This window comes from Amaranthus tricolor, chromosome 9 (genome assembly GCF_026212465.1).
Source record: "Amaranthus tricolor cultivar Red isolate AtriRed21 chromosome 9, ASM2621246v1, whole genome shotgun sequence".
Taxonomy (NCBI): Eukaryota; Viridiplantae; Streptophyta; class Magnoliopsida; order Caryophyllales; family Amaranthaceae; genus Amaranthus; species Amaranthus tricolor.
In genome coordinates this window covers 28,985,922-29,270,019 of record NC_080055.1, presented here as the reverse complement: position 1 = coordinate 29,270,019, position 284,098 = coordinate 28,985,922, and the positions used below count along the sequence as shown (strand labels likewise).

The following is a 284,098-nucleotide window of genomic DNA, read 5'->3' as shown; positions in this document are numbered from 1 at the left end:
TTGCTTAGGGTAAACTTGGGTAATTCGATAACCTGCTATAGTAGGAAAATTACAAAAAAAAAAAGTAAACTAAAAATTAATTTAAAATTAGAGAAAAATTTTGAAAATTTACATAAAAAATTCTAAATAATAAAAAAATTTATAAATTTTTTTTGAACATTTTTTATTATTTTTTTTTAAATTTTATTTTAATTTATCTTTTTTTAAAAAAATTAAAACTTGCTATAGCAAGTCATCCGGTCACTAGGTTTACTTTAGGAAAATACCCCTCAAAATTAAAATTATTCATAGTTAATCAATAGGTGAAATTATTATAAGAAAATCACAATTAAACTAAATTATTCTAAATAATTTTTCCATAAAAGTATCGGCATTAAAAACAATTGAAGTAAGACATATATGTTAAAATTATAGTTGATGTCTCGATTATTTAAGTCGGACCCAATACAACATTTGCAGGTTCCTTCACATGAAGTAGGGTCAGGGTTTTAGTGTTTTACTATCACTATTTGCATCAAACCTCTATTATTTGCATTTTCTGTATCCCGGCGTTGGCATTTTTATTCAATCACATACATCAAAAGTTATAAATTAATTTTTTTTTATAGACTGATTAATTACCTTAGAATTTCATGAAATTCATTGTGCATCAAAACATTGTAATCAAGCTGAATTACATCTATTAAAAAATACCTTCATAATTTTTTCTTTGTTATTTACCTAATATATTCAATTACCAATTTTGGACTTATTTTTTTTGGTTGTTGTTTTGTATTATAGAGTCAATAACGTACAATTTTCGTTAACAAAAATATTTCCAGTTGATTTATTTGGTTTATGTAGCCAACTTGGGATTTAGATTATAACATTATTGTTATTTTCATTTATTGTGTTTATTTTGTTAATTTTTGATATAGTTATTAGTCTGTAATTATAAAAGGCTATAAGGTATAAAATAGATTATAAGTGAGCCACTTAATAATTTTGGGATAATCTATTATGTTTTTGAGTTATTTCTTTTTAAAAATTTATCTTTTTACTTTCTCCCATTGGTGAAAATTAAGGTTAAGAAAATTCTAGGAGTTAGATTGCAAAAGGGTTGAGTGAAAATATTGAAAAAAGATATATAATAAAGTCAACCATCAATATAAGAATGTTTTGTATTAAATTATGTATTGATTGATTAGAAGTTATTTGCAAATGGTTGAAATTAATAATTGAGAGTCTCCGTTGAATATACTCGCATAAATACAACAATTGTACCTTTAATTTTAATAATTTATAACGTTTTCCTAAATTCTCCTTCTTGGTTGCTTTTGAGAAATCAGAAAATGGACAATTATTAAAGTACTTCATTATAAGCAATAACATGGTGACGAATACATATCATTTCTACTTCTATGAATATTTTTTCTGTTACTTGATTTATATTTCTACATAAGTTAATTTGTACGTATAATTAATACTTAAATAATTTTGTTAGATTGTTATGACAGCGAAAATAATAGATAATAAAAAATCTTTTCAAGATTTCACTTCAAAGATAGAACTTTTCTTAATATTATAACTACATTAGTAAAATACTAATTCATTATTGAGATTGTTTCATCGTGAAATAACTTTAGCCCAAACTATTGTAAAAAAAACTGTTTTTTGTATAAGTGTAAGTTCAAATTCATTGTTTTTTATTTATTTTTTTTTACTAATAAATTGTTTGTCAGTAAAACAGGCTCATATAAAATGTGCTGAAATTGACTAGTTAGCTAATTAATTAGTTATGTAATCGAAATCGTTTGAAATATCATATCAAAAATTAGATTAATGACATAAATGGGCACTTATCGATAATAATTATTGTGATAATTATAAAAGTGAGTCAAAAATATTAATTTTTTGAAAACAAAGTAACATGGAATTGGGGGAGGAAAAAGAGAACACAAAGATATAAATCCAAAAATAGTTTTGCCATGAAATGATAGAAATGTTTTTATAGCAAGTATAATTGGATTGGACCAAATGAGACCACTCTAGGTTTTATCACATGAAGTGGGTCAGGATTTTCTCACAACTCTTTTCATGAAACTCATTGAAAATTCATTGCCTATGCCTATAGCTACTAGCTACTAGCTAGTCTTGGCAATTCATAAACATGTTACATGTTACCAACTTTTGTCAACAAAAAGAATCCTATAATGTTTTCAATGTAAATATTAAAATATATATTCCCTCCTTTTAAATTCCATTTAATAAAAAAAACTTACATAAAATGAATATAAACATAAAAGAAAGATGTAGTATGCTATTTTAAATTTAATCGTATATATCTTCATCTTCGTGAGTAATATCAAAACTAAGTATAAGTAATCAAAAGTTAAAAATTTATAACAAAAAAAAAATAATATTTTAAATGAATTATACTTATAATAATGTTTTATATACAATACTAAGAATGTGCATAATTATTAACAAATTTTTGGATTTAAAAGGTTAATGTGAAGATAAAGAGTCATCTTCTTGGCACTTGAGGGTTAACATACAAAATGTTTTTTTTATGATAGGTATACTAAAGAATCTCTACATATAAAGAGAAAAAAGAATTAATCATTTTAGTATGTGATGAAAATTATATATATATATATATATATATATATATATATATATATATATATATATATATATATTGCATTAGAGTGAAAAGAAAACCCATCGACCACTGTACTAATCTATAATTATAGGATCCACTTGACTAACCTATGATTTTAGGGAATAAATTCTCCCTTGAAATGTGTTATTCAAACAAAAGCAAAACTGTACTCTTCTAGATTATGATTCAAGTGTGAATTTTAAAAATAAATAAATTTTAGAATTATAATACTTATTTATGGTAAGATAATTCCATACATACAAGAAAGAAGAGAAAAAACTAATTAATTTAAAAATTATAAGAATTAAATTCTTATCAATAGAAGTATATAAATTTTTTAATCACTATGTCAACTTGTGACTTTTAATTGTAAATTTTAAATAAATTTTAATTGACTTCTTAAAGATAAAAAGTAGTAAAGGAATTCATACTTTTTGTCCCATAAAAAGGAACATGATCAAATTTACTAAATCCATGACAAAGAAATGAGCATTAGAAAAATCATAGTATCATGCATATCTAGTATTTACACTCCCATTGTTCATAGTTGTGAGTTGCCGCGCCCATACTTCATTCAATGTTTCCACATGCCAAATGTCGCCATTAGAGATGCATCCTTAAAATTATCCACTTTAGAGTCACCGGTTTAAATCTCATTCAATATATTGCATGATTAATAAGAAGAGTTTATATTGTTATCATATTACAAAAATCTCTTTTTAACATTTTAATTTGAGCTACAAGATTACACTTATTCAAATTAAATTGAAAAACAATGACGCATGAATTTAGTGGTGTTCATTTGGATCATCGATCGATTTAAATTCAAATGTTTCGGGCCAGTTTAAAATCAAATCTTGTACACTTATTAATTTTTTTACATAATTATAAATCTACGTTTAAAGTTTGGTCAAATCGAAGTTGATTAGAAAATCATATATAAATATTAATTGTGAGATCTATACTTCCTCTATTCTATTATACTTGCTATATTTCACTTTTTACGCATTTTAATGTGTTATTTTATTTATTTATATTTTGAATTATACAAATCTAAAAGTTATAAAAAGTTAATATTATCAAAGTATGCGATTAGACGATTCAAACAAGATCCCACTTAACTATATTATTACTTACACATTAGTCGCAATATATATAATAAACTTAAACGATAAATAATGCACATAATCAAAATGTAACGAGTATTTTAAAACGGAGGAAGTATTAAACAGCTAGCTACATGCAGGATACATATTTATAGATCGAATGAATGAAAGAACATGGGATGACCTTTGTTAGTTTAATTCTTGAAAGAAATGATAGATGATAAGAAAACAGAAATACAGAATCCCAGATCTTGCAATACAATTTTAATAAAACAATAATTCAGTTGTGTTGACTATCAATCTGTTAAAGGGTTATCTGATTAATGGAATCCAAGAACCAGCTTGTAAGGTTTCCATATAAAGTCATTAACTATATGCGCTTCGTAGACAATTAAAGAATGGGCGATATATTTAGATATCGCACAAAACAAGATCGTAATTTTAAATAATGCAAAATAAATAAGACAGAAAAGTACAAGTATCGATAACTTTCCGAAAAGTTAGCGAAGTGGTTGAAAGTTTTCCTTTTATAATTATGATAATGGTTGATTCTCACCAATTACGGAAAAGATTAATTCCCTTCATTTCTTGTCCACAGGATTTTTCTAGCCTACTCTTGAACCAAAAAAAGGTGAGGATGAATTAATCTTTTCTTTATGTGTTGAAAATTGAACTTTGAATATAATGATGGAAGAGAAAGTCTTTAACTACCGGAGTAACTCATAGTTCTCACTACTAATAAGAATTGCAGCTAGCTAGTATCTTAGAGACCGTCTCTTTGAGAGATGTATCTCAACCCCAACCCATAAAAGATTAATGTCCATTTATCGTATTGTTAATGCTTATTTACCGTATCCTTAATGCCTACTTTCAATATCTTAAATGTCTACTTAATCATTTTTAATGCCTATTTACAATTCTCTAAATGCCTACTTTCAATATCTTAAATGTCTACTTAATCATTCTTAATCATTCTTATACTCTTATTAAATTAGTGGATGAACTACTACCTCCATCCCATTAAAATTAGGATATTTACTCAAAAAATTTTACATAAATTTACGAAATGCTACGATTTTTTTGGGACAGATAAGCACCTTTTTTGTCACTTAAAACCTAACAATTGGATTACATAAGCTTCCACAATTTAATTGTGAAAGCAAACGTAGCATGCCATGGCCCAGCCTAACCCTACTCAAGGATGACATAAATTGGCCCCACCTTAACTCTTTCCACTCTTTCCCAATAAATAAACTCCTACTTCTTACATTTAACTCTTGCTCATTCCACTCTTTACTCTTTAGTGCATCATCCAACAACTCTTCTTTGTCCCATCTTTAATGAAACCTCTAAAGTTTTCATTCTCTTCAACCAATTTCATTCCGCATTTCTAACAAAATATATATATATATACTCCGTGTATCCCGCTCAAAGAAACTAAGTTGAGACACCGGAGTTCTAATTCAAAATATAACAATCATAAATATTATTTTTATATCTAAAATGGGTTGTTGTGTAAGTACCCATGAAAAAAATCACTCATTTGAGGACAATATTCATCAATCTCCTCCAAGAGTTGAGGAAGAAGCTGTTAAAGAAGTTCTCACTGAAATTCAAAAACCCAAGCCCAAACCCAGGCCCATTTCTAGGCCCGAAAGCCCGAGAAAACAAAGTCTAGAAGAAGATATTGGAGATCATACTAAAGCTAAACTTTTACTTCTTACTCCAAAAAAGGCTTATTTGGATCCGAATTTACCTACCCGGGATCCGGATCCATATACACCAGGAAATATTGGAATGTATAGATCTCAAGGGTATAATGGTAATTATAGTCCGAATAAATATCATTATAGTGATGGTAATGGTTTAAAGAATCAAGGGAGATCACCCGTTAGAAAACGGCCCGAAGGTAGCCCCACCCGGAAGAGGAATCAGAGTCCGGGTGGGTCAAGAAGAGAAATGGGTGGAGATAATGTGGATAGGAGGTCTCAATCACCAGGGATGAGAGGTAATGTGGGTCGAAGCCCGTCTGGTAGAAGGAATGGGCCATCACCGGGTCGGGTTAGGATGGTCCATGGGCCAAGGATGGAGGAAGAAGAGATTGGGTATGAAGAGTTGAGAAGACAAAGTGAAGAGTGGCAAGGTCCTAAAGAGTCACTTGAGAACCCTCTTGTTTCTTTAGAGTGTTTTATTTTTCTCTAAATTAGGGGTCCGGTCGGGTCGGATTTATCACGTAAGCGAATGATTTATCGGTTTTGGATTTTTGTTTTCAAGACAGAGATTACGGGTATTTGATAAAATAGCAAATTTAATTTTTATATGAATAGATGATTGGATGATCAAACCATCAATATAAGTGTTTGATAAATTTACAGTTGACTAGTCGTTATGAATCTGTTATTTTGTACAAATTGCTCCTGGGAACGTGTTAAAAATCAGTATTTAAATCGATTGATAAAAACAGGTACTCAAATCAATCAGTTCAATCGGCTATTAACTATAGGTGGATGTGGTGGTATTTTTAGTTGTTTACTCTTCAATTTAAAATTGCACTTCTAATTGTAAATGGTAATGGTAATTAGTAGTAGAATAGAATATTCGGACTTGATCTCAAATGGGATTAGTTGTTAATTTGTTATCTAACTATTTTTATTGTTGTTATCTCCATTTGGTTACTTTAATACATGTATTTCAATCTAGCTCTTTTATGTTCACCATTTAGGAGTGTATATATATACATATATATATATATATATATATATATATATATATATATATATATATATATATATATATATATATATATATATATATATATATATATATATATATATATATTCTTTCTATCATTAATTTTGTTTTATTTAGTGTTTGTTATTTATCAGAAGTAAATAGTTTTAAAATTGAATAAATATGTATGTGAAAAAAAGTGTAATTAATATGAAGAGAGAGTCAGCTTGTAAACTAGAGTAAATTGGTAGATCAGTTTGTAATTAGGTTGAATTATATTTTCACGTAATATCTAATGATGTAGTTTTAGGAAACATTTCATAGGCAATAGATTTTAATGCTTTTTTTCTCTTACCTATTAAAATTGTTTGTCCAATTTGTGATTTTGGAATTCATTTTTGTCATTCTTGTGATATGGCATTTTTTTTATTACAATCTAAGTTTAAAAAGGTAAAATATATGAGAGAATTAAATTTAATATCTTATTTGAAAAATTGATATTTGCTCTTTAATTATGCCAGATTCGATTCTCTTGTGATATGACATTAATAATGCAAAGAGACTTGGAGACATTATCAAATCTAAGAGTGTTCTAATTAAGAATATATTTCGTATTTTTAGGTATTTTACAAAATCTTGTAAGTCATTTGTGTTTAAGTTTCATAACCCCAAAATTTAGAATAGACAAAGCTTTTTTATATGTAAAGTTATCGTGAAGGATTAAAAAATATTTTTTTGTTCTCCAAAGATTGTAATGATTCACCTTTACATGCATATTAAGAAATAAAAAACACGATTATATCGTGTTTATGTTGAATGAATCAATTTTTCGCTGTGTAAGATAGGCCGGATGATTTACGTATAATTATATTTCTAATACTTACTCTCTCATTAAAATAAAACTCAATTCTCAACAATCACATAATTAGTTTGAAAAAAATAATTTTATTTTCTTTTGACACTATTTTTTCTCATTTCTTTAAAAATAAAGTTTCTGCTTCCTAATATTAAGACCTGACAAGAAAAGTCCAATTATGTAAGCAGGTTACATGCCATGAAGCCCAAAAATGATGGACCGTTTAGTACACTTTCTTGTACATGTCCATAAATCTCCTTCTCTTTTTCCAAAAGAAGTATACAAATTATGGTCTGTATTGTACGAGAACGTCTTACAGTGAGACGATCTCATAACAAGAAGCTCATAAATTAAAAGTTTCTATTATCAGGCTATTTATTCTAAGTATGAGGCATGTCTTATGGTGAGACAATCTAACTGTGAGATACTCTGGGTTGAATAAGTCAATTAATATAATTATTTTTTTATGGATTCTTTGTTTTGAGGTCATTTCATCAAAATATAGTCTCTCACAAAGTAGCTCAAGAAATAAAATTATTATTACTCCGTTAATTATTATTACTCCGTTTGTTCTTCTCAATTAGCAACACTTTTTAATTATTTTAGTTCATAATTACTAATTTTATACCTTTTCCTTTTTCGACAATGATCCTACTCACAAATTATATTAATAAAAGATAGGAAAATTTTCCTAGAATAATCTATCTTTTCATGATTTTCCTACAATAATTCCAACTATTGATTAACCATGAATAATTCCAACTTTTGAGGGGTAATTTACTAGAGTAAACTTGGTAATATGATGACTTGCGATAACAATTTTTTTTTTAAAAAAGATAAATTAAAATAAAATTTCGAAAATTATGTTTAAAAATGTTGAAAAAAATTCTGATTAAATTTTTTATGTAAATTTTCAAAATTTTTCTCTAATTTTATATTAATTTTTAGTTTACTATTTTGGTGAATTACCTACACTATAGCAGGTTATCAGGTTACCCAAGTTTACTCTAGGCAAATACCCCTTAAAATAAAAATTATTCATAGTAATCAATAAATGAGATTATTGTAGGAAAATTATAAAAAAGTTAGATTATTCTAGGTAATTTTTCTTAAAAGATATGCTTTTTACGAAATAGTTAAGTTACATTATGATAAATTCACAAAGGGGTGGTGGCGCAGTTGGCTAGCGCGTAGGTCTCATAGCTTATTGAGTGATCCTGAGGTCGAGAGTTCGAGCCTCTCTCACCCCAAATCTTTTTGTTGATATTCTCAACTGTCAATAGGCTTTTTAGGTTGCATGTTGAGCTCAATTTTTGTGTTTGGCTTGTTGAACTTGATTATTAAAAACATGGAGCTTAACTTATGGATCAAGCTAATTTTAAACACTTCTAACTAGACATGGCACAAGCTGAGCCAACACGCGGGCATGAGATCAGCCCACTCACAACTTAAGGCGCATGGCCTATCAATGGGCTACAGATATGTCACAATCACCGTGCTGTGAGAATAGCAAGGCACAACGAAGCTTGCAATTTTATAATCAATATCAGAGGAAAAATAAAGAAATTTGTTTTTTGGTCTATCGTGTCACAGGCTATTGTTTGAGGGTGATTGGCATGGCACGACTCATTACAGCATATGACCCACCTTAGCAAGACTCGCCCAGCATATGGCCCGCTCCAACTTGACACGCAGACACATAAGTCCAACACGACATAAATTTTATGTCTACTTTTGTTCTTAAGCAATTTACGTGCCAACTAGGCACACTCGAGTAACATGCAAACCAACTAGGCACACTCGAGTAACATGCAAGCCAACTAGGCACACTCAAGTAAATTGGGAGCCAACTAGGCACACAACACACTAGCATTCCTTTTGCTTTTTGCCTACAAGTAAAGAGTAAAGGTATTAGCTGGATAGATGAGCTAAATCTGTATTAGTAAAAGAACTACACACTTTGATAACAAAGTTCACAAAGACAACTATGATTTTCATATTTAAGCCTACAACTTCATGTTTATACAATATCAAATCATTCCAGCGTAACATTCACTGAAAAGTGAAAATAAAATAAAATTAAAATTAAAATTAAAAAAAAAACCTGGGTACAAACATTAAACATGGTATGAATATTGAAACCTTGTGCTCACAATATTCAATTACAAATTCCAATCTTCTTTACAATTGGGGTTTCTAGCAACCACATTCATTTCTTCGAATTTGATTGAATATTGTAACGATAACCCCTTTCATTCTCGCAAAGTAAAGGGCCAAGTAAGTGTGATACCTTGAGATTTAAAAGGATTGATAGAGTACTCATATCAACAACGTGCATCTTTTTTTCATGAGATCCCATTTGCTAAGAACTCCACAGTTAAGCGTGCTTGGTGGGGTGCAATTTTAGGATGGGTGACCTCCCGGAAAGTTTTCTCGGGTGCACACGAGTGAGACCAAAGCGCGCTGGAAAGGCTTGTGTTGGTCTATGGGACTAGTGTACAATCTCCATGAGTAGTCACCGGTGATTCGAGGAGCCGAGGTGTTACAATAAGCCCAAAGGAGCTAGATGCTCTATGTACATGTGCTAAATAACCCAAACGGAGAAAGAAATCCTCCATATTTGAGCTATAAAAAGTGTTTTAGCGACTTAACTATCAGCTTAAGCTTTTGGCTGAGATTATTTCGGGATAGTTACAATTTTGGTATCATATGTTACATTTCTATCTTTAGGTTGGATCTCTTACAATAGATTGTTGAGTACTTCCGGTTATTTGAGGTGTTTTGAACTTAAGGGGAGGCCATTGGATGCGGTCAGGCGGACATGGAAGAGGAACGGGATGAGCTATGAAGGTTGGAATATTGTCTCCGGGCATCAATACTGGTAGCTCTTGAGAATACACTGTCATCTGTGGATCATAAAAAACACATATTCTTGTTATATAACATACAAAGAACTGATCATATGAGTCAAAGTACTAAATGCTGAAGTATCAACTATCAAGTGTCATTTTTATTCTATGTTTTGTTAAATCTTGTTATCAGGCATGTACACAACAAGACCCGCATAAAAGGAGAGTTGACTGCACACGAACCCCATGAGGTTTTAAACCTCATCGGATTTGTGTGTAGTCAACTCTGTTCTCTTGCAGGCCTTGTTGTGTATAAGCCCGATAACAAATTTATCACATACAAATTTGATCACATAGTAGTAAAAGCAAGAGTTTGTTAACTAACATAACAAGATTTGAAGATGACAAAACACAACAATGTTTAATGACAAATTTATATGCTGGGTTGTGAGTGAGACAAGGCAGACAAAAACCAAATGAAAACAATGGTTTGTTCTTCCTAATGGAGCTAAAAATAAGATAAACAATAAATAAATCATAAATTCTCAAATGAAACGGTCTTATGGTGAGACTATCTCTATAGGGTTGACCCATTTACATTTAGTGTGTTAAGTGATCACCCACAATTTAAAAATGATCAATAATATAAATAAGCTAATTATATGGGTTCGTCTCACGGTGATACAATCTCATACAAGACAAGTTGTAAATAAATAGCCAAAAAGAAGACAAGAAGGCTTGTCTATGAAGAATTGGAATTAATTGTAAAAACTAGGACATATGTTGTGTGGGGACATTATAGAATATGCATCAGGGCACTCAGGGGCCAGAAAAATGTCATATTGGGAGAAAATTTTTGCTCTTGGAGTGCTTACAACCTAAAATCTAACAAATATGAGGTTGGTTGATCCATTCATTTATTTAGAAACTCGACAAATTGCGAATGTTAAATTAGGCTAAACTTAATGTGAATGTCAGCATATTAACGAGGAGACACGTGGTGCACAAACTTTATAAGCCAAGGAGATATATATCATCCAAAAACCATATGGCAATCAAAAGGATTCTAATAACTTATAAAGTGTGCAGAACATCTTTTAATTTGTCAATGATAACCATCCCCACACCAAAGACAAGCTCAATCAACCACATGTGGGGATTTTGACGATTTGACGTTGCAATAAAGAAGAATTCATGTGGAAAACTATTGAAACTAATTAGTAGGTTCATGCAACTGACCCCGACATTTTGGGATTAAGACGTTGGCATTGTTGTGGCATTCCAAGAAAGAATGAGACAATGATTTATAAATGCAAGCTTCTACGCAAAATTGCTACTTATGATCAACTTATTATGCATATAATTCAGGTAACTCGTCAATGTATGGATTGTTTTGTAGTAGTATTATGTGCGACCTACGTTACATGGACACAACTACGGAGTATTAGATATGGGTGTGGATTGAGTATCCAATTCCGCAGTTTAATTAAGATATACATGATTTTTAAGTCCAAAATGAAGTGTCGGGGTATCATACTCATACTCATGAACATCAAGGATTGTACATGGGTTTGTAAAGACTAAATTTTGTAATTTTCCCTTTGATAATAATACCCATGAGAAACTTTTAAACAATTAGGCCACTTGAACAATTATAATTCGGCTTCTCAATTGCCAAAAATACTATCAAAATTATACACTATCAATTATGAGTCAATTTGAAAATATAGAGAAAATGTGCTCCAGGTTCCTTTTTTAACAAAGGTAAATCAGAAATTCTGAAGAGATTTCCCCCCCAACTTTTTTACTCCTTTGATAAAGTGCCTCTATGGTTGTATACTTCTATGCAGTACTCCTAGTAAGTAGCTTGCAGTACCAAAAAGGAAGTAATTCCATAACAGGAAAAGGAGACCAAAGACAAACTATCAATCAAATAGGAGTAAATAAATAATGTTGGTAAAAAAATTCTGAAATGTATTATTAATCCCAACTCTAAAGTTGAATAAATCAATGTAAATTGTAAATTGTAAATCGTAATGCATGAAGAGCTGCTACTGTTAGAATGTCTACGACTTCAAACAACGAATTTATATTCTTAACTGACTCTGTTTCACTGTATTTGCAACATCGGACTTTTTATGTAATGTAATTTATTATTTTGGTTAATCATATCTTGAATTATACACATCTAAAAATTATAAAAATTTAATAGAAAATTAATAGAAGTATTATGAAAATATGCAATTAGACGATTCAAATTAAATTCTACTTGACTATATTTTTACACATTAGACACAATATATAAAATAAGTTTGAACTGAACGATAAACAGTGTTGATAATCATTATGCAGCTGAGTATTTTAGAACGGAGGAAGTAATATATATATATATATATATATATATATGCAAAAGGCTATTTAACCCAACGCTTAACTTTCCATTTTTAACCAGATGACTTGGGTTATGATCTAGACAGGTCCAAACATAATTTCCTTCATCTCATATTTGGAAATGATAATTTTATTTGAAAATTTGAAATTAGGCTTAAATTTATTATTTGACAAATCAAAAATTTTCAAATTGAATTTGGCTCAAAATAGTTAAAGTCGAAAATTTAAAAATAACTACCACACCTTTGTCGTTCTCAAATTATGCATAATTTGAAATGAAATACTTATTCCCAAACACTGCGTAAACAAAATCATTTTACACCAAAATTTGGTGAGTGCACACAAGAAGTAAAACACACTTCACAAAATTCAGCACAAGACCCACTAAGTAAAAAAGATAAAACAGTTAATAAATTTGCCAAATTGGTCAAAAAAAGCTGAAAAGGGGGCAAAATATGACCTTGGGAGATGAGTAGCCAAGCTTAGGATAAAAACCCATTTGGGATTCAATATCTTGATGAACAGAAGCTGAAATTTCAAGTGAATTAGGCCTAAGAAACCTCTCAAAAATGGCCATAACAAGGAACATTGAAATAAGAACAGCAGTTGCAACAAACCCAAATGAAACTGCATTTACTGAACTATCAAAATGACTCCAATGAACATCTGATTTTTCTATATCCACATTTGGGGACCCAATTGGTTGCAATCCCCAATTTTCACCTTCACCCATTTCAGATTTTAAGCTTAAACCCACAAAAATTTACTAAAAATTATAAAGTTTGCACCTTTTTTGCATTAAAATTTAGGTTTTTGTGTTGCAGAAATGAGCTAAGAGTGGGTTTGGGAATGGAATTTTGAAGGAAGACTTTGGGATTTGGATAGTAGTATTGAGAAATGTGGAGTATTCTCTAAAGATTTAATGTTTTTGTTTTATGTAGTTATAGTGAGGGAAAGAATGAGGATGAGGGGAAAAAAGGGATGTCAATTAAAGGTGGGTGCCTTGGAATGGGGACATAGATGTGGACATGTAAATGGTCTTCATTTGGTTTTGAGTTCTTTACCTTTAACAAGAAAATGGACATTTAATAAAGGGATGTTTAATTAATACTCCTATGCGTCCACTGAATTCAAGCAATTGTGGCTTATAAATTTGGGTTTTTACTCAACATTTATATAAGAGAAGAATTGACTGCATAAAAATTCGTAAAGTTTTATTTTGAAATCAGTTGGAATTACGAGGAGCAGTTTATCAATTATATATGTTATTTAACCTCTCTTTAATTTTTTAAATATAAGATCACATATGGGTTATTTTCCAATGATAACATCCCTTTTTTACAACAATTAAAAAAAAAAATCAATCTCTAATTTGCTCCAAATTTGTGCACATCTAAGTTATGGTAGATTTTATTAGTTTCTAGCGTTTCAATATATGTTTTTCTAATAAATAATCAATAAATAATTTTTATCAAACATTTTCATAAATGATTCAAACAACTAGAATTTCAAAAAATAGCTCCAACTAATCAAATCAATTAACAACTTAAACCAATAATAGTTGGTCAAATATGCCCTTCATAAATTATATAATAACTGTAAAAAAATTTAAATAAGTTCAAATTTTATCTAAAATCATATAGAAGTATATTTTTTAATGGCGACACATTCCTAAAAACCTTTACACACAAGGAAGAAATATAACTATTAATGGTATGGTCATTGGCAGAGTATAATCTCCCAAGAAAACCAATAATTGTATATGACCCAAATGACAGTAAAGGGTCGGGTCGAGTTCTATTTGGTGTCAGGTCATTATAAATCTAGGTGTAAGCGTGCACCTGACCCGTGCGAGTCGGTCACGTGTATTCCAACCTTCCTAAACACGTTCTACATCTCAGTTAATAACTACTACTATCTTTGTTTTAAAATACTACTAAGCATGCATTTTTAGTATTGTTTATCTTTGTTTTAAAATACTACTACGCATGTATTTTTAGTATTGTTTATCTTTGTTTTAAAATACTACTACGCATGTATTTTTAGTATTGTTTATTATTTAAGTATATTTTATATATTATGACTAATATATAAGAAAAAATATAATCAAGTAAGATCTTATTTATATTATCTAATTGTGTATTTTCATAATATTAAATATCAAATTTTCATAATTTTTAGTTATAAATAATTCAAAATATAAATAGCCACCACAACATATATAATAAATTGAAAAAATATAATTAATCAAAAACAACTTTTATTATAACCAATTAAAGTAAAATTGTGTATATTTAACTAGCTCGAACCCCGATGAAAGTTGTTTATTAATATTGTGATAATTTGGCCTACAACATATTCTAAGGAGCTCAATTATCTAAAGCTTTAGGAGACACTCTTCAACAAGGCTTCATCAATTGCCGAATTTTGTTTCCAAAATTTATTATGGGCATTAGTCAATATATAAGTGGTAACAAAAAGCCAATGATAATGAAACAATCTGGGAAAATCTAAGTCTGAACGTATTTAGGTTATGGTCTAAATTATCGATAAAAAGTATATAAATATTAAATTGCATAATATATAATAGAAAATAAAAATCAATTTAATCACATATAATAATAAGCGTTTAACTTACTTTATACTAATATTCTGAATTCCACTGATAAACCTATAATGAACTTTGTCTTCTATTACTCCAAACCAATAATCTATTTCAAGGAGCTTTACTCCCTTAAATACTTTACCGTGTCTCACGGAATTAAGCTATGCACAAAAATTTTCAAACTCTACCCATATCTACAAATAGAATAGAGTACTATTTAAGTGATTAATAATCTTCCATGCAAGCTTATTATTTGTGAAATAATGCCTATGTAAGCTCATTTTGATTCCAGATCATTCTTCAAAATTACAACTAGATTTTATGCAAGCTTATCAATGTGATGGTGCATTATGTACGGCAGACGATCTAGAGGAGTGGCAGGTAACACCCCGTACAGCTCATCAGACATGTCCTGCAGTCTGATGATCGCATCCAACGTCCTCTTCCTAGGGCAACAACCCAAAATCGGAGGTGTGTGCTCCGATCCCTCGAAATCTCGAATATAACCTTCGTTACGTGCCCACCGTAGCTGGGTATTAAACTGGTGTCAACAGGGCCCCGGGCTGGGGTGATGTGATCAACCAGTCCATGTCCGTGGAATGTGAGCGCCTCCTCCCCCGTGGAGCCGCATCCTCAACCTGGCCGACTCCTGCATGATCAGAAGTGCCAGCCGTGTCATGCCCTCTAATCTTAAATTGACCGGCATGTCCTCTGACGAGCGTCCAATCAACAGGATGACCGACAGACTCATCCTGATCAACAAACTCTTCCCGATTGACAGACTCGTCGTAATCAGTATCATCGTCACCTGAGCCGACCGTATTACTACGCAGGCTAGTCTGGCGCTCAAAGCGACCACGTACATGGTCTAGGGTACTCGAACGTTGGGTCTGACTATGTCTGGCCGCTTGTTTTTGCCTGGCTCGCCTTGCACAACCCGTAACCCCCCTCTCATGGGGATCCCCTCTCAGTAAACTCGACCTAAAACTATTGCCGCTCAATAACCCTCTAAAAAATTATTTTCCTTTTTCCTGATTTTCAGCCATTTACTACAATTTTCATATTTTAATAAACTATTAATAAAAAATTAAAAGCATAAAAAATACATTAAATTATATTCATTTTAATTACACTTACAATATTAATTTAATAAACATTTAAGTAAATTTAATAAACACTTACAATCATATAAATTATTAACAACTAAAATAATTCACACATATAAACAAATAAACAATTATTATATTAATAAATAATTAAAAAACTAAAATTTAATTAACAGCTAAAATAAAATTTTATTAACAATTATTATATCAAAAATTAATTAACAACTAAATTTTAATTAATATATTATTATTATATTAAAAAATAATTAAACATTTAAATAAATTATTTAAATTCAAAACTAATTATTATAATAACATTATCATAATATAATAATATATTAAAATAAAATAATTTATTACAACATTTATTAAATAACAATAACTTAAAAAATAAATTAATTAAACAAAAGGAATTTCAAAATTCAAAAAAAAAATTAATTCAGTCGCTCTTTTTGTGCGACTCCACCTAGGTTTAGTCGCACTTTTTGTGCGACTCGTCCTAGGTTCAGTCGCACTTTTTGAGCAACTCGTAATTTTTTTAAAAAAAAAATTTTAATTACATTAAAATAGAAATTACCTCGAATTTTTGTTAACGACTCTTCTTAGGTTTAATCACACTTCAGCTCCGATTAATTTTATGTGTAGATTTTGTGTTTTTTGAAGTGATAAAATTGTTATTGAGTGAATTTGAAGTGTTTTATAGAAATTTTAAAATTCTTAAGTTCAAGGGCATTTTCATCATTTTATTAAATTAATTTAAAATAGAAATGACGATAAAATGAAAAGGGTGGTAAAAATTTAATAATTGGGTTTTCTAAAACAAGATGATGTTCAAGTTGAAAATTGATAGGATTGAATAGGGTTGTCAGGATTGTCATATCTTATGTCTTCACTAAATGGTTAAATATGCACTTGTCTTTCTATAGAGTACTTGATTTGTTTTACAAAATCACTTTGTTGAAACACAAAGCTTCAAAACAATTAAAAAGCTAACATAATAGGGAAAGTAATAGATAATACTATTTGTCTTTAAAAGATTTTCATATTTTTTATTTTTAATTTATTTTGCTTTGTTTTTTTTTTATGGAATTATCTCCACTATTTTCTTTATTTTCAATCATACATTAAAAAGCTAACATAATAAGAACATAAAGAAATTACGCTCTCTGTCTCCAAACAGATTCTCACATTTTTTATTTTATTTTGTTATAATTTCTTTATGTGGAATCATCCCCACTACTTTTTATACTTTCAATCATACATTACAAACTCTTCTTCAATATCATCCACTTAATTCAAACGATACCACTAACTATTACTATTTGTGTAATACACGAAGACAATTGTGATAATTTCTTGACACTTATACTCCCTCTTATTTATCCAATGTATCCCATTTGACTTATTCACCATTTTATTAGGTAGTCAAATGAGACCACATGTAAAAGAAAGAGTGTAGTGTTGTCAAATTTTGATAGGGATAAAATGTGATTAGTAAGTATAAAAGTGTGAAAAAGCTAAGTTTAATAAGAATAAATTGGTAAAATTAACATATCTCAAAATAGAATTGACATTCATAGTGATTTGACCTAATAAGAAAATAAGACACTTACAATAAATCAAAAGAAGTATCTTTTTGTTGGACTTGATAGACTAGAGGAATTACTTTGTTAAATTTGTTTTATCATAATAATTGATACCTTTTTTTTCAAAATATAAATTATTGATGCTTGACTTTTGAAATTTATTGGAAGTAACGTACTAATTATATATTATATCTTCTCAATATAATCATATATTCTTAATAATTAGAAATAAAGTTGTACATGCAGCTATAAGTACATATCACTTTCTAAATATAAATTAATTAAATGATTATGATCAACATACTCATGTCAGTCGATAAAAAGTTATTTACCACTTGACATCAAAGCATAAAAAATTAAATGGTTTATTAAAATATTTTTAAAAATAGAGTTTATGTTGGAGTATCAAATATTCAAATGGCACTTTTAGAACCGTAGGATATAATGCTTTTAATTTTTTCAAGGTAATTTTTCTTACTATTGCCCATTTAGTTCCCTCCTCCCTTGAAAAGTGCCATTAATAGCGATTTTTATTTTGTACTTCTTACTCCATTGTAGACCATTTTATTACTACTATTAATACACTGACATTATCATCTAAGTTGACCTAGGGTAGTTCAGACATTTAGCAAGTATATAAAAAGGTTGGACCTTTATGGACGCAACACTTCCCTCCAGGCTCCAGTGATGCATCTGAATATCCAATCATCTATTCTCTCACCAACATCACAGTTAAATAAGACACATTTATTTTGAAAATTAAAATTTCACGAAACTTATTTTGGGAATTTTTTATAAAAATAAACTTATTTTTTTCATACTTTATCATTACGGTCCGCTCAAAGGAACAGGGAGAAAAAAACCTAAAATAAAGACAAATAGAGAGAATGAGTTTGTAAATGAGACGAAAACGAGATTGCCAACAAACAATAAAATTGGCACCAACATTAAGTAATCGACTGTGCAACTGATCAAAACATAAAAGTCACTAAAAAGTTTTTAAGAAAAATGGTCCTAACTATTAACCATGAATTATCCAGAATGGAAAATTTTTTAAGTAGAGTTTTAGAATTACAGGCTTGAATCAAAGATACAAGCTAGAACATGAGCTTGTAGCCAGTAGAGGTTTCAAACGGCAGGATCTTCTAGTTTTGCAGACGATAAATCATTTATTCGAGGATAAGCAGCTTTTTCATCGAGTTCATTCTGAGCCCATATCAGCATTTTTAATAAGCTTGGTAACTTCGGATCTGTCAGTTTTTAAAACGGGTACATAAATATAACAGAATGAGTGTGCGAAGACAGACATAACATTAGTAGTAATGTGACTATCACTTCAATTTCGTGAAATCAATAGTGAAGCTTTACGAGAATCACGGGTGAGACTAGTTGTTTTGAAGACTTACTTTCACCATTGTGACAAAGGTTCAATCTTTACTGACTACAAGAAGGATTATTTACCCTTCAGCTTGAACCCGAATAAAAAAAAAAAAAAAAAACGCAAAGTTTTACCTTTCTCGTGGCTTTGGCTAGTAAGGATGGCTGCATTTACTTCACTTGCTGTCTTCAAACGTTGAGATATGTCCAGAAGCTCCCCGACTGGACAGTTTGAGACATCTTCAAATGCAAGGAGTGCAACAGTTCTCTCCAGCTCTTCTAGGAAGCTTTGCTGCAAAATATTACTTTATTTAATCAGTACTGAAATTAATGAGCATACAGATATACAAGAGAATGAAGCCTGTAACATAATTCGCATTTTAAATTCGCGATTTGCTCAGAATGTCCCAAAAGTAGTTCAAAACTGACCATAATATGCATAGAAGAAGATTTCAAGAACATAAATAGTTAAAAGCCAATAAGCTTTTGACTAGGAATGGATATTGAAAAAATGACTCTTTCTCTCCCTTTCCCTTAACTCCCAAGCTTTTAAGTTTCAGGATACAGAATCAAAATGACACAAAATAGGGATGTTAACAAAATAAAAAGACGAGAAGATGACAAAATCAGAGACTTACATTTTCTTCTCCCCTTGGAGCAAGCTCTTCTTGAGCGAATTCAAGAGCCTCTTCTATCTTTCCATTCCTGATGAGTTCTATCAATCTTTGTTGCTGAAGGTGGAAAAACAGCTGTGGGTTTGTATCAAGTATCTGCAGAAGAAGGTTTCAAATAAAACATTCAGATCAATATACAGAAGATTTGTAAACATATCGCTTGAGATCATGTCTGTCACGTAGTCATTTCCCATCTTCACCAAACATACAAGAGAGAGAGCTCAAAACTAGGAAGGTATCTTTTTCACGGTGAGCTTTGATGTAAAAATCACTGCAGAGTAAGGCTCCTTTCAAAGCATGGTCCAATAGATAAAAAAAACAGTAAAAGCATCTCTGAAACGGGGAGTGAAGTCCATAAAAAGCCAGTCGGTGACAGTAATCTCCTAAAAAACTTGGCAGAAAATATTGTATTAGAAACACAAAAATCATCTCGATATCCCACTCTATGGGTTCTTGACTTCTTGTCAAGCAACAGATATCATACAACCTTTCAGTAGAGTTGGGTACATAATACATATGCATGCCAACTAAAGTAGAAAACTCACGGTCCTTGATCAAACACATGAAGAAAGTTCTCAAAGCATGCTTTCATCAACTCTTCTTTCATTTGGTAGGCCAAGGTCCCCAAAAAAAAAGTGAACCCTTCTGAGTTCTGAGCATGAAGGAGCCTTGGAGATACAGTATAATGATAAGCTTTAAGTTCATAGAACAAATGTGACATGATCAATGACTTGCTAACGGTAAAATGGAGAAGCCATTAGCTCATTTGAGGCAGTAGCTAAAGTTGAAACTCATCATTTTCATATTTTTTTCCCGCCCTTCGTCAAAGTTCTTGACAACCATATGAATTAAGTTTTAACAAAATATTAATATGATCAAGCAACTATTTCTTGCTTCTATGTCTTTCCAAATTAAAACAAGAACATATGCGAATATCTGAGTTAACTTGCAACAAGTTTTTTCACATTATATAGGAAATACAGCAAAATTAATGTCGAAGTAGACAAACAATTCGTAACTATTTCTCTGTCAAAGTAGATAACAAAATCGTCCGTAACAAACATGCTACGCCCTGCAAAAAAGGACAAGTGCCTCATCATTTGTTAAGAGCTCATGTAATTTCCTCCGAACAATATTCCATTGATGTGATTTCCTCCGAAAAATCCAGTAACAATTACGTAGGCTGTAACAGACAAGGTGATGCGGTAACGGGGATGATGTGATTGCCGTACCGCCAAATACCGACCTAAACCATGAAATAACGATTGGAATGACCTAAAACCCGATTTTTTTACACCTTTATGATACGGGTAATACCGGTTTGGTAAATTTGAAACCTTTACGATACGGGCAAGCACTATGTGAAATACGTTGTTAAAAAAAAAAGGGCTCAGCAAAAGAAAATAATTATTTTTAGTGAGGGGAGAGGTAGCAGTACAGTAACTTGATGAACTACACTAACACTATCGTTACTGACCTCTGGATTTAAATCATTAACCTTCTCAATTGCATCCTCAACATTACCACACTGTACAGCCTTCTTAACTGCCATGCGATCTGTGATTGTTGTGAGGTCTATATCTGCTACTCATTGATTAGGTAATACAAAGTGTGCGATGTGATGGTACTGAATAGAACTGAACTGGTGTATCATCAAGAAATAATTACAAGACACAGAAAGGATACGTTCTGTTCCAGACTCCAGACGAAACTTCTCTGCAGCATCAACATAACCCTCGGTGACAAGAAAATTCATCACTAACTTGTTCATATCCTCCTTTTTAATCTTTACATCATTGAGTTTTTTCTCCCACTCTTCTTTTGTTATCACCTTCTTTGATGTTGCCTGTGCATAATAGAAACTAAATAAATTAATTCATCAATCACTAGAACCCAAGGCATAAGATGACGGATAAGTGTCAATTTAAATGACCATACTTCATCAAAATCCCCAATAAACAAGTGTTCGATCCCAAGACCATATCCCCTCCCCCCCCCCCCCCCCCCCCCCTCAAACACCCAAATACTGGAGAGGGAGGGAAATCCATTCACATGACTACACAAATGTGAGATGAAAGCAAATACTTAAATAAGAAATAAATTGTAGAATAACTAAAAGTTTAATACGACCAATCTACCTTAATTTTTGATGTCATGCACGACATATGGCACCCCATTCAATATACTTGCATTCAATAAATCTAAGAAGGCAACTTGGTAAAATTAAGCAAGAAAGATCATGGAAGAGAATATTATTCTTATGGGTTGTTATGACAATAAACTAAATTTGGTAGCATACTAGTATCAAGCTCAAGGGGATGAGTTGTTTTGGTTCAAGTTTTAAGAATATTACAAATGAGGCAACGCAGGTCATAAACTCATAACACTTGCATAAAAGAAAGTATTAAGTTCTTGCAACAATTCTAGGTCAATTTTTTAAAAAAAGGCAAGTGAAGCAATGATTACGTGATGCAGCCTCTCCTTACAAATCACAAGTTCAAAGTTTCAATACCTAAGGAGAGACTAGAGAATAGAGATGATGATGCTCAAAGACAGAAAAGGAAAAGACTATAGACGATTATGAGCTAGCATAAGGAAAAGAAAGAAAAGAAAAGGAAAAAATAACAATTTCATCCGACACATCAAGTCATCAACTATATATGATGTATAAATCAAGTCCATAAACACCTAGAATAATTCAAGGATCTTGAAAAGCAAAGACATAATATGATGCGAAGCAAATTTTGCCGAAAAAAAGGAAGCCATGGATCATGAATGAAGAAGGTAATGTGAAACATATTGCTCCTTCTCAATAAGCACAACTTTCTATTTTTGTCCGTACTGCACCATTTTCTTTTTTGGCAATGGTCCCACTTTCCTTTAAATCTCATCCACAAATTTATTCTTTCTTTTCATCTTAACCTCTTATTTATATCATTCACTTGCTTTTTGTCCTATCCTTCAACACAATTTCTTTTTTCACTAAGTTTCTTGTGAACTTCTCAAAATCTATAGCTCTTCAACCCCTATCACCCATGTACCTGTCTACCTAATCTAGGACATAAATAACCAATAAACTTCGATGTGAAAAATCAGAATGAACGCAAGCAAACCAACACTATGTATAATACTTCTCCACTATGGAGGAATACAAATAAATCAACATACACCATAGACAATAATAAGAAAATGATGATGCAACTAAACATTGGCTTGTCAAACACATCAACCAAATTTCTGATAAGGATACCTGCCCTACTGAGAACCAGGGATTACATAAGAAGAAAAGGATGATTCTAGGTAACCCATTCAGGTACTCGCAATGAGAGAGAAGGGGAGGAGAACTAAAGTATACAAGATGCAAATGTTGACACTTATAAAGGTTATGTAACTCATCGATGCCAACTCTTAGCCACAAAACATGTACATGAATAGAAGCATCATATTGTTAGCCACTTAGAAGCAAGGGAAACAACTATATCATATACAAGATTTAACTGTAGAAAGTAATCAAAAATTATAAATCCTATTTAAGTCAGTCATAAAAGTATAAACAAAGTGAAAGGAGCTGTCTTAATGAAATAGAGACTAGTAGATTTACCATGGTTTCCTCGATATTTGAAATCTGACAAATGAAAATCCAAAAAAGCGATATCAGTAACCATCTCTTCAAATCAATTGAACCATAACATTAGTCCTAATATCCTATACATTAAGCATAAAACAGATAAGAAAGGCAATAAATCTAAATCTACTAGTACAATTGATTATCAAATAATAACATCATGCAATGTTAAACTATAAATGCAAACATGAGCTCAAGATTTGCTCAAAAAACTAAGGATAAGAATGGCAGATTTATATCAAGACACCTGATTTAAACTGCTAAAGCCAAATGTTTTCACTATTCACCTTTTTTAATATCAGTTTTTCATGTCAGTAATTCAACATCTACTAATTTTGATTTCTTTACAATGACGAATTGATTGTTGAGTGTGACTCAATAATTATTTCCTGGGTTGTTGGTTAATGGAGGCTGGGTAAATGTGTTGCATCAGATGCACTGGTGTCGCATTTGATGCATTAGTGAGCAAGAGAGCTTGGTGTTGCATTGGGGTTTGGGAAGCGATAGTGTTAAGTTGATACGGTGGATGCTTTGTATGAGCTAAGAGCTTGGGGCTGCTAGAAGGAGGAATATGAGGGCTGGCTCCACAAATGCTCAGGCGAGCAACAAGCAGGAGTAAGCTTCCGGCTGCAGGGGTGAATCTTCCCAGGGAAGCAGCTAATTGGCTTGGGTGAGAATCTGGGGGAGCAATGCACATGCAACCTGTCCAGGACCATGAGCATGGTTCTAGCAACTGCAGCAAGGTTTAATTGTGCGATCAAGGCCTACTCCGGCGAGTGGCTCATAAATCCTGGCTCAAGCTTGAGTGCTAGGAAGAGCAAATGCCTCTGTTCACGCATTTTGAGAACTAAACCAAACATTGGGGGTACCTAAAGCCCAATTTGAGCTCATAAAAGAGGGATTAAGAGGTACCATTCACAAAGCTATGGCTTGATTTAGAGTTAAACACTATAAATCATTGTGTATAGTGTGTGAAAATTAGCCAGAAATTACCATTTGTAATCTCTTGTAAACACTAAACAACTTCATTACAACTCTTTCCTTGTATAGGTGTATTTCATAGTGGAAAGATTTTCTCACTTCCCAAATAAAAGTTTTCTTCTCTTGTTTTTCATCTTCAATTATTGTTTCTTATTAAAAATGCCCAAACATCCTTCAAAATCCCTCCGAAAGTTTGATATTCAACTAATTCTCCACCCACAAATAAACATATTTAGAAATTGAAGCTATTGGCTACTCAAAACAAATCAGTTAATGGTATCTTTGCACCCATTACTCGAATAAATATCGTTCCACTGATCTCAGAAAACATCATCGATAGTATTGTACTCCGTGAATTGAAAAAGATAAAGTGAATTATGATCAATTTTGGCATATTTTGGGCAATTTCTAATCGCAAATTTAGAAAGTGAATAAGCCGGTGAATTATGTTACACTGATTCAGCGCCAAATTACTAACATTACCACATGTTCCTTCCAACCAGAAAAAAAAATTCAGAAAAATCCAAAAACAATCATTGCAAAAAAGTAGATTTCCAGTGATAAATCAGAAAAAATTGAATCATCACTCAAACAAATCAGAATCAAATCACTCTGAATCAAGCCAGAAAATTGCTATCATTATCACAATTTGTAAGACAACTGACCTTGTAGATGCTCGATAGTGGTTAATTGAGGAACAATTTGGAGAAATTGCACAAACAAAGTCACGAATTAGGGTTCTTTGCCTTGGTTGGAAGGAGACGAAATAATTTTGCTATTGGATTGGTTTGATTACATCATAAAAAGGAATACCCAAACATAAGTCCAAATAAACTAAAGAAACATTTATGTTTGGCTACTATGCCTAAGTCTCTAATTATTAAACATAGTTTGTGCTAAGTTATTCCGATAAGCAGTCCAAGCATCCGTAGTAGCTATTTGAGTAATCAAATCAACTTCATCATGTAGGCCCTCATCATCACTTTCACCTTCTTCACTATCGGAATCCCAATACATTGTGTAATCTGTTGGCATATGTTTTCGAATAAGATTGTGTAATAGTACACATGCTTGAACTATACGCCCATGAGTACGTATTGGAAAGAAGGATGGGGTCCTAAGAATACCCCACCTTCCTTTTAATAGTCCAAAACATCTCTCAATAACATTCCTTGCCTTAGAATGTTTCATGTTGAAGTACTCTTCCGCACTAATTGGTTGTCGGTCGCCCCACTCTTTAAGGTGATATCGATGACCTCTATATGGTGCTAAAAACCCTTCACAATTCGTGTATCCTGCATCTACCAAATAGTAAGAACCTTGACATATGGAAAAAAAAATAGGTCATGACATTGCTTATTGGACTCCACAATATAAAATCTAAAATCTAAGTATGATTACTTTGCGGCACTTTTAAACCATTAGGCCTAGTAATAGCATCTCGAAGGACACGACCATCATGAGCGGATCCTTCCCAACCAGGTTGAACATATATGAACTCCAAATTAGGGTTACATATACCTAACACATTCATAGCAATAGAACCTTTCCTTGTCCGATATCTTGCTCTATCCTCACTTGGCACATGAACACTAATATGAGTGCCATCTAAGGCTCCTAAACAATTCTACAAAAAAAAGTTAAGAGGGATAAGTTTTACAGTAAACAAAGTGGATAGATTTTTAAATAATATAGATGAAATTATGTTATTACCTTAAAACATTTCCATCTATCCACTTCACAATCTTCTGTTATAGGTGTCGGCTTTTTTAGCAAGTGTGTATGTAGTTTTAACACGGCAAGAAGACATCGGTGGAAGTTTCTACTAACACTTTCTCCACTTCAAAAGAAATGACTTCTAATTGTCCTATTTTTCAAATGATGTGCCAACGTGTACAAGAACATAGCTATAATTTCCTCCAAAGACATATTTCGAGTGCCATTTAAACCACCGACATCTCTGACCATCTCACAAAGGACATAAAAGGTTTTTCTATTCACACGAAGTTCACTTTAAGGTACTACTATTATACATCATTACACTAATCCCATAACTCAACATAATGCTAATGAAAAAAACACAATTAACCCCCAAAATCATCCATAATCATCCATAATCAACATAATCCTGTGGACCGAACATTCAACTTTACATGTATACAAATATAAGCCCCTCTATATTACACATTTCAATTATTAGCAAACCAGCAACAAAATATTGAAGAAGTATTAGCAAACCAGCAACATCAAATCAAAGACCCAAATACAAGCATAACAGCAACAAAATATTAGCAAACCAGATTCAATTAAATACTAAAAATTCATAAAATTGAAGAAGTAACAGATGAAAAACATACATTTCTGGGAAGATCTGAGCTTCTAAAGATGGGTTTCCAAGCAAAGATAGTAAGTGAAGAAAGGGACTGAAAATCATAACCTCCATTATCAAAAGCATTGGTTTGTATAAAGGCAAAATGATGAACAAAGATGAAATACACAACCGGCAAAACGAAATACACAATCATTGTAGAATTAAAATTACTACTCCACCATTTGAAAATGTATAAACCCAAATCAATTGTACAGTTAAGTTACTAATCAATCAAAACTTTAATAAATTCAAATTAACAATTGAAATTAAAATTTCTAGGGAAAGAAAGAAAAAAAAAGGTATATACTTTGGACGCTGGAGTAGCCGTCTGCGTTTGCCGGTCTGCGATAGTAGCCGTCTGGACGCTGGAGGAGAGGATGGAATGGAGGAGACTGGGCTGCTGGCGGAGAGGATGGAATGGAGGAAGAACAGAGTACGGGGAACCGAAGAACCGAAGAACAGGAGTCACCGGTGAGAACAGGGAAAGAAAAACAGAAGGTCACCGGTGAGAACAGGGAAAGAAAAACCAGATTGAAGAAGATTGAAGGAGGCACGCGAAGAAGATTGAAGAACAGGGATTTCAGATTGAAGGAAGAGAGGGATTTTTAAGAAGGAAGAGTGAATTAGGGTTTGTATATGGGGGAATGGAGTTTGAAACTTGGGGGCAGGAGGGTATGAGATTCTAAGGAACGGAATAGTATGAGAATTCTTTGGGTATGAGATCCCAATGTAAAAATGCATAATCAAACATCGGGATGGGTTGTGATACCATTCTATACCAATAAAATTAATTAACCAAACATGCCCTTAGATGAATGATGAGAATTACTTTGCTTGAATATGGATTTTTTTTTTTCCAAAATATTTAAATGGAAAAATTACGGTCGATAATACTATTTTTTGTTAATTAATCTATAATAATTCAATTATTGATTAAGCATAAATAATATCAATATTTAGGGCATATTTTTCTAAATTATACAAACTTTACTTTATTAACTAATTTACCAATTTTTTTGTTATTTTAATTTAATTTTTAACATGTTAAGAATTTTTTATTATTTATGGTTAATTAAAAATTTATATTGTTGTAGGAAAACAAGTAGAAGATTGTATTATTTCTGATAATTTTTCCTATTTAAATTTGATTCAAATAATTTGTAAATTAATTATAGTTAGTCTTTTGTGAATTACAACACAATGTTCTTTTTTTAATTACAATTAGTGTTATTGTCTATCGCATCTAAGCTAAATCAAATTACACGTTGTGGACATTGATTCTTTGATGATTTTGGTGGTTGTAATTCAAAAAAAAATAACATTGGGTCTATAATTTGTGAAAAGTCTAAATTTTAAGATTATAATTTGCAAATTATTTTATAAATTTTATTGAAAAATTTAATTTATCTTAAATACCACTAAATTAATCTTTTACCGCATATAAAAATTTGTAGGATTGAACCAACTTGTATGACTTAAGATTTGAGACATAAATATATGAGAAATGAGAATTTTATAATAGTTGACTTTATCGACTTTGATTTAATTTATATGAGGATTGTAATTTGTATGACTTAAGATTTGGAGGTTCTAAGGAGGATTGCTCAAGCTCCATTACTTGGTGCACTCGCTCTTGCTTTATCAAAAACTTGCTATAATTTTTTAAACTAAAATATTAGGAAAATCACGTTTAAACTCGCAATAATAAAAATAAGAAAGATAATAAAAGTCTTATAAAAAAAATATAAGCTCTGATCTGCCTAGATTATGGTTTAAATTATTTAATAAAAACATATTAATATTGAATTATGTAGATTATAACATACTACCTCCTATTCAGCTGAATTGTCCCATTTTTTTTTTGGCACTATTCACTTATCACTCTTAATTTGTATTTTACTCTTAATCTATAAGTTAAAACATAGTCATATGGGATCTTGTTTGATTTGTCTCAATACAAGGATTATTAATATCAACTTTTTATAATTTTTAATTAAGCATAATTTGAGATATTAAGAGTTAAAATGTTACCTCGGCAAGTGTGAAAAGTCAAATGGGACAGTTCAGCTGAATAGGAGGGAGTATAAAATAAAGTACACATACATCGATGTATATTTGATACTTGTATCAATGCCGTGAATTCGCAAATGTACTTTGTTGTTGAATATATCTTGATTCTTGATCTTCCAACGTTGAGAAAAAAAAAATCTAATTCTCATTTTTATTTAGTTAGAATAATAAATTTAATGTTATAATTTATATAGATTAGATAGAATATTTAATACATATTATAAAAATATATGTTTCTTTTTTTAATTCATTTCATTAAAAAACAGTTTTTCACTAGAATAATTCATTCTTTTTAGGCCATTAAAATGACATAGGACATATGAAAACGACAATTTGAATAACAATGGTAGATTTTCGAAATTTGAGGACACAAACTCTTTCGTTTTCGCCCAACTTTTCCATTTTACTCCTACTGTCCAACAAAATTTGACTCATTTTCATTTTTAGTCCGTCCTATTAAATTTGTGTTATTTTTATTTTTATCGTGATTTAAACTTCGTTTTATTCTATCCATTAGTTCTATTAATTATTTGTCATGATTCGCTTATCACTCTTAATTTGCATTTTATTCTTAATCTATAAGTTAAAACATAGTCATGTGTAATTTTATTTGATTCATCTTAATACAAGGATTATAAATATCAACTTTTTATGATTTTAATTAAAAACAATTAGAGATTCTATTTTTTCCGATATTTTCAAGCGAAGTATCGCAATATTCGAATAGTAACACATAAATTTTCAAGTTCCGAGTTAAGATCTGATTTGGGCCAAGGAATGATTTTCCAACGTTGAGAAAAACTCTAATTCTCATTTTTAATTTTATTAAGTAGTTAGATTTACATATTTTATACTTAATTTGATTTGTTGAAATTTTCTAGGGTTTTTGGAGAGGATTGACATTTTCTAGCTCAGCTGTATTTTTATTTATTACTCCTATCTTTTTGGTAGAAAATCAAAATAAAAAAAAATAAAATTTTGAAAATTAAATAAATTAAATTAATCATTTAATTTGTAGAGTATTGAGTATAGCATATCAATAATTGGAGTATATTATTGAAGTAATAATATATCTAATCGACATTATATTTAGTTGTAACTTATTAATAATATAATACATTAACATCATTAAGGATGAAATTAAACATTGAAAATGAGTATTAATGAACTAACAATGAAAAATCCTAAAAATAACTACTTATCATAATTAAATTTAAGTGGTAATAATCAAGATAATCTGGTGAACAACATAAACAAAGTAACAATTATAACCTCAATAACTAGAAACTAAATTCTCCTTAACATTACCACCTCGAACACACCAACTACTTTTATGAGAGACCGTCTTTTAAAAAAACGAGCTCAAAATAACAAGGTTATATTTGTATTTTCTCTTTAATTTGTATTAATTGGGGTATTTAACCCATATATCTAATGTGTTTTTCAAAGAGACCGTCTCTCACAACAACTTGCGCTAACATATATTTTAGTGCAATGTACATGTATTTTTTTCGGAAAATAAAATAACTAAAATCTTAGATCTGCCTCTGATTTCCGCTACCATGCATCATCGTCGTCTTTCTATTTAGGGCCTGGAGATAATGAAAACGACACATCGGACAAGAACATCGGCCGGTGATACTTTAGGCTAACATATATTTTTTTATTTAGTTTACAGTTTAATTTTAAACTACTTGTATAAACCTGTTTCACAGTAATACGGTCTCATACAAGATTTACTGTTAATATTATGACCCAACTCGTTTCTTTATGAAGTCTCTTGAAACTCGCTATTAAAGTTTCATTGTAGGAATTAGTTATACAATTTATTTGATACGCTTGCGGAGTTGATATTGACCTCATAGAATACAAAATAGTATTTACCTCGTCTGTTATATTATCGGCGTTTTCAATGAACGAAGAGATCGAAAAATAATTGGAAGACATTGTCGGAAAATTATTAAAAAAATTAGTAATGAAAACTTTTATGTTTGAAATACTACTCAAATACAATAATCAATGTTTAATTTTCTAATTAAAATAAAATACATTATTTTATATTGTAAATAAAGTGTGTTGTAGAATGAGTATATATATAGAACAGCTAGACTCTTTGAGAGATATATCTCAAGTTCAGTCCATTAATAATTAATCCCTACGTATCTTATTCGTAATGCCTACTTACATTATCTTTAATGTTTACTTACCGTATCCTTAATGCCTACTTTCAATATCTTAAATGTCTATTTATATCATTCTAAATGCCTTCTTACAATATTTAAAAAATATATAACGAGCCCGCCCAATTAGAGACGGTATCTATAATTGCACCCAAGCCCATAACTTTTAATGCTTATATCACCATCTCTCACAAGAATTGTGTACAGAGAGGGAGGTTCTATAACTTTTAATGCTTCCTCCGGTTGCTTAGTTGCACCCAAGCCCATTTTAGCATTTTCTTATTTCAGTCGGTCTTTTGAGAGACGTCTCTCAGGCCCAACCCACTAAACCTTAATGTCCACTTACTATATCCTTAATGCATAATTATATTATCCTTAATGCCTACTTATAATATACTTAATGCCAATCGAAAAATTACTTAAAATGCCTACTTACAATATTGTTAATGTCTATCGAAAAACATAGCCTACTAGCCTACTTACCATATCATCAATGCCTACTTACGATATCTTTAATGCCTACATACAATATTCTTAATGCTTACCAAAAAAACTTGCTCTATAGTTTTCTTTTGGGGTCAGTCCAATTAGAGATGGTTTCTCAAAAAGACCGTCTCTCACAAGAATTATGTTCTTATTTTGCATTTTGCAGCTAATATACGAGAAAAACACATAGTAGTTATGTGGAATCTTGTTTTATTCGTCTATGTTCATATTTTCGTAATATTAAATTTTTATAATTTTTAGTTGTATAACTATAAATTATATTATAATGTCAAATTATCATACTCGCACTCCTACTATACTCCTACTCCTTATGTTGAAAATATAGGTACTGTTAGTCGTTTTTGCTATTAATTATTATTATTGCTATTTTATGTGATGAATTATTCTTGATTATATTATTAATATTTTTCATTATTTTATTGTTATATTTTAGCGAAATTGTCATAATAAATAAAATTTGTTCGATGCCCTGAAAATATTTTTATTTATTGTTTACTTTTAAATAACTAAAACTCATATATTGTTATAGCTATATAACCTTTTTCTTGTCATATTACATGGATTTTTTATTTTATTAAAAAAGTTTTCTGGTTTTTGTATTTTATTGCTATAATTTAATGAGAAGTATTAACTTTAATCTAACAAAGAAAGGATAAAATACTAGAATAAACAAAAAGTAAAAAAATAAGTGCTTATTCTTTAAAATAAGATAAAAATAAAAATAATATCAATTTGACAAGAAAATTTTTTTATCTACCGTCCGCGTATGATAAGATAAAAAAAATACCCAAAAACAAAATGTACAAAACGTACATTAGTAACAACAAAATACTTCGTTTATCTTCTAATTTATTTGAGACTGATGCATTTAGTTAGAGTATTGTTAAATTTTAACATGCCCAAAATTCTACTCATCCTATATTTTTATTACCTAAAATTATTGACATAAAATGTAGCAAAATAAGCTCAAATTAAAAATTTTTTAATCTAATTATTAAAATTTGACTTGACTTTCTTTGTGATTGACAAACATTTTTTTAATTCGAATGGTGACTTCAAGCTTTTAACCTTTTCATGGAATAGACAAAATGTTTTTTGTTAAATTAACGGCCTCTTTGGTTAGTAATACTAAATGGTGGTATTGAGAAGGATTTATAATATAAAATTTCATGAAAAGTTTCATATCGTTCCCATGATAATGAAACTTTAATCACAAAAAAGTTTTTTTATTTACAAATTTTCATTACCACCTAATACCACCTCTCCCAATGTTAATGCATTTGAATGAATTTTATGAAGAAAATGAAATGATTGAAGTTGGACAAGTATGTCCATCAAGGTAGCCAAGAGATTTTTCAACCAACATTATACTAGATTTTCATTCCCATTACCCCGTTATTACCACCTACCAAATGGGCCGTAAGTACTCATTTCAACCAAAATTTTAAAAAAGAACTCTTTAAGGATGATCGCGGCATTTGCTCTTATGAAAAGAGTTGTTATGAAGGACAATATGAAGCAAATTTGACAAAAATCTTAACTTTTTGTCTAATAAGTGGAAAAGCTAAAAGCTTAAGATCAATCACTACACAAATTAAGAAAAACATTTGTCCACCAGATAAAAAAGTCAAAAACTTGAGATAACCACATAATATGTTTTTTTTTAATTCTAAAAATGCTTCAATATGATGTGTCCTAGACTCCTACTCATGTGGTTGTCAAGTGAGGAACATGCCCAACTAATCAAAAAGAACTGCTTGGTTCCTCTAGTCTTTTGGGGGTCACGGTTTTTTTCATATAAATAAATTATTTAACTATTTTTTTAATGTGAGAAAATTATATATATTTTTTTACTGTAAATTAAAAAGAAAATTAGCGAGCAATTTACCTGGTTTAAGCATTTACTCCTGTTTTGATTAAGCTTCACATAGTTTCAAGCTAACCTTCTCTCTTTTCAGTCTTTTAACAATAATCGATTGTATATAATTATTATTATTAATATTTCTAAAGATTTGTTAATAATTAATAAATAATAATTAAGTTAGTTATCATTTCAAAAAAAAATCGTCACAAAAAAAAACACATTTGTTCTCTAAAAGCAGATTATTTCAATTATTTCACCTAAGGGAACCAATAAATTCATGATTGGCTGCTCACAAAAAATAATGGTTAAACTTTATGGTTATTTTTAATAGGTGTCTCTTTGAAAGAAGAAAAATAGGATATATTGACAAATAATTGTTGGCTAAGTTGTCGGATGGACTTTTTGGTTGGTTTAACTAGCAAGAAGTATGGATTTATTTACTTACTGTTAAACCAACTATTTAACCAACTGTTATAAAGATATTTAGTAAAATTTATTTATTCGTTGTTGGTTATTTATTGGAGTAAAAGTGAACAAAAGCTAAAGTCAATTGAAAAAGCTACTACTACTCTAAGCTAATTAAACAGCTATACATTAAAAGTCAATTTTTAGCAGATTTATATTTCATTTATCAAACATTATTTAGCTATTTTACTAAATAAAATGCAGATAAAAACTATTTTCCAAACACCGCGGTAAATTTTACTTTTGAGAAATATTTAAAAAAAAAAACATTTTAAAACTTGATTGTTTTTATAATAATTAATGTAACGCAATGGTCCCAGGCCCCAACTATTACTAAAATCTAAAAAAACAAAACAAGAATGTGCTTTTCTTGCAAATGTTGGCCATGGACGTAATCAAAAGACACAATCACACAAACATATTCCATCCAATTCTAATAAAATGAATCATTTACTTTTAATAACTCTTAATTTGTATTTTAATTTTAATCTATAAATTAAAATATATTTGAATGAGATTTTATTTATTTTGTTTTAATATAAATTTTATGATAAACGTGCAAAACCAAATAAAATATTGCTGCGATTGAATATTAATTACTCCCTACTATTCAACCCATTAGTCTCATTTGTTTTTGTCACTGTTCACTTATCACTCTTAATTTGTATATTATTCTAATATATAAGTTAGAACATAATCATGCAGGATCTTATTTCATTCAATACAAGGATTATTCATATCAATTTTTTATAATTTTTAATTAAAACTAATTAGAGATATTAAAAATTAAAATATTATGTTAGCAAATGTAAAAAAACTAAATGCCACTAATACGTTAATTTGAGGTAGTATGTTATTTGTATGATACACAAAGGACCCTACTTGGCTACAACCACTCAGTAGGGTAGTGGGTTGAATGGTTACATTTTAGCCGTTTGGCCAAATTATATTCATGACAAGACCTTCGCTTTCTACCTTCTTGTCCACACTTTAGGTATGTTACATGATGTAATACATTAACAAACAATTTCTAAAGCAATTTTAATTTTTTTATGAGACCGTTTTATTATAAGATAAATTTTTATAATTAGTCTATTTTTTAATTGATTATTTTAAGGTTGTAATTGATTACGATAAGATTACAAGTGAAATCACTAACACTAAAAAAAATAATTACTTTAAGACAATAAACATATGTTAGGTCAGCTTTATAGAAATATTCTCACCGTAAAACTGGGCTGAGAATTTGTGTTTAATTAATTAAGTATAATATAGGTTTTCTTTTAAAAAAAATCATAATATATTCATCTCAAATCTCAATATCTTGGGTGCAATTTAGTGATCCAAAACTCAATCAAGTTTAGTTATGAATTGATTGTAATCATAATTGTTTGTTCAAATATCAATGTATGTATTAGCTCTATTAGTAGCAAGAAGTTGATTATGCCATAAAATTATAAAGGTGTGTCTATTTAGATATCATCCTAGGTTTTTTTTTTTGTCTCTATGTTATTAGGTGTGGTCAGATATTTTGTTTTCGTATTTTTTATTCTTATTAATAATGATAATATAAAGCGAATTATATATTTGACTAATTTTTTGTAGCAAGAGTCTTTTGTAACAAATTTTAGATGTAACTTCAGAAGATAAATATGTGTATAATTTTATAAGATTTATTTTAATATAGTATATTATAATTTGCAATCTACAAATCATAAAATTTTGAAATCAATACACATTTTTTTAATGTTAAATTAAACTAAATTGATGCTTAATTATATTAGAATGTTTTAGCTTTTGATACCATATCAAGGAACCAACTCAACTAAAAGTTTACACTTATGGTTGAAGCCTCAAAATATATTATATACTCTAACAAAATTAACATAAACAATAAATTTGTAAGAAAAATTCAAGGGGGAATGAATTACTCTATCTTCCTTCCAATAATCCTCATCGATTTATTTATTATTTCTTGACTAATTTATAGATAGTTTATAGTATTTTTTTTTTATTAGAAGGCTTGATGGGTGTAGAAAAAACTAAGTGAAAATTAAATATAAAATTTAATTTTAAATAGTGATATTTGCTTTTCAACTGAAATAAGATTCACTTTTAATAATTTTTAAATATTGTTTATACTATTTTAATTATTGTGATTTTTTGTGATGGAGTTTTTTTTTTGTCACATTCACATTTAAGAAACATTCAATATATTTTTTAAAAATTTTACTTATCCATGGATAATGATACGTGGAAATAGTAAAATAACAATTTTTTTATTTATAGACTATTATAGATTTATAATTTTATTCTTAAAAATCGTAAGTCAATGGCATATATATTATTTTAATGGTAAACTTGTTTAGTTGATAGTTCTACTCATTGTAATTTGCATTAAATTTATATAAATGATAAATTTGGTTGATTATCAATGGCGCACTAGCATGTTAAATAGAAGTATTTGAAAACCCTTCTTGGTGTATGGATTAAGAAATTTCTAAACAAGTCCACCACTAAGACAAGTCTATATATAATTAGTCTATTTTTGTAATTGATTATTTTGAGATTTTAAGTGATCACTCTAAAACTCTAAAAATTAATCACTTTAAAATTATAAATAATTGTTATAAGTAATCACTTTAAAATAATAAGTGTATATTGGGTAACCCAATAGAAATAAATTCATTGTGGGATTATGTCATTTGAGAATTAGAGATTACTAAATTATGAGCCAAATTAAAGGTCTATCAATTAAGAGCTTTTTCAACAAGTAAAATGAATATATGTTAGTTTCAAATAGTGCATAAAAGGAAATTACATACATAAAGTTTGAGGGGAAATTTTTTAACCTTTTTTATATTAAACTAGTAGTTACAATTATTCCTATGTGAATAATACACTGTATAAGCTAATAATGATGAAAATTTTATGTGGATCTATGATAATTATTTTTTCGAATCTTTTCAAAGTTATAATAATTTGTTTTGTATTTTCAATTCACTTCCCTTTGTTGCTCATCCTTTCTTGTTGATATTCAAATGAGGAAAATGCATTCATTCAATAAATCTTCCTTCTTTTCTTTTAATTTCCTGATAATCTAAGCATAACGTTTTTGACTTTTCGTACATACTAATTTTAATGCGTGCTTACTAATTCGCACTTCTTATTCTTCACTTCACTAATTTACATTTTCTACTTTTCATTTAGTTACCATTAACATAACGATGCATATTATTTTATTGCGAGCTAAATCAAGTTGAGACTTTACCTAATTTTTCATTTGAGAACTAAAAAAAAAAAAAAAAAAAAAAAAAAAAAACTCCAGTAATAGGAGTAGTACTAATTTACCAGCCGCGTCAATCCTTTAACATCTTCTTTCCCTTTCTCTCTCCTCACTTTCTCTCTCTTCTCTTCGAACTTTTCTTCTTCACTTGTTCTATTCATTCTTCAAATCTTTCACTAAATCTCACAAAATTCAATCTTTCTCTCAATTCCCCTAAATCCCAATTCAATTCTTCCCACTTTAAAACCCAGAAAAATTGTGATCCAAATTCCTTTATTTTCCTCCTTTTTCTTCTCTACTTAAAGCAAAATCTAACTCCCTTAAATCTTGCGCTTTTTAATGGCTAAACGTGGATATAAGCTCCGTATCCTTTTTAATTTTATTTTTTTACTTATTTAGATTGATTTTGCTACTTAATCTTTAGTGTTTTTTCTTGTATTTTTGAACATTTTAATGGGATTTTGATTGAATGTAGTAGGATTACTCCATTGTTTTTGATTTATCTAAAAACATTCTTTGAATTATGCCATTAATCTGTTTGTTTAGCTTTGACATATGATTATTTATTGGTTTGTATTTAAAAATTGAATCTTTTTTGGCGTTTTCTGTTGCTTCCACCGACTAATGTTCTTGTATTTTTTTTTTCCTTTTCTTGGGTTTTATTTTAATATTTGGGTGATTTAAGATAATGGGTTAGCTTCAAAATCATGTTTTTTAATGTGAAGATGCTAAATTGGTCTATAAATGTAATTATGAATTATGATCATTTTTCCCTTTTTTATTATATGTTTTGGGGATTTTCTTGACCAAATTTTAGGAGTTGGGTGCAAAGTATTATTGGCTGCTAGGCATAAAATGACCATATAATGAATTAGGATAATGTTTTTTTTTTGTTTTTTTTTTTTTTTTAATATTTTATTGGGAATTTTCTTGACCAAAATTAAAATGTGAAGAAGAATTTGTGGCTCATTCATCAAATGTGAATTGTCTTCGGATTGGGAAGAAAGCATGTCGCCTCCTTTTGACAGGTGGAGATGATCATAAAGTTAATTTGTGGGCAATTGGCAAACCCACCTCTTTGATGGTAATAATTGTACATCTTTTAATCATAGTGAACTTTTTCAAATTTATGCTCACTACAATGATATAAGTATATAAATGTAATTTAGAGAATGTTAGATAAATTTCTATCTGGCCAGGTTATATAAGGCCTATGTATATTGTTTATCATCCTTCCCCTGATTTTAGCATCTACCCTATGTTACTTTGACTCGGATCGGGTACTGATGTGAGATACTGGTACGTGTCCAAAGTGTCATACACGTCTAAATTCAATTTTACGTCTAAAATGATAAGTAGCATATCAATGTCCGAGCATTACAGATCGGACACGGGTACGTGAAGCAAAATAAAGAGCACGAGTAACATAGCGTCTACCACTTTGCTAGAAAATTGGCTTTTTGAATTCGTGATTCGCTCAAAATGGTTCAAAAATAACTAAAAATCGACAATAATTGACTTTTTTTTGATTCTCGAGGAGATTAGCGAATCACGTGACACTAGTATCTATATTGTTTGGTCAATAAAAGCTCTAAGGTGAAATAATCAAATAGAGGAAGTGTTTAGTTTGATGATGATAGGGTATTTGTAAGTATTAGACTATGGAGCTATGTGAATGTGAATGTTAAAGATGTTTAACTTCAATTCCATCACCATTTCTGAATTTTGTGAGAACAAGGATAGTGGAAAGTTTGTTGATCCTAGACATTTTGTTATGATGCTTATGAGAATTTTGATGTGGAGATATACTTTTTGCTTAATTTGTAGTAATGTCACACATTTTCTTTGCTTAGGTGCTAATTAATAGGAAGATATATCAATGAGTGCAAGTTTAAATATTCCCCTTTATGTTAAGGTAGAAAGATACCTTTAAAATTTTGATTGTTACTTATTGGTTGAGGTTTGATTGTTATGTAGGCAATGGTTGATAAATGAGTGTAATGTACTAATGTTAATTATATGACATGGGAAACTATATTGATCATGAACTTGATGTAGTGATTTGGGGATAATGCTTGTATTTCAAAGTGTTAGCAATCTGGTTGATACACTATGTTGGGAAGATTGCAATGACTTATTAATTGTTATTGTATCTTCGTTATGAATTGTTCGCTCAATTCCAAATGTATGTTCATAGTTATTGTAGTTGTGGAATGAGAGGATGAGGAGTTAGTGACGGAGATAGGAATAAACACTTAAAAGATAGAGAAAGTAAGAAATGCTTCACCAAAGGAGTAGAGTGAAAGTGCAATCATTAATTTGGGATAGGTATAGTATATTTCGGTGATGTTTAATTGTGTTGTCTATCCACTACATGTTCATTTCATTACTGCTCAACTTTTTCTATGCTGTAAGTGTAACATAATTCATTGGCTAAGTCGCTTCTTGAATTGCGAATTGCTCAAATTTTCCCGAGAATAGCCCGAAACTGGTCATAATTCAATTTTTCGATTCGCGATTCGCAATGAGATTAATGAATCATGTGACATTGCTTGTAATGTACTTCACTTGCATTTTGCAGAGCCTGTGTGGTCATACAACTCCAGTAGAAAGCTTGGCCTTTGACTCAACGGAGGTTTTAGTTCTTGGCGGGGCTTCTTCCGGAACAGTGAAGTTATGGGATCTAGAAGAAGCAAAAAGTGAGTTTGTCAAAGTCCTTACTCTTATCTGATTGTTAACTTTTGTTTTAGGCAATATACCTCTTGCTTCAAATCTAAGCCATTGATTGATTTTGACAATATAAATATTGTAGGATAACTATGCATTGAAAGAACTCTTTGAACTTTTTTTTTTGTCAAATTGGTATTGACTAACACTATTTAGTTTTTGACACGATTTTCTAACCTTGTTACTGCTGTTTCGACATGTAGTGGTTCGAACTCTCACTGGCCATCGAGCCAACTGCATGTCCATTGAATTCCACCCGTTTGGAGAATTTTTTGCTTCTGGTTCAGCAGACACTGATCTAAGAATTTGGGATATAAGAAAAAAAGGATGTATTCACACATACAAGGGCCACACTCGAGGGATTAATAATATTAAGTTCACACCTGATGGTCGATGGGTTGTTTCTGGTGGATTTGATAATGTTGTGAAGGTAAGATAAGAGGTCGGTATAGGCACTTGGCACCTGGGTTTTTAGATCCTTGTGAAATTTTATGGGTTTATATACTCATTCATATCATTCTTGCACAGGTATGGGATTTGACTGCTGGAAAATTGTTGCATGATTTCAAGTTCCATGATGGTCCCATTAGATCCTTAGACTTTCATCCGCTCGAGTTTCTTTTAGCCACAGGTACAATAAAATTTTTAATCGTTTTTGTTAGAACTTATTGTAACGATGTGTGTCAACGTCAACAAACAAAAAATGACATGATCAATCTAAGTTAAGCTATGTTTTGCTGTTACATTTTAGGTATAAACCTCCTCTTGCTTTCTTCTCTTTTGCATATACCTAAAGTCGAGCACCTATCAAACTCGGACTTTATTTTCTTTTGAGTTGGTGTTAATGCTATTTTGCCGGTTCTAAGGCAATTCTAGGTAGCCGACCGCCAAGAGCCCTAGAAATAAGGGGCCTCAAATATTAAATAGGTCTATTCAGACCCAGTTCTGATCAACACATTTTAAGTGATTTGTTTGTAGCTTTTTTTTTTCCTATTATATATATATATATATATACATATTTGAAGTAATTTTAGAATATAATGTTACAATACATTTTCTCTTGAATTATTTTCCTTGAACTGCAAAAAGTTTTATCTTTTAATATAATTAAGGACCCCATTTAGAAGACATAGCAAAAATAAACAGGGCCTCCAAAATCTTTGCTCCGCCCTGTTGCTACGTTGCTCACTTTGTGCTGCTAGTTTTATATTCATATTCTCTAATGTGTAAGCATTATCCAGGCTCAGCAGATAGAACTGTTAAATTCTGGGACTTGGAAACTTTTGAAATGATTGGATCTGCCAGGGCTGAGGTAATATATCTTTTTTTCGTTCCTAAGATTGTAGCTCCCTCATTCTGAATGTGCATGACGTTTTAGGCTGTGTTCTGTGGAAAGTTTAATTTCTAGATTGAGACTCACTTCTTCAGTGGTGACATTTGTATTATCCAGGCTACCGGTGTGCGTGCCCTAACCTTTCATCCTGATGGGAGGACCCTCTTTTGTGGATACGACAATAACTTGAAGGTCAGAACTTTTAACAAATTCACGTGTGATGGTTCTTGTTTTCAAGTGGTTTCTCGACTTACTTACGTTCCTGTTTTCCATGTAGGTACATTCATGGGAGCCTGTGATATGTCACGATTCCATTGACATGGGCTGGACAACTCTAGGTGATCTTTGCATTAAAGAAGGAAAGCTCATAGGTTGCTCTTACTACCGGAATTCTGTTGGAGTTTGGGCGGCTGATCTCGCGGTATGTAAATTACTTCAACACGGTGCTACCCATGATTTTGTTTTATTTTACAAATAATACTCTGCTGAATTTTTTTATTAATTTACTTCAACATGCTGGTGCTACCCATGTTTTTGAGTTCTAGATCCGCCACCGAGTAGTTAGAAGTAACTCAATTGCGTTTTCATCCTTGTAGCATATTGAGCCATATGGGACTAGTGATTCCGGTACACCTCAAGTGAGAAACCCTGCGGAGCTAAAGGCTGACATGAGAGATGGTCATTCTCCTGAAGTATTGTCAACTGTTGGATCAACTTTCAGCTCTCGGTCGACATCCCCTGATCCTGATGCTAAAGATATTAAGAATATATATGTGGACTGTAAGTTATATTGCTTAGAAAGTTTCCGCTGCTCCTTTCCCGATCAATAATTTATAAATATGATACAAAATTTTGTTAGACTAGGATTTTTCTCATCGATTACATATTTGGTTTTTCGAATAATCAAATGTCAATAATTCTGAAGTCCATCTGAAAATGGACAATGGTATAGCAATTCCGCATTGTTTTTATTATTATTATTATTATCAATGTGCCCCCACATTAATTTTTTTTCCGAAGAATATGGTGAGAAGTATGTTGACAGGATTGCGAGCAGTAATCATAGAGTAAAAACAAGACCATCGCATCGGCCACGCTGTAAAGGTTTTTAAAAATAAACGAACTGATATTTCCCGCGTTGTAAAGGTGTAAAAAAACTGCGTTTTGGGCCGCATCTAGGGATATCTTATGGTTTCGACCGATATGTAGGCGATATAATAATCGCATCACTCCCATTACCGCATCAATGTTTCGGTACAGCGATCGTGACCGAAACCGCATTTTTACACTATGGCAATAATTGAAACTTTATGGAGCTATTTGGTGGTAAAGGTGTTCAAAACAGACCTGGTGACCCGAAATTCACCCGACCTGATATGCCTCGAGTTAAAAATGGATTTATAATTATAGAAAAATCAATGTGGACACAAGATCCGATTTTGAACCGACACGAAACACCTGACCCAAAATCCACTCGATGACCCGAATAAACACCTCTACTTGGTGGTGTGTTGGGCATAAGTTCTTAAATTTTGACCTAAAGACTTGTTAGTTTGAAGTTTTGTTTGCAAATTATTTTTCAAAAGGAGTACAAGCCTGATTCAAAAATACTAATTTAAGACTAAACGATGATATTTTAGTTGTATATGGTCAGTTTGAGCCATTGAGAGATTAGGTAAATTTTAGACGAGTCTGATACAAGTATGAAGAACTAAGCATGACTTGTCATGCTATTATCTTTGTGCAATTTTTTGTTGTATGTATTGATTTCAAATTTTTGGAACTACAGATGAAAAGCCCATCAGCTCTCGCAAAAGTCGCTTACATAATATTTCTAAAGCTAGATCGTCATCTGACTTGAAGGATACCAGCAAGTTGTCTTCTAAAAAGCAAAATACTCCGAATGCTACAACCGGAACATCTACTAGAACTAGTGGTAGATCTTTTGTTGTCCCAACTTTTGTTCCGAGAGAGAGTTCGGGTGGCAAAAGTTTAACCAATTCTAGACGAGAGTCCATTACACCTGCAAAATCTGGTGCTGGGGGTTCGTTCAAGGCTACCCACATAAGGAAGTCATCCAAGAGCAAATTCAATGTAGATGATCCAGAGCCGAATTTTGTCGATAGACTTGTACTAGAAACGGGAGCTACAGACAGTTCCGATGGTAAAAGTTTTGCCAATTGTAGAAGAGAGTCAATTATATCCGTAAGGCCAGGTAGCGGGGGTTCGATCAAGGCTACTCTTACGAGGAATTCATCCAAGAGCAAATTTGATATAGATGATGTGAAATCTAATTTCCTCGATAGACTTGTTCTGGAAGTGGAAGAATCAGATGAAAATAAGAATCATAGTCCTGCAAGTATTGAAGAACAGTTAGAAAATCCATCTCCTCCGATGATTCTGAATCCCGAGAGTGGTAACATATCACCTCTTCCCATAGTCATTATATTTTTATTGCAAATTTTGATATATTCATGTTTTCATAGTAGTTAATTTTTCGTTTGAGTTTGGGTTTATTTTGGCCTATTCTTATTGATACCTAGTGTGCTTCCTTTAATTTTTCGTTTCCTAATCTTTTTTCTTACAGTTGGTGATGATAACTTTGACCGCAAAGAGAGACAAAATGTGAAAGTCGAAGGAGGTGTAAATTTTTTCCTATGATATTCGATGAAAATTGAGACTAATAAAGTGTTATTTAACTAGAATTTGTTTTTACTTCAGCGATTAAAGTTTCTCATGGAAGGACACGTTCTCTTGTTGAGAAGTTTGAAAGACGGGGAAGATTCGGGGTCAAGGAAGATCAAACAACCAGCTCATCCCCTGATCTAAATTCTGATAGGATACACAGCTCTACTGTTCAAGTATGTTTATATCTTGCATTTGAAGGAATTCTTAGAAGTTGCATACTTGACTCTTTGGAAAGGGTCATATAAATAGAAAAATGTTCATAAGCAGTTAGGACACTTTCTTTAGACTCTTTAGTGGTATATTAAAGGGAAAATTGTCAAAAATAAACTAACCTTTGCTTGATGCGCTGAAAATAAACTTAGCTATTGATTATTATATAATAAACCCATCTATTCGGTATAATTACTGAAAATAAACTTAGTTATTGTTCATTCCTAATTGCTTGATCACAAAGAAGCTTTAAAGATGATTACAAGTAATAGGTTGGTTTTTTTTTTTTTAGCAAATATATGTAATAGGTAGGTTTATTCAAAAATAAGGTTTTCAGCAGATCAAGCAAAGATTGGTTTATTATTGATAATTGCTTCTATATTAAAACCGGATTAAAAAAGGGTAGCATGGTAGACAAAGTGTCTCCGTAGAGGGAGAACCTGAGGAATGGTCCCACCACGAGAGTGTAACGGAGGCAAGGCTCCCCTCATGTTGTTCCGTGATTCCTTCGTTTTATGTTCTTTTCTACATTTGTCTGAGGCTGCGTCAACTGATTATCTCATATGATTATTATCCCTCCATGTGGTCAATGCAGGACTCGCTTGCTTTTCCTTTCTATTGTTTAGGCTAGTGCAACTCCATTAGAATATAATGCAACTGGTCTCTTTTGTCATGGATAGTCCTTGTGAATGGCATAAAACTGAGTACAATTGTGCAGAACTTGGTCTGGGTCCCATTGAATCTTTGTCTTGTGTAAAATCTTTCGGTGTTAAAAATGTTTATCTTTCGTGACAATCAGAAAGAAGAACCTCAAATTTCTGGGAGAGAGTCAGTCTCAGCGAATGATGGGTGTATTATTGAAGATCTTATGCAAAATCATGATGTCCTATTAAGCGGTCTTCGTTCTCGCCTTACTAAGTTGCAGGTAATTTTCTGTTTTACTATCCGAGTTGTGGATAGAATTTCTCCGTATGAAACTATCATAAGGTTACGACATTTGAGTATGATCTCATAATTTGATAAATAAACTCACCTGGTTGTGCTTAATGGAATTCCAGATGGTCCGACATTTGTGGGAACGAAATGACATTAAAGGTGCTATTACAGCTCTCAAGAAGTTACCAGATCATTCTGTGAGTAAATTGTATTTATTGATAGTTCCCGATTTCCTGTTTCTGTGAACTCATTTCAAGGATGCAGTTCTAACTCGAGACGTTTTTTTGATTCAGGTCCAGGCTGATGTTGTCGGTGTTTTCTCGGAGAGAATGGAAATCGTTACGATGGACTTGTTCTCCTGTATGCTACCTATTCTGGTTGGACTCTTGGACAGCAAGATGGAAAGGTATGTTGAATACAGTTTGCTCGGGTTAGAAAGTGAGATTACGTACATTTAATATACTCGGACTCTTCATTTTGCTTGTATCCATATCCGACATTAGTATCCGAGTCCTAGTAACATAGCTTGTACCCATAGTGCATGATGTGGCTACGGTCGCCATCGCGGTAACGAAATGGTGATGCGGCTATAAAATGTTAAATATTGGCTAAAAGCATGAGTCAATGCCTCTAATGGCACAAACGCGATTTTTTTACACCTTTATAACGCGGGAAATATCTGTTCAAGTTTTTGAAAATTTCACTTGTTCCGTATTTTGCAGGCATGTAAAAATGTCTTTGGAGTTGTTGCTTAAACTTGTTGCGTGTTTTGGGCCTACAATTTGCTCTACCATCTCAGCACCTCCTTCCGTGGGTGTTGATCTTCATCAAGAAGAAAGGTATATTCCCCAATCGTCTAACTCCGCAATCCTAATTACTTCCTTATCTTTGACTTGGAAGGACGGCTATGAGGAATTAGTCTTCAATCATATGATTTATATATATATATAATGAACGTTACTTAGTTCATGTTCTTCATAATGCAACAGGATTGCGGCCTGCAAACAGAGTTTTGTTGAGCTGCAGCAGGTACAAAGACTTCTTCCTGCACTTGCCAGGTATGTTGCGCATACTACCATTTCCGCCAAAATCTTTAGCTTTTTCGTTATTTTTCATCGTTGAAATAACTCGTTTTTGTGCTTAAAATTTCACTATAACAAAGAAAACTTCTTAGATTGAACTAATTCTTGTTGCATCTACGACAACAGCATGCCACTAGGGTTATCGGTTGTACGAAATTTTACCCTTACCCAAGAGGTTGTTTCCGAATGATCCTTAGTTGCAAGCAATGTTACTTGGACACTTCATTTTGATTCACATATCCGTGTCCGATCCTTGATGCTCGGACATTGGTATGACACTTAGATTCTTCATTTTAGGCGTAAAATTGAATATTTAGATGTATCCGACACTTGGACACGTACCAGTATTCGAGTTCAAGTGACATAGGTTGCAACTTGCATGCATCATTTGCAACTATATATATATATATATATATATATATATATAAGAAACAAATGTTTTGAAATTCCCTTGCACGTAAGTGTATGATCGAAGGCTAAAGTAAAATATTACCTACAATACAGGAAGGGTGGATCGCTTGCAAGATCTGCTTTGCAACTGAATCTTGTTCTCGAAGATCATAGCATTTGATTTTTGTTATAGTTGTTTCGGAAGAGTGAAGATGGATTTGTTTCGTTGTCATGCCTCGTCCGATTTTGAAGATTTGATACGCTGATTTTTGCTTATCTGCCACCACCTATTAATCTTCTTTGGATGGCGCCTAGAACCAAGAATCAGTACTATGACGTATACAAGTAGGTTTGATTCTTTGTAAGAAAGTCCATCAAGAGGATGCGCGTTAAGAGTTTCGGCTAACGCCATTCTTCCTGGATGGGCGCCGCATGTATTTGTAACTGCTAATTGTTATATGACTCGCTGCGTGTATGTATATGTATGTACGTATGTAATAGTGTCTATTCAATTAAAGGATTGCCCATGTTTTTCATATTGGGCAGTTCTTGAGACTTTGTGAATTCCTATAAACAAATACCAACATCAAGCATCTTATCAGCATCTTTTCCATTGATCCGGTCTATGATGTTTCAAATTATTGTCATGTTTCATCTAAAGGTGTTTAAAAGAGACTCGATGGTCTGATATTCACCTGACCTTAAAATTAAACTCGATTTGACCCGACTTGAAAATGGATTTACACTTGTGCAATAACCAATGTAGGCATAATTCTCGATTTTGAACCGACTTGAGCTTCTAAATTGAAATCTACCTGATAATTTGAATGAACAAGTTTAATTCCATCTTTAAATTCATATAATTTTATATTATTTTAATCAAATAGAAACATGTCTTTGAGACAGAGGGAGTATTCAGATTCAATGTGATGAATCCCAAATTTTGATGGAATTATTCAATTTTAGAGAAGAGAATAATATAAATGTTAAATAAATATTACCCTAATTGTTTTATTGTCAAATTTTCAAGCGATGAATGTTATTTGATATACTTGTTACTCCTTATCAGCAATTAACTGTTTGTCAAATATTTTCTTAATATAAATAAATTCTCAACTAAAGGCTGAATATATATATATATATATATATATATATATATATATATATATATATATATATATATATATATATAAAATTGACAATGTACTTTTTCTTAAAGCATAAATATGTCACCTTTTCTCCTTTAATTTGTGGACATGCTTTTTGTTTGTTCTTTAATTACTTTATACTCTTGTTAAGGAATATTATCATATTAATAATAGCCATTGCCTTAATAGTATGGTCTACTTTGACAAAGGCACTTGCATATAGAATATGTACTTTTTAAAAAAAAAAAATTGTTGGTCCAAATTTATTCATATTAAGGTGGATGGAGTTAAAATGTGGCCCACACAATTAGTAGTCAATAGGCCCATATGTTTTGGCTGCTGGAATGTCTTTCTTGGTGAGGCAAAGAGGGTCTAGTTGATATTAAGATGTTTTTTTATGGCTTTTAGGTTGAATATTTATTTGGTAAATAACTTTTTTATCAGTTTGTTAGTTAGCCGAGTTGTTTGATAAATTAATTTATTTATACTTGTTTGTTGGTTTATTGGGACATTTCAAACTTTTTTTATCAGTTTATTAAATAGTTAAATTATTTTAAAACGTTAAATATAGCCTAAAAACCAGTTCAACAACAACTTTAGTTCAATAGTTGTTTCAAGTTTGTGGGTGTAATAGCAAGGTAACACAAGAATATTGTATTCTCTTTTCACACTATGACTCTAATCAAGTAGTAATAAACTATTCAACCATTAAATTCTCTCACAAAGAATGAAGATAAAATAATATATATTTGATATGTTTATAATTTTTAATTAGATGGAAGTTATCTATCTATAACATATAAATAACTCAAATAAAATAAGAAAATAAAAAATAATTTTAATCATAAATGATAGAGAAACTATTTTTGTCTAAAAATAAGAATCAATTTTTTCTCATAAAATTTTGACTTTGATTTTCATCCTCACTCTTCTGTTAGTAATGACCGAGCATGTTTAACACAAGATTCCAAAAAATTTAGCGCCTTAATATTAAACTAATTAGTATATATTAGATGTTTAAAAATATAAAACTATTTAAAAAATATCATAATTTAATTACATAGAATCTTCATAATACTCGCTCCGTGACATCCAATCTAAAGAACAAGGATTGACTTGAATCATAGTCATTTTAAAGAATAACAAAAATCCACTTTCTCTCACAATCTTCCAAAATCCAAATAATTTTCAAAAATAAGTTGTATAAAATCATATTCTGTCAACCCCTTGTTTTACCATCTCAGATTCCTTTATTTTCTAAAAAAAAAAATCATTATTAACCATCTAAAACAACACCCAATAACCCAAAAATAGGAAAAAATAATAAAAAATTTCAACTACCCGATACCGGAAAACCTTTCTGATTTGGCCTGAAAACTGCTTTTCATCTAGTATATTGTTTCAAAAACTGGTTTTTGATTTTGGGTATTAAATTCTGCATGCAAAAATGGAATCTTTAATTTGTTTGTTTGATTTGGGTATTAAATTTTGGAGGGAATAAAGGTGGTGGTGGATGCTGATGTGAACGAAGGTGATTGGGGTGATAGTGAAGGAAATTATACTGTAAGGTGGGGTACATGGGAAGAACTACGTGATCAAACACCGGCCGGGTCGGGTGGAAAAAAGCATCCCATTGATGCAGGGCGGGCCAAAGTGCGGACCTAAAACTTCTTGCCCAAACCCGTACATAATTAAAAATACAAAACAAATAATTGAAATAAACAAATACAATTGTTACATATTATACATAATTTAAAACACATATTAAAAATAATTCAAATAAACAAATACAAAATAATCAAATTATATAACTAATTAGTGATTTGACAATCGTCATCTTCACGATCTACCTCTTCAACATAAAAAATGGTAGACCGACCTTGATGCAATATGAAAAAAAAGTGTTAGCATATGAAATAATCAAAATATGTAACTAATTGGACCAACTTAGCTCCTTTTAGGCTAGGCTGGGCCGGGCCGACCTATGGGCCAAACATCAATCACAAAACCCGCCAATCGGGCCATCTTTTGGTACCCAAGCCCTCACTTTTTTTCGGGTCGGGTCGGGCCGCCTATGATCAGGTCTAACGAGAAGGCTTGAGGTTAAATTTTAAAAAAATACTAAAAAAAAAATTTATAAACTTGTTAAATGAAAACTGACTTTAAAATTCAGCCGGACGATAATACAATCTAATGATCTTTGATGACCAATAATTTAGCTTGTCTAGAAACAATGTTCTTCAATTAAAAGATAATAAATCAATATATTTTTTTTTAAAATAAGATAATAAAGTTACTTGAACTCCTCTAAATGAGGTTGTTTAACTCGATTATTAACATAGGTAAAAGAAACTCTTTGTGCTTTGTAAGTTTGTCTCATTAATTTTATACAATATTTTAACAATAATTTTATACTACTTTTTTATCTGATTTACAAATTTATTCTCTCTTTATATTAATCACTCATCAACATTTCTATCATCCATTTGTTTTTATCTTATTCTCCAATCTAATTTATTTTTTTATTAATTTTCACACAAAAAGCAAGTGTAATGTTTTCTAATTGAGATAGATTATTCCTCAGCCTATGCCGTAAATCATACTTCTCTCTTCTGAGTTCTGACTAAATAGTTCTATTTGCTTTTGACATAAAAATTGAAAATTATTTATATTAAGTTAAGGTAATGAAATAATTAGAAATATGTGAGAGAAAAATAAAATTAATTAGTCATATACCAGTTTTCGGATCTATATTGAATCGAAAAATTAAACGGATGAAACATAAAACATTTGAAAACAACATAGAAAATGCTTGTACTTGTTCCCTCTCCTTAAATTCAGCTTTTTCCGACACTTTTCACTTTTTGTCGCGCTCTCTCCCTCTTCTCATAACCAAAAAGCTTAATTACATCACCCTCTTTGCATCATACTCCCTTCTTTCGATTTAAACTCTTCCCTATCTCATTCATACTCGACTGAACTTCTACCCACCAAAAAAGGAACAATATTGGGTTATCTTTTCATATAAAATCTTCAGGTATTTCTTTGTTCATTTTGATTCTATCTTGAAGTATTATTATGGGTTTTTTATTTGAGGCAAAATCCTGTTGATTTTTATTGTCATTTGTTGCATGCAATCTCAAAGATCCAAACTTTATGTTCTTATTTAATTGCTTATTCATAATGATATTCAAGGGATTAAATTTTGAATTGTTAATGTTAGTAATAAGATAAAGGTTAAGTTTTTAGATTATAGGAATCATAAGAGTAAGTATAATTATTTTTTATGTGAAAATGATAGAAATTAAGTTAACCTACCTCTAGATGAACAGCATTTTTCATAAATTGAGCTAATTATAATAATTATTTTCATGTTAGTATAAAATACTAATGGAGATCGTTGTTTTGATTGAATAGTAGGTGGAAATGTGATTATGTGATGTGATTTATCTATTTCTATTTATGTATTGGTCACAATTGTTGCAAAATTGAAGCTATTTGAGTATGAAGATTAGAATATAATAACAACATATGGCGGGTTTTTAAGTTATCTTTTGGGTTTTCATGGGATTTTCACTCTATCAATATTTCCCCTAAAAAAGTAACAAAATTTAGTAGTATTACTATTTTTTTCTTGATGTTGAAATATTGCTAATAGAGTGCAATGGTTGCATGTGTTTACCTTAATGATTAGTGTGGTGGGTGTTTGCTGTTTTTGGATTGGTACTTCTTGAAGGTTTGAAGGTTTTTCTAATTTGGTTGATACTTATATTTTAGTTGTTTCATGAGATTTCCTCTTTTGTTTTAGTTTTATAGTCAATAGATTATATTAAGATGATGTGAAGTTGTGGATGATGTTTGCTACCAAGGTCAATCAGAAGCAACCTCCTTATTATCACTTATCACTAACAAGTAACAAGTAACAAGGGTCAAGTCTACTTATTATAGTCAATAGTTTTATAGTACCAAGGTCGATAAATTATGTTTAAAAAGATAGTCTTCAGGTCTTTTAAGTTATAGAATATGGAAGCATATCTGTGTGTTTTTTTTTTTTTTCAAATCTTACCGCACTAACAACGAGGTTTTTTTGATCTGACACTTAGTAGTAAACCTCATCAGCAACTTTACGTGAATAAGAAGTGCACATGATTTAACAAGCCATTTTAATATAGCCTACTATAATTTGAAATCAATGAAATATAAATCTTTGGCCCATCGAAATAAGGACATGGGTTTACTACCGTGTCATTTGTAGAAGTATATTATATGGTTTTTTTTTCCATAGTTTTTTGGTTGGGAGTTGGTGGGGTTTGGGTGCAAGTGAGGAAATGAGGTTTGAGGGACTTTATTTGTGCATATTTTTTGAAAATACCTTCATTTGTCATTTTATGTTGCAGTTTGTTATGAGAAGGAAGTAGACTGAAGATTAATGTTTCTATGAAGACTTTTAAATCATGGAGATGGCTGCCTAGAAAGAAGACTGCTTTATCTGATGGGGTAATTTCTCACCATAGATTCAGCTTTCAGTGATTGCCATGAGGAAATTTTAGAGCTCAAATGTCGGATTTTTATACTCATTCATCTTGTTGTAGGGGCCACATGGAGCACATGGATTCAGGATGAGACAACTAGCTTTCATGGGATTTGTATGTGTAGCGATGATGTTCATTGTGTACAGAACTACAAACTGTCAGTATCGACAGACAGAGGTGTGGTGATACATAATTTACATGTTTTTACTCGTCAAAATTTGTTTGAATAATCTCTTCGATGAAAGCTTATTGTCAAAAATCAAAATAGTGTTCATTGTTGCAATTGTAAATGTTGAAAGTTGAAATCTTCTATCTAAGCATATGGCTAACATCAGTTTGTGGCTGTTTTTTTTCCATTAAGCTCATTTAAAAATGATTTTTGTTGCCTAATAGAAAGTATTTAAGAAATGAGTTCCCTTTGACGCTATTATAATCTTCTTTTTTGTTGGTATCTTTCAGATAGATGCTAGAAGGCATCCATTTGATTACACAGATGTACGTGAGAAATTCCTGTTATCATGTGATATATATGAGTTCATTTTTTATCTTGTTTTTTGAATGGTTATACCTTGTAATTATAGGTTTTCGCATTAAAGTGGTAAAAACTGAAAATATGTGTACATAAAAGCTTAAATGGTATAAGGTGTGGCAATTTTATAAATAATTGGACATTTCCTCAAAGGTGTACATACACGTTTAAAAGGTGTACGTATTTGGATGACATTTTTGTAAATAATATGAACTTTTTCCTTATAGTATGTACACCTTTTGCTACAATATGTATATCTCAGTCTGGTTTTCAGTTTGCACCACTTTAGTTGTTTTTACTTGATATTGCCCCATATATATATATATATATATATATATATATATATATATATATATATATTAATCTCATACTGTTGTTTGGTTGAATCTAGAGCACAAAGACAATAGAGTTGGACAATTTACCTCGAGGCATAGTTCAAGCAAGATCAGATATGGAGTTGAAACCCTTGTGGTCTCTTTCAAAGCCAAAGGTAAGAGTCGGTTTGTTTTCCCACCTTATCTAATAGTTTCAGTAGACATCCAACATTTGCATCCCTTACGGAAATATTGAATGGTAGCTAGTGTGTTTTCATGTTTCTTTTGTCCTTTTTTGCTTTCCCCTCTTTATGTAGTTGCCAATCAGAAAATTGTCCGACTTCTTTTTAACAACTAGGGGTAGCAATTGCCATCCTTGGGATGTACAAATAAAGAATCGGAGAAGTTCAACATTCGCTCAGTTAATTGATGGTGTGTTTTTAGGTTGATGGTTCCAGTAGTCATAACTTACTTGCAATTGCTGCTGGTATTAAGCAGAAGCATAATGTTGATTCTATAGTTCAGAAGGTGCGCGATTATCTACTTTTGAATATTTCTTATTTGCATAATATTTGCATTTTTCTTGGCTAATCATATGTTCCTTGTTTCTTAGTTTGTTGCAGAAAATTTTACTGTTATACTTTTTCATTATGATGGCAACATGAACAATTGGTGGGATTTAGATTGGAGTAACAAGGCCATTCATATAGCAGCACATAATCAAACAAAATGGTAAATAATGAAACAATTTTCCGATTTCTTTCTGTCAAATGATTGTTATGTCACATCTGTTGTTTTTTTTGCTCGAAATGGCATGACTTCGATTAGCTATCCTTAAGTTTAAGAATTCCCTATTGGGTTTCTTTATTACAGTGAGGGTGTGTTTGGATGGAATGGAATGGAGGGAAAGAAAGGCGAGGAATTTGGATGGATGAAGGATCTCTTGTTTGGATAACAAATTGGAAGGGAAACGATTTGGAAGGGAGGGATTTGGAGGGAATAGATGAATAATTTTTGTTGAGGCTTCAATCTCTCCAAAGTTGCGAAGATTTGAAGGGAAAGCTCTCATCTTTCTTTCCCTTCCCTTCCCTCCTAAATAAACAAGAGTTACTTTCCCTATATTTCTATTTCCTTCCTTTCTCTTCCCCCCTTCCCTTCCCTTCCTTTTGTTTCCTTTCAATATTGGTATCCAAACATAGTGTTAGAGTTTTAAACTTTATACTGATTTTTGTTGATTAAAATTGACTTTTGTTGAACGTTGTATTTACAATATGTTTGGAATACATTTTAGGAGAGGAGGGGAGGGGATATGGGTGCGTTTTCAGTCTAAATCTTTCCAATGTTGGAGGGTTTTGTTTTGTTAAAAATGTGAAAAAGTTTCTCCCTCCAATTTTCGTCCCTCCATTTCCCTCCTGTTCCCTATTAGTATCCTAATAAGGGAATGCAATCGCTCCATTTCCCTCCCTTTCTTTTCCCTTCATCTTCTCCTATCCAAACTCTAAAGGAATGCAATCTTTTCGTTTGTTACTGAAATGAACATTCATATCTAGACTTTGTTTGCAACAAATTAGCGTTACTTTTGTTCACTTAGAGATTAGGTTGGAGTTTTGGCCCTTAGACTGATTTTTCTTTATTGATATTGTTAAGGTGGTTCGCAAAACGTTTCCTACATCCAGATGTTGTTTCTATTTATGACTACATATTTTTATGGGATGAAGACTTGGGAGTGCAGCACTTTCATCCGAAAAGGTCAGCTTCATTTTTTATTGGTAATTTTGTAGGTGAGCTCTTTCTGAAAATATATTTTGCTGAATTTGTCCAAGAATAGGCCAAAACCGGCGATAATCAATTTTTTTCGATTCGTGATTCGCGAGGAGATTAGCGAATCATGTGACACTGGTTGATATGTATTGTAAGAGGAAATCACGGATAAAATATACAGTGTTCAATTACTCATTTGCTGCATAATTCCGGAAGAAGGACGATGTACTTGCTTTGCTTGTTGATATATCTTCTTTCCTTTGCCACAGTTACTTGCAAATTGTAAAATCCGAGAGATTTGAGATATCTCAGCCAGCTCTGGACTCCAACTCGAGTGAGATACATCATCGTATTACGATTCGTAAAAAAGCTAAAAGGTTCCATAGGTAACTTAGCTGCCGTATCCTGTATGTGTCCATTTTTCTGATCTTTCTGAGCTATTCATATCACTTGCTCAGTTTTTTTCACTCTATACAGGAGAATATATGATTCAAGAGGTTTTACAAAATGTACGAGTTCTAGCACCGGGCCCCCATGCATTGGGTGAGCGTGCACAAATAATTATGAATTTTTCGGATTTGTATGCTTGATCTTGGAATCTTGCTATATTCTTCGGTTTTTTTCTGCAATTGTGAATTTGGAGTTGTTTGCTTCCTTTATCTTTTTGAATATTTATAGTTGCTTAGTACGTTAATAATAACGTCCCATTGCCTCAATGCCATTATGCCACGTAAAGGCTCTCGCATAATCAGGGTTAGGGGGTCAAATTTACGCAACCGTGCCCTTGAAATAACAAAGAGTTTGTTTCTAATTGACCAAATAATAATAATAATAAGTGACATGATTAAGTTCTCGTTTTTGAGAAACGGGGGAAGAGGGATATAGATCTCTTAGCATTGGCCGACTTTTTTAATTAAATTAAATGTCAAAGGTCTTAGGCGTAGCATGCTCACCTTTTCTTTTTATATCTTGTGTTTAGGTGGGTGGAAGGCATGGCCCCTGTTTTTTCGAGGTCAGCTTGGCGTTGTACTTGGCATCTTATGCAGGTATATCAGTATTTGGTGGCTTAAGGTTAAAAAATTTTCTACCTTTACTGCCTGTTGAAATGTTATACTTTTTCTGTTGAAATCGGATCTCCTATGTATGTCTAATATGTGATTCTGACCAGGGGTGTTCTTCAAAACCCGATCCGAAATATCTGATCGGATCAAACGGTATCCGGTCTCAAAACCAGATTTATGGATCCGATCTCGGATATGATCCGGTATCCAGTTTTGAACACCCCTAATTTTAACTAACTATATGTTGGTTCGCTCATTAGCTTCCAATATGTATGACTTGCAAAAGAAAGTATTCTATCCGTACATATGAATGTTATATTGTTTATCCTGTCTTGTTGCACTCAATGAAGGTCGTAAGCTCTTTAAAGGGCTTATGTTCATATTTAAAAGCACCGTGTCCTTTTCAGAATGATCTCGTTCATGGCTGGGGATTGGATATGAAGCTCGGTTATTGTGCGCAGGTAAGATATTGAATCATTTTGGTTGGTTCCCCATTTTTTTAAAAGATAATTACTTCGACCTTGTTGCACTTGGCGACATCGTAGCCTGGTGATTCAGCAAATGATTTATGTTTATATTTTTGATGGACCAATGAAGGTAGCATATTTAACCATGAAAAGTAGGAATAATCTAAGGCTTTGAGATTGTATTAAATAGGAACAATCCGTTATTTACTTCAACAATCTTTTTGAACTTGTACAACTCCACACCTTCCTCCCCCCCAATGGCCTCGCCCCGGAAAACAAAAAAAAAAATTGAAGAGAAAAAAAGGGAAGATATTCATTTTCCACCGATAATGCACCCTATTTTCTTTTGTCGTTGCTGGCTACATTCAATTCTTCTTTGCTATGCAAACAATATCATAGTTTTATTCACAATCCGCAGGGTGACAGGACAAAGAAGGTAGGCATCATCGACAGTGAATATGTTGTTCATCAAGGCATACAAACTCTAGGTGGTTCATCGGCTAAAAAGGTTCGTTCAAATTTATAATGTATTTTGTGACATCAAATTCTGTTCCGCAAATCTCCGATATATGCTCCATGTATTTTTTTTTCTTTACGAGTCATTATATTAACACTTAGCAATTTTCACGCAGGTGCAAAAATCCGAACGCCCCACAAAAGTAAAGGTAATTTGCTTTCAAATCGTACATTTTACTAATGGAATCATCCCTGCGATTTGCGATAGAAAATCATGTTTTTTCCTAATGATGCAGAAGAAACATCAAGGCTTGGATACGCGTGACCATGTGAGTTTAATTTTGCCCTCGAGTTTTCTTTACTTAACTGATATTTTAGGGAATGGTGACGCTTACTAGAATTAAAATACTTGTATAAAATACCGAGAAAAATGTCTCACGTTCCGTGGAAAATGGAAAATGAACAGATCCGCAGGCAATCAACACTCGAGCTCGAAATATTTAAAGAGCGGTGGGAAAAAGCAGCCAAGGACGATACGAGTTGGGTGGATCTGTATCCGAAAAGTAGTAAATGGTTGGACGTGTTCTCTAGAAGTAAAAAGTCGAGAGGGAAAAGAAGTTGGTAGCATAATTCTTGTATCGGCTGTGAATAACGAGTTTTTCGACATAGATGCTAATTGATATAGACGTTCCGAGGAGATCGGTCACCTTAGTGGTTCATGTATTTATAGATTCGTTCGAGGATACAGAATTCTCATTTATAATGCATTTTTTTTGGGTATTTACAGGATCTCATAAATTAATTCATTTATTTTAGTTGATATATGGACTTGATAATTCTATTTTGCTTTCCTGGATCATTAGATTTGCAAAATTAGGTCACGAATTAATGTGTAGTATGTTAAGATCCATTTCAAGCAATTTGAAATTATGAAAATATTTTTGTTGATTCTTAATGTATAGATACAATAGTTTAAATTTTCTGAATGTAAAGAAGCTTATGGTGAACTTACAAGCTACAATGATTAAAAATTGTTCTATCATCATCATACTAAATGTATTCCACTCATTGGGACTATGAGCAGAGTCTGAGGAGAAAATAAAGATGACAATTCATACCCATAAAGGAGGATGCAGCCAAAGAGTCTCCCGACTCATATTAAAAGTTGCTATTCTGTTTGTTTGAGTTTGCTATATTACTAAAAGTGACATATTGTGAAGCGAAATATTTGTTTGAGTTTGCTATTAAAAGTAATGTGTTATGATGTGAAATGTGACTTTTAACAGTCAACTCAAGCACTTTGGTTATTTTTTTTTTTTTTTTTTTACTTATAATTAATAGTATTTGACGAATAGTGTTTTGTAGTATTTAATAAAGTTTTAGGTAATATTTTGAAAATGTGAAGTGAATTAGTAATGTAAGTATCATTTTGCAAGAAGCACCATAATATGCCTTTTAAAAACATGTTTTAATATTTTTCAAACTAATTATTGGTGAATATAATTTTAACATATAATTAGTTTAATGCTAAAAGTCAATTTCACAACAAATCACCACTCTTGCAACTATTTTTGTCAAACATGTCCTGAACTATTCTACATGCTGGAACTTTAGGATTAGGAGTTTAAATCCACTGCACTTAGGGTAGGGTAAGTTTTGGTTGGGTTTACATGATAAGCACATATGAAATTTGTTGTTTTGGACCACTATAGTCACTCGCTCATTCTAGAGTGGTCGAGTGGACCATGTAGAAGCAGGTCATATTGTAATAGGATCGTATCATGTTGATCACTCTCAAACAATAATTTATAACACGACATAAACATATAACACATGTCAAATAGTGTCATCTAACGTGGGGCAAAACACAAATTTCTTTGATTTTTTTTCCTAAATTGGTAATAAAATGGGCCAAGAAACCTTGAGGGTTGCTTAACCCACTTTTCTTAGTGCTGCAAAATCAAATTTCTCCTTCTCATGACTATTTCTTCTCCCCTAATTAACTTCATATTTTTTATTACTATTTACTAGAATCTGCTTTACTTAATTAAATACTAAAAAGCCAAATATTGTATAAGGTCTTACAGAATTTAAAATGGAATAATTATCGTTTATATCTTCATTAATAAAATTAGTAAATTAAATCCTATATTATGCACGATTTTTTATATGCAATATCAGTTAAGAAACTAAGAATATATAAATGTTTATTTAAAGAACATTCTAGAACACTCATTATAAGAACAATATTTTACATAGATCTGAAAGAGTATTTTAAAAAATAAAATAAAAGATAAAATAACATATACTCCCTCCGTTCCTTTTTGATCTTCCACATTACTATAACGGGTAGTTTCAAAAGTTCTTCCACTTTAGAATACTTTCTATTTTTAGAAAGTTTTTATCTCACTTTTACCCCTTAAAATCCCCCTTTTCTTTTAATGTACCCATTTTCTTTTATTTATAATTATTTTCTCTCTCATACTTCCCATACAATCATTACATCACACTACTATTTAATTAAAATAATACCCACTACAACCTCATACTTCCAATACAATCATTACTTCTCACAATTATATAATTAAAATAATACCCACTACCACCAAAAATTCTCTTTTTCTTAATCTTTGTGAAATACCCAAATAGGAAGAACAAATAGGAACGGAAGGAGTACCTTTTAACGCGTGATTAGGTGATAAATTTTAGGTTGTAAGCTATATTAATAGTATAATTAATACTTATATAATTAAAAGTTTTGGAATATAGTTTTTTACTAATTAAAATTATTTTTGCCTTACTAACAAGATCTTAATAATAATAGTAATAACATAAAGTAAAACTAAAGCAAATACTAATACTTTGTGTTAAATAAACTAAGCACACTAAAAAAAGGAAGAAACATGAGAAAGCAAAAAAAATGCCACAAATGATTCACAAGACTTGACAAATAACAACCCAATTCCTTTACAATTTTGCTGACCAAAGACCACACTTTTTCCTCTTCAAAATTCCTCTGCTTCATTCCCAATTTTCTCAAGATTTTTCGATTTCAAGCAAAGGGTTATTAATTAGTAATCTGGATTTTATTTGGAAGATCTAAAAAATGGCAGGTCGTTATGATCCTAACCCTTTTGATGAAGGAGATGAAGTCAATCCATTTTCTGTATGTTGATTTCCTTTCCATAAATATTTTTCAATTTAACCTTTATTTAAATTTGTAAAGTTTGTATTTTTCTTTAAAAAAAAGTTTCATATCTAATCTAGGCATGTTTTTATTGATGTAATAATGGGTAGTTCTCATTGATTATATTTTTTTTATTATGCATTTTGATTGTGGGTATCTTCAATTTTTAGGTATTGAGATTTTTCAGATCTAGGTTGATTTCTTTGTTGTTGTTACTTTAGTCAAAATTCAAATAGTGAGTTATGGATTTGTAGAAAATGGTGAATTTTTAGTCTCTAATTAGTGGAAGTATATGAAGTGACTGATGCACTTTGGATTAGGGCATTTTTTTGGGGTTGATTTTGATTCTTTGTGTTCGATCATGGAATACATTGATGTGATATTACATTTGATTCGCTTTCTAAATTTGCGATTTGCTTAAATTTGCCCTAGAATATGCCCAAAACCGTCTAATTCGCTTTTTTTATTCGCGATTCGTGAGGAGATTACCGAATTATGTAACGGCGGTTAGAATTGGGTTATGAACGTATCTTGCTTTTCCTTGTAATGGCTAATTAGTCCTCTGATTGATCCCAATCCCAACATGCTGCACCCAATTGTAGTTCTTGTTATAGCTAAAGTTGGCCATTTTGAATGATGTATCGGAGAAGGGTGAAGTGTATGATCACGAGATGGGTGATTTGGAAAATTTTAATGGTTTGTGAGCTAATGGTTTTTGGATTAGGGCATTGTTGTTGGAATTTTGTTGATTAGGTGGTTAATCTCGGAAGATAGTTTCTAATGCATGAATATTTTGGTTGCTTGAAAGTGGGCTGCGGATTGATGATGTTAATCCTTGTAATCCAACCCATCTTCGAAATCTGGATACATGTTAACATTTCACACCCAAATCTAATATTTGTGCCTTTGGATAATTTTGGTGGTCAATCAGTCATATGGAATGGTTTATAAGATAGGGATGAGATGAGAAAGGAAAAATTTCGGAGAAAATTAGCTACCTTGAAGTAATGTGGTTACTTACTGACGGTCAGTATCTTGGTCTGTCTTTTATCTGGATGCAACCTTTCTAGTTTGGATACTGTTTTTTATGATAATGTTTAATGTGTTGGTAATTTTGGCCATATCATTTTCTTTTCCTGTTCCTTCATTCTCTCATGTGAAATAATACAATTTATTTGTATGTTTTTACACTTGCTAAAACTACGTCGTGATGGTTCTATGCTAGAAAAAATTTCTAATGCTCTCTTCTATCTCTAGGAACAAGGAGGGAAGGCCAAATCGTCTGGCCAATCGAATTTTGGAGGAGGAGCCTTTTACATGACTGTAAGCACAGTTTCTCTTCTTTGCAATCAGTTGTTCGTATGAATTATACGTGGGCTGTAGGAGGGTCCTTAGCTTATTTTTCATTTCTTATTTGTGGATCATTCTCGAGCCGAGGGACTCTTTGGCCGCACTCTCCTACATGGGTATGCGTTGCCGACTTCCTTCCTTCCCCAAGCCCTGATCATAGTTCCTATGAACGGGATACACTGGGTATGTTAGCGATGATGATGGTGATGATAGGTTAGTTCTGAACTTCTAATGTGATGAACTGTTTTCTAGGTTGTTTTTCCTGTGATTATCAGGTAGTAAATCATTTGGTCAAGATTTTAGATAAAGTTTATTTGTCTCAATTTGTTAAATTGTAAGGTTCAAGCTTGAAAATTGAAAGTGTTGATGCAGTTGTTTTTCTGTTGTATTTCAGTCCTGTTGTTGTGCTATGTCGAGTACTTTTATCTCCTCTACTAATTGTAAATTTATGTTTTTAATATTGAAATTTATCTATCTCAATTGTTTTGCTCAGTTGATATTGACATTTACCCGGGTTGTGTAGAATCCTGGCAGTGTACCTCCAGCCGCAAATTCAAGGCTTTCACCTCTCCCACCTGAGCCAGCTGATTTTTACAATCCTACTGCTACAGTGGATATCCCCCTTGATTCAGGAAAGGTAGCTCCAACAATTTTTGCACTGCAATTTTTCTGCCTTGTCTCTTTTCATTTTTTGTGTGGTTGCTACCTATCGCATGATTCGCTAATCTTCTCGCGAATCGCATAAAGTGAATAGTGGTCGGTTTTGGGATACTTTTGGGCCATTATAAACGAATCGCTAATTCAAAAGGCGAATTACCTAGCGAATTATGTAACACTGGTTGCTATCCTTGACATATTTATTAATGACTTGGCCTTCTAATGTAGGATTTAAAGAAGAAAGAGAAAGAACTTCAAGCAAAAGAGGCAGAATTGAGAAAAAGAGAAGAGGTGAGTTTATGTGCTAATCGTTGTATGAGTATTGACCTTTTATTTTTTTTCTGATTACCTTGAGCTCAAGGGACTAGGTAAACAGACACCCATTTCGATCTGTAGTCATTGACTAGGTAAACAAACATCCATTTTTTGTAAACTATTTTTCTTTGAGATTGTATCTTCTCATTGGAATACACCTTAACCTAAAAGCATGCACTCAGCTTGTATTGGTTTATTTTTTTGCCATCATCATGTTTAGGGTTTGGGGAGGGAAGAAAGGCGGCAACTTAAACCCGTAAAGGAGTGTGCGGCCAAAGAGTCCCTTGACTCGAGAAAGATCAAGAAGTTCTGGCAACTCATTTTGCTATTTGTTAAATTTTAATAGTCTTTTTGAACAACGCAGGTGCTTAAACGTAAAGAAGAAGCAGCACAACGAGGTATACTTAATTGTTTTATCAGCTTACTTATCCTATCTGTTTAATAGTTTTTGTGCAAAAATACCTTGAAACTTGCAAGATTGGTATTGCTTTTAAACGTTTTCTCTGTGCTTGTGCCTTGGTGTATCATTTCTCTGGGATTTTACGGCCTGAAGAGGTTTTCTTTCTTTGTAACATGTGCAATGCATGGTCAAAAAGAAATTAAAAGGATAGAAGTTTTTTTGTGAAGTCTTTTCCTATTTCATCTTCAAATGTTGTTCAAGTATATTCAATTCATCTTTCAATTCATATTTCGAGGTATTTTTCAATGGTCTAAACTCTTAAAGATTAAACTTTATGTACCCACTATTTTTTGATGGTCAAATTGTGCTACATAGAATCAAAAAGATGCTCAAAAAGTCTAAAAAACGCAACTCCTTTGGAGCTCTCTAAAATAGTCCTACAAGTCCCTATTCCGTAACCTAGTTCGAGGTGAAGGCACATATGTTTGGATCGCATCAGACTTCAATGTGGTGGGATCTGTTAATTATTTTTGTGATAGTTGTCTCGAAAGCTCAACATTTCTAAAAGGTTTTGACTTTTGATAGCAATTTTACTGCATGGCTCTAATTCCTGCTTTTAATTTGCAGCTGGAATTGTTATTGAAGAGAAGAATTGGCCTCCGTTTTTCCCAATCATCCATCATGATATTGGAAATGAGATACCAATTCATCTGCAGAAGTTGCAATACACAGCTTTTACGACACTGCTAGGTTTGTTCCTTTTCTTCCATATTTATCGCATTTAAGTATTATTCTTTACCCCTTTGATTTCGCCCCGTTCTATGCCAAAAGCTCTTGCGTTGCTGATCGCTTTTCTTCATGGCCGTCGATTAGCAAAGGGCAAAGTGGGCTATCGCCCAACGCCCAAATTTTTTACCAAAAAAATATATTTCATTTACAAGGTTGATATTAACTTGAATATAATTTAGGTATAATTTACATTTTTTGCTATGTAATGTGAGTTATTATGGTTTTTTTTTTTTTATAAATATTGAAAATATCACCAATACAAAACAAAAGGGGTATTATAATATTATTACGCCTTACGTATTTAAGGGCCTTTTTATCTTTCGCACTGGGGCCACAAATCAATGATTTTCTTTTTGATTGCCTGATTTGACATCCTGCGTGTTCGTATGTTGCAGGGTTGACTTTGTGTCTCACCTGGAACATTGTAGCGGTAACTACTGCTTGGATAAAGGGTGGTGGTGAGTATATACACTTTGCTGCCGTTAATTGCTTTACTACGTATATTGCTTTTGCCGTTGTGATAGATGGGACATTATAATTGATCTACTACCCATCTCGTGTCACGGTTTCAGATGCAACTATATGGTTCCTTGCTATCATCTACTTTATATCGGGTATCCCTGGTGCATATGTGTTATGGTATCGTCCACTTTACCGGGCTTTCAGGTACTTGGAACCACTTAATGTATATTATTATTTTCAAGAATGTTTTGGGTATTGTTCTGATTCCGTGTCACGTGATTCACTAATTGCCTCGTGAATCATGTATTGAAAAAAGCGAATTATGGTCGGTTTTAGGCTATTTTTGAACCATTTTGAGCGAATCGCAAATCAAAAAGGCGACTTAAATAGTGAATTATGTTTCATTGTTCTGATTTATGGAATTTTCTATATGTTAACAGGACTGAAAGTGCCTTGAACTTCGGATGGTTTTTCTTGTTTTATTTGGTAAATACTTAGACTTTGAAGTATGGTTTATAGTCGTTCATCCTAGTGAAGACAATTCCGATTCATCTCCCGTTTTCCTTTCTCTTTGCAGATTCATGTTGGCTTCTGTATTTTTGCCGCTGTTGCTCCTCCTGTTGTCTTCAAAGGAAAATCTCTTGCGTAAGTGCTGTGCTTTATTTTTGCGAGGGTCGAGTAATTTTCCCGCATTTCTTGATGATGCCAATCCATGAGATATCGGTTATTGTGAGATCTTTAGTAGATGGATTTGCGTAAGATTCCGCTAACTTATATTTTCTTTGTCAACAGTGGCATCCTTCCGGCCATTGATCTTATCAGCAAGAACGCCCTAGTTGGTGTAAGTCGCACTTTTCTTACTTTTTTCCTCTGAATACTATATTTTTCATTACAATATACTGATAAAAAAACCGGGGGTGGTTTAATGGCGTATAATGTGATACGATTTCAGATTAACAAGGCCAAATTTGTTTTCAGATGGAGAGATTAGGTTTTAAGGATTGTAACGTGATTTTTGATACACATATCATATTACTTCTAGTCATAGTGCAAAATTACGGGTACAGTCACAATCACAGTAACTGGAGTGATGCGGTTATCGTAACGCTTAATACCGGCCGAAAGCATGAGATATCCCACGACGAAACGACCCTGAATGCAGGTTTTTAATACCTTTAGGAAATATCGTTTAAGTTCTTTAAAACCTTTATAATGCATCGGTGTCATGCGATGCGGGCATATTTTTGCACTATCCTCCTAGAAATTCTGACGAATGTGTTACTAGTCTCACAATACTCTGACATCCTAGCTTTGAATTGGGTATTATGTGGAATAGTTCTTAACGTAAGCTCTAGTTTAATCGGCCCAACTTGTTTTCCGCAGATATTCTACTTCGTTGGATTCGGACTATTTTGCCTCGAGTCAGTACTCAGCGTATGGGTTCTTCAGGTAGTCTTCTCGATTCCTTTTTCTTCCATTTAATTTCTTCGGATTATTGTAAATCAATTTAAAATTGCATCGTACATCAACAATTAAAATCGTATCAATTTGCAGCAAGTATACATGTACTTCCGTGGCAGCGGAAAGGCAGCACAGATGAGGCAGGAGGCAGCAAGAGGTGCTATGAGAGCCGCGTTTTGATACCATCCCGACTACACTATTACCGATTTCAGAATAGCGAGCGATCACCTTAATTGTGTATGGTAGAGAGCCAAAATTGAGCGTTTTAGCTGCGCATTTCTTACGTCTCACTCATATATACTTTTCGGTTTCTCTGTTTGCTATTCCAATTGATTATCCTAGTTCTTTTGGAGGGCTCTTTTTAACGCAACTTTAGGTACATTATTCTTATATACTATTGATAATTAATTTTTTTTAAGGTTATTGAGTATTCAAATGCAATTTTTTATAACTTTTTTGTTCTAATATAAAGTTTTTAGCCCATTAAGAGCTAGTATATATGAGTTTGTACATACATAATCTCAGTCTAAATGCTGATTGATTGTTGTCCGGTTATCTCTTGCACATTTTGATCATCCAAGTGCGATTTAATTTTTTTTCTATCATTTTTACATTTAAAATTGACTATATTTCTCTGTCTCTCTTTTCTGGAGGGGTTTGGGTATAGATTGTACGTTATTTTTTCTCACTCGAACCCTATTTTCGAGCGGGATATTAGATTGATGATGATGATCTTTATATTTAAAAGGTCTGCGAGGTTTGAAACAGATAGGTCAAATATTAGTCTAAAATCTATTCAAAGTCCAAATAAATTTGAAAAAGGTTAAAAATGAATCTCATATTGATCATTAGTTGGGTTATTAAGTCTATATCAAGTTTAAGCTCTAAAACATTTGATTTAGATTTAGATTCGTCAAATTAATTCAGAATAATTGAATTTAAACCTTAAAATTAAAGTGATTATATTTTATATGAATTTTAATTAATTCAAACTGATTGATTTAAAAAATTGAATAAATGCTAAAATTAAAGTGATGATGTCTTACATGAATTTAGTGTATAAAATCTTAGTCTAAAAAAAATCCTTACTAGTAATACAAATATGCTATTAATAAGAACAAAATACATAAAAACTCATCAAGTCTTACCAAATTTACTAAAAATAGAAACATATATAGAATTCAAAACAAAGTTTTAACCTTAAGTTGCATTACACCACTCTAATCAACATCCACATACTATATATATATATATATAGTAATAGTAGTTGATCAAATTACCAAATTACTATATTATCTAAAACTTTAACAATAAGCAACGCATTTCTTCTTACAATCCATGGTGCAACCACCACCACCACCTCCACCACCATAACCTTTGCCGGACCTACTAAATGAGTAAAAACACTTAGCAGGACATATCAACTTTTTGTTATAACATGGCCCTTTTTCCTTACATACCATACTAGACCTTATGGTCCCACTTTTACCATGACCACCACTTGGTGTACCAAATCCATATCCATACCCGCCTCCGGATATACCCGGGTCATTAAACCCGGGTATTCCAAACCCGCCACCGGGTCCAAAAAAGTTACCTCCTCCTAAACCACCACCACCACTACCACTGCCACCTTTGGACTTGGTTCCTTTAGGTTTCGGGTCGGATCGGGCTGCTCGACTTAGGGTTGAGAATATGAGAAGTGTAAGAAATAGGAAAGTTTTTGCTAGTTTTCTGTTCATATTATTTTTTTTGGATTATTGTGACTTTGTATGATCACTCTTAGGGCTTGGTTTTGGGTGTTATGAAGGTGTAAAGAGATGAATATATAGGAAGGTGGAGAGCATTTAAGATTAGGGAAGTGGGAAAGAGAAAATGGATGAAGAAAACTTGAGTCACATGAAAAGAAATATCCATAATTTTCAATTCTTTATACTATATATTATCTCAAAAAATTAATTACTTTTTTAAATTACATAATATTTTGTATTAAAACTTTCGATTTTATGGTTGTTATTGTAGTTATAAAATACTATTTTCTGCGTTTTTAATAGCTATACTTCTCTTAAAACAACTTTCACATAAAAAAAAGTAGTGTAGTTATTATAACAAAAAAACACATAATATATAAGATTTTATTTTATTACATCAAATCAGAGATAAAAAAATTTACTTAATATCTTAATAATGACCACAATTTGTACATATTAGAAATGACAAGCTTTGATTATTTGAATTGAAGAACATTTTTATGTTATGATAGTTTTTTTAATCACTTTTACTTTCATTTATCACTATTTTTTAGATTATAATTAATCATGTTGGTGGAGAGGATAAATTCTAAATTATTATTATTTTATTTTATAGATACATATATATATATATATATATATATATATATATATATATATATATATATATATATATATATATATATATATATATATATATATATTCGGTTACTAATTAAAAATTTTTCCTATAAAATTTAATGATAATGTCATTGATATTATGATTAACTTTGACTTACTACTTTCTTATTTTGTGTATATTATTATTCTTATTAATTGTTATTTTACATTTTAGGTCAAATCGCATTTTATGTATAAGAAAACTATAAATTATATTTCATTTATTTCAATTATTTTTAAAATATTTTCAATTTTAATTATTAATTGAATATTATTTAGTGTATTGGATATTTTGAGATGGTTCGAACATAATGTACTTTAATTAGGATTTGTTTTTGTTATTTATACTATTGGTTACTTAAATGTAATGCTTAATTTTAAAATGATTTAGGTTGTGATTATCTTTATATAAGTCACTTATATTTTTTATGAGAAAAAATTATCTTTGTCATTTAAACTAATAAAATAATTTTACATATTTGTATGTATTTTATTTGATTTTAAAGTGGGTTATTAATAGTAGTAATATTTACACTTCTATAAATTAATGTAATGTTATTTTTGTTTGCAAAAATTGGTATGTTATTTTTTATTAAAAAAATCATAATTTCGTATTGTACTCCTGGTATGAACCATTTGCTCTTTATTCAAAATAAAAAAAATAAAAGTATAAATATAGTTATATAGCGTACAATGCAAAATATGATATAATATACGTAATGTATATAACTGTTCAGAGTGAAACGAAATATAACTATAATGTACAATTTATTTCTTAAAATTTTAATCTCTTAATTTATACAGATATATCAGAAAATTTAATAAAGTTATGCATCGCATGGGCACTATCTAATATAATACAAAACAGTCATAGATTAAACACATGTAAAAGTGAATATTCAACTCAATTTATTAATATTTTAGATTCGCTTTTACTGAAAGACCGTCTTTTTGAGAGACGTTTTTTAAGTCCAACTCAATAAAGTTTAATCCCTACTTTTAATCTACATTATTTTTTATAGACCGGCCAATTAGAGTAGTTATTATCTCACAAGAATTTATGTTTGCCTTATATTTAATGTTGACTAATAGAAGCCAGGAAGGACGACCTACTAATTAAATGGAGTTGGTTGGATGACATTAATCATGGTTATAAAGAGGCAAAGAGCTCTTACAATTGTGGCAATTTGGGCAGACAGAGTAGCTTTCATTGCATTTGTAACTTTAGATGTAAACGTGTAAAAAAGTAAAGGTTTTGATTCGGTTTATCCATTCGATTTTAAGTTAGGTATTTTGCGTTCATTCAAAATTAAGTTTTATGTTCACATTAATTTTTAAATAATATTAAATTTATTTTAAAATAAAATTTAATTACAGATCAAGTAAATGTCAAATTATCAAATCTGTTTTAATTACCTCGAATTAATCCTCATAGTCGATTCACAAAGTCGGGCGAAAATGAGTGTGGTGGCCTGCCCACATCCTAGCCGGATAAAATTGTGACTAATTTGATTAAGCTATCATAAAACAAATTTGAATGTCATTTATATTTTACTAAGTTTTAGAGAAAATAGGTTTAGAACACTAGAAAAAAATCATTTTATTATAATAAACCTTTTTTATATTATTATTGCAACCAAAGGACCATAAATTAATTAATAAGTTTAATGATCAAAATAACAGAATTTTCAATAATTATAAAAGACTTTTTATTTAGTGTCGCTAAAATGTAAATATGTATTGACATTATCATTAAATAATGATACTCCCTTGTTCATATGTTTTTTTTTTTTTTTTTTATTTTATTTTTATTTTAAAGCATGTGTTTAAGATTCAATATTTACCAATATATTTTATAAAAAATTATAAAAAATAAGTAATAAAATTTTATACTTCAAAAAAATTTTATACGTCAAGACATAAAATATTTAAACAGATTTACATTCATATATCTAAATTTATAATAACTCAAAAATCACTTATGAATTTATTGTGGAAACATCAAATAAAAATAGACACAATAATTAATTTTTGTTTATTTATTATTAAACTCAAAGTAGGATGACTTTTGTGTTACACTTGTAGCTGTTGGAGCCTCTTTGGTCAAAGTTGTTTAGAAAGTTGGTGCACTTATATTAATTCCTATCACATTGCTACAATTGATTATTAAGAGTAGGGTAATTTATCATATTTTTAAATTGAGTTTTGACTTTTAATGTGTTTTTTTTCTAATAAACATTTAATAATTAATTTTTACCAATAACTTCATAATAAATAGATTTTTTAACTGCATGCATCCCATTTTACTTCCTCTTGAGGAGTACAGGTATGATATGTCCGTCTTTTAGAATAAGAAAATCCTCCACCTCAAACTCTACATTGTGCGAGATACTGGAATGGTCCTTTTTAACTTCATAACAACTGATTAAAACTAGCTTTAAATAAGTGATTTATAAGCTAAAAATTCAATCAATCAAAACAGCCAACAATTTAACTAACAATTGTTTGTCAAATAAATCCAAATTGTTCCAACTAGAGATAATTGAAAAGAAATATTTATATGAACTGTATTAATTTTGACATTTAATGCAAAAACATTGTTAGATGGTAGTAAGATGTTGGCTGATCATGAGAAGCCTTTACTTCGTTATTAATTGGACAGCTTCAGCTGAAACTCAAATCTAAAGATCTTGTTTTGTTACTTTGTCAAATGATATTGGATCCCACCAACTCAAATTCGAAAATTAAAAAATAATAATTATATCTGACTTTAAAATTAAATTGACACATAAATCATGCACACAAAGTCTATCTCATTAAATTAAATTCCATCGATTTAAAATCTAAATAATCGACTATTTCAACACGTCTACTTTTACATGCTACCCAGGTCTGGTGAACCACCTATGCAAGCAGTGCAGCTGCACAGGGCGTCATCCAAGGTTCTTGAAAATAGGGCCCTATTTAGATTATGTATTGTAAACATAATGAAAAATCAGTAAATCTATTATATCCGGTGCTGGTTAGGTACTTAGGTGTTAACATGGAATTTTATTGGTTAATGATTCAAATCCTACTAAGGGGTGCCTCTTTTGCCATTTAAAAATATTGTTAGACAAATTATTATTTTGGTATTTAAACAAATAATTATATTTTTTAGTTTTTATCAAATAACTTGTAATTAATTCTTAATTATTCCTTCATCTATTCTAAAATAATTGTGATATTTTTCATTGTTTTTATATTACTTGCTATATTTCCTAAATTGGAAATAGAAAACCATAAAATGTACTATTTTTTATCAATATACTCTTGATGCTAATTTGTTCAATTTTATCAATACACTCTTAATGCTAATTTTTTTTTGTTGATTTCTCTATCTCTTGTTATGTTATTTATAATAGCATGTAGTTTACCTTAACATTTATCTTATACTTTAAATTTACGAAAAATACTTTAATAGATAAATAGAAAAAATTTCAACAAAAAAATATAAATTTATTTAAATTGATAATTATTCGAAAGTTCTTTAAATATAGAGGGTTAGGGTCCATTTTATATTATTTATACGGGATCTCTATTTTCTTTAATACGACCCCTGATGCTATCCTGAATAAAAATTGTTATCATAGGTATTAGGTAGTTCATGCGCAACATGCATCCTTATATAATATTCCCTCAAACTTAATAATAAGTTTAATTTGTATAGCACCATATAAGGTCCCCAACCCATGTGTTATTAACCTAGTTCTACAAAGGTACATAGTATATACCAACTAGTACGTACTCCAAATGTTTTGTCACGTAACTATTTACGGCACGATATAACAATATTTAGCACGAGACACAATAAAATCAACATATAGTAACCCATGAAGATATAATTTATATAGTTAGATCTCATTTCTGAGTGATCAAGCACGACACGACATGATACTATTTACAACACGACTTGACACAATATGATTTGACATGAAATACGACATATAACATACGTGAACAAACCAGCACGACATAATGTAAATAGTACAACCCACCTAAGTGTTCTTTAATGAGGAAGACAAAACTAGGTCTAATAATGCAGGATAAGAAAACATTATACGATACTCCTTTACTAAATTAAAGAACCATGTGTAGTGGGCAATGGAGATTTTGAATTGAGTTGCCTAACCTAACATTTAATTCCATATGGAGTACTTTCTATCATCAAGAAATACGCGTTGAGATGTACCCACCCGACCCCATGTTTGATTTACTCTTATAAATTTAATACTCTTGACTCTATATTGATGCCTACTATACTTGTAGGGTACATGCCCACATGCCTATCTTCTCAAGTTTTGAATAGTAATTTTAAGTTTTTGCCAATTAATTGTATTTCTAAGTGTGTTATTGAGCGTTATTTAACCGTAACATTTTCTAATTTTTTTCGTTTAAAGTCGTCTAAAATCTTTAACTTTTTCATTTTTCTTTTATTTTTCAATTTAAAACATTAAAAAAATAAAAGAAAAACAAAAAAAGTTAACGGTTTTTGACGATTTTAGACAAAAAAAATTAGAAAAGGTTACGGTTGTAAGACGCTTAATAACATGAGGGTACCATTAATAATCGAAAAAAGTTAGAGATACCATTGATAAAGTGCAAAAATTTAGGGATACCATTGATAAATCCAAAACAAAAAAATCAAGTGTATAGGAGTATCTTGAAGTCTTAATCCTTTAATTGATTTAAAAGTTAAAACTTATAGTTAAAGCCCTAAAATATTATATATGATCTATCACATTGTATAAGACCTTTTTGGACTAGAATTGAGACAATTAAAATCAAGTTTTAAACTCTGACCATTTTGTAACGATAGCTTCTGATACTATATTAAAAAATTAACTCAACTAAAAAGTTAAATTTATGATTGAAGCTTCAGGCTCAGGCCCAACACCAAATTTGCACTTGTTCATAAAAAAAACTTCATATCAAAAATGTTTCTCAATAATTTGTGTTGATCTTAAGGTCGACAGTCTTATTTTAAAAAATAAAGAAAAGGAAGACTTTTGGGCCATGTATATACTTTACCATGTGCCATAGCTTAATGGTAGTGTATTAATGACCCATGGCTCAAGATATGTCTCCTTATGGACTATAGTTTTTTGAGTGACCTAATGGACTATGGTTGACTACATAAATTCAAGTTTAATTAACACAATTTTTAAAGATCGCCATCCTTTTCATTTTATCGTCACCCCTATTTTAATGAATTGATGATATTGCCCCTGGACTATAATAATAATAATAACAATAATAATAATAATAATAATAATAATAATAATAATAATAATAATAATAATAATAATAACAACAATAATAATAATAATAATAATAAAAATAATAATAATGATAAGAAAAATAAAAATAATATTTTTACAATAATAATAATAATAATAATAATAATAATAATAATAATAATAATAATAATAATAATAATAATAATAATAATAATAATAATAATAATAATAATTATAATCATAATAATAATAATTATAATCATAATAATAACAACAACAACAACAACAACAACAACAACAACAAGAACAACAACAACAACAATAATAATAATAATAATAATAAAAATAATATTAAAAATAAATTAAAAAAAATTTAAAGAGGTGAGGCGCGCGCGACTCTCGTGCGACTCACCCCTTTACATTTTTTTAAAAATTTTTCTTAAATATTATTTTTATTATTATTATTATTATTATTATTATTATTATTATTATTATTATTGTTATTATTTTTTTTAAAATATTATTATTATTATTATTATTGTTATTATTATTATTATTATTATTATTATTATTATTATTATTATTATTATTATTGTTATTATTATTGTTATTATTTTTTTAAAAATATTATTATTATTATTATTATTATTATTATTATTATTATTATTATTTTCTTTAAATTTTTTTTTATTATTTTTTTTGTCAAATGATTTTCCATAAAACACTAAACCAAACAATTTACAAGCGGGGTAAAAAAAACCCAGATATCCAAAGGTCCCCCTACAAGTTGCATCAGTGTAAAAGAAGAGTCCACCTTCTATGAAGGATTTCTCATCCTCACTCTTCTTGTGCACAGGAATCACTGGGATACCTCAAAGAAACGCACAGACGGTGAAACAACATAAAGAATTACTACCTATTAAAGTGTCAAGCAAAAAAGAGGCACAAGACATAGGTACAAAACAAAGCACTGAAGAACCAAGCCTCTAGAATATGATAGCACAGATGTATTAGGTTCACAGTACTTCATGGCTTCCAGATGTTGCAAATGCGTAGCAGAGCGGACATGAGAGAGCAGCACTCCTTAGAAAACACAACACAGCAGATTAGAATATATCAGATTCCATATATACTATGCCAACACAGACTGACCACAACAATAGTAGTGAGTAGACTTTGGGCATCATCAATAGTAGTGAGCAGTCTCTGGTGCAGTATCTACACAACTTATAGCGAGACTGATCAAGCATGCAAGGCGTGAATGAGCCCTGCAAGTTAGAACTAGGACATACACCAAAAAAACATAATATATTATAATGATCTCAACCACAGTGAAGTGGAGTTTTTGAGCGGTAGTGAATTGAATCTAACTTTGGACTTGACTTTTATGGACTCTACCACCTTCTAAACGGTCAAAACTGTCTTGTGCCATGTGGCTTCATTTCGTGCACTCCAGATAGCATAGATGAGGTTACAGAATATCACATTAATGAGCTTTGAGGATTGCAAGTCCCCTTTGCAGAATAGCATTAGATCATCTGCGAAGATGAGATGGTTTAGTTGAAGCTTGGAACATCTGGGGTGAAAGTTAAAGATCTCTGCGTTTCCCACCATTTTAAGGATTCTGGATAGGTATTCCATGCCGATCACAAATAATAACAGGGACATATGGTCGCCTTATCTAACTCCACGCTTAGCCTTGAAGGAATCCATGGGGGTACCGTTCACGATCAGGGAGTATTGGGTGGAAGTTACACATGTCATGATTCTCTTGATGAACCGAGCTGGGAAGTTGAGAGCAAACATCATATCTTTCAGGAAATTCCAGTTCAACGTATCATACGCTTTTCGCAAATCTATTTTGAGGAGGCAGCTAGGAGCACAGTTTTTCCTACCGTAGTGCTTTACCATATCTTGGCATAATAGAATATTGTGGAGGATGTTGCGTCCTTTGATGAATCCACCTTGGTTGGAGCTAATGATGGAGTTCAGGATAAGTTTGAGTCTGCTGCAGATAAGCTTGAAGATGCATTTGTAAATAACATTACAACAGGATATGGGAAGGTAGTCTCCAGGGCCATTCGGGTTCTGAGACTTAGGGATCAAGGAGATAGCAATGATGTTCCAGGCCTTGGGAAGGGTTCCAAAATATTATTTTTATAATAATAATAATAATAATAATAATAATAATAATAATAATAATAATAATAATAGTAATAGTAATAATAATAATAATAATAATAATAATAATAATAATAATAGTAATAATAATAATAATAATTTAAAAAAATAAAAAAAAAATTTTAAGGGGTGAGTCGTGCGCGACTCGACCGTGGCTGAGTCGCACAAAACCTACGGCCGAGTCGCGGGTTTTGTGCGACTCACCCCTTTACATTTTTTTAATTCTTTTTTAAATATTTATTATTATTATTATTATTATTATTATTATTATTATTAATTTTTTAAAATATTTTTTTATAATAATAATAATAATAATAATAATAATAATTATTATTATTATTATTTTAAATATTATTATTATTATTATTATTATTATTATTATTATTATTACTATTATTGTTGTTGTTGTTGTTATTTTAAGTTCAGGGGCATTTTCATCATTTCATTAATATAGGAGTGACGATAAAATAAAAAAGATGGCGATATTTAACAACACCCTTAATTAATTAATTTATTCTTTATATGTAGGGTCAATTAAAAACAAGTTGTGGAATGGGCCTACTTAAGCCCAAATGTCAAGGATGACATCATCACTATCTATTATCTATATTGGATCCCACTTTGCCAAACTAAAGTACACTAATTCAAATGCTCCGAAGGCCCATAGTCATGCACATGATTCTCCAATTTCATAATCTTTTTAGCAAGTCTACTATAAAACCGTCACATTATGAGACAGATTAATATAATCAACTTTTTAATTGATTATTTTAATATTATAAGTGATTAATTAAGTTATAAAGTGATTATCACTTTAAGACTCTATTTTAAAGTTATAATTTGATCATTTTATGATTATAAGTGATTACTTTGAAATTGTAAATATACATAAACCATCAGTCCAATAAAAATGGTCTTACTTTGAGACCGTCTCACTTGAAAAGTTGTCTTTTTTTAATGCTTCTATAATGTATACCCAATAAAATTAAATAAAATATAAGATTGTTAAATTAATTGTATAAGTATGTTAAATAATAATGAAATATATTATGGAAAATTTTATGTACCAAAAATGGATGGTAAAAGTATGTAACTTGAATAATCACAACTTCTATGTAAAGTTTGCAACACATTTTATAATCGTTATCATAAATTAAAGAGAAAATTCTATAAAACTACCTTATGTAATTTTTTTTCCAAAAAACTACCTTATGTAATACTTATCTTTGCAAAAGAGTACCATTTGACGGATTTGAATGTTTGACCGTCAATATAGACGTTTGACTTTCACGTGGCAAGCACGTGCCCCTTTTATATCTATCCCTTCCTTCATTTCAGAAATTCCATGCCATTTTTCCCCTTCCTCCTTCGAAAAAAGCCCTAATTTTTCCCTTTCCTCTTCGAAATCCCCCAAATTACTCCCCTTATTCTTCAAAAAACCCTAAATTAATCTCGTTTTCCTTCGAAAAACCTTAAATTTTTGCTAGTAATTAGTAATGTCATCTTCTTCCTCAACCCAAAACTCGAAACCTGAAATCTGTGGCTGTGGAGTTCCCTTTGCAATGAGGGTTTCATGGACCAAGGATAATCCAGGAAGAAGGTTTAACAGTTGCGTGTTTTATGATCCTGATACAAATTGGAGGGGATGCAAGAAGTTTAAATGGGTTGATCAACCTGAAATGGCTGTTTGGCAAAGAGAATTGACGAACAAGCTTGTGGAGGAGAAGCGACAATTGGCAACCGAAATCAAGATCTTGACATCAAGGGTTTGTTGCTTGGAACATGAAAAGGAACAAGCAATTTCAGAAATTAAAAGGATTAAGAAGAAATGGATGATTGAGAGGAAGCATGGAAATCAGTTTACAAGCTTTGCATTAGGGTTTTTCGTTTGTTTTTTGTTAGTGTTTGTTGTATTAATCAAGGCTATTATTTGAAGTTTAGGACCTATTTAAGAATAATTGTAACAGTGATTTGGGTATTGTAAATTGTTCATGATCATTGAATGAATTAATCTTTTATTTTGTCAATTTAATTTCTTTTGCAGGTTGTGTTTGCTGTTTGTTGTTTGGTGTGTTTGTTTGTTTGGTGTGTTTTTGCTGTGTATGGTTAATGTAATGTGGGTTGTTGTGGTTGCTGTGTGTTTGATGTTTTTGGTGTGTTTGGTGTTTTTGCTGTAATGTGTATGGTTAATGTTGTGATTCAGCCTTAAACAAAATCAGTTCAGCACATGATGAACATTGATCTGAAATTGATTCAAGGCTGTAATGTACTGTAATGATCAATTGATTTGAACATTGATCCTGATACACACATACAGCACATATAGCATGTTGCTTTGATTACCCTTGTTAGCTGATTCAGTAGCATCTTACTCAGTAGCTGATTCATCAAGTTGCTGTCATGGCATGTTCATCTAATCTTCTGCAAATTGATCATGATACACACATACAACACATATCTAATGTAATGATCTTAATCAGCACATATATTTGACTTTGTTGATCCACTATACATGAAGTGGATGTTGCTGTTCCGGTTTGCGTTTGTTGACTGCTGGTGCAAGGATTTCCCATTTTAGGCCTTCCACCCTTTGACTTCCCCCAGTTGGATTTGATTTTGCTGGATTCTTGCATTTTCTTTTGTTGTGGCCTAAGTTACCGCAATTACCACATCTTCGTTGCTTGAATTCTCGAACAACATTTACAGGATTGTTACCTCCTTTACCTTCATCGTTTTCCTTTTTTCTTTTCTTCATTTTAGGCCTTCCAGGCATCTTTCGAAATGGTGGAGGAAGAGGTTTTGCTAAAGTGGTTGTCGGCCACATTTCGCGTCCTGGCATACCATAAAACTTCGGAGCATACGTCTTTGCATACGTTTCTACAAGATACGCTTGATGGACAAATTCAGTAGCATCCAATTTTCTAATACAAATACAAGCCATGGCATGTTTGCAAGGGATCCCAAGAAGATTCCAACTTCCACAGAGGCATGTCTTATTGGTCAAATTCACAACGTAACTTTTTTCATCATCGTCCACCTCAAACTCAGACACATCCACTGGGATTACTCTCAAACCATATATTTCCTTTGAATTTTTTTCAATCATTTTGGAGATTGTTGGCATTAACACACCTCTAAAGTTACCCAATCCTTCTCTTTTGGCTGCACTCCGTTGCATCACATATCTCCTAATCCACTCCATAAGAGAAATGATGGGCTTTCCCCTAGCTTCTACTAAAACATTATTAAATGACTCACAACAATTATTTAACAACATCCCAGACTTACTCCTAATAGGAAAAGCATGCCTAGACCAGTGTTTAGCAGGAATAGCAGCTAGATATTCATATGCTTGAACAGAAATATTCTTTATTTGATTCATTTCTCTATCAAAATCAAACTGTAAAGGGTAAGATCAACACTAATTAGTTCAACACTAAAATCAAACTGTAAAAGTTAAATTATGAAACATCCATACCTTGTTGTAAGCTCTTGCTGCTTTCCAAAAGTGATGCTTGTACAACTCTCCAGGGAACTTAATCTTAAAGTTAGCCCATATATGCCTACAGCAGAACCTAATTTCGGCTTCAGGAATCACTGCGTTTAAAGCTTCAATCAAACCCTACATTGTGAACACATTAGCATTTAGAATGTTAATTAGAATTCAAACAAATTATAGAAATCAAACAACTAAGTTCATACCTTTTGCCTATCGCTCATGAAGGTAAAATCTTCACATCCTGCTTGCACCCAACTACTTGATGAACTAACCGACTTTAGGTCTTCTACAAGGAGATTTAGAAACCAAGTCCAAGTTTCTACGTTTTCTGTTTCGACGACAGCCCATGCAACAGGGAAGATGTTATTGTTCCCATCTTTACCTACAGCGGTAAGCAAAATCCCAGGAAATTGTCCCTTCAAATGCGCCCCATCAACACATATAATAGGCCTACAGCCAGCAACAAAACCCTCCTTACATGCTGGCAAACATATATACATCCTTTGAAACAAGGGTGGAGGTGTCTCTATTCCGATGCATTTGACGATTGCAGTGCTTCCAGGGTTATACCTCCTTATTGCTTCCGCATAATCCCACACCCTGCTATACTCTTCACTAGCATCACCGACTAACATTTTCTTTGCAATTCTTTTAGCCATGTAGCATTTAGAATATTTCACTTCACAACCTAACTCCCTGTTTACCCGTTTCTTAAATGCCTTTAATTCCCAATTTGGATTTTCCCTCCAATCCTGTATGTATTTCTCAGCTAAATACAAAGCAGTGACTTTGTTATTTTGGTGTTGGTGAGCACAAGTGTGCTCGGGAAAATAACTCCTTATTTGAAGTGTCTCCTCATCTTTCAACTTCACAGCATGAACCTTAAAAAAACACTTCTTATCGTTCCCACAAACACAGTTCACAATTCTACCTTTCGATTTAACGCAATCGCATCTATTGTAGCAATAAACAGTTATCCTAGATCTACCATTATGCAGGTAACAATAATTGTAACCACATTCAATAGCATGGTACCTTAACGCTTTTCTAAAGACATATGTAGAAGGGAACTTAAGGCCTAAAGACAAAACGATCTTACCCTTAAAATCAACCTCAGGATTGAATGTAGGATAGCTTGCTATACCTTCCTCATCAACATTCAATGCACCCAAATCAACATCTTCAAGCTCCAATTCATCATCATTAACGTATATGTCTCTATTGTTTTCCTCATCAACCTCCTTATCTACTAACAATCTAATTTCATCATCACCTATAAACACATCATCAAGACCATAAACTACATTTTCTGCAAACAAATCTGAATCATGCTCATATTCATCCTCATCACCGCAATTGTAGTCATCATCACTGCTAACCTCAGATTCAGAAAGTTCTTGTTGTAGGGTTAAACCTCTCTCAAATGGTGTAAGGTTTAGGGTTGAAAAAGCATCTGAGTTATTTGTTTCAGATCTAGGGTTAGCACTAATACATTCTTTATAACCCGTACATGTGTTTGGTGGTCCCATTTCCCCAACATCAACAACTATATTTGCTCTTTCCAGGTCATCCACAACCTCATGTGCCACATCATTTCTTTCAAGCTCCACCTCATCCTTCCTAACATTGACCAACTCATTTGCCAACTCAGAATGCTGCATTTTCGAAGTACTTGCTTTTTTCCAGATTTTCAATTTCTTCATTTTACAGATTTATCTAATTTAAGAAACCATTATACATTATTCTCAAGCAACAACAATCAATTAACAAATGACAACATAAAAACAAGAAATTAATAACAAAAATTAAAGCAGCATTTGAAATGAAGGCTCGACATTACAGACAACAGAAAATTTTAAAAAAGAAGAAAAAATCCGTAATTCAGTGGTGAAACATACCTCTAAATGTTAGACGCTTCAGCTGGAAGATGTCTCAACGAACAAGAGAGCGAATTGAAGAGCTTTGAACAGCTATTTCGAAGAGGATAACCCGCTTTCTTCGAAGAAGAAGAGAAAAGCTTATGGAATTCGAAAATGGATTCTGAAATGATGAGCACAGCAATGAAGAAGGAAGCACAAATTAATTGGTCACGTGCTTCACACGTGATAGTCAACGTCAGTTTTGACGGTCAACACTAACCAATCCGTTAATAGGTACTCTTTTGCAAACAATATTATTACATAAGGTAGTTTTTTGAAAAAAAAAATAGAAAAGGTAGTTTTATGCAAAAGCAGGTATAGAATAGGTAGTTTTATAGAATTTTTCCTAAATTAAATTATAATCACTTTTACGTCATACCTCTGTTAGCATGGAGTTTCTTCCTCTCTCATGACTTTCAAAAGATTTTTTGTGTCATTTTCTTTTCTCGATTCAAAAAATATTAAATTAGTCTCGTAATATTGATGATTTATGAAGTTTAAGGCTCACTCCTCACGTATTCTTCAAAAGTTTAGCCGATATCATACTCAAGTCCATTTATGTGAGCATGCTCGATAGTTGACACTAGAGGTGTTTATGGGTTGAATGCAAATCATGCTAGACTTTTGTGAAAATAGACCGGGCTAAATACAGACTTTAAAAGGTGATAATAGTTGAAACTGGGCCTAGATCCAAAGCTCATTTTCAATCCAACCGTCTTAAACATGAACCTGATAAAGACTGAAAACTGGGGCCGAGCCCTTGAACACTCGAATTTTTGAAATTCTTAAATGAAAAAAAAAATTAATTAAATAAACTAACTTTCAAACATTTTCCAAAAGTAAGCGTCCAAACCCCAAAGCTGTGCTTTGGAGCTGTTCGCAGTTACTAACTGCGAACAGCATATAGGACAAACTAACTGTTCGCAGTTAGTAACTGCGAACAACTATTTTGTCTTTTATAGCTGTTCGCAGTTACTAACTGCGAACAACTAATTAATTTTTTTTTCCTTTATTTTTGAGTTGTTGTTTGTTGTAATTGCACTAGAGACATTAGAATAGGTAATTACAAGTCGATGTATCTTTAAGGCGGCATGATTCATCGCCAAAACTCCGATCATTCATAAGTCAAAGTTTGGGGGCTATGATAAAGTAATTAAACATGTATATACAACAAAATATATACAAATGTGTGAAATATACAAGTCAATTAAAATATATATATATGTACATAGTTGATCCAAATACACAAAAGGTAATCGTTAACGCTCACGAATCCTCATCTACCTTATCCAACTGAGTTGGTCTCCTTCGCCTCCTACGATAGAAAGAGGCGTTCGCGTGACGCTCTGGCAGTGGAGGGGACTGGTACTGTGATGGCTATGATGGCACAGCCTGCGAGGTCCCCGCAGCGTCACCGGGATATGAATGATCCATCTCCTCCAAATGGTAGTCATAAGAAGGAGAGCATGCCATGTGCGTATGGGAGGTAGTCGGTGAGTGCTGTGCAGCGACTTCCGGTATGAAGTGCTGGAACTGCGAGCCGAAGAGCATGCCATGCGCAATCTCCCTCACCGGCTCCTCCTGGCTGTACCGCATCACGTCTGCCGCACCTTGTGCCTGCAATTAATATTTAGCTAATGTAACATTTTATTATTTAATTGGCAACTTAATCAAATAAATGCAAATGAAGTGGTTTGAGAATTGAGATTTTGCGAAAAATAGAAACTGATCTGATTTTGTAGATCAGGTCTGTTCGCAGTTACTAACTGCGAACAGCATATAAGACAAAATAGCTGTTCGCAGTTACTAACTGCGAACAGCTAGTTTGTCTTATATGCTGTTCGCAGTTAGTAACTGCGAACAGCTCCAAAGCACAGCTTTGGAGTTTGGACGCTTACTTTTGAAAAATGTTTGAAAGTTAATTTATTTAATTAATTATTTTTTTTTCACTTAAGCAAAAATTCACACTTGACACCCATAAGTAACTAGATAAAGCCTTGATAACTATGAATCATACTTAGTTCCATTTTATTTGCTATAATTTATTTCAAATATCTCACCGATTTAACTATATTTATATATCTCACTTCAATTATAATCCACAATCTCAATCTCTCGCGTTATCTCATCCATATACCTTCCTTATCTTATTTTCTCATCAACTAAGAGCAATAGAGATTAAGCCTTAGGACAAGGCCATAAAACCTAACTTAATTTTTTTATTAATACTGATTTTTACAAGTTTATGAGACATGGTCGTAGTTAATTCAAACCCACAACCAAGTTAAAGATATCAAAAATACAAAAAATATGTTGCATTATACATATATGGCATCTGTACACAGCAGTAATCAGTACTGTATAGAAATTGATTAGTTCCAAAGTTGTGCAAGTAGGAGAAAACCGATCGGAGAAACAGAAAAACCGCCACCAGAATGTGCACGCCATTCCTCGAGATGGAAAGCTCGTTGAAGATGATCGGAGCTAAGTCGCTAACCCTGATGTTAAGAACATCGAACATTCATCAGCATACACTTCAAAAATCGAGAATTGACTAGTATGATGAACTGAATTCGAGATGAAAAATGAAGTAATGATACACGAGACTCGAGTCTAATGGGGACGCGGAAACATGGTTCGTCGTCTGTTTCATGAAATCACTTCAGTAAGAAGTATAAGTGGGCAACTAGGACAACACCAACCCGAACTAGATTTTGAACCGTCTCGAGTCTGCTTTTGTTTTATAAAATGACGTCGAGAGCAACCAATGTACAAGTACTAAGAACCTATGTTACTTGGACTCGGGTATTGATATCGAATACTAGTAAGTATCCAAGGGTCGTATACGTCTAAATAATCAATTTTACACCTAAAATGAAGTGTCTAAGTGCCATACCAATGTCCGAGCATCAAGGATCAGACACGGGTATGTAAAGCAAAATGAAGAGTCTGAGTAACATAGCTAAGAATTAAAGTTCGCAATCCCCCAAGTACTGAAAATTTGTGCGCAACGGATTACAAGTCAGTTATAACTCGTGCCTACTCCGTCAAAAGACGGGACTAATCATAAAGACAAATAAGCTTGCAAACAATCCTTGCATGAAAATGATAGAGCATATAGCATATCATGGGGCTACAACTATTAGTTTAAGTGTATGGTTGGGGCCCAAGATACTGATGGGTGTTGGACAAAGCCATTAACGAGGGCATTTCAAATGAGTTTATCAGTTGATTCATTTCGTTCTATTTCTTAGTAGTTTGCATTCGCAAGGAAAACGAAAGAAAACAAATGCTTACCAGGAAAAAATTTAAGACTGTAGGGCGTTTTGCTGCAAAGTAAGTCATAAGCAGGAGGAATCCCAGCTAGCATCCACAGCTCGGACGATTTTCTCATGCAATTGGACTCCAGCGCAGGCGATTATGCCACGATCGAGATTTTCCAAATATATACCATTTGAGAAGTCCAAGGGATGCCCGCCCGCGTCAGTTACCACACCACCAGCCTCCTGGATAATAACAGTGCCAGCTGCATGATCCCATATCTTTTCCTTGTAGCCAGACCTAGCAAACTTCATGAATATCTCCGCATCCCCACGAGCTACAGCTGCATACTTGACCATGCTGTACACACGCAACGGTTCCTTCCTGCAATAGTAGTATATATTGATTAAAACTCCTTAGTAACTTGACTAAAAAGAACAGATTTTTGATTTACTACAATTTCTCTTAAACCACTTTGAGTCTACAATCTACATCAATCGTGCTAGGAATATACTGTGTAGAAACCAACTCAACCAAAAGTTTAAGCTGATGGTTTATCCCATGATTATGTAGTATTCTCTATCACACCTCCAGATGCAAAACGACTCTCGTACTTGACGTTAGTTATTCCCCTTGAAAGGATGGTTCTATGAGATTTCAAACCAGTGATATCATGTTCAGTAACCAATTCAAACAAAAAATTAAGCTGATAGTTGTAGCCCACGACATGTTATATACTCTGTCAAAGGTGACCACCATATCTTTCATGTTTGACAATCGCGTTGTTAACTAAGATGTATATTGGTAGGACAACATTCCCACTAGAATTCGACCTTCTAGGAACAAAACAAGGAGGTAATGGTGTTGGTTTAAAATGTTGCGAAATAAAAGTTTTGATTTAAGCCAAAACAAATTTAACCAACAAAAAGAAGCCAAATATAGTCTAGGAACAGAATTTCACTTCAAATAGTAGAAAAAGAGATGCACCTAACTCCAACGCTGTGAGCAAGCCCGGCAGTGAAAGAATGGCTTGAATTTGCTCGTTCAACAGGCTCACAGAAAGTCGCCAGGGCAGGATCTTCAACAGGAGATACATAGACAGGTCTGGGGGATTTTATCCACACAATTGTCTTAGATTGTGGTAGTAATGGCTGCATCCAAGCTTTTCCGCTACCTTTTTTGGCGTATAACACGAAGCCTTTATCCCAAGATTCAGAACTTGGCGGTGTTAGCTTGGATATGATCCTATAGTAACGGTGATGATACGACAACCACTCCTTCCTCAACGGGTAATTAGGACAACCTAAAACACCAAGCATTACTTGCCCGTCCTCAACCAATGCTAGAGCAACAGCGTATTGATCCCCGCGTACAAAACCTAGCGTGCCATCGACAGGATCGAGTACCCAAAATCTACCACTAGGCCCACCAATTGAATTGCAGTGCCTAATGGCCTCAAGAACTTCTACTTTCTCTAGGGGCATATGGGGTCCTTTAATGCCGAATTGGGGCGCTTCGGATAAACATTTGTTGACAGTTTGTACTACGGATTCCAAGAGGCCAGTCGCCTCAGGCTTCGATAGAGCTTCAACATCTTCCTCCGCTACAATCGAGACATTTCTACTGCCAAAATGTTCAGACAATACCCAGCTGACAGTAGCTTGGACACTCCAATCTGATTACATAGCACAATGAATCAGACTATAAAACAGCCAGTAATAGTCAGGTACAGAACAAGCAAGCTTGTTAGTAATCAATTCTAAGATGGAAAATTCAATCCAAGATTTATATTGATGCAATCTCATTCTCCCTATGAAAGGGTTAAGCTTTTAGGGGTCTTATACTCCCTCCAGTTTCACAAAAAAAGGTTAAAGAAAATCCAAATGGGTAGTAATAGTGCAAAAATACGGTATCGTTGATATCGCAATCAATATGGATAATTCTCGCAATCAATATGGATAATTTTGGGGTCAGTGCGGCCTATTTTTCGGTCCCGGTAAACTCAAAAACCTTTCGAATAAGTTCGCGACATGGTGATGCGGCCTTATTTTTGCAGTATAGTTGTATTATCAAATCTAGATATAGGAGGAGCAACGTCTAAAGATGAGTATGATTAGTTCAAACAAAGGACTTAGCCAAGTATGGACATTCTTCATTAAGACAAAGCCCAATCAATGAATTAACAGATGGGTATTGATTATCATGTCCCTACACACTAATTTAATATCACTGACCCGCCATTAAGGAGAGTCGGGAGGTTAAAAGCATGCAACTTTATCCTTATTAGATAAAATAAAGTTTTCGACTGCAATTTCACATAAATTAAAAGTCAACCCAATTATTCTATAGACTTGGTCGCCCAATAACAAGATTTTTTTCCTTCCCTAATTTCATTTTCCCTACAATTTTAGTATTTTACTAAAAAATCAGTCAAAATCAACAAAGTTCAATATTAAATAATCTCCCATCAATTCATTGCTAAAGATAGGAGTAGTATAATTACTTTCACATCAACCAAAAAAATTAATAATTTAATACCCATTAATAGCTATAAATTAAAAATTCACAAAATTGAAAAAGGAAAGTGAAAAAATTCACCTGCAATAGTAACAAGGGAATTATCATCCTTAGCTTGAACAATAGAATTAGACTTAGAAATAAAACCTTGTTGAACCCTTTGACACAAAGAACAAGCCATTTGAACAGCTTTAACAGCAACATCCAATTCTTTAGAATATTTATCATCAATTGATTCTAAACTTGTACCCATTAATTGAACAGAATTACCCTCCATGATTGAAGACTTTAAGCATCTAATTTGGGTATTTTTAAGAGGAAAAATGAACAAAAAGAAGCTTTTTTGGGGTTTTACATGGCTTAATGTGAATTGGGTAGTTTGTTGATTTGTCAAAGATGATGAAAATTGAGAAAAAATGGATGAATTTGATGATATTACTGGCATTTATGGAAGAAATTCGCCCACGTTTTCGGTTTTGCAATTTGTTGTTGATGATGAAGTTTGCTAGTAAAGGAGTAGTTTGCTGTGGACTATAATGAATAGGAAAGTGGATTATTTGTATTGTGATGCAATTAATTGATATACAAATGTTTGTTATTGTTTAAGCTATAAATTTTTTTTAATGTGTACTAATGCATTTATAGTTGCTACTATTAAGCTAACGCTCTCTTTTGCAATAGGAATTAAGGTTGAAATTGAAATTTTAGGTAGATATAAAATGTTTTTTTTATTTGAGGGAAATAGAAATTTGTAAAAGTTAAAGGTATGAATACGAGTTGTGAATTGAAAAGGAAAAGTTTTGAGTTGGTATTAAAGATATAAGATATTTATTTTCAAATTAAAATTTTATTTTAAGTTTCAATTATATTCTCATCTTACCTTATTATAATAATGATTAAGTTAAAATTGTTAGGAATACTATTGTTTTTTTTAGTTGTTTGATTTTGACTATTCTTAATTGAAAGTGAAGTTATATCATTATATATAGACTATGAAATATTTTAATTAACCATTAATAGTCCATTTTGAAGTAATTTACACGTAACTTACCGAGTTAGAGTTAGAGATGACATAAAATTTAAACACGATTCGTATTTGAAAATTTAAATCGTACTATTTATTTAAGTGTATTGTATTATTTGCTAGTAATGTAAATTGTGATTTTGCATATGATCATTAATTATTTTGTTTTTGATAGTATGGTTTTGGAATAAGATTTTACTATATTTTTATAATTGTCCATTTATAATTGTTTTTTCTAATTAGTGTTTAAACAAATGGATTTGATGTTTTTATAATTGATTTTTAATTTTAATTGTTATATTGTGTGCCGGCCGGCCCGCCCCCATCTCATACACTCATCTCCTGCCTCCCTCTCTCTTATCGGGCTCCATACCTAACACCCCCTCTGACTTCATCCGCCACCACTACGAGCCTTCCTGCCGCGCCACCGCAACAGAGCCGCCACGGAAGCCAAACATCACAGACTCGAAGGGTACTCGCGTGACTCCAAGGCGGATCACACTGTGTGGCGCCACTCACAGCCCCGCATCCGCGGCCTTAGCAGCAACCATAAACACGCGCGCCTCCAACAGCCTCATACCGCAACACTTCTCACTCGAGCCACCTAGCTCGCGACCTCTTTACCCTCTTTCATCCCCATTTTTGTGAGATACTCTATTCTAATGTGAATTATTGTTTAAATTGCAAAGTTTTGTTAAGTTTTTGAATGTTATGTTAATCTGGCTTATAATTATTGAATCTTGCTTTGATTTGTTGTGGGTAAGAGTTGAAATCGTCTATTGAACATGGATGAGTTAGGGTTTTATATTGGTGATCATAATAGTTGCTAATAATAGTTACAATTGCTAGTTGGTAGTAGTGATAGTAAATCATGTTGTTATTGATGTTAATGGTGATTGACATTGTTAAAAGATCACTGGTTGGTGTGAATGGCATGACATTGTTAATGGTGATGAACATTGCTAAATTTATCAAGTAATTTTTGTGTTGTCCTTGTATGTTGTCATCTTGTACTTTAAATAATATAGAGAAGTATATTTCAAATCATTTCTATTATAAGTGTTATCATTATTATTAAATATATATTACACTATATGGGTAAGTAGTATTAGTTCATTGTGTTATCATAAGTTTCTAAGCTTTTGTAAGAGTCCTTGCCTTTTGTAAAAAGGTTCTTGTCTTTGGGATACCAAAAATGCCACATGGTAGGAACTTAGAGTTCACCATAGAGTAGTAATGAGGGCAGTACATATTTTAAAGCACTTTTAAGATGACATGAGAAAAGATAGAGGAACTTGAAAACTAGGCCAAGGAGTTATTGAAAAAGGGTACATACGACCGAATATCTCGCTTTGTGGAGCACCTGTGTTGTTTGTTCACAAGAATGAGTGAATTATGAGGTGTTGCGTAGATTACCGAGTACAAACTACAAAATGAGGTAATTGTGAAAAATAGGTTCCTCTGCCAAAAAATCGTTGACTTGTTTGATAGCCTTAAAGGAGCAGGATTGTTTTTGAGATTTACTAAAGTCCGACTATCATTAGTTGGGGATTACGAAGCATGCCAACCTTTATGAATCGTTACGGGACATGAGTTTCCAGTGATGTCAATTGATGCCCAACTTTATGAATCATTGCGGGACATGAGCTTCCAGTGATGTCATTTGGGTCAATTAATGCCCAATTTGCACCTGATCACTACCCATATGACTTCACCTATTAGAAAAATACACCTCGAGTAGGATTGTTCAATTTTGTACTTCAATGAACAATTGACTTTTTTTGACAAGTAAACGTTCTTTTCTTGAGAAGCTGTTAATTGCAATCTTTATAACAAATAATATAGTTTACAGGAAGATAGCTCATTTACTGAACCATGTATCTGTTTTGTAAATAAACAGATTTGATTAGGTATTTCATGGCAAACAGCAAATATGAGTATGTAAAGTTCTTTGAAGTTCAAGACAAAATTATGTTGCCCACTTTCATTGTTGTTGTCATCGATGGCCGCAATTTCCGAAGGTAAGTCTAAGCAGTTTGTCCATTGAAGTTAATCTTGTTGTATAATTCTTCATTTTCTTGATTGTAGCTCACTTTTAATATCTACCCTATTAATTTATTAAGTAAAAAGATTTACGTAATTATGTTGCTATATGTGATGTTGTAGCTCTTGTTATCTGTTCTTTTGGAATTTCTCATCCCATTGATGTATGATGTACTTCTTCATTAATAAAATTTTCCTCATCAAAAATAAAAATAATTTATGTTGCTATATGACATTTTGTCTTGAAAGATGACAATCTTGAATGACTTGGTAGATTGATTTTCTCTTCTGCCTTTTATCGATCCCAAGTTACATCCATTCCGTTCTATGTTACTTGGACTCGAGTACTGATGTTGGATACTGGTACGTGTCAAGTGTCGGATATGTCTAAATATTCAATTTTACGTCTAAAATGAAGTGCCTAAGTGCCATACCAATGTCCGAGCATCAAGGATTAGACACGGTTCGTGAAGCAAAATGAAGAGTCCGAGTAACATAAATTCCATTGATGAAGTTAATATAGTAAAAGAAGTATATTATTTTGATGGTAATGTTAACTTCCATATATTAAAAGTTATCTATTTGGTACTGTATTGCTATAAGTGATGATCAACTGGCCTCTGTTTCCCATCAATTCTGCTGCAATACTTGTACTTGTGCTTTTTAATACTTCTATTATGTCATCCTGTAATTGATAATTGGCTGTATTATCTGTGTATGCTTAACAGGGTGATAAAAAAGATTAGATCTCCATATAGTCTGTGGTGTTAGTGGCTAGTGAATGTCAGTTGTTTAAGATTGAAGAGTTTTCCCATTGTTAGTTCCAGTGAAACATAATTTTCCAGTTAGTTTGGCTTTTGGATTCGCGATTTGCTCAAAATGGTTCAAAAATAGCTTAAAATTGACCATGATTCGCTTTTTTCGATTCGCAATTCACGAGGCAATTCGTGAATCATGTGACACTGGTCAGTCCATTGTATCCGCAGATTGATTTTAGTCTAATACTGCTTATTCTTCTTAGGTGGTAGTTTTTCTGCTTCATGGTATTAGGTCTTTAACTATTCTTTTATTCCAAATATCAAAGATGGTAAACATATATATGCTGCTTTAACCTTAACTTTTAGTACTACCCTCTTCCATTTAGCAGCACCTAATAAAAACATGTAAGAATTGTTTTTAATCGATCAATCTTTTGTTCTAATAGATTGCTTAGATCCTTGTTTGTTCTTAACTACCTTAAATGCTGTGTGTTATGAGTTTGTGTTGCTTATATTAAATTTCCTGTCTTGTGAAATGAACAAAACATCAGTTTCTCATAATCCTATGGCAACAACAAAACTTAAGATTGATATTTATGTCTCAAGGCCAGGGGACTTTCTTACCTATGGATAACCTTTTCCTTTTAATCGCAGTGTGTGATTGAAATAAGTTGATGATTGATGTGTTCTGATGTTCTTGATAGTTATATTTTTTGGTCTTTTTCTTGACTTCTTTCTTTCAACAATCTTTGTACCTTTGTGCACAAGCAATCCCATATTGCTTTACAACGTCAGTACATCACACAAAGTCTATAGACACGTTTTTTGATGATTTTTTTGATGCGAAGGTCCTTGAGACTTGAGGGAGCTTCTCTCCTTCAAGAATCCGTTTACCTAGTAGAAAGTGGTGCTTTTTCCACCATGTGTTGTCTTTTATGTTGCTTACAATTACCCCCCTGCTTGATGCATAATGACATTTAATGGCAGGTTCTCTAAAGCTCATAAATTTGAGAAGCCTCATGATAGGAGGGCTTTGAAGTTAATGAAGTCGTGTGCAGCGGGTGTTATGGAGGAATATCCTGACATAATTTTTTCGTATGGGTTTAGTGATGAATATAGGTACATACGGTCCTTAGCTGCTCACTTGCTTTAATCTCGATTGCTTCTATGCTACTGGATGCCTTATTAATGGTTATTACTTTTTATCTTTGCAGCTTTATATTTAAAAAGGAGTCCAAATTTTACCAGAGACGTGAAAGGTATGTATTGGAAAATTATCTTCAGTTGTTAGTATTTGGGATGCACAAGATGTTCCTTAGTAACATATTGATTAAATCTCCGATTTTGAATTTTGAAATTTTCCCTTCATCACTATAGGTTTCATTACGGTGTATGTTGATTTAAACTTTAATGCGTTGCATGCTATTACTATTTATGTTGATATATTGACTTACTAAGTTATGTTATCAATTTCCACAGTTTCTTATATGCTGCTCACATCTCTATTGCAGTAAAATACTGTCTCTACTTGTTTCGTTCTTCACTTCTTTGTTTACCATAAAATGGAATGACTTCTTCCCGGATAATAAGTTGCTCTATGCACCTTCATTTCATGCTCACGTTATTCGATGTCCAACATTGGAGGTTCTCCAAAGTTATCTTGCCTGGAGACAGAATGATTGTGAGTTAAACCATGAGTAATTTCTTTTAAGTTTTAGATTAAACCTAGATGTCCTTTTCTTAGAATGATTTATATTGAGATCTTTGTTCAATCTGTATCTATACTCTTCGTTTTGCAGGTCATCTCAATAATTTGTATGATACATGTTTTTGGAAGCTAATTGAGGGGAGAAAAACTGAAGCCGGAATGAGTGAAACTGAAGCTCATGAATTTCTCAAGGTACTGTAAAAACTTTACTTGTGTGCATGCAGAGTGTAGTGGTAATTTAGACAGGACTGATGCATGTGAAGTTTATGGATGCTTGGTGTATTTGTCTTATACTCGTATGTATACACCAAGTTCACAAATAGTTTATTATGTTTATTTTGTTGTATGACCTTGTTTCTGTTACTTTTCATCTATGAAAATCTCTTTTGTGGGCAAGGCTGCTGTTTGCACATGTCAATCTGAGTCTTTCCCGGACAATGCTAGAAGCAAAACTTACACTGGATAGAATATTGCAATTTTATGAACTGTATTTTGTAACACTGTTTAGTCATGGTATGTGAAATTTGTATTCTTTCCTATTGAATTGACAGTCAAGCCACATTACTTCATCTACTATCTTTAGTGAGCATACGCCTGGAAAATACATCTTACAATAAGGAATAAGTTATTAACTGCTACTTTACTCGGTCATTTGACTTGATACCTATCTAACTTCCATTAGTTATATTAGTATGCCAATTTTAAATTAATGTTTCTTATTCATCGACACCTGAATGATAATGAGGGTGACTATTATGCTTTGGTTTTGAGATGCATGTAAGAGCCAACTTTCAAGATTTTGCACTTAACACCTGTAAATAGACTATCTGAAGAAGAAATACATGCAATGCAAAAGAGTTGCATTGATTTATTTCTTTCATATCATTTTAACTCGATAATGTGTCTACTGTGTCTTGTGTTTACAGGGAACACAAAAGCAGGAACAAAATGAACTTCTCTTCCAGAAATTTGACCTTAACTATAAGACTCTGCATCCTATGTTCAGACAAGGAACTTGTCTTTTCAAGGCTCAGGTGCACATCTACTATTTTAAGGACTTTAAATGTTTTTCTTTGTTGGATTACCCTTTTGCATTAATATGAATTTTTAAGACCTGTCAGACTCGGATAAAATGATGTTTGTTTATGCTTTAATCATTTGAGTTATTCAATTCTGGATTTCTTTTCCTCATTAGTTAGCCATTATTGTATGTATCTTGTTTAGTATTTGAAATATTTTCCTGATTCTTCTACTAGTTCTTGGTGACTCTACGTACTATAAAACTTCAACTCAAATATTGATCACTTTCTGTTTTCGATTTAAAACTGTAGATGGGCTTTCATTCTTGTAAATTGATTTCATTGTTAGCCCTGAATTTGTTCCAGTTTTGTAGGTCCTTTTGAGGAGGCAAATCATATAGTGTGAAGGCTTAGTCTCTGCTATCCACTCAACCCATTCTTTAGTGTCCCAAATATACCCTGCTTTCTTTGAATTATTGTAAGGGATCAGGGACTGCTACACGCTGAAGGGTATGCACAAAGTTAAGAAATGTTGCAATTTTAGTGACACCCCCTCTACATGAATAGGCTGATTTGAGCTTTCCTTGGGAAACCTAGCAAGTATTTTACAACTGAAACAAGAAACGTGTGTAGCACCTCAGCGTTGGACCTTGAGGAATAGCTTTCCAATGAAACTTCATTCATTTGGCAGGGTATGGGATCTTTTTGTGCAAACAAGGTAGTAGCTAAGAACATTAAATTTTTAAGAATAGAAGGTTCACATTAAGAAGGTTCAAATGCTTAGACTGCATATTCCTGACACCTATACTCCGCACATCAAAAGCAGTACTGAAGTAGTACCAGATGGTTGATGGTGCTTCCAATCTATAGCACCCTAAAAGACAAACAACTAGCCCATTGTTCAAGTGTTAAAACATTTATTAAGCCTGGAAATTACACATGAATATAGTCTTCCACATGTGTAATAGCCTCCACATATCATAAGCAGTGCCAATGGGTTGATGATCCCTCTATCTATTCACAACCCAAAACAACCTGTCTATTTGTCTAGTGTGCTAAAACATTGCTTGTTAGGCTAAACTCCCTAACAGGGAAGCTCGATAATCAAATACTCAAATTGTTAATTTTACCTAATATGTTAGGCTAGAAAGAAGAGAATGAGAAGTATCACGAATGAAGAAAGGCTTTAGTTACCAATTCAGATGCACATGTGTAAAGCACACTCTGGCAAACAGCATCTTTTATGGTTTATCTATCTCCAAGAATCTTCTAACATGGGCATTTTGAATTTTCATTTCATTGGAATTCAAGTTAGAGGTTGTGGACTTGCAATTGAATCTGGGCTGATATAGGGTCTTCTCATAGACGTCATATATATATATTGTTTATGTTTGAGCATTGGCATTGTCAAGTAGTTAATGTTGGTAAAGGATAAATTTTTCATTATGTGTCTGAAGTATGCCATTGTCTGTTTTATTGTCTACTAATGTAGGTTGAAGATATTATCAAGTACAAGGAAAATGGTGACCCTGTTAAGAGATTACGTAGAAAGATGATAAAAGTTCGTTCAGATAATATAGCTGGTAAAAAATTCTGGAATCAGCACTCATCTCTTCTTTCAGAACTAGGTAGATTTGAAGAAGATATACGAAGAGTTAGACCAGAATATATAGAATCATTTCAATTTCAGGATAAGCTATTGCTGTCCACATGGATAGTGGTCAGAATTGATGGATGCCATTTCCACAGGTACTAGACTTTTGTGAATATTATCTGTTCTTTTTGGTTTGTTTAAATCATAGAATGTGTACTCCTATTGTGAGAAATATATATATGCTGAATAAAGTAATCTCTGTTACCAATGATCCTTCACTTTGAATGCTTTGGTTAATTTAGTGAACCCTATATGCTGAGTTGAAAGCTCTGACAATGTTATATAGTTTAGGCATTAAATAGTTTAGGCATCTGAGTTTCAACTGAGTTAATTTATATGGTTAATCCAGCTATGTTGTCTGGTTCAAAGCTGAGATGGTGTAAATGGAGCTTGCAAGTGAACGTGTTTGGCTTTTGTTAGGTTCTCTGATGTTCATGCATTTGAGAAGCCCAATGACGTACGAGCGTTGAACCTTATGAATTCATGTGCAGCAGCCCTTTTGGATGAATTTCGAGATATTATCTTTGCTTATGGTGTCAGTGATGAATTCAGGTATTCCGGTTGTTGCTTTTAATCTGACAACAGTTCTAAATTCTAATATTGGCCAAAGTTAGAATCCTCATAACTGTTGAATGAATTGCAGTTTCATTTTGGATAAAAAGTCAAAGCTCAATGAAAGGCATCCTAGGTATGTATCTGGTGGTTCAGTTGAAGTTTAGTTATTGATCGGGCTTTAGCTATATGAACCTTAAGTTGATTATCTTTTCTCTCTACAGTGGAATAGTGTCCGCAATGGTATCATTCTTTTCATCAATGTACATCAGTAAATGGAAAGAGTTCTTCCCACTTATAGAGTTAAAGTATCCCCCCTCATTTGATGGAAGAGCAGTTTGCTATCCGTCGTCTGAGATTCTTCGGGACTATTTGTCTTGGAGACAAGTCGATTGTGAGTATCCATATTCTTGATCGTCTTTTCTTCCTGCTTTGGTACTTGCACATGTTAATTTGTGGAATATTTTCTCCATTTTACTCTTTTGAATTAGCTACTTTATGATATTTTGTGTTGGGATAATTGTTGGATTGAATGATTCTGCTTTTATTTTCTTAAATTCAGGTCATATTAACAATCAGTATAATACCTGTTTCTGGACACTGGTTAAGTCTGGGAAAAGCAAGTCTGAGGCCCAAAAAACTTTGAAGGTACATTATCTCTTCTTTTTCAGAACTTACACTGTTGTAGTATTGTCGTAGCATCTTTATACTAGTGTGGAATGCATAATCCTTGGCAACATTTGCTCATGTTGTGACTTGTGAGGTTAATGGATACTTCCAATATACAACAACATTAAATTACCTCAATGCTATGAATTGGCTCCCACTTAGGCGGGGTTTGAGGGTCGGGTATATGCAAATGCAACCATATTCTTGTTAGTGATAAGAAAGACGTTTTCGTTTGACCCTTAGTAGCAAACATCAATATCAACTTTGCGTAAATAAGAAGTGCATATGATGTAATGGGTTGTGTTAATATAGTCCGCTATACAGGGAACACAAACTCAAGAGAAGATTGACTTGCTTATCAAGAACGGCATTGATTATGCTGCTTTACCTGACATATATCGTAGGGGTTCCTCTGTTTTCTGGAACAAGGTATGCTCTCCTTTGCTTTGATCAATACTAGCATAGAAACAATTTGTTCCACGAGCATGTCTCGATCATCAATCAATTAGTTGTGATTATGACGAACACGTGAGTGAGGAGAGAATACTCCTCAATGATGTTGTATCGTGGGTTTATACACTTTGCTATCATATATTTTTGCGTTGTTGCACGTCATTGCATGTTTGGCACTTACACTATGTTTGGATAATAAATTAGGAGAGAAAAGAAAGGAAGAAAAGGGGAAGGGGAGGGGTAAGAAGGGAGAGTGTACCTTGTTTCTTTAGAAGAGAAGGAAAGAGAAAAGGAAAAAAAATGAGTAAAATCTTTTCACTTTAAGAGAGATTGTATTCTTAATTCTTAACAAAAAAAAATTCAAGTTTTCCCTTCAAATTTCTCCCTTATTTTTTATTATCCAAACAAGAGATTCTTCATCTTTCCAAATCTCTCCCCTTTCTTTCTCTCTATTTCTCTTTACATGATAATGTTCTGAAAGGAAATCATTTATGCGCGCAGGAAAACAAAGTGGATTTGAATGTGAATGAAAATGAAGACTCAAGGATGAACATTGTGATTGAACATTGTAACATAATCGACGATGGTTTCTGGGATGCACACCCATGGATCCTTGGTGATAGTTGGCATTAACCTGGGGCTCCCAATTTATTAATGTGTAAAAATAATGATTTTGGTTCGATGGGCTTTGTCCCATGTCGGACTGTTGTGGGTTGTGCCAAAGCAGGCTGTGTGTCTGACTGGCCACAAATAGTATGTGTCTCGTGCTGTGCCAGTCACCCTCAAACTCGTCTATGACATGACATGAACATGCTTGCCATGCCACAAGCCTCAACATAATTTTTTTGGCATTTTTGTTGTATGATAGATAATTTGATCTTGATTTTAAGTTGATTAATTGAAAACTTACATGTGTTGCTATAAAAAATATATTTTTTAATATTTAATTAAAAATTCCATATATTTTTTGGACTTTAAAAATAATGGGACCTTAACAGTCTCACGGGTTATAGCCCTGACTCTCAACTCTCTACTCCTATATATGCATAGGCTATAATGTTGGAAACCAATATAATATGAGGAGAGACCGTGTTATATTACCAATTCTACTCAAACTATTTGATGTGAATCAATATAGTTTAATTAATCGGATTAAAAGAGAAAAATATATGTAAGTACCATTAATTTTGATTGTTATTGGTAAAAATTTATTTTGTCTTATTTAAGAATTAAATGGTGTACTGCATAAATAAAATAAGAAAAATAATAAAGTAAGTTTTAAATTAAAAAGAAAATGGTGTAAGTAATAAAAAAAAAATGTTGTCAATTTTAAGAAGCTATTTCTTTTGTAATCTTTTAATTGGAACTTGACTTGTACTAGTATATATAAGCCTCAAAGCCGGATGAATTTAAAAATCCATCATCACATAAATAATCTTATAAAAAAAAGTCACCTCTTTTTTTTTTCTCTAGTGTAATCAAGTGTGGTAAGTAGCACGGGAATTATGGTGGGTTACCATGAATTAGCAATAGCAAGTTCATCATATCAAAAATCATCACATGAAGAAGCAAGAAATACGATGATGATCAGTATGAAGATGAATAATCAGGACCGTTTGATTCCGAAGAGAGGAAGAATAAAGGCTGGGATTGTTTTGGCGCTTGTTCATTCTGTGCTAGCTTTTTTCTCCATTAATAATTGTATTAACACTAGATCACCCCTGACCCCACCGTAATTTTCATTAAATTACTAATGTTTTGTGTTTTTTAGATGCAATTACAGTTAATAAATAAACTCGTCTAATAAAATTGAAATGATACAAAAAAATTAATTTTTTTTGTGTGTTTGTAGTTTAAAATATTTGAAAATAGATCGTCTAATTAAATTGAAACAATATAGAAAAATTAATATTTTTGTGTTTCTCTAGTTAGAAATAAGAGAAAATAGACTCGTTTACTAAAATGGAAAAGATAAATTGAAAAATAAAAAAAGTGGAAAAGGAAGTTTTATTTGTTTTTGTTTGTTCTAAATATGAGCATAATTTATAATTGCACATTTATTTTGTAAGATATAGTTGGAACTTAGAAGGAGTTCTATAGTGAATTAAAGTCATAATTTTGTTATTTTAGCCAAAAAATATATGAATTAAATGAGAGAATCAACACAAATATGTAAGATTATTACTCCTTTGATCGGTCATTTTTTATGTGCTCATTTAATTTAGCATGTATATAACGCTTCGTTTATTCAAGTTTTAGTATCTTTAATTTAACATAATTAAAAACTATAAAAAAATTATACTTTTACTGACTAATCAATTTTTATAATGTTTATTTTATAAATTATGAATAAAATAAATTATCTCCTTTATATATCTTTTTAAATTTTCACCTGAATATGTATAGTTTTTGAGGTATATAATGTATATTAAAAAAGATGAAACATTTATTTAATAATTTGTGCAAAAAATATAGTACTATAACTTATTAAGATGACCGATAAGGTTAAGGATATATATTTGCCGTTCCACAAACAAATAGGAGTAAAGGAATTTTGGTGATTCATCATGCATAAATTGATGAATATAATTTCAATATGACACGATGTGTTAAACTCCAACCCTAAAATTCAATTGCAAATTTGCAACCTGGCATGAGATATACACCTGTTATAATTTTGAAACTACCTTACATTCTATTGTAAATTAGTAATCCAATTTTATAATCGATAATGACTCAATCTGAAAATACTAGAAAAAATAAGGTCAAATTAGATTGATATTTAAACTTGGACTGTTTTGACCCTTTTCAATTCAATGTTATCATTTTCGGTTTCACGTCATAATTTTTTGTTGGGACTTAATATTTCTAAATTTTTATATTTTAAGTTAATATTTTTTTATTGGGCCATAAATAATAAAGTAAAAATTACTAAGAATAATCCAATCTTTTCATGATTTTCCTACAATAAAGCAAAAATTACAATTTTTTCGACATTTTATTTTAACTTTTTTTTTTAAAAAAAAACTTGATATAGAAAGTTATCCGGTTACTGGGTTTACTCTAGGAAAATACCCCTTAAAGGTCGGATTATTCATGGTTAATGCATAAGTGGGATTATTGTAGGAAAATCATGAATAGTTTGGTTTATTCTAGATAGTTTTTTCAATAATAAATTAGTTATACTGATCCTTTTTTATCAGAACATATTTTCTTTTAAAAAATACTACATTATAGAAATACAACTAATAATATCAATTAAAATAAAAAAAGACCGAACTTTAAACTGATCCAAGCAAAATTAATCTGATTGAAAATGACCTAATACAATACTATTATTTTTCAAATTTTACTATAAAAATAATATTTTTTCTCATAATATATCACTTTTAACATCGAACTAAAAAGCACCCACCACTATGCATAACTTACGAAGAACACCAAGCACGTACGTATGATATGTTTACTCCAAATGTTAACATGACAATATTGTAGGTTCAAAACTCCTGAATAATATATATTGGTGTTGATTTTTAATTACATTACATAAATAAAATACTGTAAATGAAGAGGCTTTCATATTCATATTGAAGATATACATATTATTTCAATTTTCCACAATAAGAACAATTTCTAAGTCTCGAGTTGTAGTATCAGAAGTATAAAACAATGTTATATAGTTCAAAAAAAAAAAAAATAGATTTAGCAAAAAATTTTGTAATTCAATACAATCTTTTTGTCGAGGATAATTATCAAGAAAAGAATAGTTAATTCATGGACTTTTATTACATTATTGTTGAATATGCTGATTAATTTTACAAAATTTGAATTTATATAACATTGACTTTGACTTTTTAAACTCATATATCAAATAAAATTTAATGATTAATATATTTTAAAAGGTTATTGTAACATTGAAATATCAAACTATAAATTCAAGCATCAATCTAAAAAGAACATAAACATATACTTCTATATTACATGTTGCATTTGATAGCTATAAGGGGATAGAACATTTGGTCAATATATATTTGGCCCCCAAAATTTTAGGGTACGTAATAATTAATATAAAACTACATAAGGTGACGTTAGAGAGTTCAAATCTTGATCAACTTATTAATTATTTTTGTTTGAATTCTCGAATTGTCAGCTTAAAACCCACCACAATTCAGCATCAAAGTTTAAGTTCCTTAGGATCAACATCAGCTTTCTTAAGAAACAACCCAGAAAGAAAGACCGAAAGAAAATTATCCCTCAAAAACCTCATTCCAAACAAGTCAAACTCTTGTATCCAACCCAACCAATACCCAGTACTAATCAATTCAAATCCTCTCCATCTCCTCGTTTTTGCGTAATTATTCAACCCGATTTTAATCCTCTCGTACGTGTATTCATCATCGTTTTCAAAACCCGAGTGTTGATTTGACACAAAAAATGCATCCCCTAGACATCTTGCTAATATGACACCATCTTCTAAAGCAGAACACCCACCTTGGCCTAGATCTGGTGTCATGGGATGACATGCATCACCTAATACACATACATTGTCTTTACTTATGTTCCCAAATAGAATCTCTAAAGGAGGCCTATACCCTAGTGGAGAACGTACTATTTCTTGTACATTTGTGTCTTCTATTACTGCCCTAATTTGTTTGGGTACCTTCCCAAGTTTGCTCAACACAAATTGCTTTAGTTTTTGTTGATCAGCTTCTAGTAGTTGTCTGTTTTCTGTAGTCACATCAACATATACTTAACATATGTTACTTTTTTTTTACTCAAATTTAACTAGACATGTCAAAAAATTTGATAAGCGGGTTTCGGATTTGGTCATTTTTAGATTGTATTGAGTTTTGGTCAATCCAACGAGTTAGGGGAGGATATAATGATTTTTCAAAAAATTATATAATGATTTTCTAAAGAAAATATTTAATGTTCCGATAAAAAAGAAACGTAAAATTTAAAAATTGTCCAAACTAAAGAAAACAGATAAAAATAGTCAAGTTTAACCCAAATTCTGGTATTTTTGAGTAAGATTATTTTTTGCGTTAAGATTTAAAATTTTGGGTTATGATGCATTAATTTCTAGTTTGATTTCGTGTCAGTTTCTAACCGGGTTAAAATTTGTAAGATCTAAGTTTAACCCACATATTGGTTGTTATTTTAGAATGAAATCATATTGACGAACGTTGTTACCTTGAGGTGATGGAGACCAGGTGAAAAACCAATAAACAGCATTGTCATCACAAGGAACAATACCGTATCTAACACCATTTCCTACGAACTGTTGAAAATTTGGCTCAAAATCATGGCCTTTATGGTAGTATGCACAACCCCTTATGGCGGATCTTCCGGTTAATGATGGTTGCTTGAATCCGAGCCACTTAGCCACCACTGAAGTCACTCCATCACACCCTAACAAGACCTGTTTGTGTACAATGACATTAGTGGTTGAGGTTTAACTTACATGCATTATTCTATCAACGACAATACGTATACTATTAGAAATACTTCACATATGAAGAAGATCCTACATCACTAAAATAGCAGGTTATGGATTTGAATATAATGCTTGGTGAGTAATCTTCCCATTACCATATGGTTTTGGGATGAAGTGAATGTTATGAAGTGTTCATGCAAGTCAACGCTCATACCGGTGGGTTTGGGGCTCGATCCCACGGTGTGTCCACATGAATGGGCCTACTTGGTGATTATTACGAATTGTAACAACCTAACATGGTATAAGAGCCGAAGGTGGTTCTTGGCCACAACCCTCATCTAGCTCATAGGCGTAATTTGAGGGAGCCATATGTATACAATTGTGCCATTGTAATAACAATTAAGGGGTTTTTTCCGGTTGATCCTTGATCAACTTAATTCATATAAAGACGGAATACAAATCTTTTAAGTTTCATTTTAATTCATGATAATCCGAAACAAAGAAGCTATAAATCTTTGGCTTCGTCATGAATATATATCGTGAAGGTTCAACCATGAGATAAAACTTTTAGTTTATTGATTACATAATATTATAAACAAACCTGAAAGAAAGTCTTATTATATGTTCAAATATCATTCGCCACTCATATTAGTGTCAGGAATGAAGAGAGGGCACTCGTGTGACGGGGCGTATAATAAAATATTTAACATATCACAGGACTTCAATCATCAGCTTAAGCTTTTAATACACATGTAATCATTGATTATAATCCTATATCAAGTGTAGTTTTACTGCTACTAAATCATTGGTTTTTGTTTAATAATCCTTCTATTAAGTTTAGGAGTAATAAATCAAGAAAAAGAAGAGCTCAAGTTAGCATATATACCTTAGTTTTAAGGGTAGAACCATCAGCAAGGTGCACAAGTTTTAAGAAGCCTAAATCTTCGATAGAAACCAGCTTAGATGAATACCTTATTGTGTCATTTGGTAATTCTTTTGCAAGTGCTTCTAATAAAGCTTTTCTTTTTACACATCTAACTTCATGATCTCCGCTACATTTTCATATAATTTCTCAACATATGTCAATTCCAAGCTTTTATACAACAAATACAAATTGAAAAATTAATGATTTCTTCTAACTTACTATGTTCCTTTGTTTGTAAATGAAACGTGTGAAGTCAAATTTCCTGTGACTGTTGATGAAGTATATATCCTGCACCCACCAACTTTTGTGTGTCAATTATCCATAAAAATTTTTGACTAACTTGTTTTCTTCACATGGTTTCAAAAGCACAAATTCGATTTTAAATTTCATCCACCCTCTTTCTAATAAAATCATAAGTGCCAAGTAAAAGGAGATTGTGAAAGGGCTCTTGTGGGAGGGATGTCAAAATAAATAATATATTTTGGGACCTGAACCATCGGCTTAAGCTATTGGTTGAGTTGGTCCTTTTACGATAAGTAGCTTCCACCTAGGTGGGATTTAAGCGGTCTGATTACGCAATCTAAAGAGACTATTTTCGATAAACTGTGATAATAATCACTTGTAACATCACTTTACTATAGTCCATTATGATATAAAATCAAAGAACTATGAATCATTCGCCTATCGAGAAGCAAAATCATGATATCTGATGAATGCCTTTGGATTAAAGCAAGAAGATCAAATTGACAATAAATATACATATATATATATATATATATGTATGTATTGATTTCATACTGTTGGAAATACTTCATACGTAAAGAAGATCTCACATCATTAAAATAGTGGGTTGTAAACTTGCATATAATAGTTGATGGGTAATCCCCTTGACACCATATGATTTTAGGATAGAGTATACCTCATCAAGTATATATGTAAGTCAACACTTATTACCCGTGGGTTTGTTATTATATATGCAAATCAACACTCATTACTCATGGATTTGTGGCTCAAGTCTATGGGTGCTCCGTGGATGAGTTCATATGAGCGGGCCCTACGGGGTGGGATAATTATATGACAAATTTTCACTGCTTTTAACACATACCCAAATAGCTGGCCATGTTGTTGTCTAAGAGAATCAGCAATTCCAAGAGCATCCAAAGCCCTCCAAGCATTAGTCCAAGTAGTAAAGGCAATCCCAGCTGCTCTCAATGTATCTGATGATTCTAATACCAAACTCCTTATTCCCAATCTGAAAAAACAAAGAAAAGAAAAAAAAAATGTTGAACTTCCTTTTTTCAACTTATGAGATCTTAAAAGTTGCACCTTCATAAAAAAAACCACATAAGGAAATCTATGCTCGGCCTATTTAGGTCATTACTCAGATCATTATTTGATAAAAATTTATAAATATTGAACTGTTTAATATATAACATGGTAAAATGACAATCGAATTAGTTGTGTATATATATGTAAAGATAAGTGTTCAACTCACCCTAAATTAATGTTTTGGATTCAACCCTATATTAAACAATCTAAAATAATTTTATATCTAAATTAACACTTTTACATCAGTGAAAACATCATTTTGTTAATTTATTTTCATTATAGTATAGAAATGAATGTTTTGGTATCAGAGCTAGCATCGCCCTTGTCACTGGTTTAAATCTCAATCACCCCTTATTAGCTCGTATGATGGAGCATGTAATATATTTTAAAACACTCAATCACAAACTTAAGCTTTTAGTAGAGTTATCGACCATTATGAATAAAGAAACAAATAAATGATATAGTCCATACATACCTATGAAGAGCTAAAGCAGTAGCAAGACCAGAAATTCCTGCTCCTACAATGAGAATGTCTGTGGTTTCCTCCATTTTTCACCAAAATTTTGCAAAATTAGCAGCAAATCAGACAATGTTTTTGTTGAGGAATGGCTATAATTAGATGATCATGTAAGTGTTTAATAGAGTTATGTTGTCTAGAAATGTGTGCAACTATCACATGTGTAGAAAAGTCAAGCATTAAAAACCAAAATGCTTTTTTAATATATCCTATATTGTTTTCTTGACTACCAAGTACCAACCAAATGAGAATTGACTCATTTGGTACATCTTTCAAATTTTGAATGATTATGAGTTGGGTTTTGATCAGATTTAGCTCGAGGTATTTAAGATAGGCCTGATAAACCGATATATATTCATTCGATCTCATAACCGAATTTGATTTAATTTGATTTTAAAATAAATTTATAATTATGTAAAAATTAATGTGGACATGAGATCTCATTTTGAGCCTACCAGAAATACCTGACCCGAATGAACTCCTTCCTGCCTTGTAATTCAGGTTTTGAAACTAATTCCACACGGGGACGTGTTCAAGGGTCCAATTCAACTAATTTCTAGAGAAATACAATAGTTTTGGCTCAAAATAAAGCGTCAAAGTATTGAGTATCTGACACAGATTCTTAAGATAAAGGAAAAGAATCCAGATAATAAAAGTTCATCCAAACTTTAGTTTATTAAATTTGAACATTTTAGACTTAGAACTTATATTTTTGATATCAAATAGGTCTGGTGTTTTAAATAAATCTTTTCTTATTATTTTTATTTCATCATTTTTATAATTTTAGAGTTTAAAATGGGTCATGAATTGAATTTGAATTAAATTTCAATTGAATTTTTATAATTTTAGAGTTTTAAATGGATCATCAGATGTAAAACAAAGTATAATTGAATTTAAGACCCATTATTTATACCTACTTTTATATGATATTCTTATGTACTAGAAGTCTAGAAATATTGTTATAGTTAAAATAGACAAAACTAGAAAAAAAATATTTTATTCTTAAAAGTATACTAATAAATGTATTTTAAATGTACCATAAAGGTAAAGAAACAAAGAAGCGGCGGAAGAGAAAGAGAATAGAAATTGATGAGCTGCTAAAGTAAGAAATGGCATCTATCTTTGACTAGTGATGTTAGGTGAAACAGAATAATATTTAGATTAAAAAATTAAAAAAATAATTTTTTTTGTCTCAATTATTTAGTATTATTTATTTTTGGCACGGATACTAAACATCAAATATAGTAGATTAACGTAGTGAAATATTTAAAAATAAAAAATAATATAAAGAATAAAAGTTATGATGTCATATTTCATAAATAAAGTAGAACAAATTTACTAAAATGGATTAAAATAGAAAAATAGGATGAATTGACATTATTTTGATTTTATAGAATTCAGTTTTAATTTAAAATTTTGAGTCTAATAATTAAGATCCTATATATTTCAATTCAAAATACATTTTATTAATACTAATGGTTAAAATTGAAACAAGATAACCATAAATATTGAAAAACTGCAAAATATAAAGTTAAAAAGCAAAAAATAAAAGAACCAAAGATAAAAGAAGGGTAAAACTAGGAATGTGTACATTAACAAATGAGTTAAATTACAAATTTCTACTAAATACATGAATCTAAATTGTACAACAATTTGGTCTAATCATAAATTTAAAATACATAAATTTGAACATAAAATGTTAATATTTTTTATCATTAGATGCTAAACATATGAGAAAATAAAAAATCATATCATATTCAGTGGATCCCACTCATAGAAATTATGATTAGGGTTTGAAGAGAAATAAAAAAACTATAAATCATATCTATAAAGAATAATGCGGCCAAAGAAAGAATCACGTAAGTTAACAAAAGAATATGTTAAGAAATCTTTGTTTTGATGATGATTGGGTTAATTGCTTATGTAGCTGTTGCCATTGCTTCATGTCCATGGTTGAATACATTGTTCAAAATCATGGCTAATCTAACTCCTCCTTGTGCAATTCGTTTCATCACGAAAGGCAACCTTGAATTAAAGTAATCATCTAAAAAAATATCACAATTACAAAATTGTTAGCACGTAATTTAATTACTCGATCTATCATAAGAGTAGTTAAAGAAGAAAAGAGGTTGCTTTCAGAATCGAATTGAGTTTATAAATTATAAAAAAAAATAATAATAATAAGAAAAACAATTTTTCAAAGGTTTGTTAGGCGTTTAGGGTCGGGCTTGATATTATATGGACTTTAAGCGAAAATAAAATAGAATTTCTCACTAGGAATGTATACTAAAATTCATAATTAATATATTTTATTAAATTTTAAGTAATTAATTGGTTCTTTAATATGGTATATATTATAAGTCAATGTAATATATTGACACGAGTTTAAATTTTATTCAACCCGATCATTTCAAATGGAATATTTAATACCATATATGAAAAGATCATTAACTTGTTTTTAGATGAGTTGATTTCTTATACGGTGTAGTGGGCCCTAAAAGATATTGGCTTAGAAATATGTTTAGTAACTAATAAAAGATTGTAAATATACTAAATAAATATTAGTTACCTGAAAGAGTTACACCGGGCTCAGCATCTTTGTAGCCCCATTTACATGCTATGTTTATGCTCTCAGTGGCATATCTATAACAAGAGTGGGAAAACTTGTTTTAAAATGATTGATATATCAAAAGCTATTTTTTCTATAAGTAGAACATTTACATTTACATGTGAGAATTTTTAAAGTTAAATATTGTAAAATTAAAAGAACTAAATAACTGTAAATATAAAAAATTGACTTAAACAGCTGTATTACTTGGTTACACATGCATGAAGATTGTTACAATCTGTCCAATGTGAGACATCATCTGACCATATTCCCTGTGATAAAATAATAATTAAATTAAATTACTGATATATATTATAATTATAATTAATTAATTATCATTATGATAATATACATGTACTGTTTGGTAAACGACTTTTAGGTCGGCTGTTTGGTTGATTTTTGATTTTGGGCTTTTGTTGGTCAAAAAACCAAAAAAATGTATTTAATAAATGATTTTTCAGTCAGCTGAAAATCTGATTTTTAAGCCAATAAACAACTAACAATCAATACCTAATTTTACTAAAAACTTTTCTAAAAACTCGACTAATACATGTAGCTTAAAAGTCAACAAATCAACTAATACTTCTCAGTAGTTAAACAAGCCAACTAAAAAAGTCAAACGAGGAACAATTATTTGGAAACACACTAAATATCTATGTTGCAAAACCTAAAATGTAAAAATAAGGTTGAAAGTCTTACATCAGTGAAGTTTCCTTGAATGTGTTGTAGTAAGAGATCCATGTCATTGTCATAGTATTCCTTCATGGCTGTAAGAACTATCTCTCTATCCCATACCTAATTAATACCATTATAATTGTAATAATTTAACCATAAATTAGAGATTTAAAATTCATTTAGCTAGTTCAAATCATTGTAAAGCATGCATAATAATCAAAGCATATCCTGCCTTTCGCTTAAGTTGATGATTAAAGTTACACAATCGATATATTATGTATTCTGCTCTTTATCACGCACTCGTATATTAAAGTCTATGAAGGGTGCGTTTACGAGTTTTTTGAGAAAACTATTGGCAATTTCATTTAAACGGAAGAGTATATAATTAATTTAGCAAAAGTAAAAAACTTACATGATGAAGATTAGATTTATGCCTAAACCAGCGTAGCTCAATAGTATTTCCTCCTTCATCACTTGTATGTGCGCAATGCATTGGCTGTGAAAAATAACATAACAATTAAATTAACTACTTTATATTACAACAAGTCTTATATGAGACCATCTTATTGTGGGATGGATCCATACAAGCAATTCATTAGTAAAAAACATAAAAAAAAATGAATGACATTTAAATTCACTTATACTTATACAAGAAGTATTTTTTTTAAAATAATTTAAACTGACCAAATTGAAGTCGTTTCATAGTAAGACGATCTCAATAAAGAATTAGTATTTATATTATCAGTTATATTTAAAATATTTTATATATAGAGAGAAAAAATTTAAACATAATTTTTTTATGGATATAAAGAAATAAAAATATATTCATGTAAGATTTTTTTTTATATTTGTTTTGATGTATAGAATTTTGACATAAAGTTTTATAATTTTTAATAAAGCGTAATTTTAGATACTAAAGCTTGGATTATACTAAAAATCTACAAAAAGAATCAAATATAATAAATATTATGAAAGGAAGTAAGTAATTAATTGCATTTATGATAAGAGTACTGAAATTTTGTTAATCCTTTCAAACCTGATGAATGTCTCCCATGAAGTGTGACAAGAATAGCAATGCTTCAGTCAAATTATCTGCATTTGAATGTAATTAATTACTAAGATAAAAAAAACAAATAATATTTGTAATTTAATATGACTGGTTACACAAATAAAATAACTTATGATAAGAGTAACTCAATAATTATTATAAGAGATGAGAACTTACAACGCCTATCAGAAGTTCCTTCACGATAATGTTGAAGTTGAGAAGTAAAATTTTGAATAGCACCAGCTACACACATATCTTCAACACCATGTTCATCATGACAATCCCCTAATAAAATAAACATTAATTAATGATTATTAAAATAAGTGAAATTACTAAATGATTAATACATTTTTCTATAACCAAAAGAAAAAGTTATAATTTATTCAAAAAAAAAGTTATAATAGTAACTATAATGTATTAAGCATCTGTTCATTATCATTTTTTGTTTCTAGTTTTCAGTATTTTTAAACTAAAAACCGAAAGTGCTAGGAAACTAGAAAAATGACTTTCACTTTTTCGTTGTAAGTTTTCAAAATTACCATGTAGTCGATAAATTTAACTAATTTTAATTTATTATAACACATATGTCATAAGACTACTCTGAAAATAAAAAAAAAAATTTTAAAAAAAAAAAGAAACTACAACGATACCGAACGGGCCCAAGTGATTAAGTATGCTTACGTTTGTAATTAAAAGAGCAAGAATTATCAGGAGTATCAATGAAATGTAGAGGGCTAGTCCAGCGATATTTGTACCAATGCCTAACTTGGTCTGGCCATACACATAATGCTGATAAATCTCCGTCTAAATTTTGTGGCAATAAATTTTTTACAGCATGTGCTGCGTCTGCCTCCAACAAATTCTGTATTAACCATAAATTATATATATTTGTCAAATATATACCACAGTCCACATATTATAATAATAATAATAATAATAATAATAATAATAATAATAACTACTTTTTTCATGCAACGGATTTTTATTTAGGCTTGATCGCTCTTATTTTTCATCATCTTTACCATCGCATTTTGCACATGCACAAACTAATTTCTTCATCTTATTTCAGCTTCTTTCTTTTTTCTATTTTTCTAATAGTTATTCTTATGAGAGACTATCTCTTAGTGAGACGACCTAAAAAAAGATTTTTATTTTTCATAATTTATATAAATTGGGTTATGTAGCCCATACTTGAAGTGCGTCTCACAGTGAAACCTTTTCATACAACAATTTTTTTTTATATCTAATTTGATCAATTAATATGATAAATTTTAAAAAAAAAGAAATGAGTTATGGTTCCTTTTTTTAAAAAAAAAAAATTACATTATATTTCCAACATAATATACGTCCTTTAAAATTGAAACTTAGAAGCCCAGGAAAATAAAGCTAAGCAAGTAGGGATTACGAAAGGGTAGTTACCCAAAGAGAAAATGTGGTGTTCCATGAAATGTTTGCTTACACTTCAAGCCAAGGCTATTTAAATCGTGCACGTAATATAATTATGTTACACCAAGCGTATATTGGTGTTTCTTTACTTTTGGCGGGTCTGTTTTAAATATTTGATTTTTGCTTAACTTAATAAATTCCTTACAATTATTACGATTATCTTATTTGTGTACTTTAAAATAACATGCATTAATTTCAAACTTTAAATTATCGGTCTTATTTTCATGTAACTTTATCAATTAAGTTAGTTGAGACATTTAAAACGTATATTCATGGGTCGTAATGACATTATATACTTAATCTAAACTTCTAATCATAGGCTAAAGTTAAGTTGCGGATTTAAATCCTAAAATTTTTAGAATTTGATGAGGAAAAAATGTAGATTGATAGTCGATAATTATAACTTGAAAATACTGATGTAATTATACAACTATATAATTGGATTTTAACTTGAACCAAATTGGTATGGACGCATCTCCACATTAAATTACCAATAATAATATTAGTAAAAAGATCGATTTTGTAAAATAAATTCATTGGTGAAAAGAAGTAAAATCATTATAAATTAGTCAAAATAAGATTAATTTAAAATAAATAATGCTTTTTCAACAATTTCAAAATGAATTGAACAAACTTAAGTCAAACCAATAAAACTAAAAATAGTATGAGTAGCTTTAATTTAGAAAATTATAGTGTAATCAAAATTGGAATATTAAGATAAAATCAAAAAGACGAACAAGAGAGTGAAATTTAAAATGAAAAAATATTGAAATAATTAATTTTTCACACATTTGTTATGAACAATCTTTTATATTGATTATTTTCTAATAATTTCATTTTTAATAGTAGTATGTAATTGCTCCCAGCATATTCAGTGTAGGAGGGGAGAGGGTGAATATGTGATGGTTTAGGGGTAGGGCTGTGGTGGTTTAAATCACTAGGTATAAAAAAAATACATAGCAAATGTTGAATTATTAGATAATAATTCAAAAGTGAGATAATTCGCAGTAAATAAGTGAAATGTTGAATTATTTAGGATAATTTTTCCTAATAACAAAATGTTTATTTCTAATTGACCCTTAATTGCAATTATTATCTATAATTTTATATTTCTATAATGGGATACAAATGATACAAATAATATTTAAATTTGGAAAAGAGTTAGAATAGTAACTTACCTGAGCAATTCTACAAGTCATAATGTGACCTTCTTTGCTCCATGCTTGAACTCCAACAATCAAGATCAAACAATAAATGAGACAAGAAAAAAACCTCCATGAGGGTGAGCACATTGGATAAAAACCTCCAAGCTTAATCACCATAATAAGCTAATTAAGCACTCTTAATTATAATTATGCAACTAAACAATAAGTTTTGTATAATGTTTATTTATATTCTCTCCAAACCTAAAACAAGACTCAATAAGTAAATGACTTGTAATGAGCTAAGGAAAGACTTGTATTGTATTTATAGTTGCCATATAATTATTATATATATACTCTCAGTCCCTTTGAGTTTAGATCTTAAATTATATATATATAAGAGCTTTTTGAGTTTTGTAGTGCAAACTCAGAAAGATAGAAAGAATAGTCCTCAATGTGAAATAAGTGGGACAGATTGGTAAAAGTTTTTATTGAGTGCAAGTTTCATTCATCAACCATTTTTGAGTAAATAAAAAGTTTTTATATTGTACAAGCAAACTCAGCATATTCTTTTAGATCAGCATCTTATCATCATGATGCATGATCCATTAATGACAATAATTGATGGCTCCATTTTAAATGTACAATACATGTGTTTGACTGAAATATAATAATAAAATTTAAATTTAGACATGAGCAAAACAAATAAAATATATATTTTATATCAATTATTAACAAATAAAATCATTATTACAATAATTTAATTATAGCTAATAATATTCATAACCCTAAGACTACAACCTATGTAGAAGGAATGATTTAAAAATAATAGGAGAATCAGATATTGTCTCAGTTGGAGTAAATATACGGCTTTTTCAAATAAGATTCTGGTTTGATTTTCACCTAACCCTCTCCTTTATAATGTCTGTCACCACTCACTAAAACAACAATGCCATAGCGTTAATCCCAAAAGATTAGGATCCGCTATTCTTTTCTAATATTAGTATCAGTAAATCAGCTTAGATAACCAAGAGTACATATAATGATATAGTATTGCTTCTTTTTGAACAGGTTGTATCCTCAAGCAGAGCTTGCTTCTTGCACCCGTCCTGCTGAGTTGGAGATAAGCCCACAAGACTCAAAAATACGGTTGAGAGTCGCAGCCAAGCGAATCCCGCCTTGAGCCAGCCTCTTTTCTACTACGGGTAGTCGAGAGAGGAAGTAGTCATCTGTAACACAAATCTTAAACTTTTAGTTGAATTAGTTCCTTGACATGGAATCAGATGCCCAGGTCATTGTACAAATCTCATCCACCGGTCATTACAAGATATGAAACTTTAGGTATAAGGAAAGTCTGTATTGTATTCACAATTCTTGTTCAAAGGGCTTTTGCGTGAGGGGCATGATATAGTATATAACATATCCTAAGGCTACAATCATCATCTTACGCTTTTCCCATTCCTATAGTAGAAACTACGCGGAATTAACTCTAACCTTCTAATACAAATCTCATCCACCAGTCATTACAAGATATGAAACGTTAGGTATAAGAAGAGTTTGTGTTGTATTCACACTTCTTGTTCAAAGGGCTCTCATGTGGGGGGCATGATATAGTATATAACATATCCTAAGGCTAAATCATCATCTTCGCTTTTCCCATTCATATAGTAGAAAATACGCGTAATTAACTCTAACCTTCTAATACACTTCCGGGTGTCGCGTTTTTGTAAGCATATTTGCAAGCGAGGCTAACACTCTCGGATGCATACCTGCAAAAGCATGATTCAATGGTTATTCTTATCATTTTCCACTTACTGTAAGTATATAGATTGCCCTAAAAGGCTAAAACAGCGTGGTTACGCAACCAAATAGTTGAATCCGGCTCAGCTGAATCAAGTATTTTCAGAGGAATTGTTATCGCTCATTTGTGTTTCGCAATCTTTCTCTTCCGTCTTTTCTAAGAATAGTCTGGTGAGGTATATTGATATATTCAAATTATTAGTGTACGCACTTTGCAATGGTTTTTAGTTTTTCATTATATTTTGAAGAATGAAACATTACAGATTCTACAGCTCTTGCTAAATTCACGAGCAAAATACGCAAATATCCCCAATAAAAAGACTTACGGATTAGGACAAACTGTGCGGTTTCCATCACATTCTTTCCACGACTGAACATAGTTGGACCAATTTTCCTGAAAAATCAAAAACGATACACGTTAAATGACTCGTGTTCAGTGTAACATAATTCGCCAGTTCATTCGCTTATTCAATTACCGATTCGCTCAAAATGACCCTAAGTAGCCCAAAACCGACCATAACTCGCTTTTTTGATTCGCGATTCGCAATGAGATTAGTGAATCATGTGACACTACTCGTGTTATCAAATTAATGGGAGGTAGGAAGCAGTAATAATTAATGAAACTGCATAGACTGTGCAAAGAGGAAAAGACAGCAGCATTTTCTGTTTACTCCAATCTCATAGGGTAATTTTCTGAGCATGTGCAAGGTGTCCGCCCGGACAGGCCCCCTAAAAGAAGCCTCAATTATTAGTTCACATAAATTTACATTGCTTTTGCTTTAGTTTAACTACTTGCTTTTAGGACGCAAAATTCCGAAAAATGTCAAACAAACAACGCCTTCAATTTTATAGTGTATTTTTGCTCCGCCCTTGATCTCAACAATATATAGTCGACTACTTTGTTTAAACAGATTGTTTCACATGATAAATGAATGCTTTCTGCAAATGAAATATGGTTTTTAGCAAATTAACTGAAAATATTCATTGTTACCAGATTTATATTACATTCGAAAAAACCAAGAATTTACCGTAATATTTTTTTGCACGGTTTCTATCATGATGTTCAGATCTGAATCATAGAACCTCTTCAACGCAGTATCAATGATTTCCGTATCCCACACCTGAAACAGAACACAGGTAGTTGAAATGAAAACAATATCAGGGTGTACTGTGTAGGGAGGAAAAAGATCGTGCATAGAATACTCATCATCATCATCATCATTATCACCATCATCCCAATCGGTCCCGCCTAAGACAGAGTCTGCGGAGGGTGGAAAAGAAGGTAGACCAATACCCCCATCACGAGGAGGTCGCGATTGAAGGGAGTCCCTCAACTCGAGTATCGCCCGACATATGAAGTCCTTGTATAGAATACTCACATGGTGCAAATTAGCCTTCCTATGGTACCAATGAAGTTGTATTTTATTCCCACCTAGATCACCAAGGAACCCACAATGTAAAGGCTGCAAACAAGAAAATCCCAATCAACTGCATGTTTCCAATAATTATTGTGATATAAAAATTGAAGCAAGTATGCACAAGGCTACTGATCAATACAAACACACAAGCAAAATGGCAAAGGTTAAACACATTGAACTCGTGTTTATCCCGCGTAGGTGTTAATGGGATTAGGGTGATGAAATGTTGTATAAAAAGAAGCGCAGCAGAAAGTTGTGTTCACCAAAGGCACATATAGGGTGATATTACAAGGGTCCAATATTATAAGCAAATCAAGAATACATTGCTTCCAACGAGATATGTTCATTCAGGTCATCGGGTTGATTTCGGATCAATTTTTTCGGGTCGGTTCAAAATCAGGTTTTGTATCCACATTGATTTTTCATAAATTTAATTTCATTTTTAAGGCAGGTCAAGTCGGGTTCGGTTACAAGGTTGGGTAAATATCGGTTCGTCCGGTCTGTTTGAACACCTCTACTTCCAATGTAAGGCATCAAGGAAGAAGACTAACCTGGTGAACGTCACCAACAAAATGTGACAAAAACATGAGAGCCTCGGTCAAGTTATCTGTAGATATACATCATCAGTTCCCATTTCCCAGAATACAAGGCAGATTGAAGAAATAAGAAATTAGCATTCATACATCTAGATTCAAAAGCTGGGTTATGGCACGCTGACGTTAACTGCACTGTGTAATTGTAGATTGCTCCAGTCACACATCGATTCTTGCGTCCAGAAGAATCATGGCAATCTCCTGCAGGATGTTTTTAATGGTCTTGAGAAAAACAAATAAATGAAGAACAACCAGTTTGAGAGACATTGAATCTTTACACTGATGTCTTGGTGTTCTTACATGTTTTGTAGGAAAATTGGTGCAGTTTGGTATGAGTTTAGGAGCAAATGGATCACAAATACAAAGGCTAGGAGTCACCAGATATGGTCGGGTTTCACAGGCCCTGGCCGGGTCTCATGATTGATCTCATGGTTTGGCGTCCAGAAGTTCAAAGAGAAAAATAAGAGATGATTGGGTCTCAGAGATATGGTTGGGTCTTGGACTCGGGTTTGAAAGACATGGCCTGGTATCGTATTTTTGGAGAAAAGTGATTTTTGCCCGGACTCTGGCTCTGGTTTCATCATATATATATGTAGAATAATTTGCGAATTACACTCTTAAAGTTAAGCATTTTTGCGATTACAGAATCAATGTTTTATTTTTGCAAATTACATCCACCAAAGTATCAAAGTCTACAACATTCAGGCCAAATCACATAATTCCGACTATTTTAGTGGTTGAAATTTGAGTTTTAAGTGGTCGGAATTCTGTGATTTGGCCTGAACGTTGTAGACTTTGATACTTTGGTGGTTGTAATTCGCAAATTTTATTCATATATATATATATATATATATATATATATATATATATATATATATATATATGTATATAAATATATATATATATATATATATATATATATATATATATATATATAGTTAGGCTAGGTATTTCTTTTGATAAGGTTGCAACGACCATGTCATACACCAGTTAGAAAACCGGACTCAAGCAGAACTTGATCAAGAAACAACTATGGTATTGGTATAGCAACGCAAATCAAATAAAAACAAACTGAAATAGGAAGCAGGAATGAACTTACTGTTGTAGTCGTAATTACACCGAAAATCAGGTGTATCAACAAAATGCAAGGCTCGGCTCCAGTAATAGTGAGAGCGAACCGCAAATAAATCAGCCCAAGAGCACACACCAGCTAGTTCCCCTTCAGCAGACTGTGGAAGCAGTTTTTCCACTACAGCCAAGGCATCTTTGGAAAGAAATCCCTGAAAAATGAATATTCAAGTGAAAAACCTAAATTAATTAATGTTTTTCCAATTCTTTTCCATATTCCTTCTTTGTTTAGAATAAGCTAAATTACAAGACATGAGATGATGAGAGTTTATTCAGGTTATCGGGTCGATTTCGGGTTAAGGTATTTTGGGTAGGTATTGTATCACTATCCCATTTCACTACTCCAATTCAAAGATAACCAATACTTGAAAAATCAATCAAGGTAATAGAAAACATCTCTTATTAGCCATCTTTAGCACCACGTAATACAAAGATTTAAGAGGATCGGGTCTTGACTCATGTGAAGCATGTATCACTTTCCCCGGGTAAGATCCTAAGTTCGTTTCTCGCTGTCGTCTCCCCTTTCCACTCCAAAAATTCAATTAAAAGTAATAGAAACCATCTCTCATTAGCCGTTTCCAACACCACATGATACAACAAAAAATTCAAACACGCTCAGTTTTTACTATGTTATTGTCAATCAACCAAAGCAATGGCAAACCAACCATCAACCAATAACCACCATTCCCACTGTCACATAATTTACTAATCTCCTTGCGAATCACCAATCCAAAAATCCAATTATAGTCGGTTTGAGCAAATTATGAATTCAAAAAGCGAATTAACAAGGCGAATTATATTACAATGACCATTCCAATTAGAAGATAACCATACTTAAGATCATTAGCCATCATCAATACCAACATAATACAAAGATTCAAACATGTCAAGTCTTTTTATGATATTGTCACTTAACCAAAGCAACTGCAAATCAATCAGCAATCAAAAATCACTTATTTTTGAAAAACTTCATCCAAATTCACACAAATTCTCTAAACAAAAACTAATTAAGCAACAAAACGAAACTTATTTTGGTGTTACCTCTGCAATTCTACAAGTAACATAGTGTCCATGCTGTCCCCAGCAAAAAGTCCCAGTAATTAGCTGAAGAAACACAATGAAAACCCCACCAATCCATAATAGATTCAACAATTTCATGCCTTCAATTACCTGCAAAATATTGATATGTGTGATTAATTGCTAGATATCAAAAACCCATTAAAAATAAGTAAAAACAAGTCATAGTACATGTAGAAAAACAAGCTCCTACCAGAAATAGAACCCATAAAAATCGAAAAAAAGGGTAGTAGAAATTGGACAAAAAATCAAAATTTTACCTGTTTTGAAGTAATTATTAGAACCCAGAAAAGTAGAAATCGCAGCACTTTGATCAGGCAAATAATGGAGGGACCAACAATTGATTTGTTTTTATGGCTGGTTGAAATCACAAATTTGACTGTCTAATACTTCTAAGTTCTAAGTGAAAGAATTCTGTTGAGAATCAGGTGAAGGCTCGGCCCTGGGCAACGGTGAGATGGGAATAGGCCAACAGTCCACTAAAAATATTCTTATTTAAGTACTCCTATTTTGTTATTACTTCGTTTTGCATTAAAATGTTTTACCAGAGGGACTCGTATAATTAACTTGTTTATATAATTAATTCCTTTAAAATTATAAATAATTATTTTAATAAATATATATAGGCAAATTCGATAGAGATATTATCACATGAGACTCTCTCAATCAAAAATTTGTGTTTTTTATTATAAAGTCACTATGAGATAACTTAATTAGAGCTAAATACTCTATAATTAATTAATTAAACATAAATATTCATTTATAATACTCATGCTTATATTCAAGTTGTCTCATTAAAAGATATTTTTTTATAAGAATAGCTAATTAATTAAACATCTTCTTCGTACTTCGTACTTAAAATATTCATTTTAATTTTATAGGAGTAATATTTAAGATAAAATGTCATTTTAAAAGTTAAATTGACACTTTGTTATTAGGTTTAAAATAGATAGAGACATTTTACTTTACTACCTCAATCATACAATAGCTGCTCTTATTTTACTGCCTTAGAATTTGGATTCACTCGTTCAACATCATTTGTGTTATATTGGTATGTTATTCGTTTTGCATCAATTTTATCTTTTAACAATTAACAACTTTTACTTCTGACCGTTTTTCTAAAGACGGTTCTCAAAAGCCTAGCCTATTATGTTAATTAAAAAAAAATGACGTGCGCGTGTAAGTAATGTGAAAAGTTACATAATATATTTGGGGTTATAACAACATTTATTTGGGGTTATAACATAATATCTTTAGTATTATACCAGCATATATTTGAGATTTATAACATAATTTATTTTGAATTATAGCATAATATATTTGAAGTTATAATAATATATATATATTTGAGGTTATAACATAATATATATGGGGTTATAACAACATATATTTGTGGTTATAACATAATATATTTGGCGTTATAACATAATATATTTAGAATTCTAACAATGTATATTTAAAGTAATAATATAATATATATGGAGTTATAACAACATACATTTGGTGTTGTGACATAATATATTTGGTGTTATAAAAATTATTATACCCTCAAACACAGACCATTATATACTGAACTATATATTATGTTATAACCCCGAATATAATATGCTATAACTATAAATATATGTTGTTATATTCTCATATATATTATATTATAACTCCAAATATATTATGCGACTTTTCACATTACAATTATACGTGCGCGTCAGTTTTTTTTTAAAATTAACATAATGGGCTGGGCTTTTGAGAACCCTCTCTAGAAAAGACGGTCTCTCAAGAGAGATCGTTTAACAATTACTCACTTTTTTCTTTTGATGTCACATTTTAACTGTGTTATAATTTCATCCACCCAATTTAATACCATTCGGCATTCCGTTTATGAACTCTAATATTCACATAGTCATTTTTATCTTTGTTATTAATTGGGATTAATTCCCACAATATTGCAAAATAAAAAATTAATTCCCACTTTCCTTAAAATGGGAAAGTAATTCCCACTTTACCGTCCACGTAGGATTAATTTGAAATTTTTTTTTTTTATTTTTAATATAACCGCTACTTGAGGTAGCGGTTTTGTTTAGGGAATTGAAGAAAATCGCCAGATGAAATGGCGGTTTGGTAATTTTTTTAAAAAAAAAAATAAAAAAAATTGGGTAAACCGCCACTTGAAGTGGCGGTTTTGTAGCAGTACAAAACATCAGCTTCGAGTTGTTCACTGCATTTCTTATTCCTCTTTGCATCTTCGTGGCTGCTGCTCTTGTTTTTGCTTAAAAAAAAAATTTTATTCACTCTCATTTACTTCAAATATACAATTCCTCTCATTCAACTAAACTAATCAACTACATTCCCATCTTGGTTCTTGGATTGTATAAGGCATTATGTCACTAAGAGAGACGGCTTATGTGTTATATCTGATCGTCACAAGGGAATTTTGCATGCAATGAACAGAGTTGGAAAAGGTTGGGAAGAACCATATGCATTCCATCGGTTTTGTAAACGTCATCTAGCTTCAAACGTGCATAAGAAGTTTAAAAACATAGCAGTTAAAAACTTATTTGGAAAAGCTTCTGAACAGACAAAGATTCGGAAGTATAATTTCTACATGAATCGCCTTAAAGAGCTTAATGAGGACGCGTACAAGTACTTAGTGGATGGTTCTATTCCCGAGCGCCAATGGACTTTGATTCATGACAGTGGGCATCGATATGGAGTGAGAACTACAAACATGTCTGAAGCGTTCAACGGTGTTATGAAAGGGGCCAGGTCACTCCCAATCACTTCATTAGTTAGGATGACATTCTACCGGGTAAACGAATACTTTGCCACAAGGAGGGATTTAGGGAGAAGCAGATTAGACAGTGGACATGTGTATGCGAAGAAACCAAGTGATACGATTGATAAGAATGCTGAAAAAGCACGCTTTCATGATGTTAGGATATATGACACAGTGCGTGGGATATTCGAGGTCACCACTGGTTGTGGCAATAGGATAGCAGGAAAAGGTGGAAAATCCTACATGGTTGACCTCACAGCAACATCATGCACATGTCAGAAACCAACCATCTTCAAGTTACCGTGCTCACATATTCTTGCAGTATGTCGAGCTCGTAACATATCGTACGATGCTTTTGTGGACCCTTCATTTCGCACTACAAAATACGTATCGACATATAAGAAGTCTTTCATGCCCGTTCCAGACATGTTCACTTGCGATCCTTGGAATGGTCCTACAGTTGTTCCAGATCCCTCAACGAAGCGTGCAAAGGGTCGTCCGCGATCAACTCGTATACGGAACGAAATGGATGCACCGTTGACGCGTCCTCGTAACTCGTGTACCTTTTGTGGATGTAGTGGTCATAATAAGAAAACATGCCCTCGAAGGTCAACAAAGTATGTTTTTTTTTTAAATTTTGTAACAACATGTTGAATCTGATAATATTTAAATGATTTTTATAACACTTATGTATGTTTCAGCGATCATGGCGATGCCGGGCCCAGTAGCGGAGGTTGACGAGTTCACACCATCTCATCGACCGGTGTGCAAAACAAAAGGGGTCGGGGGTTGTAGTTTAACAAGCTTTGTATATTCTTATACGACTTGAACTTCTTGTATGAGTTTCCATAATTGTAATATATCTTTGCATTAGTTTCATAATTATTTTTTTCAGAACAAGCCGGTTCGTAATTGATTATTATGGAATAGATGGTATTGAACTAGTTTAATGCATATTGCGTTCACTATTTTAAAATGAAAGAAAAAAAAATTAAGGCAAAGAAAAAAAAAAAAATCAAGTCACAAGCAAACCGCCACATGAAGTGGCGGTTTACCTGGACCAAACCGCCACTTCAGATGGCGTTTTTGTGGTTAACGCAAACCGCCACTTGAGATGGCGATTTTATCTGAAAAAAAAAATTAAATTTTCCACATAAACGGTATTGTGGGAAATACTTTCCCAAATAATGCAAAGTGGGAATTATTTTTTTTAAGCCATATTTTGGGAGTAGTAATTAACACAAACAACCCTTTGTTTCTCCATCAAGTATAAGTTGAAGAGCCCCACGGTACTTGCAGCCTAGTTTGCAATCTGTTATTTACCGCAAGAAGTCACGTCTTAACTAACGGACCATCCTTCGCCGCCGTAGTCGCCGCGCCATTTCAGCGCTGATCGGAATTCTGACTGATTCAAAGCCGTCAAAGGTACTTCCCCTATTTCCTAATTTAAAGCCATAAATTATGAGTTAGTTTTAGAATTCAATAGGTAAATTGAAGTATGATTTGATTTTGGTTTTTGGAATTCGATGGTTCGATAACTTAGATTTCGTAATTTGATGGTTTTATAATTTTGATTTTGGAATTAGATGGGTAAATTATGGTTTGATTTTGCATAGTTGGAAAGTATTCATCGTTGATTTCGGGTTTCAAGTCCGATCATTTCGTAATTATTTAATATTTTAATAGTTTTTATAGATTTTACGATTATATTTAATTATTTTTTTAAATTAGTTTTAATAAAGTGTTTTTTTTGTGTTCTTTGCCAAGTAATTTTGTATGTTGTAGTCAGTTATATGACAACTTGAGGTTATCACTAACATCAATATTATTTCAAGTTATTAGCATTAGTGTTGTTGTACAAGTGTTATTAGTTAATGACATGACATGGTGATATGGTGTTGTTACTCGAGTCCCATAGGTTTAAAGAAATGGTTTTAAAGTACACTTTGTTGTTGTGAAAGCTTATTTGATCCTTGGTTTAGTGGATGTAAAAGCTTATTTGATTGTTGAGTTAATGTTATAACTTATGAACAAGTATAGATTGAGTAATATGAATTGGTTTGGTATGCGTTAGAATAAGTGGAAGTTACTTTGTATGGGTGAATGATAGCTTGTTGTAGATGTTAGATGCTCTTAAGTGGAGACAACTAGGCTTATTAGTTTTATTCCTAACTTGCATAGGTTTCCAGTTCATAAGAGGAAAGTAGAACTTAGTTGGGTGATTTTTGTAACTCTTGGTCGTGCAGTGACGCTTGCAGGTACGTACACGCAATAATTATTATCATATTCATTGTTTCAAAGTATTATCCATATTTCATGATTATATGCATCGTATTAGAATTATAGAACGCCATAAAGTAAGCCATACTAGTGAATAGTCATAATAGTGATACAGGCAAGTAGAATGAAAGCATTAGGAGACTATGAGAACAGGTTTCTAAATAGTAGAGAACGTACCATGGTTGTGTGTGGTATCGAAGTGATTTCCTACTTATTAAGCCTTGATTTATGATTAGTTGGCGTGACTCAATTGGATTATGTCCGGTTGATTTAGTAGTCCCCTAGGTGAGGTCCGACGGGACCATCGTAAGGGGGTATGAGCATGCTTGGGTCATTGGGCGCCGAATGGCCGATACCGCCCCTCGACCGAGTTGTTACCATGCGGACCTTGCAAACCCCAATATGGTGGCCTCTTCACTGGTTTAGTGCCCCAGTGTGTTAGTTTTTCCCGAAGGTAGGACCCGATAGGGTCAGCTGGAGGGGGCATGAGCTCATACTTTGCCATGGGCGCCGGGTGGCCGATAACGCCCTTGGCTGTGTCATTATGCCATGAATAGAGAAAAGATCCACTACCTTTGAATATACTTCGAGAGATTAGTAGTTTGAAAGAGAAATTATGTGTAAATAGAGGTGTTTAGACAGATGAGTAGACTCGTCATTGTAATACTATATCGTTGTCTATAGTTTTGTTCAATGACTCTAATTGTTATAAGTTCATTAATTACTGACGTGTGTGTGTTCGTTGTTGTTTGTCCATGACTCTCTATGATGTTCCTGCTATGACACATCTAACAATGGTCATATGTTGAGCAGCAGGAGGATCATGGCTTGACATGACAGGTATAGGAGCTTCTTTTGCTTTGCATTGGGGGAAAGAGCGGAGTACGGTCGTAACAATTGTGTGCAAGTTGCCTAATGCTTGTAGCTTCTATATTACTTGTAAAGTTTTCTTTTGGGATTGTATAATTTCTTTCGTATGGAGCTATGTGGCTCCTTGTATGATCCATAGTTCCGCTGCGTAGTTTTGGATGTATAATAGTTAGAATACTCCTTTAGTATCCGTCAAATCGATGCGTTAACACTGGAACCATGATCCTCCTTAGAGTTGATGATTTGAGAAGCCGACGATAATTCAATCCGTCGTGACGTATTTTTGAAAGGCATTAAAGGCCTTAGATTAGTTTAGTTATGTTAATCACTTATATATCCTTGTCACACCCTCAGTTTTAACCGAGATGTTGCCGAAATTTCCACTTACCCATCTTTTTAATTAATCTTTAGCGTTTATTTTAATTATTTTCCTTTTTCTTTTTGTAACATCCGAATTTCTTCCCTTCCTTCACGATTTCTGGTTCCGTTTAAGGGGTTGGAAATTCAGGGGTGCTACAGGTTCATTTTGGGAGTAGTGATTTGTTGGATCATGTATATTCAGTGTATCTTTGGGTATAGTGAGTTTTAGTCTTTATGTTGTATCATGTATGTTCAATTCAGTTTATTTTTTTAGTATAGTGTAGGCTGAGGGAATTGGGGAGCACAGCGAGAATTGAATTCAGAACCTGGAAAGTTATAAACTAGACCCGATTCTTATATGTTCACAGTAGTTAGTATTAGCTAGTATTAGCTTTAATTCCTTAAAACCTTATGTTATGATGTATATCTAATCTTGAAGAAAAGGGATGGATATGCCTAATGCCTATATGCATCAGCATAACTTGTGAAATTTTAGAAAATGTAGATAAAGAAATAAGAAGAAAACTGAGTCTTGTTTGGAATTTGCTTCCACAATATGAAGATCTTACATCACAAGTTTTTGTTTTCTTTGAAAAATACTTTGAAATGGGCATTTTGGTTAGTTTTTTGCATACTTAGGCCCTGTTCTCCCAAACTTTTTGATTAATTTTGATTAGCATAATTCAGTTGTGATCTATAAAAATAAGTTTAAGTAGCAATATTCCCTATTCATATCCTTGGAATTAAGGATTTAACATTGTTCTATTGTTGCTGTTGGGAATGTTTGGCAAATGACTTTTACTTTGTTGGCAATTGGCCATTTGGCCTTTTGATTTGATCAACAGTCGAAAAGTGTTAGGTAAATGGCTTTTCAGTCAATGCTAGAAAGCTACTCTGATCTTTTTCATTGGCTTATGGCTTTTTATCTATGTTTCTCTAATAAAAAGCCGGTAGCCAACAATTCATTTTTACCAATCAGCTCCATAACTTTTCCAATTGGTCACAGCTCTAGCTAAAGCAGTTGTGTAGAAAATATCTTCGGTGATTTAGATATTTTGATCTGCAAAGATCAAAGACAGCTGGGGAATCATTAAAAATCAGTTTCACCAAAAAAAATATCTTTTAATTTCTGTTTTGTAAAAGTAAGGTCATAGGAATTGGGCCTATGGAATTATAATCAAATATTTCAATGAAAAATCCAATTTTGTGCTGATTATTGCCTCTTTGTTTATGTTCTTAGAAGTCCTCATGGATGCAAAAAATGCTGCAGAGATGTTGAAGTATGTTTTTTTTTGGAATCTTTGTCACCCAATTGATTAATCTTCCATTATGCTAGCTTAATTTTCTTTAATTCTTTTGATTTTGAATCAAGTTTTGGCCTTTGTAGGCATTTGGAAAAGCAGAATGAGTTGCTTGAGGATGCTCATAAAAAGATGGCTCATGAGTTGCATAGGCTGCAGGTATGCTTAGTTCTTTCCTTCTCATAATTTATTAGATGTTCATTCTTGGAGTTTGGAACTTTACGCGATGCAACTATGCATGAAAATGATTCTAAATAAGAACATGGATATTAATTCTATTGCTAATGGGATCTCGAGGTATCCTTGTGGTTTAAAAGCTCATTTATACGAGGTTCTCTTAAAATTTCAAAAATGTATTGAGTTACCTCTCAGGTTTGGAAAAAGTCATGTCATATAGTGCAAAATGTATTTGGTGGGCTACATGGATTTGAACAAATCGACATGGGAGATCATCAGTAACAAAGATCACTTTTAATTCGTTGTAATTGCTCCTTAGTATGAAAAGTAATGATACGTTTTTGAAGGATTTGATTGTCTGTTCTGAAATGTTATAATGCTGTAGTAGCTTCTTTGTTGCCCTTTCTGGTGAGACTTTTCATGATGATCATCCTATTGAACTTTTAGGTAGAAGAAGAAATGCTTATGCGCAAGTTCTATGAACTCACATCTGCTTTGGGCGTGAATAAAAAGGTATTTTATACTTATTATAGTATATCTATCAACATTTTGTAGTTTTCCCTTATTGTTTTTTTTTATGTGTGTGTTTTGGTTTTAAATCTTTGTGGTATTGATTACAATATAGTTTGTTCCGTGCTCAGGCTGTCCTTGTTTTCTGTGTTACTCGGACCCTTCATTTTGCTTCACTTACATGTGTCCAATTCTTAATGCTCGGACATTGGTATGGCGCTTAGACACTTCATTTTATGCATAAAATTGAATATTTAGACGTATCCGACACTTTGACACGTATTAGTATCCAACATTAGTGCCCGAGTCCAAGTAACATAGCTTTTTTACACTCTTACTAGTAAGAATGTAAGGGAGGTTTTTTCAGGGAACTGATTTTAGCATTCCCCTGATTGATGCCTACCTACTGAAAATGTTTATGCTTTTTAGATTGCCATTTATACTTGAGTTTGATATGATCAAGATGAGGGAAGGTAAAACACGCTTAAGTATATGAAAATTTTGGATTCGCTAAAAAAGAAACTTTTGCAGTTTTGCCTCAATAAGACTCACCACATTCGTTGCAAGCCTATCTCGCTTAAAAATTTGTAGACAGACCCCTGAAGCCCCAACGGCTATCAGATGCATTTACTTCTCCATTGGCCATTACTTTGTGATGATAAGAAAGAATCTTGGTGGGTTTGTGTTATGTTACAACAAAAGGTATGGGACTTGTCCCACGTCGGTTGTGTATGCAACTGGTGTGGGGTTTATAGGCAAATGGACTCTCTCACCTAATAGGCTAGTCTTTTGGGTAAGCTCTCTTGTTTGTCCTATAGCAGTTTGTCCGGTTTAGGATGAACTAAGGTTGCGAAAACCTGATACAGACCAAGAATAAGTATAATGACAGGTGGTTGCTAATGTATTTTTTGTAATCTGGATAAACTATCATGTCAAACTATGTTCAGTTTCTGCAATTTTTGTGAAACAATTTATCATTGAGATGGCATAGTTGAAGAAATAACAGACCCCTCCTCCCCCCTATCTCGGAAATTTCAGTTGTTCCTCTCTTGATACGTACGCTCTGATCCAAGAATTAGTTATGGTTCGTGTGAGATCTTCAATTTTTGTTCTTTTTTTTGACAGAGTGAAGTGAGCAGGATCACGTTTAATGAGACGGAGAACGAAGAACCAAATACTCAAGCTGATGCATGCAACGAACAACAGTGACAAGATGCATGGGATCAGCCTGAGGAATGACCATCAGCAGAAAAACGAACGATGATGCTCAGCAGCTGCAGAATACAGTGATATTACAAACGAACAGTAATGATTCATACAGATTAAAGATCGAGTTAGTTCATTATTAGTTTTGATGAAGAGCGTATTCGAAAGATAAAAGTATAAAAAACTCGACGATAAAACATCCTCCACGAATATTTTCTTTGAACTATTTGTATGCATTGTTGTCTAAACAATGATCAATGCACCATTATAGAAACTCGGTTCTGTAACGCGGCCACATCATGGTTGTTCGGGTCAAACACTTGCAAATATTGTAGAAACTTGAACTTGGTTTGTTTCATCATATTCAATGTATTTTGCTTATGAAAACTATGATTAGGGTGTGGGAAAAAGCATACCCATAAAGAAGGATGCAACTTAAGAGTATTTAATAGCATTCCAAATGTATCATGTTGTATAGTTTTTTAATAGATAATGCTCGTACAATGTACGACTTTATTAAAATTTCTGACATATTAAAAAGTTTTTTTAAATAATTGAAAAAAAAAAGAAATAAAATACATGGTTTTCTAATATATTAATAATATAAGTATGTAACTTAAAAAGTAAAAAATCAATCAATATGAATAATATTATTGTTACAAAGTAGTAAAGTCAGAGATATAAATATTAGTCATAATAACAATGACATCATCATTAAGTTTTAGGAGGAAAACTTTTGTTGAGGTTGTGACACGTAAATAATTTTAAAAAGTGCAGATGTCGTGTTTTGTTTTAGTAATAGTTATAATAAAAGATTAATAACTTGTAAAAACATATGCTTGGTTTGGAGGAATACTTCCAACATGTATTATTTTGTTCACAACAACAAAAATTGTGCCTTTGTTTTGAGATTGATTCAAACAATAAAAACTCATGACATTTATGGTTTAAATTGAAGTGAATATCTTAAAAGTTAGATCTAAAATAAGATTATAAGAACAATCTGTAAGAATATTCTTTGTTGTTTAAAAATTTTACGTTGTGAATTTAGGTGGACTTTATAAATTGATAATAAAAAATCTAAATCAAAATAATTTCTAATATCATTGTGACTCCTTAAATATTTGAAATATGTTTGCAGTAATAATTAATAATACAAATAATCATTAATTTTAATTTATATCAAATTACGCATTAAATAAATTATTTTAAGATTATAGTTAATGACTTTAATACTTTAAGTATATACGGGTTAGTCGGATAGAAATACGGTGAATCGGTGACCGCCGTCGCATTTGACAATCTCTGAATCAACGACCCCTTACGTCAGTTGACACTGACTGCTTTGATTAGTCTTGACCATTTCCAATTCGATAACGCGATCAAATTCTGCAAATTCTAGGGTGAGTTCTTTCAATTCAATTATTCATTTCAATCGAATTCCAAATTTTATCAGTATTCCACAATTATTCATAAGCACCATACTTGTAAGTTGTAACATCGGAATCTAAACAGAAGTAGGGATTATTTCTATAATCAGAGGTGTTAAGCTCCGAACTTTTGATTTTCCTTTTCATAATCATTATATTTTCCTGCAATTTTAGAATCTCTTATACTTTGGTGTTTTTTAAGTGAAAAGGGGTTGCTACTTTGAATTTAGAATCTTCTAGGTCTTGGGTTTTAGTCTATTTCTTGGTTTGAATAAATTAGGTTTGATGATTAAAATTTTGTGTTTTTCCCCCTGATTTTGGAGTTCTTTTGTTCAATTTTAAATATAGGTGAGACTTGAGAGGAATCATTTTGAAAACTAGTAGAAAAGTATGGAACAATTGAGAAGTACATGGATGCTAGGTTGCACCGAGTAGGGTACCGAGTTTCTAATAATGCAATGAGGGCTGGACGAGCTTTCTATCATCATCATCGTACCCGGTGTATCCCGCCTATTGAAAAACTATGAGCAACGTCCGGGGAGAGTAGGAAAGTGGCAACTCATACCATAAAGGACGCGTTTTTCTATGAAGTGTCCAATTAGGTAGTATGATGGTATCAAGTGAAATACCCTTGCTACAAAATTTGGGAGTTGTGTTTACAATGGCGAAAAGAAGATTGCTGGAAGTAATTTAAGTGTCTCTATTCTCTAACCATAAATCGTTAGATTTTGAGCTCATTCTCATAATTTGGGTTAGTTGGGCTATTTAACTAATGTATAGGGCGCGTTTCACTTCAACTTATAGTTCTAATTATATTTCCTTCTAAAGGTTTGCTTACTTTAACTCTTGTGAGTCAAATTATTTCGAGTTAAAGTAGGTGAATAATGGGATGAAGATAGTAATATGGCTACCCCATGTGACGTCCTTAAGAAGTAGAAAGGAAAGATTGATAAGAGAATTGTCACTTGATGAGGGTTGCAAAGTTCTATAGAGTGAAGTTCATATTGCACAATTCTTTCTGTCTGAGTTAGTTAAATAAGAGGACAACAGCATAGTATGTTCGAAGCTAAGTAAGATGTCTGGGGCAAGGGGCTTTTTACATGTTCTACAATAGTGATATTATTGCAGTTGTTATTTTTTTTCTTTTTATTACTTCATCAATGGAGTTTCACAACTCTATTAGTCTGGTTGTACTTATTCTGTTAAGCCTTTTTGTTGAATAATTACATGCATCTAAAGATGTGCTTCCTATATATTTTCTCATGTGTTTGTGTGCGACATTTGATATTGGCGCACAAAATGAATAAACTACTAGTAGAAGCTGAGTGCAATCTTCCAAGTTTCAACATTTCTGATGCTTTATAGTGATTATTAGAGGGGAGGGATTTGGTCCTAACTCGGTAGGACATGGGTGGGCATAAATATCAAATCCACCAAACCGGAATTGTTGCACTTATTTAGAAATTTCAAAAGAGGAATATGCTGCCCTTCAAATCTTAAAACGGAGTAAATATTTAGCCGTTGTTTTGAGTTTTGAAAGCAAGGAGTATTGTTTTTCATATAATTGTACATCATTTTTAAGTTGGGTCAAATCGGGTTCAGTTTGAAGGTCGAGTCATCGGGTCTGTTTTGAACAACTCTAGTTTCCGTAATGCCACTGCTTTTGTTTGTTATTATAAGAGTAACATGAATCTGAACTTTCGTCCTTACAATTATATATTCTCCCTTTCAGGTTTGCTGTCTGATTTCTTGTAAATCTACAAGATGTTTGATTTTACCAAAATGAATCCTGGCCAAATTATCCTTATGGGATGTGCGTGCTGTGTATTATTCACACTGCATTTCACAATACAACTTCTATCGCAGCATCTGTATTACTGGAAGAACCCCAAGGAGCAGAAGGCTATTATAATCATTATCCTCATGGCTCCCATATATGCTGCGGTCTCTTTTGCGGGTCTGTCGGATTTTCGTGGCAGCAAGGCATTTTTCATGTTTTTGGAATCAATCAAGGAATGTTACGAGGCTTTGGTAAAATTTCTTCTCAGTTGACTCCTATTTAACATGTGATTTGTTTGCTCAACAACCAATATTGTACTACCAATAAATTATATGCAGGTTATTGCCAAATTTATGGCTTTAATGTATAGTTACTTGAATATATCCATCAGCAAAAATATGGTGCCAGATGAAATCAAAGGAAGAGAAATCCACCATTCATTTCCAATGACATTTTTCCAGGTGAGTTTATTAGCCGTTTGTTTTGATTCGAGCACTGATTGTTGATTGTATCATAAAAAACTGAATGTCATGACTGCAAATTAAAGTTAATACTGTTTTTTTCGTTATTCCATTCTCAAAGGAGCCAAAAATTTGTAGTCCTTTGGTTTTAAATTACGCTGGACTATGATAAAATGGGTTATTGAATCATTTGCGCTTCTTATTTTATGTGAAATTGTTGATATTTGTTTGCAATCAGCGGTCAATTGAGTGATTGACAACAAACTCAACTATGTTTTTTCAATTTAATTGTTCAATAACTTGATCTCCCTCCCTTGATGGTAGTAGTGATTATCTCACTACTAACTCAACCATTTATCTCCAATTTATGTATTCAACCGCTGAATCTCACTCCCTTGAATCTCAAACTTGCCATCAGTACTCTCTCTACAATCTCACACTCCATCAATAACAAAAGATAAAACTCCGACCCATTTATCTTCAAAAAATGGAGGAACTCCACACTCTCCTTATTATAATCTCCTTCACCTGCTTGACAGAAAATCTTTTTTTTCTCAAACCCTCAATCCTCATGTTAAACAAATGCAAAATTTTAAAAATAACCCTCTTTTGTATTCCTCATCATGAAACCCAATTTTATTTTTATTGTCATCATAAAACCTTTAAACACTTTAATATACCCTCCAATCTGCAAATCCTTCAATTGTTTCAACTCCGCCCTCAACCGCCTCTCCATAACAACTAGACCATGGAAAATTCTATCCTCTAGGCTCCAACTATGCCGATGCTCGTCCTCATTCATAGTTCTCCAAGATTGCACTTTCCTTTCGATCTTCCATTTTGAAGGAGCATGTTAAGGAATAGATTGCTTACAATCCTCCGTAATCTTAGCCTAACGGCTACATTTCCCTATTATGATGTATTGATGTTGATGTGGTTTGCTATTGCAGCCTCGTACTGTTCGCTTGGATCACCATACACTGAAGCTTCTGAAGCTTTGGACATGGCAATTTGTCATCATTCGCCCGATATGCTCCCTGTTAATGATAGCTTTACAACTTCTCGGGTGGTACTCATCTCCCATCAGCTGGGTTTTCACTATCGTACTTAATGTTTCAGTATCGCTCGCTTTATATTCTTTGGTGGTCTTTTACCATGTTTTTGATAAGGAACTTGCACCACACAAACCGCTAGCTAAGTTTTTGTGCATCAAGGGAATTGTCTTCTTCTGCTTTTGGCAGGTAATTTCGTCACTTATTTTTACTCTTGGATATTGTACGGTCGTTAACAAATTATGATACATGTGGTTTAAATTGTATTTACATTAATTAAATGTTTACTTAAATTAGTCGATCCTACCAATGTTAGGATATTGCCTACGATCCGGATCATTTGCCTGATTTCAGACATGTGCTAACTAATGTTGCCGAGTCTCATATGTTGGTCATTGGCAGGGAATTGTTCTCGAGATGTTGGCTGCTGTGGGTATAATCCGATCTAGTTATTCTTGGTTGGATGTTGAACATATCGAGGAAGGGATTCAGAACATTTTAGTGTGCTTAGAGATGGTTGTGTTTTCCGTTCTCCAACAGTACGCGTACAACGTTCAGCCTTACTGCGGAGATGTTGGTAAATGGAAAGTGAAGAAGAACGAATAACCACGAATTAAGTCATTACATGTAACCTCATATAGATCAATAAACCTCGTAATGCATCTCGATCGATGTTGAAAGGATGCAAAGAGGTACTCTATGTTGATAACTTGATATGTATATTGGATTCTCTTATGAATATGTATATTTGTAAACATCATCTGCAACTTCATATATATAAACAACAAATTATTCAAATTAATTTCCATTATAATCCAAATACATAAATTTTTGGCTCCTTAATATGGTTCAACAACAAAACACCAAAGCTTTAATCCCAAAAAGATAAAATTCCCTTCACTTGGAAACATAAATGCAAAACCATTTTCAGCCTCTAGTTATCAACAATCAAAAATACAACAAAATGATAGTAATCAATAAGAGTATATATCAGGATGTGTTCATTAAGTGAAGATTATGCATCATATGTTCATAGACAGAGCATTACAGAAGATAAAAGCATCCTTACATGTATTATACTCAGTATAAATACAAGCAGAAGCAGGGCCGGCCCTATAAAGGGGCAAGAGAGGCCTGTGTCCCGAGGTCATCCAAAAAATTAGAAAAACAACCCTTAAATATTTATTAGTTATGGGTCTATAATAGTATATTTAGTAATTAAGGGCCCATAAGTAATATTTAGCATCGAGCCTCTCAAATCTCAGGGCCAACCCTGAGCAAAAGAGTGCATTAACCTTGGCATATTTTCGATCCTTCATAACAGAACAACCGAATTGCATTCGAGTAACTGATCTCTGCAAGTTCTTCTTCACTCATCTCAAGCAGGGAAGCCACATAGGTCAATACCTTCTGAATATTAGCCGGATGATTCAACATTTCTTTTGGCAATCCCGGTGCTTCTTTCTCGACTACAGACATATCATCCTTCGCCCTCAAATGCGGATTTTCTCCGAGGGTTTGAAGTCGAGGGGAAAGGGAAGGATCACCTTCCACCAAGAACAAATCATTCAAATCCAACTTCGGAACAGCATCTGGAGCATCAGTCTCGAGCAGAATCCTATCACAAGGAACCGCCTTCAACATCTTCTTCGCCTTTTGTAATTTCATAGACATAAGAAACCCGGAGAACGAAAAATAAGCTCCGAGTCTTGCTAATTCCGGAACCATCTCAGCAGATCCTAAATAAGAATGAAGAATGACTCCCTCGGGAAAAGGTCCGGTTTCTCTCATCACATCAAGAAGGTCACCAAAGGCGCGGACACAATGCACAGAAGCTGGTCTTTTAAGCTCTTTTGCTAACTCTAACTGTTTCTTAAAAACCTCTACTTGAACATTAAAATCAATCTCTCTACCACGCGATCCTTTGTCTATTCCAATCTCCCCAACAGCTGCTGAGGGCGTAGAGTCGAAGTACTGTCTCAAGACGGTAAACCAGCGATCTGTACTCTCACTAACAAACAATGGATGAACCCCAAAACAAGGAACTACAGAGGGGTGAGATTCACTCATCTGCTTAACCAAATGCCAGTCATTCTCCGAAAGACCATTAACCGCGAAATGGGCAATGCCCGAATCAAGTGATGATCGGATTAATTGTGGGGCGAGGCTAAAAATTCTTGGGTCTTGTAGGTGACAATGAGCATCAAAGAGTTTCATTGCCTTCCTTTCACTTATAAATCCTAATGTCAAACAATTACACTTTCTATGTTTAACACTTCTGCTCGGCGTCAAATAATTCGCTAATCTCCTCGCAAATCACAAATCCAAAAAACCAAACAATGGTCAGTTTTTGGCTATTTTTAGGCCATTTTGCGTGAATTGCAAATTCAAAGGCAAATTCAATTAGGCTACACTGCTTGCTAAGAGAGAACCAATCAACCAAAATTACCAAGCTGAGAAAACTTACTAGTTTAACCAAAGAAGCACATATAAATACATAGTATGATAGTAATTTAAATAAAAATTGTCAGAAAATTCAGAAAAATTCACAAAAACATATTTATGAAAAAATACCATCAACCTATCTTATGAAACGGCAAAAATTAAATATTATATTTAATCATAGAAATATCAAAGAAATTGGTAAACAAATCAACATGAATCTTAGTAAACATGATTATCAAGCAATTCCAAAGGTAATTACCATTATAAAGAATTAAGTAAAGCTAACAACCAAAATCCCAATTGCAATTAGTTCGTCATCAAATTGTCTAATTCCTTATATTGTTCATGGAATAGATTAACTAAAAAAAAAATCAGTTCTCTAAGAAGGAATATTAGAATCTATAAGCAGAAATTAACAGGAATTTACCTGATGATAGGAATTTCAGGTCATAGGAAATGCGATACTTAAATGCCAACCCTAATTTCAGCCGATTAAATTTTACAAAAGAGAAGAGAAATAAATGAAGATCTTTGCTGAATTCCGTCAACCCACACGTAAGGAGGAGTAAGGTTTTTTTTGTTAGTTGTTACTCCAACCCTAATTTGAAACGATAATTTTTTCGAATATGCCATGATTTCCCTAAATTTTATGTAATAAAAAAATATAATACAATCTTAACTTTTTAACTTGAATATTTTTCAATTCGCCCAAATTCTGTCTCTTATAAGGCAAACTCATTAAATACTTTGTTTCTTTTGATTAGCACATGGACGAAAATTTTTTAATAATTGGTTCAATTCTCTAATGATAAATGCAAAAAAGTTAAAATAAACATATTTATTGGAGGGATTATTTTCCCTCTTAATGGAAGTGGGCTTCCCATCAAAATAATTTAAAGTAAAATTCTAAAAACCTATGATCATAAAAAAAATAATATGTATGAATCTAAGAGTAGGTAATCAAGTCCGTAACCAAATAATGTCTTTATTAGTTTTAACTTATCATTATTATATTTATATTTATATTTAAGTAGGTATCTCAACATCTTAGAAACGAAATTACTATATATCTTTTAAAACTGACTAAAAAAAGTTTTTCTATTTAGAAAAGAAATATTTATAACCTTGGTTGTAAAAGGTTTTTTTTTTGAAATTAATCTATTCCTCTTAATTGCCAAAAAAAAAATTATAAGGTTGACCAAGTCAAAAAAAAAAATATAATGTACTTGTATAGACATGAAGTTGATGATGATGTTGATTTTCTTTATATTAATGTAGAAAATGGCATCATTTCGCGTGACTATAGTATGTTTTTGGAATGGTTGTATTTGAAAAAGTAGTGGCAAAGTTCATTATGTTGGGGGAAGACGTAAGTTAGTTTGCTTGCAATTTGAACATGGAATTGAACCACTTCAAATGTTTTATATGTTCTAAGATTGGATTGGACCTTACTAGAAGTACCGTAAATATAAGCTTTAAATATGACATGAGTGGAGAATTGCTTTTCCTGTTGAGGATGATGAGGCTATAGATGCTATGTGGGAGCATTTAAAGTCCACCCAAATTCCCTCTTTGGAGTTATACGTAGAATAAGTACCATTAGGGAATGTAGTTGCTTCTAATCCTACTCCTACCCCTATGCCTATATTAACTCAGGAAACTGTAAATCCAGTCGTTTCTTCCGCATCTTGTATTTTTTTCTCAACCCCCTACGAATGAAGTTCCAATTGTTTTAATGGTTAACTTAGGTGAAACTGCTGAGATGGGACCTTGGGATGATGGAAATGAAAGTAATGAGCTCATTGACGATCTTCTGAGGACGATGTGGATGTCGATGAGGATGCGCTAGCAAATGACATGACCCTAGGCAAAATTCCTATAATCATTCCTCCTACACCTTATGCCCTCTGTCCACCTTTAGACGAGTATGAGGAGGACAACTCATGGAGGACTTGGGCTTGTGATACCACATACACCGAAGACGGAGAGTTTGAGAAAGGTATGATGTTTGATAGCAAGGAATCGTTGTTGGAAGCTATCAGAGTGTATCATATTCACAGAAATGTGGAGTACAGAATGGAGACCTGGAACCAAACTGTCCTTACCTTAAAGTGCTAGCGGGGTTATTCGTGGAGACTTAGGGCTACGTTTGATTCTTACTTATCTTCATGGCGTATTGTTACCTATAAGGGTAAGCATGGTTCTTGTGTAATGGGTAGCAACACTGTTTCGGCTGGACACATTCACTTGACATTTTCTGTCATTAACAATGTCATTAGAAATTGTGTTGCTAAAGACCTATCCATTAAGGTATCCGTCGTACGGCAGATGATTAAAGATCATTTTGGTGTGGATGTGAATTATAAGCGAGCGTGGTGTGCAAAGCAACAAGCCTTGTTGTCCATTTACGGGACCTGAGAAGGTTCTTACTCACTCCTTCCACGCTTTTTAGAAGCTTTGCAACATTCCAACCCGGGATTAGTACTTGAGTGGTATTTTAAGGAGGACAATGACACGGGTGTATATGTGAGACCTAATATTAGGACCTTCCAACGTGTCTTTTGGGCCTTTAAACCTTATATTGAAGGTTTCAATTATTGTAAACCTCTTATCGCCATTGACGACACACACTTGTATGGTAAATATCGTCATACCTTATTGACTGTCATTGCCCAAGATGGTGATAAGGGAATCTTTCCATTAGCCTTTGCCTTGGTAGAGAAGGAGAATATAAGTGCATGGTCGTGGTTCATGGCTTGTATTCGTAAGCATGTCACACAGAGGATGAGTTTATGCGTTATTTCTGATAAACACGCGGGTATTTTAGCAACCATGGAAGAACCGGAGTGGCAACCACCTAATGCTTATCATAGGTTTTGCTTACGCCATTTTCTTAACAACTTCAATCGCGCTATGGGTAATGTTTAGTTGAAGAAGTTGTTTGGTAAAACAGCTGAGCAAAGACAACAAGTTAAGGTAATGGATGGTTTAAAGGCAATTGCGAGTATAAAACGAGAGGCAATTTTCTGGATTGATGACGTCGGTGATATGTCTAGGTGGTCGTTGTGTCATGATGGAGGTCATAGGTATGGCATTACTTAACTTGATAGAAGCTGTGTTGTTTGCCGATAAAACAAACAACCAAATACAGCTCCTTTACTTAACTTTACTTGACGACCCGTGGGAGCGCATCGCCGAGTATAGCTGGGGCTCTGCAACCCTTGGATACCTGTATAGGAGGCTATGTGGTGCTGCCTAAAAGAATGTCAAGGAGATTGCAGGGCCAATAGTCATATTACAGGTAATAAAATTAACATTTAACTCTAATCCGGTGTAGTTGAATTACAAACTAATTACATTTCCAATGTTCAGCTGTGGGCGTGGGAGCATATTCTTATCGGCCAACCTTACAGAACCGTTGGTCGCAGTGATACTGCTCCTCCACCACAACCACCACCAGATGTTGCGTACGGTTCAAGGTGGAATTTTGCATGCCGGACGCGCAAGCACACTGGCACCGGTCTCGGATTCTACCGAGATCAGTTAGACCTGCTACGACCCAACCAGGTAAATATTTCAGTACTCATCAACATTAGTACAATTTAATTAACATATCACTTACATTTTCATAACATGTATTTTAGTTTTTGTGGGACCCATACCCTGCGGAAGCCTACGCAGCTGTACCCGAACACTCGGGGATTCATTCAGGTGCGTGGAGGGCTTCTGTGCCACTCATATGCTTCGACATTGTCGAAGTACATCTACCAGAGCGCGTATTGCGCCAATATGGGTTGGTACAGGGCATTCTACTGCCTTGTGACACTGAACCCCAGCTGCACCAGATCACGCGCAAAAATCAGGGTGCGAAAAACTGGATGGACATCAACTGGCGTCACATCACTCGTTGGGATGGTAGACTGGAGCTGCTGGCACAAGGTGTGCCGATCGATGTTCATGGCATACCTACTACACCAGACTACACGTCGTGGTTCTTCTCCATCACGCGCCGATGGATGACACCACGTGCCATCTTCGCAGCAGCACATTACGCACCTACTACACCTACGATGACCCCTAATTTGTAACTCTTCATTTGCATTTATATGATTAATTTGCCGATTAAATAATATAATGTTACATTAACTAAATATTAATTGCATGCACAAGGTGCGGCAACAGTGATGCGGTATAGCCACGAGGAGCCGGTGAGGGAGATTGCGCATGGCATGCTCGTCGGCTCGCAGTTCCAGCACTTCATACCAGAAGTGCCTGCAGAGTCCTCACCGACTACCGCCCATACGCACGTCTCATCTCCTGCTTATGACTATCATTTGGAGGAGATGGACAATTCATACCCCGTTGACGTTGCAGGGACCTCGCAGGCTGGGCCATCACAACCATCACAGTACTAGTTCTCTCCACTGCCAGAGCGACACCCGAACACCTCTTACTATCGTAGGAGGCGTAGAAAACCAACTCAATTGGATAGGGTAGATGAGGGTCGTGAGCGTTAACGTTTAACTTTTGTGTATTTGGATCGACTATATATATATATATATATATATATATATATATATATATATATATATATATTTATTTATTGAGTTGTATATTTCAAACATTTGTATATATTTTGTTGTATATATATGTTTAATTACTTTATCATAGTCTCCAAGCTTTGACTTACGAATGATCGGAGTTTTAGCGATGAATCATGCCGCCTGAAACATACATTGACTTGTGATTACTTATTCTAATATTTCTAATACAAATACAACAAATAACAACTCAAAATTTAAGGAAAAAAAATTAAATAGCTGTTCACAGTTAGTAACTACGAACAGCTTCAAACCACAGATTTAGGATTTTCACGCTTACTTTTGGAATTTTTTTGAAAGTTAGTTTATTTTGTTAATTTTTTTTATTTTTTCTCTTAATGGATTCAAATTTTCCATCTCAAGATGTTCAAATTAGAAAATTTGAAATGTATAAGACAATTTATCAAAAAAATAAACAAGATAATATAAGTTTTAACTTTATTTCAAAAGTAAGCGTGAAATTTCTAAACCTGAGGTTTGGGGCTGTTCACAGTAATTAACTGCGAACAAGTCAAAAAAGACAAAATAGTTGTTCGCAGTTACTAACTGCGAGCAACTATTTGACCTGTTTTGAGTAACTGCGAACAGCATGCTCCACAAAAACAGGTCAAATAGCTGTTTCGCAATTAGTAACTGCGAACAGCTATTTTGTCTTTTTTGACCTGTTCGCAGTTAACAGCCCCAAACCTCGGATTTAGGAATTTCACGCTTACTTTTGAAATAAAGTTGAAACTTATACTATTTTATTCATTTTTTTGATAAATTGTCTTATACATTTCAAATTTTTCATCAAATTAAAACACTTTCTATTAGTCCATCCATTAACTTCATTTACTAATCGCTATAGTTTATATAAAGTTCATTTACAAACATCAAGTAAAATAGATCAATATTGTATATTATAAGACGATCAGACTAATTCGGGGTATCGATTTTATCACCAAGTTAAGCCTTCAAGATATAGATCTAAGCTCATATGTGGAAGACTATATAACAATAAACAAAGTCCAGCAAGTCTTATATGAGGTCATCATCTTACCATGAGACAAACTTATATAATTAATTTATTTTTCTAATTAATTACTTTAAAATTATAAGTAATCAGCTCAGAGAATTAAAACCCCAAAGAGTATAATTAACTAGCAATCAAATCAAAAGCAAGCCCTATTGCAATTATATGTAAGAACATACACAAAATTATTTAAGTCTACAATGGAAGGCCGCGTCCCGCCCCGCCCACTAATGTTTTTAACATATATATAGTGTATAATAAAGGTAAAGGACACTCGCAATATTCCGCACAAGGTAGGGTTTAGGTGGGGGTATTTCTTTTTCCTAAAAGATGCGGATAAATAATACCTGTTCCCCTAAGAAAGAAGTAAGGAGAGATGTGCGCAGTCAAAAAACCCCTCAACTGATACCTACGCCCAGTAGGGGTTGAACCCCACCCTTCTGCTCCATCAAACCACAAGCATTTTTGGTATATTGTGTATAATAACACTTTTAAAAATAATGTCTCTTCAGAAACATCTGATAAAAAAAATGATTTAAATAATAATTGTTTTATTGGTAAAGTTAATATTTTTATACAATTTACCACGCTTAAAAGTCAAAAAATCTTTCTTTTTTTTTAAGTAAGCGTGTGAGTACAAAGTAAATAGCCAGAAATGAGAGAGCTAAAAGCAAAGGCAAGTGAAGCAACAAAAGACAGTACAACTGATGTACTTGCCATTGCAGGGAATTGGTCATTGCCCCAGTTGGATATCCAGTCATCCACTCGTGTAAAAGCTGATGACGACGCAGAGACCAGAAGGTATGCCATCACCTATAACAAAACGACAGGCACATATTATCTGTTAGTGTATACAATATATTTTGGAGCCTTAAATATTATTTTAAGTTAACTTTTAGTTGAGTTGATTATTTGATATGGTGTCTAAGCTTGATTCGATCAAAAATTAAAATAGTAGGTTCGAAAAGAATGATATTCTATCCTAATTGATTACTCCCACATGTAGATGTGTTCATTCAGGTATCATCGGATTGATTCCGGGTTATGTGTTTCGAGTCGGTTTGAAATCGAGTCTTATGTTAATATTTTTTTTACATAATCGTAAATCATTTATTTTGACGTGATCATACCAGGTTCAGTTACAAGGTCGGGTTAATTTCAAATCATGGGGTCTGTTTTAAGCACCCCTACCCACATGCGAAATTACCGGGGTTCGCTTACTTTCCTCGTCTTTTGATTATTACGTAACTCTTAGACAGTTTAAATTGGCGATTAACTTCGAAAATAAGGAAAAAAAAATAAGAATAAGTTTAATACAAACTTAAATGAAAAATAATGCATTGATGGAATGTAATATGAAAATCTAGAATAAACTAGACTAAATTGAGCCTAAAAAATCAAGACAAAAATAAAAAAATCTAGAAAAGTAAATATATAAGAATACTCTAGCTAGAGAAATGTGGATTTGTGTAATAATCTTCTCAAACTATACATTTTAGTATAAATAGATTGTTTGGCTTACTAGGGTGGGTGTGCACCAATATGTGCACAAGAGATGTACACCTTATAATGAGAGGTGTGAGAGATAAATGAGACATGAGCTCACATAAAAATATAAAGTGAAAGGTATATCGGTGCGGAACAAGAGTCCCACCAATATTCTTGTACAATTTATAATAAAATTAAATATTTATATTCAATAAATATAATATAATATTTATTTAGATCCAAAAACTTTAATCTCCACCGATAAAAGTACCATTAGAATTTGCATTATCCAATTAGCAGGAACCCCTAAAAGGACTTTTTAAATTAGACATTAAAAGGTTAAAGGTATTCATAAGAAAGCAAGCACTAAGAATTCTTCAAGACCAAGTAATCCCTTAGATCATCAAGCGGAACTTAATGCAAACTTTTTGGCTAAGGATTAGGTTCACCTAGACCATGTAATACACCAAGATGAATCATGGTTTTTGCAGTACCATTCCTATATGCATCATCTTAAACTCGAAATCGATATGATATTCAACGATACATAAAATGTCAATGAACTAATTCGACTAAAAGCTTTAATATGATGATTAAAGCTCTATCACAAATGCTAATTTAAAAACTTATGGTTTATGTGAAGTCAACCCCATATATATTAGGATCAAGGCTTTGGCGTTATTCTTGTTGTTAATGTCTTAGATATTACTGTTAATGTTAATGGTGAATTGAGTGCACAATCAAGTCATGTACATAGTGATGGTATCTCTTGGAGGTTTAATGTGTGATTAAGTGTATAACTTAATGTGGAGTTTAAGATGATGATCAATGCATAGAATAAATGGTGTGTTGATGATGGACTTAAACATGGGACTAATGAAGGTGATTAAAAGGCATGATGAATGATGACACTTAATGAGGAATCGAAGAGGCCAAGAAAAGATCCTACCCGAGGCAAGCTGTTCAGATCAAAACAGAACGTTACTGGATGAGTGTGCTCAAACGAGCACTGTTGTGTACACCAAATAGAAACTAGTTAGAATGTTGCTGGAAGCAACTGCTCGAACGAGCGAGCCTATGGCTCGAACGAGCATGGTCGAGCAAGCACATTGGATGCTGTTTTTCATTCGGTTCACTTGCGAGAATTAATTGTAACGTAATTACTCTTAGCCTTATGTATGCTTAACTCAATAAATGTTTAATCCTCTATAAATAGGAGGCTCATATGTCATAGAAAATTATCCATAAAAATACACCCCAAGTCAAACACTAGCCTAATTTCTTCTCTATTGTAATTCTTTATATTTAAGAGTTCTTTGAATTCCTTTGAAAATATAAGAGATACTACACACCAGAGGACTAGCTTTAATTGGGTGAACCTTAGCTTGTTAAATTTTTGTGTCATTTTTATTGCATTATTTTCTCCTACAAACATCGATTTCATTGATAGTGTAATTTGTTCATCACAAAACTTCATACACTCGATCTTGGTGATATTAAAAATTAAAACACGTTATTTGATCTCTAATATAGCATCGTTTTCAATTACTAAGTTCTAAATCAGAAGAGATTATATGCAAATATAAAATTGAAACGCATATCCTAAATTGGAATTGAAGAAGTTTGGTTAATAATTTTGTAATATAAGTCTGATCATTTAATTTTAGTAAGTTTGGTTAATTCCGTTGAGTTGGTCATATCAGTTTCAATAAAGACACTGTGTCATAATCAACAATAATTCCTACAACTTTATTTTTTATTTTAATTCCATTTATTGAAATCAACATATCAACAATACAACATGCTATCTAATGGATTAAACTCCTATTACCAACATAAAAGAATACAATGAATATTATTATTATTTTTTTTTTTAATTTATTATAATAATTTAATTTTTTAGTAAGGTTCTGATCAACAATCACCTGATCAATAGAAAAATCAAAGAAACATCGAACTCTAGTCATACCAACAACATCCTTTCCCTTAGTCAACTGATGAAGCAAATCAAGTCCTTGCACACCTGAGTAAGCAAACCCTATTATATTTATAATCATTGCATACCTGTCAACCATCAAAATACATTAATTACTTACATTTCACATAATTCACATTCAATAATAACATTAATTACTTTAAATTGATAATATATTTATTATGCCCTTTACACCATTAAAAGAATATATGGGATTTGAATCCATAATCAGCATTTTTAATTCCAAGTCAAGGTACTAACTCAATGTAAGACTTAAGATAATAAATAAGACCGTCTCCATTTATCTAATTATATACTCTAACATCAAATAAAAAAAAAGTCATTCTATTACAAAACATAAATTTTCTTATGAGACGGTATCACCATGGGACATGCCTCATACTTAGGTTAAATAGCCCAATGATAGAAACTTTGAGTTTATGGACTTTTTGATTTGAGGTCATCTCACCGTGAAATGGTCTTATATAAAACGGACTGAAGCTTATTAAACCACAAAACACACTGAGCTAATTAGTGATTTAAAATCATGGAGTAACTAGACTATGTGTTGCATTTACACTTTTAGCCCAAAAGACTCTCGTATAAGGGAACGTGTTAGAATATATTCCCTCTTATTCATCCTAAGAGTCTCATTTCTCTATTTAGTCAAGTCACCCTAAATGTCTCATTTCTATTTTGAGTATGTTAACTTTACCAATTTATTCCTACTAAACTTAATTTTTTTACATGTTTACAATTAGTAACCCCACTTTACATCTATAAAAATTTTAAAACCCTACACTTTTCTCTTATTTGACCACCTAAAAAATGGTGAAAATTCAAATGGGATGCATAGGGAGTATAAAAGGGAGTATAATATATAACCTCGATCATCAACTTAAAGTTTTTGTTGACTGGTACATAGACAGTGATATCCACAAAATAGTGTAAGTTATAAGTATATTGCTATCTCTACAAGTTTGCTCCATCGTTGAGTTAATGATGCTAACCTGAACTCGACGTAATGATGAAAGGAATCAAGAGCCCAACCACGGTTCTTATCGGCAACCATAACAGAGAAAGAAACCAAACACACTAAACATTCACAAAACCGCAAAACAAAACCAAGCCTTTTCGAAACTCTAGCACTTATAGCCATTGGCATATGATAAAAGTTGACCCGACTTGCTAATTCAATATCTTGATTGGCACAAGGGAGACTTTTGGAGATGGAAGAAGAAAGTTTTATTTGATCAAGAGGTTAGTATGTTTGTGTTGCTGCTACATACTTTTAAGGAAAAAAAGAATTAGTGAAAGTGCCAATTACTAATATATAAAAAAAGATTATAATTTTTTTTTAACATATTGTCCTCACACGTGGTTATGTGGGTGTTGGAGAATATTTGGGTGTGCTACTAGTTAAAAATTTTCTAAAAGATATTAGTTTAAACTTTTGTTACGGAGAGATAATCTTAAATGAAAAGTTGTGTTTTATGTTTCATAAATTCTCATTCAATATTATCACATTCACATTGTAAGACTATTTAAATTAAGTTAAATAGTCCAATTAAGTTAATTAAAATATTTATTTTTACATTTTTAGTTCTTTAATGTTTGACATATTATTTTAGATGTTGAAATCAATATTCAATGATAAAATACACTTTAACTAAAATAAAAAGTCGTTTAATAATATCTCACCATGAAATGTCATATAGGAGAGTTGCTTTTTTATGTTCACAAATTCTTAAATGAAATTATCTCATGGTAACACTATCTCTATTGAAATGGTTTATGTACATTTAGCCTATTTAATAAAGTGATCACTAAATTTATTGTGAAACCGTCTCATTTATTTTATGTTTATAGGGGTCAGGAGTTTTGTACTTCTAATATTTATCACAAATTCTAAATAATTAGTAGCTGTTAAGGTGATCAATTAGTTATACGAGCTCATTTCAAGACGAGCAGTAGAATTATTTGTCAATGAGCTTGGGCCTTGGCAGCCTAATAAGCCCAATTCTATTAATAGAATGTGACGTAATAACAAAACAAAACTAAGAGGCCCATACCAAATCTGTATTCTACTGTAATCAAGTGAGGAACCAAAATATTTCGCCGTTGCTGGGGATCGAACCCGAGTCACCCGCGGGGGATCGAACAACGACATTTTTTGAATAAATGCAGAGTGTTTTGTTACAAATATAAAAGCACGTATAGAGAAAGTTTCCAGATTAGGAAAATAATAAAAGGAAAACAATAAGCTCTGGAATAAATTAAAAAAATCATAAAGTTTTGAATTTTCTTAATTTTGTGACGATACAAAATCAAGCTTAAGGAATATAATTATTTGCTTCTTATAATGTAAAACTATTTTCATTTCTAAAAAACAAAATACATGAATAGTGTCATAAAGTAATTATAAACAATTTACAATCCAAGTTTCAATATAAGGAATTTATTACTGTTGAACAAAAAATATTGAGAATCATAGAATAATTGGAAAGGATTTATTTATTTCTAGTGTTTGTAGGGAATGCCTTAATCCAAAACAAAAAAATAATATTGGTATATTGATCTGATTGATTTGGCCAGCAAGTTATGTCTTTAACAAGTTGATTTTGAACACCTAATAGAAATTGTTTGTTGTTAATTAGCTTATCCATGTAATTTACCAAACCCTGCATTAGATGGTTTCCTCTTGTCCCAATGACTACTGATATCATGTCAAGAAATCAATTCAACCAAAAGCTTAAGCTGATGATTTAGGCCTCAATATACCTGATATACTCTAACTGCCCGTTTGGTTAGTCGTACTAAATTGTGGTAATGGGAATGATTTATAGTGTAAAATTTTATCAAAAGTTTCATATCATTCCCATGGTAATGAAATTTTGATCACAAAAAAAATTTTTTGTTTACAAATTTCCATTACCAACTAATACCACCTCTTCCAATGGTAATGCATTGGAATGAATTTTATGAAGAAAATGAGATGATTGAAGTTGGACAAGCATGACCATCAAGGTAGCAAAGAGATTTTTCAACTAAAATCACACTAGTTTTTCATTCTTATTACCACCGTTTATTACTACCTACTAAACGGACCGTAAAAGTTTATAAAATTGACCTGACCTGCTCCAATACCATCAATTGTGATCAATTCATCACCTTAAATTGTGGCAAACACAAAGGGAATATTCTGGATTGAGAACAGAAAATGGAGAAGATTCCTCTTAATTTTCTCATTAGAACTTGCTACTTTAGGTATCTTTTTATGAAGTGTATGAATCATTTATCCTTTTAATTGGTAGTTAAATTGACACTTAGAAAATACTTGTTAACCCAACTTGTATCATATATCATGTTAATTTTTTTTTAATGAATTAGCTTTATTTTTATTTTTAAATATGATCTCACAATTTTACTATTTATATTTTTTATTATTTTTAAATATTTAATTACTTTAATCCATTATGACTAAACTCTTAATTTTCATACTAAAAATATGCTAATAAAGCTAAATGACTGGTTTCCCATTTACACATCCTCATCTAGTCACTAGATTGCTTCATAATGAAGTAGGAATGTACAAAATGCCAAATAACCCATAACTAATTTTCAACTGTTTTATCTCTACATTTTTTTTGTCTTTAATTAACTTCGTGGGTCATTTTCTCCACCGTCCATTATCTACTAGCTGAAATTGCCCGGAAATTGGAAACTATAACTGCCACTTGCTTTCTTTTTCTTAACTATTGGGAATTCCAAGACTAAGATTGTGCAAGTGTTTGTTTGACTTTAATATGATAATATTTAGTTATTAGTAAAATAATTTCAATTTTAATAAACAATAAGTTTGGGCATTAAAAATTATTCCAATTAAAATTAGAAAATAATCAAATAAAGGAGTAGGTTGTGATGGTAAAATGGTCATTGGTCAGAAACCCATAGAGTAACAGCAAAATAACACTAAGAACCCTCAAAGTGACCACGGGGACATTGTCTTCAATGCTCAAGTTAGTACTCATGTATCAGCTACCATGACGTAGTAGTTGTATTTCAGAGAGAGAGTCTAACTTGTCTTAGATAGGCAAAATTAGATTTTATCCTCCTTCTCCTCAACTTACTGTCAAGAGGTTAGATTTATAGAGACTATATATTTTAACCTAGTAAGTGGATGTAGCCTATAATGTGGGCTCATATTTTATTTACAAACAAAAATAAATTTTCATTAATACTTATTAGTTATTACTATGTTTAATATAATTATAAATTGAAAACTAATGTAGTTTAGTTTAAAATATGTATAAATTAACTTTCATTAATTTACTTTATATTTACGCGCAATATAGTAATAGTAATATAGTAAATGGAGTATTATTAGTTATTTTAATTTTAATAAATGATCTTAATAAAGCTTTATCAAAAACTTATTAACCTATTTCAATTAACACAAAATAATAGAAGTATTCACAATAATTAATTAAATCATGATGTTGTCTCAGTAGCTATAAATATCATATGTCTCAGGCGAGATCTGAGTTTGATTCTTGTTAACTCCATCCCTTTTACCGCTACTATAAACAACAACAACAACAACAACAACAACAACAACAACAATAATAATAATCATCCTACCCAGTATATCCCGCATAGAAAAACTAAGGCTAGGGTCTGGGGTGGGAAAGACGACAGGAACTCATACCCATAAAGGAGAGTGCGGTCAAAGGAGTCCCCCCGCTCGAGGAAGATAAAGAGACGTAATAACACTTGAAAAATAACTTAAAGGCCGATAAAAAGAGAAGGACTACTACAAAAGAAAATAAAGAACTAATAGAAAAGAAACGATAAAAGCAAAAGGTTAAGAACACTAAAAGGTAAACTAAGAGGACATTAGTAATCTAAGACATGGATATGGCGTCTTCAACTACTCCTATCCCTAGTCAAATCCGCAGAGAGGTTTAACTCATGCAAGTCAACTCTTATTTGCTCATCCCAAGTTCTCCTGGGTCTTCCTCGACTCCTCTTACCCTCTACCATAATGCTTTCTACCCTCCTTACAGGGGCGTTGAAAGTCTTTCTCTGGACATGACCAAACCACCTCAATCTATTTTCGCGCATTTTTCCGGATATAGGGGCTACCCCTAATTTGTCCCTAAACTCTTGGTTCTTAATTCGATCCATCAATGTGTGCCCACACATCCACCTCAGCATACGTATTTCTGTAACTTCCATCTTGTGTTCGAAAATCTTCTTTATAGGTCAACATTCGATCCCATATAGCAAAGCAGGTGTGATTGCCGCCCGATAGATTTTTCCTTTTAACTTGCTTGGGAATTTCCTATCACATAGCACTATGGTGATTGCTCACCACTTGAGCCAACTCGCATGTATATGATGATTTACATCCCCGTCAATCTTCCCATCCCTTTGAATGATCGATTCAAAATACTTGTACTTAGTTATACTCTTAACAACTGTTTCCTCTATGTACACGTCTGGTTCACCTATCGGTTGTGTCCCACTAAAGTCACCGCGCAAAAACTCGGTCTTCGTACAGCTAATGCGCAATCCTTTACCTTCTAAAGCTTTCCTCCACTAATCCAATTTGTTACTAACCTCCTCTCTAGTTTCTGCTACCAGCACTATGTCGTCCGCAAATATCATACACCACGGTACCGTCTCCCAAATAATAATAATAATTATAATTATAATTATAATAATAATAATAATAATTAAATAAATCATATGCACATGCATCGTTATTTATAAATTAAAATCCTAATTCAAGATTACACTGAAAATAATGTAACTTGGTGTAAACAACATAACATATGACATTAACTTTAAATTTTCATAAAAAAAAAAAATTTTCTTAAATTAGAAAAAATATTTTCGAATTTATTTTTAAATTTTTATAATTACTTTGACAATTCTGACAAGTATAAAATGGTCGGAGACTCGGAGTAGCAAGCAAGAGGAGAAAGTGTTATGAGTTATGAGTCGGCTGGCAAAATTCTGGCAAGTATAAAATGGTCGGCATGCACGTGCATAGCGCATGGCCTCGCACCAACTTATTGTCCCGTCGTCTCTGGATCCTACAACACACCACTCGTTAATCCGAATTCTAAAATAACATCATTTGACTTAAATATACGAAAGTTTTTTAAGTTAAGTTAAATAATGCTATTATTGGGAAACAGATGGAGTATTAAGTATTAACAATCTTTAATAACTTTCTTTTATTTCAAGATAAATAATCCTATACATAATGAGACAAGTTCAAAATTAAAAATTTATATACTGATATTTGTTTGGCTATTTAACCTATATATAAGGCGTGGAACATGGTGAAATCGTCTGCAAATAAATTTACAACAAATTATTCATGACTTAATAGTTCTAATAGTATTTCTGTATTTGAAAATTGAAATATTATATATAAAAATAATGACTTCTGTTTAGTATTACAACTGTTTAGTTAGTAGGATTAATTTTCTAAGTGTCGGCCAGACAAATAAACATGGAAAAGGACCTCTTTACATAAATTTCAACACCTTAAGACTTGATAGTGAAGTGTTAATTTAATAAAGAATATCAAAAGAGCAACATTTTATTAAGAAAATCCAATGCTATTTTAAATATAATTTTCTTTTTGTTATTGAATTACAGGATTAGTTGAGGGGAAAAGAACAGGGTCATGTGAGAATACATAATGAGAATGGTAATGAAAATTTTATGTGATTTTGATTAAAAAAAATTTTTTACAAGTTTAATGGTCATGATTATTATATATCATTAATCATCTTAAATTTTTTAAACAATTATTATTATTATTATTATTATTATTATTATTATTAATTATTATTATTATTATTATTTATTTTTGAAGCTATTCATTTCATCTTCAAAAAAGATCGTTATCTTTTTTTTAGTTACGGATAAACCGCGAGGAAATGAGAAAAGTAAATAAAAATTAAAATTAAGACTTTTGTTGATGAAGATGGTAATTGCTTCAACTACTCGAGTCTCCAAACATCATTATTTTATCCCACCTTGATCAACTATATAACTTATTATAAATATCCAAATATCAATACCTTCCCAAAAAAGTTTATACATTTCATACAAAAATATTATTTTCTATTTTCCTTTTTCAAAAATTATCTCTTAACTTTTTTTCTAAATGGAAAAGAATAGATTTCAATGTTGATTGACCAATATGGTTCCTAAATATTTGCCAATTGTCACAAATACTTGACACCATTGGATATCCTTATCCAACGGTTCAAATTCATTTATCTCCCAAATTCATAAACAAGGTCAAAAATCAACCCCACACTACCACTCCTATATAAAACCCTTCCCCCATTCCCCATTATATCCTACATTTTTCTCCAACAATATATACTTTTTTCATCATAAAAAAAATATAAATCACAAAATTTCACAATATGAAAATTGAAAAAACAAATGTAATGTCCATAAAAAATTTATTAATGTCCATGGGAATACTATCCTTTACCATACTAATACTATATACTTTGTACATAACTAATAATAATAATAATATCGTCATGTCAAATATATTATTTTTTATCGGTAGTCTTAAATTTTGGCTACAACCACTATATCTTTACTTCATAATGAACTTCATCATTCTTACCATTGTGGCCTCGTCACGCTTCCACCATAACCGCCACCATGACCACCACCAATATCATCAACATGGCGTCGATCAATACGGCGTCGTTTCTCACTTGGCTGAAACTGTTATTGTAGAAGGTATTAGTAGATTTGAGTGTAACGACGTCGTTTCTTTGAAGGATGTTGAAGTTGTTGAAAATAGTTCCAATGTAAAGGATAATAAATATCAGGAGGAAGTTTTGAACAAGATCAAAGATGAATCTATGGAAATTGAAGAGCCCACGTGTATTCGTTCTCAGCCGTTGATTAGACATCAGGTTTTTGAGAAACTTTCGCCGGAATATTCCTCGGAGATACCACTATATTCTTCTAGGTTTGGTGATCATGATCGTCGTCATGTTGAAGGTACGTTATCTTTTGTTTAAAATATTTAAGTAGAATGTAAACCCTCAATCTTAACTATTCCTCTCATACAAACTATGTTATTGGAATAGTAGAATTTAAACATTTTATTTAATTCATATAAAATTATTATTTATTTATTTTTTAAAATATTAGGGGAAATAAATTTATTTTAGAAAGATCTAAAAGGTATATACTTGAAAAATTGAATTGGATGAAATTGATATTTAAAATAAATTATTTTTTAAAGTAAGGTTTAACCTTACATAAATTAATATCATCATAAAAAAATTAATGTACTAATAAAATTTATATTTAGATAAATTAAATAATATTTTGTTTAATTATATTTTAACTTAAAGATTAATAATAAACTATATAAGAATGAGAAACATATGCTAAAGGGAAGAGATCGGGTATGTAATACTTGTATGATGTAATAGTTGTCTATACTAGCAATATTTACAAGTGACATGAGCTTAATTATGTTTTGCTTAAACCCATACATAATTTCTTGATAAATTATAACTTTTATAATTGATGAAATTGATGACAGAGAATGAGACTTAAAAATGATTCTCTAAAATAATCTAGCCATATTATGAATAATTTATTTCAAATTTATTTAGAATAAATTGTGTTTGAAGCATCGGAAGAAGCGTAATAATGACATGATACATAGTGTTCGAATAAGGCACTATATTTACATTCTCCTAATTAATTATGAAAATTGAAATATTATTCTTGAAATTAATTATTTTTGAAATTCATAGGTGTAAAAGCATTAAAAGTATCCAAGCCAAAACATGATACATTAGAGAACACTTGGAAAGCTATAAATGAAGGACGAAATATGCCTTATTTAACGACCATAGAACAAAGGCGAAGCCAAGAAATAAAAGCCAAGAATATCACGTCCACTAAGCTTAGGAAGGAGCCTTCACTAAGTCAAGATGAGTTGAATCGCCAAGTTGAAGCATTTATCACCAAATTCAAAGAACAAATGAGATTACAAAGACAACAATCAACACAGCAGTTTATGGAGATGATTGATCATGCTACTTAATAAAATATATATATATATATATATATATATATATATATATATATATATATATATATATATATATATATAATCTGTAAAAAACTATGAGAGTAGTTTTGTGTTATGTACATTATTGCTAATTTTATAGGATATTAACAAAATTTTATTAATTATAAGTTTATTCAAATTTTTATTAAAATTGTAACTATTAACATTTACTTAAAAGTAATTTTAAAATGTATATTAAATTTGTGGAATACTTCTATACAAAACCATCATATTTGGGGGAATCATTATTAATAAATTTTTATTAGTTTGATAAGAAAGTACAATCAATTTTTTTTTTTTCTGGCCTCTAACCTCCATTTGTTTTGCAAACAATCTATTTCCAATGCTTTTTCTAGTATCCATTTTGTTACTCTCTATTTTCAATACATTATTAATCAACATAATTAATAATAACTGGTATCAACTATTGAATAATTAAGACTTTAATTCATAATAATAAAAAATATTGAAGGTTAGAGTCTTCTAGACCTTATGACATTTTTATAGTATTAAATATGGAGGGGCCAAAAACTTGCCTAGTGTTTGCAAGGTGTCATTTTATATACACCATAAAATCTTGAATTTAAAGCTAAGGAGTATCTCTTTAGTCTAATGTGTTGTTGAAGTTGAATGAAAACAACTTTCACAGGTTAATAACTAAATTAACTAACTTACCAACTACCTCCTACCTCAAAATTTTGTTTGTATTGTGACATTAATATTAGGTTCAAACCTTCAAATATAAATTAGTGGGTATTATGATATTGCCTAACCTCAAGGGAATTTCCTTATATAGAACAAATAAAATGACTCAAATCTTGAATTATACTCTTTTGTCAAATGTTGTGTCTAAGAAATTTCAATTTTGAGGTAACATACTTGAGTTTTTAGCATTTGTCACGTATAATAAAAGAAGGGTACAAGTAACAATCAATCTTGCCTTAAATTTAAACTTTTTAATTATTATATCTTCTATGTCTAATGAAATTTGTTACATGCAATATTTTATTTCACCGGTTCTTAAATAAGATGAACATATGGTGAGATCATATTTATTCAGTTGATGCAATATATATTTAATTAATATCTTAAAGCAATCATTTATATCCTTAAAGTGATCAATTATAATGTTAGGGTGATCATTTACAATCCTAAAGTAATCAATTACAGAAATAGACTAGTTATACAGGTATGTCTCATGGTAAGACAGTCTTTAATAAGACGATTTGATTTCAAAGCATGAATTTTGGAACGATAGATAGATTTGTCAATAAATTATTTGAAGTTATCAGTTGTTACTTTCTCAACTCAAAATTCACAAGTGTTTTAAAGTTTCTACTAGCTATATGTTCCACATTTTCTTCGAAGTTCGAAGTAGTCTTTTTCAATTGCTCAAAAAATCAATATTGTGTAATTTAAAAAACCAATATGTCTTCCATTCCTTATTTATAGTGATTTTTTAACTTATATCAAATTAAAAGATATTGTTTAAAATTCATTTTAGTTGATAGTTGAGCTCATCGACTTTCAGCTAGGATGACCTTGAGCCTTGAGGAAGCTTAAAGATTGACAAAATCTCCTTTCAAAAGAGAGTTGCTTTTTGAGAGATTGTCTTTAAAAGTCTATATGATAAAAGTTTACATTATTAGATTATTTAAGCTACTTTCTCTATTTCAATTTACTTGCAACGTTTGTTTTTTCATGCAATCCAACGCACTAATTCAATTCTTATTATCTCTAATTATGTATAATAAAAGATTGTAAAAAGTTGATATTAATAATCTTTGGAACGAGACGAATCAAACAAGATCTCACTTCACTATGTTTTAACTTATAGATTAAAAATTAATCACAAATTAAGAGTGATAAATAAATAGTACGATTTTTCTAATGTTGCAACTAATTTGAAACGAAAGAAGTATGTATGAGATATGTCTCACAATACGACCGTCCATACAAAAATTTGTTAAAAAAAAAGGAAAACAAATATGGGCCTATACATTTAGCTTGTGAGTTTTGGCAGCCTCATTTATAAGAAAATTTGAAATCAATAAGACAAAAAAAAAAAAAAAAAAAAAAAGGAACAAAATAGTATAACTTTCATCTTATTTCCAAAACTAAGCGTGAAAATTCTAAACCTATTGTTTGGGTCTGTTCGCAGTTACTAACTGCGAACGGCCATTTGACTTATTTTGACCTGTTCGCAGTTAGTAACTGCGAACAAATAGCTCCACAAATACACAACAGCTTCCTTTCGTTTTCATTTTTCCATTTCTCAAAACCCTAGCTTAATACTACTCGACACTCTCCTTTCAAAACCAATATTAGACTAGCTTGAATATATATATATATATATATATATATATATATATATATATATATATATATATATATATATATATATATATATTTAGGGTTTTGATGAACTTTGGTTGTTTTGTCAAATGCAGGTTATTAGTTCTTTAAATCAACACTCTTCTTAATCATCCATAACTATTCAAGGTAATGTGTAATTGTTTTCATAGTTTTATGTTATTTATTGAAGTATTGTTGTTGATGAGCACAAAGGTAAATTAGCTAAATTTGATGTACATTATACGCACCTACTGCACCTACGATGACCAAATTTGTATGTCTTTATTTGCATTTAAATGATTAAGTATACATAATATAATATTACATCAACTAAATATTAATTACAGGTACAAGGTGCGGCAACAATGATGCCGTACAGCCGCGAGGAGCTGGTGAGGGAGATTCCCCAAGGCATGCTCGTCGGCACGCAGTTCCAGCACTTCATACTGGAAGTCGATGCAGAGTCCTCAACGGCTACCACCCATACGCACGTCTCATCTTCTGCTTATGAGGAGATGGACCTTTCATACCCCGTTGACGTTGCGTGGACCTCGCAGGCTGGGCCATTGCAGCCATCACAGTACCAGTCCCCTCCACTGCCAGAGCGACACTCGAACGCCTCTTACTACCGTAGGAGGCGTAGGAGATTCAGTTGGATAGAGTAGATGAGGGTCGTGAGCGTTAGCGTTTTGCTTTTGCGTATTTAGATCGACTATATATATATATATATATATATATATATATATATATATATATATATATATATATATATATATATTTATATATATATATATATATATATATTTATATATATATTTATATATATATATATATATATATATATATATATATATATTTATATATATATATATATATATATTTATATATATATATTTATATATATATATATATATATATATATATATTTATATATATATATATATATATATATATATATATATATATATATATATATATATATATATATATATATATATATGTTTATTTAGTTGTATATTTCAAACATTTGTATATATTAGTTGTGTATATATGTTTATTTACTTTATCATAGCCTCCAAGCTTTAACTTACGAATGTTCGGAGTTTTGGCGATGAATCATCCCGCCTGAAACATACGTTTTGTAATTACTTATTCCAATGTCTCTAATGCAAATACAACAAATAAAAACTAAAAAATTAGGAAAAAAAAATTATGTAATATAGTTGTTCGTAGTTACTAACTGCGAACAGGTCAAACAAAGTCAAACAGCTGTTCGTAACTGCGAACAGCTATTTTGTCTTTTTTGACCTGTTCGCAGTTAAGTCCCAACCCTTAGGTTTGAGATTTTCACGCTTACTTTTAGAATAAAGTTAAAAATTATACTAATTGGTTTATTTTTTTGATATTTTGTCTTATTGTTTTCAAATTTTTCATTTATAAAGCCCATAGTTGTGAAAGTGTATACTCATGGAAGTGGAACTATGGAAATAAATTAGTTAATTTAAATTAATAAAATAAATATAAGCTTTTTCTTAGCCTATTTTCCATGATAAATATCTTCTTGTCTAAGCATATGGTCATGTCTTATTTACTATTACTAATAGTGATTACATTTATAGTTGCTTAAAAATTCAAGAAAAATTTGTTCAAACGACCATTGAAATAAAATGATCAAAAAGTCAACATGAAGACTTTGTTTGTTGTTATTGACAACGAACAAAGTCATCTTGTTAAATCTTATATCAGCTTATAACTTTACTTGGTATTACTAATAGTTTTAAACCAGAGGCTTGAGACAGGACGTTATTTTGAGAATTAATTTTTATAAAATGCTTATTTATTTATATTTTTGATATAAATGAGTTATTTTTGATAATTAAATAATCTTTTAATATCAAAAAAATACTTGGGTTTTATTTGGTACTTATAGTCCATATGACTTTTTATCAATTTTTTTTAACTTTTTTCTTTAGGCATATTAGTTATACTTTCCTGGTAAATTAAATTATCTAGTACATTCAATATAAGTTTCAAATTAGCTTAGAATTTGCCGCATTTTCATTTATTTTTAGCTAGCTAAATAATGATTTTTCAAATTTTCTCTTCAACAACTATCAATTAACAACTAATTTGCATGTAATACACAATCCATACAATTTGATGCTCGTACAATGTAACAAAATCATTATTTAGAATATTTACTCTTATGAGAGATGATTTCTCAAAGAGATGACCTTAAAATAAGAAGCCCACATTTTTTTCTATCTAATTTGTAATAAATGGGTTATTTAGCCCATAAATCTAATATGTCACTTAAAAAGACCGTTTCTCACAACAATTTGTATATTACAAATGTTCGGCACAAATCTTACCTTTAGTTGCATCAAGTACCATATTATTCAACACATGGTTTCACCATGCCGGTGTTTCACAAGAATAATTTATTGTTGAAACGAGATTTAATATCAATTCTTATTTAGTCTTTTCTAAAATAGACTCGATGATTGATAGTTATCCAATTTTATAATCGAATTCGATTTGATCAAATTTTAATAATATATCTACAAATACAATTATGTAAAAATCAAAGTGGAGACAAAACTCAATTTAAATCGATTAGATTTATTTGACTCGAAATTAACTTGATAACCTGGATAAACTCCTCTACTGGTGGAGGTAAACGTCTAGTTAGGGGCAATAAGAGGCTAGAAGTAGGGTGGTGTGGGTGACAGATGATGGCGTAATCTAAATAACTTGTCATACGCAACCTCTCTGTCCTCAGACTGTAAATAATCTTTTATTACTCTCTCCTTCCATCCCCACTTCCCCATAAACGCCTTCATTCTCTGTCTGTCTCTGTAAGTATTTCTTTATCTTTATTTTTATCTAACTTCCTGAATTTCTCCTTTTAAATTCATTGCTTAAGCTAAATTTCTTGACCTTTCCGAAATCTATCATGAATTGGGTGTTAATTTTATGCTTTTATTACCTGAATTTTGGTGGGTTTTTCTTGTTTCTTCATTACATTAACTGGGGTTCATTTTTTTTGCAAGTTTCATCTAATTTGAATGATACCCAATTATTAATTTTGCTAATGATGTGATCTTGATTGTTTTATTGCTGATTAGGAGTATTTTTGATCTGGGATTTTGTACATGGGCTGATTAAATCATTGAAGTATGATTCTGATTGATTTCTGTTTTTGTTGTTCTTCAGTTGACAAGCATTCTCTGCGCGTGTCCCATTCCTTCTCCAATTTCAACCCATAAATTTTCCAAATTTAGAAACCCTAACCCTAAAATTAACCCCCAACTAAAAAAAATTCTAAAATGATCCTTTTTTTAGAAGCCCAGATAGTATTATTCAACATGGAAGTGAATGTATGGAATGATAAGCTTGAAAGAGAAATGAATGACAATTTTGCTGAATGATTTGCCATTATTAAGGCTACTGATAAGCTAGAAAAAGCTTACATTAGGGATATAATTTCTCCTTCAGATTATGAAAATGAGTGCCTTAAATTGATTACCCATTTTAAGACCCTTTCATCATCATTGAAAGACACTGTCCCTAGCATTGAAAGCTATGTTGATACCTATTAAATGGACTGCCCGGCGGCTTTAAATAGGCTGGTGATTTCGGGGGTACCCGCTACTGTAGAACATAGGGCGGCAGCAGCTGCTTCGACCACCAATTCCGCTGCCATTGTAGCCAAATGTGCTCAGAACTTCATCACGGCTATGGACTCGTTGAAATTGAATATGGTTGCGGTTGATCTGGTGTATCCCTTGTTGTCGGACTTATCAAGTTCGTCGAATAAGCTTTTAGCTTATTGCCACCGGATTTTGAAGGGAAAACGAAAATGAAAGAGTGGCTCGAGTGTTTGTCTTAGATGGGAGCTGCTGATGAATTGACTGAGCAGCAAGCAAGGCAGCTTCACTTTGATCTTGAGTCGTCGTATAACTTGTTTATGGCTGCTTTGCCTAATGCTGGAACTTGATTCATTTGGTGAGCTTGTAAATAATCATATGCTATATGTTATAAGTTATCTTATGGTTGTTCTTTGTTTGAAGTAGTTGCTGCATCAATATGTGCATTGCTTGATTGTGAGGGATTGTATTGTTTCTGTTTGCACGAGACGTTTTTAGGATGTTTGTGGTGGTGGTAGGAGAAATTTTTTTACATGTTAATTGACTTCATATGTTAAATACGCTTTGTTTCTTGTTCTAGTCCTTTTGTAAGTTGAATTACTTCATTACAAATTGATGTTTTTTCCAGTGGGATATTGGGTTGTTGATGAAGGTGGTGAATCGATTCCTTTGCAAATATCGCAAAATGTGCTTCATTAGTATGTGCTATCTTGATTGTTCAAGATCATTGTCTCACATTTCATTTTTCAACTCGTTTCGAATCGTTCGAGTTTGATTTGCAGACTAACTCATAATCTCCTACCTAAACGGGATTCAGAAGAGTTGAATGGAGTGGATCAGTCGAAACTTTCTCCTTATCACGATATTTGAAATTATTTTCAATTGTCCGTTATAGAAAACATTAACTGTAACTTTACATGTGATTTAATGGGTGAGTTTTAGATCCTCCGAAATGAAAGTTGCACATCCTCTACAAGTTCTTGAGCAAGGGATGGCAATTTAGAATTTGCTTATCATCTCTTCTCTAAGAGCAAAGTTTTTATTAGTCATTTAGAAGTCTCAGTTTGGATTACTAAACTTGGGAAGAAATTTGTTGGTGTAACAAGGCTAACTAAGGATGATAATGGACTATAGATCAAAATTAATTTAATTTAAAAGGCCAATATTTTTTCCATTACTAAAGTATCCTCTCAATTGTGGTTGTAAATTTTACTTTGATGTTTATTTTAATCATATCTATTAAATACACCATTAATAACCTCAAATAAAAAAAAAAATTACCATGAATAATATAATATTTTTGTTTATTTTTCTACATTTAACCAACAATTGATTAACTAAGAATAATACCGACTTAGGGGGTATTTTTTTAGAATAATACCAATTTTAATTTATTAACTAATCTATCAATTTTTTTGTCTTATAATTACCTATAGTTTGATTTTTAACATGTTAGGAAATTTTCAGGAAAACACCCCTTTAAGTTCGTATTATTCATGGTTAATCAATAGTTGGTATTATTATAGGGAAATTAACAAAAAATTGTATTATTCGTGATAATTTTTCTTAAAAAAAAATCAATTTTCATTTCACAAGCTAATTTTTATTCTTCTATTTTTGTTTTCTACTTTAATACATATTACTACTCCCTTCTACCTACTTTTAAGTTTTCCGTCTTAGTTTGTATTTTATTTTTAGTTTATAAGTTAAAATATAGTCAAATGAGATTTTATATAATTCGTCTTAATATAAATTTCATTAATATTAATTTTTTATAATTTTTTATCATACATAATTAAAGATAATAAAGATTGAAATTAAAATTGACAAACATGCAGAAACAAATGACACAAAGTGAATAGGACTAAACGAGAGAGGGTAATATTTTGTTCAACATGTAAGCTGAAAAGAATCATATATGTATTTCGAGCAAAGCATGTTTTAAGTACATGATCATTTCAAGTAATAAGTGCTATTAAGTAATAATCAACCATTTGCAAAACTCTACAATACACTTATCACGAATTTTGAAATCTACAACCGTTTTCAGGTTTTAAGGACTTGGGGATAAATGCTGATAACTTGAAATGATACACTAAACTGTTCAAATAGAGTACATAACTATAATCCAGTTACACTTCTACACTTACACCTAGAGTTATACACCACCAACAGCAGGTAAGCTGAGCTTGAATGAAATTTGTACATCTCTGTTAAACAGGCCTTCTGCTCCTAATAGCTTTTCGTATACAACAGCATGGACTATGACATGGATCGACGTAAAAATTAGTGTTCCCCAACTCTTCCATGTAAATTAGCCCTGTCCCGACCAAACTAGGCCACCAATCCTACCGCCTTGCAGGGCACTGATTGATGTAGCAGCTTAATGCATAACTGAAACCGGTTGATGTTCCGAAATGCCATTATTATCACCGTTCACATTGCCCATAGTTTTTAAAGTTTATGCTGCCGCTTAAGTTGGGCACTGCTCTGTTTGCGGCATCCTGCAATATCTTTGTTGAAGAGGATTTACAACAAGATGAACCATCTTCTCGTTCTGGTTGGCAGTTCAGGTCGATTTGGCACTTCACAGAAACAATCGTCTGTTCTGTGTCAACATTAGAACATCCTTTGCTGTTGCCTTCTTGGAGATCAACTACCAAGTTGGATCTTTTGGGTGATCTGAAATTCCCTTGTGACTTGCACTCCTGAATCACACTTTTTAATTCGGTTTGGTTTCTTTCACGGCGAAACATCTTTGACTGCAACCGCCGCTTGACCATCATGCAGACCTTACAGCTACAGTTCGGTAGGTGTTTTGGCCCTCCACTAGGTGGTTGACAACACACAATACAAGAGCATCCAAGTTCGTGACGAGGATGTTTGGTAGTCGGTTGTGTAGATGATGGACTATCTTCACAGTAATCTTCGGCGATAACATTGTCATTTGCTTTTGGATCTTCAAAAGCCCAGGCATCCAGTTCAGCATCCTCCATCTGCTTAGAAGCAGCTGCTCCAAGTGATTCTTTCATTTTGAATTTTCATGAGCAGAAATAGGGTTAGACATGCAATATTTTTTATGAGAAACAAAATCCGAACAAAAATAATGGGTACACTACTCAAGCATACGACATGCTAAGGTGCAAGGAGTAGGACACTAACAAAAGTGGTCGAAGGGAAAATGAAAGAATATGCATAATCAACTTTGACTTGATTAACTGACTATGTTACTCGGACTACTATTTCAGCTCAAGCACCCATGTCGACCCTCGACACTTCAACATTAGTATGACAACACTAAACTTTTAATCAAATCAAAAGTCATGAAAATTGTTAACATACTTGAGTCAAATACTTGGACACATACCAAGTCTAACCCAAATAACCGAATAAGTATAATTTAACTTGTATCCTTGCTACTATTTATTAAACATAATAATTGTTGCTTGGTACAATATACATGCTCTTCCTTGTACATAGACATCTATTGCATTTTAAATGAAAATTTAAGTCAGTACAGATTATTGATTTAACAAACAAATCACAAGCGATGGTTAAACCTATGATCAAGCAGCTTTCTAATTATCCACCATACAAATACGAGCCATTTAAAACCTAGTTTGCAAATGCATTTTCATCAGTCAATTTGCTACAAAATGTTATTGTTATCAGTAATTATTTTTATAGCCTCAATGAACAGTGAGGAGCTTAATTGATTGGTCACACAAAAAAAAAATGTCTGCTTTCAAGGGCTCCACCATAACAAACAGAATTAAGTTCAGCCTATCTTATGTTCGCCTGAATTAAAGATTCAAAAACCTGATGCAAAACAAGTTAACTCGGTAAAAGTTGCAATATATATATATATATATAGTGTAGAGATTCAATAAGGGGTGTGAAAATAGGAAGGAATAACTACCGTTGATTAATTAAGATCTAACGGTTTAAAAAAAATTGTCTTAGCAAAAAATCTAGTAACACATGTTTATGAAGAAAGCATCACATAATAATTTAGAAAACATCACAATTTCAAGTAACACATGTTTATACAGAAACTATCACATATTAATTAAGAAAACATCACAATTTATTTTTTGTTCTGAACCGCGTGCAAGATGGACCATTGATCAAAAATCTAACAGATGAAATTCCTTCCTATCCTTCTTATTTTTAAACCTCTTCCTATTAGATCCTATATATATATATATATATATATATATATATATATATATATATATATATATATATATATATATATATATATATATATATATATATCCCTTGAACAACCCTTCATAAAAAGAGCAAAACGGGTGACATGTAACTACGAGATCTATATAAAGCGATTCATACCAGAACTCTTCACAGACAAGAGACTATTTAGTTGTTCTGCGGAGATCTCTTGGCGTGCCCCACATGATGATCTGATAAGAAAACAAAAGGGCTAGTATCAACCTGAAGGCAGTGAAAACAGCCGAGCCGTTCGAGTTCTAATATTCTCAATCCACCACAAAGTTACAAAAGATGACTTCAGGAGAATAGACAATGAGGTTAAACCCAGAATTTACAAAGCAGAAGCAATGGGAAAGACGAAAGAGTAAAGGTCAAAAGATACCTTTTTCAAAAATATTGATATAGAAGAGCTTTCTTGTGTCCATTCTCGATGGAGCCAAATATATATAGTAGTTGGGTTCCGAAAATAAATGACCCGTCAAATCTTGTGCATTTTTTAATTATGTGAAGTTGCAAATGGTGTTTCCTATCAAGGGTTAATAGAAAACAACCTCTTTGTTTTTACAAAAGTAAGGTTGCATATATCCGACGCTCAAAGTCGACCTGGGTGAAAGCTAGGCATTGGGGTAATGGCATGTTGTATAGAATAGCTTTCTTACTCTGAGAATAACTAATTCATTTTATAAACAAAATATATCTATAAAGACACCAACAGGGTCTTACCCAGTCAAAAGGAGTCTCGAACAAAAATATCATGCCATCACATGCATTATTATCTACTAGATTGAGAAAAGATAAATATCACTCTGAAACAGTACGCAGCTCCAACTAAAGCAGCCTCAGAGAAGCAAACGGGAACTTTAAACAAGTCACACCAATAAGCACAAGCTATATAAGTCGTATGAAGAGGATTAAGGAAGGTACCTCTCAGGGTTCCACATATTCTCTACGCATGTCCATCTTGCTGGAAGACGATAATCAAAGGGTAGTTTTCTCCATTTCAAACAATTATCGCATTGGACCCATTGGAAGTCTTTTCTATAATTCATAAGCAATTACAAGGGTAAGGCCGAGTACAATTTTATGAAACTAGGGCCATGTTATTTAATCAAATAAGAAGCAAATGAGGGATCAGATCAACATATATCAAGAAAATCAGCATATTCAGAAAATGATGATCTTTTGGCATACGCAGTTGAAAAGGGAGATGCACACAAAGCATCGACTTAAACTGGTGAAAAAACCTACTCATACTCTAATGGAATGCCATACTAAAAATTCAGAGTAGTGACTAAAGGATTGCTTCAGAAATATGAAGCGTTACTGGGGTGGGGTCACACGAGCACACAGATACTGCAGTGACCCTTTAACATGAGGATCAATTTTTATCATACTTCATTTACAATGCATTTTAAAATATGGAAACTAATACTTAATAACAACATATTGATACAGAAACACACCAGCCAAAGCCAAACATGCCAAGTACAATCGAGATCCATATTGACAAGTAATTCAGGCAAATCATCAAACAGAAAATGGAGCTGATATATACCCCAGAGAATCTCTAACAATTATTGTTGGCCGCCCAATGACTGGAGCATCCTATCAAGAAAAAAAGAACTCCATTACAGCAAAAGATTTCAGAGTTCTTTTATTCTTAATGCTATATGTCTAAGAAACATACATGGCATACACTGTTAGCTATATATGCTTCAGTAGCACAACCAAGCTATGAAAAGCCATGGAATTTGTTTACTTCATTAATTTATTTACAAAACATACATCAAACATTTGTCTCATAAATTGCACCGTTTCAAGGACCAATAAAAAAAGAGAAAGAAATTGAATTTCAGAATGAAAATCAACAATCTAGTATCAATTTATATTGCTTTTTCCATAATAAAATAAAATATTGTGATGAAATCCAGTTTATATGAGCAGCAAATGTGCACTGTCAAGCAGAAATCATGAAATGGTGCTCAATTAAAATATATTAACTACTTAGTAAGGCTATTGAAGAAGAATGGAACTAAATGGATTGTAGCCAGCAATATCTTTGTTAACCTTCCCTAAACTTAGAAAAATTTAAGTTAACAAAGTGATAGTTCCAATTTTCCATCCACAATGATACTTGAGAGAATAACGAGTAGCGATAAAAGTCATCAAGAAATATAAACAGAACAGAGATGACAGGTATTTGAGTACCTCATATTCCTCAAACTCAAACTCTTCAATTACTACAACCTGAGGGGCATGATTGAGAGGTGATCTGAATAATTCTTGTGCCTCTTCTAAAGTTACTTCCATCCCTAAGAAGTCCATATTATTAAGCCTTGAGTATTTACTCTTTGGATTCAACATGCAACTCTTCCTTTTAGTAGGAGTAGCTGAGTTGCCTCCAGTGGTTTTGTTCTTTACACATCCTGAATAATCAGTGTAAAACAAAATCACACTCCATCTCTACCGCATTAGCTGCTCAAATACTAAAATTATCTTATTGAATGACCTTTCAAATGAAACTTAGTTGGATCTTCCTTGAGCTTAGGTATCTGATTACTTTCATCAAATCCTGAGTGCGTTTCACTCAGAGTTTTGACAGCATATTCGTTCTGCTCACAGTAAACAATTGTTCATCTCTATTTACTATAATAACAATCTTTATCAAGATCAAAACGCAACATAGTTCGCCAACTAAAATACTAGATGCAAATACAAAGAACATAGAGAAATAGAACACTGTAAAACTTTAACATTAAATTCAAAAGTGCAGATGTGCAAGAGGCAACTCACATCAGTAGCATTTCCAGTGCATGAATGTCAAATTTAGTGAACAACAAGAACTACATAGTAAACAGTTTGACATAGATTAAGATCACCTCGGCAGACTTCTTTGCAAGCGCCGAACGCCCAACTCCACCAGTATCACTAGCACTTAAGAGTTTCTCAAATAATGGAGTTATAACAAAATGCGCACTAGCAAAAGTCAAGGATCCGGATTATGAATGAAACAACTTGTGTAAAAAAATTTCTTTATATAAACAAAAAGAAAATTTGAAAACCTCAAAATTGCAAGATGCAATAAGGCATTATTGCAGATAGTTATCCGTTATATCAGTAGCAGAATTCATCCAGTATGATCGATCAACATTGAAGAATAAAATTATCAAAAGGATACCTCCCTGAGATTTGATGCAACTTTTCATCAGATATCTTGGGCAAGCAAGAGGCATGCAACTCCTTCCAAACCCTCGGTTCTACTGGCTTAAGATTATTTATTTGACTCCGACAAGAAGAGCTTAGATTATCAGTATTTACACTTAGTTGCTTCCCTGAAATATCCTGGGGGCTAAGCTGTTGTGAGAGCACACTGCAACTCCTAACATTATTATCTTCTGGGGTAATCAATGAAGAACTTGATGCTAATTCTGAAAGTGGTGCACATTGCCCATCCTTTAAAATGGGCTGAAGGTTATGACAGCAATCACATCCCTTTCTGATATTGACAACTAAAAACAAATAAAAAGAAAATCATTATCATTGACTTTGTAACCCCAAGAAACAGAGAGGAACTGTGTAAAAGCAAACAGTTAGCTAGGAATGTAAGAGTTAACCAACAATTCCTATGCCTTTCTCCACATAATAATTCCAATTCATGCATTCTATTCCTTGACCTGATAGTTTTAGAATTGATACCTAAGACCACTACATGTTCAAACAACATACAGAGAAGTATTTACCTGGCTTTCCAAATACATACTTCCCCAAACTAAGAAGCCTAGAGCTCTCGTTACAGGAAGACCATTCCGGAGCTCTATTCCTTTCTGGTGGGAAGGCAGCTACACGATCACTTAGGCACAATCTTTCAAATCCAAAAGGTGTGTCATGTTCAAAGAATGTCCTTGATTTAGAATTCACATGATCAGCAGTTTTGTTCGCCAAATTCTTTCCTAAATACCATATTCCATTCAAAGCAGATCCGGGTGTCTGGTTCCAGTTCTTCAAAGGCAATTGTAATTGCCAACCAGGTAAAGGTCGATTTGGACACATTTGATTTGGTATCTGAAAATACAGCAGTAAATAAAAAATTAACCAAATAACCAAAGTTCAGAAACTTGTTCCAAAAACCTGGTGATGAACACGACTCACAAGTCACAGTTGTAACTTTTGAAAATGAAACCATACCAATATGGTGGATATTATTATGACAAATAGGAAAAATTGCCATCCTTAATAGAAGCAATTGCTGAGTATTATATTTATTGTCACAATATGTATATTCCACCAAGAAATCATGAAAAAAAAATAAGAAAAATAAGAACATTAGCATCTCCAATGACCATTGCAAAAAAAAATGTTAAGAATTCAGAAGTTGAATGCCATTCTCAATGGCATGACAAAACCAATCCCCAACCAGAGGCATATACCCAATTGCAGCACTTGAGCACACAAATTATGTGGATAATTTGGCAAATGCAAAATCATGTTACAGTCAGGCATGAGGACATAACAAAACAATTAAAACCTGCAAACATCAAAGAAGGAAATGAAAGACTTCCAGTAAATCAACCATAGTTGATGCTTACCAAAGTCATTTTCCTTTTCACACATATCATGCACTCAACTCCACCAGCATCCAGTAAACGAAACATATGTAGTGAGGCAATACATCCACAGTGAACTCCCTGTAGAGCAAGATCAACAGCTATATCATATAAGTAAGCGAGTGTTTTTTCGGGCTGAGTAAGATAAACTTTCTGTCTATTCGTGATGAAGTCAAGGATTTGTAGGTCTTTGGTTTTGCATTACTATGAAGTATAGTAGAATGGCTCATTAAATCAAATGATCTCTCATGTATGTAAAGTAGTAGATGATATTTGCAATCAAGGGTCAATCAAGAACAACCTCATGGGTACGGTTGCGTTAACATCTAACCCCGAAATCACTTGTTGGTATTCGGGTAATAGAATGTTGGTAAAATAAACTATCTAAGGAGAAAAACCTCACAGAAAATAGATCAATTTAGAAAGTGTTCTTCCTTGAGGATCATGGATATGTAAACCCCACAAGCTTAAATAATAACTATGATATAATTGTATCTCGAGCTACCAAAAAAAATCATAAAATTTTGATCAACACCTTGTCACAAGTAGAAGTAGGAAAAAGTATATGCACACTACAGCTTATACCCACCTTCCCACAAGTCTCACAACATCTCCAACCAGATGCACATTTGTGAAAGATCTCGCAAAATCTTCCTTCATCATAGATTAATCTGTAAGCAGAAATCAATTATGATAACACAAACAAAGAATACAAAACATCAATGAATAAATCATAATAAGTGCATTAAAGCGCCGATTGGTACAAAAACACCAAACATTAAGAAGCAGATCACGTTATAGCTAAATTCATAAATTTTTTTCTTAAAGCATTTGAACACAAAAAAGAACGTAGTAGATATCCATTCATAAGCCTCTATTCTAGCATTTGACACGTGACTTAAAACATTAGAGACTTCTCCATAATTCCATGTGAAAGACGTCCAGGGTTGTCCAGGTACACAGCCCCTTTCAACCACCACCACCACCCTTAAAAATAAAGTGTCCCTTTTCTATAATTTGCGAATCAATGAGCAAGTGGAAGGCCCTGCCAAAAGTCCTACATTCCTACTTATAAATTAATTGCAAATTTGAAGTTGCAAAGGAGCAATCAAAAATAAAGACAAACAATAAAAAAGAATGAAAGCATCCATTCATTGACGCACACTTTTAAATCTACTGTCCCATGTAACATTTTTTACAGAATTCCTTTGGAAACAAAGAGGCTATAAACTTCTAGATGCAAAAAGATTTGAGTTAGTAATAACATTATTATGTGGATATGAGAAAGTTTCAATAACTTAAAATGAAGCAAATTGTGCATAACATATCATTACCCAATGTAATAGAATGGATCCCACCTAGGCGGGGGTTTGGAGAAATCAAATGTACGCAACCTTACCCATATAAGTGATAACAAAAGATTTTGTTTCCGGTTGAACCTTGGTAGCAAATGCCATGTGCAATGTAACATAAATAAAAAATGTACATAATTTAATGACATATTTTAATATAATTTATCAAATGTAACTAAGATCATAATCCAGCAATTATAAAATTCTAATTTTTGTCATAAGATTCGTACACTTTGAGCAACAATTACAGATATATAATTTAATAACCGTCCCATGAGATGTAGACTGTAGGCTATAAATTTTACAATTACTTTGAATCAGTTTAGTAAAAACTCGCATTGCTAAATATTTTTTATTTCAAAGTATGAACATTTGAGCTTGTGATCGACAACTTACCCAAAACTTCTTTTGTAGTAGACTTTTACAAACTACTCAACCTTTACAATAACTAAAACTCGATCCAAAATTAGAAAGAAAAAACATAAATACAAAATTGAATCCTCATATCAATCTCATTTCTTACGCAAGCAAAGTCCTCACTCAAATTAAGTAAAATCGACCTTAATTCAACATCTCTATTAAACAAAAATGCATATTACAGACACTTTGAAAAGGCGTATATTTATAGCTAAAAAGCCTATAGATTGAGAATAAAATTCAAAAACTTTGAAAAAAGAGAAAAAAGAGTGAAGAAGAAGAGAAATTTCCTTAGTTCAACATTTCAATCAAACAAATATCCCTAATTTAGACACATTTTAAACTTGTACTCAATTAACCTACCAGAAACGCATAATTCTAGCTAAAAAGCTTGTCTGATCACAAAATTCAAAAAACTTTAAAAACAGAAAAGAGTGAAGAAGCAGAAAAACTTCCTTGGGACCTTGATTCAACATTTCAACCTAACAAGCATTCCTATTTAGATATATTTTACATTTCAACAGTTCTACTCATTTAACTTACCAAAAACGCATAATCTAGCTAAAAAATGAATCAACTGATCAGAAAATTTAAAAACTTCGAATAATCAAAAAAACGAAGCAAATGAAGAAAAAGTATACCCGCAACGATGACAGAGTCTAGCGAACTCATGATTGCGAAGACGCCATCCTTTCTTCCAGTTTTCAGAGGTCGAAGCTTTACAATTGGAATTGAAGCAAAACATGGACGATGACGACGACGACGACGACATGGAAGAATCGAAGAGAGAAAAGGAGGAAGATCAGACAAACAATACAAAGAAGGATGAAGAAACCCTAGGAAAAATAGCTGTTGGAGGTGAGAGTTGCAAAAATGGCGGTTTCCGGTTTTTGTGGAATCATGGAGATAGAAAAGAGAAAGTGAAAAGTGAAAAAAAGTGAGAAATGGAAGCAGTTTTATAAGAGAAAGAAAAGGAGTTTTTTGAGTGGAAATTTGGAAATATATGGCGAATTTATGATGATGACGTGTGACAAATGATGACAGTGACTGCATGTGAAATAAAAATACTACATTTTTACTTCCGTCGCATTTACTTTTCTACTTCTAATACGTTATCATCATCATTAACCTAATATTCTGTGTGTAAATAAAATTTGGATGAGAAAATACAAAAACACTCGATATCCGTCCCTCCTTTAATATCTTTGTTACTATTTACGTGATCTAAAGTGATGGGATGCATTTACTATTGCAATAATTATATTACTAATATCACTAATAATGCATAATAAAAATTATAAAAAGTTGATATTAATAATTTTTGCATTAAAACGAATCAAATAATATCCCATTTGATTACGTTAAAACTTATTAAAATATAAATTAAGAATAAAAAACAAGTTAAGAGTGATTGATGAACATTGTCAAAATTCAAATAGGACTATTAGGATAACAGTTGGTCTTGGACGAGACGGCCTCATAATGAGACCGTCAATTTGGGTCGGCCCAATTCGCACGTGTATCAACCTCACAACTTTCTCTCTTTTTTTCATTTTCTGACATTTTTCACTTTAATCTTAAAGATATCAATTTTGACCTTAAAGGTATCGATTTCAACTTAAAGTAAACTTTAAACAGATAATTTAACATTAAAAAATTTCAATTTTGACCTATTTGTGATCAATTTTGACCTTAAACTGATCAATTTCTACCTAAATATGGTTCTGTTTCACAATTTGAGAACGAAGTTAATAAAATGGTATTATTTTATCATTCTATGGATGAATTTTAAACAACAAATGAATGTTCAAGTACTTTTATTCAATGCAACATGATGGTTCTAATGGAACATAAGAGTACTTGTACTCTTTAATCATCAATCAATAATAGTGATATTATTTTTTCCTCAACACGTTTATATATATTTGTAAATAGTTCAAATTGAATAAGTTAATAATTAAAAATTGACAATTGATGTTTTATGATATAACTCAATTTTGAACGTATAAGCTTCAATTATGGTTTTCTAAATTTCAAAGCCTATAAAGATATTGTATATGTTTTAATTCAAATTGAATATGTTAATAGTTAAATTATGACATATAATTTGACAATGATGTTTTATAATCCAATTCAATTTTGAACTTCTAATCTCCAATTATCGTTTTAAATATAAGTATTCAAATTGTATAGATATATTGTATAGCATTCAGTTCAAATTTAATATGTTAATAGTTTTAACACTATTATTGATAATTTTATTGACCATTCATTTGTTGTTTGAAATTTATCCATAGAATGATAGAATAACACTATTTTATATAACTTTGTTCTAAAATTGTGAAATAGAACCATATTTAAGTAGAAATTGATCAATTTAACGTCAAAATTGATCACTTATAGGTTCAAATTGAAATTGTTTACTTTAATTGATATGTTTAAATATTACTTTACGTTGAAATTGATACCTTTAAGGTCAAAATTGATAAACGTCCAGAAAATGGAAAAAACAGAAAAAACGTGTGATGTTGTTACACGCGCGAATTGAGCCGATCCACTCTTGGTCTCAATTTAGATGGTCTCAGCCAAGTTTTGGTGTTAGGATAAATAGGAGGAAATATTACCTCATAGTATTAAACTCAATGGATGGGTTTTTTTTATTTCACGCTATTCGATATATTATTTTGAGTATAAATATCTTCAGTTGCACATAATTAAATATTACTCCCTCCTATTTTCCTTAAGTGTCTCATTTAACTTTTTACTATTTTTTAGGTGGTCAATGGGACTACTAGGGATGCAAACGGGGCGGGTATTGGAATTCCCATCCCCATCCTCATCTGTTAATGCAATACCCATCCCCGCGGCGGGTATAATTTTTTTCCCCGTCCCCGCCCCGATGGGTTTGTACCTAAAACCATCCCCGCCCCACCACCCATCCAAAATCTCAAACAATTACATATTCAAAGTCTCAAACAAACACATAACCAAAGTCTCCAACAAAAATACATGTTTAAAACAAAAGTATTTCAACATCAACTCAAAATTATCCAAAGTAAATCAATCCATAGTAAATTTATATATTTGTACATATCTTGAGGGGGGGCGGGGCGGGGATGGGGCAGGTATCACCTAAAACTCATCCCCATCCTCGCGGTGGGTATGAATTTTATCCCGTACCCGCCCCATGACCCATCAAACCGGGATCCATCCCCGCCTCGATGGGACGGGGATGGAGCGGGTCTCCTATTAGACCCGCCCCGCCTGCATCCCTAGGGACTACATGTGTAAGAGAAAAGTGTAGAATTTTTAAATTTTTATAGGTGTAAAATAGGGTTAGTAAGAGTAAAGGTGTAAAAAAGTTAAGTTTAGTAGGGATAAATTGATAAAGTTAACATACTCAAAATAGAAATAAGACATTTAAGATGACTTGACCCAATAAAAAAATGAAACATTTAGGGTGAATAAAAGGGAGTATAAAACTTGATATTAAAAAATGTGATTCAAAAGGATTGTATACTTTAAAATTAGTATGTTTTTATATACTTCTAAAGAACCAAAATTATACAATATAGCTTGACAAACAATGATTAATTACAAAGTATAACAATTAATATGAATCAAAGATAGTTTCTTAGATAAGATTATTTATTTGTCTTAATAAATTTACTACATTGCAATAAATTTTTGTTTTGAAAAATAAATATAAATTGAGGATTGTTGAAAATTTATTTATTTATTTATTTATTTTTTGTATTAAATGAGAGTGGAAATGAAGGGAGTGTTGTATGAGGTACTCTTAGAATAGATGTGACTTGTAAGTATTACTTTGATGTTAACAATTTAGGTGCGATAAGATCATCCACATTGAAGTAATTTGATTAAAAAACCACTTTGATTGTCTAACATTAAACACTACTTAACAACTATTTTCATCCTACCTCAAAATAAAGTTATAAACATCACTAAATAATTAATTTTAGTAATCAAACTATGTTAAAATCCAATACGTTAATAAGATATGTGCTATTATAATTCACACATCTACTTCAGTTTATAACGAATAATTTTTGCCCAACATATGACATAACATGATAGATATGACAACATTTTACACTAAATGCGCATGATAATAACATATAAATAAATCATAGAAAATCTACAACTATAACTGAGTTAACTAGAGAAGAAACATTGACACCAAAAAAATAAGTGAAGGAATTAGAAAAATATATCAATTCAATCATAAGAAATCAAAACTTCATACCAATCAATACACACACTAGTTCACTAGTGGAATCAAATATTAACATTGATAAATGTACATGTGGAGAAATTTAAGATCATATACCTATTTCTCGTTATTTTGAATTTGATACATTATAAAAAAAAAAAACTCTCATTTTGGGAACCATAATGTAGCAAATTCATGGGGAAGGAGAAGTATACAATTTGTTTATAAGGGATAAAAGAAGATACCCGTTCTTTTAAAATTGATACATTATGATAAAATACTCTCACATTGAAAACCATAATGTAGCAGATTCAAAGAGGAGCAAAAGTATACAATTTGTTTATAAAGGACAAAAGAGAGTAGCTAGACTTTGATCAACAGTAATTTGAAGATTTTCATATGACATCAAGGTCTTCTCGTCACATTTGTATGTACCCATACCTCTTGCCAACACCTCGCCATCGCAGTCTATAATACCTCCCTTTGTCGAGTCATTGATACGAGAACCAGGCTCCAAAACAAAGGCTTTCACCTAATATCGAAACAAAGTGAAGAAGTAAGATTATTTACAAGAACAAACATCACGGTTCGTGTTTACATTCCTTATCAAGCTATCATGAAGGAAGATTGAAGAGAGTTTTACTTCGCATTGCTTTCTAATGATAAGAGGATACGAAGCAAAATGTCAAAAATAAAAATGCCGCTCCATCAACCTAATGTCATTAAAAGACTCACAGTTCGGTTGCCACCTAGACAAGATTTAGGGGTCAGATCCATGAAACCTTACCCTCTATCCGGGGATTTAAATTGATTGTGTTCATTCCTCTGCCCTCTCCTTCGAGGGGTATGTATATGGTCTGTCAGCTACCTCGCCCCTTTGGACTCTGACTGTATGCGGGACACTAGGATGGTGACCATGACCATGACCGTCTATGAAACCTTACAGTAGCTCGTAAAAACAAAGATGTCGTACGATAACAGAGATATAAAATTTACTTATAGCAAAGGCAAACCATCCAAACTGACATTAAGCCCAAGAACTCACCTTAAAGTAACAGACATGAGGTGATTTCACATGGTTTCCATTGCTCAATTCAGTCATTATTGATAGCAAAGCCAGTTTCGGGCAATCCTTCACAAGGATTACATCTAAACAGCCATCCGAAAACTACACGTCGCCAAAGTAAAAATCATATATTGCTAACAAAAATAAAAGAAAAGGCAAATAATGTTGGAAATTAACAGAGCTTTAATGTGTCACGAAAAATGGGAAACGAACCCGAGCATTTGGAGCTGCCATTGCAGTTTCACTACCCCAACGTACATTGTGGATCCAAACTGATATAAACGGCCCTTCTATGGTCCTCCAATTCATGTTTTCTGGGCTTATGTTAGGACCTACATAACCGCGGTCTTGAGCATCAGTCGGCGTTTTATTTGAACTGCAAAATGGAACATCTTGAATTGATGGTACTTTTATGCTTATCGTCTCTGTGTAATCTTCAAAACCGGATGCAGGGACAAAATGTATACGTCCGTTATATTTCCTCAACTGAAATATTCTTTTCAGAGCCTGCGGAAAAAGGAGAAAAGAATGGTGTCAAGATATCAATATTTACATGGTTGTAGTTTCGTACACAAACATTTAAGACTTGAAGGACGCAGCCACGCAGGGACAACAAAGACGCTAAATGTTGATACGAGAGTGTAATAGGTAACTGAGCCAATAAAATGGCTCCCATTTACCTGGGGTTTGGCGGGTCGTTGGATGTACGTAACCTTACTGGTGTTAGCGACAAAAAGAGGTTGTTTTCGATTTACCCTTAATAGCAAACACCATTGGAACTCCACAAAAATAATAAGTGTTATAAAAATGTTAAAAAAATGTTGAGAGTACATCTCTGGCCCCATCGAAATAACGGACATCCTTACCATTCAGTTGAGTGTTAAAAAAAATGTTGAAGGCTAACAAAGACCGCGGTGTAAAGGTTTTTGAATCTAGCGAACCGATACCCCCATCGTGATAGTGTAAAAATGCCGCACATTGGCCCGTCCAACGGATATCTCTAGGTTTTTGCCGATATTTGGTTATCTGATAACCGCATCACACAGTTAATTATTGTCGTATCCATTAACACAATCGTGACAATTATCATATATTAGCACTATGTCATGAACTCATCAAATAGACTAATATAATCAGCAATATCAAATCTCAGCCATGAGAATTGGAATGCATGTATTTAGATTGATAGGATTTTAGTACGACATACATATAAATCTAAACGAGCAGCTCCCATCCACCTCCAAATTTCTGACTCGATGTCAATATCTGCTACGAGCCCTGGCACATAGTTGAAAAAAATAGGTTTTAACCGGAGAACAAAGAAAAACTAGCAGCACACAAATGACATAGTACCTATGTTACTCATACTATGCTTATAAACAAAATTTTGAAGGTTTTGGGTCCACAATAATGGGCCAAGTATCCATAAAATTATCGTGCATATAGTGTAAAAATAAGGTTGTATCACTGCATTACAACCGTACGGCAACTGAAATATAAGCAGTGATACACGACTAGAGGTGTTCGTTCTGGTCATCGGGTTAATTTTGGGTTAGATGTTTCAAGTTGGTTTGAATCGGGTTTTTGTGTCCATATTATTTTTTACATAATTTTAAATCATTTTTAAGGTCAGGTCAAATCGGGTTCGATTATAAAGTCGGATGGCTTTCGGATTATCGAGTCTGTTTTGAACACCTCTAACTACGACCATGACCGAAACCATTTTGTTGCTATATAATCATGTTGTCAGTATCTAAGATAGGTACGAGTTTGAGTAACATAGCACAGTAAAGTTTGTATGAATGATCATATCATACCCCATGCAAGCATCAACACACTAAAAAATCTTGTATTCCCTTGTGAAATAGTAGCAACATCAAGGAAGGTTTTGTGCCCTGCCACAAAAATAAACACTATTTGACTGGACGAAACGATAATACAATAAAAAGGAAAAATAGATTGTGAGCAAGGAAAAATAGATTGTGAGCACGGTACTAACCCCGAATGATTGCAAGGGTGGCGTTAAATACAGAAAAAGGGTCACCAACTGAATCCAACAAAGACTTCGTCACACCATTTCCGGTACCTACAATTAACAAAAGGTTCATTTGGTTGTCTCATAAACACTGTCACATGATTCACTAATCTCTTGCGAATCGCGAATTCAAAAAGCGAATTATGGTCGATTTTAGACTATTTTAGAAAACTTCAATTCACAAATACACCAATAATCAAAATATGATATAGTACATACCTGCAGGAACCACTCCAATTGGCACCTTTATAGCAATATCCCAATCATCTCTTTGCAACAAGCCATTTACAACCTACTAAAGTCAGAATGCCTGTAAATAACATGAAATGCTGTAAAAAACAGCATTTAAATGCTGAACATTGAACTAAATCTGCGAAGCATGCTTGGAGGTAGAATTGTACTTCCTTTTTTGCCTAATAATTGTAAATTGTTATTTTGGCTATCGGGCGCCTATGTTAAATGCGGCTCAGACATATGATATGGATCCAAGAGCAAAACAGACATGGCTCATTAAATCATGTGTACTTTTTATTTATGCGAAGTTGCAAACGATATTTGATACTAAGGGTCAGTCGGAAACAACCTCTTTGTTATCACTAACAAGGGTACGATCGCTTACATCTGACCCCCAAAACCCCACTTACGTCCATTTCATGGTATTGAGGTAATGGAATGTTGTTGTACCCAACGTCCAAACCCACACGTTTCACAACACCTTGCAAACAAGTGGAGATTTCTCCTAAAAGCATTAACAACCCATTTGGTAATCGGTCCTAAATGGTGGGAATGAAATGGAAAGTTGGTGTAATTTTTGCATGAATATCTCTTGACAAATTTAATGGTCATCTTATTCTCCTTCAACAATCTCATTTTCTTCACTAAATTCATTCCAATGTATTACCATTTAAACATGTAGTATTAGGTGTTGGAAAATTGTGAACAAAAGAACTTTTTATGATCAACCTTTTATTACCATGAGAATGACTTGATATATATCATGAAAATTTACACTATAAATCATTCTCAATATCACTAATTAGTAGCATTAAGAACTACTACAACATACCTCAACCAATATCCCATCACCACTTACACATACGACCCCATCATACTTGGTAAGATCTAGCCCTTGAGCAAGTTCTTTCGCGTGCAGCCGATATTGAGTTTCTATTAGCAACAACATTAACAACACAATTACAACCTAATGAACTAATTAATGAAACATAATGTCACTTAGCTCAAGCACGAAAGTTAAAACCTTGCAATGTAAATTGGATTTCGGCATCCTCAAGCAAAGGTTGAACGGTGTCAACAAATATCTTTGTCGCAGACTTCTTCCCTCCGAACGGGTTCACCAAAATAAATAGCCTTTTTGGACGACCTACATCCATGTAAAAATGACATTTACCATAACAGTCCATTGTAGCATTTGCCACAATTTCTTGCACAACAACCTACATAATCAGCTAAATAATTGCCAATTATACTTTACTAATCTCAAGTCTTAACCATCATTTAAGTATTAGCAAATTAGGTTTTCCAATTGACCGGTGGTAGCAAATCATCATCTGCAACTCCACATTTATAAAATGTGCTAATTTAATGATTATTTTATATACTCCCTCCGTTTCTTTTCAAGTGTCTTATTTGATTTGGACACGTTTGTCAACCCACTAATACTACCCTTAATATCTCTAATTGTGCATAATTAAAAACTATAAAAATTAGATATTAATAAACCTTATATTGGGATGAAACAAACAATTTTCATTTGATTGTGTTTTAACTTATAAATTAAGAAAATACAAATTGTGAATGATGAATAGCGTCTAAAAATCAAATGAAACGTTTGAAAAGAGACGAAAGGAGTAGTATATTATAATTTTAAACTAATTAATATCCCCTTGTTCCTTCCAATTTGAACCACTTTCTATGATTTGTCATATTTATTTTACGCTCTTTCTTTTTTGATAGTGATTCCACTCTTTTTTTTTTATCTTTCTCCATCTTAACCGCTCATTTCTATCCTCCATTTATTTTTTTTATTTTCTTCTCCGACTCAATTCTCTTCCCTACTAAATTTCACCCAAAATATTTTGAATACATTCTCATAAGGACGGACGGGTATTTGTTATAAGAACCTTAGTTTTGCCTCAACCCCCAACCAAAAATTTTATAAATTGATCATTATCTAAAAATTTGTTGATAAAATTAATCATTGACTAAAAGGGCGAATCAATATCAATATACATATAAGCAATAAGAAATTTCTAATATATTTTTTTTTGAGATAATAAATTTCTAATATCAAATTCAGCAATTTTAGTTTAATATGACTTAATATTAACTTACACAATTCAATCTTTATTATAAACGCAAAATTTTCATCAGATAAAAATGGCCAAAAACTATGATCTCAAACAAATTTTATTAAAAAAAGTAAATAATTACCAAGAGAATCAATGAAATCCGTGAGCTTCTGAAACCAAACATGAAGAGATTCTTCTGAAGAAACCTCAATAACTAAATTCCTCCTAATTGATTCCTCATGAAAGCAAAAAAGAATCCCACCATTACCACCCTTAATAACACATTTAAGAATGATTCTAGAACCTTCTACGGAAACTCCAAGAACTTCTTTTTCTAAAGACAAGCATTTCTGATTACCCACATCAACCCACCTAAGAGTACCATCTGAATTTAAGGTCAATAGAAGTTGGGTTCCATTAAGAAATACTGTTTCTGATATTAGAATTGAAGGAACTTCTTCAGATTTTTCCATGGATTTGATGAAAGATTTGAAAATTTTCTGGGGAAGTTTGAAAAAAGATGATCAAGATGATGGAGTATGAAAAGGGACGGGAGTAGGTGGAGTAAAGGAAAGGTTTTTTTTCAAAGTTTGTATATATAGTTTGAGCCGGCAAACAGGAAAATGGAAAATTGGTGGTAGATTGTTGTTAGTCACTAATGATTGAATTTTTCCGAGGGAGACTAATCACAAAATATACAAGAAATTGAATATGGAAGGAATCAATAAACTAGAGGTGTTTGAGAAATGTATTGTACGTCTTTATTTTGGCTTGAAAGTTCGTTGTTTAAGCCATTTATCATACTTTTTATTTTTAACTAATTAATTAACAATTCAAATGTCAAACATCAAAAGCAAATCGAACAACTTCTTAAAAAGTCATTTTACCAACCATTTGTCATATTTGGCAAAATACTTATAATCATAGTCATCGTCATCAATTCAATATCCCACAGATATAGATGTTCAAAAAAAGACCTGATGGCCAATGCTCAATATGACCTGATCTTGAAACTGAACCCAACTTGACCCGACTTTAAAAAGAACTTAAATTACTGTAAAAATCAATGTGGATAAGATTCAATTTTGAATCGACCCGAAACACCTATACAAAATCGACCCGATGACAAAAATGAACAAATCTACCGGCATAAATTAGGTTTGAGGGAGAGGAAAATATCAGGCATAGAAGAGAGCTAAGGGCAAAGCGCGCATTCAATAGATCAAAGAGGAAGGATATTAATGCTTATTAGTCATTATAAGTACTAGGTTATAAGATGAGAATCGAACACCTATGACCTATCGTATATTCGGTCGACTATTTTAACGGGTCTAGGCATACATTATAGGTTCATTGGGTTCCAAACGATAGTGGTAGAAAACCAAAAGAAAACACTCATCAGTCATCTCTATACTCCATTCTTCTCCCGCCCAGTCGCCGGCACCTGACCATGGAAGTCGAGGACATAGACGGTATGATTGGGCATCCGCCGAGTACAAGAGGTCACCATATTAACAAGAGAGCACTTCGTAACAAATCTCTTTCCATCAGTTTCAACGAGAAAGACTTGAGGTTTCCATTCAAATTCTCTTTCCCAATTGAATTTTATTTTTTTCTTTTTCACTGGTTTTATGAACTTTGTAAAGTGATTCTTTTTAGGTTGAACTCAGAAGCATAAATGGGTTCCTTGTTATATGAATAAATTGTATTTTTTAGATTGGTAAAGTTACTATCTCTATCTGTTATTTGGCGTGTAAATGAAAAAAAACAGCCCTAAATGTTAAATTTTGTTCCTTCTTCCATTTTTACCTGTTTTATGTACTTTGTAAAGTGATTTCCTTAAGATAGAATTCATGAGCAGAACTGGGTTATCTGTTAATTAGATAAATTGTGTTTTTAGATTGGTAAAATTACTATCTTTATCTGTTATGTTCTGTGTAAAGGGTTTTATCAATGCTGGGTTTGATTCATGTTTTAGAATGGTTTGTTAAGAATTAGGATTTGGGTCTGTTAGGGATTTTTGAATAATAGAGGGAAATTGAGATTCATGCTGATTTGATTGCTTGAACATGCATAAACAACTAAAACAAATTATGATAGCTGCAAGCCTGCAAGTAATTGCTATAATATTGATGAGTAATGTGAACATGGAATTGAATTAATGGCGAATTTTTTTCTTCTACATGGATGTTGGATTCTTGGAGTGTAAAATTTTGATAACTACCTAGCTTCAACCTACTTTAGCAAGAATTTTCAGATGATATTCGCAATTTAGAATTTATCTTTTAGCTATTCCAAGTTGTGGATGAAAGCTGTTAAGGTTCTCTGTGGCTGTGGTTGGAGAGGATTGTGGATATTGTTATTCATTTTGGTAATAGTCTAGGGTTTATTTGGATATGAGAATTTCGATAAATGTTCCTGGAGAATTAGGGTATTTATTAACATTACAAAGCCCGTGAGGAGATAAACTATTCTTTTGTGAGTGGTGGAATAAAATGGATTCGCTTCAATATATTCTCCTTCCCAACTCTTGTTATGCATGAAAATGATGGAATATGGTTTCCATGTTAGGGCCTATGCCGTGTAAGAGGAATTGATAATTATTGGAATAAACCAAAGCAAGGGAGAAAGCTTTGATTGAAACCTTTTAATAGGACTTGGGGGTTTTCATCTAGAATGAAGTTGATATTTAATGAACAAGTTTGGGGGATTCTGAAGGAAGCTTGGTCATGAGAAGGTTTACAAATTGGGAGGTGATTGGGTCTGGTAGACTATTAACGTTGAGAGATTAAACACTGTTAGTGAGAATGAATAAGATGTATTCTAGAGAAATCTAACTTAAGTTGTTAGAATATTAGCTCTACAAATAGCTGGAGGAATAAGATGTATTTATGCTCAATCTTATCAATAGAATAGTATCTTGGGAGTATGATGTACTCGAATCAGCCTTAACCTCTTTTTCTTCCTTTCCTTCCCTTGTTTTTCCTGAATTTCTTACCTGCTAAACTTTACTAATTGTCTCATACATCACAACGTATTCCCCATCTCTCTTTTTGTGTGGTCAAGGAAAGGAGGGGTGACTTGAATATTTATTGGTAGCTTGGGAAAAGCAAGATGATCCTAAGGCAAAAACAATAAGTTTATTTTTGTTAGCCACTTCGGCATATATTTTCTAATAGGTTTAGTTAAGCAAAGTCTTCTTTTTGCAAATGACGGTTGCCAAGACATCATGTCATGTTTGTGAAAAAAATCATTTCTCCATGCTCAAAGCTGTAATAGATTAATATTTGAACTTAGAGTTGTGTTTGAGGTTAAGACTTGCTTGTAGCTATCCATCCATGACTATCTACTGAGTTGGGGATCAACAATCCTTGCATGAAACGTCTAGTGTCTTGGAGCATCACACATATCATTTCTTTTGACCTACGTTTCATCTTTCTATTCTTTGTATGATCCTTTATGCATGCTTTTATCACATCATCTTCAATGCAATGTAATGTAAAAAGGCATCAAAGAGCTAGCCACTTCAACGTATTTTCTTATAGTTTAAGGATTTAAGCACATTTTGAATTGGTTATAATTATTATTAAGGTGTCTTCAATTTCATCACCTAACATTATCTCACATGTAATGTCTTTGTCTTTTGCTCCACCCTTGTATGTAATGGTACATCCTATCTTGTCGTGGTGATGCTTCTCAGTTTTCGGGTTTAATATGGAGTGCAGGCTTGCAGCTAAAAATGAACATGATAGATGGGGGACGGGGGTTAGTTTAATCTTCTTTAAAGAGACATAGAGTGGGGGTTTCTTTGTTGGATGATCATTTAAGATTTACTGATTTAGATGATGAAGAGTAAGGAAAATGATAGGATGAAGTTGTTGTGTGCATAGTTTATAGCATCACCGGTCATGACCACGTTGTGAAGGTTTTTAAAGTAATTTCTATCATGATGTATGCTGCAACATTCATAAAATCGTCCGCATTGACTGCAAAGTGGTTTTGCGACCGTTACCGCAACTGCATTCAAGATGAATTTAGCATGCCAACCTTCACCTAATTGCATTGACTGCAAATTAATTTCTTTCATGCTATATGTTGCAATAGTAAGCTGGGGTCTATTGGTTGTTAGAATTTTGCAATGTTAAGGGTGTGAATTTACTGATGTAGTGAGTGCACACTTTGTTGAGAAATTTGTGGGAAGTAACTACGGTTTTGATTGAAACAGGGACTATGTAGGTGGTTTTCATAAACGAAAGAAGAAGCGGAGAAAGGAAGCATTGAAGCAGCAAGAAGAAGCAAAAAGGCGTAAGCGTCTTGAAGATCGTAAACGGGTATGTTCGTCATTTTAATTCACCCCACATTTGGTGTGATGGTTGGTGTACTTTGATTTTCTGTTTTCTTATTATCAGACCCTTTGAGATTTTAAGATGGAAATGCTTTCACATTTGCATTTGTACTTTATCAAGTATGTGTTTAAGTCTAGCTTTTTTTCCACAATTGAGACACCTCCTATTTTTGTCATTGTTTGTTTATTGTGCTTCATGACTCCAAAGTTTCACTAGTTTATCATGTATGTGAGAAGATGAGTACATTATATGTTCATTATCATTTTCACCGATCATTACCAACAACCAAAAGGACCATTAGTGTTTTTAACTTAGTTTCCACTTTTACTACAGAGAAGAAAGGAAAAAGAATATGCACTGTATGGCGGAGCATCACCACCAGAAAATGATGCTGAATTGGATGATGAAGATGTGGAGCAGGGTGATACGATGGAGCTAAATCCATCAATTTCTGGTATTGTCTCGCAATCTTGTAGTCTTTACACTTGCATTGCATTGGTGATACATCATGGTTTTACTAAATTGCTTCATTATTGCATATGATTTAAAATGATATTCTTTTCCCTGTTTTCTCTGTTGTTTTCACTCATTGCTTAGCTGATTGATTCCGAGTCGGTCCAATATATCACTGACATCTCTGGTAAATGTACATATATAGAAGTATATTTTAGAGACTCTCACGCTAATGTATTTTAAACTTTTAGCGTGTGTTTGGTACTTTAAATTTCACTACTCTCAACGGAATCAACAAAGCATTACCATTTTTTGGGCTTGGCACATAACGGAATGTCACAGCCTCAAACAGGATTAACGGAATTTTTGCTCTCTTTTCCTTTCGAACTTATATCTACAACAAATACAACAAAACAATTTATTGACATAAGTTCTCATGTCCGTTACTATCAACAAAAAAAAGTTCTCATGTCCATTGTTTTTTATCTTTCAAATTTATTGCTCATAATATCTTTTCTTAACATTTTTTCTTGGGGATCTTTGGCTTTTCATTTCCTCCGATCTATATAATATCATCTTCAAAATCAAACAAGATGAATGGAGCAAATAAAAACATTAACACTTGCTACTTTCTCCATCCCATTAGATTTGCAGCTCTTTCAAAGAGGTGTAAATATTAATTTGTGGTGAGTCTATCAAGTGGGGTCAAGAAATGAGTGGATCAGATTAAAAGAGTGAATGAATTTGTGGGTGAGATTATAAGAAAGTGGTGGGGATTATTACCAAAAGAGGAAAGGGAACCCAAAATAGAAATTAGGCTCAATTTAAATGGGACGGAAGGAGTATCACTCTTTCCCCTCAACTGTTTGTCTTCTATTCCATTTTCACTAACTCAACCAAACGACCCCTCAAAATTTCCATTGGAAAAGTAATGTTTCTCCTTCAATAGAAAGATGTAATCTTGGGGTCACACTAACTTCCTACAAAACTGCCTTATGATATAACTTACCCTATGAATAGCACACAAAAACAGAAGATTGTCAGTCAGTCACATGCAGTGTTTCAAGATCTAAGAAATGATTGCATCAAAGAACATTGGAGAAGTAGTCAAGTATATATGATTTAGGAAAGTTTCAAAGTAGAAATCAAATTACTTCTTGGTTTTTAATTAAATTTTAGTTACTATGCTCAAGAGAGTTGTGACTAGTATATTGTATACTCCCTTTGTCCCTACGAGATTGTCACACTTTTCCTTTTAGTGCGTCCTTTTAACTTTGCCACATTTCTATTTTTAAACTCTTATCCATACATCTTCCCTCATTTTCTCTCACTTTTAATCCTACCTACACAATTTAGTGGTCCCTATTAATTTCTTAATACTTGTGTCAATTATTGGTGTTGCAATCTCTTAGAGACGGAAAGTAATTAACTAATTATCACATGTGCTCGAGGAATATGTATATGTTATACTATAGTAGACTATTTTTTTCTAATAATGGTATTGTGATTAAGGGTGACAAATGTATGTGGTTGCGGATTATCATTATAATTGGTTCTTTTAGTTTAGAATAGCTTAATTCTATTATTAGAGGTAGGGCCGAATAAATTATAATCTTTGTTCACGACAATTATTCACCTTTGATTGGTTCTGGTTCATGTAGCTGACATCATATTGTTGGATTTAAGTTATGGCATCGTTTGCATTGTTACTAATAAAGCTAGGTAACCCAAAAAGATTCATACATATTTGTCAATAGCTTGAGACCTTGAAAAGAAACTTTTTTTAAAGTTTCAGATGCAAATAGTGACAAGATTCTTATCTAAAACAGACTATATATGCTTTTAGATAAATGATTTCCATTTATACTCCTAGGATGCTCTTTACTTGGATTTTGTATTTTGACATTGTTGAGATGCTAGTTTCTTTAGCAAAAGCAGATGCTCCAAAGATTTTTGGATAAAATACACTGTACTCCAGTGTCACATGATTCGCTAATCTCCTCGCGAATCGCAAATCGAAAAAAGCGAATTAAGGTCACTAATCTCCTCGCGAATCGCAAATCGAAAAAAGCGAATTAAGGTCAGTTTTGGGCTATTTTTGGGCAAACTTGTGTGAATCACGAATTAGCTAGCGAATCATGTTACACTATTGTAATCTTTCTATTTGGGTTTAACTAGATATTGATGCTTTTTTGCGCCTTTTACTATTGAAGGGACAACGTCATATGATAATGGTGATATGACAGTCACTGTTACAACAAAGATTATCGCTCGCGAAGAAGAAGAGTATCCTATCCAAAAGGCCGCAGCACCATTGTCAGCAGCGTCGACTGAAGAACCTGGGAAAAAGATTAAAATTCCTGTTAGCTCGAAGAAATCCTTCAAAAAAGCTAGTAAAGGTAGATCTCGGCCAAAGCTAAATAGCAAAAGGGACAGAAGAAAAGGGAAGAATAATGCTAACAAGAGAAGGCACTAGCTCATAATTCAGTTGAATACTCGAACTTTTTGATAATTATGCTTGATTATTGTTCTGGATGAATCAACAAAGTTTGTTTAATGCTAAATGATGAGCGTTTTATACAATAACATTTTATTATTCCGATGTCTCTAAGTAGTCTCTGGCTAGGCTGCCTTTCGGATTTAGAATCAAAATCGTTGGCTTCATCGCGATTGGATAACACCAAATATCGGCCGAAAGCATAAATACTCCTCGAAAGGCTCAAAATGCGATTTTTATAGTTTTTTTACTGATCTACAACTCGGGGAATTTCGGTTTGCTGTTTTGAAAATCTTGACAATGCGGCTGATGCGATCTTATTGTTGCACTATGACTACCCCACGACGCCACTAAGTGGTTTTTGCATGGACATGGTTTTCGGTTTGAAAACACGCAAACCTTACTGTTGATATGACAAAGAGGTTGTTTCTGATTGACTTTTAATAGAAAAAAACTAAAATGTTTGCTTGATCAAGAATGAATTAGTGTTATACACAATGTGGTCCTAAATTTCTTAGGTTTAGCCAGCCCTTTTGGCCTTTTCACAACCGTCGAACATGGCTGTGTTGCCAATGTCATTGTGATAATTCACCCTGCTAACTTATGGCCCGCTTTCCGCTCCTGTGCTATGACACTCTAATAATGCACTTTATACATGGTCTAGGATTCTTCGGGGTTTCAGTTGTGCGGGTTTTAAATATAATATCTCGAATCGTGTTAATTTCGGCTTTTGAGTAAACATAAATATCTTGAAAATCTATTTTGATTTTTCTATATGAGTTATTTTCAATCGGATTTGATTATACTTGGTTTTGGTTAAATGGATCAGTTTTGAACTCCTAATTGTGTCTTATAGTAAGCCAAAACTCTTTTCCTTTTTACTAGTTTTTTATGGTTGGAAATTGTTTAACCTTCAAACATTTATTGCTCTCTGGTACTACTATATTTGTCTTGGACTCTTGGTGTTCCTTATTGGCTATTATTGGTATATTATTAACACAAAGAAGAGTAGAGAGGGGTATTGCTTCATAATTTATCATATTCCCATGGTCTTACGGTTTATTTGATAGGTAGTAATAAACGGTAGTAATGAAAATGAAAACTACTTCTCTTGAAAAACTCTTACATAAAAAGGAAAAGTTGTAACACCCCGAGATTTTAATGACGTAATTATTTAATATTTTAATAGTTTATAAAGATTTTATAATTATATTTAATTATTTCTGAATTAGTTTTAATAAATTTCTTGCATACATGAATTTAAATGTTAACTTATATATATATATATATATATATATATATATATATATATATATATATATATATATATATATATATATATATATATATATATATATATATATATATATATATATATATATATATATATATATATATATATATTAAAAATATAGTTACGATTTTTTAAATAAAGACGTGCGAATCAAAATGATTATTTTATTAAAATGTGTGAGCCCACGAAGGTGAGTCTCTTAGTTGGATCTTGCAAGAAAATGAATCGAGATAAAAATAAATAAATAAATAAATAAATAAACCTAACAATAAATAAACATAATAATAATAATAAATAATAATAATAATAATAATAATAATAATAATAATAGTAATAATAATAATAGTAATAATAATAATAATAATAATAATAATAATAATAATAATAATAATAATAGTAATAACAAGTATAAAAACCCGTGAAAACCCTAAATGCTCAAGAAGTCGTCACTCCCATCCCCTCTCTTCTCTTCTCTCTTTCTCTTACTCCCTCCTCTCTCCCTGTGAGCAGCCGGCAGCCTCCACGAGCAGCAACAGCAAGCGTGCCTCCTCTCCACGAGCAGCAGTCGGCAGCACCGGCCCGTTTCCCCTCCCACGAGCAGCAACCCTGACCTTCTACCGGCACACGCCAGCAGCACCACCACAAGGGCTATGTCGCCTTTGTGCACACCCCAGCCGTGCAAACCACCACCACAAGTCCCTTACTTTCGCTCCCCTTCTCTAACTCAATAATTGTTCACAGTTTATAAGAGGAAAGTAGACCCTTAGTTGGGTGATTTTTGTAGCTTGTGGTTGTGTAGTGACGCTTACAGGTATGTACACGCAGTAATTAATTATTATATTCATCGTTTCAAAGTATTATCGATATTACATGATTATATGCATCACATTAGAATTATAGAACGCCAGAAAGTAAACCATGCTAGTGAATAGTCATAATAGTGATATAGGCAAGTAGAATGAAAGCATTACGAGACTATGAGAACAGATTTCTAAATAGTAGAGAACGTACCATGGTTGTGTGTGGTATCAAAGTGAATTCCTACTTATTGAACCTTGACTTATGATTAGTTGGCGTGACTCAACTGGATTATGTCCGGTTGATTTAGTAGTCCCCAAGGTGAGGTCCGACGGGACCACCGTAAGGGGGGTATGAGCATGCTTAGGTCACTGGGCGCCGGATGGCCGATATCGCCCCTTGACCGAGGTGTTATCATGCGGGCCTTGCAAATCCCAATATGGTGGCCTCTTCACTGGTTTAGTACCCCAGTGTGTTAGTTTTTCCCGAAGGTAGGACCCGAGAGGGTCAGCTGGAGGGGGCATGAGCTCATACTTTACCATGGGCGTCGGATGGCCAATAACACCCTTGGCCGTGTCACTATGCCATGAATAGAGAAAAGATTCACTACCTTTGAATATAATTTGAGAGATTAGTAGTTTGAAAGAGAAATTACGAGTAAATAGAGGTGTAAGACAGATGAGTAGACTCGTTATTTCCATACTATATTGTTGTCTATAGTTTTGTTCAATGATTCTTATTGTTATAAGTTCATTAATTACTGACGTGCATGTGTTTGTTGTTGTTTGATCATAACTCTCTATGATCATAACTCTCTATGATGTTCCTGCTATGACACATTTGACTATGGTCATTATGTTGAGCAGCAGGAGGACCATAGCTTGACATGACAAGTATAGGAGCTTCTTTTGCTTTGCATTGGGGAAAGAACGGAGTACGGTCGTAACAATTGTGTAAAAAGTGCCTAATGCTTGTAGCTTCTATATATTACTTGTAAAGTTTTCTTTTGGGAATGTATAATTTCTTTCGTATGAAGCCATGCGACTCCTTGTATGATCCATAGATCCGCTGCGTAGTTTTTGGATGTATAGTAGTGAGAATACTCCTTTAGTATCCGTCAAATTGATGCGTTAACACTAGAACCACGATCCTCGTTAGGGTTGATGATTTGAGAAGCCGACGATGATTCATTCCGCCGTGACGTATTTTTGAAAGGCATTAAGGGCCTTAGATTAGTTTAGTCATGTTAATCATTTATATATATTCTAGTCACATCCTCAGTTTTAATCAAGATGCTGCCGAAATTTCCACTCACTCACCTTTTTTTTTCTTAATTAATCTTTAGCGTTTATTTTAATTGGTTTCCCTTTATGTAACACCCAAATTCCTCCCTTTCTTTACGATTTCTGATTTCATTTAAGGGGTTGGAAATTCAAGGGTGTTATAGAAGCGCATCCATTAAAAAGAAAACAGGAGATAATATGATTTAGGTTTTTTTTTTCTTATGTACTCGGTTTTCTTTTTTTTTTTTTTTTTTTTTTTTTTTGGTGTTTCATCTCTACAAAGGGTCACTCAAAAAAAATTTCCTTAATTGTTTCCAAATTTTTTTCACTTGTAGAGGATTATCAGTAGATTATACTTTCTCTGATATTTACTACTTGCACTCAAATTTAATTTAGCATTTGTTTATCAATTTATGGTATTTTATATATTGTGGCTATTATATATGGAATTTTATTTTATTCATCTTGTCGTATATTTTTATAGTTTTTAGTAGTGTATAAATCTAAATAATGCGACAAATATATTAGACTGCATAAAAGTTCTCTAGATGCAAGTAAAAAAATCGAACGAAGTACTAAATAGAACTTAATAATCCTTTTTCCATTTTATTTTTTTCACTTTTAGCTTCTTAAATCTTAGTTGTTTCCCATTATTAGTGTACTTTGTATTAAGAGCATTTGGATTCCATAATGGAGGATTAAAAGTAGTATTATTCGTTTATTGGTTACATGTTAACTAAAAAACTTAACTTTGATCGGTATATAGGGAGATTAGGAGTGGACATTTAAGCCAAGCTCAAAACACATGTCCAATCCACTTTGTACAATTAATGCTTCCACATTTTTACACCAACTCTTGTCATTGTCTTTAATGTTTGTCAATGAGACAACCACATAATAAGGAGTTTATATATAATAATAAGAAGCTCGATGAGACCGTCTCATACAATAATTTTTGTTACTAATTTATTAGTTTATATTTTAAAGCAATTAAGGATTGACCTCTCTTAATTTGATTTTTTTTAAACAAAAATAAGATTCACTTTTTTAAAATCACCAAGTATGTAACCCTTTTACATTCTATAAGAAAATGAGATTTACTCTCTTATTTTACAAAAATAAATAAACAAATATAAATTTGATATCAAAACAATGAGTAAGAAAATGTATTTGAGGATCAAGTAATATTGAAGCATTCTTTAAAAAAAAAATAAAAAAAAAGTAATATTGAAGCATCTTCCCTACTTGCCATATTGCAAACAAAATCCAAGAAATTATTTCATCAAAATATATCATCGCCAAACAAATTGCCATCTCTTGCAAAAAGAATTGTTCTTTTTATCTTCTTAAGATCGCAACAATAATTGTTTAAAAAAATTCGCACATACTTTCTCCGTTCTATAATACCCGCTACATTTTCTATTTTTGGTAATTTGATATTACTTGCTATATTTCCATTTGTAGTAATAAAACAATCATTTAAAGTTCTACCTACCCCTATTTTATCCTACTTTATACTCTATACTCTATAATAAAATATTATGCTATACTCTATAAAGTAACCTAACAACCTATTTTTCTTTTTTTCTTTTTCAATTAACAATAATAAAATACTATACTTTATAAAGTAAACAATCAGCTACAGTGTAGGTCAATCACTTTTCTTAATTCCCAAATATAGCAACTAAAACGGAACGGAGGAAGTATATAACAATTTCAATGGTATAGAAGGATATCCACTAGTTCTTGACCAATAAATAAAAACCAAAATTATACTATGATTAAAAATTAAAAATGAAAATTGTGTCGTATTATGCGGTTCACAAGTGGTATCTCATATTAAAACAATTCCATGTCAGTGTTGTGAACGATCTGCGTCGTGCTTGGATACCCAAAAGATATCTTTCAAAAAATGTATAAATATTAGAAATTTTAAGAGAAATAATATACGCAACCCTAACAAAAAGAATCTTTGAATATAATATTTTTATCCTACATGATTATTTTACCTTTCATTCTTTCTAAGAAAATTACAATAAAAACCTAAATCATTAATTAATTTGGATTTTCATCAAGGGTGGATCCAGAAAAAAATCAAATAATATCGATAATATAAAAAATTATGTTTATTAGCATTTCAATTACGACTGTCGTCCATGTCGACTTTTCATTATTTTAAAACAATGCATAATATATCACTTGAACATTTATTCCAACAAATTCAAACAAAATCAAATTGCTAATCAAATAAAATTCCAACAAAATCAAAAAATAAACCCTAAATCAATTTGACAATGTATTAGCCAAAAATCCTAACTTAATCGACAAAGGCTTAATGTGCAATTATAAAAACAATAAACAATAAACAATGTTTTAACATAAGGCAAAACAATTAAACAAATTTAGAACTTGTGATAGTTATCATAAACTATTTGATTATTTAAACTTTATTTCAACAAATTCAAATGAAATCAAATCACTAATCAATTAAAATTCTAAAAAATCAAAAAATTATAAATTAAATATCAAAGGTTGTTGAGCAATTATAGAGATAACAAACAATAGGAAAAAACAATAAAAAAATTTGAAACAATTGAACAATAAATTTAGTTGGGAATAAAAACAAGAAAATGGGAATATATGGGAGAGTAAAATGGGAAGTTTAATGGGAGATGAGATTCAAGCAAATGGACTAATGGAAGACCGCGTACTACCAACATTAAACCCAACATCATTTTTAAAAAAAAATAGCAAAAAATGTTGTGGAAAGGATTTGAACCCACATCTGCAGCTTGGAAGGCCATGTGTATTACCAACTCTACCAGGAATACATGCTATTAACTAATAGTCATATTAGATTAAATTCTCTTGATTCTTAAAAAGTTAAAATAATTAATATAAAAATAATAAAAAAAATTTATTACGAATCTCTAAATTATAAACACAAAAGCTTAATTATTTTACATAATTAATGCTATAAACAATAATTTTCTTTGACAAGAATATCCAATTATTGCTCAACCAATGACAAGTCTCAAAGTGGGACCCACCACGACAGTCGTATATACATGTTATCATCATCATGCAAGAATTATTCCACAAGATTTAACCATGTAATAAATTGAATTAATTGACATCTTATCGAATAGCTCGTGTACTTTTCTTTTTTTTAAATAAAATATTGTTCTATTTTCTTCAATTTTGCAACATTTAGAATTTTAATATTTCTTTCATTCTTTAGTAAAGTTTTCAAATAGAAATTTTTAGATAATAAATATATTATCTTATTGAATAATAAATTTAATGGAATAAAAGTGGTAACCATAAATATTAAAAAAATATTAAAAGGAAGTTAGTGGACGGAAAAAATATGAGAACCACAATCAATAATTTGTTTTTTATAAAATTAGTGGGAAATATATGAAAACCATAAGAAATATAAAAATATAAAAATAAAGTTAGTAAAATTGTGAAAGATATATAGGAACCATAATCATTATTAAAATATTAAGCGTATTTGGGCGAGAGTAGTACTAGAATGAGTGATCTCTTGAAAAGTCCTCGTGTTTATTTTTTTTATCATGATGATGATAATGACGACTTAAAAATATAAACGATAAAATCAATGTGTATAATGTGAATAAGTAAAATGCTATAAAATCTTAAACACATAGAAAGTACAAATGGCGTGGATATGATTAAAAGTGGAAAAAATAATTAAAAAATGTGTAGGTAAGAATTTAAAAAATGGTTGAGATAATACCTCAAATAGAATTGTTGTAAACTACAAAATAGAAGAAAAAACAAAAATAAAAACATTAATAAACTCAAAGAGACAGAGCATATATTAATAAAAAAATCAAATAAGTGAATGAAATAATTAAATGACTATATGAGATCAATAAAATTTAAATTTATGAATAAGATAAAGTAAATGTGAATATATGTCCAAAAATATGTAAATATGGAAAGTTAGAAGGGTAGATTTGGATGATTGTATTTAAAGTATAAAAAATTCAAATCGAATAGTTTTTGATTTTTATGTGCATAATTAACATATTAATTTCATTTTTTTGTACGTATTAATCTAGTTTTATTTGAAATAAATTTTATTTTTGGTCATGTATAGTCATGATTATATCGAATTCAATTTATGCAAGTCTATACTAAACTCGTTATAACAAATCAAAAGAAAATTTACAACAATTTCATTGGAACTAGCCAAAACGAGTGTGTATAGTCGTTCAATTTGATATCTAAATCAAATCAAATCGTAAATTTTGATTCATTTTCAAATCGATCAATTTGTTTTAGCTTTGATAAAATCAGATCATTAACAATTTAATATCCAACAGAAAATTCGGGTCTGTGTAAGAGAAAGTAATGAACAATTCATATCCATATTTATACCCATATACTCTTAGAAGAGAACATCAGAGAATTACAATCAATTTTATCCTAAAAGTTAAAAATCTTATATAGGAATAAAAAAAATTAAGAGATACCATAACTTCAAAGGTAAAATTATCAAAATAAAACAATATTAGGCAAAATTAAGACCGAAACAATATAATACCACGTACTTGTAAAATCACACCAAACCGTTTTAAAACCGACGTAATAACTCACCATTGAATTTGATTAAAAATTCGAGTCAAAAAAATAAAAAAATATGGTAACCATCACGTGCATCATCCATCAAATCAGCAAATACATGTCAGACATATCATGAATCAACGGTTTTGATCTAACGAATCAGTACTTGAACTGACGGTTGTAACATGATCTTTTTAAAACGCCCCCTCCCCCCCCACATAATTAATGCTTGTAGATTTATTACTACTTTTTTTTTCTTTTATTTTTTGTTCGTCCTCAAATAATTGAGAAACGAATTTTATCGTATATTTCTTTGTTTTCAAATTTTTTAAATTTGAAATTCTATTTTACAAAAACTATATATGAAAGAAGGGTTGCTTGGACCTTAATAATGGCAAAAGAACAAATGTAAAATTGATGAAAAACAAAGTATGAACAAAAGAGACAACAACACAACAAGTTTAATGAGGTATTTTGAATATCTTCCCTCAACAAATGATTACTTTTATTAATGAATTTAATAATACAATAGTGAATAAACTGTCATACTTGAGAACAACCTCTCAAGCCATACATCTTACAATGGAGATCACGCAATACTAATACATAAAAGAACACTCTCAAGTTTCTTACAATGTATAGCCCTCTCACAATATATTTATGTTGGTGATTTGATTCTAAGAATGATGTACCCTTATACAGAGACTTATACATCATTCTAGAATCTTCACTTAACTCACCATTAATAGCACATTAACACCCAAAATTTAACATAACAATAAACTCTATAATAATGCAAGACAATAAAACTACATTAAAGCTCACCATTATTCCTAGTTTAATTGTCTTTTCAATACACCATTAAGTGACACATTAACTCACTCATAAATTAGCAATTAATTATATATTTAATTGTCTTTTATTGCACCTTTAATGTTGCTCTCAATATGATTTGCCTTCTTTTGAGTAATTGAGTCACTATCATCACACATAACTAATTTGACACCTGCACTAACAATATATAATTTGATATTATAACTTTGTAAAAACAATACTTTTCTATTTTGTTGAATTCGTTACAATATTATCATATTTGAATGAAACCTTATATTTTAAAACTTTACTTTCTACCTTTGTCGCCTTAACAATCTAGTTAATTAAAAAAGTTTATTCAGATAATTAATAAATACTTATGATTTAGTAAAAAAATTAGGTTGAATATAATGCAAGTAAATAATTGTCTATTGATAAGTTAAAATAAATAAAGAAATAATCATTATGTTGTTGAAAAATGCTACACATATAATGACGTAGTTGAATCTTGTAAAGTATCACCATGCAAAATTGCAAATCACCTTTGAAAAAAGATGCTAAAAGTTGAGAAATTGAAAAGTACCATAGTTCTCTTACCAGTATATGGCTAATATTAGAGCAAATTAATTTACAATTTTCTTATGTAGGGTTTAAACAAGTATTTTATTATAAATTATGGATTTTAATTATGAAATTATAAATGAAGAATTTGAGAATGATAAAATTTGGGAAGTCATTCTCAAATTTTCAACTTTAAATACTTTACAAATAATTGTGGAATTAATTCAAATTTAAATTTGAAATTTTTTAATTTGTCAAACAATAATTTGAGCTAATTCTAATTTTGCAAATGAAATCATTGTTTCCAAACGTAGCATAAATTTTTTTTTGAATAAGTATTTCATTTCACATTGTAAATTTCAATTATGAAATCATAAATGAAGAATTTGAGAATGACAAGGTGTGGAAAGTCATTCTCAAATTCTCAATTTTAACTAACTTTAATAAAATGGTGGAATTGATATAAATCCAAATTTGATTTTGATTAATTTGCCAAATACTAAATTTAAGTCAATCTTAAATTTCCAAATAAAATCCTCATTCCCAAACATAGCATTATTACATTTATTATTTTTTATAGAAAATTTGATATTTAGCAAACATATTAATTATAATGGAAGAATTACATAGCTTAGTATAACATCATTAAAGTATATATGCAAAAAACATAAATTAGATATTGTCTCAATTGGAGCAATCGTTGCATTTTAAGGTTAAATTTATATTGTAGTCACAGTTTTAGTCTAAATAACTATTATGTGAGGGGTCGTGATAAATCATTTAACATATTATATATCTACAACCATCAGCTTAAACTTTTGATTAAATTGATTATTTGACAAATTTTAGTTACAATTCGTTTCTAGTATGAATTGAGTTCAGATTTAGTACAGGTTATTCCAAATCGAAATGAAACCTTTAACTACAAGTTACAACATTGTTGGGGAGTATAGTTCAAGCTTTACATCTTCTAATAACAATGTTACAAAAAAGTTACTCCTATCATATAAATGTACAATGAAAAATACAATCATACAACTATATAGTTAAACTATACAAGTAAATTGGTATTTTCTATGAGGATAGTTTAGGCAATCTAAAAAATATAATAATGAAAATGACTTCTTAAATAATGAAGGAGTGATGGGCCCCACTTATAAAACATTTGAATATTAATACTACAAAATCCCACAAAACAAAATCAAATTAAGTTCTTCATTCTTTCCCTTTTCACCTTTCTCATTGATTAAAAATCCATATAAATTGAAGGAATTCCTAGATTTTTCCTTGAATCTTCTACCTTCTTTCATCCCAAACAAAATACCCACAATTTTTTCTTAAAGGTTTCATCTTTTTAAATACTTAATTATATTTTAAGTGTTTGTATGTGTAGGAGTTATAAAAATCATTTCTTGGTGTTTTTAGGATCAGGTAAAGCTATAATCGAATCTGGGCATTTTTCTGTTTTTGTGTAGGTGAAAGTTTTTATTAATATTTTAATATTTTTGGATTTATTGATTGATTTTATTTAATATTATTTTAAGGGAGGTGACATAAAAATGCAGACAAGGTACATGGAAAGATCAAATAGTATGAGTGGAAGGGAGAAAAGAGGTTTGGATTCAAGCTCAAATGTTGATGAAGATGGTCAACCTGATCGAAAAAGACCAGCTTTAGCAAGGTTCATTCTTTTTTTCTCTTAATAATTGTATATTTTACTGGTTTATTTGATGGGACTAGAAAAGCCTATTTAATAAAAAGTCATGAATTGGAATCTTATCTCATACTTGCTATATGTACTCTTTGATTTGGTGAAAAATATAATTTTTTTAAAAAGTGGTAATAAATGAAGATAGAATGAATTATATGGAAGAAACTAAAAGAGAATTAAAATTTATGGATGATATTAAAGAAAAATGGCGGGTATTGTTCAAAAATAAAAATGAAACAAGTTAGTGAGATGGATCAAAATGGAAAATATTTCAAATTTGATGGGACAAGCCAAAATGAAAAATGCAACAAAATTTTAATTGGACGGAGGGATTAATATTTAGCGTGACACGATCACACGAGGAGTGATTGTGATGTATCCATATTTATTGTGGGCTACAATTTCGTTAAATTTTTAATTGAGTTAATTATTTGCTGTGTATTTGAGATTTTATTATCTTCATCTTTCAAAGCTTTTAGACATGTTAGAATTTTGTTGTTCAAATTCAGTATCTCAGGATTAAGAAATAATGAAATCAATTAATTTGTTTTAATTTGGAGTGACTAGTAAGGAGTTGGTTAGTGTGGGATTTACTTGAAGTTGTGGGGTCTAATTCTTTTAGTTCAATGGTTGACAAATTTATTATAAAGACCATTTTATCACATATAATTTAACATGGGCTGATCTAATATTTAATTTTAATAAAAGAAATAATTATTAAGTATGTCATGTTCATTTTAATTTACTTAATCATGAACACAGAAATTTTGGGTATTAGTTACCCTTTCTCAACCAACAAAAGTTTTTTCTATTTATGAATTTAAAATTACATCAATAGAATTACAATTAGGAAAACAACAGAAAATGAGGAAAACATGCACCAAACCAAACTAATTTGGTTTCCTTCTCTCTTTTTGGAGGCACCATACTTCTTCTCTCCAATTCGGACGTTAAAGAACCCTTAAGAGCTTAGGGTTTTTGTCAAAATTATCCCTCTTTGGTTTTAGGCTGCATACATATGGTTGTCCATTGTTTCGATGGGGCCAAATGTTTATAATTCTTTGGTTTCAGATTATAATGGAATACAATAAAATGACTCATTAAATTATGTGCACTTGTTTTTATATGAAGTTGCACATGACCTTTGCTACCATGGGTCAATTGAAAATAACCTTTGTTAGTGTTTTCACTAACAAGGGTAAGGTTGCGTATATCCGATCTCCCTAAACCCCACCCCTACGTGGGAACCACTTAATAAAATTGGGTAATGGAATGTTGTTGTTGTTCATAGAGTTGACATTACCTTTGGCTTGTGAATGCTATGATTTTACTTCAATATGTTTACAATTCTTGAGTTTGATGTACCGATCAATTTTCTCTTTATTGCAGTGTGATTGTTGAAGCCCTTAAAGTGGATAGCCTGCAAAGGCTCTGCTCATCCTTGGAACCAATTCTTCGGAGAGTTGTAAGATTATCAAACTTATGTATGATTCTTTTCTCCTGAAGAGGGACAGTTGATGGACAGTTTTGGATGATCAGTTTTGAAATTAAAATGTTTCTCAAAGTTGTTTTCTCATAGGTTTTCTGTTAAAATGAAGTTATGGGTTATCTTCCGATTGACGTTTTTGTGTATGTGTTTGGGTGTTGTAAATTCTCTGTAATCTCATTTGAATCTACCTCAAACGTACTTGAACTACTTATTTTCGTCTTCCAATAAACATTTGTTATTTATTTCGTAAAATTTTGTATAGAGTGATGCTTAACCCGTATCACCATATGTATACTATTCATATCTATTTCGTGATACTTGTTGCTTTGCACTTCTCTAAGGGCCCGTTTGGTATGGGATACTAAATGATGGTAATGGGAATGAAAATTAGTGTAATTTTAGTTGTAAAATCTCTTGGCTACCTTGATGGCCATGCTTGTCCAACTACAATCATCTTCTTTTTTTCATAAAATTTATTCCAAGCATTACCATTGAGAGAGGTGGTATTAGGTGTTAATGAAAATTTGTAAACAAAAATACTTTTTTGTGATCAAAGTTTCATCACCATGGTAATGACATGGAACTTTTTATGAAAATTTACACTATAGATCTTTCCCATTGCCACCATTTAGTACCACTTACAAAACGGGCCGTAATTGATTTTCATGAACAATGCAGGTCAGTGAGGAAGTAGAACGTGCTTTAGCAAAGTTGGGCCCCGCAAGGCTTGTGGGAAATGGAAGGTGAACTTCACTTCTTGTTGTTACCATTAATTCATTTTTCTTGTGGCTAAATTTCTTGCATTTTTTGTTTACTGTGGATTTATCTAAAGCATTTTGATAGTAGTCAGTAGATAGATGAATGAAAGATGCTGCACGTAAACCACAACTTCAACCTTTAAGAATGAAGTTTTACTTTTCGTTGCCATTTTTTAAGATTCGCAACATCTTAATTTAATTGATACTCCCTCCTATTCTAATACGCCAATTTTAAGAAAAAAGAGAGGGACCACATGGGAGAAGTGGTAAGAAAAAAAGTGATATTTAATGACAATTGTGTAAATAGTTGAATCCCAGTAAGGCATAAATAATGGGGAAAAATTACCGAATACATAAATAGAACATTTGATGTGAATATGCCAAAGAGGAAATATGACATATGATTAGAATTTGAAGGGTCGTATTTGGATTGTTTGTTGTTGCCAAATTTACATGGCCCGTTCTTGCGGAATCCCGGATAGCCGACCTCCTAGGGCCCTACGAAATAAGGGGCCTCAAATGTTAAACGGTGCTATTCAGGCCCGACTCCGAGCAACACTTTTTAAGTGATTTGTTTGTAAACTTTTTTATATTTGAAATAATATAATGTTACATATACATTTTGTCTTGAATTATTTACTTGAAATGGAAAATTTTTTATCTCTAAATATAATAAAGAGCCCCATTTTAAAAGACATCGCAAAATATATAGCAGCTTCAAAATCTTTGCTTCTTCCCTGTAAATTTATGACTGATTTCTATCACATGTAAAAGTTCGTTGAACTGAGATTTAAATTGTGTTCGAAATGCAGGACTTCTCCCAAGCGGATAGAAGCACCCGATGGAAGAAATTTGCAGCTTCAGTTTAGAACTAAGCTTTCGTTACCCCTTTTTACTGGAGGAAAAGTTGAAGGCGAGCAAGGAGCTGCAATCCACATTGTCTTAATTGATGCAAATACTGGGCAACTTGTCACAACAGGATCTGAATCATCGGCAAAGCTAGATATTGTTGTGCTTGAAGGTGATTTCAATGATGAAGATGATGCTAACTGGACCCAAGAAGATTTCGACAGTCATGTGGTGAAAGAGCGTGAAGGAAAAAGACCGCTTTTAACCGGAGAAGTGCAAGTGACACTGAAGGAAGGTGTTGGAACACTGGGTGAATTGACTTTCACTGATAATTCAAGCTGGATCAGAAGTAGACAGTTCAGATTAGGCCTGAAGATCGCTGCTGGTTATTGCGACAACCTTCGTATTCGTGAGGCAAAGACCGAAGCTTTCACTGTCAAGGATCATAGAGGGGAATGTGAGTCAATATTTCCGAACCCACATATTCTCTATAAATGATTTTGTTTGTCCTTCTTTCCTGCATTTCTTTATGTTAGAGTGTGTAACATATTTTGGGGCTTCAATCAAAAGCGTAAGCTTTTGGTTGAGTAAATTCCTGGACATAATATTAGAAGCCAGTGTGACAAGAGGTCACAGGTACGAATCTCAATCACCCCTCAATTAAAGTGGAATATCTAGCGCCAAGTATGCGGAGGGCATGTGTTGCATCCGCACTACTAGGCTGAAGGGCTTTCATGTGAGGGGTAACATATCTTGGGGCTTCAATCATCACTTATCAGCGTAAGCTTTTGGTTGAGTTGGTCCCTTGATATAGTTACAGAAGCCAGCGTGACAAAAGCCACACGTTCGAATCTCAATCACCCCTTATTTAAAGTGGAATATTCAACATTAGGTATAAGGAGGGCCTGTGTTGCATCCACACTTTTAGACAGGATGACAAAAGTCACGGGTTCCTTGACACTTTATATGCTGTTTTCTTTGACCATATGTGGTGTTTGTATTTTCTAGTGTACAAAAAGCACTACCCTCCTGCATTGAACGATGAAGTCTGGAGATTAGAGAAGATCGGTAAAGATGGGGCATTTCATAAGAGACTCAACAAAGCGGGCATTCTTACCGTCGAAGATTTCTTGCGATTTGTCGTCAGAGATCCACAGAGGTTGCGAAATGTAAGAACGCTAAAACGTTTGTTATTTGTTGTTGATGCTATCTTAGTAATTGGACCTAACCTTGTGAACGCATTTTAGATACTCGGAAGTGGCATGTCAAATAAGATGTGGGATGCACTCGTGGAGCATGCAAAGACATGTGTACTTGGTGGAAAGCTTTATATCTACTATCCTGATGGTCCTGAAGGGGTTGGTGTGATTTTTAACAGCATCTACGAGTTTAGCGGCTTAACTGCTGGTGGCCAATACTACTCGAGTGAATCGCTTTCCGATACTCAAAAGGTGCTCCCGAAACCATGATCCTTATTCTCTTAAAATGTTTTCTATCTTTAATTGTTTCTTGTGTTGCAGTTTAAAAAGGAAAAAATTGCAATACTGAACAACTGAATAATGGTTACGGTTACCACTTAGCAGTCCACTTATGAAAAATGTAACATAATTCGCCAGTTAATTTGCTTTTTAAATTCGCGATTCGTTCAAAATGACCCTAAAATAGCCCGAAACCGATCATAATTTGCTTATTTTGATTCGCAATTTGCAAGGAGATTAGTGAATCATGTGACAGTATAATGCCCACATGTTAGCATTAACTGGACATTCATATTAGACCACACTTTACATAAAGGGAAGCATTTGTTTAAGATTAAGAACGAAATTTGCTCAACGCGTGTTGGATATGATGACTCAAGCTTTAGTATGTTTGCAGGTCTATGCTGATACGTTGATAAAAAAAGCGTACGAGAATTGGATGCATGTTGTGGAATACGATGGCAAGTCTCTATTGAGCTTGAAACAAAACAGGATTGTAGATACTCCGAGGATTGAATCACCTGTTACTCCACAGAATTCTAATTTCTACGGTCATCAAATCGCTTTACCCAGTTTACCAGTTGCTCCTGTGGAACAGCCATCTCTTGATCCGGGTCTCAAAATCAGAGGTATAGATCCTTGAACTCCTGAAAGCAGCTTTTTTTGAACACTTGTAAAAATTTGACTACAATTGGATTTTTCACCGAGCAACTGGAAACGGGGGTAATATGCGAAGTTCAAGCTCAAAAAACTTTTAAGATAAATCGAGCGAATTTAGTATATGGTAGGCCGAATAATCAGTTTTGCATGTTTGCCGAACCAACTTGACTGTCATACTTCTTTATAATATGTTAGTATAAGACTTTTAATCAAATGACCCGGGCCTAGATTCCCCGTGGATAGACAATAATATTATGTAATATGATCATCAAATACAACTTTAATCTAAGAAGTAGCCATGGCCGATTCTTGGGGCATCTTGGGTAGCCGACCGCCTAGGGCACCCGGAATAAGGGGCCTCGAATATAAATGGAAAAATTTGTATCTTTTAATATAATGAAGGGCCCACTTTAAAAGACGTCACAAAAAAGATTGGGCCTTAAAAATCTTTGCTCCGCCCCTGTAAGTAGCTGTTTATTTATATTTCAGGTTTACATGATGCATTGGGTCCAAGATACCCTGTACAGTCACAAACGATGAATGCCAACGGATCTTCTCATTTTAATTGTACCTCAGTTTTGCCTCCGAATCAGTTCATGGGTGCCACAGGCCTAAGCCAGCCATCTCGAAACAATAATGTAATGAATGTTGGATCGACACAACCATATTTATCCGGACTGCAGCCTGTTGGAACCTCCAATTTTGCTGATTACCGTGGAAGTGAAAACACGCTGTCAGAGGAAGAAATCCGATTGAGAAGTAATCAAATGCTTGAACACGAAGACATGCAACATTTGCTTCGCATTTTCGGGATGGGTGTGGGTCATGACCAAAATCCCGCTAGCGTTTCTGAAGATGGATACCCATATAATGCTGCGTATGCACCTTCATCAGCAGTTAACTTTGATTTTGACGAGGATAAGACTCGTTCTTCCGGGAAAGCTGTTGTGGGGTGGCTCAAGCTTAAGGCGGCTCTTAGATGGGGCATCTTTATTAGGAAGAAAGCCGCTGAAAGACGTGCGCAACTTGTTGAGTTGGACGATACATAAATACAAAACCCTGATCTTTATGCACAATTTGCTGCTCGTCTAAACCGACCATGCTGATCAATATGCTACATCTGCCTGTGCCTGGTGCGCTTGAAGGCTAGGATATATAGATGAATATTATATCAGGAATTTAGGATGATTGCGTTGTAAATCAAACGAATTTAAACCGAGTGGAGATGCTATAAGGAGAGGATTTAGATTTCAATTTCCTCGATCTCTCTCGGGAACTCTTAATTGAGGTATTTATTTTAGGAGGCCTTATCTATTTTCATTTTGCCCCTTGTGTAGTTTGTATCATTACGGGTTAGATGTTCTAACGTAACTATCCGTTGTATTTTGTTGTTTTAATGTAATAACTGTCAGCAGTAGTTGACTCTATTACTAGACTGAAAAACTTCACGCTTGAATGAGTTCATTTGTATTTTCTTTCGTGTTTTGGTCATATTTGTATGCATGGTATTGGTAGTTTGTTTTAGCGACTTTCGTGGCTGCCTTCGGCCCTTTGATATCATGACTGTTATTCGTTCGCCGAAGTCATAAACCCGAACTTGGCAGCCTGTTGCCAGGACCATTCTATTGGTATGCAAGTATGTTGATGTTTGAGAGAACAGTAACAATGGCTGTGAATCAGGCTGATATTGGCAAGTTCCAAAAATCACGCTCCGTGCTTTTGTAAATTTCACCTTTCGTTCATCTTAAAAAGAATTTGACCTTTATATGGCCTTTTCTTTTATAGACTATGACTTGTAATAGGCAGATTTTGAAAAGTAAAAATGATGCTAAATTCTAAAAAATAGAAAAATAATACAAAGGTTGAATTTTCATAGTTTAATTAAAAGACGAGATTTTTAAAAGCAGATCGCCTAAATGTGGAAATTTTAAATTTAAATTTCATAATGTTTATACTATATATGTAGTTCTTATCAATTCAGATTCAGACAAAATTTTATAACTTATTTTTGAATGTCATGTCCATTAACTAATTACTTTCAATTTTAATTAAATTTACTACTTATAACAATAGTTACTTAGAACAAAAATATTTAACAGTTCTAAATTTTGTTCCGTAAAAAGGATCATAATTGATTGTGGGGTTTCAATCTTAGCAACGAGCATCTTGTATTATGATGCAGATTGCATTAATATAATAATAATAATATTAAAAATTTTTATTTACAATACAATAATAATGACAAAGCTCTAATCCAAACCATATAAAATCATCTACAAGAACTAAATTTTGATTTTTATTTGTAAATCTGATTAAAATATACTCAATTTTAGCTTTGACGAATTAATTTCAATTCGTAAATGTATACAAATTTTGATTTTTTTATTTATGAATAATTTTAAATCTAATCACAATATACTCAATTTTAGTTAATTTTATATTTTAGATAAATTTTGGACTACTCTATTACAATTTACAAACACCCTCAACAAGAGCAGGAGGGAGATACTTGCCAGTTGCCACTTTTTGTTCAAAAAAGAGCCTAAAAAAAGTAGACAAAAACTCTTTTGTGCGTCATTACCTGTGCTTGTGCTTCAATGGCGGAAGAGCAGGGACTAGAAGAAGGAGAACTACTCGAAGAAAACGAAGAAAATCAAGGCAAAGTTGACGCCATTGGTAATCAACCTCAACAATTCTCATGGCCTGTAATGAACTTCCACCTTCAACCTTACAGAACTTACCATTATTATCGCCAGTTTCGCTCTCCATCAAACTCTAACAACTTCCTCAAATCCGCTAAATGGTTCATTTTTAACTCTCCTTTACTACTTTCTTCAATTTTGATTGCCTTTTTTTTGTTGTTTTTGCATTTTTCGTTGCGTTTTTGACTTTGTTTTGCTGATTTTGTGTAGGTCACCGGATGGTTCTTGCTTTCTTACAAGCTCTGATGATAACACGCTTCGTCTCTTCTCATTGTCAGAATCTCTCTTTCATTTTATGAATTTGAAACTTTGCTAGTACATCAATTAATTTTGAGATTACTATGTTTTGCTCAATGTCAGAATCTTTCTTCGTCTCTTCTCATTGTCAGAATCTCTCTTTCATTTTTTTTTGCTGATTACACTTTTTTATTTAAAAAATTCGTTCGAGGTTTTTTCCACTTTCAAATTGTTTGTTAAAGCAAATCTAATTACTATCAGTTTTGGGAAAAAAGAAGAAAAAAAAAAAATTTTGCCTTGAAATAAATGAGTTACTACTATCACTTAATCTGTTAGTTTCACAGAAGCCTATGGAAGATAGTATTATTGTTATTATTATTAGTTTATTAATGCATATGGTAAGCGTTAGAGATGAAGAGAAGATTAACATTTGTCGATGATTACAAAAGTTGAAATCTTGGTTCATGCAAATGACCTATTTGGAACTTATTAGGTCTGAATTGAACTTATCTTATTAGAACTAAATTGAATGAAACTTATCTTAACCTAACTATTAGAACTAAGTTTAATACTCCCTCATATTCACTATTATCGTCCCATTTGACTTTTGCACGTTTACTAGTGCACATATTCAATTATAGATATCTCAAATTGTGTTTTGATTAAAAATTATATAAATGTTGAAGTTAATAACATTTACATCTAGACGAATCAAACAAGTCCGGCTTGACTCTGTTTTAGCTTACAGATTAAGAATAAAATACAAATTTAAAGCGATTGATGAATAGTATCAAAAAATTAAATGAGACTAATAGTGAATAGAGTAGAACTTATTGAGTAGTTTGAATTTGATATTGAAAATAATGCACAAGATTTATTAGAGTGGAACTGAAGTGAGCTTATCACTTATTAGGGCTTACTAGAGCTTAATTGAAAATGAAGCGAGCTTAACTTTTCAGACCTGAAAATAAATTCAGGAGCAACCCCAAGGATTTGACGTTGTTTTGGAGTACATTTATCTAGTTGAATGACTACTGATGTGTTCTAGTCATTTTTATGTAGGAAATCTGCGTACTATATAGGTACACATTGGGAATTAGTTTATACTCCCAGTAATATTCCATTATTCCTTCCTACCCTGATACTATTGATTATCGAGTTCCTTGAAACTGAATAGAAGGTGATTTGGGCATAACCTTAGAGCTTTGTTAAAAGCTAAAGTTACAAATGTAATTGAAATCTTATGTACATGTCATTGTATTTGGCATGTGTCTAACTGTCCGCATAACAATTCCAAAGTCACCTTTGGTTCTGATTTGAGATGAAAGATTGTATTTAGTAGCTAGCAGTTGCCTGTTGTGTTTCGGTGTAACTATTAGTGCACTCGTGTTCATTGTAGTTGTATACAATGATGAGAGACCTTTATTTTTGTTTAACTTGTTTTTATCTCATGCAGGCCACAGAATGGAAGTGATTACTTGGCTGGAAACGATTTTCCAGGTCTTGATGATGGTAAGATTTAACTTCTTTGAGGAGTAAAACTTTTAAGATCATGTTCTGTTTCCACCTTTTCTTCTTAAGAGAGTGAGAGATAGAAAAGTAGTCAATAGTGTGCCAAAAGTAATCTTCTGTGAGTAGTTTGCAATGCTTATGATGTATAAGCATACTGGATTTTCTCACTATCGACATGACTTAAATGCCATGCTTGAAGATTGATTAAAATACAATATACATGAATTTTCTGCTTCGCTATGGCTTTTGGGTGCGACCAAGTTGCTTGTTTTTCTCCTGATGTGATTAGTGTGGGGCTATTCATAGTACAGAACTACATAAGCAAATGATTTATTAACATATTTCTAATGTTTTGGAGGAGATCATGAGCTTATGTTATAATATTCTGAATGCATAGATTTTTGAAATAATTATTTGGCTGCAGATTCATTCAATGCCAACCTTGTCATAAGTGAGGGAGAGTCTGTATATGACTACTGTTGGTACCCTTACATGTCTGCTTCAGGTATGGCCCTAAACATCTCTTTGTTCAAACATGTTTAAGGTGCTGTTTACATTTTCCTTTCTCTCTACTTCATTCTTATGTATGTTGGAGTCAAAATTTCATAGTTACATGGTTTTCGTGTATAACAGAATGAAAAGGGCCCATAAATCATGTGCGCTTCTTATTAATCTGAAGGTTTTAATGATATATGCAATCAATGGTCAATGAAGTAGCCTCCTTGATATTGCAAGGGTAGACTACGTACATCCAACCCCGCTTAGACCCCACTTAACGGCATTGGGGTAATACCATGTTTTTGATGTTTATTTATTTCATTCATTATGATTTGGAGCATCATTAAAAGAGTTTTGTGATTGGTTTATGGTGGTTGTTTGGGGGGGGGGGGAGGGGGGTGATTTCAATTATCATTCTAACGTCCTATTTGGTTGTCAGTATTGAATGGTGGGACATGACAATGAAAAGTTAGTGTAATTTGGGTAGGAAATGTTTTAAAAAGTGTAATGGTCATGTTTGTTCTACTTCGATCATCTCATTTCTTCAAAATTCATTCCAATGCATTACCATTCAGTGATGTGATATTAGTTGCTAATGGAAAAATGTGAACAAAAACAATTTTTTTAAGATCAAAATTTCATTCCCATGGGAATGTCATGGTACCTTTCATTTAAATTTGAACTACAAGTCATTTCCATTACCACCATTTAGTATCAATAACCAAACGAGCCATAACAGAGGAGAGTTTGATACTGCATAATGGATTATGGAAGATTAACTCTAATAGATGATAGTATGATACTGCATCATGTCTTATGGAAGATTAAGTATATTGAAATTAGTTTATCGCATCTGCTATGTTCCAGTACAAGTTCCACTTTTTATGCTCCTGCTTAAGAAATTTCGTTTACATTGATCAGGGGTTACAAAACAGTTTCCATCAATATCATAAAAATTATGTTTTCCTTCACAGATGTGACAAGCTGTGTATTTGCAACTACTACCCGCGACCATCCTATTCATCTTTTGGATTCAACTACCGGTGAGGTGCTGTACTTTTATTGTAAATCTTGTTTCATTCATCCCCCTTCTACATTAGAGTTTTCTCTTGAGTTCACTGTTATGTAATATTAGGATTTTACTTGTGATGAGCTGATGGAATCCATGAAAGTACAGAACCTCAGATTTATGATTAGCAATCATGATGTTATATCCTCTTACACCCACTTTTGATCAAAATACTACTTAAGTCAATCATGATTCTTCCTTGACTTGCTGGTTTTGTTTATTTTTTCACTCTCTTACTGTGTTTTACACCATATTCCCAAGCTTAGGATTTTAATGTTTGTCTTCCTTACATGATTGGTTTTCTTCTATGACTTTGTTTTGCAGCTACGTTGTACATATCGAGCTTATGATGCTATGGATGAAATTACTTCTGCCTTTTCAATTGCTTTCAACCCTACTGGAACCAAGTATAGTCTGTGATAGCTTATAGTTTTTTGTTGTTGCTATTCTATGTTTTTGTATGTTGTCAAGTTTGGTATCAAATTTATTCAATTAGGTTTGTGACTTTGTCCATGTGTGTAATATTTTGGAGTAAACCTTGCTTACACAGTTACCCATAACTCTCGGTGAGAGTTGTAATTCTACAGATATTTAAAAAAACTTTCATTTAACAAAATTACAAAGAAAAACAATGGGAACACAGCTTTTCAATGATCTAACAAAGGAAACCCAAGTACACTATGAAAGATAGAGAATAATAAAATAATGGTGCTTAATGGGGACTAAACAATGCCAAACAAGTATCAACTATAGGAAAAATAATAATTTTGAGGAGGAAGTAACATGTAGTATTGTGCAATAATGTTAGGTAGAGTATCCTCTGCAGCTTTTCAAGCTGTAGTAGTGTTTCATTTCTCAAACCATGTGGCATTTAATATTGCTTAGTTTCTTAATTAGGTTTTATGAATTGAGGTTCTGGGCACGTGCAAGGTGCCCGACCACACACCCCCTAAAGCAATGGGCATCAATATTAGTTTACTTTAACTTTGGTTCAGTCTAATTTAATGGTTTTTGGGCCCCAAAAGCTAAAAAAAATGTAAAATCATCTTGCTCCGCCTCTGTAATCGAATTTCTTGGTTGACATGTAAGACAGGTCTGACATGTGACTGCTTTGATAAACAGTAACCATGTGGAAATGTGCTTGCTTCGATTTTGGAATGAACTATTGCATCTAGAAGTTTCTTTTGTTTCTATGTTTGATAGTGAGTTCTATGTTTCTGGGTATTTGCTTTGCTTGTCAGAATAAGCGTCAACATGATCTCATTCTTTCCATATTTGTGAAATCCTTTGTAGGATATTTGCTGGATACAATAAAACACTGAGGGTGTTTGATATACATCGCCCTGGTAGAGAATTTACTCAGCATTCAACTCTTCAAGGATCCAAGGAAGGGCAGTCTGGTACACCTTTTTATCTTTTTAAATACCAGAAAAACATTTGTGACGATTTTGAGCTTTTTAACATTAGCTTAGGGAATTATTCTTGTAGAATGGTGCAGCTGTTTGACAAGTAAGAAGTGAGGAACTGATGATAGAGTTTCCTGTTGTTACGTTATATAGGGGAGTGGAGTGAAAAGTAGCTCCTGCCTAGGGGTTATGGCCTTATGGGGATCGAAGTGTGCAACCTTACCCTTGTGAAAACAATAGGTTGTTTCTGATTGACATGTCATGGCAAACATGGCATGCAACCTCACTTAAATGGGAAGTGCATATGATTTAATGAGCCATTTACTATAGTTCATTATGATCCAAAGAACTGAAAAACTGAAATTTTCATGTTCAATTATCCACACTTAATCATGGTGTATAATTATGGTCGGTTATAGTTCTGTTAAGAGTAAATATTTTCTACAGAATCTGACTAGGGAAGCGAATGGAATCTTGTGAATATTAGCACTGAACCCCCATTGTAATATATAATTGTTGTGATGTTTCCCATCTTTTTTCGGACTATAAACAAGTAATATGCATGTAATATATTGACTTACTAAGCGCTTTAGTTTTTAATTAGAAGCCTGATAAATATTGTAAGCCATCAAGGAAAATCTGAATTCCTGGACAGCCATCATTTAAGTGGAGTCAACTGAGCTAATATTTTTTTAAATAATAGTCATTCTATATACAGTTATTATCGTTTTCCATGTTCAGGTATCATATCCGCAATTGCTTTTTCTCCAACTCAATCTGGCATGCTTGCTGCTGGTTCTTATGACCAGACTACTGCAATATATAGGGAAGACAATTTGGAACTTCTGTATGTCTTACATGGACAAGAAGGTGGGATTACGCATGTAAGTTGCCTACTCAATGCTAACTGTTCATGATTTGATTTTGACTCTTGTGATGATTACTCGATTTTCATTTGGAAATATGCTCCTCAATATTTTTTACAGGTACAGTTCTCAAAGGATGGAAACTATTTGTATACAGGTGCTCGAAAGGTGAGGATTTTCCTCGTTGTCTGTACTTTTATTTTATGTGCTTTAAAAAGTTTTTGGTTATAAATCACTCTTGAAATGTTGTCTGGAAAATTAATGCTTTTACGCGTGTGCCTATCTTTAATGGGAATGTCTTTGTTCTTTAAGAATGTTGGTTAAACATCAGTTGGGTTCTTTAAGTCCTGGTTCTAGTTTGTATTTGAGGCTCGGTGCTAGACCGTTGGTGGCTCTAGAGTGATAAGTGAAATAGTGTAATAGGACTATTATTTAACTCTAATCTGTATGGGGTTTCTCTTTGATGAGTTTATTAACTAAAATACAAGACATTATTAAAAATAATAGATTTTCATGTAGAATGTTGTAATATGGAACTGAGTTTCTTAGATCTATGTCCTTTTTTGATCATGTGTGATTTTCAAAACAATGCCTCTAATTTATCTCTAAACAAAGTGGTCATGGATGGATTTTTGGTGAATTTAGTCCAGTTTAATCTCACCTTTATTTTCTTAGAAGTCTTATAGGCCAGGTGTTAGGAATGTCTTAGACAACCTATTTCTTTCTTCAATATCCTTTTGTGTCCATTGCCAAACATTCTGTGATACTCGATAAGCTTCTGCGTGTGGTCATATATTAGTTTTTGTATTTTATTTGATAGTCTTGCTGTGCAACTTTGAGATACATTTGTTCCAAGGCTTCTTAAAAACAAACATTTGAAAGACTGTTACAGAAAAAGACTGTTTTCAATCGGAAAGGTCAAGCAAAAAGAACTAATTTTATTTTAATATAAATGATTTTAATGTTGATTGTGATGTGTAACACACTAACACTACACTTGTAATATTGTTGGTGATGGTCTCTTAGATTTTGTGGTTTCAGAGCAATACACTCTATCCAATGAAAAATGCATTGGATAGAGTGCATAAAGCAATGCACTCTGGTCTACTTGTAGTTTTGTGATTAATTAAAAATTAAAAGCTGCTAAGGTAGCTATTAGTGAATGCTTCAGAGTGCATTGCATCCATGTCAAGGTTCTTTTGTAGCTAATTTCTTATACTAGTATCATTTAGTTGTAGTTCTGTGATAAAAATTGAAAGCTGCTAAGATAGTTATTAGTTAACGCTTTGCATCGAATCAAGGTTCTTTTGTTGCTAGTCCTTATACCAGTGTCATTAATGAAACAAATGGTTTTATGTTGTTTGAAGGATCCATATATCATGTGCTGGGATGTGCGCAACACTGTAGAAGTAGTGTACAAGTAAGCAATACTCTTCTCCCTGGCTAATATTTGTCTTGAATGTCGAGATTTATCGGATACAGCAACGACGACAATGTCAAACCCTTAATCCTAAAAATATGTGGTCGGCTGGACGGCTACAAATATACAGTGTTTGAGGCCTGAGTCATTGAGAACATTCCACCATTTGTCCTAGTGAATCTTACGGCTGATGACATATGAGTTACTAGGGTTATAAATGTGTGGTAAAGCATGTAAACATAAATAACATTATTTTAATAATCATTTATTTGAAAAACAGAACACTTGCCCACGCGGCATGCTAGTAAATTTTTTCTTCTATGATCATCTCTGATGGATTTTCTGTTGACTTCAAGGTGAACTATGGTAACCATATACTTACGCTTGGTTTAACATTTTCTTGTATAGAGTACATTTAACTAAGCATGAGTTTCTCTCTTGATCTTGAGCTTGTCATCTATTTCATGTAGGTTGTATAGATCAACAGAACATACGAATCAGCGGATATCATTTGACATTGAGCCCATCGGTCGACATCTTGGAACAGGTGGACAGGTAATTTTCTTCTTCAATCTTTGCATTGATCCTGTTGGTTCAAAAATTTGATCGCATCTCATTTCCATTTCATCCCATTTGTTAGGATGGTTTGGTGCACATCTATGATTTGCAGACTGGGCAATGGACATCCAGTTTTGCTGCTGCATCAGGTATTTGCACTGCTTGTCATTTATATAAGTGCAGCCTCTTACTTTGTATTGCATGTCGGTCTTAATTCTCTTAGATATTAACTAATGTTCTCTGCAGATACAGTGAACGGTTTTTCATTTCATCCATTCCTTCCAATGGCTGTCACTTCATCGGGGCATCGAAGGTTTGGGTTACCTGATGATACAGAAGATGTTACCCTAAGCAGTATGTCTTCTCACCCCATTACTGTTGTTTCACCAAGTGTGCTTGGATAACTTTTGAGGAAGGAAAAAAGGGAGGGCAGTGAAAGGGAGGGGAAGGAAAAAGAAGGGAAGGAAGAGTGGTATTTTTTCTTCCAAATCTTCTTGTCGAAGATTACTTCAAATTTTTGAAAGAAATTCATCCTTTCAATTCTCTCCACTCTATTGGCTATCCAAATGAAGAAGTCTCATTTCTCTATTGCACTTCTCTTTCTTTCCCTCTGCTTCGTTCTATCCTTACAATTCATAAGTGCCCCCTTTTGCTTTATCTACAGTTTACACACCGTACTAGCCCTTTAAAGTTATATCTGAACTTTGTCATATAGGTGTATTCTGGTAGCCGCATGCTACTTCAGACATGGTTTCTATTAATCTGACTAAAAGAACAAGACTTGCTAGATCATTACCCTTACAGCTTGTTTGGTAGTCGCCTAGTCGGTATAAAATAGTGAGAATGGTAATGAAAATGTAGTATAATTTTGGTGGAAAAATTCCTTGACAAGTTTAATGGTCATGCACTCATGCTTGTTCTATTTCAATCATCTCATGTCTTCACAAAATCTATTCCATTACATTACCATTTTGATTAGTGGTATTAGGTGGTAATGAAAAATTATAAACAAAATAACTTTTTCATGATCAAAATTTTCATTGTCATAAGAATGAAATGGTACATTTCATGAAAATTTATATTGTAGTTCATTCTCATTACCGCCATATGGTATCAATAACCAAACGGGCCATTAAAGTTTTTATGTACCAACACCTATTGTGAAGTCCTTTGCATTGAACTTGATGGAACCCATCTTTTCGTTTGTACAAGTTCTTGTTTTACAAAGCAAAGGTTCTACTGGAAAATCTGTAGCCAAGTTAAAATTGTGTTTGCCTATTCTTTTAGGTAATGAGAACTGTGCTTCTGTTTGGGGCTTTTCGTACTCTTCAGCAGAAGAAAGCATAACGAGCGTCAATGGTGAAGATTCATCAGTTGCAAAATCAGAAGATGAGAAGCAGTAGAAAAGAGACGGCGAGACTGCCATTTTCCGAGAGGCATTAAAACATTTACTGATTGCACAATAATCAGAAAATCAGCTGGCTTCGGTTCCATCATCCAAGTAAGATAATTATTCTTACTCTGATCACAATGTGTGAACATATAGTATCTATATAGAGACTTTACAAGTTTTGCTGGCTTTGTACGATTCTTGTTTCTCTTACCTGCTAGATAGCTAACGTTTGTTGAACCATTGTTGCGAAACTGTTAGCAAACCTCGTTGAGGATCATTTGCAGTTCAAATCGCTATGAACAACAGTTTGTATCAACGTTGAATTACTTTTCATCTATGTTACTTGGACTCTTCATTTTGCTTTACGTACCCGTGTCCGATCCTTGATGCTCGGACATTGTTATGGCACTTAAGCACTTCATTTCAGGCGTAAAATTGAGTATTTAGACGTATCCAATACGTAGACACGTAACAGTATCCAGTACCTGAGTCCAAGTAACATAGCTTTTCATTGTATCATGAAGTTCAGGTTCATTCTTGTTCCAAACTATGCTTTCGGACTGGGGCCTTTGGGAGGGCAGCCTAGAAAAGATACACACTTCTTCAAATAATGCTTTGAATCTGTATTCCTTTGACAATAATCATGACCTAATCTTTCCTTAAAATAAGCTTTGATGTATTTCCCAGATATGTTGAATATTATTCTGAAATTAGGAACAGCCAAGAGACAAGTATGTATAACTTTGAGATACTGTATCTCCAATATATACTTGGAAAGAAGTATTACATTATTGAGATTTGGGACCCCTCTATATTAGATATTTCTTGAATTTGATTTGGGATACTTCTAATTTGTAAAAAGCTCTAATAGTTCTTATATCTTCCCTCTTTCTTTAGACACCCCTATATTATCTATTTCTATTTTTAATAGATATTTTTCTTTTCCACTCAATTTGTTCTATTTTTTATTTTAGTTTCTTTCAATGAATTTATTCTATTTTTATTTTTGAATATAACTCTATCACTCTTACTCTCTATATTCTCTTTTTTATTTCTAAATATCTCACTATTTTAATTCATTATACTCAAATTTTTGTCTTCTTGTCAGAACAAAATGAGGCTAAATAGCTGGGACAGACGAGTAATTTGAAAATTTATGGATTATAAAAGTTTTTCAATTAGTCATATAATTATGCAACTGGCTTATATAGATCACAGTTGTCTTATAAAATTGGCTTAACAACAAATAATTAGTTTTCTAGCTGTTTGACCGATTAGCTTATATGGCTGGGATAGACGAATAATTTGAAAATTTATTGCCTAATTTTTATAGAGTCGGGGGATTTTTTTGGTCGCACTCTCTTTTATGGATATGAGTTGCCGCCGTTCTTTTCTCCTCAGACCCTGTCCATAATTTTTCTACGAGCGGGATACAGTAGGTAGGATGATGATGATGATACTCTCTCTGTCCCACTGAATTTGCATTATTTTTTATTTTGGTCCGTCTCATTTAATTTGTATCATCTCTATTTTTGGATAATGATCCACCACTTTCTTTTAATCTCATCCATATATTTTAACACCATTTTAATTTCATCCACACAATTCATACTTTTTCTTCATTTATTACTACTTTTTTAAAAAATAGCCATCTTTCTCTTTGTTGCAAATCAAAAAGGACGGAATGGATAGATTATAGAAATTTTTTTTTTCTCACTGTTTGACCCTCTATAAAGCCATTATCAGAGTCAAAAATAAAAGTTGATTGTCAAACAATCACAAATACTTCGTTATTATATTGATGAATATGATGATTCATTATCTCCGCCATACAAAGTACAATTTAAGCAAACAAATATGGAAAAAGCTGCCATTATTTCATATGTGAACTCTCCTCTCCTTTCGAGGTTATTATCACTTTAGAAAGTGCAAGGGGTCAGTTAGAACGAATATGGGAGACACCTAATTTTCCATATGAACGAGGACCAACCATGTGATAGATTTGGTTGTAATAATAATAATAATAATAATAATAATAATAATAATAATAATTATTATTATTATTATTATTATTATTATTATTATTATTATTATTATTATTTCTTCTTTTCTCTTTCACCTTTTTACCCCTCTATCCTATCAAATTTGCTATTAGGTGGGAAAATTTGTTAAAAAAACAAAAATAATTATTAAGGGGTAAGGAGAAATAAAAATGATAAAACTAGTGAAATATATGAATAACAATTAAAAAATAAATATGGGTCATGATCAAAAATAAAAATAAAACAAATTTAGTGTGATAAACTAAAAAGGAAAGTAAGACAAATTTTGAGGGACAGAGGGAGTAATGCATATATTCTCTGTCTCATAAATTTGCTCAGTGTTCTTTTTAGCCCCTGCCTCTAAATTTTTCTTAAGTTATAGCCGCAATCTATTTTTTATCATCTACATATTGAATTTATCTTTTCACCTCATTCACTTTTCATAATTTTTCCAGTAAATATCTGTGAAGTAAATTTGATGGAACAAAGTGAATACATCATGTTAACATACTTTTGCACTTCGTCCATCCCACAATAATATTTTCATATGAGATATTTAAATAAATTAAGGAAAATATAATATTCAATATTCAATAATCTAGTGTAAACTTTATTGAATTTTTTTATTGGGTGAAGGCCGAGGAACAAATTCTTCTGGTAGGTGGTATTTAGTGAGCATTAAATCCTTGTCATTCTCACCAGTTACTTATACAATGAAAGAATAAACTTGTAAGCACTAAGTCAATTCATAATTTTTCTAAAGCACTTTTTTAATTTTGAAACTTATATAAGAAAATAAAGAACAATACCTCAACATACAATCTAGCTAATGTCACTCAATTATGGTTAACCCAAAATAGTGGAAGAAGTGAAGAACGAATAACCAACTTCTCACACTAGCCTTAGCTTTACCAACAAACCCTAGTCACTAGTTGAGGCCACCATTTTACTTCAACTTCTTAATAAATTGAGTGATTACCAATAAACCAAAAAAAGTTGTGGAAGAGATATTGCAAGTAATCAAATCATATTACACTTTTATTATGTAGGACAAATAACTATACAAAGACAACCCACCAACACAAAGACATATCTTAACCACCTATAGTAACCTATACATTATCATTATAATCAAACAAATATTACTATTTTATGTTACATTTTTCTTCAAACTCATTAATAAAATGACTATTACTATTGAGAAAAAGTTGTATATTAATTAGAGCAATGACATTATAGCATGTTGTAGGACATTTGAAATTGAATGCTTAGGACAAAATAAGGAAAATATCATAACTACTTTTCCCTAGTATTATTGAAAATATCTTAGCTAGTACTATATAATTTGAATTTCAATAATGTCAGTATCTTTTCGAACGTTAAAATTAGGTTAATTTATTTAATATACAAAGATTTTCATATAATTTTTTTTAATTTGTACTCTTTCTTTGTTTTTATGAGTTTGCTACCGATCTGATATAATATTGTGAGAAATATATCAATATTGGTGTAAAACTTTAAAAGATGATAAAAGGCATAGTAATATATAGTGGTATTAGTTAATCTTGTAAAATTGTGGTGGCAAAAAACTAACTAAAATGGCTAAACTAAACTATTGGTGATCAATATTTTTGGATCAAAATCAATGTACCATTGTAACTCACACATCATCTTTGGTATTCCATATGCCTTTATTCTTACACATTGTATATCCCAAAGGGTGTCCCAAAACACTAAAGCCAACTTCCACTATTCATTCATTTCTTTTTCCCCCTCTTTTCTCCCCTTTAAATTCACATCACTATTTCAATGTTCCTTACCTTTCCCTACTTCTCCCACTTTCTATTAAAGAGTGATGGGTCTTCTCTACCTTTCCTCTTTTACTCATAATGCAAAACTACTTTTTAATGACATCTTCTCTTACAAAACCAAACTAATGGGAATTCTCTTCTTGCATAGCAATATCATGGCAAATCTCTCCTTTTCTCAGTCTAGTTTCTCTTCTAATCCTCTTATTTCTTGTATTATCACTCTTTTTATTTTAATCCTTATATATTTCCCTCATGTTTTGATTATCTCCCCTCTTTTAGTTTCTACTCTTATCCTCGTAATATCACTCTTAAGATTAGGCACTTCCCAGCAAATCAAACAACAAGAACAAGAACTAGGCCACCTTAACTTTGGGCCCGGGCCCGGGCCCGGGCCTGAGTATGAGTATGAGAGTGTGGAGGTTAATCAAAGGACAGGAAAGGTGGTAATATATTCTAACGAAGAACAAGACAAGGTTAAGCCTGAGCCTGAGCCTGAGCCTGAGCCCGAGCCCAAGCCTAAGCATGATCAGAAGGTGGAATTTGATCGAAGGAAAGCAGAGATGGCAAAGGTACAATGTAGTGTGGCCCTAGAGCATACTACCTTGAAGCCCGAACCCAAGCCCAAGCCTAATCATGTGGAATTTGATCAAAAGAAAGGAGAAATGTCAAGGGTACAATGGAATATTACCCAAGAGCATACCACAATAAAGGCCGAGCCCAAGCCCAATCCTAAGCCCGAACCTAAGCTGGAGCAATTTGATCAAAGGAAAGGAGAGGCGGCAAAGTTACAATGTAATATGGCGTTAAAAAATTCCACATTGAAGCCCGAACCCAAGCCCGAGCCTGAACATCATGAGAAGGTGGAATTTGATCAAAGGAAAGGAGATATGGCAAAGGTACAATGCAATAATATAAACGTAGAGCATACCATATTTAAGCCCAAACCTTGGTCCGAAACCAAGCCCGGGCCCAAGCCCGAGCTGGAGGAATTTGATCAAAGGAAAGGAGAAATGGCAAAAGTACCATGCAACATAGAATATATAGCTCTAGAGCACACCTCATTTGAGCCCGAACCCAAGCTTGAAGTAAAACAAGTCCAAGAGAAGGAAGTTGATCATACACTTTATAGTTTGACTAGGAGCCAGTGTATGGGCTGGGTTGAGCCCGAGCCTGTACCCGCGTTCGGCCCGAACATTTTCCTTGAATGGGATGTTGGTGCGCCACTAGAAGTGATATACGAAGCGTACGAAGGAGAGGAAGAAGAAAACGATGCGTTTTTGTGTAATGTAAGTTATACGGATGGAGAAATAATTGAGAAGTACGAGTATTACCCGGAATCAGATTCGGATTCAGATTTGGATTCAAATAGTTCGTCAAAATTATGGTTTGATGAAAGAGAACAATTAATTGAAATAGCACTAGATTATGGGTATGGTAACAAAGGGATTAATAATATGATAACGAAACCTACTACTACTAATAATAATAATAATAATAGTTTAGTTGATCATGAAGAATTTCTTTATGAAGAGGATGATAATTTAATAGAAATTGATATTTCTCCCACCAAATTTATGTATCGTGACTTTTTTTGATGAAAGTTATATTTTGTGTTTTTGGGTTTAATTTTTGTGTTAAATATTAGTTTGTTTACTTAATTCAATCAATCTTTTTTATTATACAAGTTTGGAAATGTGTGAAGAAAAAATCGGACAATTTATTATATTAATTTTTATAATACTTGTTATACAAATTAAAAATATTTAATATTAAAATAGTGAATTAAACTAGATGTATGGTTATTAAAGAAAATAGAAGTATATAAACAATATTGTTGATGGCAATGTATTATGCATATAATGTTCCAATCTTAATACTTGCACTATTGCGCAATTTCTTGTAAGAAGGGATGAAAGATTTAATCTTATTATAGGTGATGAATTGTTATAAGATTTGACCCTGTCATAAAAGTGGAATAAAAAAGTTATTAATCTTGTACTACCAACCCATAATTCTAATGCATGCATAATTTTGTTTGAAATGAAATTGTTTAATGTTATGTTTTGGAACGATGGATTTTATTTAGAAATTTGGAATTGGTTTAATTTTATTGTTTAGCAAATTAAAAATTTTTAAATTTAGATTTAGATCAAATTTTATTATTATTTTTAAAGTAGTTAAAGTTGAGAATTTGATAATGACTACCTAAACTTTGTTTATAATTTCATTATTGAAATCCATAATTTAAAATGAAATACTTATTCTCAAATACTATATAAAAACTTATACAAATTTTAATATGAAAGCTTGCATTTTACAATACAAGTTTGATCCTTAATCCTTATTATAAATTTAAAAAATATTAATAAAAATACATATAAAAGAAAATCTCTCATGTATGTATATTAATATTAATATGTATTGTGAATTATATATAATTAATTACTTGCTATCATATCTAGTACTTGATCCCAACTTTAATGTTTTCATGATTTTAGAATGGAATATTCTTTAACCACAATATATAATAGTATAAGTTATAACCATAAACAACTCAAAATTGACTAATCTCAATAGAAAAATGCTACTCCACTGACTTAGCTTAGGTAGTGTTTGACAGCATAAAATTCATTTGAATATATAAAATTTAATTTTGATATTTAAATTTAAGCATTATAAAATGACACTTGCATACTTAAAATTTGCAAATTTTGATACTTAATCAAATTTTACATTGTTATTGCAATTTTATGAAATTGATCTAATTTTATATTTCCAAATTCAAGATTTGCCAAATATAATATTTAATCCAATTTAATATTTAAAAATGAATTTCAAATTGTCAACATACCCTTAGAGAATCCAAAATCATACCGACCCAAAGTCCTCTTAACATTTAGAAAATACTTCGTAAATACGTAAATTATACTCTATTATACTATTTTCAATACATTTGCTGCACTTTCTCTTATTTAACTATTTCATATTTCTTGCTACAGTACTATTTTTGGTAAAAATTAACTATGTTAATATCTATTTTATCGCTTTTTTTCTTTACTTATACCTTATTAACGTTTACATCTATCTCTTTAGAGGTTATAACGACCTTTATAATATTAATATACCGATTTCTTAATTTTTGTGCGAAATCCCTTTATAATAGATAAAATAGAACAAAGGAAAAATGTCAAAATCGCCCATTTTTACTGTTATTTTATTTTATTCATATTTTATGTTTTTATTTCATTAACTCTTAACTTTTGTCAATATTTGAGGATAATAATAGAAATTTTATCATCAATTAATCATATTTTTAATATTTAAATCAAGCCGAAATAATGCAAGTATTATACTTTTTTCGTTTCAACTTACTTACAATGTTTGCTTTTTCACGCAATTCAATACACTAATTCAATGTTTAATATATCTAATTATGTATAATAAAAATTATAAAAATTTGATATTAATAATCTTTGCAATGAGACGAATCAAACAAGATCTTATTTTACTATATTTTAACTTATAAATAAAAAATTAATCATAAATTAAAAATAATAAATAAATAATATTATTTTTCTAATATTGCAACTAATTTAGAAGGGAGAAAGTAAAAAAGAATTAGTACTTGTATTTGGGAACAGATCTAGGTTGATGCTGCGGAACATGCACTATGATATTTTGGAAGCCACTTTTTTCCTGTGCCAACTCTTCTATGCTTATTTTATTCTTACGCCAACTTAACAAGAATCAATGGTCAAAGAAAGAAAGCCTTACATCAACCGTTGGTTTGGTTCATTCTTGAGCTGCAAGTATAAATCTAAGCCGTCAAATCTGACTGATGGCTACTTCTTTTTTGTAATCACCGTCATAGCCGCTGAACACGTGGCTCAAATGAATGCATATGAGAGAATATGGGAAATTTGGCCCCATTCTATTTAAATTTAAATTTTTTAAAAAGATTTGTAGATCACAAATGGCTTTAAACCCTAAAATGCAATTTGATCAAAATTGTGAATAAATCAAAAAAAAGTTTTATTGATAAAAAATTTAAAAAATAAGTTTTGAAATAAAATAATTTCCTAAATAAATGCCTTTCACTCAAACTTCAGGTACGGTGTTGTCCACTATTACTAATAGCAGACGATTCCTGAACTAAATTAAAATTCGTTCAATAATCGTTTACTGTTACTCAAGGTTTGTAGAACTTGAGGTAAGGTGTTGCCCGTTGTTACTAACTGCCCGATGCTAGCAAGTGCAGGCGATTATTAAGCTGACTTTGACTCAATTTACTAATTATCCGCTATTATTAACAACGGACAATTCCTTTTCTTATGTCGGTGAAAGAAGTTTATTTTGTGAATCATTTTGTTTAGGCACTTACTTTTGTAAATTTTATTAAAAAAACTTTTTTTTTATTTTTTCCAAATTTGCTTCGCAAAATTTGAGAGAATCGATTATATCTTATGTGGAGGCTTGGAGCATATAACACCCATTATTAATGTTGAATTACATCGCCATCGATTAGCAAGAGTAAAGCGGGCTACTGCTCACGGTCCGATTTTTTTTGAGCCTAAAAAACTTAATTTTATATATATAAGTGATATTAATTAATTTTAATTACATTTAAATATAACTTATATTGTTTGCCAAGTAATATGAGTTTTTTGTACTTTTTAATAAAGTAGTTTATATATCAGCAATAAAAATCAAAAGGTGTATTATATTATTCGTTACGATTTAAGTTTTAGGGGCGCTTTTTATCTTTTGCTCTAGGGCTCAAAAATGAACAAAACGACGCTATCAACTTAGATTATCGGACTATTTGCAAATTTGTGAGAGTTAGTTTTCCTCTTCTCTAACCCTACCCTATACCAACAAAAGAGTAACTATAAATAAAAAAATAAAATATGAGGCCACCGGTCATTTCTACGCGGACAAGTAGCCTTTAGGTACAAGTCAAAAATTAAATTTCGACGACAAATATAAAAACAACGCCTACCAAATTCACGCACTTTTGCCTACATTTCCCATATTCATTCTCCAAACTTCTGGTAGTTACATAAAATTTTTCTCAACTTCTAAATAAAAATAATTCTGCGTTTCTATTCTATTACCATGACGATTTACGAAAAGGTTTGTAAAACTTTTTACAATAATCCTTCTCTCTCCAAGATTCTCGTCGTCGTCGCCGTTAGGTATCTCATTCCTCTGCCTTTTGTTTTGCTTGGAATTGTAATATTAGTTCGTAATCGTTATTGTGATCTCCTTGTATTTGCGAAGAGTTTTAAGTTAATATTTTTTAAAATTGAATTTGGTTTTATATTGCTTTTGGTTGCTAGAATTTTGTTTTTTGTATGCGGTTTTTCTGGTTTGGCTTTTTGACTGTTGCTGTAATTGCGAATTTTCAATTTGTTTTTATATTATGGAAACGATGATTTCATTTGAAAATTTAGAATTGCTTAAATTTATTGTTTGACAAATTTTAAATTTTTAAATGTAGATTTAGATTAAATTCCACCTTGTTTTCAAAGTGATATAAATTGGATATGCGAGAATGACCATCTAAACCTTGTTATTGTCAAATCCTTCATTTATAATTGAAATCCATAGTTTGAAATGAAATACTTGTTGCCAAACACTAATGTAATTGATTCATTTTGATTTTCATTGCTAATATTTTGCTCTGAATTTTAATGTTAGCTTGTAATCGTTGTTTGTGATCTCCTTGATCTGTCTGTGGAGAAAGGTTTGTTTTTTGGAATGAAATTGCTTTGTAATTACTTTTGATTTCGAGAATTTTAATTGTTCCATGCCTTTTTTTTTCGTGTGTTATTTTGGATTTTTTTCTGTAATTACGAAATTCAGAATCTTTTTTATGAAATTGTTTTATGTTGAGTTTAATTGTAACTATTTTTGCTGATTTTGTTAGATGATTGTTTGATGCTTTTTCGTTATAATAAAAGTGAGATTTGGTTGAGGAAGGCTAATGTTTATGCGTCAAATTTTAATTTTCACTTTGGTTATGATATTGAAAAATTCAAATACAGCAAAATAGGTAGTACTGAACAGTAGGATGCACGTCCTCGTTTCAAAAAATTGAGAAGCAAAATTAGGTGTAGAATTGAGCAAATAGGAATAAATTTCCAATTTTTGGAGGAATAGTAGATTTGGCGATGAACCTTTAGAATGGTGATGTACTTAATTGTATAAATTTATGAGATACTGCATCTTATTGAAGCTAGCGGATAATGTTATATCAAGGTTAAGGTTTCAATTGTAGCTTGATTATTGGAATCATTTAGATGGATTTTTGAAGATTTTTTTCAATGTATTCTGGCAAAAAGTTAGTTCATTTAGACATTTAATATCATGTATAATGTCTCCAGTTGTATGGTGACTTCGCGTGTTTGAATTATAGAGTGAATGGTTTGTATTAATCAACTTGTTACTTATCTTGCTTCCAAAAATTCTCCAGGGGAGCATTTGGCTATTGGTAACTAGGAAGAGGACATGGGAATCGGAAGGATTGACCAAAATGTCTCTTGTTTGTCTGTAGGGAATAAAATTTGATTAAGAAACATGAAAAAATGATAAGACCTTTCTGAACAGTTAACACTGGAATAGAAAATTTATAGTGAATCCCTCCAAAAGTTTCATCCCAAGTTAGACGTTCTACTCTCACAATTTGCTTTTCCATAAATGACTCTCTCAATTATTTGCCATGAATGAGAAATGAGTAACTTACAACAAGAATTCTTAATTTGTAAGATACATATACCTGGTAATTGGCACTGCAACTTAAGTTTTATAATGCCTCTTTTGATGAAATGTAATTTAATCTAATACATGTGTGGTAAGAGGAATTGTTAATCATTTTTGTTATGTGATTTATGCTCTCATTTTTTTTTTTGGGAAATTGGACGAGGTATGTCTAAAAATTATAATAATGTATATTTAGCTTTCCATTAAGCTAATTAAGCCTATCTTTTCACCCGTACGTGTTGAGTGTATCATCGTTAATGCTGCATAAAATTAATTTTTTTATAAAAGCACTATGGAAAAAAAAAATATTTGTCATTTACTTTTAATTTTTTCTCATGTATAATTCTAAATTATAGTTTGATGTTATTCTCATTTTAGTGGTGGTGCTGGTGGCGGCCTTCTGGCTTATTCTGATTCAAAGTCATATCAAGCGGAAAATGATGTATTTCCACAACTCGAAGTTGTCAACAAGAAAAAGAAGGTGGTGGTTCTCGGAACTGGTTGGGCTGGAACGAGTTTTTTAAAAAACTTGAAAAATCCTTCGTATGATGTTCATGTCATAAGTCCTCGTAATTACTTTGCATTTACACCTTTGCTACCAAGTGTCACATGTGGTACAGTTGAAGCTCGTAGTATTTGCGAACCAATTCGAAAATTGGTTAATAAGGTAGAAAAACATTTCTTTAGAGAACCTATTTTGTATGTTCACAAATAGAGTTTGTTGCATTGTTTAAACATTGATTTATTGTCTTTTAATATTTTCTCAGAAAGATTTAAGTGTTAGTTATTGGGAAGCTGAATGTCTAAGTATTGATCCTGAAAGAAAGAAAGTTACATGTCGATCAACTCAAAATGCTGATTTGAATGGGAAAGCTGAATTCTCTGTCGACTATGATTACCTTGTTATTGCTATGGGAGCTCGTTCTAACACCTTCAACACCCCTGGAGTAGAGGAGAATGCCCATTTCTTAAAGGTATGTTAAAAATACATTATTAAATAGAGAAATGCAATATCTTTAAAATACATTCCAACAATAAACATGGACTATATATATTATTTTAAATAATTTTGTCTTTATATGGCTAATTGATTAAATTTTAAAATTGTAATTAATAATAAGAATTGTAATTTCAGGAAGTAGAGGATGCTCAAAAAATCCGTCAGAGCATTATTGACTGTTTTGAGAAGGCCGCCCTTCCAACACTTAGCGAGGAGGAAAAGAAAAGAATACTTCATTTCGTTGTTGTTGGGGGTGGTCCTACAGGTGTTGAGTTTGCCGCAGAACTTCATGATTTTGTTAATGAAGATTTAGTGAAATTATATCCCAAAGCTAAAGAGTTTGTGAAGATAACATTATTGGAGGCAACAGATCATATATTGAATATGTAAGATATTTTTTTCAGTAAAAAGCATCGTGCATTATCAATAATAAGTTAGTTTTTTACAGAATCATCAAACATGTTAAAACCATAGAAGATTATGGGATGAAAAAAATGTTTTCGTTATGAAATTTTAATTTTCACGTTAAAAATGTTATAAATAATAATAATAATAATAATAATAATAATAATAATAATAATAATTATTATTATTATTATTATTATTATTATTATTTTTAGAATATAATTTTATTTGATGGTAGACATATTTTTGGTTTCCCTCTAAGTATACAGTCCCTCCTTATTTTAATTTAATAAATATAACAATTAACCATTTTGATTATTACACGTGACAAATGTTTGTAAAGAAATCTTTCAGTTGATTAATTGTATGATATTTAGTTCAATAAAAATAACCATTAAACAATTTGATTATTCCATGCGGCAAATCTTTATAAAAAAAATCTTTTTAGTTAATTGTATAATATCTAGTTCATTTGATTATTTCATGTAACAAATTTTTGTAAGGATGTCACAAGAAATTTTCCGATCCTTTTAGTTAATTGTATGATTTGTTAGTTGTTGTATGAAATGCTTTGGCTGATTTCTGATAATATCTCCCTCTTGACATAAAATTCTGCCGTCTCATAGACGGTTGATCCATTAAGTTTTTATGTGCTGTAATAATACAATTTAATTTATTCCTATGCAGGTTCGATAAAAGAATTACAGCATTTGCTGAGGATAAGTTTCATAGGGATGGTATCAATTTACAAACAGGGTCTATGGTTGTAAAAGTGACTGACAAGGATATATCAACCAAAGCACTCAAAAATGGTGGGGTGATATCCTCCATGCCTTATGGAATGCTTGTGTGGTCTACCGGAATCGGAACTCGTCCTGTGATAATGAATTTCATGAAACAAATTGGCCAAGTATGTTTTCATACTAAACCTCAACAATTTGTTTTATTTCTACTTAAGTGGCTTCACTAATTTTAAACAAATGCATCAAACAAATGCGCTCCTTTCAATATCGGTCTTTTTTATAAGGTTGTAATTTTACATCTGATTTACAATTGCAGACCAATAGGCGTGCCTTGGGTACTGACGAGTGGCTAAGAGTGGAGGGTACTGGTGAAATATATGCCTTGGGTGATTGTGCAACCATTATCCAGCGCAAAGTCCTGGTACATTTTCTGCTACTTCTTTGTTGTACAAGAAACTTAGGTTCTACTCCTAATAGTTATTTTCAGTCATATATCTGGCAAATGATAATTTTGATGACGCTCAAGTTACTCATCGGGTTTCAAACTATGTATTCATCTGCTGTTTAGCCTAATAGAACTTATATTGGACAGATTTTTTCCCAACTTTATAAGTTGTTCCATATGTGTTTTTCAGGAAGATATCGCTGACATATTCAAAAAAGCTGACAAGGATAATTCTGGAACTCTGACAGTGAAAGAAATGCAAGACGTGGTTGATGACATCCTGGAAAGATACCCTCAAATTGAACTATACCTCAAGAATAGGCATATGAAGAGCATTACCGATCTGATGACCGATGCGAAAGGGGATGCAAAAAAGGAAGCTGTTGAATTGAATATTGAAGAGCTCAGAGCTGCTTTTTCACAAGTGGACTCGCAGATGAAAAATCTTCCAGCAACTGCTCAGGTACCGGTTCACTCATGGGGATCATAGACCACATCATTGATGTTTGCTTTCACTGATTCGCACTTTGTATTGCCTTCAAAACTGTCTTACGCAGGTTGCTGCTCAGCAAGGTACCTATCTTGCTGACTGTTTCAATCGTATGGAAGAGTGTGAAAAGAACCCTGAAGGTCCCATTAGAATCCGAGGAGAAGGTCGCCATCGATTTAAACCATTCAGGTAATCGATTTAACCCATGTTTGTTTTTATTGGCCGTCCCTAATCAACTCCCTAACACAATGTAGTAGTTACTAATCAGTAATCACTGCTTGAGCAATATGGCATGGTCGTGTTGTTTAAAACATGTTGATCAAAATTTTTGATTTTACTATAACTTAAACTTTAGTCTTTGTTTCTCGGATTATGTTCAATTTAGAGGAAACGTTTTGCACGATCATGAGTTCATCACGGCATTTCATTGTACTTCAGCTTGTATATTTTCCCTTGCTATTTGTTCTAGATCTTCATTCTGTACAGAAAAAGAGCTAGTTTATCGTGACATGGTCTAAGTTTGGCGCTGATATTTTACCCGCAGGTATAAGCATTTTGGTCAATTTGCTCCACTTGGAGGAGAACAAGCAGCAGCCCAACTTCCTGGAGATTGGGTTTCGATTGGTCACAGTACTCAGTGGCTGTGGTACTCTGTTTATGCTAGGTAAATACTTTATTTCATATCACTTCGCTTCCGTTGTGAACAATATTCGGGTTCCTAAATACCAAGCTCGTACAAATGTACTGATATTATTTCTTCAAAAACTTCAGCAAACAAGTCAGCTGGCGTACAAGAGCCTTGGTGGTTGGAGACTGGTCTAGGCGTTTCATATTTGGTCGGGATTCAAGTCGCATTTAGATCCAGCTGATGCAACAATGGCTCTAGGTTTTGTTCCTAAAACATTTTATAATCGTACCTCGATAAAATATCACAATCACACTTGCCTTTATATGCATATGTCGTGATTTGAGAAAGCAAATTTTGTCTAAATTTCTTGATTCATTTACTGGTTACTGTAGTTATAGTGGAAGACTCCTCAAGTTTTGGGTTATTATTGAGACCTATTACTAGTAATTGGCCAGCCAAAATATTGGTCCTTCTTGAGAAACTCCATATTATTATTGTACTTGTGAATTGTGATGAATCACATAAATGCGGGAAGATTGTTTATTGAGTTCTTAACAGCTCGTCTTTCTTAGAAACTCGCTACTAATTTTCGGGTTCATGTTAAATGATGTGTTATGTGTTAGGCTACGCGTAAAGAATGATATGTCGGATTAGGTTTACTCATTATATCGAGTCATTGGTCTTTGTTTCGATGATTCATTGTGTAGAGCCATTTAGGATATGAAAGTACTTAACTCATTGCAGGTGTGATGTCGTATAAAATTGTGTGCGTAACAGACCGAATATGATTTGGCTTAATCTTATAAACTCGTCTTTATATTTGACTCTGATGGTGCAGTTGCTTTTATAAAAAAAAATACCATATTATCTTGTTCAAGAATGTAAACAAATTGAGTTGAACAGAGTTTTAGGGCTCTTAAGCTAGGTTTAAAATTTTGTATATGTTGTATGCTTGTAGAGTAGTAGTCTTTAAGTGGCTTTAACCATGTAGACTACTGTCACTGACTTTTGCAGGATACGTATATCGATTATCGATAGCTTCACATAGCTTGTAAAGAACATAATCAATGAAGGCCAGGATCGTTGTAATTCTATTTACATTCTTCTACATAATCAGAAGGGCTAATGATCTTGTTTTGTTATGCTCATCTTGCACTAAACTGCTCATAAATTACGTGTTCCTTTGGTGATGCTACAAAGTGCAATAAACCAATTAAGCGACCTTTGGTGAGATCAATATATTATCAAGTAGAAGGTATAACAACTATAGTACTAAACAAAAGGAAAGTAATGAACTATTAAATAATTTCCTTACGCTTACAAGTGAAGAGATTTTCCATCACTTATACGTTAGGTACATTTTGCTATGCTTTTGAGCGTGATCAAGCATATAATCAATCACGTATATTCATCATGGACATTATATATTTCGTTTACATACGCCTATATGACACTTATTTAAACGAGCCTAAGAATTATCCGTCAAGACCAATGTTCAAAGTTAACAAAATATTATTTTAAGATTGTGAAGATCAATCCATTGTTATAAAATTGACCATCACTATTAGACCAAATAGTACTTTGTTAAAGGACATTATTTGTACATAACAAAGCTATTTCTATCAACTATAGACATATATTGTCCCTTTGTAGTTTGTATTGGTAGCGTAGTACTATCATGCAACATTGTCTTCCTAGCTAGTTATTGTATGCGCCACATGAAAGATGCCCACAAAAGTTTGGCGCACTAAATAGACCCTTTCCTTTGAAGGTTCATGAAGATATATGTATTTTTTTAGACAAGTGTACATGAAGTAATTTATAGTAAATCATGAATAGGGAAATATAGATCAATTTCCAACGAATCATGAACCATTTTGCAAGTAAAATACAAGTTATGCTTGCTAGCTAGAGCTTTGGTAAGCCATTCCTTTCAAGATTTTGTTCTTATTATTGTAATGATTTAACACTTTCAAAAAGTATTGTTTCATTGTGATAGGCGTCTATGAAGGTTTTCCTAGCCTCGTGCTAGTTCTCTGTCTTCCTCTGTGAAGTTTGTGTTTTCTCTTCTTCTTCTCTCTCTTCTTTTTCTTTCTTTCTTTCTCCTTTCTTTTGTCTGTGTTGATGGAAGCCCAGTGTTTCCGAAGAGGAAATCTTTTCCTCGATAGAAAATTTAGCGTTGAATGATCAAGGGGAGCGTCATAATATTATTAGTACTGATGAGGGGCTCCGGTTTGGGGAGGGTGAAGGTAATGTTCTTGACGAAGAGACATCTATTGTTTGGTGTGAGGATGGTAGTGATAATGACGACAAAAGGTTGGAATTAAGGCTTATCAGGAAAGTATGGACGGAGAGGTTTATTAACCCTACGGCTTTCATTTCTACCATGAGGGAGATTTTGAGGGTTCAGTTTGGTGTTGATATCAGCAACATTGGTAAGAATCTGCTTCTGTTTCAGTTTTACCATTGGAAGGATAAGCAAAAAATTCTTGAAGGGCAAACATGGGATTTTGATAGAAATGCCATACTTCTTTGTAATCTTGATCAAGCTATCAAGCCTTCGGAGTTATGTTTCTATGACTTGCCCATTTGGGCAAGATTTTACGACATTCCTTTCAAAGGAAGAATGAACGACGGTAACGCCAAGCTGCTTGGTGAGAAAGTCGGGAAGTTTGTTGCTATGGAGCCTGAGGAGTACAGTGGCTTAGAGAAATCTATGCGAATAGAGGTTTTGGTGGATGTGAGAAATCCGTTAAAAGCCTAAGTTAATTTAAGGCTTCGCAATGGCGATATTAGCAGAGTTAAGGTTAGGTATGATAACCTTCTGGATATTTGTTTTCATTCGGAGGCAATAAATGATGTGGCTTCTTTACTTAATAAGGTTAGTTTTGATGATAACTTGGAGAGCAAGAAAGATTATTTTAATCCTGTAGGCTTTGATACTGGTCCCAAGATTACCGTAGAAGAAGTATCTTCTTTAACTACAATTGTTCCTGTTTCTGGGGTCCATGATGTAGGTAATTCTCCTGTATTTGTCGATAGTGATTAGGGTACGTTGCAGCTTGATAAAAGTAAAGGTGAAGGAGCTAAGTCTCGTAGGAAGAAATGGAGCAAGGTGAGTCGGAAAGTCTGTGGGCCTGATTGTTCTATCCCTTTATCTGTTTATGTTGGTCAGAAAAGGTGTTGTGATGTTGATTCTAATGTGACTCAACCTATGGATATTGACGATTTGGGTATAGTGAAGAAGAAACACAAGTCGTCTGATGATTTGGATCAGTCTTCTAGCTTTTATTCGGAGGTTGCGGGCCCCACTAGGGCGCTTAGTGATCAATGAAGACATCCATCTATTGGAACTGCAGAGGGTTGGGGAATCCCTCTACAGTTAATTCACTCTATGATTTAGTGCGTAAGTATTCTCCTAATCTTTTGTTTCTTAGTGAGACAAAGAGCTCTTTTTCTGATATCAAGAAGATTCAATGTAAGTTGATGTTTGATCATTGTAATTGTGTGGAGGCAATTGGCAAGGGTGGTGGTTTGGCTCTTTTCTGGAATAATAATATTTCTCTGACAGTTAGCGCTAAAAATTCTCATGTTATTGACTCCATTATCAAGGATCGGAGTGGCTCGTCTTGGCGTTGGTCTAGAGTTTATGGGTGGGCCGAGAGAAATCTTAAATTTAAAACTTGGGAGATGATTTCTGATTTAGGTAGCAACAATTGTCTTCCTTGGCTGATAGGAGGAGATTTTAATGAGATTCTTTTTGCGGAGGTAAAATTTAGTGGTGCTAGTGTTGATATTAATTCTCTTCATGCTTTTTGTTCTTGCTTGGAGATGAATGGTCTTGAAGATTAAGGGGCAGAGGGGTGTAAATTTACTTGGAGTAATAAAAGAACCGAGGGTTTTATTGAAGAAAGATTGGATAGATGTGTGGCTAATTCGAGGTGGAGGCAAATCTTTAACAATGCATCTGTTAGCAATGTTATTTGGGATGGCTCAGATCATTTTCCGATTGTTCTTAAGATCGGGATGAACGAGAATCAGATCCTTTCTCGCATAAGTCAGGATAAACCTTTTCAATATGAAGCTAAGTGGATTCATAATGAAGTTTTCCCTGATACGTTACGTGAGGTCTGGGATAAGTCTAAAGCTAGTTGTGGGGATCAGTGGTCTCGTTTGGTGGAGGAATGTGGTAATCTTCTCAAGGAGTGGAGTCATCAGTCTTATTTCAACTCTTCTAAGAGACTGTGGTGGTTGAAAAAACGTCTGGTTCAGGTTCGAAAAATGGTCCAGATGCCGATTGTGATGGAGGAGTTTCGTCAAGTAGAAGTTGAGATAAGAAAGATTAGACATGACTTCGAAACCTCGGCTTGGCAACGGTGTCGCCCAATCGTTTTAAGAGATGGTGATAAGAATACCGCCTATTTTCATTCTGAAATGACTGCCAGGAGAAAGCGGAATTTTCTAAAAGCAATCAAAGATAATTTGGGGGTTCTCTAAACAAGTCTTGAGGCTATGTGTAAGGTTGTTGAGTGCTACTTTGATAAGTTGTTTTCTTCTTCCCGTCCTCCCATTACGTTGAATCAGTTGGATATGATCGATAAAGAGGGTCTCTGATTCCATGACTGCTGATCTGTCTAGGCCTTTCTGTAGTGATGATGTGGTCGAGGCTCTTGCTTCCATGCATTCGCGTAAGTCGTCGGGTCCTTATGGTTTTCCTGCTCTCTTCTATAAACATCATTAGGAGCTTGTTGGTGAGGATATTTGTAATCTGGTGCTTAATTTCTTAAATGGGGGTAATCTACCGAAGGATATTAATCATACAAATGTGGTCTTGATTCCTATGGTTCCCAACCGTTGTGATATGAAGGATCTTAGACCTATTAGTCTTTGTAACGTTTCCTATAAGTTGATCTCTAAGGTGCTTGCTAATAGACTAAAGTGTATTCTTCCTTTAATCATCGAGGATAACCAGAGCGCTTTTGTTCTAGGTCGTTTAATCACTGATAATATTCTTCTCTCGTCTTAAGTTTTTCATTTTATGCATCCCAATCATGCGAAGAACAGAGAGTTTATGGTCCTCAAGTTGGACATAAGTAAAACATATGAGGGTTGAATGGGATTTTTAGTTTGTATCATGTCTAAGATGGGTTTCCCTTCTCGTTGGATTGATCGGGTTATGGCCTGTGTTACTTACTCTTTTTTTGTTAATGGTGTTTTATATGACATTGTGTTCCCTAGTAGAGGTCTTAGACAAGGGGACCCCATCTCTTCTTACTTATTCTTGTTATGTGCTGAAGGGCTCGGGAGTCTGATTAAGAAAGCCATTGTGGACGGGTCTCACCATGGTATCTCGATAGTTCGTAATGCTCCTAAGATTTCTCACTTTTTTTTTGCTGATAATTATATTATTTTTGCTCGTGCTAACATTGATGAAGCTCTTTCTATCAAAAAATTGCTATCCCATTTTGAGTTTCTCTCAGGTCAACAAAGTAACCGGGATAAGTGCGAGGTTTCTTTTAGTAAGAGCTTAGATAGGCACCTTAGAAGACGTGTGAGTAGTTGTTTGGACATTGAGGAGGTTCTTAGCTATGACAAGCATTTGGGTCTTTCGACGGTGTTTTTAGATCCAAAAAGTTCTCTTTTGTCAACCTAAGGGATCACATTTGGAAAAAGCTTCAGGGATGGAAAGAAAAGCTTCTTTCTAAGGCGGGCAAGAAAGTGTTAATTAAAGCGGTTGCTCAATCTATTCCCACATACGCTATGAGTTGTTTTAAACTCCCGACTTTTTTTTGTAATAAGTTGACTAGTATCATCCGAAATTTCTGGTGGGGCACTTCTAATTTCGATCGTGGCATTCCTTGGCGGGCTTGGAAGAAGGTTTGTAGATCGAAGGGTGAAGGTGGTTTAGGCTGTAGGGATCTTGAGAATTTCAACATGTCTCTTCTTGCTAAACAATTCTGGAGGTTGCATTGCTTCCCCAATTCTCTCTTGGCTACTTCTCTCAAAGCTAAATATTTTCCTCACGATTCCCTGTGGAGTTCTAAGGTTGGCCTCAATCCTAGTTTTAGGTGGAGGAGCATTAGGAGCACTAAGCATGTTGGTAAGGCTGGTTCTCGGTGGTGTATCGGGGATGGGTAGAAGATTCGGGTGTGGAAAGCCACTTGGGTTGCTGGCCCTAGTCCAAGGAGGCTCATTTCTCGTGTTAGAGGTCTGGATGATGATGCTACGGTGGAGTCCTTTATTGATCCTGTGTCGAGATCATGGCGTAAGGATTTAACAGTTGTCCTGCTACTCCCAATAGATGTTGAGAGGGTTCTCAATACCCCTATTGGAGTCTCTATTGGGGAGGATAGTCTTAGATGGGCTGCTGGTTCGAATGGATCATTTCGTGTTCGGGATGCGTATAGGATAGCTTAATCTTGTGGTGATTCTGCCTCTAGTTCGATGGGTCCTGATCCTATTGGGAAGGTGATTTGGAATCTTCATATTCCTCCCAAGGCTAAGATCTTCTTATGGCAGGCCTTGAGTGATATTCTTCCTCATGGTGTCAATCTTCGCAAGAAGGGTATCGAGGGTGTGGGTCAGTGTGTTTGGTGTGGTGTGTTAGAGAATAATTTGCATGTGCTTAGAGATTGCCCATGGGCTCAGAAGGTTTGGCAGCTTGCTCCTGGTATCCTCTTGAATTCTGATACAAATGTGCCAAGTGTATCAAGTGATCTAGACCTTGCAAACAACCTACAAGTACAAGACAGTGTTTTTGACTTGTCATCTACGCCAATTGTACATGAAGGGCGTAACCAGGTCAAGGATGCTTTCCAAAGACTAAACATGACCTCAAGACACTATGTTGGGAACAAGGAAGCCAAGACAACAACAAGGAACAACAGCATACACTTGGAAATGGGAACAGTCAGCAGGACCCAGGTTACAGGACTTTCTGACGACCAGCAGACCTTGCTGAGTCTCCTGAGTGCAAGCTTGGTTCATCTAGACCCTAAACAAACTTGGGTCGACATCCTTGCACACAGACCAAGCCACCAAGGGTCAAGGATCTCACTGACAGTCCACGAAGAATCCTAGAGACTAAGTGGAAGGAGGGCTGCTCGACGGTTTTGCTGAGTCAAAATTTGTCTAAGTATTTTTATTTCTGTTTGGGCACCTTGTAAGCCTTGGTATTTAGCACGTGTTCTTTAATTAGGCGTGTGATTAGAATATAGCCGTTAAGGTAGTTAAGTGCTCTGTATAAGGAGAGCCTCACCCCATGTAATAAACAGTATTTGATTTCATTTGATTCAATACAAGTAGAGGTATTTCAGAAAACTTGTTTCTGTTTTCTTTCTTGAAGTTGGCGGTGACTTCATCAAAGGTATACGGAGTATCCTTTGATCCTTGTAGAGCCAAAGGTTGTGGAGCAATCATTGATTCTGCAAGGAAACCGTGGGTATAATACCTGGAAGGCATTGTACATTTATCATTGGTATAAGGACGTTGACATAGGCACTGATCATCATCAACAGAAAACCAAGAAAGGATTTCTTGGTTCTGTCTGTGTGTTAAGTGTTCTGTTCATCATCATTTGTTGTTTTTGTGTGTGTAATCAATCAAAGCTTCCGCTACACATTAATCTCTGCATAATCAAGGCCTTAATCAGCCCTGGTTTTGCATCAAATTCCCACATTTCCTCCTTCAAGGAGTGGTTTTCCATGCTTTGGGGCTCTAAGCTTTCTTTAAACATGGCTCTTGTTGGTATGTGTGCTTGGCAAATTTGGGGTGCTCGTAATGAGTTTTGTTTTGATAAGGTTATGATCCCTCCTGATACTTGTTTTGCTAGAGCTCGAGATATTCTGACGGAATATGAGCAGGCTAATGTTTGTAAGGTTCAGAATGCTAGACCCGTCAATGCCAAATGGAAGCCCCTTGAAAGTGACGTGATTAAGATTAATATTGACACTGCTGTTAAATTGAAGCGAATTGTGTGGGTTTAGGTATGGTTGCTCGGAGCTCTGATGGAACTGTTGTTTTGGCAGCTTCAAAATCTGTTTGGCCTTATTACGAGGCGGAGCGTGCTAAGATCGAGGCGTTTTCATGGGCCGTTGAGCTGGGTCAGACATCCGGTTGGCAGCGTTGTGTTTTTGAAGGTGACGCTAAGGTGGTGGTGTTTGAGGCCTTGAATGGGAATGTATCTCGGGCCGGTCATAATCAAGTGCTTATCGAGAACATCTTAGCTCATTCTAAAGGGTTCAAGAAGGTCTTTTTTTCCTTTTGTTTTCGGGAAGCGAATATGGTTGCTCATCATCTTGCTCGATGGAGTGCTTCTAGTATCTGTAGTTGTGTTTGGTCTCTTGGCGGTCCGGCTTGTATTTAGAATCTTGTTGCAGTTGATTCGTCTTCTTAGGCCTAACCTTCTTGTAATTCAAAAAACAAAAAAAGCATTGTTTCTTTTGTGTGAAATATTTTTTGAGTGTCGTGCTCCGTTTAATCAAAAAAACTTTCATAAAACATGATCAAAAGGAGCAAAATCAAAGGGACGGAGTAGTAATACTTTAATGGCATTTTTTTGCCTTATTAGAGATTTTAGGACATTTTTCTTACAAAGAATCATGAGCTACCTTATTGGTTGAAATTTTAAAGGCATTCTCTTTAACTTTTCTGATGAAGATTCGATTCTCACTACCTATAGGAATAATTAATGTTTACTTCCTCTTTAACAATAGAGGCTCCTCCGCCCTTACCCCATCAAAAAAATTTAACAAAATTGATTTATTATAAACTAAATTAAAAGAGTAATATAATCACAAGAATGAAAATGAAAAATTGAACTAAATTAAACATAAAATAAATTCTAATTGATTAGAAAATCATATTGACCATCAATTAATTTGATCATTATTCTAATAAATTTATTAATATTTTCCTATTTAAGGAAGTAAAAGACATAGTGTTAAATTGTTTATCATTAGATGATTAAGTCATTTGTGGGGTTAATGAGGCACATGGAAATCAAGATATAAAATGAAGTTGTAATTATGATATGCAACAAACTAATGCTTAGAGATAATCATGTAGTTTGTTCTTTAAAATTCTTGTCATACAAGGCTATATAAATGGATGCATGAAAGTAATTCTAAGTTATAAAACTATAGATTAATATTAACACACCCCCACTATGGCCTTTCTCTTGCAAGTTAAGGTAATTTGCTCCAACACTTCAATGGAATTTCCCTTCATCCTTACTCAAAGGGCTTGAGAGTTAACTTCAAATAGCAATGTACTTGACTACTCGAGTTTCTAGTTTATCATATATACTTTCTTTGGTTTTAACTTTTGATATATAGTTACTACACATTTTTTATTTTTATTTTTATTTTTACGTTATCTAATGTACTATTTTAATCCTTAACGCCTTTAGTTTACATAACATAAAATTTTAAATAGTCGATTTTTTCAAAATATACATAAAGACGAATCAAACAAGATATCATTTGATCCCAACAACCTAACCAACGTACACTAGCATTGACAATAGTGGTTAGATGTTGATTCAATAAGTGAACGATATAAGAGGGGTAAAAAAAATAAAAGAAGTAATACTTTTTATTGGCAAACAATTAGAAAAAAAACTTAATGACATATCTTTGGACTTTGGTAAAAGTAGGTTTACTTGAGTAAAACTATTTTAGTTCAACTAAGTAAGTTGAATTTATAAGATTTTTATATAATATTCTCTCTATATTATTTTGTTTATATGTTTGATAAAACTATTTTGACCAAAATGTAACAAACAATATAAAATAAATAAAGTAATAGTAATTTTTCTGGGCAACGAACAATTAGACCGTAGTAAACTCAAGGCGACACATAAATAAATTTTTTTTATAAACAATGTAAAATAAATAATTAAATAAAAAATCTTTTAAAATGCTTTATTCTTAATAGATATATATTTTCCTTTTTCTTTTGAAAGGTATTTTTCCTTTTCTTTATTCTTAATAGATAAATGTTTTCCCTTTTCCATGATAAAGAGCAATATTGGTAGCTAGTGTGTTTCTTTCTTATTAAAAAGTTCCAAAAATACTACTTTTGGAAATTTAGTTTCTTTTTCTTCCAAATTTGTCCATAGCTACTACTTGTAGTATTCATACACCAATTCTTCTCCTCTCTACTTCATCTAAAATTTAACTATCGACATGCAAGTATGCAACTTGCCATCATTGCATATAGAGAATTTGGCGTTCACAATGACATAACTACCCCTCTCCATATATATTTTATATTTTTTATTATCCCTTCAAAAGCCATTTTTATCAATAAATTTTCTATTTTGTAAGTTTTTACCCATAAAAAAAAGATGCTCCCTTATTTTCTTTTAGATCGTAAATTTATAATAATAAAGAGTGAACATGTATGAATGAGAATACAAAAAAGTAATAAAAATACTTTTATAAAAGAGAATTATAACAACATAAAAGTAACAAACTAAAAAGAAATTTATGTAATAATCATAGGGAGAGAGAATTTATAAATTAATCATATTTATTATTTTTTTTATGATGTATTTGCTACTTTAGTATAAATTACTACTATTTGGGTATTTCAATAAAAAAAATGGACTAATGTAAATCAAAAATTTTACCAACTTAGGAGAATTATTAGAAAAAACTTCTATGATAGATACTACAACTCTATAATTCAAATTCGTCTCTCTTAATCAACCAAATCTAAATTACTCAATATTTTATATTTATTTTATCATAGTCCTGATTTTTTTTTTAATTTCTTTTCTCCACTATTTGTATTACTAAGATTTTATATTTATTTTCTTTCAATTAAAACAAATATATGAGTTCATCTAATAGTTAAACTTTTTCATTCATCAATCTAAAAAGTTTTAAATATCACCATTCGTATAAAGATAAATTATTTTGATTTATTTTATTAGCCTTGCTAATTGTCTTGCATCGTCTTGCATTTTCAGGCTATTTGTTTTGTCAATGTTCTTTTGCTTTCATTGGTAGGTTCACTGTTCGTGAGCCGAGAGTCCATTAATCGTAATCTCTTAATTTTTCTTGTATATTTTAACATAATTTTTATAAGCGGGAGATGATAATAATAAAAAAATTAATTCTCCTTGACTATTTTTAAGCAACTAAAATCTCAACCCTAAATTCGTTGTTCATTATTCATTACCCTTCCTCTGCTTGCTTCTTCAAACTTCGCATTATCTCTTTTATACTTTTTTTTACTTACTGTAACCAACTAACAACAAACTCAGATTCTTTAATGGATTATTCTTCTTCTTTTACCCATTAATAACTAGAAATCAAACAGTAATTGATTCGACAAAATAAGGAAAAATGGTGGAAGAACAAATTTCTTCACCATCATCAACTGGTGAAAAATCACTCCGTCAAATAATCGACGATATAGAATCACTTTCCTTACTTTCACATACAATCCGTGTGTTTCCCGTTAAATGGCAGGTGATTCGGAAGAAGCTCGAAGAACTAAGTAATTTTTTAGTGTTTGCAAAACACCCAGATTGTAAAAATGGCGGACAATTAATGGATTCATTTCATGCAATTTCTCGTATTTTAATGGAGTGTCGTGATCTTGCCACGAGGTGTATTAATGTATCTTATAGTGGGAAGTTATTGATGCAGAGTGATTTGGATAAAGTAATTTCTAAATTGGATTGTGTTGAGAAAAAACTTTCCGCTATTTTTAGGGATTCTGGTGTTGTTACTGAAAATCTTGCGTTAGTTGTTTTGAAGCCGAAATTGGGAGCTACTAGAGATGAAATGAGGTTTTATGTTAAAGATTTGCTAACCAGAATTAAAATTGGCGATACCCAGATGAAAAAACAAGCATTAATTTCATTAAATGAAGTGATTTTTGAAGAAGAATGGTATGTAAAGATTGTTATTGAAATTGGTGATTTTGTGCTAAATTTAGTGAATTGTTTGGGTTCAATTGAGATTGAAATTCAAGAAGAAAGTACATTTGCAATTTCAGTGATTTCTGGGTTTGAATCTTACAGAGGAATTTTGATTGCTTCAGGTGTAATTGGTTCTTTAATTAGGGTTTTTGAAAAGGGGAGTTTAAAGGGGAAAAAGTATGCAATTAAAAGTCTTGAGAAATTGACTGAAAATGGTGATAATGCTTGGGCAGTTTCAGCTCATGGTGGAGTGACTGCATTGTTAAATTTATGTTCAAATCATGAAATTGATGTTGAATTGATTGGTTCTTCTTGTTGGGTATTGAGAAATCTTGTTGGGATTGAAGAAATTAAGCGATTTATGATCGAAAACAAGGCGATTTCTACTTGTATTAACTTGATTAAAGGAAGGGATGAAATGGGTCAAATTGGTGCTATTGAGTTCTTGCAATCAATGGCCTTATGTGATGAAAATGCTTGTCAATTGATGATCAAAGAAGGTGGAATTCGACCTTTGATTCGAATTATCGATCCCAAGTCGAATTTTTCCTTCAAATTGAGGGAAACTACATTAAGGGCAATTGAAAAATTTTGTTTTTCTTCTATTGATCATGTTAATATGTTGATGAGTTATGGATTTATGGATCAATTATTGTATTTTCTTCGAAAAGGTGACGTTTCGATTCAAGAATTGGCATTCAAATCAGCTTGTAGATTATGTGGAACATCAGAAGATGCAAGAAAATCAATGGGGGATGTTGGATTTATGGCTGAATTTGTTAAGTTTTTAGAAGCAAAATCTTATGAAATTAGAGAAATGGCAGCTGAAGCATTATCTGCAATGGTTTTACTACCTAAAAATAGAAAGAAATTTGCAGATGATCATAATATTGGATTGATTCTTCAATTGTTTGATCGTAAAGAAGGAAATTCTGGGAATTTAAAGTTTTTATTGTCTATATTATTGTCAGTTAGCAGCTGCCATCATGTGAGGAGAAAAATTACACATTCTGGGTATTATAAGAACATAGAAAAACTTGCTGATGATGGTGTTTCTGATGCTAAAAAAATTGTCAGAAAATTATCAACAAATAGATTCAAGACCATCTTGAATGGAATCTGGCATTCTTGAGATATTGTAAGTTTTTTTCCCACTTATATTTGGGGTTTATTTTTCTTAATTTTTACTGTATATGTGCATAAATATATGGGATTTTTTAGTTTGTATACCTACCAATCCATTACCTTCCTCTTGTACAGTGTATTGTGCATCGCAAAAAGAAAATTTGTAGTCGGTTTTGGGCTATTTTTAGGCGTTTTGAGCGAATACAAATCTAAAAAACAAATTAACTAGCGAATTATGTAACATTGCTCTTATGTCATTCTAGTTACACTCTCAATGTTTTAATTATTGGTATGAAAAGTTGAGAACGGTAATGAAATGATATTGTAATTTTGCGAGAAAAACGAATTGACAAGGTTTGAAGTCATGCTTGTCCGACTCTAATAACATTTTAGTTTAAATAATTCATTCTCATGTGTTACCAATTTACCACCATGAAAGTTTTCTTGTTTCGGAAATTGGGTTGAAAAACTTGTTTGTGAATGATAATTTTATTGTCATTGAAATGACATTGTACATTTCATCAAAATTAATATTAAAACTTATTATTAATATTATTATTTAATACTATTAATCAAACGTGACATTATTATTTCATAAATCATAGTCCCCAAAAGTAGTTTTTTATTGTAGCATTTTGGTTAGCTTGTCTGTCTATCACTATAAGGGATGAAAAAACAAGAAATAGGAAAAAGGTTACAGTAGAAAGTTGATGTTATATACATTTTGACAGTTATATAAATTCGGTACTCTATAGCCTATAGGAGGATATCCTTATGCCCTGTGATTCTGACATTATTGTACAAATTTTGTTCTCTCCCTCCTACCCCTCGCCCTCTCAATAAATGCTTAGCATTAGCACAACTAATTTCACCTAATTTGTTAATCTTCGAATTGTTGTCGATTTTCGGGTTTTAGGCTATTTTGAGCGAATCGGAAATTCAAAAAGCGTATTAGTCGGTCTCTTGAGAGACCGTTTCTCAAAGACGCCTTTCAAATCCAACCTATTAAAGTTAAGGTAAACTAAAAGATAATAATATGCTCACCGAATTATGGATGGTCTTTCAAAGAGATCGTCTTTCACAAGAATTTGTGAAAATGAATTAACTAGCGAATCATATAACACTGGACTATAGTGTGTTATGAAACTGGCTTGGATGGCACTTGTAAAGCTTTGGATTATAGTTATAGTAATGTAAAACCTTTATAGCTTGGCCGAATATGATAAGAAGCGACTTTATTTGTGCACTATATTTCATAATCACTACAGATGCGATTTTGTATAGGGTAAAGCTTTTTGGCTAAATGTTTAGCCAACTAAACTTTAGTAAGTATGATTCTGCTTATAGTCTTTGTGATGAATTCCTTGGATCTTTCCGGGACTCTATTGTCAAGGGACTATCCCTTGGTCCTAATCTTACCAACTGCTATAACAATAGCTACATAACTTACTGTCAGGCCGTGACTATTCGTTACATAGTCATCTTGTGGGTTCACTTGTGTGGATATACCTACGGGGCGTCCGTGGGCTCGGGTCCACAAATTTACGGTTTATGAGCATTAACTTGCATACACATTTGATGGTGTTTATTTTTTCTTAAAAACATATGGTATTAGGAGGATTACCCATCAAATATTATATGCAATTCTACAATTCACTATTTTAGCGATGTAGGATCTTCCTCATATGTGAAGTATTTCCAACACTTACATAGGCTCGAGTTCATGCAGATCTAAGTGTCTGATACGACTATTTAGCCAAAACGAGGAGCCTTAAGTGCCCATCTATATCCGTATGTCAAAGATTTGATACAGGTAAAATGAGGAGTTGAAGTTAGGATAAGGAGGAAGTACTATGGAAAGAAGAGTAGAATAGACACTAGACAACATAGAAATGGGACCAAAATATTAAAAAGAAACTTATCTTTTTGTATTTTTTTGAGTGGGAGCACATGGGAAAGGTATGAAGAAAGGCAATTCTTAAAGGCTAAGGTCATGTGATAAGTGGGAATCAAAGTCTTGATTATTTAAACTTTCTTCTTACCCTTCTAAATACAAACAAATGAAGGAAAGTGATAGTTGATTATGATCATGATGTATACTCTGATAGAAAATAACCCATATGTAATCATACATCGAAGAATTAAAGAGAGATTGACTAATATATATATTTGATGGACTACTCTTCCTAATACCAATTGGTTTAGTTTTCTTGTAGTCAACTCTCCTCTTATAAGGATTTTGTTGTAAACAAACCCAATAACAAATTTATCACTCTTTTGTATTTACTTGTGATCTTCTGTTTTCTTTTTATTGTAAACAAGTCTAATAATAAATTTATCATACTCTTCTGCCTTTACTTGTGATCCTTTGTTTTCTTTTTAAGCTTCTTCAATGGCAGTTTCCTATAATTTAGACTTTACAGTAATGAAATTTGCCTTTGTTTTGGAGTTATTGATAAAAGTAATTCTAGTTGTTTTATTATTAATGCCATATTTTGACTACTACTTGCACTGTTTTTTGGGAGCTACCTTGATTTTTTAGGTGATTTGTGGAAACATACACTGTTTTGTGCACTACTCCTGTGGTATATCTTAGTTTTATTGTCATAGATATTCACTTTTTTTGTACAATATCGTTTTACTCGGTCTTTTTGTCATATATTGTTAACTAGTTTGACCAACTGGAGATATTTGCTGATTTATTTACTATTAAGTCAACTCTCATAGATAGTGAATATTTTGAATTAGTTTAGAATTTTGGATTCACTAATTCTTAAATGAGATCTTTATTGGGCTGGCTAAATACACATTTTTTAAATTGATCACTTATAATTTTAAGAAATTTTTTTTTTATGGTTTTAGAGTGATTACTTATAACCTTAAAACGATCACTTACGATTTTAAAGTAATCAATTAAAAAAATGAGTTAATATATGAGTTCGTCTCATGATGAAACAGTTTTATACAAGACGAGCTATTTTGAATTAGGATTGAAAAAAAAATTAAGATATTTAAAAAAAAATACAAGGAAGCATGATGATGCCATGAGACACGTCACACACATGAAGTTTTGGAGCAAGTACAATATTTGCCCAATGAGTGATGGCAATCATTCGTAAACAAATAGATCCAACCACCAAAATACTCTCGAACGAAAAAAAATAGTTACGTTTCCCTAAAAAGTTCTCACATAATCTGAAGAATTAAGTTAATTATTAAATTATTATGTAGAGTTTTTATTTTAAAGTTATCTCACTAAAAAAGGATTTCTTATAAGAATAGCTCTAAGTTCAGATATTCGTTTTCCATTCTCTACCACTCAATATTTAGTTTAGCAATTTTAGTGAAGGTATTAGCAATTTAGTTTAGCAATATAGAGGTATTAAACTTTTAAGCCACAAAATGAAATTGTGGGAAGAGTGATATAGGGGAGAATTAAACAGGAAACAGTGATTATAGAGAACTAATTCGGTTAATGCCAGAAAGGTCAACCATTGAGGCAATTCATGTTTTGAGGAGACTGATGGAGAAATATAAGGAGCGGAAGAAAAATCTGCATATGATGTTTATTGACTTGGAGAAAGCGTATGACAACATACCACAACGTGTCATCTGGGATAGCCTCAAGGCTAGAGGTATTTCTTCAGTGTACATTGAGGCCATATGGGATATGTATGACAAAAATTCGACTAGCATTCAAACACCGGTGGGGATAACAGAGCCTTTTCCGGTTAAAGTGGGACTACATTAGCGATCGGCTCTAAGCTCTTTCATTTTTACTGTCATAATGGAAGAGATTTCTAAATCTATTTGGGAGACGGTACCGTGGTGCATGATTTTTGCGGACGACATAGTGCTGGTAGCAGAAACTAGAGAGTAGGTTAGTAACAAATTGGATGAGTGCAGGGAAGCTTTAGAAGGCAAAGGATTGTGCATTAGCCGTACGAAGACCGAGTATTTGCGCTGTGACTTTAGTGGGACATCACCAGTAGGTGAACCAAAGGTGTCCATAGATGAAACAGGTGTGAAGAGTACAACCAAGTACAAGTATTTGGAATCGATCATTCAAAGGGATGGGGATGTAAATCATCGTATACATGCGGGATGGCTCAAGTGGCGAGCAGCCACCGCAATGCTATGTGATAAGAAATTCCCAAGCAAGTTAAAAGGAAAATTTTACCGGGTACAATCAGACCTGCTCTGATATATGGGACCGAATATTGGCCTGTAAAGAAGATTTTCGAACATAAGATGGAAGTTACAGAAATGCGTATGCTGAGGTGGATGTGTCGGCACACATTGATGGATCAAATTAGAAATCAAGAGTTTAGGGATAAACTAGGGGTAACCCCTATATCTAGAAAATTGTGTGAAAATAGATTAAGGTGGTTTGGTCATGTGCGGAGAAAGACTTTCGATGCCCCTGTGAGGAGGGTAGAAAGCATTATAGTAGAGGGTAAGAGTAGTCGAGGAAGACCCATGAGAACTTGGGATGAGCAAATAAGAGTTGACTTGCATGAGTAAAACCTCTCTGCGGACCTGACTAGGGATAGTTACAGTTGGAGACGTCATATCTATGTCTTAGATTACTGATGTCCTCTTAGTCTATTTTTTAGTGTTCTTAACCTCTTGATTTATCGTTTCCTTTCTATTAGTTCTTTGTTTTCTTTTGTAGTGGTTCTACTTTTTATAGGCCTTTAAGTTATCTTGCACGTGTAATCACGTCTCTTTATCTTCCTCGAGCCGGGGGACTCCTTTGGCGGCGCTCTCCTTTATGGGTATGAGTTGCCTCCGTCTTTTCCTCCCCAGACCCTAGCCTTAGTTTTTCTATGAGCGGGATATACTTGGTAGAATGATGATGATGATGTACTCCACCTATTCACCAGAGTCCTAAAAGTTGAATTTTATAGTTAATAAAACGATCCTGCTAACGGACACCGCTAAAACGTTAGATAATTAGGATAATATTTTTTAAATACCTATGTTTCAACATTTATATTTTTTATTAAAATCTAAAAACTAATTTCCCTAATAAAATGCCGAAAATGGGTAAATTATGGAATTTAAGGTAGTTATTTATTACTACTATCTAAGGTGCTAATTTTTATTAGGTTGTTCATAATTTCATAGGTCCAATCATACAATTATATATATATATATATATATATATATATATATATATATATATATATATATATATATATATATATATATATATATATATATATATATATATATATATATATAAAGTAAAAAAAATTATTTTAAAGTTTTTAAAAAATTATAAATAAAGCATTACTTGTTAGAAAACAAAATAGTTTTAAATATCTCTTATTTTTTTTAGGTGTTTATTATAACTAGCCATAGTATTTTTAGGAGTTAGTTTGAGTTAGAAATTTAAGTATGAATAGTCTCATATTATTTTCAAGTTAATAACACATAAACATAAATTTTATTCATAAACTAGCTTTTATTAAACAAAACATTACTCTCCCCCTTATTGTCATTTAGCATTATTTTTCATTTTGAATTTTCTCTACCATTCTGAAATATATTTATTTTTAAACATTAGCCACCTCTTTCTTTTGATTTGATTCAAACATTTTTATTTTCTCTAATTTTTTATCAATACAAATTATTCTCGTTTTGAACGTTTACAGTTTCTTAAGAAAATCAATTAATAACTAAAAGAATAGGGACAGAGAGAAAAATACTACATTTACACCAATAAAAATATATATCTTTTAAAAGTAATAAAAAATTATTTTAGGGTTTTAGTAATATTAATTATCATAAATAAAACACTCTCCCTCCCTTCTTCTCATTCACTACTACCCCTCTTTCTTTTAATTTCATTTAAACATTCGAATTTTCTTTAAATTTTTATAAAACGGATTCATTCTTCTCTTTCATTTAATACCGAAGATTTACATTTTCTTAGGTTTTGTTAACAATACTATGGTTTTATCGATTTTCGTTGATGAACAATGTCGTCAGGAATTTTGTAAACATTGATCCATATTTCAAAAGAATTGATAAAGAGTTTTCCTTGGAAAATACATATGATATCAAGATTTTTGAAAGTCTCCAAGATTTTGTTCAAAGTGTACTACTCTGCCGTCTTTGAATTGCATCAAAGAGAAATTTTTGTATTTTTAAGAAAGTAGTAATGAATGAAAAGAGATAATGAATTGTGTGGATGAAATTAAAAGTGAGTTAAAATATATGGATGAGATTAAAATAAAATGGTGGGCCATTGTCCAAAAATATAAAACAAAAAACTTTAAAAAAACATTGAAAAGTTGAATTTTATTATTAACAAAAAGATATGTGTTTATAAAATTTATAAAAATACAAATTTTAAATTAGGAAAACTATTAGAGAATAAATCATGGATATATTCTAGCTAGGAAGTAGATTATATAGTAGATGTTTATTCTTTATTGTATATCCTTAATCATAGGAAACTAATTAGATTAATAATAGGAAAACTACGTATAATTAAGGAGGAAAGACTAAATATTCTACAATATAATTTACTTCTTAGAATATAACTATGATATTCTCTAATAAAATCTTAAAAGAAAACTTATTAAATTTGGTAATTATGAGGTTATAAAACTTGTGAACATAAAATATTAAGATCAAACTAATAATGCATAAAAACGATATTAAAACAAAAAAGTTAACCTAAATAATCACATAGATAAAATTAATCATATTGAATAAAAATAAACTCTATAAAAGATATTTAATAATTTACTAGCTGTTCTCTTGTGCAACGACATCATGTATGAGACTACTACTATCAGCACCAGCCCAGCCCAATAACTTAATTTAAATCACTCAAAATCAAACTTTAAATTGCCCATTTTAAATTGTAAAAAGCCAATTTTCATACTTAAATTGCCAATTTCAAGCATTAACCTCAACAAAGGCCCAACATGTATTTTTTTATATATATAATTTTTTTCAATTCAAATTTGAGACTTAAAAGCTCAATTTCAAGATAACTTTGAAATTGATCTTTTAAGCCTTAGATTTGGTCTTTTAAGTCTTGAAATTTGATTTTTTTAAAGAAAATTATAATACATAATTTAAGAGTTAAAATCAAATCGCCTTAAAATTGGTCATTTAAGTCTTAAATTTAACCTTTTAAGTCTTACATTTGATCTTTTAAGTTTTAAATTTGATATAAAAGTACTTAAAAAAAAATTTTTTTAAAAATTGGGTTGTGGACTAAATATTTACGTCCAATGCGAAAAAAATACCAATTTTATAAGCAACAATAATTGGTCATTCAAGCATTTTAACTTTCTTTAAATTGGTCATTCAAGCATTTTAACTTTCTTTAAATTTTTATCAATACAATTCATTCTTTATTTTGATTTAGTATTGAGGATTTATATTTTCTTAAGAAAAACACTTTACTCCATATTTGTTTACAATACCATAGTTTTATCTATTTTTGTTGAAGAACATGTCATTGGATTTTTGAAAACATTGATCCTTTTTAAGAAGAAATTGATAAAGATTTTTGCTTGAAAGATAAATATAAGATCGAGATTTTTGAAAGTCTCAAGATTTTTTTCAAAACAAAAATGTTGGTTAATTTAGAGTAGAACAGGTTAAAAGTCTTAAGTATATCAAATATACTAAAGTATAAAAATTTAAGTATAAATATAAGTTCTAGTTATATTAAAGTTTCATTCCATAAAAAATTAATGGCATGGACTATAAAAATAATGAAGTCAAAAAAACTATAAATATTAATTTTTTCAACCCATCTTATATGAGACCATCTCATGGAGCCCATATAAGTAAGCCCATTTCTCTAAGTGATCATTTTGAAATTGTAATTAATCACTTTAAGGTTATAACTATAAGTGATAACTTTTAAACTATGAAAAGTCATAACTTTAAAAATAAATATAGATTGGGTCAATCTAATTAAAATGGCCTCACCGTGAGACCATCTCATATCAGAATTTGTGTTAATTTTATAATTAAGGAAAAGAGGTTAAAAACTTGAATCCAAAAAGTATAAGAAATAAAGGTTAAATTAAGAGGGAAACATATTTGGGCTAATTAATCAACTTTTTGATGAGATTTTTTGTGCTTTTTTCCATTTTTTTGTGTTTTTTTCCATTTTTGAAAAATTAGGGTTTACAAACTTTTAATCAATTTTCACATAAATGTAGGTTCATAAACTTGCAATTTACTTCTTGTTGTTGATCTACAGCTTATTGAGGTACGTTTTTATTATAAATTTTTTTATTTGTTGTTGATTTTAAAATGTATGTCATGTATAGTGGTCATTTACACTTAAACTCTATGAATATGTCGAATGTAGTTGTTATTTACCTTGATCTTCATAATGAGGTTGTTTGTTCATGAATTTGTTGTTGATTTTAAAATGTATGTCATCTATAGTGGTCATATATTTATGAACCTGACAGTGATGTTGATTTTGTATGTATTGTTGTAGAAATGGCTTCATTTTGTGTGACTGTTGTATGCTTTTGGAATGGTTCAATTTGATCAAGTAGTAACAATGTTAAGTATGTTGGGGGAAGACGTAAACTGTTTGCATGCAACTCAAACATGGATTTAATGAATTTAAACATTTTATATGCTCTAAGATTGGCATTGACACTACAAGAAGTACTGTTAATGTAAGTTTTAAGTACAATATGAGTGAAGATTTGTTAGCTTTTCCGGTTGAGGATGAGGAGGCTATAGATGCAATGTGAGAGTATTTAAGGTCTACCCCTACTCCTTCTTTAGAGTTATATGTAGAAGAGGTACCCCTAGGGAATCAAGATATCAATGTTGTGGAAACAAATGCATTCCTGAATGTAACTTCTTCTGCTCCTTCTCATACGCCCTTCCTTACCCAAGAAACCCAAAATCCATTTATGCCATCTTCCTCTTATCCTTCTAATGAACCCAATCAACTTCAATTTCAAGTCACAAATGATGATACTTTTAACTTAGAAGATACAAATGAGCCTTGGGGTGATGTTAATAGTGAGAGTAATGAATTTGTAGAAGCTCCTTCTGAGGACGATGTGGGTGTTGACGAGGAGGCTCTAGCTAATGACATGAGCTTAGGCAACATTCCAACAATCATTGCTCCTACACCTTATGCACTAGTTCCCCCTCTAGATGAACACGTTGAGGACAACTCTTGGAGGTCTTGAGACTGTGATACAACTTACACCGATGAAGGAGAGTTTCAAAAGGGTATGATGTTTGATAACAAGGATGCCTTGTTGAACGCTGTTAGATTGTATCATATTCGTAGGAACGTTGAGTATCGAACTGAGACTTCAAATCAAACCGTGCTCACGTTGAAGTGTAAGAGAGGGTGTGCTTGGAGGCTTAGGGCTACGAAGAGCTCCTATTCACCATCATGGGAGATTGTTACATGTAAAGAGAAGCATGGGGGTTGTGTATTAAGTAATGAAAATGTGTCAGCTGGACACATTCATTTGACATCTTCCGTGATTAACAATCTTATGAGAAATTGTGTTACTCAAGACCCATCAAATAAGGTCTTTGTGGTGCGATAAATGGTGAAAGACCAATTCGGTGTCGAAGTGACCTAAAAGTGGGCATGGTGTGCTAAACAGCAAGCCCTTCTCTCCATCTATGGTACATGGGAAGATTCTTATCCTCTTCTTCCACGCTTCTTGAAGGCATTGCAAGTTTCTAACCCGGGGACTGTAGTTGAGTGGTTCTTTAAGGAAGATAATGATGTTGGTGTGTACGTCCGTCCTAGTATTAGAACTTTCCAACGTGTTTTCTAGGCTTTCCAACCTAGTATTGAGGGATTCAAGTATTGCAAACCCCTTATTGCCATTGATGGAATACATTTTTATGGTAAGTATCGCCATACATTGTTAACTGCGATTGCTCAAGATGGGAACAAGGGCATCTTCCCGCTTGCCTTTACTTTGGTCGTGAAAGAATGCATAGCCGCCTGGTCTTGGTTTATGACGTGTGTTCGTAAGCATCTGATGCATAGTCCAAGTTTATGTGTTATTTTCGACAGACATGCGGGCATTCTAGCAACCATGGAGGAGCCAGAATGGCAACCTCTGAATGCCCATCATAGGTTTTGCTTGCAGCATTTGTTAAGTAACTTCAACCGTCAAATGGGTGATGTGAAGTTGAAGAAGATGTATGGAAGGACTGCAAAGCAAAGACAACCACATAAGGTCATCGAGGGATTGAAGGCCGTTGGTGTTGCTAATCGAGAAGCTCTTTTTTGGATTGATCAAGTTGGTGATATGTGTAAATGGTCAATATGTCATGATGGAGGGTATAGGTATGGTGTTACTAATACCAACTTAGCCGAAGTATTCAATAACGTGATGAAGGGTGTACGTTTCTTGCCTATAACTACTCTTGTGGAGTTCACCTTCTATCGTGTTAATGATTATTTTGTTAAAAGACGCGAGAATGCAAATGCATGGCTAATTGGGGGAAATAAGTATACTTCACACGCCACAAGAATTATCACCCGTAACACTGAGAAGGCAAACTACCATGAGATCGTCGCATTTGACTACAGACGAGGCCTTTTTCAAGTTAAGACTGGACGTGGTAATAGAGGATCCGCCAAGGGTGGTAAAATACAAAGTGTGGATATGAGAGAGATGAAATGCACTTGTAACAAACCCTCCATATATCACTTACCTTGTTCTCATGTTCTTGCCGTGTGTATTAAACGACACTTATCGTATGAGCGTTTTGTGGACTCCTGCTACACGACCCAGAGCTATGTCAACACATATGAATCCATATTCTTGCCGTTCATTGATAATAGGTCATGGCCTCAATACACCGGTGTTGAGGTGATACACGATCCAGATCACATTCGTGGACAAGGAAGACCTAAGTCCAGGAGGATCACGAACAAAATGGACGAAGGATCGCAAAGACGCAACGCTTGTCGACGATGTGGTAGCGACGGTCGCAATACTATAACTTGCACGTCAAGGTAAACAGTATCTGTATTTGAGTATATAAACATAAAGATTATGAAACAAATAAATAACAAGTAAACAATTTGAGTATTTCTTAAGTATTTTTACAATACATAACGCTTAGTTATTGTTGAATTGCAGTACAGATGGATCCAGCACCTCTAGGCCCTCGCGACCCTAGTGTGCTTACGATGCAAGCGGATCACAGGAGCAGTGTGCTTACGAAGCCATTGATAAAGAGTTTTCCTTGGAAGATACTGATGAGATCAGAATTTTTGAAAGTCTCAAAGATTTTGTGCAAAGCGTAAATAATAATATAATTTTTGAAATTTCTAATGACGTACCTAAACTTATATTTAAACAAAATATTCAAACCTCAATCAACTCTATATAGAGAACGATTACACTAATGTTGATAAGGTAAAAAAGAGTCATTATTATTAAAGGATAATGAGATCGAAATTTATGAAAATGTCCCAAATATTTTTCGAAAGGAAAATAATAATTTAATTGTTGACATTTATGACTATAGTGAAGTTCTATTTGAACAAAATGTTCAAAATCTCAACTAACTCTCTATAAAGAACGATAATGTTAATGATAATAAGAAAAAAGAGTCGTCCTTGTTAGAAAATGATGTATGTTTGAGATATAGGAAAGAGGAATTTGAAATAACAAGGTTCGTGGTTACCTACTCTATACTTGTAGATTTCATTTTCAACAAATTTTGAATAGTCTTATGTGTTCATTTGATTTGACAATGTTTTCAACTTGTTTTAACAGCATAGCAAAACGTCTGTCTAAAGATTTTAAAGATGTCTCTCTAGAAGGTAATTATATTTTGGCAAAACAACTTTGTCAAGAACGAAAATGGGCATGGAAAACTGTGCATAAAACATGCAGTGGCAGCTGAAAATATTTTTAGAATAAAAAACCAACAAAATGGAATAATGAAGATCGACTTGCATGGTTTTCATCCATCTGAAGCAATTGAGGCAACAAGAAAAGGTCTCAGTATGATTGAAACCAACCAAAAAATATTGTTTACTTCATCCACTAGTTTCAATAAAAAACCAAGTTGTTTGAAAGTTATTACAGATATCTATTTATTTTCACATTTGATTTAATTTGAATGTTATTCACTCTCAATATGTCAACTATATTAAATGAATAGTCTATAACTCTATTATATTAAAGTACTTTTGCATTTGCGAGACTAATTTTTAAAAATTTTTACTCTTAGGCGTAGGGAAACACAATTGTGGAGTGGCTTAGCTTCCAACGACAGTGAAGACCTTCCAGACTAATAAAGGGTGAGGCCTTTTGGTCCATTGTATTACGCTTATTTTTGCCTTCATTTCAAATTCAAATAGCCACTAAAGTGTAAACTTGCTATTGTAGGTATGAGTTCTTTGAAAGCATGCCCAGCGTAATTGTGGTTCGTCCTAAGTTTTGAGCGGATTGATATTAATTTCTCTAGAAAGAGATCAATCATATATTACAAATTGGGAGTTTATATTTTTGCTATTAAATATCGCATTTGTGTTATGCAAACATGATGTATTAATATGTAATTTTTGTTTTTACTTATAATAAGTTTACTTTTGTGTTTGTTTTTCTTATTTTATTTCGCGTTATTTTGTGTTTTGAAAATTATGCCAAATTGAACTTGCTTTATTACTATTACTATTATTATTATTATTATTATTATTATTATTATTATTATTATTGTACCTTAGTTCACTCTATTGCTTAAATTTTGACCAGTTTCAGCAAATTCAGGAGAGAGTAGTAATTAATTAGTAAAAATATATGTCACCTAAATATGAATATTATAAATAAAAATGAATTTTGTGAGGGACAAATTTGATCAATGACAGGCAGAAAAAGAAGGTCTCGTCCTGATTTTTCGTATCATCACGTTTGAAAGCGTTGACTCATTATGGCGTTGACTTTCCTAGCTTGATTTATGGATTTCAACAGCTAAGATTCTTAGGAAACCAACTACAATGTCACACTAGTTTAATAAATGAATAATATAATACAAATAAATTAGAATATAAAAGAAAAAGATTAAAAAAAAATTTTGTTTGATCTTTGATGGCAAAGAGCCAAAAAAGTTGTTTCTATTAACATTTAATTATATTTATTCAACTTTATATAATTAAGAAATCCATATTACACCTTTGATGATGAACTTTTGCTTAATTTATTGCTCTTAAACCATCCAAATTTAAGTTTCTTTACCCATCTCTGAAATCTAAAAAACTTAACATAAAATACTATACAGCAAATTCACCATTTGTTTTTTCACACCATTTAATATACGTTTTCAATCGTAACTAACTTTAATCATGCAAATCAAAAAGTTATAAAAATTAAAAATTAATAAACTTTGATTCGAAATGATTCAACCAAAATTTTACATGAATATGTTTTAACTTATAATTAACGATAATAAGCAAGCCAATCCGATTGATGAATAGTGCTGAAATCAACACAAGTACAATAAAAAACGAAAAAAGTATTTATGATATCCATAAATGATAAAGGTCATTCAAATGTAAAGATGTTTTTCATTCACGTACTTTGCCAAGTAAGATAACTTTTACACAAATTCTTATGGAAGACAGTCTCTTTGAGTGACTGCCTTCTATGGGCCGGCCCAATTTAAAAAAAAAGAAATCAAATAAAAACATGTAATTAGGGCAGTCTAGGTGTTATTATGTCAAGTTAGGATGTAATTGGAAACTGCAACTCATCATTAACTGGTGCAAGGGGATTGAATTGGAAACTACAACTCATCATTGTTGGTTTTGGGAAAGCGATAATGGCGCTCGAGGGACTGCCAATCACGCACCAGTACAGTGACTGGAGCAAAGGGATTGCGTAGGGGGTCGATGATGTAGAGGGTGTCAACCCGTTAGTTGAAGAGATGCCACTGCCTGACAGGGCAGTGGAAAATGATGAATAAGAAGAGCATGTCTAGGAATTTATAGTAAATGAACCGATTTCAACAAGGTTGTTGAGTGACCAACTAAACGAGAGATAGGAAACTGGCGAAGAAATCAAGAGGAAGACAATGGATGTAAGTTTTTTGTCATTTTTGTTGCTATACATATATTACATATTTAAGGTTCAAACAAGCATTAAATTTTTAGTAATAGGCATTAGATACCATGTAATTAGGCATTAAGAACATGTAAATCGTCAGAAAAACTATGCATGTGATAAATAAGTTGGCAATAAATATTTAAATGTTTTTGTTTTAAGAATTGGTGTTTAACATATATAAGCTGGCATTTAATATGTATTATTTGGCTTTTAATCCAATTTAAGTTGACATTAGATCATGTTATTCTAAGTGATGTTTTTAATTTGTGTAAATTGCGATTATGTATATCATACGTTAGAATTAGGTTATTGCAAGTGATGTTTTTATCTGTGCAAATTGGGATTATGTTATTACAAATTGGGATTATGTTATTGTAAATTGCGATTATGTTTTTATCTGTGTAAATTGCGATTATGTATATCATAAGTTGGAATTAGGTTATTGTAAGTGATGTTTTTATTTGTGCAAATTGGGATTATGTTATTGTAAGTTGTTATTAGATTCACTTGGTTTTTTAGGATTTTGAGTTTGCCAAGCTGGTTTTGAAGAGAGACATTGCGGTCATCACTCACGCCTATTGCAATAGGGTTGTTGATGCAAAGGCGAAAAAAGGCATTGATGTGCCGACGAGTGATGACGCCGTTTTACCCAATCTGAAGAAATTTTTAACAACAGTGAATGGCTTGCATCTGTTGATGCGTTATGTGCAATGATGACGAAGAAGCATGTGGGGGGAGAGGTGTTTCTGAGGGAGGTGCATGAGAAGGTGACACCGATGGAGGTTCATGAGGAGGTGCGTGAGGATGTTATGCCGATGGAGGTGAGGGAAGAGGTGATACCGATGGAGGTGCGTGATGATGTGATCCCGAAGGAGGTGCATGAAGAGTTGACTATGAGGGAGGAAATTCCAAATCTGGTCGTTGAACTGGCGAGAGACATTGCACCACCCGCTGTGGATAAGGGAAAGGGTGTTGTTGATGTGGGGGTACAATAAGGTGACGCGGTGCAGGAGGATGAGACCAGGGAGAAGGATATGACACCGATGCCTTGCAAAGGGAAGTGTCATGAGGTTGAAACTTCAATGTCGTTAGCTTTAAAGGAGATATTGAGTTTGGACTTAGGGTCCACTGTGGCGAAGTTTGTCCCCGCTAGTGAATTTTGTAATACGAATCTACCGTTCCTAAAAAACTTAAAGGAGATTGAGCTTATGGTTCTTATTTACGTAATGTGCAAAGAAACTATGGATCCAAGGTATGGGTTTAATGGTACTTTCATTTCCAATTTTAATTTTTTTGTTGTGATTTTAATATTATATTATGTCATTTACAGAGAGGTCCTATGCACATATGCCACATTGCTATTTATGGACCGGAGGGATGTCCTGTCGATGCACAATAACAGCGAGATCGCCTCTAATGTTATTGATTGCTGGGCTTTGTATCTAAATGTTGTCGAGCATATACAGAAGGCAGCGAAGCCGAATAAAAGGATACAAATCTACTTATTTGGATGCAGCCAATGTGTAAGTTTTTCTCGTTACACAATATTTAGAATGCTGATGATATATTTAGATTAAGAATTTGCTATTTGGGATTACATCATGCTATGTTTTATATTAAGAACAGTAAAAAGATGATCTAACTTATAAGTTGGGATTAAAGATATTGAAATTGGGATTATATCGTGATAAGTTGAAATTAAGATTGTTCAAAATTGGGATTATATCATGATAAGTTGGTATTAATAATATGCAATATAAATATATAAGTTGGGATTTAATACATTGAAATTGGTATTTAAATATATTGAAATTGGGATTAAGATTGTGCAAATTGGCATTTAAATATATCAACGGATAGGTCACAACGTGTTGGTTGTTATCGACTGCTTAAAACAAGAGGTTTGCTATTTTGATAATGTTCATCGACCTGACAGTGAGCAAGCAATTCAAGTGACAACGACATTATTGGTATGTTATACCTTATTAGTGGACGATTTATTGTTTATGTGTTTGTTATTTTTTAATCCCATTGACAAATTTGGTAAATATTGTAGCCTTTTTTTTTGTTTTTCTTGTAGCGTGGTATTTTTTCAGACTTTTTTGAGTGTGTAGAGCATCCGAAGGCTGACGCAGGTCTAAATAACAAGATCAGAGATGTTAAGTTGCCGTGGACTGTATGCGATGGTAGCCTTGATTGTGGGCTATATCTTGCGTACTTTATGGAGCAATATCAGGGAAATGCTGATATAGAACCGCTATTCGAGGTTAGAACATTTCCTTTTACTTTTTAATTCAAGTACATCTTTAATTTTTCATATGGATTGATATTTTGTTGCAATATTGGCACGAATAGAATTTGGCATTAGGATAGATACAAATGACATTATACTATTATTAATTGGCATTTAGATGTGATATATTTTTTTTCTTTTCTTGACAGCTATGCGATCGTATATTGTACCGTGCTATGGTATGCAGGAGGATTTTGCTGAACGATTTGAACAAGAGTAGAGACGATTTGATACTCAATGTTGAATACTTTGCTAAAGACAAGAAAAAATGTTTACCGTTGATCAATTTCATTCGTGTAAGAGAAAAGAAGGAGTGCATGGAAATAGAGTAGCAAAAAAAGTAAGAGCAATTGGAAAGGGCCAAGCTTGCAAAGAAGGAACAAATGAAAAAGGTAAAGCTCAAGAAAAAAGAGCAGATGGAGCAAGCTAAGAAGAGTAGGCCAAAGCAACTTGTTATTAGAAAGTAACAACTCAGACTAACAATTGATGTGTATTTTAAACATTTATTATTCATAGAACTTGTGTTTTATTTTTGCACCAAGTTCTTCGACATTTCAATTAGGGATTATATATTTTGTGTTTAAATACCTTGAAATTGGTATTAGATATGGTATAGATAGCTGTTATATGAAGGCAAGTTGAACAAATACTTATTCTATATTGGAATTAAGTTATATAAATGGCATTTTTATGATAATAAAAATTGAATATATAATAATAAGTTGGGACTATGTTTGAATCTGGTATTTTTAGTTTTAATGTATGAGAAATCAGAAAAGTTTGATAATGATTACATTACCTCAGTTTCTGATAAGTTTTGCAATCATGATCTTGGAATATGTAAGGTTACCTTGAGAAATGTTGGCTGCTGGAGGCTTTCGGTTTTTTTTTTTTTTTTTTTGCTTTATATTAATTTCAATAATCTGATGAGCCTGGAATTGAGGGACCTTCTCTCACAGAGACGGTCTCTCAAGAGAGTTAAGTCCATGGCTCCATGCAATTATTAATTATATTTAATTTAATGTGAATATATATATCCTATATACCCTAAGATTTGAATTTATGCGACCGACTAAAAAGGCATTTCCTAACATTATCCAAACTAATGTTATACTCCCTCTTATTCGCTTTACTTGTCTTATTTGGTTTTTAAATACTATTCATCAATCAATCTTATTATGTGATTTGTTCTTTATCTATAAGTTACAACATAATTACGTGGGATCTTATTTAATTCGTCTTATCGTAAATTTTATTAATATCAACTTTTTATAATTTTTACTCAAGCACAGTTAAAGATATTTAAGATTGAAAATATACATTGGCAAATGTGTCAAAACCAAATAGAACAAGTAAAGAGAATAGGAGAGAGTATTAGTCTCTCCATTTTATCGGTTATATGTGGTATTTTAAACGATAATCGATAAAAGTAATTATGATAACTTTATATTAAAATTATAAATCACTACTCCATCTTATTTGATTTGCATTAAAGAAGAATTGATTTATTTTTAAGAAAGTGGCAATAAATGAAGAGAGAGAACGAATTGCGTGGATGAAATTAAAAAAAAGTTAAAATGTATAGATGAGATTAGAAGAGAACGCTAGACCATTATCCAAAAATAAAAATGATGCAAATTAAGTGAGACAGAGCAAAATGAAAAATTATGCAAATTCAATTAGACGGAGAGAGTAGAGATTAAAGGTTTTCTTTTTAATATTCTTATAATCAATTAAAAATATTTTTGCATAAGGATAAAATCTAAAATGTAACCAACAAAACAATACCTAAAACAAAATACGTAATCAATATGAGACGTAGATAACAATATTCTATAACAAATTTTCCCTTCTACTAACCTTAACCCGAAAAACAAGTGGTGCCATTTGAGAGGTATTTCTTTTTTTTTTTTTTTGACTCTCACCCATGACACTTTATAAGTCTTTATGTACTAATTCAATTATCAATATTTCGAATTATAAACATCAACAAATTATAGGAACTAAAAATCAATAAAATTCACATAGAGACGATTTTAATAAGATCCCTCATAACTACATTTTAACCTATAAATTAATGACAATATGAAAATCAAATGATATTGATAAAAATGTCTAATTGTCCTTGGAACTAATAAAAAATAGAGGAAATATATTATAGTATACTAAGATTATTATACTATCATTATGTTAATGTTTTCTTGTCATTGACAGCTTCTATTAAACAATGGAAGATATAATATTGTCTATATAAGAGCCTAACCATACTATCCTACCCTCTTTCTCTATTATATAATTTCACCATTTTCTATATCCTTTCTTCTTCTTCTTGAAGAATATTGAAGAACAATAAAAATGGCGGGTGGAGGATTTATAGCACAAGGGGGCAAGGAGTACCCTGGAAAACTAACCCTTTATGTCCTTGTTACTTGCATTGTTGGTTCCATGGGTGGTTTGATCTTCGGTTATGATATCGGAATTTCAGGTAACTTTCACTTTCATCTATCATACATTTTGGTGTATTTAGTTTCATTTTCAAATGAAATTATCATTTTTAAACATATAATTATATCAAGGAACCAATTCAACCAAAAATATGAGTTGATAGTTAAAGTCTCATGTTATCTTATATACTCCACACCCCTTCACACGAGTGAATGCAGCATATATAAACCCTCCTCATACCCGCCATCAAATGTTCCATTTTAATTGAGGGTCGTGGTGACAGAGATTTGAACTCGTGACCTCTTTTTACGCTTGCTTTGATACCAGATCAAGGAACTATCTCACCCAAAAACTTAAGCTGATGGTTGAGGCTCCAAAAAATATTATATATTCTAACACACTCTCTACATAAGTGGATGCAGCATAGACCCTCCTTATACTCGGCGTTGAATGTTTGACTTTTAATGATGGGTGATAGAGATTAGAATTTATAGCCTCTTGTCTTATTGGCTCTGATACCATATTAAGAAACTAACTCAACAAAAAGTTTGCTTGATTTTTTATATGAGAAACAGATCAAAAGTGTAATTAACAATGTTATGATTTTTGGTTATAGGTGGAGTGACAGCAATGCCTGATTTCTTGTCAAAGTTTTTCCCATCAGTATACAAAAAGGAAACAGCAGAGGAATCAAATAATCAGTACTGTAAATTTGACAGTGTAACACTAACACTATTCACTTCATCTTTATATTTGGCTGCTTTATTTGCTTCTCTTGTGGCTTCCACTGTTACCAGAAAATTGGGTCGAAAATTGTCTATGTTATTTGGGGGTCTTCTTTTTTGTGCTGGCGCTATTATCAACGCATTTGCTAAAAACGTCGCTATGCTTATTATTGGTCGCATTTTGCTTGGTTTTGGTGTCGGATTTGCTAATCAGGTAACACTTTTTCTTCTTAGGCATTCTTAGTATTGTATTGTATGAGCTAGACGCATTTTATATACAATATGTCATATATAAGATTGTCTTACTATGACACGGATTCATAAAATTAGTCTATGTTTTAATCAACCTGTTTTGTAAGAGACCGTCTCAAAGTAAGACGGGTTCATACAAAAGGCCTATTAGTAAATAAACTTTAGAAAAATGAAAACTAAATTCCCACTTGTATAAGAAATAATTTGGGCTAATTCAATTGAAGTCGACTCATGGTAAGACAGGCTCAATAAATAATTACTGTTTTTTTAATTGATCACTTAAAATTGTAAGAGACTATTTTATCACATTAAAATGTACATTGATCAAGCTAATAGATATAATCTCACTATGAGACCGTCTCATTTAAGAAACTTTGTTTTAAATATATGATTAAATATTCCAACTAATACAATTTAAAAAAATATGGGCTTTTTTATTTTAAAATTATCTCACTTAAAAGACAAACTCTTTCTTATAAGAGTATAATTCTTTGATTTTAGTGTATTTTTTGGTGATCTTTAGTTTCCCAAAGATTTATTTTCACATGGTTTTTTTGTCTATTGCTTGCACCAAGATTGTTCTTGCATTGTTTTTTGCTTTATAAATATATTTCATGTGATGAACAAATAAGAAAATATAATGATTAGTTGTTAAAAAAAATTAGAGAGGACAGACATATTTTCACAGATTTAAATTCGAATATGAGACCAACATAAAATAAATTTAAAACTAAATGAATTAGTCTAAATTTGGTATGTTGTAATCCATACTTATATTAACTTATTTTTTTAATCAAAGATAAAATAATTTGCATAGTTGTTCAATTTAAAACAGATTCACTGTTTCAGACAATTTATATTTTAATCCTTTATTTTTTCATAATAATAAATAAATTAAAGTTGTTCATTTATAAAGGTTCATGCACCGACGTTGAAATCTAACTTTAAAGAGTTCGTTGGGCAATTTGCAAATATTATTTATTATCTTCAAATAAGTAATACTTAAATCATATGGAAAACCATAGTTTAATTTACTCTTTATTCAAGAAGTCAAGTTGACAATAAATATTACATGAATTTTTCTTTAAGAGGGGATTATCATAATATAACATTAAATTAAATAAATAGTCCGATTAAATTAATTAAAATATCTACTTTTTTTACTTAAAATATTAATTTTCAATTTAAATTCTTTATTTAAAGATATCTCCAAATAATTTCGCGCTAAATGTGCCCAAAATATTAAAATTAGCGCCCAAAATATTAAAATGTACATGGATTATGGACAAAATGTGTTGTTATTTTATACCACTTGGCATGATTTTTCTCACCAACTTGTCTTTTAGTCCTAAATATTTTAATTAAATCGAAATCTAAGAGCGGTAAATCCGTACTTGACTACGAATTTCCCGAGCTAAATGATCAATTAACTACATCAAGTGTTCTCGTCTTAACATTCACATTAAGTGCAATATTAAAAGTGGGACCTTAACCTTAATGTTTACAAAAAATTACAATTAATTACATCTATTAGTGTCAAAAATATTACTCAGCAAACATTATTTACAATTTTACATAAAAATTATAGACTAATTTAAGCGGCTATTGATGAGTCAGATATTGTTTACATAACCCGTTCTAACAAACGTCTTTCCAATAACTTTACCTCAATAAAAGAAGACTAATTTAGCCATAGGATTGTACATTTCAAATTTGAAATATTTGATGAAAAATAAGTATTTGATATATTGTTATTTGTATAATATATGCTCTAATATCATTATATTTGGTGAAAAATAAATATTATTACATCATTATTTGTGTAATATACATTAAAATCATAAGGTAAGTCTATTTAATTCTATTTTCCATATATTTATATATATGTGTATGCTTCATATATGAAAAATATAGTAGTACCATTCTCTTATTTAATCCTAATAGTACTAATGATTTATTGTACATAGATGATTCTAATTATGTATAAATTGTCGAATGTCGATTGTTTTAAATTTACATTGTTTATTTTAATTTAGTTTAAGGCTTGTTCTTAACTTGAAGATTACAAAAATAAATGTAAAATGATTGCGTGTTTTTGCGCCATCTCAGAACTAGCTAGTATGTGATGAACTACAAATTGTTTTTATAATTTTATTTTTTTAATTTTTAATTATTTTAATAATAATTTTTGTCTTTTTTACAATTATTCACAAATAACCTAATGGACTAAAAATTTTCTAATTCACACACATTCCAGTCGGTCCCACTGTACCTATCAGAAATGGCACCATACAAATACAGGGGATCACTAAACATAGGGTTTCAACTCTCAATCACAATCGGCATCTTAGTAGCCAATGTACTCAACTATTTCTTCGCCAAAATCCACGATTGGGGATGGAGATTAAGCTTAGGAGGTGCAATGGTTCCTGCTATAATCATCAGTATTGGATCCCTAATCCTACCCGACACCCCTAATTCTTTAATCGAACGCGGAAAACGTGAAGAAGCCATGACCAAACTTCGAAGAATCCGAGGTGAAAATGATGTGAAAAACGAGTTTAATGATTTAGTGGCGGCTAGCGAAGCTTCTAAGAAGGTTGAACATCCTTGGAGGAACCTTCTAGAAAGAAAGTATCGGCCACATTTAACAATGGCGATTGCGATACCGTTTTTTCAACAACTAACGGGGATTAATGTGATTATGTTTTATGCGCCGGTGTTGTTTAAAACAATTGGGTTTGAAGATAATGCTTCGCTTATGTCGGCTGTTATTACTGGTGGTGTTAATGTTTTGGCTACTATGGTTTCTATTTATGGTGTTGATAAATGGGGTAGGAGGTTTTTGTTCCTTGAAGGTGGTGTTCAGATGTTCATTTGCCAGGTACTACTGTCTACTACTATCTATTTTTTTTGGCATAAATTGTTATATGAGACGGTCTCACCGAGAGACTTTTCTCATATATGGGACTCCTTAGCTTTGTTTCACGTCGTTTCATCGAGAGTGAGTCTAATTGTCATATATGTAGTGACGTCATATAATTATGTTGTAGGCTCACTCGTGTGGACACGCACGGAATACTTATGTGCTCGGGTCCACAAAACCACAAGTAATGATTATTAACTTGCATACACTTACATTGCATACACTTACATTTGATGAGATTCACCCTTTCTCAAGACCATATATGGTATTACGAGAATTACGCATTAAGCATTATATGAAGTCCACGACACATGATTTTAGTGATACAGGATATTCCTCGCATGTAAAGATTTCCAACATCTGTTACTTTTTTTTCCGTACATATGTTAAGATTCAATCAAATTCTCAAATGAGATGGTCTTAAGGTGAGACATCTTTATTGGGTTGGCCCTGTAGTTATAAAATGATCGCTTATAACCTTATGATAACTTATTATAATCTTAATTAAATAATCACTTATAATTTTAAAATGATCACTTTTTAGCCTTACATAACCTTATGGTGATCACTTACTATCTTAAAATGATCCATGAGATAAATTTTGTTGATTGTATGAGCGTTTTTCATGATGCAACGTTTTATTTTAGCATGCATGAATATAAAATATCGAGAATTATTGAACATCATTATATCTAGAGTTACTCATGCGAGAGGTCGTCTCTCGGTGAGACGATTTCAAAACAAGAAGTCCAAATGCTATTATATATGTTATTGAACTACTTAATCTATGTATGAGGCGGATTTTACGGTGAGTCCGTCTCATACAAGAATTTATGTTTCAATCTAACAATCCTATAAAATGGTTGTATAGGTAGTTGTGGCAATTTGCATAGGAGTAAAATTTGGAGTAAGTGGGAATGTAACAAACCTACCAGAATGGTATGCAATAGTAGTTGTACTCTTCATATGCATATATGTATCAGCCTTTGCATGGTCATGGGGCCCACTAGGTTGGCTTGTTCCATCTGAAATCTTTCCATTAGAAATCAGATCAGCAGCACAAAGTATCAATGTCTCAGTAAACATGTTCTTTACTTTTGTCATTGCTCAAGTCTTCTTAACCATGCTTTGTCACCTTAAGTTTGGGCTCTTCCTCTTCTTTGCCTTCTTCGTTCTCGTAATGTCGGTTTTCGTGTACGTTTTCCTGCCCGAGACTAAGGGAGTTCCCATTGAAGAAATGAGTGTTGTTTGGAAAAACCATTGGTTTTGGGGCAAGTATGTTGTTGATGAACATCTTGATGCTAATATTGAAATGGGTAAGAGTATGGATAATGGTGTTTCTTCTAAGGGTGTTTATTGATTTAATTAAACATTTGTTTTAGTTTTTGTTTAGGGATTAAGGATTGTATGCACATAGTTGTATTTATTCCATCACATTGTATTTGTATTTGTATCAGATTAGCTCTTTCATTGTTAATCTTAAAAAAAATGTGTACGGAGTTAAAAGTTTAATATTAAGCATTAAATACATTGTTTAACACTTAAGTTCTTAATTTTTATGGCCTTTTGTTTGCTGATACTTTTCTCTGAAATATTTTGTTTAATAGTTTTAAATAATTAGTTCTAATTTTAGTGTTTTTGATGAGATATATGCTATGTCATTCCTATGGTTATGCAACTTTCATCCATCCTCAAACATGTTTTTCTTTACGGTTTAAAACCTTTGAATACCACCTTTCAAAGGGGTAACGAATGGAAATGAATTTTGTGAAAAAAAAAAAAAATTTTGCAGGAAAAGCAACTTCACCCTTTGTATTAAATTACATTATAATTTTATTATCTATCCACACCATTTGGTATCAGTAGTCGAATGAGTCGTAAATATTTATACAGAATAATCATATTCATATTGTATAAACAAGTTTGAGACCTTAATGAATTGTGTCACATCCTTCTTTACGGGTATGAGTTGCCATCTTCTTTTATTCTCCAGACTCTTATAGTTTAATATGAGCGGAATACACTGGATACGATAATGATGAGACATTAATGAATTGTCAAGGTTAGGTCTAATGCATTATTCTGCACCATTATAGAGAATGATCAAAACAAATTGGATGATTGTTTTATATTTGAAAAAGTAGCTAGTGTTATGCTCAATGTGGATGAAATTCTGGGTTTGAAGAACTTATAAGGTGCTTGCCTGCTAGGAAAGATACGTGTTGAGTGTTGAAAATAATCCAAGATGTGGATGGCCGGAGGAATTTGCATTCGAGCCTGTCTAGACTATGTCCCGAATTATTTGATTAAATTTTTATAAATATGAAGTTGTGTAACACACACAAAAGAAATGGTGGCCGAGTTGATTGATAACAACAGAGGTGTGTTTCGAGTAATTTTGTAGTAGTATTTTGATTTCGTCCATAGTAAGTGAGGATATGAGATTAATCGGGGTTACAATAATAACTCGCTAGATACATAGTTTTGATGCAAAAACTAGGTCTGAGTTGAAGATTTAGTACCTTCCATACTAGAGTGCTTTATGCGCTATTGACAACAAAGAACAGCGATAAGTTCGCTGTGGGAAAAAGTCATCATCTTGGGTAAACTCGTAGAGACAAAGGAATACGGCATTTACGAGGAAAAACCAAGTTGAAAACCAAAATTGTATCCAAAGAGACTAAAAAGCTCGCAAAATGAGAGAAGATACAACGCAAAATTTGAAGAACTAGAGAGTAACGTGTATCAAATTCTAATCTCAGAATCATGGGTTAGTCTAATAGTCGAAGGGATTTCCCTTATGCCTGTGGGAAAATATTCTTACCACATAGTTCTACGAGTTCTGCTTCCTGAAACGAGTAAGGCGTAATCATTCACACAACAAAGCAATCTTGATTCAAAACAACGTAACCAAAGAAGCACGAGGTATATTTAGTTGGATTACATTCTTACACGGTTACACCCCCGGAATTTGTTTCTCCGTAGATCAAACTACAATTTATCTACAAGTAAATCACAAGTCGACATGTGAAGGATGGTATCCTTGCCCTTCACAAACACGAGCCTTTTAACACTCAATGGCAATGTTTTCTCATTTTATAGTACAATCCTAGTTGAAGCTACAATTACACAATACTCGGTGGATCCAAATTCGTCTATGTGAAGTTCTAGGAATCAGAAAGATTTACTCCGTTAAAACACCCGGGAAGGGTGGAAAAAGGATGCTTCTGCGTTTATGCAGAGTCGACCCCGTCTACCTGCTGTCTAGCAAGGTATCTTTCTCTCCGTTCCTTCTGAAACAATACATGAAATGACGGAAATTGAGAATGTGGATGTGATATCAAGCAATTTCAAAATCATACAAAACTACGTTATGTTGTATAGAACTTACCCATTCATCAATAACAAGTCCTTCACCGATTATCTTCGGTCCATTGTCCTCCGGTGGCTTCTTGCGTGCTTCCAGCTCTGCCTCAGCCTCCGCTAATTGACGTTTTAATTTTTCGAAAGCCTTTGAAAAATAGATAAAATTGTGAGCCGTCATTGTTTGCAGCATCGACTGTGCAGCATTAGATAGTATAAAAAATTGCCATAAAAATACAAAAGAAAGAGAAAGCTTACAGCACTAGGACGCTCTACATCTAGGAAAACAACACGCAGGATTTGCTCAATGGCCACTTGATCTTTCTGCTCATCAAACTGTATCAAAAGGAGACACCGTCTGTCATCAATTGTTAGAAAACTTTACGACTTACAGTATATGAATGATGATATTTATGAAAGGTGATCAAAAGCCCAAAGCCTAGGCTAAGTCCAAAGACTTGGCCTGCAGAGTACCAAAAGAAGAGAATTCAGGTTGTGGATCAGGACAGGTGCGTAAGTTGGTTCAATCATATGAAAAAAATAACGAAATGCAACGGATAATGTTCAAGGATGTCCAAATATAAGGCATCTTAAAAAGAAAACGTACACTTAAAACCACTGTCACATGATCACTAATCTCCTTGTGAATTGCGAATCAAAAAAAGTAAATTATGGTTGGTTTTAGGCTATTTTAAGGTCATTTTGGGCGAATTGTGAATTCTGAAAGCGAATTAGCTGGCGCATTATGTTACACTGCTTAAAACTATTCCACATGATAGATGAATGGATACCATTAAGATACGTACACTTAAAAAGAAAACTTTTGCAGCTTTAATCCGAAGGAACGGGGAATTTCTATACATACAAAATTTGCAAGAAACAAACGAGAAGACATCTTAAAAGAGTTAGAGCATAGACACACCATTTCAGGAACATAGTCCATCGGTCCTTTCACCTTTAGGCTCATGATCTTGAACTTCAATTTACTCTTCTGCTCTAGTAAAGGTTTTTCATTGCTCTCTGGATGCTCCACAAACTTAAAAACTAGCCAAATCCGTACACAAAAAAACACGCCGTTAAGATATAAAGAATAAAACACAATGACCGGAAGCAAGCTAGGCTGAGAAAAGAAATTTGTACCCGTTGCTATGAGGCTCTCACCAGGAGCAAGAATAGCTCCCGGTGGACGCATAAAACAGCTTTTTGGTGCAGTTGTTTGAAACTGAAGCAAAAATTAATCATCAGATGGAAAATTTTGGTACATGGGTGCTCAATAACAGTAACACGAATTAGAAGAGTCGAAAACGACCACGTTGTAAGTACACATCGGTGCTCGACTAACTTGTCCGTAACACAAATTAGTAGAGTCGAAACGACCACAATATATAAATACACATGTATATTTGTGTGTCTAAACTCACAGCGTACTATGAAGCAGGCAATGTGTGTGATTTGCTTTGTAAATTTCCATTACCACTTTAAGAAGAGGGACTGAGTGGAATTTCAAATTAAAGGATAAATAGAACACATATTTATTTCCTTTACCACCATTATTTATGTGATAAATAGATCGACAAAGTCAGCACCATACCTTAAAAGCTACATGAGACTTGCTTGTATTTTTAATCTTTATGGCACTCCTAACCTGCTTGCCAGGTTCATCTGTTAGACGGACAAAATAACTATTAGAGCGATAGTCGACAGATATATATATATATATATATATATATATATATACATATATATATATATATATACATATACATATATATATATATATATACATATACATATATATATACATATACATATATATATATATATATATATATATATACATATATATATATATATAGATATATATATATATATATATATATATATATATATATATATATATATAATGCACTATGGTTATGTGAGCACATATGTTACATTGTGACACAATCACTTGCACGGGTCTAAATAGCATAAGAAATGCACCCCATCCCTTAGAGGAAACCTCCAGATTACGGCACACATTCCCATGAGGAAGAGAAATAACCTGCACACATAGTTGTAAAAGGCATGAGGTGCACTAAGGCGCAAGGGGTTTTGCCTCGTCTCGATGCGCCTCAAGCATGCCTTGGTGCGCCTTTGGAAAACATGCAAGCCATTGTAAGTTTTTAGAAGATATCGGGGAAAAAGCGCAAGCCACAATGCAGCTGGACTTGAAAAGGTGTTTTTCTAGCACCTGGGTGGCTCGGTGAGCCTTGAATGTAGGCACACCCCATGTATACTTTTCGAAATAATTGAGAAGACAACTCTCAAACTGAGAAGTTAAGAACACAGTAAACAGAAAATAAGCAGGCTGAACAAGAAGAATACTACATATAAAGGGCTATGGTTGGTCATAATTAAATAGTTTATATTCCCTCAATTTTCTCATATACGTCACTGTTCCTTGGAATATATGGTTGATTATCAAAAACTCTTAAACTGCATTTAGATGTACTTATAGATGTGCAATCAAAAAAAGCTTGCAAACTTGTACTTATAGATGTGCAATCAAAAAAAGCTTGCATAATACTCTTTCCCTCTCAAATAGCACCATTTGACTCAAATGTGAGAGTTTTTTGAGTCAAATGGTGCTCTTTCAGCAGGACAGAGGGAGTACTTAATACGCAATGGTCTTTAAAAATTATATTTACTAATGAGAAGTTGATAATCAATATCTAAAAATCTCAAGCACAAACATCACATATTAAAAATGGAGGACGGAGGCGTACCATGATTATCATAGTAAGCAAAAATAAACAATGTGTAAAGGTTATAGAAAATCATCTAGACAAACAAAAGGTATTTCTCATTAAAAAGAAAAGAAAATGAAAATGATATAAAGAGTGAACACCATCTAAACTCTTTGCTCCTTTATCAGTAGAGTCTCAAGCAAAAACAATAAAAAAAAAAAATGACTTATCATCAAGGCACAAAAGCACTTTCTTTAAGAAACAAGTTGGAAGTATCTCTAAGATTATAGTACCAACCAAAAGGACTTCCTGCACAACAGCTGGGGGAGACAGAATTATCCCTTAAGTCAAGGATATCACCTCTATATGCCCTTTGTAATAATATCAACTTGCCTATCCTATAAAACTCAATCTTAATAGTATTGTAAGAAAACCAATAAGTTGCTATATTTTTGTGATATGTATAAACTCTTTGCATAAATCTCAAATTCGCACATATTCCTATCATGAAACTAAACTAATTAACTATCAATGAAACAATATTGTAAATTATAGTTTTGCTTTAACATTCGTCTAGTGTGTATACAACACAAATTGAGATGTAAAGTCATGTAGTTTACAACAAACTAAAAATTTCTCAGCAAATTGATGACAATATGTTCTTGGTTCGAAGGAAAAACAGCATCTCGTTGCAAGCAAGCGTTACTTCAGGCCTTTCTTTCCCCCACTAATATTAACTAACTTGTAATGAAAACATAAAAATGAGCTTAACTTAGTCCAATATAGCTAACCCGTCAAATTACAATGCTTATCTTGCCACTATGTTGTATTCAAAATATCACATGCTGAACTTCTAAAAAATTTATATCAAAAGTCTAAAAAGGCAAGAGTTTGTAAAACCTTCATGAATTTAAGCACACTAAAGCTAGGATTTCACAAAATCTATACAAAATAGTCCAACATTTACATGATGGAAAAACCAATGTTACCAGAGAAGAAATGTGATACAGTATGGGGAACAGAAACGGAAATGTGAACATTAATTTGTAGTTTCAGAAATGAAGGGTTTGTAACTTTATATGATGAGGTTCTTTTTATACAAAAGAAATTGTAGATTGAAACATTTTTTCATTAGAACATTAATCTGGTGTTGGGGGAGCAAGGTTCCTGAAACATTGATCTAATGTTTCCGGGACAAATTTTTCGATTTATTTCGAAACAAGATTTAGTAGGAAGTTTCCGATTTCTGGCAACTGGGAACAAAACATAATCAAACATGCATATACTAAAATTGCTTGAAAAAGTAGAAATGTTTGAAATTTATGATTACACATGTTATTAAGTTAATACAATCATAGTCAAGTGTCTCAACCCTAAGTAAGCAAAGGTGGATTAGTAGTGTCAAGAGATCCTAACTTGCATAACCTTCCAGGCACAATCAAAGTGTAGAGCGTATTATTTGTCATGCAACGCACACCATACACTCTCAATAAAACTATGTAACATTCCTAAGTTACACCTACAAACCATAGCAATCCCTAGCCACCAACAAGTAATGCGTTTCTTGCAAGTCATAAGACTAACTCATACAAGAAGCAAGTACAAGAAAAAAATACCGTTAAAAGGACACAAAAATTGAAGTATGAAACTCATGAGTCATGACCAAATGATGAATCACTAGAATTGAGCAATAAATAAACCAACTTCATCGAGGTATATACCAATTACCAACTCTTATCAAAAATAAAAGCATGTAACTTCTTAAGCTCTTAAAAAATCTCCAAACACTAAATTCACACAATCATATTGGAATGATTTATCCCACATTGATATATCAAAGATGATGTGCAATCTAAGCCATTGGAGCCCTTCCTTCCACAGCAATATAATTTCGGGATGGTATCTGCTAGATTTATAAAGTATGTGCACCTCGTATTTTTCTGGTTATAAGCTGTCATTAACAAGTCCAGACTAATTTTAACAAATCACAACTATGCCAAAATCTTAATCCCAAAATATCGGAGTAGGTTACTAATTCACACAATGCACAACCTTTTAGCATAAAACAAATAGATTTTGTCAAAATATCACAACAAAACCAAACTACACTTCCAAGTTCCAACCATCAACAAGAGCTCAGCAAACATATGATAAACTCAATTACAAAAATCAAGCAAAACCCAAAAAATTTACATCAAAAAAATAAAAACAGCCCAAATACACAATCTTCATGAAAAGCAAACCCACTTCACAATATTACCAATATCCACAAAAAAAAGTTAAAAAGAAGTCAACTTTACAAAGTAAGTCTAAGGAGAGAGAGTTTACAGGGGAAGTAGAGCTTGTTGGAAGGATCAAGACGAAGACGACGTCGTGTAGGGAGTAAAGATCTAGCAACAGAAGAAACAGATGGTGGAATAGGATGAGAATTGGAGGCTTCACCATTATTGTGAAATGGGAACTTAAAAAGGCTCCAACCTTTGCCTCCTCCTTCAGATCTTTGATCAACAATTGCCATTACTAGATCATCAAATTAATCTGAAATTGAGGATTGTGATGATCTTTAAATGAGTCTTTGTTTGTAGGTAATTTTGATTTTGAGTGATAAAGACTTGAAATTTGTAATCTTTCTTTTGGGATTTTGGGATTTTGGTTTGTAAAATTAGTGGGTTTAAAATTGAAAGAAGAGATGACTTTTTCAAGTTTTCTACTTTGGAATGAGAAAAGGAATGGTGGGCCAGAGTTGAAGAGGATGACTATTGACTAGAGGAAGGGGAGGGGTTGAGGAATGGAGCTTCAAGGAATCATGTACCATGTTGCCTAATTTTATTTTATTTTATTGTTTTAATACACGGTGGGCCGAATCGAGATGGCCGGTTGATATTCGAAAATTAAGTGTTTTTATAATAGCGGCAAATATCATAATTCTCATATAACATTTAGGTTGATTTTAATTGACTTTTTCTCCAGCGTATTTTGTACTAAAAAAACCTGAGTTATTTACTTCACCAAATACAATTAAAGTTACCACTCAAAGCAATGGTTGCTAGACTTGGTACTTGCTAGTTGCTACTAATACAAACACCCTTTATTCGTTTTTAAAGCCTTTCTAACTTTCTATATTAATTAGAAATATTATGTGTGTAGTAAAAAATTCACACACCTGAGAAAACAATAGAGAATGTTACTAGTTAATAAGATTGTAGAAAATTTGCTCCCTAGTACTCGAGAAATTGTCATAATTATATTATTACACACAGATTATGAATGGTAGAATCATTTGAATTGTATAATCATACATACTAATAAAAAAATTAGAAAAATGACAAATATCATTTTTAAAAAGCCTTTACAAATGAAATTATTTTAGTAGATAATTGTTGATCACATCACAATATTTACTTAATTTGAAATTTAATTTATCTTAAATTGGAGTTAAATTAGGTAAATCATTTATATAATTTTTACTTTAAGTTGACTTTGTCTTTAGGCCCAACTAACCAGTGCAAAGTTCGTGACCCATCCATAAGACCATAAGACCATAAGACATTGAAAAGTGGTACAAGCCAAGGCATTGCAAGGTGGTTCTTTTATTCTTTGTGTGAATTTTGAAGCCCTTTAGATCATTTGTTATACACTCTCCGTCTCTAGTGTATAATTCAAAAAGTTCTTAAAAATTTAAGTTTATAATGCAAATTTAAAAGAATCGAGAGAGTATCTGCTAGTAAAACTAGTATTAACTTTTAACCTTCTATATAATTCTTGTTCCTCACATTTTTTTTATGGGCGTATACTAATTCTTGCTTGAGACGATTTCATTATAAAATGCATTTTATAAATGACTTAAATAGTCCAATCAATACAAATTGAGAAAATATAACCTTCTTGTTTTGAGATCGTCAGAAACAAAGATAATTTCTCATAAAGTAACTATTTTTTAAAAGTAATAATAATGTAAGAAGCTAATCTAAAAATGGGCCTCAAATGGATCGTCATCATCCCATTGAAGTACAGCGGACCCAATATTCTGCTCCCTTTTGAGTTTATCTTTCAAGAACCAATCACAAACCCTTCCTGCATTCAATTCTTCAATTGAGCAATCTTCTTGTTCTGCTATCACTCGTAATAGATTCAATGAGGATATCTGCCATGCATTATCAATTGAATCAAACGTCAAACCATACATGACTAAAAACAAATTTTTATTTATAATCAAAACAGCTGTGAGACGGCAGCATACGTGCGAGTACTCACAGATTCAATCCATAATTTTGAAGTTGTCGTTTTAAAGTTTGAATTGGACATTTTAGACTTTAAAATAGACATTTTAAGCCTTGGATTTGTCAAACTTTAAATCATTGGAATAGACATTTTAAGTCATGAAATAGATATTTTACGGTTGTAGTCGTCGTCGTCATCATCATCATATCCAGTGTATTCCGCCCATAGTAAAACCATGAGCAGGATGTGGGGAGGGAAGGACGACAGCAACTCATACCCAGAAAGGAGAGCACGGCTAAAGGGTCCTTCAACTCATACCTAGTTGGATTATGTAAGTAAAATATAAAATCAAGAGTTGGAGTAGGGGTTTTAAGAGTTACAATTGACATTTTAAGTGGTGGAATGGGTGTTTTAAGGGTTGAAGTAGATAGCTAAAAATTAAATTAAGCCTGTGAAAAAGGAAGATTGAGGCTTAGACTAAGGGTTTTAAGTGTAAATTTGGCTTTTTGAGTCTTGAAATGAGTGTTTTAAGGCTTGAATTCGAGAAGTATAAAATTTGTTTAGTCGCACGCATGAGATAGCTGCATACAAGTTTTTGTGTAATCGAAAAGACACATAAATAAAAATTATGAACAATTCATACTATGAAAATACACAATAATACAATTCAAACAGTATCTCACTTGACTAGGTGTAGGGCAAAGAATATAAGCAACCAAATTAATTTTTTGTTTAGAAAATTATGGACATTCACTAATCATTTTTTAGTAGGGTACCAAATAACTAAATAAAAACCATCAAAATAATAAAATATATGAAATTTTTATGTCAATATCTAAATCTAAAAATAATAAAAATTGACAGAAAAGTCAAATGTCCAATATAACTACAAAATTAATCAAAAATCAGTATTATTATCAAATAAATGGTAAAATAGAAACCTAAATTTAAACATTGATAGATTTCAAACTCTTGACCAACAATATCACAAGATGACATGCTATCAATTGAACTACATTTAACTTGTGAAATATATGGTGTTTGTTAATATATAAGAGGCCCCTGTTTTCTGGGGCTCTAGGCGATCGAACATCTTAAATAAGCCCAAAATCACCTATGCAGTTGACTATAATTTTTCTTATGCGTTGGTTATAATATGCTTTTATAAATTTATGGTTAGCAATGAACAGTAGGAAAATCCTTATATAGCAAATATAATAAAACGGAAAATATGTATGAATATATACTTAATTACTTACAGTTAACCTGCAAAGAAAACGTTCATGAGTACTAAGACCGGAGAGTTCCACCAAACCAGCTTCTTGAAGAGAAAGAAAAGTTTTCCTTTCCATAATGTCTTCATCTTCCTTAGCTTCTTTATTGGTAGAACAACCTCTAATTACACTTGAAATCTTAGCTTTTTTGGTGCTTCTTTGCCAATAATTAACTTTTAATTTATTTATTGATAAATTGTTGGAGTAGAATTTTGATTGATGATCATAATTATAAGTGTAATTGGAAGGTTTGAGTAAGTTCATTTTGTGTTTTTTTTTTTTTATGATAGTTGATAATGGAATTGGGAATTAAATTGTATGTATGTCGAATTTGAGGATTTTGTTTATGTGTGGTGGAAAAAGAACTATCATGATACTCCATTTGGATAATGTAATTGGGCTTTTTTTAATGAGATGATGGTATTTTGAATGTTTTACATTTTGGAATTATCTTAGTACTACTACTAGTAAATAAATAGTTATTTTTATAAAAGATTATCTTTCAAAGAGATAACCTTAAAATAAAAATTTATTTTTTTTTTCTTAATTTTTATTAATTAGGTTATTTAGCCTATATTTATTTTATGTGTTTTTGAGAGAGACCGTCTCTCACAATAATTTGTGATAAACAAATAAATAATCAAAAAATATACTTCTAATCATTTAATTTAATTTACACCAACCTCATTTGTATCATCATATTAAATCCAAAAAACAAATACTCCAATCTATTTTCATAAATATAAATTAAATTAATCAAATTTACAATTTACATAAATCATAGTATTTATACAAATAACCAATTACTACCCATAAATAATACTCCTCCAAAGCTCCAACCTTTTAAATTAATTTGCTACATCAAATATATTTACAAATTCTTACTTCAATGTTTTTAAATATAACAAATTTAAAAAAACAATATAAAAAGTTAATAGGGAATCCAACAGCTCAAATACATAACAGTCCTAAAAGACTCTTCAGTGTGTCGCAACTTATCTATCCTGGCCTCGGCTGCCTCGACTGTGGCCTTGGCCACCTTGGACTCGATATTTAGGCACCTTGTTTGGCAGCTCAAACACGAAGAAGCTTGATCGAGTTTAGTGCCTTGCAACATCATCCTCATATTTCCCGTTGCTTGGCACATAATCCTCCCCAGGTATCCTATGCTCATTAATTATTAATTGATTTTCTTGTTTTAAGAAAAAAAGATTTCTTGGGATAATAAAAAGAGTATTTATTATTTTTGTGATTGCTAATTTGTGGCTACTGGCTAGTGCTTGGAATTTTTTGGTATAAAAAACTTTGTTAATTTGGTGAAGTTTTATATCAAAGAAAAGAGGATTATAGGGGAGGAAATTGAAATTTGGAACAGAACAAATGGTAAGCAATGACGTGGAGATAACAATTAGGAGGCATGAGCTAAGTATCCCGGGTTGACCCGTAAATGGTCTTTGATAAATGTATACTTGACTATACATGATTGAAATGGTAATGAAAAATTCGTGTAATTTTAATAGTAATATATTTTGACAAATTAAATAGGCATGCTTATACTCTTTTAATAATTTAATTTTCTTTACAAAATCATTTCAATATTAACCATTTGAAAATATGGTCATAGGTGGTAATGAAAAATTATGAATAAACTTTTATTGCCATGACAATGAGATGATATACATCATAAAAATTTATAATATAAATTTTTTTAATTACCACCAATTAATACCAATAACCAAGAGAAGTGGAGGAGTTTGTCAAAGTTGAAGTATATATTTAAAAGCTTTTCGTTTATATTTTATCCTTGCTTTCAAAAAAACTATCACAATTAGTCTTGTAAATTAATGCAAGTTTGCAAAAGACTGAGCCCTTCAAGTTAAATCATAATATGAAATCATCATCACTGTACCAATTTTGCTTATGCTAATTTATGGTCCAATCAAATATTTCATGAAATATTACAATAATATTTGACATTAATATGTAATATTCTATATAATAATATTTAAAGAATATATATAAAAACTGTTAAAATTGCATATCATATTTATTAAAATTTGTAATTTATATTTTGTTCCATAAATAAACGTATTATTGCTAATTTATGGTCCAATCAAATATTTCATGAATATTACATTCTATTTTCATCGACTGTTTTGCAATTATTTTTTTTTAAACAAAAATTACAGAGTTGTCAAATTCAAAATATAATGTCATGTTAATGGAATGAACATGTTAAAAAATGACATTTGACATAGCTTTAAGAGCTGTCATTTGTCATTTTTACAATTTTTTTATATATGTTATAATTTATGGTTCAGTTCAAGATTTCATGTAATATTACATTTTATTTTTATGACTTGTTTTGTAATCATTTTTAAAAAAAATTTGTAGAGTTGACAAATTTAAGATATAATGTCATGTCAATTGAATTAGCCTATAAGAATGATATTTTTGACAAAGCTCTTAAGAGCTAGTATTTGTCATTTTACATTTCTTTTTGTATATGTTATGATAACATATCTTGGCATAACTATCAATTTAAACTTTTAATTTTGTTAATTTCTTGACATGGTATCAGAAGTCAGGGTGGAAGAGGTTACAAATTCAATCTCAACCACTTCTCATTTAAAGTGGAATATTCAGTGTCTATACCCATCCACAATGGGATTTTATGTGAGTAGGCGTATTAGAATATAAAATATATTCTGAAGGCTCAATCATCAGTTTTAGCTTTTGGTTTAATTAGTTTCTTAAATCTTGACATATACCTATTATTTTGTATCGGATCAGATCATACCTAATTAAATAATCAAATTGATTTTAGACAGTTCTATCATCAATTCAATACTAGTCTAGCAGGATTAATGGTTGATGGGATCAATGATGATAATAATAGTGGGGTCATTTTAGCATGAACAATACTAACACCTAAACTTGTGGTAAGTGGTCTGGAATCTAATCTAGATAAGAGTTAAAATGACGGATCTACTTTCCCCGTGCTAATTTAAGTTCTAGTGATATTTTTTACACAAATGTGTGAGAAAATAATTTTTATAAAGATCAGTTTATTATATATTTTTTATTATATTGTAAATAGATATTAAAAATGATATAAGTAGATTTAAAGATATTGAAAGTATACATTAAAAATACGGTAAGTAAATATTAAGGATAATGTAAATAGATATTAAGAATACAGTAAATAGACATTAATCTTTAATGGGTTGGGCTTGAGATACGTCTCTTAAAGAGACGATCACTCAAGAGATTAGCTATATTTTTAATGTTCATTGTTTTTGGGTTATCAGATCGATTTAAAATCGATTGATGTGTCTATGTTAATTTTTATATAATTATAAATTTTTTTTGAAATCGAATTAAAATCTTATTTTATTTATAAAGTCAAAAAAATATTAAATTATGAAGTCTAGTTTAAATACCAAATTTAATTAATTACTCCTGTAACATTAAAAATTAAAAAGCAACTAAAAACGGCTGCACCTTTTAATACTACTGCTATCACAGACCCATACGCAAACTACTCCTAGGGCCCTAGCACTAGCACATTGGCATTTGGCATCCCCTTGTTCTTAATTTTGTTCCAGAGACATGGGTACTAGTTAAGTTGGTATATAGTTAGAGTTGGTCTTAAACACGACACGAAATAACATAATTTTAAAAAATGACTCACTTTATTTTTTTCAACTAAAAGAAAAAAAAAATAATAAATCAATTTGAGATATGATCTAGCATTTTAGCTTTTTAACTTGTGCCATGTCAAGGCTTGATTTTGCCTTGACAAAGCAAGATACATGACAGACTCAAGCACGACATGACACTGTCCATAGCTTGTTAGTCTATTAGACATAATTTACAACCCATTTCACAAACAAATATCAGGGGAGGTTGTCATAATTTTTTTGTTGAATTTTAGCAGTTTGATTTGAGAAAAACATTACAAATTCTCAAAAATAAATTTTAACACTTTTGAGGTAGTATTTTACAAGAACTAGTACTTTATACTTTTAACTTAATATTTCGTTTTACAGTAAACACTTAAAAACTAAATAAAATAGCATAAAAAATTAAATACATGACCTAGAGTCAAATACTCAAATGATATGGTAACATAAAAACTTGGACGAGACCATCACAAGTTAAAACAAAATGTGGGTCGGCTCATTTCAGCCCGTGTAACAACATTTTAATTTTCTGGTTATTTATTAATTTTAACCTTAAAAGTATCAATTTTGAAAAATTGATATATTTAAGGTCAAAATTGATACTTTTAGATAAAAATTAAAAAAAGCCCAGAAAATAAAAAATATGCTCAAATTGAGGGTTTCATTATGAGATTGTCTCGTCCAAGACTAACTAATATAAAAAATCATAATTTACTGATTTAGATAATAAAACATTAAAATAAATAAAAAATATTAATTCATATAGCCGACGAGCATAAATATAGGAGTATGATACAATTCATTTATTCCGGACCCATATGATTTATGAATATGTGATCGGAAGTAGCTCATAAAAATACAACTTCTCTTCCTCAATTTATCACCAAAATTATAATTATAAATGTAGAAAAATAAAAGTATGGGTCCTTCCTTCCTTCCTAGTCTCCTTCTCTGCAATAATCTCGATTAGTTGCCTTACAAACATACAGACACATACTGATAATTCCAGCTATCTCTGTTCTGTAAAGTGCACGTACTTGCTTCTTTCATGGTAATATTTCATTTAACTTTGTTGGGTATTTCACTTTTTGCTGAAATTTATATTTGGGGTTCTAAAATTTCACTTTAAAACAAGAAAAATTCCATCTTTTTTTTATTTTGATCTGGGTTTTCTGGGTTTGTTCCATTAATTTCTGGGTTGGCTTTTTAGAATTGGATAGTGACATCAAATTTGGTAGGTTGTTGTTACTGGTGATTACTGTTCATTTGGAATTTTATCTTATTTTGGTATTTTGATCAGCAAATGATTGAAATTCAGGGTATTAGACTAATTAACGTTTGATGTTTTTTACTTGCTGCTTCATCTTTATACTTATGTGTGTGCTTCAAGTTTTGTAAATTTTGTTGCTTTGTACTTTGTACTTTTAGTTTTTTTTAACAAGGGTATGGTATATTGTTTTCAATCCTCCCCGGACCCGGATCATAGCTTCATATACGGGGCATGATGATGATGATGATGATGAAAGTTGAGAAAAGTGGTTTGTGTGTTTTATTGAAGTTATGAGGAAAAGAGATTAATATTAGTTGCATAGGTAGAAATTGGACTTGGGGAGGGTTTTTTATGCATTTTTAGGGGGTTAAGAAAATGCAAAGGGTTAGGGTATCTTCTAAGCATTCACCAGTTCTAAAGCTTGGTGATTCTCAATTATCATTATCCCCAAAATTTAGAGTAGCAGCAATTAAGTCTCATTTAGTAGATCCTTCGTCAGATTTGGAGTTAGCTATAAAAGGGCAGCCTCTAATTCCAGGGCTTCCAGATGATGTTGCTTTAAATTGTCTATTAAGGCTTCCTGTTCAAAGTCATGCTTCTTGTAGAGCGGTTTGCAAGCGATGGCATCTGTTATTAGGCAATAAAGAACGGTTTTTTACTCGAAGGAAGGAGTTAGGGTTATGTGATCCTTGGTTATTTGTGTTTGCCTTCCATAAATGTACTGGAAAGATACAGTGGTTGGTTCTTGACCTTGCTCATTTCACATGGCATACCATTCCTGCAATGCCGTGTAGGGAAAAAGTTTGTCCTCATGGTGTTAGGTGTGTTTCGATACCGAAAGAAGGTACCCTTTTTGTATGTGGTGGTATGGTGTCCGGTGTGGATTGCCCCCTTGATGTTGTTTTGAAATACGAAGTTCATAAGAATCGGTGGACTGTGATGAATCAGATGATAACGGCTCGATCATTTTTCGCCAGTGGGGTGATTGATGGAATGATTTATGTAGCAGGGGGGAATAGTGCAGATCTTTTTGAGCTTGATGCTGCTGAGGTTTTGGACCCCATTGATGGGTGTTGGCATCCCATTGCAAACATGGGAACTAATATGGCCTCGTATGATGCGGCTGTACTTGACGGAAAGCTTCTTGTGACAGAAGGATGGTTGTGGCCTTTCTTTGTTTCACCTCGAGGGCAGATTTATGATCCAAGAACTAACAACTGGGAGAACATGCCAGTTGGATTAAGGGAAGGATGGACTGGCTCTAGTGTTGTCGTTTTTGGGTGTTTGTTTATTGTCTCTGAACACGAGAGAATGAAGCTTAAGGTCTATGATGTGAATTCCGATTCATGGGAACCTGTAGAAGGCCCACCTCTACCTGAACAAATATGTAAGCCTTTCTCCGTAAATTCTTGCAACTCCAAAATATATGTTGTTGGTCGGGATCTTCATGTAGCCGTGGGCAAGATTTTGAAAGTAAAAGATGAAGATGGCTCTGAGAAGAAATTAAGTTTTGCGGTTCGATGGCATGTAGAAGATGCTCCTATGGCCTTCTCTGATCTGACGCCCTCAAGTTCTCAGGTTTTGTTTGCATAGCTTGTTGTTTTCTGTTGTTGGTGTTTTCGAGTTGTCTGTAATAATATGTAATTGTTGAGTTTGTAGAGTTGTAATTGCTTCCTTCGGAAGAATTTGCATCATTGTTTTATCTATAGAAAGATGGAATATGTGAGTTGACGGGTTGTGTAGTTTAGAATAATATAAATACTTAATTAGTCAACAATATACGTTGTTCATTTCTTTTATAAAGAGTTTAATTTCCAGCACTACATCAAATGTATGCTTTGTTCGGAGCATGGATCCAAAGTTCCAGTCATTTTCCCTTAACCGAATGAGTAATCTGCCCGACAATGCTTTTATGCTTTCCATGTACTCTAATAAGTTTCTTTGATCTTACATTTCTTTCGAGTGGTGTCGTCTTTCGTCATCCAACCCTTCCAAGACTTGATCATAGCTTATGTGAGCGGGATATACTAGGTATGATGATGTGAATTTATTTTAAATTTTAGTATCTGTATAGCGGACCTATGGGCGGGATACACTAGATTTGATGATGATGATAGCTGACGGATATTAGATGCAATATTCCTTTCTTAGCCTCCCGAATAAGGAGAGGAGAAATAATCGAGTGTTTATTTTATTCGTAACTTGTCATCTCTATGATATTATGACTACTGAATGGTTTCTAATGATTTGATGAGTTCTTGGCTTACACTACTAGTAAAACATACAGAAGTTTGTGCCATTGTTATCTAGAACGACAATCATTTTGGAATGGGAACGGGAACAGGAACGGGGAACGCAACCTAGATTGACTTAGGAGCGATTGGGTACGAAATACATTATATATAAAATATACATTTAAAAAAAAATTAAATTCAAATGATTATTTTGCTTTAAGAAATTATTATCAAGTGAAATTATTTTAGATTTTTAGGTTTCATCTCTTTTTTTTCTTTAACTTATAAATGAAGGCCAAAATATCTTTAAAAAGGTCTTCTAAATCGGAACGTCACGTTGAGCGATTTCGGGTCACGTTTCGTGTTGATTGGGGATGGGCGTTCTCAGATCGCGGAACATGGCTACGTTCCACGTTCCATGTAACTATGGTTTGTGCCGAAGACATGAAGTTGCTGTAGGTGTTAAAACTATCTTACTAAAGGTTTCTCTTCAAAAGAACTTGAAACTGCACATTAATAATCTTACTGTTGGTGAACCCTTGTACGATTTGTTTTCGATCTTTAAAGATATAGAATTTTCTTCTCTTCGGTAATGCGTTAAACTCAAATTTTATTTGCAAGTTCAAGCTATGTAAACTTAGTGCACGTATTTGGAGGGGCACGGATAGGATCTGTCCGCTATTCTTCTCCCTCCGGACTTTGACTTGTGCGGAATACTGGGTCATGATGATGACAATGATGAAGCTATGCAAACTGAGGACGTCTTTACTTTTTTGCTCATTCATCTGTTCATCTGTCCATCTGTCCATATGAATATAAGTCACAGGCTGTTTGATGATGTCTTTTTATGTTGTAAATCTTGTGGAAAGCTTGGAGATACAGGAAATAGATCAGTAGTAATGGAACTATGCGTTGAAAAAACAAATTAGTTTGTTGGTATCTGGTAGCTCAGCTCCATGCACTAGTTTGGCCATCATCAGCTAATGAAGTCTGTCATTGGTAATGGTGATCCAACGAAAAAATGTCTTGTCAGTGGTCCCCGTTGAAACGAGCATGCTGATTGAAGGGAAAGATGCTAACCTTGGGATTGAACAAACATGAAGGTAAATATAGCGGATCGAAGTGAAAGAAGCTAGCCTGCGATTGGGCCGGGAAAACCATCCTTGAGCTTATGCAAGCACGGAAGGAATATGTCGTATA

The 284,098-nt window shown here is 32.2% G+C and overlaps 33 protein-coding genes, 1 non-coding gene and 1 pseudogene across 52 annotated transcripts in view; 20 read left to right on the top strand and 15 right to left on the bottom strand.

Moving 5' to 3' along the window:
- Nucleotides 1-924, top strand: part of LOC130823478 (lipoyl synthase 2, mitochondrial-like) — an 18,133-nt gene extending 17,209 nt beyond the window's left edge. Inside the window, exon 6 of the mRNA XM_057688094.1 lies at nucleotides 918-924. Within this exon, the coding sequence (XP_057544077.1) occupies nucleotides 918-924 (7 nt within the window). The remainder of the gene's footprint in view (nucleotides 1-917) is intronic.
- A 4,329-nt stretch (nucleotides 925-5,253) lies between these two features.
- Nucleotides 5,254-5,952, top strand: LOC130823477 (uncharacterized). The gene has a single exon (XM_057688093.1). The coding sequence runs from the start codon at nucleotides 5,254-5,256 to the stop codon at nucleotides 5,950-5,952; it is 699 nt and encodes a 232-aa protein (XP_057544076.1).
- A 2,548-nt stretch (nucleotides 5,953-8,500) lies between these two features.
- TRNAM-CAU (transfer RNA methionine (anticodon CAU)) lies at nucleotides 8,501-8,586 on the top strand. The gene is given in 2 exon segments: nucleotides 8,501-8,538; nucleotides 8,551-8,586. It is a non-coding gene; the product is annotated as a tRNA-Met (tRNA).
- A 714-nt stretch (nucleotides 8,587-9,300) lies between these two features.
- Nucleotides 9,301-13,532, bottom strand: LOC130823555 (uncharacterized protein At5g65660-like). Its single transcript, XM_057688201.1, has 2 exons — nucleotides 13,037-13,532; nucleotides 9,301-10,242 (listed from the first exon to the last, which is right to left on the bottom strand). Exons 1-2 carry the CDS (start codon nucleotides 13,307-13,309, stop codon nucleotides 10,063-10,065), a joined length of 453 nt encoding a protein of 150 aa, XP_057544184.1. The 5' UTR covers nucleotides 13,310-13,532; the 3' UTR covers nucleotides 9,301-10,062.
- Nucleotides 13,533-18,789: 5,257 nt separating this feature from the next.
- Nucleotides 18,790-27,560, bottom strand: LOC130823553 (protein GID8 homolog). Of its 4 annotated transcripts, none has more exons than XM_057688197.1 (7): nucleotides 27,209-27,560; nucleotides 23,526-23,629; nucleotides 21,611-21,770; nucleotides 21,402-21,508; nucleotides 19,889-20,020; nucleotides 19,386-19,542; nucleotides 18,790-19,123 (listed from the first exon to the last, which is right to left on the bottom strand). In XM_057688197.1, the coding sequence occupies exons 2-7, from the start codon at nucleotides 23,526-23,528 to the stop codon at nucleotides 19,002-19,004; spliced, it is 681 nt and encodes a 226-aa protein (XP_057544180.1). In that variant the 5' UTR covers nucleotides 23,529-23,629; nucleotides 27,209-27,560; the 3' UTR covers nucleotides 18,790-19,001. The 4 variants fall into 4 exon arrangements, with proteins under 4 accessions (XP_057544180.1, XP_057544181.1, XP_057544182.1 ...); XM_057688198.1 differs by lacking the exon at nucleotides 27,209-27,560 and adding an exon at nucleotides 26,244-26,953 and having other exon boundaries at nucleotides 23,526-26,157; XM_057688199.1 differs by lacking the exon at nucleotides 27,209-27,560 and adding an exon at nucleotides 26,888-26,952 and having other exon boundaries at nucleotides 21,402-21,505; nucleotides 23,526-23,549.
- LOC130823476 (protein ALP1-like) lies at nucleotides 25,404-26,498 on the bottom strand. Its single transcript, XM_057688092.1, has 4 exons — nucleotides 26,428-26,498; nucleotides 26,244-26,370; nucleotides 25,932-26,157; nucleotides 25,404-25,849 (listed from the first exon to the last, which is right to left on the bottom strand). Exons 1-4 carry the CDS (start codon nucleotides 26,496-26,498, stop codon nucleotides 25,404-25,406), a joined length of 870 nt encoding a protein of 289 aa, XP_057544075.1.
- A 9,792-nt stretch (nucleotides 27,561-37,352) lies between the features above and the next one.
- On the top strand, nucleotides 37,353-47,545 carry LOC130823552 (katanin p80 WD40 repeat-containing subunit B1 homolog KTN80.2-like). Of its 2 annotated transcripts, none has more exons than XM_057688195.1 (18): nucleotides 37,353-37,637; nucleotides 38,227-38,357; nucleotides 39,855-39,972; nucleotides 40,204-40,430; nucleotides 40,529-40,631; nucleotides 41,242-41,312; nucleotides 41,451-41,525; nucleotides 41,611-41,754; nucleotides 41,930-42,113; nucleotides 43,123-43,749; nucleotides 43,921-43,974; nucleotides 44,055-44,194; nucleotides 45,031-45,156; nucleotides 45,290-45,364; nucleotides 45,461-45,573; nucleotides 45,890-46,006; nucleotides 46,157-46,225; nucleotides 46,754-47,543. In XM_057688195.1, the coding sequence occupies exons 1-18, from the start codon at nucleotides 37,613-37,615 to the stop codon at nucleotides 46,818-46,820; spliced, it is 2,466 nt and encodes an 821-aa protein (XP_057544178.1). In that variant the 5' UTR covers nucleotides 37,353-37,612; the 3' UTR covers nucleotides 46,821-47,543. The 2 variants fall into 2 exon arrangements, with proteins under 2 accessions (XP_057544178.1, XP_057544179.1); XM_057688196.1 differs by having other exon boundaries at nucleotides 37,359-37,637; nucleotides 38,230-38,357; nucleotides 46,754-47,545.
- A 3,046-nt stretch (nucleotides 47,546-50,591) lies between these two features.
- On the top strand, nucleotides 50,592-57,763 carry LOC130823549 (uncharacterized). The gene is made up of 16 exons (XM_057688192.1): nucleotides 50,592-50,824; nucleotides 52,185-52,284; nucleotides 52,380-52,496; nucleotides 52,779-52,814; nucleotides 53,240-53,338; nucleotides 53,607-53,690; nucleotides 53,776-53,894; nucleotides 54,810-54,911; nucleotides 55,193-55,309; nucleotides 55,401-55,466; nucleotides 55,903-55,969; nucleotides 56,392-56,445; nucleotides 56,870-56,959; nucleotides 57,084-57,116; nucleotides 57,204-57,236; nucleotides 57,374-57,763. The coding sequence occupies exons 2-16, from the start codon at nucleotides 52,225-52,227 to the stop codon at nucleotides 57,530-57,532; spliced, it is 1,236 nt and encodes a 411-aa protein (XP_057544175.1). The 5' UTR covers nucleotides 50,592-50,824; nucleotides 52,185-52,224; the 3' UTR covers nucleotides 57,533-57,763.
- A 2,013-nt stretch (nucleotides 57,764-59,776) lies between these two features.
- LOC130823550 (secretory carrier-associated membrane protein 1-like) lies at nucleotides 59,777-66,107 on the top strand. The gene is made up of 13 exons (XM_057688193.1): nucleotides 59,777-60,073; nucleotides 61,352-61,417; nucleotides 61,968-62,081; nucleotides 62,330-62,392; nucleotides 62,781-62,814; nucleotides 63,444-63,566; nucleotides 64,001-64,063; nucleotides 64,178-64,271; nucleotides 64,508-64,553; nucleotides 64,645-64,712; nucleotides 64,860-64,908; nucleotides 65,451-65,516; nucleotides 65,622-66,107. Exons 1-13 carry the CDS (start codon nucleotides 60,014-60,016, stop codon nucleotides 65,706-65,708), a joined length of 933 nt encoding a protein of 310 aa, XP_057544176.1. The 5' UTR covers nucleotides 59,777-60,013; the 3' UTR covers nucleotides 65,709-66,107.
- A 596-nt stretch (nucleotides 66,108-66,703) lies between these two features.
- Nucleotides 66,704-67,422, bottom strand: LOC130823551 (putative glycine-rich cell wall structural protein 1). Its single transcript, XM_057688194.1, has one exon. The coding sequence runs from the start codon at nucleotides 67,268-67,270 to the stop codon at nucleotides 66,833-66,835; it is 438 nt and encodes a 145-aa protein (XP_057544177.1). The 5' UTR covers nucleotides 67,271-67,422; the 3' UTR covers nucleotides 66,704-66,832.
- Nucleotides 67,423-77,652: 10,230 nt separating this feature from the next.
- Nucleotides 77,653-80,559, bottom strand: LOC130823474 (uncharacterized). The gene is made up of 4 exons (XM_057688091.1): nucleotides 79,102-80,559; nucleotides 78,878-79,021; nucleotides 78,241-78,799; nucleotides 77,653-77,699 (listed from the first exon to the last, which is right to left on the bottom strand). The coding sequence occupies exons 1-4, from the start codon at nucleotides 80,557-80,559 to the stop codon at nucleotides 77,653-77,655; spliced, it is 2,208 nt and encodes a 735-aa protein (XP_057544074.1).
- A 2,436-nt stretch (nucleotides 80,560-82,995) lies between these two features.
- On the bottom strand, nucleotides 82,996-87,382 carry LOC130823548 (PAP-specific phosphatase HAL2-like). Its single transcript, XM_057688191.1, has 4 exons — nucleotides 86,677-87,382; nucleotides 85,066-85,753; nucleotides 84,115-84,462; nucleotides 82,996-83,315 (listed from the first exon to the last, which is right to left on the bottom strand). The coding sequence occupies exons 1-3, from the start codon at nucleotides 87,038-87,040 to the stop codon at nucleotides 84,159-84,161; spliced, it is 1,356 nt and encodes a 451-aa protein (XP_057544174.1). The 5' UTR covers nucleotides 87,041-87,382; the 3' UTR covers nucleotides 82,996-83,315; nucleotides 84,115-84,158.
- A 517-nt stretch (nucleotides 87,383-87,899) lies between these two features.
- Nucleotides 87,900-97,384, top strand: LOC130823544 (tRNA(His) guanylyltransferase 1-like). 2 transcript variants are annotated; one of them, XM_057688188.1, is made up of 14 exons: nucleotides 87,900-88,263; nucleotides 89,520-89,640; nucleotides 91,408-91,539; nucleotides 91,635-91,679; nucleotides 91,932-92,101; nucleotides 92,220-92,320; nucleotides 93,055-93,162; nucleotides 94,640-94,896; nucleotides 95,222-95,353; nucleotides 95,445-95,489; nucleotides 95,578-95,747; nucleotides 95,916-96,001; nucleotides 96,335-96,451; nucleotides 96,977-97,384. In XM_057688188.1, exons 2-14 carry the CDS (start codon nucleotides 89,537-89,539, stop codon nucleotides 97,106-97,108), a joined length of 1,599 nt encoding a protein of 532 aa, XP_057544171.1. In that variant the 5' UTR covers nucleotides 87,900-88,263; nucleotides 89,520-89,536; the 3' UTR covers nucleotides 97,109-97,384. The 2 variants fall into 2 exon arrangements, with proteins under 2 accessions (XP_057544171.1, XP_057544172.1); XM_057688189.1 differs by having other exon boundaries at nucleotides 87,901-88,263; nucleotides 96,347-96,451.
- Nucleotides 97,385-100,384: 3,000 nt separating this feature from the next.
- On the bottom strand, nucleotides 100,385-104,840 carry LOC130823547 (monooxygenase 2-like). The gene is made up of 6 exons (XM_057688190.1): nucleotides 104,642-104,840; nucleotides 103,943-104,089; nucleotides 103,057-103,125; nucleotides 102,799-102,964; nucleotides 101,669-101,897; nucleotides 100,385-101,203 (listed from the first exon to the last, which is right to left on the bottom strand). The coding sequence occupies exons 1-6, from the start codon at nucleotides 104,713-104,715 to the stop codon at nucleotides 100,650-100,652; spliced, it is 1,239 nt and encodes a 412-aa protein (XP_057544173.1). The 5' UTR covers nucleotides 104,716-104,840; the 3' UTR covers nucleotides 100,385-100,649.
- A 1,412-nt stretch (nucleotides 104,841-106,252) lies between these two features.
- On the bottom strand, nucleotides 106,253-111,913 carry LOC130823543 (endonuclease 1). The gene is made up of 9 exons (XM_057688187.1): nucleotides 111,639-111,913; nucleotides 109,696-109,876; nucleotides 109,192-109,299; nucleotides 109,003-109,058; nucleotides 108,379-108,462; nucleotides 107,991-108,086; nucleotides 107,499-107,563; nucleotides 107,253-107,326; nucleotides 106,253-106,727 (listed from the first exon to the last, which is right to left on the bottom strand). The coding sequence occupies exons 1-9, from the start codon at nucleotides 111,780-111,782 to the stop codon at nucleotides 106,603-106,605; spliced, it is 933 nt and encodes a 310-aa protein (XP_057544170.1). The 5' UTR covers nucleotides 111,783-111,913; the 3' UTR covers nucleotides 106,253-106,602.
- Nucleotides 111,914-112,308: 395 nt separating this feature from the next.
- On the bottom strand, nucleotides 112,309-118,099 carry LOC130823542 (endonuclease 4-like). 2 transcript variants are annotated; one of them, XM_057688186.1, is made up of 10 exons: nucleotides 117,879-118,096; nucleotides 117,583-117,711; nucleotides 116,513-116,693; nucleotides 115,504-115,614; nucleotides 115,372-115,427; nucleotides 114,782-114,865; nucleotides 114,431-114,523; nucleotides 113,729-113,796; nucleotides 113,298-113,371; nucleotides 112,309-112,831 (listed from the first exon to the last, which is right to left on the bottom strand). In XM_057688186.1, the coding sequence occupies exons 2-10, from the start codon at nucleotides 117,697-117,699 to the stop codon at nucleotides 112,683-112,685; spliced, it is 933 nt and encodes a 310-aa protein (XP_057544169.1). In that variant the 5' UTR covers nucleotides 117,700-117,711; nucleotides 117,879-118,096; the 3' UTR covers nucleotides 112,309-112,682. The 2 variants fall into 2 exon arrangements, with proteins under 2 accessions (XP_057544169.1, XP_057544168.1); XM_057688185.1 differs by having other exon boundaries at nucleotides 114,431-114,865; nucleotides 117,879-118,099.
- A 2,244-nt stretch (nucleotides 118,100-120,343) lies between these two features.
- Nucleotides 120,344-121,235, top strand: LOC130823473 (uncharacterized). The gene is made up of 2 exons (XM_057688090.1): nucleotides 120,344-121,008; nucleotides 121,093-121,235. Exons 1-2 carry the CDS (start codon nucleotides 120,344-120,346, stop codon nucleotides 121,127-121,129), a joined length of 702 nt encoding a protein of 233 aa, XP_057544073.1. The 3' UTR covers nucleotides 121,130-121,235.
- A 411-nt stretch (nucleotides 121,236-121,646) lies between these two features.
- Nucleotides 121,647-127,549, top strand: LOC130823541 (uncharacterized). 6 transcript variants are annotated; one of them, XM_057688180.1, is made up of 7 exons: nucleotides 121,647-121,816; nucleotides 122,573-122,649; nucleotides 123,485-123,511; nucleotides 125,142-125,181; nucleotides 125,289-125,361; nucleotides 125,827-125,892; nucleotides 127,015-127,549. In XM_057688180.1, exons 3-7 carry the CDS (start codon nucleotides 123,505-123,507, stop codon nucleotides 127,096-127,098), a joined length of 270 nt encoding a protein of 89 aa, XP_057544163.1. In that variant the 5' UTR covers nucleotides 121,647-121,816; nucleotides 122,573-122,649; nucleotides 123,485-123,504; the 3' UTR covers nucleotides 127,099-127,549. The 6 variants fall into 6 exon arrangements, with proteins under 6 accessions (XP_057544163.1, XP_057544166.1, XP_057544164.1 ...); XM_057688183.1 differs by having other exon boundaries at nucleotides 123,485-123,610; XM_057688181.1 differs by having other exon boundaries at nucleotides 121,648-121,816; nucleotides 123,488-123,511.
- Nucleotides 127,550-128,330: 781 nt separating this feature from the next.
- LOC130823540 (uncharacterized) lies at nucleotides 128,331-132,620 on the top strand. Of its 3 annotated transcripts, none has more exons than XM_057688177.1 (5): nucleotides 128,331-128,498; nucleotides 130,258-130,556; nucleotides 130,644-130,766; nucleotides 131,717-132,007; nucleotides 132,221-132,620. In XM_057688177.1, the coding sequence occupies exons 2-5, from the start codon at nucleotides 130,290-130,292 to the stop codon at nucleotides 132,422-132,424; spliced, it is 885 nt and encodes a 294-aa protein (XP_057544160.1). In that variant the 5' UTR covers nucleotides 128,331-128,498; nucleotides 130,258-130,289; the 3' UTR covers nucleotides 132,425-132,620. The 3 variants fall into 3 exon arrangements, with proteins under 3 accessions (XP_057544160.1, XP_057544158.1, XP_057544159.1); XM_057688175.1 differs by having other exon boundaries at nucleotides 128,348-128,637; XM_057688176.1 differs by having other exon boundaries at nucleotides 128,355-128,582.
- A 166-nt stretch (nucleotides 132,621-132,786) lies between these two features.
- On the bottom strand, nucleotides 132,787-135,011 carry LOC130823538 (uncharacterized). Of its 2 annotated transcripts, none has more exons than XM_057688173.1 (2): nucleotides 134,691-135,011; nucleotides 132,787-134,118 (listed from the first exon to the last, which is right to left on the bottom strand). In XM_057688173.1, the coding sequence occupies exon 2, from the start codon at nucleotides 134,033-134,035 to the stop codon at nucleotides 133,109-133,111; it is 927 nt and encodes a 308-aa protein (XP_057544156.1). In that variant the 5' UTR covers nucleotides 134,036-134,118; nucleotides 134,691-135,011; the 3' UTR covers nucleotides 132,787-133,108. The 2 variants fall into 2 exon arrangements, with proteins under 2 accessions (XP_057544156.1, XP_057544157.1); XM_057688174.1 differs by having other exon boundaries at nucleotides 132,787-134,123; nucleotides 134,691-134,971.
- A 5,421-nt stretch (nucleotides 135,012-140,432) lies between these two features.
- LOC130823537 (CASP-like protein 4A3) lies at nucleotides 140,433-144,653 on the bottom strand. Its single transcript, XM_057688172.1, has 3 exons — nucleotides 144,350-144,653; nucleotides 143,290-143,428; nucleotides 140,433-140,689 (listed from the first exon to the last, which is right to left on the bottom strand). Exons 1-3 carry the CDS (start codon nucleotides 144,502-144,504, stop codon nucleotides 140,495-140,497), a joined length of 489 nt encoding a protein of 162 aa, XP_057544155.1. The 5' UTR covers nucleotides 144,505-144,653; the 3' UTR covers nucleotides 140,433-140,494.
- Nucleotides 144,654-150,758: 6,105 nt separating this feature from the next.
- On the top strand, nucleotides 150,759-152,457 carry LOC130823472 (uncharacterized). The gene is made up of 2 exons (XM_057688089.1): nucleotides 150,759-151,394; nucleotides 152,165-152,457. The coding sequence occupies exons 1-2, from the start codon at nucleotides 150,797-150,799 to the stop codon at nucleotides 152,455-152,457; spliced, it is 891 nt and encodes a 296-aa protein (XP_057544072.1). The 5' UTR covers nucleotides 150,759-150,796.
- Nucleotides 152,458-157,542: 5,085 nt separating this feature from the next.
- Nucleotides 157,543-159,837, top strand: LOC130823536 (vacuolar protein sorting-associated protein 28 homolog 2-like; annotated as a pseudogene).
- A 555-nt stretch (nucleotides 159,838-160,392) lies between these two features.
- LOC130823535 (B3 domain-containing protein Os07g0563300) lies at nucleotides 160,393-170,052 on the bottom strand. 4 transcript variants are annotated; one of them, XM_057688168.1, is made up of 12 exons: nucleotides 169,737-170,052; nucleotides 167,916-167,997; nucleotides 167,309-167,407; nucleotides 166,463-166,784; nucleotides 165,901-166,231; nucleotides 165,602-165,698; nucleotides 165,232-165,334; nucleotides 164,931-165,148; nucleotides 164,278-164,327; nucleotides 163,647-163,760; nucleotides 162,843-162,913; nucleotides 160,393-161,514 (listed from the first exon to the last, which is right to left on the bottom strand). In XM_057688168.1, exons 1-12 carry the CDS (start codon nucleotides 169,865-169,867, stop codon nucleotides 160,919-160,921), a joined length of 2,214 nt encoding a protein of 737 aa, XP_057544151.1. In that variant the 5' UTR covers nucleotides 169,868-170,052; the 3' UTR covers nucleotides 160,393-160,918. The 4 variants fall into 4 exon arrangements, with proteins under 4 accessions (XP_057544151.1, XP_057544152.1, XP_057544153.1 ...); XM_057688171.1 differs by lacking the exon at nucleotides 160,393-161,514 and adding an exon at nucleotides 161,904-162,308; XM_057688169.1 differs by lacking the exon at nucleotides 167,916-167,997 and having other exon boundaries at nucleotides 169,737-169,873.
- A 3,313-nt stretch (nucleotides 170,053-173,365) lies between these two features.
- On the bottom strand, nucleotides 173,366-179,865 carry LOC130823533 (sphingosine kinase 2-like). Its single transcript, XM_057688166.1, has 10 exons — nucleotides 178,882-179,865; nucleotides 177,689-177,811; nucleotides 177,497-177,597; nucleotides 176,650-176,722; nucleotides 176,395-176,481; nucleotides 176,213-176,290; nucleotides 175,603-175,673; nucleotides 174,609-174,902; nucleotides 174,375-174,497; nucleotides 173,366-173,861 (listed from the first exon to the last, which is right to left on the bottom strand). Exons 1-10 carry the CDS (start codon nucleotides 179,210-179,212, stop codon nucleotides 173,670-173,672), a joined length of 1,473 nt encoding a protein of 490 aa, XP_057544149.1. The 5' UTR covers nucleotides 179,213-179,865; the 3' UTR covers nucleotides 173,366-173,669.
- Nucleotides 179,866-179,925: 60 nt separating this feature from the next.
- LOC130823534 (uncharacterized) lies at nucleotides 179,926-186,366 on the top strand. Its single transcript, XM_057688167.1, has 4 exons — nucleotides 179,926-180,311; nucleotides 182,965-183,070; nucleotides 183,419-183,539; nucleotides 185,752-186,366. The coding sequence occupies exons 1-4, from the start codon at nucleotides 180,190-180,192 to the stop codon at nucleotides 186,012-186,014; spliced, it is 612 nt and encodes a 203-aa protein (XP_057544150.1). The 5' UTR covers nucleotides 179,926-180,189; the 3' UTR covers nucleotides 186,015-186,366.
- Nucleotides 186,367-196,582: 10,216 nt separating this feature from the next.
- Nucleotides 196,583-203,760, top strand: LOC130823532 (calmodulin-binding protein 60 B-like). 2 transcript variants are annotated; one of them, XM_057688165.1, is made up of 9 exons: nucleotides 196,583-196,811; nucleotides 196,946-197,061; nucleotides 198,481-198,556; nucleotides 199,259-199,323; nucleotides 200,151-200,644; nucleotides 201,196-201,356; nucleotides 201,435-201,638; nucleotides 202,063-202,294; nucleotides 202,815-203,760. In XM_057688165.1, exons 2-9 carry the CDS (start codon nucleotides 196,955-196,957, stop codon nucleotides 203,372-203,374), a joined length of 1,899 nt encoding a protein of 632 aa, XP_057544148.1. In that variant the 5' UTR covers nucleotides 196,583-196,811; nucleotides 196,946-196,954; the 3' UTR covers nucleotides 203,375-203,760. The 2 variants fall into 2 exon arrangements, with proteins under 2 accessions (XP_057544148.1, XP_057544147.1); XM_057688164.1 differs by having other exon boundaries at nucleotides 196,925-197,061.
- Nucleotides 203,761-204,804: 1,044 nt separating this feature from the next.
- LOC130823530 (uncharacterized) lies at nucleotides 204,805-214,346 on the top strand. The gene is made up of 14 exons (XM_057688163.1): nucleotides 204,805-205,128; nucleotides 205,238-205,300; nucleotides 206,721-206,776; nucleotides 207,201-207,281; nucleotides 208,249-208,322; nucleotides 208,668-208,750; nucleotides 209,637-209,743; nucleotides 210,491-210,633; nucleotides 210,736-210,783; nucleotides 211,983-212,035; nucleotides 212,506-212,590; nucleotides 212,676-212,742; nucleotides 212,840-212,947; nucleotides 213,881-214,346. Exons 1-14 carry the CDS (start codon nucleotides 204,923-204,925, stop codon nucleotides 213,994-213,996), a joined length of 1,290 nt encoding a protein of 429 aa, XP_057544146.1. The 5' UTR covers nucleotides 204,805-204,922; the 3' UTR covers nucleotides 213,997-214,346.
- Nucleotides 214,347-217,445: 3,099 nt separating this feature from the next.
- Nucleotides 217,446-219,465, top strand: LOC130823529 (uncharacterized). Its single transcript, XM_057688162.1, has one exon. It carries the CDS (start codon nucleotides 217,884-217,886, stop codon nucleotides 219,432-219,434), a length of 1,551 nt encoding a protein of 516 aa, XP_057544145.1. The 5' UTR covers nucleotides 217,446-217,883; the 3' UTR covers nucleotides 219,435-219,465.
- A 3,317-nt stretch (nucleotides 219,466-222,782) lies between these two features.
- Nucleotides 222,783-228,867, top strand: LOC130823528 (external alternative NAD(P)H-ubiquinone oxidoreductase B2, mitochondrial-like). The gene is made up of 10 exons (XM_057688161.1): nucleotides 222,783-223,034; nucleotides 224,980-225,268; nucleotides 225,369-225,575; nucleotides 225,737-225,987; nucleotides 226,694-226,916; nucleotides 227,066-227,170; nucleotides 227,385-227,657; nucleotides 227,752-227,873; nucleotides 228,229-228,348; nucleotides 228,456-228,867. The coding sequence occupies exons 1-10, from the start codon at nucleotides 222,955-222,957 to the stop codon at nucleotides 228,541-228,543; spliced, it is 1,758 nt and encodes a 585-aa protein (XP_057544144.1). The 5' UTR covers nucleotides 222,783-222,954; the 3' UTR covers nucleotides 228,544-228,867.
- Nucleotides 228,868-239,174: 10,307 nt separating this feature from the next.
- Nucleotides 239,175-246,305, top strand: LOC130823527 (uncharacterized). Its single transcript, XM_057688160.1, has one exon. The coding sequence runs from the start codon at nucleotides 239,667-239,669 to the stop codon at nucleotides 241,377-241,379; it is 1,713 nt and encodes a 570-aa protein (XP_057544143.1). The 5' UTR covers nucleotides 239,175-239,666; the 3' UTR covers nucleotides 241,380-246,305.
- A 13,731-nt stretch (nucleotides 246,306-260,036) lies between these two features.
- Nucleotides 260,037-265,701, top strand: LOC130823525 (sugar carrier protein C). The gene is made up of 4 exons (XM_057688158.1): nucleotides 260,037-260,258; nucleotides 260,835-261,157; nucleotides 263,453-264,079; nucleotides 264,993-265,701. Exons 1-4 carry the CDS (start codon nucleotides 260,129-260,131, stop codon nucleotides 265,479-265,481), a joined length of 1,569 nt encoding a protein of 522 aa, XP_057544141.1. The 5' UTR covers nucleotides 260,037-260,128; the 3' UTR covers nucleotides 265,482-265,701.
- A 1,292-nt stretch (nucleotides 265,702-266,993) lies between these two features.
- LOC130823526 (vesicle-associated protein 4-2) lies at nucleotides 266,994-273,013 on the bottom strand. Its single transcript, XM_057688159.1, has 7 exons — nucleotides 272,542-273,013; nucleotides 269,076-269,146; nucleotides 268,625-268,706; nucleotides 268,407-268,528; nucleotides 267,743-267,820; nucleotides 267,513-267,632; nucleotides 266,994-267,414 (listed from the first exon to the last, which is right to left on the bottom strand). Exons 1-7 carry the CDS (start codon nucleotides 272,729-272,731, stop codon nucleotides 267,355-267,357), a joined length of 723 nt encoding a protein of 240 aa, XP_057544142.1. The 5' UTR covers nucleotides 272,732-273,013; the 3' UTR covers nucleotides 266,994-267,354.
- A 1,039-nt stretch (nucleotides 273,014-274,052) lies between these two features.
- LOC130823524 (uncharacterized) lies at nucleotides 274,053-276,139 on the bottom strand. Its single transcript, XM_057688157.1, has 2 exons — nucleotides 275,694-276,139; nucleotides 274,053-274,357 (listed from the first exon to the last, which is right to left on the bottom strand). Exons 1-2 carry the CDS (start codon nucleotides 275,970-275,972, stop codon nucleotides 274,181-274,183), a joined length of 456 nt encoding a protein of 151 aa, XP_057544140.1. The 5' UTR covers nucleotides 275,973-276,139; the 3' UTR covers nucleotides 274,053-274,180.
- Nucleotides 276,140-278,771: 2,632 nt separating this feature from the next.
- On the top strand, nucleotides 278,772-282,438 carry LOC130823523 (F-box/kelch-repeat protein At1g30090). Its single transcript, XM_057688156.1, has 2 exons — nucleotides 278,772-280,445; nucleotides 280,881-282,438. The coding sequence occupies exon 2, from the start codon at nucleotides 281,040-281,042 to the stop codon at nucleotides 282,255-282,257; it is 1,218 nt and encodes a 405-aa protein (XP_057544139.1). The 5' UTR covers nucleotides 278,772-280,445; nucleotides 280,881-281,039; the 3' UTR covers nucleotides 282,258-282,438.
- The last annotated feature ends 1,660 nt before the right edge of the window (nucleotides 282,439-284,098 follow it).

Excerpts from the sequence above, each read along its gene's own strand:
- LOC130823553 (XM_057688197.1), bottom strand. Across the intron at positions 21,509-21,610 it reads TCTGGAGTCTGGAACAGAAC|CAGATATAGACCTCACAACA; the intron begins GTATCCTTTCTG and ends ATCAATGAGTAG. Across the intron at positions 19,543-19,888 it reads CTCCAAGGGGAGAAGAAAAT|CAAAGCTTCCTAGAAGAGCT; the intron begins GTAAGTCTCTGA and ends AATATTTTGCAG.
- LOC130823472 (XM_057688089.1), top strand. The coding sequence starts at position 150,797 with ATGAAAATTGAAAAAACAAATGTAATGTCCATAAAAAATTTATTAATG. Across the intron at positions 151,395-152,164 it reads TGATCGTCGTCATGTTGAAG|GTGTAAAAGCATTAAAAGTA; the intron begins GTACGTTATCTT and ends TGAAATTCATAG.
- LOC130823543 (XM_057688187.1), bottom strand. The coding sequence starts at position 111,782 with ATGGTGATTAAGCTTGGAGGTTTTTATCCAATGTGCTCACCCTCATGG. Across the intron at positions 108,463-109,002 it reads TCATGGGAGACATTCATCAG|CCAATGCATTGCGCACATAC; the intron begins GTTTGAAAGGAT and ends TATTTTTCACAG. Across the intron at positions 107,327-107,498 it reads CTTCATGCATGTGTAACCAA|ATATGCCACTGAGAGCATAA; the intron begins GTAATACAGCTG and ends CTCTTGTTATAG.
- LOC130823523 (XM_057688156.1), top strand. The coding sequence starts at position 281,040 with ATGCAAAGGGTTAGGGTATCTTCTAAGCATTCACCAGTTCTAAAGCTT.
- LOC130823548 (XM_057688191.1), bottom strand. The coding sequence starts at position 87,040 with ATGCCAGTAATATCATCAAATTCATCCATTTTTTCTCAATTTTCATCA. Across the intron at positions 85,754-86,676 it reads TTCCCTTGTTACTATTGCAG|ATTGGAGTGTCCAAGCTACT; the intron begins GTGAATTTTTTC and ends CTATGTAATCAG. Across the intron at positions 84,463-85,065 it reads GCTCACAGCGTTGGAGTTAG|GAAGGAACCGTTGCGTGTGT; the intron begins GTGCATCTCTTT and ends CTACTATTGCAG.
- LOC130823535 (XM_057688168.1), bottom strand. The coding sequence starts at position 169,867 with ATGTCGTCGTCGTCGTCGTCATCGTCCATGTTTTGCTTCAATTCCAAT. Across the intron at positions 165,335-165,601 it reads TTGCAAAGAAGTCTGCCGAG|AACGAATATGCTGTCAAAAC; the intron begins GTGATCTTAATC and ends TACTGTGAGCAG. Across the intron at positions 161,515-162,842 it reads CTTGTCTGTGAAGAGTTCTG|AATCACTTGGAGCAGCTGCT; the intron begins GTATGAATCGCT and ends TCAAAATGAAAG.
- LOC130823529 (XM_057688162.1), top strand. The coding sequence starts at position 217,884 with ATGGGTCTTCTCTACCTTTCCTCTTTTACTCATAATGCAAAACTACTT.
- LOC130823540 (XM_057688177.1), top strand. The coding sequence starts at position 130,290 with ATGTTTGATTTTACCAAAATGAATCCTGGCCAAATTATCCTTATGGGA. Across the intron at positions 130,557-130,643 it reads AGGAATGTTACGAGGCTTTG|GTTATTGCCAAATTTATGGC; the intron begins GTAAAATTTCTT and ends AATTATATGCAG. Across the intron at positions 132,008-132,220 it reads TCTTCTTCTGCTTTTGGCAG|GGAATTGTTCTCGAGATGTT; the intron begins GTAATTTCGTCA and ends GGTCATTGGCAG.
- LOC130823477 (XM_057688093.1), top strand. The coding sequence starts at position 5,254 with ATGGGTTGTTGTGTAAGTACCCATGAAAAAAATCACTCATTTGAGGAC.
- LOC130823528 (XM_057688161.1), top strand. The coding sequence starts at position 222,955 with ATGACGATTTACGAAAAGGTTTGTAAAACTTTTTACAATAATCCTTCT. Across the intron at positions 225,269-225,368 it reads TTCGAAAATTGGTTAATAAG|AAAGATTTAAGTGTTAGTTA; the intron begins GTAGAAAAACAT and ends ATATTTTCTCAG. Across the intron at positions 227,874-228,228 it reads CATCGATTTAAACCATTCAG|GTATAAGCATTTTGGTCAAT; the intron begins GTAATCGATTTA and ends TTTTACCCGCAG.
- LOC130823534 (XM_057688167.1), top strand. The coding sequence starts at position 180,190 with ATGGAAGTCGAGGACATAGACGGTATGATTGGGCATCCGCCGAGTACA. Across the intron at positions 183,071-183,418 it reads GTCTTGAAGATCGTAAACGG|AGAAGAAAGGAAAAAGAATA; the intron begins GTATGTTCGTCA and ends CTTTTACTACAG. Across the intron at positions 183,540-185,751 it reads GCTAAATCCATCAATTTCTG|GGACAACGTCATATGATAAT; the intron begins GTATTGTCTCGC and ends TTACTATTGAAG.
- LOC130823476 (XM_057688092.1), bottom strand. The coding sequence starts at position 26,498 with ATGGTCAGAGATGTCGGTGGTTTAAATGGCACTCGAAATATGTCTTTG. Across the intron at positions 26,371-26,427 it reads GAAATTATAGCTATGTTCTT|TGGAGAAAGTGTTAGTAGAA; the intron begins GTACACGTTGGC and ends TTTCTTTTGAAG. Across the intron at positions 25,850-25,931 it reads TGGTTTAAAAGTGCCGCAAA|GTTCTTACTATTTGGTAGAT; the intron begins GTAATCATACTT and ends CCATATGTCAAG.
- LOC130823533 (XM_057688166.1), bottom strand. The coding sequence starts at position 179,212 with ATGGAAAAATCTGAAGAAGTTCCTTCAATTCTAATATCAGAAACAGTA. Across the intron at positions 177,598-177,688 it reads AATCCAATTTACATTGCAAG|AAACTCAATATCGGCTGCAC; the intron begins GTTTTAACTTTC and ends TGTTGCTAATAG. Across the intron at positions 174,903-175,602 it reads CTGCTCGTTTAGATTTATAT|GCTCTGAAAAGAATATTTCA; the intron begins GTATGTCGTACT and ends CTTTTTCCGCAG.
- LOC130823547 (XM_057688190.1), bottom strand. The coding sequence starts at position 104,715 with ATGGAGGAAACCACAGACATTCTCATTGTAGGAGCAGGAATTTCTGGT. Across the intron at positions 104,090-104,641 it reads ACTGCTTTAGCTCTTCATAG|ATTGGGAATAAGGAGTTTGG; the intron begins GTATGTATGGAC and ends TTGTTTTTTCAG. Across the intron at positions 101,204-101,668 it reads CTGGTCTCCATCACCTCAAG|AAAACAGACAACTACTAGAA; the intron begins GTAACAACGTTC and ends ATGTGACTACAG.
- LOC130823527 (XM_057688160.1), top strand. The coding sequence starts at position 239,667 with ATGGTGGAAGAACAAATTTCTTCACCATCATCAACTGGTGAAAAATCA.
- LOC130823552 (XM_057688195.1), top strand. The coding sequence starts at position 37,613 with ATGGCTAAACGTGGATATAAGCTCC. Across the intron at positions 41,313-41,450 it reads TTGGATCTGCCAGGGCTGAG|GCTACCGGTGTGCGTGCCCT; the intron begins GTAATATATCTT and ends TGTATTATCCAG. Across the intron at positions 43,750-43,920 it reads GATTCTGAATCCCGAGAGTG|TTGGTGATGATAACTTTGAC; the intron begins GTAACATATCAC and ends TTTTTCTTACAG.
- LOC130823538 (XM_057688173.1), bottom strand. The coding sequence starts at position 134,035 with ATGAAACTCTTTGATGCTCATTGTCACCTACAAGACCCAAGAATTTTT.
- LOC130823541 (XM_057688178.1), top strand. The coding sequence starts at position 125,132 with ATGTTCTTAGAAGTCCTCATGGATGCAAAAAATGCTGCAGAGATGTTG. Across the intron at positions 125,362-125,826 it reads ATGAGTTGCATAGGCTGCAG|GTAGAAGAAGAAATGCTTAT; the intron begins GTATGCTTAGTT and ends TTGAACTTTTAG. Across the intron at positions 125,893-127,014 it reads CTTTGGGCGTGAATAAAAAG|AGTGAAGTGAGCAGGATCAC; the intron begins GTATTTTATACT and ends TTTTTTTGACAG.
- LOC130823473 (XM_057688090.1), top strand. The coding sequence starts at position 120,344 with ATGTCTGAAGCGTTCAACGGTGTTATGAAAGGGGCCAGGTCACTCCCA. Across the intron at positions 121,009-121,092 it reads TGCCCTCGAAGGTCAACAAA|CGATCATGGCGATGCCGGGC; the intron begins GTATGTTTTTTT and ends TGTATGTTTCAG.
- LOC130823537 (XM_057688172.1), bottom strand. The coding sequence starts at position 144,504 with ATGCCAATGGCTATAAGTGCTAGAGTTTCGAAAAGGCTTGGTTTTGTT. Across the intron at positions 143,429-144,349 it reads CATCATTACGTCGAGTTCAG|GTATGCAATGATTATAAATA; the intron begins GTTAGCATCATT and ends GATGGTTGACAG. Across the intron at positions 140,690-143,289 it reads TTGATTTTTCTATTGATCAG|GTGATGGCATACCTTCTGGT; the intron begins GTGATTGTTGAT and ends GTTTTGTTATAG.
- LOC130823530 (XM_057688163.1), top strand. The coding sequence starts at position 204,923 with ATGGCGGAAGAGCAGGGACTAGAAGAAGGAGAACTACTCGAAGAAAAC. Across the intron at positions 207,282-208,248 it reads CCCTTACATGTCTGCTTCAG|ATGTGACAAGCTGTGTATTT; the intron begins GTATGGCCCTAA and ends TTTCCTTCACAG. Across the intron at positions 208,323-208,667 it reads TGGATTCAACTACCGGTGAG|CTACGTTGTACATATCGAGC; the intron begins GTGCTGTACTTT and ends TTTGTTTTGCAG.
- LOC130823555 (XM_057688201.1), bottom strand. The coding sequence starts at position 13,309 with ATGGGTGAAGGTGAAAATTGGGGATTGCAACCAATTGGGTCCCCAAAT. Across the intron at positions 10,243-13,036 it reads TTGGCTACTCATCTCCCAAG|ATGACAGTGTATTCTCAAGA; the intron begins GTCATATTTTGC and ends TATGATCCACAG.
- LOC130823532 (XM_057688164.1), top strand. The coding sequence starts at position 196,940 with ATGCAGACAAGGTACATGGAAAGATCAAATAGTATGAGTGGAAGGGAG. Across the intron at positions 201,639-202,062 it reads CGCTTTCCGATACTCAAAAG|GTCTATGCTGATACGTTGAT; the intron begins GTGCTCCCGAAA and ends GTATGTTTGCAG. Across the intron at positions 202,295-202,814 it reads TCCGGGTCTCAAAATCAGAG|GTTTACATGATGCATTGGGT; the intron begins GTATAGATCCTT and ends TTTATATTTCAG.
- LOC130823550 (XM_057688193.1), top strand. The coding sequence starts at position 60,014 with ATGGCAGGTCGTTATGATCCTAACCCTTTTGATGAAGGAGATGAAGTC. Across the intron at positions 60,074-61,351 it reads ATGAAGTCAATCCATTTTCT|GAACAAGGAGGGAAGGCCAA; the intron begins GTATGTTGATTT and ends TTCTATCTCTAG. Across the intron at positions 62,815-63,443 it reads AGAAGAAGCAGCACAACGAG|CTGGAATTGTTATTGAAGAG; the intron begins GTATACTTAATT and ends TTTAATTTGCAG.
- LOC130823544 (XM_057688188.1), top strand. The coding sequence starts at position 89,537 with ATGGCAAACAGCAAATATGAGTATGTAAAGTTCTTTGAAGTTCAAGAC. Across the intron at positions 94,897-95,221 it reads GATGGATGCCATTTCCACAG|GTTCTCTGATGTTCATGCAT; the intron begins GTACTAGACTTT and ends GGCTTTTGTTAG. Across the intron at positions 95,354-95,444 it reads GGTGTCAGTGATGAATTCAG|TTTCATTTTGGATAAAAAGT; the intron begins GTATTCCGGTTG and ends AATGAATTGCAG.
- LOC130823474 (XM_057688091.1), bottom strand. The coding sequence starts at position 80,559 with ATGCAGCATTCTGAGTTGGCAAATGAGTTGGTCAATGTTAGGAAGGAT. Across the intron at positions 78,800-78,877 it reads CAGCAAGAGCTTACAACAAG|TTTGATTTTGATAGAGAAAT; the intron begins GTATGGATGTTT and ends TACCCTTTACAG. Across the intron at positions 77,700-78,240 it reads GTATGCTCCGAAGTTTTATG|GATCAATGTTCAAATCAATT; the intron begins GTATGCCAGGAC and ends TGTGTGTATCAG.
- LOC130823525 (XM_057688158.1), top strand. The coding sequence starts at position 260,129 with ATGGCGGGTGGAGGATTTATAGCACAAGGGGGCAAGGAGTACCCTGGA. Across the intron at positions 260,259-260,834 it reads TTATGATATCGGAATTTCAG|GTGGAGTGACAGCAATGCCT; the intron begins GTAACTTTCACT and ends TTTTGGTTATAG. Across the intron at positions 264,080-264,992 it reads TTCAGATGTTCATTTGCCAG|GTAGTTGTGGCAATTTGCAT; the intron begins GTACTACTGTCT and ends ATGGTTGTATAG.
- LOC130823524 (XM_057688157.1), bottom strand. The coding sequence starts at position 275,972 with ATGAACTTACTCAAACCTTCCAATTACACTTATAATTATGATCATCAA. Across the intron at positions 274,358-275,693 it reads GTTTTCTTTGCAGGTTAACT|ATATCCTCATTGAATCTATT; the intron begins GTAAGTAATTAA and ends AATGCATGGCAG.
- LOC130823526 (XM_057688159.1), bottom strand. The coding sequence starts at position 272,731 with ATGGCAATTGTTGATCAAAGATCTGAAGGAGGAGGCAAAGGTTGGAGC. Across the intron at positions 268,707-269,075 it reads AGTCTCATGTAGCTTTTAAG|TTTCAAACAACTGCACCAAA; the intron begins GTATGGTGCTGA and ends TTTTTGCTTCAG. Across the intron at positions 267,821-268,406 it reads TGGACTATGTTCCTGAAATG|TTTGATGAGCAGAAAGATCA; the intron begins GTGTGTCTATGC and ends CTTTTGATACAG.
- LOC130823551 (XM_057688194.1), bottom strand. The coding sequence starts at position 67,270 with ATGAACAGAAAACTAGCAAAAACTTTCCTATTTCTTACACTTCTCATA.
- LOC130823542 (XM_057688185.1), bottom strand. The coding sequence starts at position 117,699 with ATGAAATTGTTGAATCTATTATGGATTGGTGGGGTTTTCATTGTGTTT. Across the intron at positions 115,615-116,512 it reads GTGTAATTACGACTACAACA|GAGATTGCCATGATTCTTCT; the intron begins GTAAGTTCATTC and ends AACATCCTGCAG. Across the intron at positions 113,797-114,430 it reads CCGTGCAAAAAAATATTACG|GAAAATTGGTCCAACTATGT; the intron begins GTAAATTCTTGG and ends TTGATTTTTCAG.
- LOC130823549 (XM_057688192.1), top strand. The coding sequence starts at position 52,225 with ATGAAGACTTTTAAATCATGGAGATGGCTGCCTAGAAAGAAGACTGCT. Across the intron at positions 57,117-57,203 it reads AACGCCCCACAAAAGTAAAG|AAGAAACATCAAGGCTTGGA; the intron begins GTAATTTGCTTT and ends CTAATGATGCAG. Across the intron at positions 57,237-57,373 it reads GCTTGGATACGCGTGACCAT|ATCCGCAGGCAATCAACACT; the intron begins GTGAGTTTAATT and ends GAAAATGAACAG.